This window comes from Antennarius striatus, chromosome 11, assembly GCF_040054535.1.
Source record: "Antennarius striatus isolate MH-2024 chromosome 11, ASM4005453v1, whole genome shotgun sequence".
NCBI lineage: Eukaryota > Metazoa > Chordata > Actinopteri > Lophiiformes > Antennariidae > Antennarius > Antennarius striatus.
This window is the reverse complement of record NC_090786.1, coordinates 1,809,718-2,077,666: the sequence shown is the minus strand read 5'-3', so window position 1 is coordinate 2,077,666 and position 267,949 is coordinate 1,809,718. Positions and strand designations below refer to the sequence as shown.

Genomic DNA, 267,949 nt, shown 5'->3' with positions numbered 1-267,949 from the left:
AATTTTCAATTGTTTGGGGGTGCAAAACCACAGTTGTCGTGGAGTGTGTGTGTGGGGGCCTCCCCTGGGAAATGTTTTAGAAAATGGGGTTGTTTTCCTGCTTTCTGAGGGCAAAAACTTCTGTTCAGTTTACCTACAAAAATACGCTAAAGTCAACAGTTGTAGCTGAACTCTCTTTATTTCTGTCCTACTTTATGCAGGAATGAATGTGAGATTCAACAATTGAAAACTACAGTCATACCAAATATTACTCAATGTTTACTTGTAAGTTTTACTTGCTATTATAGCAAGCGAGGTGAATACACGTTGACATGCATCGCTGGTTATTCCTGCCGGTCATAGGGATCAAAAGTCTAAGACTACTAAGAAGTATTGATGATATCTCCTCCTCCCCCCTCTCAGCATTCACCATTTGTTTAATAATGAGTGTTTTTACACAAACTCTACTGTATGACACTGGATTTAAGCAGTCCTTCTATGAATTTTAGTGTATTGATTCTAAATTGTCCTGCTTTGGCTTTTATTTATTCTGCAATACCGTAAATTTATGACTATTAGTGGGAGCACCTGAAAAAAGCCGCACCAACTACTGTACATCTTGAAATACATTTTTTTGTAGATATATTTAGACCACACCTGTGTGTTAGTCGCAGGTTTCCAGGTGTGTTAACATGAGATATTCACCCAGATTATTAAAACTTTTAATTATTGCTTTTTTCCAAGCAGTGCCTGAAACACAGCAAAATAAAAGCTGTTGACTTTGATATCAATCCATTGATGCAAAGCTAACATGTAGCATCTCTTTTTCCCACATCGACAGCAGTTTGATTGTCTTTTAACTTAAAAGCTGCCTCATCGTTCAAACCGCAGGATTCAAAGTGTGTGCAAAAAGTAGTGATTTATAGTCCAGAATTTACGGTAATTCAAATGCAAATTCCTTTAAAATATCTTGATTATTATCAAGGATCCAGGACCTTCTGAAGGTCCGGATGTTTAAAGACAGTTTTGAACTTTGTTTTTTCTGATGCAGAACTTTTATGCAGATGAAACAAAAGCACTAGAGGAGGAAGAGGAACTGTGAACTTAAAAATGCTGTACTAAGGACTGAACGTTTCTATTGTGTTTAAATATTTTTTTTAAATTTAAAATTTAAAAAAAAAAATTATTTAAGTCGCTCTGTCGGCCTGATATGACGTTTTGTTTATAAATGTTTTTTATTACGTTGCTTTCTAAATAAATAAATAAACAATTCCGATTGGTCATCATTTATCAGCTGTGTTTTTGTGGACAGCGAATCACGACCATCTGTGGGCGGGGCTTAATCGCGTTTCAGGAAGAAGCTCGCGCCAGGGGCGGGAAGCGAAGCCGGAAGTACGCGCGGATGACTCTCCGCTCGCGCTGCCTCTCCAGCGGGGGAGAGGGGGGAGCTGCTAGCAGACCGCCGCGCCGTCCGGGATGGATCTGGAGGAAGCGTTCCAGGTCGTCGGCCAGTTCGGGTCCTACCAGAGGCGGACGGTGGCGGTGCTGGTTCTGACCCAGGTCGGTGTTGTCGGTGGTTCCGTTGATGCCGGAGAACCGAGCCGCGTCACCGGAACCACCCATCCCGTGGCGCTACGTGGCTCTCCGGTGATGTCGGGCTGTAACGTGGGTTCGGTTCGGGGTTTACCCACAAGTTAGTTCGTTACCTGGAGGTGACGTTCGGACCAGGTTCTGGTGTCGGATTCGAACTCAGGACCCCAGAATATTAAGAAGCTTTTGGTTTGATCCCATATGAGCAACTGGTTATCGATAATAATCGATCCGCTTATATTGGCTGATCTGATCTGAAGTTTAAATCAACTTCAAACACATCGACGTGAGTTTGAAGACGTGGCGATATTTTTTATTTTTTTTTACAATTAATTCCATAATTCCAACTCATCGATATTTCAGATTTATGCCGAATTGATGACATCAGCCGAAATAGTTGTAAAATGTTTAAATTAAGATTCTACTTTCTCTAAATTATCCCCGACATTAGATGTAATCTAAAATGTGACCATCTGTAAATGAAGTTCAATAAAAGCGTCATTTTGGGGGGTTTTTTTCTGCACAATGCAGCAAAAAAGTTTCCATCATACTTAAATTAATTCAAGTGGAGAGAATTTAAATAATTTAAATTTATTTTTGCAATCTTTATTTCAACTTTAATTCCTCAATTCATTGTAGTTTCTGATCTTTTCCGTCCCTCCTCCTGGTTCTGTGGTTCTGAGGTTGTGTTCCAGCTCCGATTACACAAGACAAATCTGGACTTGAGGGTTTTGTTAACTTAAGACCAAAAATTAAACTCCCATTTCTGTCCAAACTGGTAGAGAAAGTGGTTTCAATGCAGCTGGAATTTTTTTTCTGCTGGAACGCGACAATCTGGTTTCATACCACATACCCCGTTTTGTTTCTTCGTGTATATGCTGCCTTTAAACGTCCTAAAATTTGACAGACAGGCCTGATCTGTTCTAACAACAGCCTGAGGATAAATATCTACCTGTTTCTGGTTTTGTTTGGATGATTCGTCTTTTTATTGCATCTCAGATAAACTCCTGCTGTTCCCTTTACCCACATCAATCAATCAGGTCGCCTACCGCAAGTCTAAAGGTCAGCTGGCGTGTCTTCTTTCAAACGTGAAGCGGCGTGATCGGATGGCTTGCGTTTGTGTTGTGTTGCCGATTATTTTCTGTCGTGGTTTTATCTTCTAATTGTTCTGTTTGCTCTATTTCATATTCGTGCTAACCTGCACGCCGTTGGGTTATGTCGGTGTACGCTTCAAGGTTCAATTGAGCGTGCGCACAATTCTGTGCGGAAATTTACAATATTTACTTTGCAGTTGACTCCAACTTCTTTATTTCCTCACATCGAGAAATAGGACTTCAACTCAGAAATACTCTTCTTTATGAGAGGAACTTCCTTCAACTCGCATTAGAACCCATTCTCACTCTGTCATCGCGCACTTCTTTTTGTTGCCAGTCTTTTGTTGCCGGTCCCATTCTCTAGTTTCAGGTCAGCTTCAGGTGGTTTCTCTCTGAAATGTGGCGCCATTGTCTTGGGAATCCATCTCTTCCAGGTGTACATGGCCTGTCAGTCCATGCTGATCGTTCTGGTTGGTTCTACCCCCGAGTACCGTATCGACCAGAAGGATGACGTCCCGTTGAGTCAGCAGGAGCTCGTCCAACATGTCACCTTCACCGAGGACATGGACACGATAGTCACCGAAGTGAGGCGACCTGACGTCGTTTTGCCCAAAATACCTCAAGATGACTGTGAGCAACATTTGTGCGTCTCTGTTCCCGTTTGCTTAGTGGTTCCTCGTCAAGAACCAGGCCTACAAGGTCAGTCTGGCCGGGTCGCTGTTCTTTGCCGGGCTTCTGATCGGGAACATGGTCTTCGGGCCGCTCTCGGACAAGATCGGCAGAAGACCGGTCTACCTGACAGGTGAGACAAACCGTGTTGGACTAGAACCGGCACTGGTGTTCTTCAAGAAGTCATCAAGACCTTTCAGTAAAGCCTTCACATTGGGCGCGGTTGACAATTTGTTTGAATAAATGGGTAATTGCCCCCCCAGTTTATACGCCATGGTAGCGTTTGTCAACCGAGATGAGTATTCTACCCCTGGAGTAGGTTTAACTGGATCCCTTTTCCTTCAAGGGGACTTGATGTAGTAATGGCTTTGCATGGTTCTCAAAATTACAATGCTAAAGAGTCTTTTTGGTTACGGACAACAGTCCAAAGTTCCTGACAATGCTTCTGTTGTCATATACTGTACATAAGTAGAGCAATTAAGCGTCATTGCTTTGTTAATTTTGTCTGCATCTAGGATTCATCCACCTGTTGTGTTGTTGAAGTAACATAGAGGGTAGAAGTCTAATACGAGACTCTGGATCAGCTACTTTTAACTGTATCCGTAGAACTTAAATGTCCAAAGTTCCACCAGGATGATGTCACGAAAGTGTTGGCACCTTTAGAAATCTAAAAATTGTTGTCGGTTTTAAAATTCAAGACATTAGAACCTGCAAACATTTAAAAAGAATTGTATTTAAAAGAATGACACGATTAAATATCAATTCAGCTGCAGGTCTATTTTATTTCATTTGACGAAACAGTTGCCCAGATAGCCTAGTCGCCCCCAGAAGGCTCTTTGTGTTGTTGTTAGAATAATATATTATTTATTTTTAGTGCCCAGAAAAAGTGACAAAATTTTTTCTATTTCTTCTTCTTGGACTACGAGACTTAAATTATTGGAGGCAGGTCTGGTTTCATGTTTTTCTTCCTGTCGCTCCAGGTCTATTTTTCGGGGTGGTTTTTGGTTACATCACCGCCGTTTCGCCGTCCTTCGAGGTGTTTGCGTTGTCTCGCTTTCTGGTGGGGTTGATGAACGGAGGCATCGGCCTCGTCTGCTTCGTCCTCACTCAGGAGTTTGTGGGCAAACCCTATTGGGCAATGACCGGTGAGAACCCGCTGAACCCATCCGGTGGTACCCGACAGACGGGACACATGACTTTGTTCTTGACCGAGTCATTTTCCTTTCCCTGATGGAGTTTTCTTCCTCAGGAACCTTGAACAGCGTCACTTTTGCGATTGGCATTGCCCTGGTGGGCGTTTTGGGTTACTTCGTCCAGCCATGGAGGAGTTTAGCCATGGCGGCTAACACACCTGGTGTCTTGATCTTCCTGTTGTCTTTGTGAGTACAATTTTCAGAGATGATAAAAGAGAAGTCTGCTGCTTGATTCTTAGAAGAATTTCTGTTCCTGCAGCGAAAGCAGCAAAGTGAAAGAACCGTTTTTCAACAGATCGCGCAAATGTCAAGTCAGTTGTCGTTACGAAGAGCAGGTCTAGCACGAATCTCTGTCCTACAGACCAGTAATCACCTACAAAGATAGTTTAAATGTGAACAGAGAGAAACCTCAAGTAGGTCCAAACAATGTTATCCTACAGACCAACCATTACTCACAAAGACAGTTCATGAAAAAACTGACTTTAACAGTGACAAAAGTTAAGCAGGTCCAGAATGACTCTTTATTCTACAGACAGCAATCACCTACAAAGATAGTGAATAAAAACTGACTTGAACAGGATGAGACCTCAAGAAGGTCCAGAATGAGTCTTTATCCAACAGACAAGCAATCACCTATAAAGATAGGTAATAGAAAACTGACTTGAACAGGGAAAAACCTCAAGCAAGTCCAGATGGGAGGTAGTCAGAGGCAGAGACAACAAGAGAAAGATGTATGGCTAACCAGCGCTAGCAGCTAAAATGATAGAAAGACTGCAATGCGTATTGATAATATTGATTATGGATCTCCTGTCCTCTGCCCTCCAGATCTCTTCCAGAGTCTCCTCGTTGGCTCTACGCTCAGGGTCAAACAGAGAAAGCTGAGGAGGTGAGTTCTTTCTTCCTGTGTCACGGTAGGTTTGAGCTTGTCTGTTCCGTGTCGTTAGCTCCTTTCACACGTCACTGCTTCACGTTGACCTAGCTAACACCGGACTAGCGTAGCGGTACAAACCTGATAGACGGGTGTGGACACACTTGGCATGAACACAATGTTGACCGACAGCCTCAGCGGCTAAACGCTAACCATCGTGTGGCCTTTAAAGGTTCTACGCTTCATGGCCCGGAGGAACGGCAGCCCCGCCAACAGCCTGATGCTGCAGCGCGTCCGCGCCGCTAAACTTGGGGGGACGGACAACAAGGACATGGGGGTCCTGCAGCTGGCCATCCACCCGGTGCTCCGCATCAGGACCATGGTCCTCATGTACGTTTGGTGAGTCCCCGCCCACCGGACGACACCGACTGTACGGCCTATGGCCTGAAGCGGCCATTCCAGCCCTGCCTGCTGACCTTTGACCTGTGTGTGTGTCTCAGGTACGCCTGCAGCCTGGTGTACTACGGCCTGACTCTGGGCTCCGGGGCCACGTCTGGGAACCGATACGTGAACATCTCCATGTCTGGTCTGGTGGAGCTGCCCGCCTACCCCATCTGCATGTACTTCATCAGCAAGCAATGGTGTGTGTGTGTTGTGTGTGTGTGTGTGTGTGTGTGTGTGTGTGTGTGTGTGTGCACGTGTGTGTGTGTGTGTGATAAATGACTGAAAAATGCTGAAATGATCCATCATGATTGTGTTAAGCAGAAAGCAGTGTGTCTCGGTGGCATTTACCCATGATGCACTGCAGCAAAACTTTATTAGTGATTTAAATCAATGATACACCAACAGGATAAGAAATTAATGTGCGTGTGTGTGTGTGTGTGTGTGTCCAGGGCCGGCAGGAGGAAGAGCTTGTCCGGCTTCCTGTGTCTGGCCGGCTCCGCCTGCCTCTGCACCATGTTCATCTCTGAGAACCCAGGTGACGCCCTTCCTCCCAGCGCGTCACATGTCATTCAAAGTGGGCGTGGCTCCAGCTGTGGGCGGGGTTACGTCATGTTATCTGTGCCTGCAGGGAGGCTGGTGGACGTGACGTCGTTGGCGCTCCTGGGGAAGCTGATGGTCAGCGCGGCGTTCAACATCATCTACGTGTACACGGCCGAGCTCTACCCGACAGTCATCAGGTGAAGAACGTGTGAGCAACGCGGGTGGATGAACACGCGTGTTTCACATGTTCTAACAGGAAGTTTTGGTTGTCAGGAACGCCGGTTTGGGAGCTTGTGCCATGTCGTGTAGAGTTGGAGGAATCCTCGCTCCGTTTATTCCGTCAATGGTAAGACCGTCGCTCTGTGTTCCATTCAGGGTGTTTCACAGATAAAGTAGTTCCTCGAGAAACGAGGCGTCACTCTGTCCATATATTTGTTTGACATACGTGTGAAAATCTAAGATACTAGTCGAGTGTCAGGACACTACTGGTGGGTGGATACAACATCAGCGAGACTGGTTGATAAGATTTTTTATTGTTAATAATTTAGGGGGTTTTAGGCTTTTTTACACGGAGTGAAATGGTTTTTTGGAATGTTTGACATATGAGTTCCGTCACGGAACGGATTTACTCGTATCTGGAGGTTGTACTGTGGTTTTACTATAGTTCTACTATGTTGGCGGATGGATACACGTTGACGTGTCGTTCCCTCCAGAGGACGCTTCACGCCTCCATGCCGTTCACCGTCTTCTGCCTCAGCGGTCTCTCCGCCGGCGGTCTCGGCCTCCTGCTGCCTGAAACCCTCAACAGACCGTCAGCAGAGACTCTGGACGACCTCGGCAGCCCCAGACACGTCCGCGTGCTGGAGAGCATCGTGAGTATCCCTGGGGGGTGGGGTGGGGCGACCAAACACCCAACCGGGAACCGGCTCAACGTTTTGTCGATGACTCATTGGTTTTTTCGTCCTCAGGCTCTTCTGTACGACGACGACAAGAGGAAATCAAATCACAAGTGAAGGAAGTGGCGTCGGGGGAGGGGGGCCTCGACCCGATGACCTCCTGATGGTGACGAGGACGTATTTTCACCAACGCATCGAAATGGAAAACCTCCTCCTGTCTGGAATCTTCCAGAAAAAAACAGACCGTGATTTTTTTGACGTTTGTGCCGTCTTTGGAGGCGAGACTTTCTGGACGCGCCGAGACGTGAGGAAGGAGGGAATCGAACCATCAGCTGAAAACGGGACGTTGATGCTGGAACGCAGCGGGATGGGACGGTTAGCTGCTAAGCTAATCGGTGTCACATGCTCCAGTGTGGACAGACAGGAAGTGACTCGCATCACGCAGCACGAATTCAAACCACACGCATCAGGTTATTGGTTCCAGTCCCGCCTCATGAGGTTTTACTCTACTGCTGCTTAAACACTAAACATATACCAGATAGACGAGACAGGAAGCCATTTAACCTGTTTGTTTGCATTTTTAACATTTTTTCAAAGTTTTCTCTTTTTTTTTAACCCTTTAAAGCTCTCGTGTAGCGTTTGGGAGTCGACGGCAGGAACCTGTCTTTTAACAGGTGGGGACGGCTTCTAACGTAAATAATGTGTTCATGGTAGTGAGAGACGGGAACCCAGATTCTGAGGTAAGTTTTGTTGGGTATTAATCAGAAAGTAAACAGGATATTTCCTGGTCGGACAGGAAGTAAGGCAGGGACGCTTCCCCGGAGACAGGAAGTCAGGAAACAACACAGCATCCGTAAAACCCATTGTGGCTTCCTGTTGGTGTTCTAGATAACGGTCGTTCACTCTGAACACAGTCTAAACAAATGAAGTTTCCAAAAAAAATCTAATATTTTCAGGATTGATTCCAGACTGAGTAAAAAAGGTGCTGATGTGTCCTGATTTTTGTTGTGTGTTTGTGTGTATTATGGGACTCAAATGCCATCTCATTTCTCTCTGTATTTGTTTATGTGATTATATTCAATACATTTACATTCCGTCATGCATTTATGTTGGCGTATTTGTTATATTCTGTGTTACACTGATTTATTTTGCTATGTTGAGGGTTAGGATGATTATTTTTCACTGTGCTTTGAAACTTTGAGGCTTTGAAACTCTGTTGTTACTTACTTACCAGTAATGTTATTAACCAGTTCAGAAACTATATTTTTTTGTTCTTACCGGTTCAGGGACATCAATTTTTGAGTGGTACGTAAAACCAGAAACGTTCTAATACTGTTTCTGTTCGGAACAGATCAATTGACAAAAATGAGAAGTAATTAAATTTCATCTTGGTAAAACTTTGAACAACTAAAAAGAACAAAAGAAAAAAAAGACTGAAAGAAACCAGTTTGGCAGTTTTTTGGCTGCACTGCCTTTATTGTCCAGTAGGAGGCGGCAGCTTTTACAGCGTCTGAATACAACTGACACCACCGAAGAAGAAGCGCTGCGTCTGCTGCCGAAAGAAGACCGTTAACAGAGTTGAGCTTGTCTGAGGAAGACTCCGCTGAGGTGAGGCAGGTTGATTAGCAACGTAGCATTAGCTTGTGTGGCTCAACACCGTTCAGCTCACTGTTAGCATCAATGTCTCTGATTGAAAACACTTTATAATATTAGCGTTAGCTTTTCTACATAGGATGCTGCTTACTGTTAGCATCAACTTCTATTTAAAATACTATAGTGTTAGCATTAGCCTCTGTGTATAGATAGGATGCTGCTTCCTGTTAGCATTAAATTCTCGTTAAACACTTTGTACTGTTAGCATGAGCTTTTCTATATAGATAGGACGCTGTTAGTGTTAGCATTAATTTAGCGTGAGCTTTTATGTATTACAGGACGATGTTAGCATTAGCTTCTCTATTGAAACAAACCAGTGTTTACATGTAGCTTTAGCTTGGACTGTTTCCTGTTAGCTGTGAACAGAAAGTCACACAAAACGGAAGTGAGTTCTATTCTGGTGTTATAAATAAAATCTGTTCACGTGGACTAACTACAACAGATATAAAAATAAAACTTTATTCATCTTTTGGGTAATTCTGTTAGATCAGAATTAAACATATTAGATTTTTAAAAAGTTTAACGACCAGAGTGCAAATAAAAAATAGACATTCAGAAGATGTAAAGAATGAGGCTGACATTACAAGAATAAAAGGTGTATGCTGATCTATATGGAACAAATACACACACACGTGTGTGTGTGTGTGTGTGTGTGTGTAACAGTGTTGAATATTAACTATACAGTGTGTGTGACTGGAGCTCTAACATTAGCGTGTGCTAACAGATGTATTATTACCGATACGAGAACGCCGAGGTCAACTGCTGCTACAAATACCTGATGTTCAGCTACAACGTCATCTTCTGGGTGAGTAACGAGCACGCACACCTACACCTGGGATCATCTACGGCCCTCACAAGAAGAGTTTTCTACGTGTGTATTTGCTTTCTCATGTTTTGTTGGTGAGTGTGGAAGCTTGTGGGGTCGATATTTGTCAAACACGACTGGAACGCTCTGGTCTTCTTGGGCGTCACGTTTCTGTTGGTTTGATGCGATGTGAGCGGTGCACGTCTGTCCCCGGGCTCTGACTAAACGCTGGTGTGTTTTCAGCTGGCCGGCGTCGCCTTGATTGCCGCTGGTTTGTGGGCGTGGAGCGAAAAGGTGAATAAACGCACTATGAGTTCATGTTAGCTTCAGTACCGGTTCTGAACGGGTCCACTTTGCAGGGAATCCTCATGGACCTGACCCAGGTGACCCGGATGCATGGGTTTGACCCCGTCTGGTTGGTCCTGGTGGTGGGCGGTCTCACCTTCACCTTGGGCTTTGCTGGTTGTGTCGGAGCGCTGAGAGAAAACATCTGTCTGCTGAAATTTGTACGTTAAAAATCAAAACTTTTTATAATAAATCGTGTTTTGTGGACGTCGCGAAGATCCTTGTCTTGTTTTTTTCTGCTCAGTTTTCCGGTGTGATCGGCTGCATCTTCACCCTGGAGCTGGTGGTGGTGGTCCTGGCCTTTGTTTTCCAGGGTCAACTCAGAGAGTGGATCAAAAGTTTGTTCCTGGCGAACATCCGAGCCTACAGAGACGACATCGACCTGCAGAACTTGATCGACTCTCTGCAGAAGATGGTAACGCCCGAGCCTCTGTTTTCACACGGAAACCATGACAATAAGTTCACCATTAGATGAACAGGAAGTCTGTTCTGTAAAACCTGCTGGACCAGTACCATCTGTTCACATCAGAACTACTGCTGCGGAGCTGAGGGACCGAATGACTGGGACCTGAACGTCTACTTCAGCTGCAACGACACTCACCTCAGCAGGGAGAGGTGCGGCGTTCCGTTCTCCTGCTGCATCCAGGATCCGGCTGTGAGTTGATCGCCGATCGATCGCACCAATCGATCACACACCTGAATATTAACAAGTGATTCCTCTGTGTGTGTGTTCAGGACACTGTGGTGAACACTCAGTGTGGATACGACACCAGGAACAGACCAATGGTGAAAGCATTTCCTTTTCTCTATAGTTAGCTTCCTGTTGGGACAGGTGGGCATGTCCTACAGGTACAGATGAGCTGGGGGGTCACTGGTTTCACTGCTTTCTTCCAGAGAGAGTGGGGCGAGCACATCTATCTCAAAGGTTGCGTCATTGCGATGGAGGAATGGCTGCCTGGGAACATCATCACGGTGACCATCGTCTTCGCCGTCATCTCTGTGCTGCAGGTAACAAAACTTTTGCAGTTCTGATTCGTAATGGTACCAAAAATGTTATTTATTTGTAATCATTTTCATTACAATTACGATGTAAAATATACTGTCTTGACTTCAAACCGTCACCGGGCCGGAACGTTTTTCTGGCCCCATCTGGTGCCTCTGAGGTGGAAGTGTCTTTACTTGTATGCCAGCCATGCCCCGCCCTTCTTTCTCCCCTCTCATTGGTGGATCACGGCAGCCCACTCTGAGGGGAGGGGCTTGAGCTGGTCCCAGTGCTCCACACTCACAAGCCTTTATCTGAACAGATGGTGGGGATGACCCTAAGCAGGAAGCTGATCTCCGACATTGAGAGGGCCAACTTTGCCTTTTTGGCGGGGTAGAGCCTCCTGGACCTGGACTCTTCAGTGCCTTGTCGTCCTCCATCTTGGGTTCTTCCTCCTTGTTGTTGTCAGATGTTTCTGGACCACGTTGCCTTCAATTATTGTTCACTGTTGAGTGCCTCCATCATCATCATCATGTTTGTTTACTCCACCAGATCCACAAAAGGACCTGAATCCAGAGCCAACTCTGGAGGGATGGATCTGATGGTTTTGTTATAAACTTCAAGTTAGAAGATATGGTTTAGGAATGTCCCATAGAATATTTAAAAAATACTCGACTCAATGCACTGGACAAACTGATTGGTTATTGATTGGTTGTTGATTGGTTCGGACTCGTCCTTCATTTATGTTTTCTATCAGGACAAGAATGAAAAGTCTGAATCCACCTGAGCCAATCAAAGACGGCCGAGCAAGTGATGTCACCCAGGTTACATCCAATCAGAAGAATGTCACCGACGCGCTGAAATGTTTCAAGACAAGTTTCACAATGTTTCGGTCATTTAAATGTTCTGTTTGATATGTGGCTTGATCTGTTTTTATTTTGACTGATTTATTTCTTACTTTGAAGGGATTGTTTTATATTGTGCTTCTATTCAATGGAATAGAAATAAAGATATTTTCTAATTTTCTCAATAAAAGGCTAGAATTTTGTTTTAATTGGTTGAATGATAAGAACATTTTTAAAAATTATTTGATGAAGCCTGTAAATTACAGGTGATGATTTGGTTTCTTTTGTTTTATTTATGTAAATATGAGGATGTGACATAAAACCAAATGTCCAATTGTTTTGAAGGAATTAAATGGAATATAGCACATATCCGTTTTTGAGCAAATATATACATGAACTTTATTAAGTAAATTTTATAGATAAAAAAAATTAAATTTTTGAAATTATAAATGTAATTTTATAAATATAAAGTAAACAATTTTTAACATTTTTTAACATTTTTATACACATACTTATTTTATATACTTATAAGACATCAAACTTTAGTATATTTAATTTTATGAATAAACATAAATTTGTAGAATTTATTTACATTTAATTTTACCGAAAGCTAAATGAATAAAAATTACATGAATACAATAAATCTCATTTTAGCTGAAATAAAGTTTCCCCGTAAACTTTATTGACACAGCAACGCGGACAAGAGCTGTAATGACGCTCTTTGGCCGCTGGGGGGCAGGGCTTCAGCTCAACGGCCAGAAGCAAACCAGACGACCGAAACCTGAACCACCTCCTCCGGGAAGCGCGCGCTTCCAGAGGAGGTGGAGTCGGAAGCGCGCAGGAGCGTCGGTCCGTCGTGTGAACGTCTTCCGCGGCTTCTCTCGTCTCCTTCGGCCGTCGGACCCTCCGGGCAGCGGCGTCTTTCTCCTGCCCGCAGGAACAAAAAAAAAAAAAGCGGCGGATCTTTCGTCTCACGTTCGGGGCGGGACACGGCGGGGAGTGCGGTGTGTGTCGACCCGACGGTGCGCGGCTGTTCCTCCCCCCGCTGCGGTGGAAAAACCCGGACGGAGGCCCGCAGTGTGCGCTCAACCTCCCGCAGGCCTCCGGCCCGGACGCACGCTTTTCCCCCGGAAAATGGACGGCTTCGCCGGCAGTTTGGGTGAGTCCCGCCGCGGCCCGCACACGGAGGGCCCCCCACCCCCATCCGGCCGTCGGTGCGGCGCGAGCCGCGCGCGGGTCTGGCGGCTTTACACGTGTCACTGCTGTATTTATCTAAAAAGTGATGCACCGCCCCTCCGGCGGATGCCGGGCCACAAAATCCAACCAGCATCACGGAGGAGATCCAGATCTGATGGAGACCAATAAAGACCCCCAGATACACTGATCCATAATCAATAACTTGGTAAATCAACCAATAATTGGGCTAAAAATAAAGATTCCATGATGGGTTCTGGTTCGGTTTAAAATGAATGGTTCGGTCCAAATGGATCCGTTTGGGCCGACTGGGCTCCAGCAGAACCCCCCCAGAGTTATTTACACCTGGAACTGTCCACAGACTCTGGACACACCTGGACAGGTAGCTAACCGGTTAGCATCGCTCATGTCAAATAGACTCCATCCGTTCTGATCTTCACCCTGTCCACGAGGTGGCGCTGGGATGTTGATCAGGGCGGAGCTTGCTTCCCTAAAAGGGGAGGAGCTACTGGCAGCTTTGTTCAGGTTGGGTGGGAGGTTTTTTTGTTTGTCGTGTTTTTTGTTTTTTTCGTATTGCAAGTGCCCTTAATTTCTTCATTACAGCGACTCGCAGTTTGTGAGTGAAATCTAACGTTTGATTTCCTGGTTTTCGTCCAATAGCAGCGGTGGTGGGTAGAACTTATTGTTCTGTACTGAAAAGAGCTAGTTTACGGCTAGACGACGGTGAGATTTGTTCGAGAGGTATTTAAACCATTTTTTAAAAATTTCTAGGGTGCAGTTTCCTAGCGTTAGCATTAGCATTAGCTTCTGGTTTTGGTCACCAGAACCTCCTTAAAGCTGCAGAACACAATTTAATTTCTTCACTATTACAGACAAACAAACCACCAAAACAAAAATATGTGGCGTTCCTCCCTGTTGTCAGTCAGCTGAACTCGATTATGGTGTGTGTGTGTGTGTGTGTGTGTGTGTGTGTGTGTGTGTGTGTGTGTGTGTGTGTGTGTGTGTGTGTGTGTGTGTGTCAGACAGGCAGAAACATGCTGCGTCTGCAGGACCAAACATTTTTTCCTTTTGTTTTGCTGAACATTTAAATCGCGAACATCAGATTCCTCCAACCAACCACAGCTGCCGACCAACAGCTTCCTGTTTCTCTGATTCGGGGGCCTTCTGATTGGCTGAAGGTGGTCATTGACAGTCTGTCGTCTCAACAGACGACAGCATGTCTGGCGCCAGCGTCTCGGACGTCCACGACCGCCTGTCGGCGTTGGAGCTCCGCGTTCAGCAGCAGGAAGACGAGCTGACGGTGATGAAGGCGGCGCTCGCCGACGTCCTGCGCCGCCTGGCCGCCTCCGAAGTCTCCGCCGCCTCCTCCGCCAAGAAGCAACCGGGAGGGAAAGGTAAGAACCGGCGTCCGTTAATCCGGTAACGTGTTCCGATAAAATGCGTCTGTAACGGTGTGTGCCGCCCCCTGCAGGTGGGGCGGTCCTACGTGAAGCCTACTCCATGTCCTGCATCTCCAACGGAGGGTCGTCCGGACGAAAGAGAGACTCCACCTCCGTCACCAGGAAGGAAACCGTGTCGTCGGCTGCCAAGAGGTGAACACACACACACACACACTCTGATTGTGTCATTCATGGTTTTTCCTCACCTTGCCGGTTGTCCTCAGATCTTAGATTTCCGTCGTCCTGACGTGGCCGTCTCTTCACTTAGAGTCCATCTGGGGACGTAGAACCAGTAGAGTCAGTGTCTCCTGGTCCCTCTAGGTCACACGTGTCAAACTCATGGCCCGGGGACCAAATGTGGCTCTCCACATCATTTTATGTGGCCCGCGAGAGCATAAATGGTTGTAGTGTCTAAAAATAAATAGAAACATTTTCTGTGCAACTGTAACGGGAGGTCAGTCCCTGATGGACCAGTAGAACCCATTAGAACCCGCCCAGTAGAACCACTGGTTTTGATTGGTCGCTCACGCTCCTGGTTTTGTCCACAGTGGAGCAGACAGGAAGAAGGAAACCGGCAGCCAGCGGTCTCTGATGCAGGAGATCCAGGAGCATGAGGAGCCCGATCCTCCCCCGAAGGACGCCACTCCCTCCCCGTCCTCCCCCCAGATCCCTCAAACCCCCGACACCCCCCAGAGACCGCCCCAGTCCGCCGACACCAGTAAAGGCCACGCCCCTCCAAAAAGGTTCCAGTTTGTTGATCTGTTGGGCGTGTCTCGCTTGACTTCTTTTGCTCTGACATCACTAACCCCGCCTTTGAGGCCTCCTGGAGCCCCTGAAGGTTCCATCATGGAGACCCTGAGGAGATCCTCTGTAGCTTTGGTGTCGCCTTGCGTGTTTGGTTCTACTAACATTCTCTTTTCCTGCCTCCGCCCTGAGGATCTCCTCCAGGAGAACCCAGACCGCCAGGGGTCCCACCTCCTCTAGATCTTTCCTGACTCCTGGTTCTTCTCGGCTGTGTGTTTTATTAAAACGACTAAACTCCTGTCCTCTTCATCCTCCAGCAGGCCTCCTCTAGCTTCTGGCTTTGATGTCTTTAGTGGCTTTAGCGTCTAACAAACCTCGTCCTGGTTCCACTCGGAGTCACTGACCGTCTCCTCAAACATTCAGACTCTGGAGAACCATCGGTTCCGGTTGGACGATGGTTTCTCATTCTGATCTGTCCAGTAGTTCTGATCTGGTTTACACTTGCTTTCCTGATCTGGAGTCAAAACCAAATCCAGATCGGTTCCATGTTGGGTCCTGAGACAAAGGCGTCTCAGTACGGACCCAATCCCAGTTTGGATCCGAGACCCTAGAAACATTTTAATGGAGACGAACGTCAGTGACTTGTAGTGACTTCCTCTTCCTCCTCCTCCTCCTCATCTTCCTCCTGTGACCCCGGGTCCCCTTTGTGTCCAGGGGCCCCAGCGTGAAGCGCTCCTCTGGGATGGAGCGTTCCCAGAGCAGCACCTGGGACGGTTCGGACGACAGCAGGAACAAGCTAGTGAAGGCGGCGTCCACGTCCAAACTGCTGGCCAAGATGGTGAAGAACTCCGAGAGGTCGGTGCTCTTCATCGCTCACGACGTTCTCAACACTTCTGATGGACAGGATCAGTTGGAATATTGATTGATTTATTGATCCCTGAATTTAATTTTTTTTTGTCCTTGTGTTTTCAGACATAAAGACACGGTGGTCAGTCAAGGTAAGCAAATGTTTGTGTTATTTTTTTTAAACAGTGTGGTGAAGAAGTCTTCTTCAGGTGTGAAGAAATACTGTAAAATTTTAATTAAATTTTTTTTTAATTGTTTAAAAAAAATGAAGCCCCTCCACTCTCCTGACCCAATCGCCAACTCCATTAGAATATTTTTGTTCACACCTTAGCTGTTGTGTTATTATTGTTTTTAGATTTGTGTTGTTTATGTATTTGTTGTTGTGTTTTGTTTGTTTTGAGTTGTTGTGTTGTTTATTGTTATTTAGTGACTTTGTTTGTGTCTCAAACCAGCAAAAATGTCCACTCGAGAGAAAAACAGCCTAGCTGGTAAGTCCCGATGACTCGCCTGAGCAAACGAGCAGGATAGCAACATGCTAACAACATGCTATTAGCATCTGAATTGGCACCACTTACCACTTAATTCCCGCTTTGGACCAATCGCCTCTCTCCTCTCTCTTGGCGTTACGTAAGCTCTGCTCTCTCTGCCCTTGTTGGCTCCGCCCCCAGCTCTTCCTTTACCTCCATTGGTCAATCGCTTTGGTGGACAGGTCTGATAAGACCAATCAGAGGCATTTCAAATGCGATTTAATGGAGGTGAACGATGACACAGCAAACCTGTCACTTGGTTCACCTGCACGGCAGCTTGTCTCCCTCACCTGTGCCTCACCTGTTCCTCACCCTCCCCTCACCCGTCTGAGTACAGTTTTGTTTCTGGGTCCAGTTTGAAACACTTGTTGGACGTCGACGCGTCAGTCGTCTCGTATGTCCCTGTTCAGTTGTTTGTGTTTGTTTCTAAATCTCTGTTCTTTGTTCCAGAGGGGAACCTGAAGATGTTCATGCGCGGTCGACCCATCACCATGTTCATCCCTTCAAATGTAGAAAACTACGACGAGATCCGAACCGAGCTTCCTTCAGAAAGACTCAAGCTGGAGTGGGTGTATCCTTTACAAGAAGGACGTTAAAGAGAATAAATTAACTACATTCTAACATTTTAAATAAAAGTTATGGGCTGCTCCACAAAAACAGAATAAAGTAATATTTTAGTAAAATTCTGGTTAAAATACCGTATTTTCCGCACTTTAAGGCTCACTCAATTTTCTCAAAAACTTACAGTGGGCCTTATAATCCGATACATATGGATCAATATTGATTAGCAGCTCCATCTAGTGGATGCATAATGCAACCACAGCCACTGCAATAATTCCTATTCTATGCGCCTTATAATGCAATGTGCCTTATATATGAAAACAGTCTTAAAATAAGCCTTTCATTGAAGGTGCGCCTTATAATCAGATGTGCCTTGTTGTGTGGAAGGTACAGTATTTTATTCCTTTATTTCTTCCAGGGATTTTGGGTTCAACAACAACAGTCGAGGCTTAGCCTGATGGTTAACTTGACTGGTAGCTAGTTTTGACTGATTAGAATTAGCCTTCCTTTTTGGAACAGGTGTTTTTTTGAACCCGAACCCTGCCTATACCCCACAGACACTGGCGTGTCGTCTGCGTACGACAACACGGTTGACAGGATGTCCAAATCTTTCCGGAGTTCCCTTGACTTCCTGCAGGTACGGTTACCGCGGTAGAGACTGCAGGGCGAACGTTTACCTCCTGCCCACTGGGGAGGTGGTTTACTTCATCGCCTCCGTCGTCGTCTTGTTTAACTACGAGGAGCGGACTCAGCGACATTACCTTGGACACACCGACTGTGTGAAGTGGTGAGGAACGATTCACACACGTTTTAGCCAGTCTGAGGAGACGGGTGCGTGACCACACCTTTGTGTCTCCATCAGTTTGACCATCCATCCCGACAAGATCCGTATCGCGACCGGACAGATCGCAGGAGTGGACAAAGACGGACGGGTATATATCGAGCTTAGCAAACAAAATCAGAACTGTGATGCTAATGCTAATATATGTAACAGGTGGAGTCAGGAATGCTAACTCCTGCGTTCGCGCTTTCAGGCGGTGCAGCCTCACGTTCGCATCTGGGACAGCGTCAGTCTGTCGACGCTCCAGGTCATCGGGTTGGGAACCTTTGAGAGAGGCGTCGGCTGCCTGGCGTTCTCTAAAGCCGTGAGTGTCAGCTGGGGTTGTCATGACAACGATAGGTGGATTGATGGTGTCCAGTCAGAACCAGTACCCGTGTCGGATCAGATGTAACCCGTCTCACCTGTCCGTCTGTCCTCCAGGACTCCGGTCACCACCTGAGCGTTATTGACGACTGTAACGATCACATGTTGACAGTTTGGGATTGGCAGAAGAAGTCCAAGATCGCTGAAATCAAGGTGAGGGGTCACTCTGGATCACAATCGTAGGCTGTCAGAACTACTTACTGTTGAACTTGTGAGAAATTATTTGAGTTCTGAATGCTTTTGGTTGATATGAACCGGGTTTTGATTGGTCTTTGTCTGGTGTCGACTGGTTTCAGACCACCAATGAGGTGGTCCTGGCCGTGGAGTTTCACCCCACAGACCCACACACAATCGTCACCTGTGGAAAATCCCACATTTTCTTCTGGACCTGGACCGGGACCTCGTTAGCTCGGAAACAGGGAATCTTTGGCGTAAGTAGACAATTAAATTTTTCATGTTGAGTCATCTTCAAACAAAGTCCAGATGATCCAGTTCGGTCTTCAGGGATGTTAACATGTTAACCGCCTAAAGACGGTAAAAACAAAACTCACCTGCTACTCTTCTCTGTTCCAGAAATATGAGAAGCCAAAGTTCGTCCAGTGTCTGGCCTTCCTGAGTAACGGGGACATCCTGACTGGAGACTCCGGGGGAATCCTGCTGGTCTGGACCAGGAGTTCCGCCGACACCCCAGGGAAGGGACCCAGAGGTGAGGAGGGGAGTCAGTTCACTTCAGGGGTCTTCATCAATGCCCCATGAGGTCTGATGTATGTGTAAGAGATCTGATTGGTCAGAAAGATCACAGGACCAAAGGAAAAAGCTGACGGTAGTACAAGAAAGTGCAAATCCATGGTCGTGATCTCCTGCCCCCTTCTGGCCACCAGCAGAACTGCATCTAGAAATAAATGTTGAGCTACTTCAGAGGAAAGATGTGGCTGATCCCCTGTGTGTGTGTGTGTAGCATTTCAGATCAGTCGTCAGGTCAAAGGTCATGAAGGCAGCGTGTTCTGCATGTGTGAGATGAGGAGCGGCACTCTGTTGACCGGAGGAGGAAAAGACAGGAAAATCATCCTGTGGGACCACGAACTGAGAGCCGACCACGACATTGAGGTCACAATGACGCAGATCAATAAGTCTGATCGCTTATTAGCTCACATACACGAGTCACATGACGTTCTTCGCCCACAGGTACCAGATCAGTATGGAACCATCAGAGCTCTGTCTGAGGGGAAGGGGAACGAGTTTCTGGTGGGAACGTCTCGTAACTTCATCCTTAGGGGAACCTTCAACGACGGCTTCCTGGTCGAGGTCCAGGTGAGACTGGTGACATCATCGCGATGTCATAACTTGAGGCTCTGTCAGGTGATGGCGCTTCCACTGTGATGTGTTCAGGGTCACACAGACGAGCTGTGGGGTCTGGCGTCCCACCCGTCCAGGGACATGTTCCTGACCTGCGCCCAGGACCGGCTGGTCTGCATCTGGAACTCGGTGGATCACAGTCTGCACTGGAGCCGCATGCTGGAGGTGAGGCTGGCAGCTGATTGGTTCATTCATGACAGGTTGCAAATGTATTTTTCCCGAACCCGTTACTGACCAAGTAAAAAATCGAGAACAACAAACCTCAAGTCCGCCCAACAATTCTATCAACATATCTTTGGGCGCATTATGCAAATTGCAACGTCACAGGCCAGCTGTGATTGGCTAAGGTGCCTGAATCGTTTGTGATAAAAAAATTTGCAGGCAGATCAGCGGTAGGAAATCACAGCTCTGCCCCTCCCCCCCACAGGAACATGGACACTGTGCAGACTTCCATCCAAGTGGAACCGTGGTCGCCATAGGAACACACTCTGGAAAGTCAGTATTGGTCATTAGATTTTTTGGACGTGTCTGATTGGTCCGCCTGTCTCACCCATGTCCTGCTGGTCCCTCCTGTCACAGGTGGTACGTTCTGGACGCCGAAACCACGGACCTGGTTGGGATCCACACCGACGGGAACGAACAGTTGTCTGTGATGCGCTTCTCAGTGGGTGGGTGGGGCTTGTGATTGTGTTTCCATGGCAATGTCATTGGGGAAATGAAAGCAATGACTTACTGTGTGTGTATGTGTGTGCGCGCAGACGGCAGTCTGTTGGCTGTCGGCTCTCACGATAACTTCATCTACCTGTATACCGTCTCCGAGAAAGGACGCAAGTACAGCCGCTATGGGAAGTGTACAGTAAGTGTTTAAAGGTGTTTATTAACCAATCGAAGGCCGTGGACGTCCAGGTGTCCCCATGACTCACCTGAGTGTTCCCACAGGGACATTCCAGCTACATCACTCACCTGGACTGGTCACCTGACAACAACTTCATCATGTCCAACTCGGGAGACTACGAGATCCTCTACTGTGAGTACGAATGACCGTACTGCAGTAGTAGTACTAGGAGTACTCAGGTAGTACTACTGGAGTACAGAGGTACTGCTACTCGTCTTTCAGGGGACGTCCCAAATGGCTGTAAACTGATCAGGAACCGTTCAGACTGTAAAGACATCGACTGGGCGACGTACACCTGTGTCCTGGGATACCACGTGTTCGGTGAGCACAGCTGAACACCTGTGTCTCGTGTGACATACCCTCCCTGTCCAAAAGTATGTGAACGTGTGTGTGTGTGTGTGTGTCAGGCGTGTGGCCTGAGGGTTCAGATGGGACAGACATCAACGCTCTGATCAGATCTCACAACCGGAAGGTGATCGCTCTCGCGGATGACTTCTGTAAGGTTCACCTGTTCGCCTACCCATGTTCCACTCCAAAGGTGAAGCACATACACACACACACACACACACACACACACAGAACCAATGATTTCAACAGCGGTTGCATCAGTGTGATGTTTAAGACTGTATTGATCAATCAATAATCTGTCTATAGGCTCCCAGCCACAAGTACAGCGCTCACAGCAGTCATGTCACCAACGTCAGCTTCCTGCACAGAGACAGTCACCTGATTTCCACGGGGGGAAAGGACACCAGCATCATGCAGTGGCGTCTGGTTGAGAAAACCTCGCTGTCGTTCACTGACGGCCCCCCCTCTAACTCCACCTCCCAGCAGCCAGACCCCGCCCCCACCTCTGCACCGCCCATTCTCTCCAAAGCCCTGCCCACACAAGAGTCTGCTCCTCCGCCGACAGCCAATGGAACCCAGGAGACATCCCTGGATACTCCACCCCCGACCGAATCCACCTCGCCAATCCTCGAGTTGACTCCGCCCTGCTCGGAAGCAACCCCGCCCCCCTCAGACAGTACAATGAGTCTGAAGGACAGCCTGGATCCCAGCGATGACACCGCCACGCCCAGCGACGAGGGGCTGCCCCCCCTCACCCTGCCCTCACAGACGGATGGGGAGAGTGTGTGAGGGAGCGTCTGTTCTGGTACAGCTGTTCTTGTGAGGACCAGGCAGGGTTTCACATGTGGGAACATCGAAAGGTTTACTATTCAGGGTCGCTGTTTGTTTAGATGCGTAACTGTGACGGTTTTTAAAAGACGTAACGGAGATAAATGTGAAACTCATCTTTATATAACTTGCTGATCCAATCATTACCTCTGGTCTCATTCACAACAAACGTCCAGAAATCAAGTCAGAAAAAATGATTATAATTTTTTTTCTAAGTGTTAACATTTGTTAGCAGAAGCTGCTAACGGCTAATCCAGTACATGTAACGGAGAAAACACGTAATCTATTATGATAGTGGAATGTTCTCATTGTGACGATTGTACCGGGAGCATGGAACATTTATTCATGTCGGGTCCTCACAAGTCTAGAAGTACAAGTATGTGTGTGTGTGTGTGTGTGGAGTTTAAATGAAATGTTCCTTCAGTAATGTGCCAAAACACCTCAAGCACCTGAGACCTCTGAGTGAGCTGAATGATGGGGACATGAGTTGTAGGTGTTTCAGGTCTCCTGACCAATGAGAGCATAGCAAAGCAAAGTTACGTTAAAAAAAAAAGCATTTAATCTGATTTTAAGTAATTGTAATTCTGTGAATGACAATTGGATAAATGTAATTCTAGACTGAAGGACTCGTTGAGCGCTAAAGACTGTAACCTTAAATATCAACTTTGCTTTATTTGTGTGTAACTGCCAAAAAAATTTACACTCCTGAAAGACATTTCAAAATAAAAGCCCTCCAGTGAGGGGATGGTCTATGGATGGCTTTTAATGTGAAATATGCAGGAAGTATAATTTGTCTAGATCCTGCAGCGGAATAGAATGATCGATAAGAGGTCAAAGAAAGGCACAAAGAAGAACTGAACGTACATTAGGACTACAAACTATTATGGGATGGCGTCGATGGTTCAGATACTATTTGAATTGAGTGTTAAATTGCTAATGAGAGGAAACCGGACGTTGACTTCCTGTTGGGTAGAACCCAACGGTGACGCGGAGTCGGGTTCAGTCTGTTCGAACATCTCTGGCCGCCACCCAGCTAACCGGGTCAACGGGAACTCCTCTCCTCTGATTGGTTGGTCGCTCTTGACTCGCTAATGTTTGTTTTTGTGTCTTCTGGACCATTTCTATCCAGTGTTCGCTGAATGTCCTGATGTCACTCCAGGGGGTGGCACCTGTAAGGGGGTGGGGCCTATCAGCCTGGGGGGCGGGGTTTTCATGTTTTTTACGTTGTTTTTTTTCTACACTTGTCTCTGGAGGGCTCGACCAGAGTCCAGGACTCTACTGGACAGTCAGGGAGGGGCGGGGTCATGGAAGGGGCGGGGTTTTGATGGCGTGTGGGGGGGGGTCATGTGGGAGATTCTGGATTTACTTTTTTTTTCTTTTTCATCGATCAGTAACATTAATATTCGTAATGATGATCATGTGACTGTTTTGAGCCAATCGTGTCTTTTCTCATGCATTCCTGTCAGATGACAGACTGTACTGAAGATTTCAACAAAAAAAATTTGAATAAATGTATTGAAAACTGATTTCCAGTCGTCATGGTGATGCTCTCAGACTGCAAGGTTCAGATAAGATTTGAACATTTCTTTAATTAGTTTCTTTAATTCCACGGTTGTGGAAAAGCTCAAACATTACAATGCATTCTGGGTATTTCACATCACGTGGTTTAGTGATGTCATCGACGTAAGCGGTTTATTGGTTACAGAGGTTCTGTTGGCAGCAGTTCCAGCTATCTGCAGAGCAGTGGTTCAGAGTGGTGCAGCCTTTCTCGCCATTGGCTGCAGGACAAACAGGACATGCATATAAGAACCAATCACTGTTAAGGACCTGCCCACAATGCAGACAGATGAATAGAACATAAGATATGTTAATAAACTAGAATGCAAATCAGGGCAGGAAAATTAACTTTTACATGAGAAACCTGACTTGTGAAGGAACAGATGGACAAAGTGGGATGCAATAAATTACAATTATAATATAATCAACCCTTTACCCTGAAATTATTCTTCCACTCGACTAATCATGTACATATGTAGGTACAGGCAACACACACATTTCCATATGTGTCATTAACATCCTGTCTTATTGTCATGTTTTAAAACACAGACCACCACTCAACATTAACCTGGAGTGTGTTCATGATTAATAGCACAAGCCCCAATTTTGACGTATGCAGCATAAGTTACCATGGCAACAGTAAGATGCATAGTTACTAAACAGTTCCACATGAAGTACTCTGAAGTCTCCCTGTCCACGCATGTAGAAGACTTACTTTTGGTGTAGCAGGCCTGTTGCTCCACCCCAGAACAGGTTATCGTTATCTTTTCATACACGCGGTCATCAAAAATACACTGGATGTTATGTGGATCCGCTGCAAACAAATACACCTGTGAGCACTTAGGTGGACTACACAATAAAACAAGCATTTATTTCATATTCCTGGTGCTGTATGAGAAGATGCAGCAAAATCGTTTGAGACAAGTTTGTTTGAATTTGCTCAAAAGTTCCTGTAACTTGCAAAACAGGAACGAAACGCCACCGATATTCCCAGTTAGGGCTGTTTTGCACAGTAGCATTCCTTTATTTTTCATTTTTGCATTGTTCATGTTTCTCTGCATGTTAAGACTACGTTTTCATTACAAACTAGGATATTTGTTAATTTTCACTTTTTTACAAAGAAAACTAACAAAGAAGTTTGCAAAGGTTAGATATGTTTGGAACCACGGCGCACAAATTATAGCAAAGAACTTTTGCAAGAATCAAGTTTACTTAACACACACATCTCTGTTTGAAACTGTTTAACTTTTGGTTAAGTGAATGACCCCATTTTAGGGTAAAATACCCTGAATTGCCCAAAAAGGACGGTTTAGGGTATAGCATGCCCATTTAACCCCTGGGGATATTAAACCACATCAAAACCTTGCAGTTGAAAATCGTTTGGTCCAGAGTGGTCACTCTAACCCGTTTTCAAATTTCAAACTTCATCTCAGAATACTTTTATTTTTATTTAAAGTTAAGGAGAAAAACCGCTCTAATTTCTCACCGCTGGATGAATTCATTAAACTTTTATTCCCAGGTTTGCATGAACTTTATGCAGAGTGACCTCTGATCCGCTGAAGCATCTACAGCCTTTTTAAAGAATGCTCTTGAGTCGTATAGAGGCGCAGTTTGGATATTTTTACCTGAACAGAAGAAAGGCAGGATGAGCAGCAGCAGCAGGTAAGCCTTCATTCTTCTGTTGGCTCCAACAGCAAAAACAGAAATGCTGAGAATGAGGTCGAACTTTATCTTGGGGTAACGCAGACACCCCCACCCCCACCCACAGAGATCGATAATGAGAAAGAGCAAAGTAATAACTAACCTGAAGGCAAACTTGAATGAAAATCAATATTAATTTCTCTGAATCTCAGCAGAGTCACGGCGGAACACGATGGACCGCTGCTGACTGACTGCATGTGAATGAACTTTGATTCTCAGATGCACCAGATAAAGTTCATATGTACCTGCAGCCACTTGCTGGTTATTTATCTGATTATGTACACATTTATTATCATGAACCTTGTTGTTTGCAGATTTTCTTTCTTGCATTACCATCTGATATTTATTTTATTTGGCCTTAGTTTAACAGGGTGCGTCCCATGAAGATCAAAGTTCTCTTTTCCAAAATACCTGGCCAATAAAGCAGCAGCTAGAGTTAGGGTATAGGGTTTAATGGGTTAGGGTTTAGGGGTCAGGGTTTAGGGCATGTGTCTTTTCTCAGATGACTCTCTCTGAAGGACCCAAAACCGGTTCATACCAGCAATAATTAAGTCTTCCGTTTACACCCTGGAGCAACACCCAAACTCATTGACCAATCAGTGAGCAGTACACACACCTTTATGCATTACATAAATACCTGCGGTGAGACAGGAGGGTGACCGGTTGGATCGTGGAAACGTGGACCAGATCCGTACAGCAGGTTCTGAACCGCCGACAGAAGTACAGAGGACACAAGTCCAGTCAGTAAAACAAGATGGAGACAAGTTGAAAATGATGAGATGAGATGAGGTCATCCTTCATTTCTCCAAGGGAAATTTTGCCGTTTTTATTGCAGCGAGTTGATTTGGAAAAAAAACAACAACAGAAAAAAGGGTCAATAAACATAAAACAATCAACAGGAGGAGTAAAAAAAAATGCTAACAATAACATTAAATTCACATAATTGGACAAAGAGTTTAGTAATTATTAATGAGTTCCAGGAGAGGTGCTGTAAGGTGAAAAATGATGCAAGTTGAATTAACTAGTCTTCAGGCTATGCCTGCCTTGTCAACTACAACCAATGTCACGGACTGCAACATCCCCTGACACCCCTGAATTCAAAATCTTACCCTGAGCTAGCTTTGACCATAGATCAAAGCTAGTGCATTGGTAGCTCAAAACACTAGCTTTGATCTACGGTCTTACACTGGCCTTCTCCCTCGTTTTTCTATCTTATCTCGTTCCTGAATGTACAAAAGTTAAAATTTGACATTGACCTAATTTTCTCAAGGTCAAGGTCATCATCTCATTTTCGTCCCCTTTGCTGCCTGAGTAATGTGCTTTTTGTTTCATCTTTCTATCTGCAACGGTTGTGAAAATATTTGGTGGACTAACTAACGGACGGACGAACACACAAACACCGACAATTACAATACGTCACCGCTTTGAAGCGGGATGTAATAATATTTGGTTCATATGAATCTATTTAAGCTGGCAAACGTTAGTATTGCTCACTGTTTGGTCGCTAATAAAGACATGCTAACATTGCTAGCCCTTGATCAAGTTCAGTTACAGAACCGGTTGGTTCTGATCCTCCATGGTGGCTCCAGAGCATCTCAGACACGTACATTCCCCCAAAGGGTGGAGATCTTTTGTCTTCAGCATCACCTGAGGTGACGATGTCACAGTGGGGCGTCGACCAAGGTGCAACAGGTCGGTCCACGCCGCAGACAAGCCCCTAGCGATCCACTGTGTCATGAAGACATTCCCTTGGGTGACATCTACTGTCAGCAGATGTCGTGCGTGATTGTTCCGGTTATTAGTTATTAATCAGAATCCTTGTTCATCCAAGTGAACCCCCTGCAAATGTGACGCGCTTCTTGTGTATAATAGTACTTCTTAACATCGCAATTTATAACATGGAAATTAGTCAAATGAAGGAGTAATGCAACTGTGTTTAATGAATTTTGTGGTTGTACTCCATAGTAAAAATTCCACCCTTGAAAATCTTTGAAATTTTTGTATGTCATTCGTATTTTCTTGGGATTGTGCTTATTGTACTGAATGGTTGCATAACTCAGGTGTATTTCTTGAGGAGAACATATTCAATGACATATGATTTTGTCTTACCTGTGGAAGCTGCAGCAGCTCTGGTGGTGCTGATGTAGACGGTTCAGCAGAAGGTTCATGTTTGATCAGGGAGGCAACATTCAGCCTTCAGCCGTTTCAGCACAGCCTCAGTTTCCTGGACGGTGAAGATGTTTTAAAAATGGGATCCAGTTGTTTTTGGCCGTATCATTTGTGGACTGAATTAACAGTTCGTTTAAAGTGTGCTTCAGCAATCCTCATCAATAGAGTGACTTTGGAGCTGGACATTCTTTGTTCTTGAGGCAATTCGACAGTGGCTGCCTGAAATGGCGCCAACATTGCCATAGGGTCATAGGGTCATACTCATTCAGGGTCAAAGGAAGGAGACTTGTATTAAGTGTTCCCAGAGGGAAGTGGCTTGAATGCTGTGAGGTCAACTGTAGCCACCTACAGGCCATTTCTTCACTATAACCGGCCAATCAAGTTCGAAATGTGCTTTGGGGCTTCAGGGTGAGAAGTAGCATCACGACATTCCCCTGTTCCTCAGAAGCTACAAAAGCCTCGCGCCCACCTGTCAGACCCAGATCAACAGAAGACAAGCAGCAGCGAGGAAGATGGCTGGATTTCTTAACAAAGTACTCGGTGAGTGAATGAAGGTGGAAGGACTGATTTGTGCTGTCATGGTGGCGTTTGTTTCACCTCTCCGTCCTGTCAGGATTTCTCGATTCCGATTCTTACATTTCCTCACGTCTAATGATTATTGTGCTGATATTATGAGTAATTCTGTCACCCTCTCCAAACCTAAAACCTTGTTTTGAGCCTGAACTTTAACGTCGCCTCCATGTCGATATGAGTATGGTGAAGTTACCGCAGCTGCTGTAACCTTAGCTGCTATTTGAAGAGATGATTAGCAATTAGTTTATATGATATTCACGATCTGGAAGAAGTAGACATTACATGATTGGAGTTTCAGACACTCTCAGTCATTCTCTTTAACGTCGTGCTTCATGACGCTCACCCTCAGCAGGTGACATCATGTGATCATGTGATAGATGCAACAATGTGACATTGGTTCTAACTCAAACTGTGCTTGTCTTGCACAAAATACAATGCTAGATGTTGTCGATAAAGCAGTAGACAAGCTTCCCGAGCAGATCCAAGATCCGGCTCACACTGTGATCGAGAAAGTGAAGGAAGCTGAGGCGGAAGCCACGGCCAAGACGGAGGAAGTCCCAGAGAAGAAGGAGGAAGCCACAGAGAAGAAGGAGGAAGCCACAGAGAAGAAGGAGGAAGCCACAGAGGAGAAGGAGGAGGAAAAAAGTGAGACATGAATCCTTTGAAGAAAAAAACCTCCTCAGGATTAGATCCTGTCGCCCCTTTAAAGATTTTGGAGCTCACAGAAAATTAAGCTCCAAAGAACATTTTTAGACCATTTGAGTGAGTTTGCAAGGAATTTGCTGAGACGTTGCGATAATTTTAAAGTTTTACATTCTGTTTGTTGTGTGTAGTTTTGTTCATCTCTATTTGTTGCAGCTTCCAACAAAACGCAGCCATTCTAGTCCTGTGGGCGGAGCTGGAAAACAGATTTTCTTATTATGAAAAATACATTTTTTTAGGTCTCAACAAACACATAGTCGTCCTCCCTAACCCGACAAACTCCAACAATTTGGAAAACTAATGGGTCCTGGATCGACTGTAAGTCCACAAACTCGTGAAACAGTTTAGAAATGCGCGGATTACAATTGACAGGAGTTATTTGCATAGCCCTGCCCAGTCTGCCCGAGAACACCTTCCTCTAACCGGACAAGGGCGTGTTCATCCCTGAGGTGAAGTTCGTGTTCAGCGGTAATGTAGCAGTGCGTGGGAATGTCATCGCTCAAGGCTAGTTCCTCAGATGTTGTTGAAGTCAGCTTGTATTTGGCTAACTAGTTAGCTCTGCTTTGGTCTATGTACTGTATGTGTAGCTTGCGTATGTATGTTCATGTGTCCGTGTCATAGTGAACATAGGCACACACATATACCACCTTTTTACCTTACTTACAGTTGCTAATCAGTAGGTAAAGTTGAGATGACAGTGGAGATGCGCTTATGTAGCAGTGATGATCGGCGTGGGTTGAAAGGGGAACTAGTCAGAGGTGGTGCGCAGTTCAAAGTACGAATCATTCTGTGTAAATATCTCATGTTACAACACCTCGATGCTTGTGTGCTCAATGGTCCAGAAATTATGGTAGTTAAATGTGGCTCAATGTGGACGAGGAAACCAGCGGCACCCTGCAGGAAAGTCACACGAGTGGTTCGTCAGTTCAGTTTTTGTTGGAAGAGGATTTTCTCAACTTCTTGGCTCCATTTTAACTCATATTCTTCTCCTTTTTCTCAGAGACAGAAGGAAGCGCCTCAACCTGATCGCTCATCAAACAACAGCTGCAGCCAAACGAGTATAAAAGTTGAATCAATAATCAATAGCTTTAACGGCTGTGGGTGTGGCTTCAGTCCTGATCAAAACAAGGACATGAACCAACAGATTTAAGTGTTTCATCTGATGTTCTGATTGGATTATAATAAAATAAATGTGTTGAAACACCGTAATGTGTTGTCTTGTCTTTTTTGAAGAATGCTAACAGAATGCTAACCAAACTCTGCTAGTAGTCACACTTTTACTGTTTTCTGCTTGTCAGTCACTACCCTCAGGGATCCTGGATGAAGACTGAATTTCTTTGTCACAGCTGTTTATTTATACACAAGGTACACTGATGCTAGCGGCTTTAGCTGGATGTCAGGTTGTAGTGTCAACATCTCATCTTCCACTCCGGAATCAGTACAGCAATTTTTGATGCAATTGAATCAACCTCAACATCTCCCCCAAAAGGGATAGCACACGAGGGTAGAAACTGGCTCAAGCAAAAAAATGTCTTGAAAGTGTCAAACTCTGACAGACTGACAGGTTCCTGAAGTTTGCCAAATCATGGCAAGGCAGCTTTGAGGAGAGATGTTGCATCTAAGTCCAAGACTTAGCGGACTGAGCTACTGTCGCCCCTTGTCTGGTCTGGTCTTGTCTTCTATCGCGATTGATCGACGTAATGAGCACCCCTGATGTAAACAAACGGGACGGACTGAAGACGTTTCCAATCCCGGGTAGGAAGTCGGACCACATCTGAAGATTTTCACTGATGAACTTGTTGTTGAGATTTCTGTCACAGAACCGGTTGGTTCTGGTCCTCCATGGTGACTACATAGCATCTCAGTGACTCAAGTTCACACAAAGGGTGGAGATCAGCGTCTTGCTTTGATTCTCTTTGTCTCTCTGTAACCTGATGAGCCTCTGATCGGCAACACCTGAGGCGATGATGTCACAGTGGGGCGTGCAACAGGTTGGTCCACTCTGCAGACATTGCCCCATTCCTGAGCAGCTGCAAGAGCTTCACCTCCACCTGTCAGAGACTCAGATCAACAGAGACGCGTCCGTAAGAAGACGAACAGCAGCGAGGAAGATGGCTGGAATTTTTGGAACAGTACTCAGTGAGTGAATGACAGTGGAGAAACTGATTTGTGTTCTCATCGTGGTGTTTGATTCACCTCTGTCCTGTCGAGATTTTAAATTCTAGTTTCTAAGATCAGCTGATGTTTTCTGGACTCTGACACTTTAATTTAATAATTTTTATATATTATTGTGCTGATATTATTAGTAATTCTGTCACATCCTCTCAAAACCTGAGGCCTTGTTTTGATCCCAAACCTTCACGTCGCCTCCATATCGATTGACGTTCATGTCCGATTTAGAGGGTGATAGAGCGTGAAAATGTAATGCTAACTCAAACTGTGTTTATCCTTCACTAGATGTCGCGGATAAGGCAGTAGAGCAACTTCCTGAGCCGGTCCAAGATCCAGCTCAAACCGTGATTGACAGCTTGAAAGAAAACAAGGAGGACGAGGGCGGCAGCGGCGGTGGATTTCTGTCAAACTTAACAAACAGTGGTGGATTTCTGTCATCCTTAACAGGCAGTAAGGACGATGAAAAAGGTGAGGCATTAATCCTCTGAAGAAGATGAACTCATCAGGATGACATCCAGTCGGCACCACACCTGTGTGAACACACACACACACACACACACACACACACACACACACACACACACACACACACACACACACACACACACACACACTCACACACATAGTAAGGCAGAAAGGAGAACTATAGTCAGATGTGTTACGCGGTTCAGAAATACAAACTTGCAAACACAATACAGCATTTTATGAATATTTGGACATGAGTCACTGGTTGTTTGTTTCTCGGGAAGCACCTGGTTCATCAGTATGAATCAGAATCAGAAAACTTGATTGATCCCCAAGGGGGAAATCGCTTTTTATTATACGGTAATCACGCGTTACTCACGGTTAATGTGTTCCAGGAACCACCCGCGAAAAACGAAGTTCCGCGATATAGCAACAAACTATTATTTACGGTAATTTAAACGTTTATGAACCCTCCCCATGCTGATATTAAACCACCTTCTATCTGTATTACGTTTTCCCACTCTCTTATCGACTATTTAAAGCACTTTTGTATTCAAGACAAGTCGCAGGAGGAACCGTGAATCGGAACGCAGTGCACTTCTGGATGCTGTCAGCCAATGGCATGCGCGTATGGTATCACATGACTACTAACTAAAAATCCGCGATGTAGTGGATCTCGAAGCGTGAATAAGCGAGGGATTACTGTAGTTGCACTGCTCCAGAAAAAGCCATAGAGAACAATGAGCTAAAAGTAAATTGTTAAAAATATAGAATAGATAAGAGAATAAAAACAAAGGTATGTACGTTTGGGAGTGATCCTTTTAAGAGAGTAATGCTACTTCACCGTTAGCTGCACCAAACTTCACCCTTGTTGTCCAGATTCCAGGAGTTGGTAGGGTTAGAGAGGACTACTATATACTGTATATATTTAGAGACCAGAAAAATGTGTTTTTCATTAAACTGTATGACCCCTTTAATGTTACCGCCGGTTCAGACGCTGCAAAGGAATCTCAAATTTACGAATGCCCACATCGTTTTATATAATTCTTCATATTTTATTGTAATTCTGCTAAATATTAATTGGGTTAGTTTAGAACCTGAGCAAATGAGTGATTTTAAGATACTGGTGGGTATCGATGGAAAAGACCGATGGGCAAGACAATGCACCAAGGAAGATGGTACTGTAGTTTGATTGTTTTGAACACACATTTTGTACATCTCACACACGCCTTATGATGGAAAACACACAACATAGGCACATGATAGAGCTTTTAAGTTAAAGGCAATAGATATGGCTGCTTTACAGGTAACAAAAAAATGGTAATCATATGAATTAGAATGTATTTATCTTACTGTGAAAATATTTCATTTTACAACACCTGGACGCCCTGCGGCTTATAGACAGGTGCACTCAATAGTGCGGAAATTATGGCAGTTCAATGTGGTTCAATGTGGACGAGGAAACCATCAGCACCCTGCAGGAAAGGCACACCTCTGGTTTGTCAGTTTAGTTTGTGTTGGAAGAGGATTTTCTGATCGTCTCGGCTCCATTTTAACTCATATTCTCCTCCTTTTTCTCAGAGACAGAAGAAAGTGGTTAAACCTGATCCCTCATCAAACTACAGCTGCAGCCAAACGAGTATGAATGTTTCAATAATAATCATAATCAATAGTTTTAACGGCTGTGGGTGTGGCTTCAATCCTGATCCAAACAAGGAAATCAACCAACAGATTTAAGTGTTTCATTTGATGTGTCATGTTCTGATTGGCTTGTAATAAAAGAAATGTGTTGAAACACCATAATCTGTCGTCCTGTCTTTTTTGAAGAATGCTAACAGAATGCTAACCACGGTCTGCTAGCAGTTATACCTTTGCTGTTTTCTGCATGTTGAGCAAAACCCTCAGGGATTCTGGGTGGAAAATTAATTTTATTGTTATGTCTGTTTAGTTGTACATAAGGTACACAGATGCTTGCGGCTTTAGCTGGATATCGGGTTGTAGTGTCAACATCTCAGTCCTGAGGCCTGTACCATAAAGCTGGATTACAGTTTAGCGAGATAACTTCAGGCTTAACCCTGGCTTTTTGGTATCATAAAGGTGGCTGACTTTCTATCGGGCTAGGTTGTCATGGTAACCTATGCTGAACACCTAACCTGCTCCGGAGCAGGATAAGTTCAGGATAAGAGCTCAGCAGGTATAACAGCCCCACCTACTGACCAATCAGAGCTCAGCAGGTATAACAGCCCCACCTACTGACCAATCAGAGCTCCGCAGGTATAACAGCCCCACCTACTGACCAATTAATTCTCTTGGAAAACGGGCCGTCCGTTCCCTGAGAACCCGGTGGATCTCGGGTCACAGCTTGTGTGCAGAGCGCTCAGGCAGAGAGAATATTTAGAGATGGCTGTAATCCGGTGGGATTGGCTGAACAATGACTGTATAAAGGTAGAGGTTTGTGTTGCTTTTTGCCTGGATTATTGATTTGTATTGATCGTATTTATTATTATTGTTTGCTCCTCTGTTGTGAAATATGCGGCTCGGGCCGGTTTGTTGCATGTTTGCGATTGGTCGCATGCAGCAAACTCCGCCCTTTTTATGTGAGCGCGCACAGATCTAGAGTGGACAAGCCTGGATTGAATTAGTGAGTTGATAGCCGGCTTTATGGTACCGAAAATCCAGAGGGCGGATGTCTGGGTAAGTGAAGCCAGATAAGTAGGAGGAAGCCCGGCTAGGTTAATCCAGCTTTATGGTACAGGCCTCTGGTTGGGAAGGGCTGAAGACCTTTCCAAGCCCGGGTAGGAAGTCGGACCACATCTGAAGATTCTAACTGATGGTATCAGAGCTGGAGATGCAAGGGAGGTAAACAATTGTCAGATTTTAACAAACACTTTCAAGACATTTCTTTGCTTGAGCCACTCAGCCGCTACATTCAGGTGTTAACATTTGTGAGGACCACATCTGAAGATTTTAACTGATCAACTCGCAGTTCAGAACATCATCTTGCTCTGATTCTCTTTGTCTCTCTGCAACTTGTTGAACCTCTAATCAGCAACACCTGAGACGATGATGTCACAGTGGGGCGTCGACCCAGGTGAAACAGGTTTATCCACTCTGCAGACTTTTCTCATTCCTCAGCAGCTACGAGTACTCCACTTTCACCTGTCAGAGACTCAGATCAACGGAAACGCGTCTATAAGAAGACGAACAACAGCGAGGACGATGGAAAGCTTCTTCAAGAAAACAGTCAGTGAGTGAATGAAGGTGGAGGGACTTATTTGTGCTAAACTTAAACGTTGCTTCCATACCGATTGACGTTCAGCAGGTAGCATGTTTGAAGTGTTTGTCATTCGACCCTGGCCTGATAACATGCTAACATGAGCTAATTAGCGGTGAACACAGAGGCAGAGGAGGATTCAGACACTGATAACAGTTCTGTGCTGCAACTTTAGCCGCCGTTTGAAGTTATTATTAGCCTTTAATTTACACGATATTCATGACCTGGAACGAGCAGATATCACATGGTCTAACTCAAACTGTGTTTGTCCTGCAGAGAAATTGGGTCTAGAGGTTGCGGATGAGGTAGTAGACCAACTTCCCGAGCCGGTCCAAGACCCAGCTCACCACGTGATCGACAGTTTGAAAGAAAACAAGGAGGACGGCAGCAGCGGTGAAGCTCAGCCATCCTCCACAGACCAGAAGGAGGACAACAAAGGTGAGGCACGAGTCCTCCGAAGAGGGAAACCTCATCAAGATGAGATCCTGTCGGCATTTTAAAGAGTTGTTTGATTGTTTATCATCTGAGGCATTTAAGGTTCACCAAACAACTAAAAATCTTTAAACTCAGAGAAAATTAAACTCCAAAAATAAGTTTCAGACTACTTCAGTGATTTGGCAAGGAATTTGCTGAGACGTCGCTATCTTGTTTCATTCCGTTTGTTGTGTCGACAGAAAACGGAGATAAACATGGTGTACTTTAGATCGTCACAGCTGTTCCAATCCTGTGGGTGGAGCTGATTGGATCACGTCTAACCAGTCAGGAGGAGCCGTAGGGAATTTACTGACTAAATAAGTAATTAACGCAGTGCTCATCTGTGAAGCAATAAGTATTTGAGATGAGAATATTCATGTCTTCCACGTATTTGTAGTAGGACCCCTTTAACGGGGTCTTATTATGAAAAACATTTTTTCGGGTCTCTATATACACGTAGTGGTCCTCCCTAACCCTACCAACTCCTAAAATCCGGAAAACCATTGGTTCTTGTATCAACTGTACGTCTACAAACTCGTGAAACAGTTCAGAAACGCGTGAATTAAAATTAGCTATTTTCATGACGTATGTGATTTGTATAGTCTGGCACCGTCTGTACGAGAACTTCATCCTCGAGGTGAAGATTGTGTCCAGAGGTAATGTAGCGCTGTGTGGGAATGTCGTCGCTCAAAGCTAGTGCCTCAGCTTGTATTTGGTTAACTAGTTAGCTCTGCTTTGGTCTATCTCACACATATTTATGCCACTATTGTATTTTCTGGACTGTAAGTTCCAATTCTTTTCATACAAGTGCGAGTCAGATGGAAGAGAAGGTGCTGAGTTACTGTAGTTTGTGTTTTGAACATACATTTTGTACATCACATACCCCTTATGATGGAAAATACGCAAAGAAAGATCCATGATGCAGCTTTCAAGTTGAAGGCGATTGATCTGGCCATCAAAGAGGGAAACTGCGCTGCTGGGCGTTAGCTCAGGATCAATAAATTGAGACGTTTGGCAGGGCAATGTTGTTTGACTGCCTTGTCACAGGTAATAAAAATGTGGTAAATAAAATGTTTAAAAATCTTTCAGTAAATATCTTAAGTTACAACACCTAGATGCCTGCGGCTTATAGACAGGTTCGCTCAATAGTCCGGAAAATGATGGTAGTTAAATGTGACTCAATGTGGACGAGGAAACCAACAGCACCCTGCAGGAAAGTCAAACCTCTGGTTCGTCAGTTCAGTTTGTTTTGGAAGATTTTCTGATCTCTTTTGCTCCATTTTAATTCATATTCTCCTTTTTCTCAGCGACGGAAGAAAGCGCTTCAACCTGATCGCTCATCGAACTACAGCTGCAGCCAAATGAGTATAAATGTTTAAAACGTAATCAATAGCTTTAACGGCTGTGGTTGTGGCTTCAGTCCTGATCCAAACAAGGGAATGAACCAGAAGATTTAAGTGTTTCATCTGAAGGGTCATGTTCTGATTGGCTTATAATAAAAGAAATCTGTTAAAACACCATAATGTGTTGTCTTTTTTTGAAAAATGCTAACCAAACTCTGCTAACACTTATACCTTAGTTTTCTGATTATCAATCACAACCTTCAGGAATCCAACTGCAAATGATCATTCATGACGGAATGACGATTGGTCTTAGTGATCTTCATGTGGCAAAAAAACCTAATGAACGTAAATAAGCGGAGCTGAATACGGCAGTGAAGGAGGTAGCGGTAGCATATTTCCTCATGTTGGGTGACTTTTCCTCAGTAAGTCAGTTCCAGAACCGTCCCATGAGTTCTGGACTTCAGTTGGATGTCGGCTTGTGTTGACATCTCATCTTCCACTCCAGAAGAGTTCAGGTCTATTTCATTTCAAAGTATTACCTGAGCTGATCGTAGAGATTACTTGGACACACATCTACCCTCCGTGTGACTGGTGCTATGTCTGCATAAATATTTGTAGCAATAAGGGGCTGTACCAAGACGACGAAGCATAAAGACTGTGCAAGGCATGTGAACGTAATTTTCCCGACAAGATCAATGAAGTGCTATCGTACGTTCTTATCGTCGTGATTGATACTTATTGAGCACCCCTGATGTAAACAAAAAGCATGCTGGATGGTTGTTACACGTCAAATTCCTGTTTTTCCTGCAGTCGGACTGCTTTCACTTCAGGGTCAATGTCAAGAGTTCTTGACTGATGAACTGGTTCGGATTTCAGTCAGAACCGGTTGGTTCTGGTCGTTCATGTTGACGCCATAGCATCTCAGTGACTCACTTTCACACAAAGGGTGGAGATCAGCATCTTGCTTTGATTTTCTTTGTCTCTTCGCAACTAAATGAACCTCTGATCAGGAACACCTGAGGCGATGATGTCACAGTGGGGCGTCGACCCAGTTACAACAGGTCAATCCACTGCAGACATGCCCCATTCCTGAGCAGCTGCAAAAGCCTCACCTCCACCTGTCAAGAGACTCAGATCAACAGAGACGCGTCCGTAAGAAGACGAGCAGCAGCGAGGAAGATGAATTTTGATAAACTGAAAGGAGACATTCAAGGAAAGATTTTCGAGAATGCAGTCGGTGAGTGAATGAAGGGGAAGGCGAAGGATGGAGGGACTGATTCGTGCTTTTGTGGTGACTGGCTTCTCTCTCCGTCCTGTCAGGATTTTTACTTCCTGTTTATAAGATCAGCTGATGTTTTCTGGACTCAGGTGCTTTCAAAGTTCTGTGCTGTAACCGTAGCCGATATATGAAGGTATTATTAGCAAAAAATGCCCATGATATTGATGATCTGGAAGAATTCATGACGCTCACTTTTAGCAGGTGACATCACGTGGTAAACATGATACTGGTTCTAACCCGAACTGTTTGTCCTACAGAAAATCAAGTGGAAGGTATTGCCGATCAGATAATAGATAAGCTTCCCGAGCAATTCCAAGGTACAGCTGAATCCATTGCTGACAAGGTGATGGACAAGAAGGACGACGATGGACCTCTGTCGTTCTTGACAGGCAACAAGGACAAAGAAGGCGGAGGACCTCTGTCGTTCTTGACAGGCAACGATGACAAGGACAAAGACAGCGGAGGACCTCTGTCGTTCTTGACAGGCAACGATGACAAGGACAAAGACAGCGGCGGTGGATTTATGTCGTTCTTCAACAAGTAGTTGGACAAAGAAGGTAAAGCAGGAATCTTTTGAAGAGAGAAACCTCATCAGGATGAGATCCTGTCAGCACTCTAAAGATTTATTTGTTGTCATGTGATAGGCTAGAGAGGGAGGTGGGATTAAAGCTTCACCAAATAACTAAAATGATCTTTAAGCACACAGAAAATTCAGCTCCAAAAATCATTTTAGACCATTTGAGCCAGTTTGCAGGGACTTTGCTGAGACTAGGCTGTCCTGTTAAAGTTTTACGTTCTGACTGTCGTGTCGACAGACACTACAAACAGCCGTTCTAACATCACACAATCCTATCATATTAGCATTTTAACATTAGCATGTTAGCATTAAAATGGTCTATCATCATGAAAACAACATTTTTTTTGTCTTCATGATGAGATGACATGATCCTTTATTAGTTATATAAAGTTATATAAAATTTGCAGTTTTATAGCAACAAGTGGGTCGGAAAATAAAGAGAAAAGAGAAAAGTCGCACCTCTGGTTTTTCAGTTCGGTTTGTGTTGGAAGACCATTTTCTGAACTTCTTGGATCCATTTTAATTCATATTCTTCTCCTTTTTCTCAGAGACGGATGAAAGCGGTTAAACCTGATCGCTCATCAAACTACAGCTGCAGCCAAACGAATATAAATTATGCCATAATAATAATAATTATAATCAATAGCTTTAACTGCTGTGGGTGTGGCTTCACTCCTGATCCAAACAAGGAAATGAACCAACAGATTTAAGTGTTTAATCTGATGGGTCGTGCTCTGATTGGCTTGTAATAAAAGAAATGTGTTAAAACACAATAATCTGTTGTCTTTTTGTGAAGAATGCTAACAGAATGCTAACCAAACTCTAGCGGTCATACTTTTCCTGTTGTCTGAATGTCAAGCACAAACTTCAGGCATCCTGGGTGAAGACTGAATTTTATTGTCACGTTTGTTTAGTCGCACATACAGTACACAGATGCTAGCGTTGCTATGGCTCACTCTTAGGTTGCTAACAAAGACATGCTAAGATTCCTAGCCTCAGAGCTATTGTCTTTAAAAGATGATCGTAATCGTCTCATCTTCAGTTGCTAACCCGCCTCATGGGTCACAGGTCAGCTTCCGCCTATCTGAGCTGGCTATGGGCGAGAGGCGGGGTACACCCCGGATGAAATATAAAACTAAAAAATATAGTTGTCAGTTGTGTCTACAGAGCACCTGGTTCTAAAATTGAGCACTGCACTGAATGTATGGGAAATTTATTATCAAAAATTAATCACAAGCACTTGTTTCTATGTTGTGATGTCAACATTGATCTGCTGACCCCAACAAAAATGCACAAAATGAAAGCTTCATCAATACTGTGTACACATTTGGTCTACACCCACGAATCACTCAACCAAGTAGGATAACGACTCAGTGTTACTTCAATTTATAATATCTTTACCAATGTTCTGCTAAATGAGCCATTGAGTGGACTGCTGATCAATGACATCAGTGATCACCTCCCAATATTTACCAACCATGACTGGAGGCATACTGTGTCAGGCACAGGTCCAAACAGTCCATAGTAGAGTCATTGAGAGTATTGATAAACAATCCTAAAATGTATATAATTTCCTATAATATATGGCTAAAATATAACACATTAAATTTAGTTATATTCAATTTTATTCAGAAAATCTATAGAATACAGGAAACCTCAAAGCGCTGCTTTCTGGGGCCATTGACTGTTGTGTTGCTGCAGTACAACCACCCTGCCAGCAGAGGACGCCCACATTTCCAATGAATAAAAGTTCGAGTAGTGAACCAGTTTTCAACACAATTGTCCAAAATGGTTCGAAGCCTCATGAAACCTCATTTGGACATCACTAGGGGGAGATCAGCATCTTGCTTTGATTGTCTCTCTGTAACCTGACGAACCTCCCATCAGCAACACCTGAGGTGATGATGTCACAGTGGGGCGTCCACCCAAGTGCAACAGGTCGATCCACTCTGCAGACATTTCTCATTCCTCAGCAGCTGCAAAAGCTTCACCTCCACCTGTCTGAGACTCAGATCAACAGAGACGCGTCCATAAGTAGACGAATCGCCGTCAGCGAGAGAGATGGGGGAAACATTTTTAGATGATGCACTTGGAAGTTTTAAAAAAGACCTTGGTCATAAAATACTCGGTGGGTGAATGACCTGGAGGAGGTGAAAGACCTGGAGGAGGTGAAAGGTGGAGGGACTGATTTGTGCTTTCATGGTGGTGACTGGTTTCCCTATTCGTCCTGTCAGGATTTCTACTTCCTGTTTTTAAGATCAGCTCATGTACCTATTTGGACACTCAAATATTCTCTTATCGTCATCCTTCGCTCACCCTCAGCAGGCAACCTCATGTGGTACACATGAAAAGGTGATATCAGTTCTAACTCAATTTGTGTTTGTCCTGCAGAAGACAAGATTGTAGACGAGGCTCCCGAGCAATTAAAGGATACAGTCAAAACCGCGTTCGACTTGAAGAAAAGCATTGATGACGACAACAGCAGTGGACTTCTGTCCACCTTGACAGGAAGCGATGACAAAGACAGTGATGGACTTCTGTCCACCTTGACAGGAAGCGATGACAAAGACAGTGGTGGACTTCTGTCCACCTTGACAGGCAATGATGACAAAGGCAGTGGTGGACTTCTGTCCACCTTAACAGGAAGTGGTGAAAAAGGCAACGGTGGACTTCTGTCCACCTTGACCGGAAGCAATGACAAAGACAGCGGTGGACTTCTGTCATTCTTGACAGGCAACGATGACAAAGGCAGCGGTGGACTTCTGTCCAACTTAACAGGAAGCGATAACAAAGACAGCGGTGGATTTCTGTCGTTCTTGACAGGAAAGGGGGAGGACAAAGACAACAGTGGTGGACTTCTGTCAACCTTGACAGGCAACGATGACAAAGGCAGCGGTGGACTTTTGTCCACCTTGACAGGAAGCAGTGACAAAGGCAGCGATGGACTTCTGTCCACCTTGACAGGAAGCGGTGACAAAGGCAGCGATGGACTTTTGTCTACCATAACAGGAAGCGATGACAAAGACAGAGGTGGACTTCTGTCCAATTTGACAGGAAGCGATGACAAAGACAGCAGTGGATTTCTGTCATTCTTGACAGGAAAGGGGGAGGACAAAGGCAACAGTGGTGGACTTCTGTCAACCTTGACAGGCAATGATGACAAAGGCAGCGGTGGACTTCTGTCTACCTTGACAGGCAATGGGAAGAACAAAGACAATAGCGGTGGACTTCTGTCAACCTTGACAGGCAACGATGACAAAGGCAGCGGTGGACTTTTGTCCACCTTGACAGGAAGCAGTGACAAAGGCAGCGATGGACTTCTGTCCACCTTGACAGGAAGCGGTGACAAAGGCAGCGATGGACTTTTGTCTACCATAACAGGAAGCGATGACAAAGACAGAGGTGGACTTCTGTCCAACTTGACAGGAAGCGACAAAGACAGCAGTGGATTTCTGTCCACCTTGACAGGCAATGGGAAGAACAAAGACAATAGCGGTGGACTTCTGTCAACCTTGACAGGCAACGATGACAAAGGCAGCGATGGACTTGTGTCTTCCGTAACAGGAAGTGATGACAAAGGCAGTGGTGGACTTCTGTCCACCTTGACCGGCAATGATGACAAAGGCAGTGGTGGATTTATGTCATTCTTCACAGACAAGAAGTAGGACAAAGAAGGTAAGGCATGAAGTGGTGGCAGCTTCAAAAGAGCCAGTAGTAGATGGTTGGAGCCCGAAAATATTTTTAAAATATCTTCACTTAAAAGTACTTCACAGACAAGATGAGATGAGATGAGATGATCCTGTATTAGTCTGAAAGGAAAATTTGCAGTTTTATAGCAACAAGTAGAAGAGAGAAAAATCACACCTTTGGTTTGTTAGTTCATAATCAATAGCTTTAACTGCTGTGGGTGTGTTTTCAGTCCTGATCCAAACAAGGAAATTAACCAGCAGATTTAAGTGTTTCATCTGATGGGTCATGTTCTGATTGGCTTATAATAAAATAAATGTGTTGAAAGACCATAATCTGTTGTCTTGTCTTTTTTTAAATATGCTAAACGGATGCTAACCAAACTCTGCTAGCAGTCATATACCTTGACTGTTTTCTGCTTGTCAAGCAAAAATCTCAGGGATTATTCATACATCAGGAACACAAATGCTTGCATTGTTATTGCTCACTGTTGGGTTGCTAACTAAGACATGCTAACATCACTAGCTCTAGATTGAGGTCAGTCACAGAACCGGTTGGTTCTGGTCCATTTCATAGCATCTGACTCATGTTCACACAAAGAGTGGAGATTGTCATCCTGCTTTGATTCTCTTTGTCTCTCTGTAACCTGATGAACCTCCCATCTACAACACCTGAGGTGATGATGTCACTGTGGGGCGTCGACCTAGATGGAACAGGTTGGTCCACCTGCAGACATTTCCCATTCCTCAGCAGCTGTGAGAGCTTCACTTCGACCTGTCAGAGATTCAGATCAACAGAGACGCGTCTTTAAGAAGACGAACAGTACCGAGGAAGATGGGAGACTTCTTGAAGGAATTAGTCGGTGAGTGAATGAAGGTGGAGGGACTGATTTGTGCCTTCATGGTGGTGTTTGATTTTTTCTCTCAGTTCTGTCAGGATTTCAACTTCCTGTTTTAAAGATCTACTGATGTTTCCTAGACTCAGACACTTCGAATTTCTCACTTCTATTGATCATTGTGCTGATATTATTAGTAATTCTGTCACATCCTGTCAAAACCTGAAGCCTTGTTTTGATCTTAAACTTTAACGTCACCTAAACATTGAATGTTTTTTCAGCAGGTGAAATGTTTGACATGTTTTCCATCCGACTCTGGCCTGATTGCGTGCTAACATGAGCTAATTAGCAGTCAACAGAGGCAGATTTAGATTGATGAAACAGTTCTCTGCTGTAACCTTATCGGCTATTTAAAGTGATTATTAGCAAATTATTTATATTCATGATCTGAAAGAATCATGAACATATTCTCAATACACGAACATTCGCAGATATAAACAACTGTGCACCATCATGTCTGACTACTGTAGTTCCCGCCACCAAACGGCAGAACATAAAGACCCTGTGAGTTCAGATTTCACGTGTCATGTTAACATGACTCAGCAAATCTCAGAATGAGTGAGCAGTTTTGCGCCGATGTGACTTCCTGTGGTCTTTTGGTCTTTCTTCTTGGCGTCATAGGCAGCGTTTCCTCGTAGTAGTTGTAGTTTGAGGACTACCTGTAATTAATTGTACGAAATAAATGTAATTTTAAAACAATTGTTTCCAGTAAGTCTTGTAAATGTGGGATCTGCTGACTATAAAAACTTTTTGTAGAATGATTTTTGCATGTCATTTGCATTAACGCAAATAATCTCTGTCCATCTACTCATCAACTGGCCCGACTGTCAAATGTTAGAACTCCGTGTGGTCCACCAGTCACAAAGTTTGCCCACCCCTGGTTCTGACAGTAAAAAGTAAATGTCGGGACAGACTTTTTTACCTTTTAAGTTAAAAAAAAGGCACCACATGATATTTTCAGTCTGCCCTGAGGCACAACTCAAAGTGTTTGAACCGGTTTTGTAGGAATCAACACCTACTGATTAGGATTAGGACTTTAACTCGGTGTGTTGCAGTTCAGACACTTAGAGATTTAATCACATCTGAACGAGAATTTGGGATTAACTTTAACAGCATAAATGAAAATGTGATGCTAACTGATTGTGTTTGTCCTGCAGTTAAGGTTGTGAAAGATAAGGTGGACGACCTTCTGCCATCATTCCTTAAAAGCGATGAGGACGAGGACAAAGACAAAGACAAAGACGACGGAATGTTCTCGTTCTTCAAACGCGACGATGATGACGATGACAAAAAGAAAAAAAAGGAGAAAGATGATGACGGGAATTTCTTCTCAAAATTTCTTAATAAAGACGATGAAGATTTACCCAAGAAAACGGGATTTGAGGGTCTCTACACAGAACAGGGGGCAGCTGGCTCTGCCCAAGAGAACGAGGGAGGAAGTGAAGAATTTAAAGGAAGTAACCCAGAAGTTGAAAACGGTACGTACGTTAACGTGGTCACTGAACAAAGACGATGACCAGCTCATCAATGACAACCAGCAGGGGGCAGCACTTTACCAACGTCACCTTTGGTACCAGGTTTTCTAAGTACTGTACAGAAATAGCTTCACCCTTGGAAGCTAGGGTTATGAAGGCAATGAAGGTAGTTATCTTTAGAAAATAACCAGCATGTTTTCACAGTCTACGTTGGCTCAAGCAGTGAAATCGTGACTGACAGGACGCCGTTTTCATCCCACAGGAATTGGCTCTGGAGGCCTGAGTAACTCAGGAAATCAACTCACGGGCAGTAGCATGAGTTGTTAGGGTTAACTGGGTCCCAGCCGCCCATGTTCGCTATCATAGCTAAATTTTGCTAACTGAGCCACTGACAAAGTCATCCCATTTTTTGCAAATAATTAGCACCAGAGCTAACAGGCAGTTATGGCCTGTAGATCTTGGTTGCAAGATTAGAAAAAAACTTGTAAGCTCCTCCCCTTCCTGCTACATAGCAAGAATAGTGAACGGCATGTGCAACACCGTTACCACCATCACACAACTAGAGGGCGCTATTTTAGAAGTCTGAAATGAATGGGAGTAAATGGAGCTGAATGCATCAATAATTATTTCAGACGAATCTAAATTTATAGTTTGTTTTTTATCAGAGGTGAAATTAAAACTTAAGTTTCTGTTTAAAGGATGGTGATTTTATGGTATTGTTAATGAATCATTGGTCAGTTAAGGGTTTATGACTGATTGCAGCATGACGTCAAACATCCGAGACGTGTGGTGACTCTGTTTCTTCTTCTCCGCATAAGGCAGACTTCACACTGCGATGATGAACTGCTGCTCCCTGCTGGTTGCGATTAATGATCTGGTCATCTTAGTTCATTTACCAGTTTAAGTTTAAGCAGCTGATCCCAGATCTGTGAACACATTAGCGCTGGCAGACAGTCCAGTTTGACACCCTGTTTTTGTTTTCAGATTTGCTTCAAGATTTAATGGATGTGGCTGAAGAAACATCAACGGAATAACTCCACAGAATCCTGACTTCAAAAAGAAAAAACAAACAAAAAACTTTTGAAGAATATTTGCACCCAGCATCCATGCATTAGGTTACCCTCAAATTTGCATTACTTTTGCAAATCAAACAACTTGTCTTGATGGTGGGATTATATTACAGCCTGTTTGTCAAGATGTTTAATAAGCATTTAGGAAAACATGTCCATTTTGTTCTTTATGTGTTTGTTATCCATGTACAGAAGGGGAGTTAGCTTTAAGTCTGGACACACAGGCTCCATCTTGGTTAATAAACACATACATACTGTAAATATTGCTATTGCTAGCCAGATTATTGCTATTGCTAGCCAGGCTAGCCAAATGGTTGTGTCTTTTTAGAAGTTAATGTACTGTTGCTCATTAGCAAAACAATAAATGTTGTTCTCATATCCAGATGAACTGCTGCTTGTTGGTACTTTTTATTTTGTAAATGGATTTAAGTTCCTTCTACATAAGTTATTCTCACAATTAGCCCGCAAAGGCCACTAAACAATTAAACCAACATTTCAGAAATCAGTGAAAAACAATGTCTTGGACAATCAGCGTTCAGGGGAGGGCTCTAGAAAATAACCAGGATGTTTGGCTGAAGTCGTTTCACGGTCTGCGTTAGCGTCAACGACCCCACGCTGAGCTAGCCTGGGTCTGATCTGGATGTCCGTCCGTTGGGAACTGAAGGTCGAGCAACGTGAAGTCCTGATGGATGGATACGCCGTTCCCATCGCACAGGAAGTGGCTCCGGAGGCTGATGGTGAAGGTTTGTCTTGGGAGGGAGAGGAGGGTCTGGATCCTCCTCGCTGCTACCTGGATGTGCTTGACCTCTGAACCTGGAGCTGAGAGTCAGACAGATGAGAACCCTTCGAGACCACGAGATGTACCAACTCGGATTAACATAGTTCTGGGTCCTCATTCGGCGTGAGGTCACCACTGGATGCCTGAATTTTAATACTTCTGGGTAACAGTGTCACTTTCATTGTCCACTTTTTTTTGGCCTCTGAGGCCTTCAAGTACCTCAGGTGCCTGTGTTACTTCTGTGATTGAGTCTTAGCACGGCTACCCCTCAAACATTTAATCTACACCCACAAACTCTCACATGGCGTTCGATTAAGCACGGAATAAACGCGGAAACCTGTCCGTCTTTTTTCGTAAATGGGTCGGAACTCATTTTCTGCACCAGACGATTATTCGTCGGAGTGTTTTTAGATGTTACGGATGTTTACGTCTCACCTGAGCTCCTGTGGAGTTTATCAGGTGGAGCTCCGAGGATTTTGTGAAGAGGAACAGGTGGAACCTGTACACACACCTGACTGTCGCCCCGCCCACTCACTGTCAGGACACCTGGCCTGAAAAAGAGAAAATGTTGTTCATTGTGAACAAAAAATTCAAAACAGTCTTTTAAGTACCGTGTGAATAAACACGTTTTTAACTTGTGCGTCAATTGTACTTCGAATAAAAATAGAATAATCTGCATCACGCTGTCACACCTGTAGTAACGGCGGACCGCCGTGTGGGGCAGACAGGGGTAACAGGGCCGGTAGATGTCGTTATCGTCGGTATCGAGCTCGGTGGCACAGCGACCACAGCCGGTGTACGTGACGTCACCGGAGAGTGCGGCGATAATACCGTCTAGTGACGTGAAACTGTCCAGGACCGACTGCAGTGCATTCTGGGAAGGCAGGGAATCCTGGAAGTGGAAGGTGTTGATCTGGACTCCCAGATCGACCTCACCTGGAGGACAGACGGAAAAACAAGACGTTCCATTGTTTTTAATGGAGTCTACACAGAAGTGAGGTAGTTCAGGGTTCCTCAGGGAGTCATTCTCGGACCTCTATTGTTCTTCACCAGAATGGTTTAAATCAGGAGTGTCAAACTCATCTTCAGCATTCATCTTTGGCTCACCTCAAAGGGCCAGATGTAACCTTAAATGTAACTCATTGTAATGTAAAATAAATGTACTCCTTAATGTTAAATATCTGAATTTATTACTTAACATAAATCCTTTTAATTTGTCAGGTTATTAAACCCACAGAACTCCATCAATCAAGGATCAAACTATCAATCAATAAAGAAAAATAACATCAAACACAAGTTAGGACATTAACTTTGATCAAAATGTTTTTGTCAGTGTTAAAATGGGCTGAATTACTGCATTGTGGGAAATGTAGTTATGGTCAAAGCATACTTCTGACCTGTTTATTTTTAGACACTCTGACCTTTGATGCTCACGCGGGCCACATAAGATGATGTGGAGGGCCACATTTGGCCCCTGGGCCTTGAGTTTGACACATGTGGTTTAGATGTTCATTACATTAAGAATTCAGACGTTGTTCCCAAGGTCGAAGGAACATGGGGGAGGGGCAGAACCATCCTCAGATGGATTTGAACCCAGGTTTTTCTTGCTTTGATGCAATATCGCCACCACAAGGCCAATATGAGATGTGATGATGTTCTAACAACAACATTCAGAAATCTTTAAACGTTAGGCTGCAAACTTTTATTCTTCGACTCAGACTTACAGGAAATTATGCTTATTATACAATAGTAAAAGATACAAGTATCTCGAGGTACTCGTATCTTGAGGTACTGGTGTATATTTAATTCTTAAATCTAACTGATTAGAGCAATGAGGGAACTATTTCAGCTATCCTTCTCTCACGCGACTCACCGCTGTATTTCTGGGACAGCAGCGTCTCCAGGTCCAGCTCTATGCTGGTGCTTCCTGTCCAACTGGGTCGCAGTTGGAAGAATTCTTTTGCACGACGGCTAGCCGGGTCCAGAGGTTGAACGGAGCTCCACGGAGTGGAGTGCAACTCTGGAAGGTCAAAGGTCAAACCATCCCTCACCAGGAGGACGTGGAAGTCCCAGACGGCCCCTGAGGGAAACACTTTGGTGACTTGTCTCTTGATCTTTACGGTAAAAACAGGCTGGTGTTGGTGTTGATTTGTGAACCTTTATCTCGTTTGAAACGAGGCAGCCACTCCACCGCCGATCCCCACAGCAGCAGCGCCCCCTGCTGGTTGTTTGGCTGCTCCACAGTCAGAACGGCCTTCAGTTGGACGGCCGACGAGCAGCGAGACTCCGCCTGACTCCGCCACTCTACAAAACATTTATTGGGTTCAATCTGATCTCCGTGATCGACCGGTTTGATCCGGTGGAGAACCACAGGGATCTGTCCAAGAACCACTGCTAATCCATGTTCACATTCTGTGTTACCCATAATCCCTCTAGTTTTGGCTAATGAGTTAAACAGGTTTAGCTAATGACAGCTTTAGCTAAAGGCTCATTAGCGTTTGCACATTAGCTACTAACTAGTTTGTTCCCGATTAGGGACAGGAAATGACATTGACAGTCTTTTATTTCTGCTCACCACCAACAAACCAATCAGCATATGATGACATCACTCCTTGACCCCGCCTCACCCGTGCTAACGTGTGTGTGCGTGACGCGCAGCAGAGCGTGAACCAGCGTGTTGACCCTCAGTGACCTCAGGGCGGCATAGGGGAGGCGGCTCAGGTCTTGAGGGGCGTGGCGGTTCAGGGTCGCCAGTGAGGGGCGTCGGTCACGGAGGAAGACGCACAGAGAGTGGAGCGAGCGAGCATCAACATTCTTGGGAGCTGGAGAGAGAAAGAGAGAGGTGACTGTCACCGGTAAAGGGGGTGGCGGCTTAAAGGTCGCAGGTCAGGGGTCGTACCTGGTGGCGAGGTGCAGGAAGTCACCTGTCCCAGGTTGAGCAGTTTAGTGCTGAAGGTGGACTGCAGCACCGTCTCTCCTCTCCAGCGGTCCTCGTTCACCCGTAGCCCTCGAACAACAACCAGAGTTAGGGACCGCCCACTTTTGGGAGGTGAAATGCTAAGCTAACGTTTCGTCCAGTTATTGAGGCAACTGATTCGCCGTGGTGACCCCTGAAGGGAAAACCCGAGAGGAGAAGACCGCCCAACTCAACTTTCATTGAGGAGTTGCTCGATGCCAGGACATCTCCGGTTGCACATGTGCTAATGTTAGCCGTAGCAATGCTAGCAGGCGTGCTAACGTTTGCTGCAGGATCCACCCACTGTCTTTCAGATATATTTAATGTTTCCTCGCTTTATTCGGTTCAACTCAGGCGTTTCTTTACCTGTAATGAGAAGAATGTCTCCAGGACCGACCGTTAACACCCAGAACGCTGCTCTCCGCCACAGCACCACCTTCATCTCCACACCTGATTGGTCTGTCACCACAATGGACGCCAGAGGAACGGAGGTCCCCGCCGCCGGTCCAGTCTTCACCTTCGATCGGAGAAATCCAAACCCGGGGACATGAACGCAGATCGGTCTCAAAGTCTGGATTTGTCTGAATCTACACTCACCTTGACCTCCCTCAGGTGACAGGGGTGGACTACCGCTACCAGAACAGAGTACCGCACTTCCTGTTGGGTACAGTGGATCAGAGGGGTGTTGAGTCGCCTGAGCTTGGCGCCATCTGTTGGCGCTTCGGACGCTTCTGTCGTGAGGTTCTCCGAGATTCGAGGTTTCTTGAAATCGGGGGATTTGGAAGATGAGGTTGGGACGACCAAAGACTCCCGTCGCCCCTCCTGGGAGCAGAGCACTCCGTCTTCGTTGGCCTCGATGATGACTCCCCCCTCCTTCATCCTCGGGGTCACGCAGGGTTGGCTAAAGAGTTCAAGGGAGGTTGCCAGCGATGGTGGGATGGGGCTGAAGAGCTCCGGGGTGCTGGAGGAATCGGACGTTGGCGTTGGAGCGGCTTTGGGTGGAGTATGAGGACGGCTGGTACCTGATTGGATGCCTCTCAGGACGGCAGCCTGACTCAGAGTCCGGGTGGTGAGGTACTGAGTCTGATTTGACAAAGGGGGGGCAGCTGAACCCAATCGGCTTTCAGGCGGTTCTGTTTCTGGTTCTGGTTGAGCTGCAGGGAAACAGAAGTCCAGATACTCGTGGACAGAAAGCGAACACTCGTCTCCTGGGCCTGGATGGGACTCTTCATCATCTAAGGAGCTCAATCTTTTACGTCCATGTGACTCTGCTTTGGTCCAATCAGATCTCAGGTCTCCCTGATCGGTGTTACTTTCGTCCTCTTGGCTCTGTAGATCTAACCAATCAGATTCTCCACTCGCCGTTGCTGGCCTCAGTCGCCTGTTCTGCCAGGTGAGGTCCAGGTGTCTCCAGCTCTGACGGGGTCGCTCCTCGTCCTCCAGACCAGCTCCAGGGGGTGGGGCAGCGTCAGACGAAGGGGGAGGAGCCCCGAGGAAGACGTGGATCTTTGACCGCTCAGACATAACGTCTGGAGAGAATGATAGAAGATTAATTCCATAGGAAATGATGAACGGATTAAAGCGTCTGACGGCAGAGGTCTTTAAGGACGTCTCAGTTTTTCACTTCTATGTCAAAAAAAATCTGGACAGAACGACAGCTCGTATTGTAAATAATTGTGTGTCAGGCAGCTCGTATTTAGAGGTTTTACTATATTCTGATCTTTACTGCTAGGAGTTCCGAACAAGTATAGAAATATTCATGGACCTTCCAAATACAAACAATGCCCAACATTAAAAACATCAAAACACGTGAAAGAACTGAAAGGGAAAGTACTCCATCTAGAATCATAGGTCCTCATACTAAATTTAGAAGATGTTTAAAACCACACACTCACACACACACACACACACAGATTACATTTCACTCAGTCAGCTAAATCTAAATACTGTAATGAGGAAAACTCATTACAACTCAAACTCAAACTCTCGACAAAAAGTTAAACGCTGCCAGTAATTCTGGTTGCTGGAAAGTGAAAATGAAACAGAAATCAACTCAGGTCAGAACAGAACTGATTTTCAGTGGGACGTCTGTTGTGTGGGGATTTTATTCATTTATTTTACTTTAAATCACATGTTTTTGGGCAAATATTGTTGCTGAAATTTGGAAATGTTACGTGTAATGTTCCATTACATGACAAAGTACATTTATAATCATAAAAATTAAAATAGTAATATTTATAGTCAATATTAATAATAGATAATAATAATGTAATTATTATTATAATATTATTATTAATAATATAATATTATGTTATTGTTAATATTATTATTAGTAGTAGTAATGTTATTATTATTATAATATGATAATAGCAATAATAATAAAATAATAATATATTATTATTATTTTATTATTATTATCAATCCTTTAATAACCCCTGTAGGGAAATTACTTTTATATTGGATTTATATATGGTTTAGATAAACTTATCAGTTTTAATTTCATGAAAAGGAAGTAAATTCAAACTTCGTTATCTTTAAAATTATTTAAAAAATACCTGTGTGTATGTTTTAAATGTCCCTTATGGGCCACCGTACTCACCTTTACTCCGTACAGTATTGGTTAGATTAAACGGACTTTTCTGCATTGTGGAAGCTAGCTAGCATTAGCTAGCATTTCCATTTAGCTAGCCTACGTATTTTCTCATCATTACGGTAATTAAAGGGACTCTTGTCGCTCCGCATTACCGTAAATACCCCAAGCCGCCGCGCGCCCGGAGGCAGTCGTACAGGAAGGGGTGGAAGAGGGAGTTACTGCCCGACAAGTTTGTTGTCCCGCTGCATTTCCTGACTTTCCACACTCGGTCCAACTCCTCGGAACGGTTAGCTTCACCCAAACCCCAAACATGTACCGCTATTTCGGGGAGCTACTCACGCGAGCAGCGGGGACCGTCCTGGCCTCCGCCGACTCGGCGCTCCCGACGACCGCGTCCCTGCTGCGCTACCGCGGCTACAGCCAGGCCGTGGACCGGGACGACGACCCCAACTTCTTCACGATGGTGGAGGGCTTCTTCGACCGGGGAGCCGCTATCGTGGAGGACAAGCTGGTGGAGAGCCTGAAGACCCGGGAGACCACGGAGCAGAAGAAGAAGCGGGTCCGCGGGATCCTGAAGATCATCAAGCCGTGTAACCACGTCCTGAGCGTCAGCTTCCCCATCAAGAAAGACAACGGCGAGTGGGAGGTGATCGAGGGCTACCGGGCGCAGCACAGCCAGCACCGGACGCCCTGCAAGGGAGGTGAGCCTCCCCGGGCCGGGGCCGCCTGACACCGGGAGCCGTCGGGTCACGAAGTTCCGAGAAAACCACGCGCAGTTACCGTAAAGAGTACTTTTACTCTCGTGTAGTACTTTTACTTTAGTAAACTTTTTAGTAACTTTTCTATTTTTGTTTTTAGAATGAAATTAATTAATAATCTTGAGGAATATTTTAGTCATGAATTATTAATGAGTTTTTATGCGATTATTAGCACACAAAAAAAAAATCAACTGTTTATTGGTGAAATTGTCGCCCGTACGAAAAAAAAAATCACATCATAAACGGATGATTAATCAATGATAGAGTATTAATCGATTGATTAGGTCGTGTTTATTCAGTAATTTGCTGCCACCTTAATTAGCAGACCACAGGTGTGTGTTTCCTGGAAAGGCGGGGCAATTAGGAACCAGTCGACCCTAATTGGCTAGTTACAGATGGTGTCGGTTTCCTGAAGAGTTGGGAACCACGTGACACACAAACAGGAAGTGATTCTTTACAATAGTTTGTTAGTTTTGCAGCCACTGAATGGAGTTTCTCATGCCGTGTTAGAGTTAGCATTTTAACAAGCTTTTAAATGTAGTGTTAGCAGCTTAAGTTATAATTTTACCAACATATTGGCAATTATGTGAAACTAAAAGGACTAGAACGCAAATGATTTTTATTAATATATTATAATGCTCCAGCTAAATATGTTACTTAGTTTGTTGGGTAGCTCGTCCTTAAATAAACTGTTAACCCGTCTGTTTAACCAAAAGCTTCATTATAAATGCAATGATTAGTCATTATTGTGTGTGTGTGTGTGTGTGTGTGTGTGTGTGTGTGTGTGTGTGTGTGTGTGTGTGTGTGTGTGTGTGTGTGTGTGTGTGTGTGTGTGTGTGTGAGAGACTACCACCCCTGGTAGAAATGTTGACAATCAGGTTGTGTGTGTGTCTACTGTGATGCTGAGGGTGTGATTGGGCGACGTGGTAAAAAAACGCAGGATGGAACCCTGATGTGTTTGCGTAGAGGGTTAAAAACACATGCTAATGCTAACCCGGTAATGTCCACATGCTAATGTTTACGTTTCTACACTTCACATCACCAGGTGAAGTCAGGCTGTAGTGTCATTGGAGAATTTACATTCAAATTTATAATTTTAAAATTCCGTAACAACTTTTTACAGTACATGCTAAACTGCTGATATTAGCATGCCAATTGGTATTGCTTCCGCTGGGGGGTTGTGACACCAGGGTCAGGTGTGTTTGGTGTTTTCCAGGTATCCGTTACAGCATGGACGTGTCTGTGGACGAGGTGAAAGCTCTGGCCTCGCTCATGACCTACAAATGTGCCGTTGTTGGTGAGCAAACACACACACACACACACAACGTTAGCTGTTTTACGGCTCCTAGCCGCTAACCCCCATGTTTGATGCGTTTGTTTTTCCCCAGATGTTCCGTTCGGTGGAGCCAAAGCCGGAGTGAAGATCAACCCAAAGAAATACTCTGTAAGTTGTGACTCATCCGCAGCAGAACCAACCACAGACCTCTGGTGTCTGTAACGACAAACACATGCTAGCACATTCCAGCTAATCCGTCAGTGGTGGTTTGAAGGGAACTCCCTCCCCTCCTGAAAGAACCGTGACTCATCCCTGAGACGAACCCGACCGCAGCACGTTAAGGCCAGCGTAGCCTCCGGCTACAGCATCATGTTACACTGAGGCAGCGCGAGCTGCAGTGATACCTGGTAGCCCTCCCCCCCTCCTGCAGGCGGCAGCAGGTATTACACTGCAGCTGAGAGAGGGTTTCCTCCATGAGAGAGCAGATGAATCAACATGATGATGTGATATATATGGATATAGCCTGTTAGCAGAATGCTAACCTGTGGTCTTGTGCTAAAGTTAGCTCACACTGCTAACAGTCAGTCTAACGTCGGCCTTCTGTCTGATGCAGAAGCAGGTGAAAACATTACATCACCGCCTTGGTGGGGCAACTAGTTGTCTCTGCATCATCATCACATGGTGATGATGATGATGATGATGATGATGAAGTCTAAACCATGTGACAAATGAAGAGAATGTTCCTTTAGCTGCAGATAAAACTGTTTATTCAATGGATGAACTGCAAATGCTGAGCCATCAGCTGGCAGAGACACCAGCAGTCTCTCTCTCTCTCTCTCTCTCTCTCTCTCTCTCTCTCTCTCTCTCTCTCTCTCTCTCTCTCTCTCTCTCTCTCTCTCTCTCTCTCTCTCTCTCTCTCTCTCTCTCTCTCTCTCTCTCTCGCTGTCTCTATGACCTTTGACCCCTCTCTGGAGGAGTTCCAGGAACTGGCCATTGGACACAAACAAATGTTTTCCTTTTGAAAATTTCTGGTCTCATTTCAAGTCTAAATGGTTTAGAACTTTATTTCTAACCAGTTTTTACTTTCATTATTCAATTCTTCACATTAACAACCAGGTCATACCTCAGTAAAACCAGGAAGTCAGCTTTTAATGTCTGCTCATGTTTTTTTTTAATCGGCCAATCACAGTTGAGCATTACCTGTGACTTACACTGTAATACAGGTGTAACCAAAACGAACAGCAGCATGTTACACCTTGACGTGATGTAACCGTGACAACACCCCCAAGAGCCTGAAGGTCACGTCTGCATCTGAGGCGGCAGACAGCTTTAGCCTAGCTTAGCTTAGCAGGACTGACAGCGCTGGTGTCAGGATGCAGTTAGCCTTACTTAGCGAGCTTGACTTGTGTGTTAAGGAGAACTCAGTCTGAGCTCTTTGTGCCTGCAGGACAACGAGCTGGAAAAAATCACCCGCAGGTTCACCATTGAGCTCGCCAAGAAAGGCTTCATCGGTGAGGCAGCGGCGGACGGCCACAAGCACGCTCGCACTTCCTGTTTCGTTCACTTCCTGTTTGGACTCATGTTGTGCTGTTGTTGCGGTCCTTCCAGGGCCCGGTATCGATGTCCCCGCCCCCGACATGAGCACAGGCGAGAGGGAGATGTCCTGGATCGCCGACACCTTCGCCACCACCATGGGCCACTACGTGAGTTGCCGAAGGGTCTTTCTTTAGGTGTTTAAAGGAGGCAGAGCCTGAAACAGGAAGTAATCTGACTGTATGTTTGTGCTGACGACAGGACATCAACGCTCACGCCTGCGTCACCGGGAAGCCCATCAGCCAGGGCGGCATCCACGGTCGCATCTCGGCCACCGGCCGAGGAGTCTTCCACGGCATCGAGAACTTCATCAACGAAGCGGCCTACATGAGCAAACTGGGGATGTGTCCCGGCTTCCAGGACAAGACCTTCGTCATCCAGGTGAACCATCGTCTTCCTCCACCTTAGAAGAAAACGATTTGGGCAACCTGCAGGTCAATAACCGGACTGAACCTACAATTATTAATAAACAACTTTAAGCAAAAAAACGACATGGCTAGCTTTACGCAACAAGAAGATACGGTTAGCTTGAAAACTACAAAAATGCCTGGCTGGCTTTAAACACTTTAGGCAAATAAAACTATACGAAATGCTAACATCTGCACTCTGATGTTAGCATTTTTTTAGTAGGTGTTAAACGTTAATATTTTTACTTTTGGTTTAAGTTAGCATGCTAACTTTCTGCTGTAGTTTCCTGGTTCTCTAGCGGTTACCTGTGAGCTCATTGAGGCTGACTGCTGCCCTGCGTTTCATCTGGCAGGGTTTTGGTAACGTCGGGCTGCATTCCATGCGTTACCTTCATCGCTTTGGGGCAAAATGTATCGGAATCGGAGAAATGGACGGAAGCATCTGGAACCCCAACGGCATCGACCCCAAAGAGCTGGAGGACTACAAACTGGTCAGTACTGGTGACACAGGACTACAAACTGGTCAGTACTGGTGACAGGACTACAAACTGGTCAGTACTGGTAACACAGGACTACAAATTGGTCAGTACTGGTGACAGGACTACAAACTGGTCAGTGCTGGTGACAGACAGGACTGTTGCCGACGCGGTCTTTCAAACTGTCTGATTACATTCCTGTTTAATTTTGTTTACTTGTTTGTTTTCCGTCTCCAGGCCAACGGGACCATCGTCGGTTTCCCCAACTCAACGCCGTATGAAGGAAACATCCTGGAGGCCGACTGTGACATCCTGATTCCCGCCGCCAGCGAGAAGCAACTGACCAAGAGCAATGCACACAAGATTAAGGCCAAGGTAAGACATGCGCACACACACACACACACACACACACACACACACACACACACACACACACACACACCACCTTTATGATTGCCGCTGCTTTCCCATCATGCTTCAGTAAACCTGTGTTGCTTCAGATCATCGCTGAGGGCGCCAACGGTCCGACCACGCCCGAAGCCGACCGTGTCTTCCTGGACAGAAACATCCTGGTGATCCCAGTCAGTAGCAGCCGGCGCCGCTCCGATGAGACCCCTCAACTTCTTGTTTACACTCTGTTCCCTTGTCTCCTCTCCTTGTCTCCTCCTCCCTCCTTCAGGACATGTACCTGAACGCTGGCGGCGTGACGGTTTCCTACTTCGAGTGGCTGAAGAATCTGAATCACGTCAGTTACGGTCGACTGACCTTCAAATACGAGCGCGACTCCAACTACCACCTGCTCAGTAAGAACCAATCGATCGATAGCGATCAATAACACCCCGGATAGTGGTCTACGTTCCGACTGAAAGCGTTTTGTCTCCAGTGTCGGTTCAGGAGAGTCTCGAGAGGAAGTTTGGGAAACACGGAGGAGCCATTCCCATCGTCCCCACCTCGGAATTCCAGGACCGGATCGCTGTGAGTCTTCAACCCGCCGGCAGTCGGGAAAACGTTAATCTGCTGGACCCGTTTGTTTAAACCTGTCTTGATTTATTTTACTGATCGCTGATCAATAGCAGATTTTAATCAACAATCCTGATTGGTTCTATAATTTCCAATGTTTCACATGTTTTGGTTTTCAGGGAGCGTCTGAGAAGGATATCGTTCACTCTGGTCTGGCCTTCACCATGGAACGCTCTGCCAGGGTAACACACACACACACACACACACACACACACACACACACACACACACACACAGGACATCAGGCATGTTGATGGAGCGTTTGATTCGTTTTTCTTCTTCTCACGCAGCAAATCATGAGAACGGCCAACAAGTACAACCTGGGTCTGGACCTGAGGACGGCGGCGTACGTCAACGCCATCGAGAAGGTGTTCCAGGTGTACAGCGAGGCCGGCCTCATCTTCACATAGGCTGTCTCCGCCCGTCTGTCTCCGCCCGTCTGTCTCCGCCCGTCTGTCTCCGCCCGTCTGACTCCGCCCGTCTGTCTCCGCCCGTCTGTCTCCTCCCGTCTGTCTCCGCCCAGTCTTGGATTCTTACCAGTCAGACTCCAGCAGTTTACAGCTTCTCTCTCTCTCTCTCTCTCCATTCCGTCAGCTTGGTCACGGCTGACATGTTGCTGCTTTTTTACACGTATGAACTCAAATGTATCCAATCATAGAAAAACCTTGAGCCGAAGAGAAAGTTGGCCAAAATTATGTGGACGGCATCTCTTCTGTTTCTGAAACAAGGACATGAAGAGACTCAACGATTACCAATCAATCGATCGAATGAACGGTTTACATTCATTCCAGACATCCAATATTATTTCGGCTTTAATCATGGAAATAAAGAAATAATCAGTTTACTTTAAACCTGCTGATTCAGCACGTTTCTGTTTACAGGTTCATGTCCTCCTGGGCGTCCACATACTTTTGTCCACATGTTAGTCTCAAGGGCTTGTATCTGTTTATTTTCATGTATGACTCAGAACACGCGTGTGCCTCAGGATGAACCAAAGAACCGAGATTAAATTAAACGAGAGGAAACTCTAGAACCTTTAACTTCCTGCCTTTACAGCCTCGTAGCTTCTTGTTTAGCTTCCAGCTAGCTAAAGGTCAACATGAAGTTCACATTCAACCAAAACTGCCCCAAAAGGTTTACCTTTTTTTATTTTTCAACCCCTCAGGTTGGTCGTTAATGCTAGCCTATGAAGGTCAAATGAGCAACATTAGCAGGGTTTGGGGTCACGTTCCGTCAGATAAGAGGTCAAACGCCACCTGTCAGTGGGAATGCTAGCTAGCTGTTAGCATGCTGTCTGTTAGCAGAGCGGTTCTAAAAGGTTTCAGCTTGAAGCTTCTCCTCTGATGCTGAAGGCCTCCTCACCTGGAATCTATGCAACGTTTACACACTGTTACCCGGGGCCCCCAGACCCCCACTGGGACCCTAGACTGGTCAAACTGGTCAGCATACGCACAAACTGTCTTCTGTCTGATTGAAACGGCTTGGAGGGAATTTATATGCCATTTTGTAACAAAGCCAAATAAAGTTCAGAAAAGACAAAACCGTTTTTGTGTCATTTAAATTTTATTTATTTATTTTTACATTTCAATCAACAGGTGTTTCAGGTTTGAGTGGTTTAAAGTTATTACAGCACGTGTGTGAAGTTTGTTTTAAAATGTTTTTAGCTTATATCTTTGTTTCCTTTTGGGGTCGCCACAGTAAATCAATTGCCTCCAACTTACCCTGTCTTCAGCATCCTCTTTTCTGATTTGGCAAAAGTTTTACGTCGGATGCCCTTCCTGACATAACTTGGGACCGTCACAATAAGACAATGGCTTGTGCCCTCTTGTGGGTACATTTTATCTTATTTTTAGCTTGGTTTTAGCTTATATGATGTTTAAAATAAAGACTAATATTCATCAGCTGTTATTTAAATTAGTTTATTAAAATTAATTTGAATTTACATAGAATAGTTTAATAAAGGAATGTTTTCGGAACAAGTGAGTCAGGTTTCGTGTTCGTAGTTTTGTTTTTAGTTTGGGTTCTTTTTTCCGCTCGTGTCTCGCGGGATGGGCGGGACTAAGGTCCTTCCACCAATCAGCGCCCTGTATTTGCAACGTGGCACCGGAATTCCCCTCCTGCTTCGGGGGCTTTCCGCTCTTGACTGGCAGGTTGCTGTTGCCATGACAACAGAACTGAGCGAGTCAGGCTCGTGCAGGAGATCGAGAACACATCCGGTTGAAAGAGTTGACCTTCAAATTAAAAGTCTGACCTGGAGGTTGTTTAAAGCCGCAAAAGGTCTCAGAAAACAGGAACATGAATTCGTTTCATGCGTGAAAAGTGTTTTTACACTGACTAATTGTGTTTCCTTAATTACTGAGTCGTTAATAGGCTGAATGTATTGTGATTTTGGAAAGTAAAGGCATACAATAATTATCAGAAAAACAAAATTAAAGCCGTGATGAAATGAAATATAGGAAACTAATGTTTTGTTACCAAACTGAAAAGAAACACTGTTCTCTTCTTTAAAATGTTCTTTAAAATCCCAGTTTGGGATAAATAAAGCATATCTATCTATCTATCTAATTAGGAAATTAAACTAAATGTAATTCCATTCAGTCAAAATAAATTCTTAATAAATTAACCAATAAAGCTAATAATGCTAACAAAAGTAAGATCATATACATAACTATAAATCTTAAAAACATTTTTTTAAAATTCAAATATCATTCTAACACTACTGAACAAAAACGACGTTCCCCAAATATTTTATTTTGAAAGGTGAAGCCGGAAGTTACCTCGTGTTTGTCTCTGTCGTGACAAACGCGTCAGATGGAGTTCGGGTTTGTCGTGGACGCACACGGAGCTTCTGCAGGTAAAACTTCACCTTTACCTGATTTAATTCAGCTGGAAATAAACCAAAAATCAGATTAATCGATAGCTGATCGGTCACACGTTCAAAGACAGCTGTATGGGTCCATTTCAATGATCGATAATTAAACTTCAGACGCTGAACAAGCTGTGGTAGTTTTGTTGTTTTAACTCACTGCACCGTGAAAGTACAGCTGTTAGTCGACTGATTGATCACGTTATTGATAATGGACTGATTATTGGGAAACTGGGATGTTCATGTTACATGAACAACCGGAAATATGATTAATTTGTCTGTAGATCGATTAATTAACTTCATTTCACTCTGTCACGTGATTTGCTCTGCTTTTTCTCATGACTACGTTTTATATGTATGTCATCCGTTTGTTTTTGTTTGTGTGTATTTGTTTATATTTGTTTATATTTAATGGGGTTAATTATTATTTCCCAGGTTTCCTGTTCAGGTTTTGATTGATCCGGTTTATTCGGTTTGGTCCTAAACTGGTTCTGATCGGATTAAGATTAAATTATGGTTGTAATTTGGTTCTTTTTCACATGAATGTGTGACGTCACGTCAGGTTTGAGAGGCGCACGTGTCAAACCTGTGAAGTGTGGTCAGGGAGGCGCGCGCCAAACGGACAGAGAGGACAGGTGATTGAAACCCAGAGAACAGGCAGTATGACGTCACATTGGTGTTTATATACACAATCTGAACACAGCTGGTCAACAAGTGTTTGTCAAAGTGCTTGATTGATTGATTGATTGATTGATTGATTGATTGATTGATTGATTGACAACTGGAATACAACTACTCAAAGACGACAGGTGGTTTCTCCTCTTTCATATTTTGTTTCCTTTGGAGAAAAAAACAAATGAAAACCGACTCAGAATCAGACCCACAAGAGCTCAGCGCCCAAAAATTGATTATTTTCTATTCATTGTTGATCAGGATTTGATCGTGATTCAGATCATTGAACTCAGATGCACCACGGCCACAGGCTTTCTACTGAGTCAGCAGCGTCTGGTCATTTTCAAGCTCGCTTCATGGGAGGCGCAAAGGGTCACCTGAAGGTCAGAGGGTCACCTGGAGATCAGAAGGTCACCTGAAGGTCAGAGGGTCACCTGAGCAACTGGAGTCATGGGGGGGGGGTGACTAGTGATGATGATTGCTGATTGTTGAGTTTCAAAAACAACAAATAAATCTGTTAATTCAAAGTTAGACTTTTCCAAGCTGAGATTTTCTAAGCCGATCAATAAAACCTGAGAAAAACCACCTGTTTCGATTCCAAGGTAAAAAGAAAAAAACCCCAGAATCAAAGTTTTCTCCAGGCGGGCATCATTCTGACGCATTATGTTAACGACAGCTGTCTTTGCTGACACCTGATTGGCTCCTGTCCTTGGGGGGCCGGGCTGTCCCTCCACTGGTTTCAGTCAGGAGACGGTTGAGTGGGATGAGAAACAGGAAGATAAACCGATGGAAGAAAAACCAGAAAGAGGAGCAGAGAAGGAGAGTGAACCGCAGTTATTCGCAGATCAGTCAGCTGATCTCAGGGTCAGTGTTTGAATTAAAAAATAAATAAATATATAAAATATACAGGTAGTCCTCAACATACGAACACAACTGGTTCCTAGAAGTTGTTAATAAGTTGAATTGTTTATAAGTCGTCATTCATCAAATTTCAATCTATAATCTCCATTTGAGGTCATTTAAATGTCATTACTACTCTAAATACTAAAGTTCTATTCCCTCAGACTGACCAGAAACAATTACAGGACATTAAAACAATACCCAAGAAACAAAGTACAGATTCAGGTCGTTTAGAGTTCAGTTGAGCTCAATTATATGTAGGTTTAAAAAAAATACACGGAAAGATAAAAATCAAGTTTACGTCATTCCACTGGACAAATACTGGACTCTAAAAAATACTAGAAAACTGTTAAAAGCTCATTTTATGTAACTGTACAATTAATAAAAATAAAAATATTAAAATACATACGTATAGTTCCAATATCTACAATTGAGCGTCACTCATGATTCCCATGATTGTTTTAATCCAGATTAGTTTGTACATTTTTGTTCCTGATAATTTAATCCTTGAGAAGAAGAAGAAGAAATATCTCGCCACCAGTTTTTAAGATCATCAACGACAACAGTCAGAGTCACTCTTCATGCTGATGATCCACTGTAGTTACTGTAGCATGTAGCTTAGCTTCAGAGTGAAGGAGGAGGAGGGAGGAGTCATTGTGGGTCAGAGTCAGAGAGATGTTCACCACTACCACTATCTTCACCAGCCTTTGCTTTATCATCCATGATAAACAGGAAAGTATCCAAGAAACAAAGCCTGATGCTCTGAGATGCTAACACAGACAACAAGAGCTTGAGACCAGCGTTGAAGCTGCATGGACGCAGCAGTGCTGCCCCTGTGGGGGGCTGTGGCAGAAAGAGGAACTGCAGGACAATAGACCGATTTTGTGAAGTGCATTTGTTCGTATCTCTGAATGTTCGTAAGTTGAATGTTCGTAAGTTATGGACAATCTAACTACCAGCGGATCAGGAATATTTTCTATATTGTGGTTATGTGAGCTACTCGAAACATGCTAGCTTTTTTTGTCTTGAGACACTCAAGACTGATTGTTAGCTTCTTCAAAAGCAGTAGGACTGCAGCTAAAGCTAACGCTAACTCATAGCGTGCCTGAGGGGCAGCGTAGATGAACAACCGGCCGATTTAAGTAAAAAAGCGTCAAATTTATGAGAGAAAAAGAAAGGAATCTGTTGCTTTAAGAGTCTTCTTGTCTTTATTTTGTCTTGTTTTGGGGCGTGGCCCCAGTGGTGCATTTAAGGACCTCCTGTCATCGGAGGACAATCCCTTTGTGTCGGTAAAGAACGGCTTCCTGGTTCCCCTCAGAAATCATTTCCTGCTCTTGCTGTTCTGGCAGCAGCGGAGAAGTGACATCATCAGCAGTAGCCCCGCCCCTCTTTGTGCTGCTCTGGAATTCTGGGGGTTTTCCTCGCATGTCCCTTCCAGGAAGTGACTGCGAACAGACGAGGGGGGGGGGGCTGCTCAGTCTGAGTCTCTCGTCTGTCAGGTGAAAGTGAAACTGCTGCAGAACGGTGACTGTTGTTTACGTGTTGTTTACATGTTGTTTACGTGTTGTTTACGTGTTGTTTACGTGTTGTTTACGTGTTTACGCTGTAAACGGGTTCACCCTCTAACTGCTGCTCTGTTTGCGCTGCAGGATGAACGAAGCTCAGTTCCTGAACGATGTGAGTCCTTTTCTTCTTTCTGACCGTTTACACCAGATGCGGTGCGTTCAGGGTCCCTTGAAAAGTCAGGATTTGCATTTTTCTAATATTGTTATTGATTGATTGATTATTGATTTTTTTTGTCACGTTTACATGATCAAAGTATTTTTCCATCCTCAGCTGCAGGTGAATTTGATGCAATATGACTACATTCCTCCGGTGGACATCAAGTCTGAACCCTACATACCTGAGACAGGTGAGAGACAGACAGGTGAGAGACAGACAGGTGAGAGACAGACAGACTGTCGTGATGTCATCGTTCATGATGTCATCGTTCATGAGTGAACACGTTGTCAAAGCTGATGAACTGAAACAATTCTTTGTGAGAACTTCCTCTTACGACATAAAGGTGTGTGTGACAAAAGTGTGTGATGTGTGTATATACTGTACATGTGTGTGTGTGACATAAACGTGTGTGAGACGTTGTTAATTTTCTGTGTGACGCTTGGTTTCCTGTGTTCCAGCTCACGGTCCTTACATCCAGATCATCGAGGAACCCAAACAGGTGATCAACGTTCTGCTTCCTGTTTGTGAGGAAACTGGACAAACAACATTTTAAATGTTTTTTTATTTTTATATTTCCTCCTCTTTTAATTCGGTCGACGTTTTCTCTCCACCTCCACTTCAGGATCCCTTTAGCTTTAACTTTAACTTGAAATCTGATTTGATGCCGCAGCAGATTAAACAAGGAGGAGGTCATGTGACCCCTCAGATTAAATCAGTTGGAACCATCTGGAACCGGATCGTCCCGCGGTTCTTAAACGCTGCCCCGTGTCTCCTCAGAGGGGGTTCCGTTTCCGTTATGAGTGTGAGGGGCCGTCCCACGGGGGGCTCCCAGGGGCCTCCAGCGAGAAGAACCGGAGGACCTACCCGACGGTGAAGGTGGGTCACACGTCTTCTGACACTTTACTGCTCCCGTCCACTAGAGGGCCCTCGAGGGGCCCCTGAGTCTGAGCAGCTGTTAAGGGTGATGGAGGCGTGACGGACGTCTGACCACACGTCCTCAAAACACGAGACGGAAGGATTGCTAGGAGCTTAATAACTTATGCAGCTAGTAGCTAGCAGATTTTAGCTGTTAGCATGTAGCAGCTACTAGCAGGTAGTAGCCGTTAGCATGTCGACATGCTGTTTGATGTTTTTGACATGTTGTTAACATGTTGTTTCATGTTGTTAACATATTGTTGACATATTAACATGTTGTTGACATCATGACCCCCCCCCCCAGATCGGTAACTACGTGGGCCACGCCCGGGTGGAGGTCCAGCTGGTGACCCACACCGACCCCCCCCGGGTCCACGCCCACAGCCTGGTGGGACGCCACTGCACGGAGAACGGCACCTGTACGCTGGACGTGGGCCCCAGCGACCTCACTGCCTCGTCAGTATCCAATCACAGGCTGGCGCCGGGAAGCCCATTGATGCTAGCGCTAATGATGCTAACGCTAATGTGCATGTTTAAAGTTAAAAATTTGGATGTTTCTTTAATATTGGTTAGATAAATTTGTTTTCATGGATTAACGCTAATCCATACGTTAATAACTGACTGATGATGTCACTTCCTGTAGCTTCAGTAACCTGGGGATCCTCCATGTGACCAAAAAAGGCGTGGTGGAGGTTCTGAGCAGGAGGTTGAGGGAAGAGAAGAGGAGACAGAAAGGAAGTCACTGCCTCTTGACGGGTAACCCCGCCCCCTTCTGGACACGTTAGCCGCGCGATGCTAACGGGCGCTAAACCTTCGTGGGTGTGTCCGTCCCCTCCAGATTCCGAGGAGAACTCGGCCCTGAAGGAGGCCAAGGAGCTGGGGAAGGTGATGGACCTGAACATCGTCCGGCTGAAGTTCACCGCCTTCCTGCAGGACAGCAACGGCAGCTTCACGCGAGCGCTGAAGCCCGTGGTGTCCAATCCCATCTACGACAGCAGTGAGTCCCCACCCCCTCCATCCCCACATCCCATAATACAATGGATGATGAATGTATCCTCGGTTGTTCCTGTTAGGCTAGCCACGGGTGCTAGCGTGTTAGCTTCCCAGCCCGAGATGTTCATTATCTCGTTTCCGACGATGCTTTTGTCCCACAAACGGTCGTCCGTAGCGACGCTGACTCCGCCTCTGTTTCGGTCTGCTTCGTCCGACAGAATCGCCCAACGCATCCAACCTGAAGATCTCCCGCCTGGACAAGACGTGTGGCTCGGTGCTCGGAGGAGACGAGATCTTCCTCCTCTGCGACAAAGTCCAGAAAGGTGCGTCCCCTTCCTGTCCACCTGTTACCGCCTCTGGGATGACTACGTTTCCCATCATGCCCCTCTGCTCTGCTCCTTTCAGACGACATCGAGATCCGATTTTACGAAGAGGAAGAGGAGGGAGGGTGGGAGGCGTTCGGCGACTTCTCGCCCACCGACGTTCACAAACAGGTGAGTCGTCCGGTGGGGGCGGAGACTTGTGGGCGGTTCCCTGACGGAGGCTCCTCCCTCTCTCCTCAGTACGCCATTGTGTTCAAGACGCCGCCCTATCACAGCGCAGAGATCGAGCAGCCCGTCACCGTCTTCCTGCAGCTGAAGAGGAAGAAGGCAGGCGACAGCAGCACCCCCAAACAGTTCACCTACATCCCGCAGGTCGAAGGTCAGCGCCCGTTGGAGGCTCCGCCTCCATCACCTCCACCTTCATCCTCCTGACCTCTTCTTCTCCGATGCAGACAAAGAGGAGGTGATGAGGAAGAAGCAGAAGCCGCTGCCTCACTACGAACCCTGGAGAGGAGGAAGAGGAGGAGGAGGAGGAGCGTTTGGAGGAGGAGGAGGAGGAGGAGCTGGTGGAGGAGAAGGTGGGGCTTGGTGGTCGTGTTGCTCCGCCTCTGCTCTTTGCACTCTGAGCACACGTGATCAGAGAATTTGATCGCAGCGGGTTAGCTAGTAGCAGTTGGCTAGCTAGTAGCATCCTGGAGCAGTAATGTGGTAGTAGCTGTTGGCTAGCTATTAGCAATTGGCTAGCTCGTAGCAATTGGTTAGGTAGTAGCATTTGGTTAGCTGGTAGCATTTGGTTTGTAGCTGCTTGCTCAAATAGAAAGAAAATGTCTGAAGACAGCCTGATGTCCAGGAACTTCTTCCCGTCCAATCAGAATAAAGCTCCGCCTCCAAGCTGAAGGAGCTGATAGTTTTATTCCAAACGTTTCCGGCGGGAAAAGTCGCTGCAGCGGTTTTCAGACGTCGACTTTCCTCCTGTAGGATTCCAGTTCAACCAGCTGATGAACAGAGCGGGGGGCGTGTTCTTCTCAGGAGGCTTCACAGGCTTCAGTGGAGGGGGAGGAGCCCAGATGTCAGGCTCCGCCCCTCAGCAGACAGACGGGCAGACGGCGGGTCTGACCGGCGGGTCGGCGCTGCAGCAGCAGCTGTTCCACATCGGTGAGACGCCGGACAAATCCTGACCCCCAGTGAACCAGCAGGTGTTTGAATGTCCCGCTCTGATTGGTTTTCAGCCGCCGCCGCCCTCCGCAGTCGCTCCTCCCACAGCGCCCGACAGACGGCCGCCGCCCTCCTGCAGTACTGCAGCACCGGCGATGCCCGGGTCCTTCTGGCGGTCCAGAGACACCTGTGTGGCGTCCAGGATGGAAACGGAGACACGTGAGTTTGTTTGGTGCAACGATCAGGAGCAGAAAGTTTGACCTCAGTTTGACCCCAAAGGTTTGATGCTTTTGTTTTCCCACAGTCCTTTGCACCTGGCCATCATCCATCAGCAGACAGGTGTCATCCACCAACTGATCCACACCTTACTGAGCAGCCAGCAGCAAAACATCCTCAACACCGCTAACAACCTCCAACAGGTACCTAGCAGCCCGCTAATTAGGTTTAGCATTGCTAACCACCTCCGCTAGTGTTAAAACACCAAACTAGCTCTATGCTAACACCTCTAGCTCTATGCTAACACCTCTAGCTCTATGCTAACAGCTCTTTTCAGGTGATGACTAACCGTGACGGGTCACCTGACCGCCGTCTCACCTGTTTCCTGTACAGACTCCGCTCCACCTGGCAGTGATCACCCGACAGGTGAAGGTGGTGGAGGTGCTGCTGAGGGCGGGGGCGGACCCCAGTCGGCTGGACAAAGATGGCCGCAGCGCCCTCCACCTGGCGGCGCTGGTGGGCGACAGCGCCACGCTCCGCCCCCTCCTGGCTCACCTGGGAGAACGACACGCCCACCTGGTCAACACCCCGGATTTCCACGGTGAGAGAAATGACCGTGTGCTTTTTCGTGTTTCCATGGCGATGTTTGTTAAGCATCACCCGTGTCACTCAGGCCTCCATCCGTTACACCTGGCTGTGAGGAGGGACGGCGAGCGCTGTCTCCGCCTCCTGGTGGAGGGCGGAGCCAAAATCAACGCACCTGAGCAGAAGAGCGGAAACACCGCCCTGCACCTGGCGGTCAGAGGAAACCTCTTCAAGGTGGCGTGCACGCTCATCACGGAGGTATGCCACGCCGACTCACGTCCCCGCCCACTCACGTCCCTGCCCACTCACCTGTGACATCACAGCGTTCCGTCGATCACTCTGTTTGTCCCGCAGCTGAAGGCGGACGTGAACGCCGCCACGTTCGGAGGGAACACGCCTCTTCACCTGGCGGCCAGTCTGGGGTCACCGACTCTCTGCTCCATGCTAGTCGCCGCCGGTGAGACGCTAACGCTAAAAACACAATCGCTAAGTGATAACATTAGCTAAACAATAGGCAAAAGAGGGCGTGTCTACAGTAGCGCTGAGGGGTCAGTGTGATAAAAAAAAAATCACATATTCAACTGAGCTTTATCATTAGCGTTAGCTAGCAGCTAACCGTATTAGCTACTAAACATCCGCTAGCGGCTAACCGACGAACTTCCTTCAGGGGCCGATAAAAACCTGGAGAACGACGAGCCGCTGTTCTTTAGCTCCTCCTCCTCTGATGAAGAGCAAGAGCAGCCAATCAGAACGGAGGTCAGAGAGCCCGCCTCTCCACCAATCAACCCACGGAAGAGACCTGCGGGAGGCCACACCCCCCTGGACCTCGCTAAATGCCAGAAGGTGACATACTAGCCCTTCAAAATAAAAGCATGTGACGCCGCTAGAGAATGGAGTCGTGTTATCTCCTCGTGTTCCTCAGGTGAGGAACCTCTTGACGTCCAGGTCGAGTCGTCATGGCAACAAGAAGAAGAAGCCGAGCAGCGGCAAAGGTGAGGTCAGCTGAGCGGGCGTGTCCGTGTTGGCTGAAGCTAACGGGAGGCTAACGGCTGTTGTTGTTGTGGTGTGTGTAGATGTTGACGCGTCGGCGCTGGACGAGGACACGCTGTCCCGCCTGGTGGAGCTGCTGAGCGTGGAGGACGTCCCCTGGAGGAAGCTAGCCGACAAGCTAGGCATGACGACGCTAACTCACCTGTACCTGGACAGCCCCACCCCCTGCCAGCAGCTGCTGGAGCACTACAAGGTACAAGGCTAGCCTGTTAGCATGGTGACTTTAAAGACCGGCCCGTTTAGACGCTCTTTAGCATAGCGTCTCTTTAGCGTAGCGTCTCTTTAGCGTAGCGTCTGATGTCCCTGCGTCCGTCTGTCTATCCAGCTGGGTGGGGGTCCGGTCCAGGGTCTGGCCGACGCCCTCCAGTCTCTGGGTCTGACAGACGGAGTCCGACTCCTGAGAAACACGGAGCCCCGAGACGACAAACACAGCACAGGTAGCACACACGCACACACACACACACACCTTCATGAATGCTTTTGTAGCGACGCACCATGTTGACATTTATTTATCCAATCAGACGCCACCGTTGACAGCGGCTTCGGCAGCCAGCCAATGGAAGAGGAGCCACCTCTGGCCAATCACTGACAAGCAGGAAGTAGAATGAGCTTGAATCATCTCACAGTGGAGGAGGCGGGACTTGAACCCACAGACCAGTCGGACTGGTGGGGGTCGACTCACAACAAGCAGGTTTTTAAATGAAACGCTGCTTCAGCGGTGAAATCTCCTGTTTTCTTTCTGGTCACCTGAATGCAGCACGTAGTGATGTCATCAGAGCATGTTTACATGTTTACCCCATGATCAGTATAAAAAGAACCTTTTTATGATGTCAAAAGAAAAAATTTTATGTCACGGATGACAAAAATAAATGTCTTTCAAGAAAAAAATTCAAATTGTAATAATTTTGTTGTGAAATTACTCAGATTCAGTCGGTAAAAATTTAAATTATGCCAAAAACAAAACCAGAAACGAGTCAAAATGAGCCCAAACTTAAACAGGGATTTTAATGAAAACCAGTTTGAATGTCCATTTATTACAATAAAGCCTTGAATCTGGTTTAAACTTTCAGGTTTTATTGAATAATGTGACACCAGGGAGGGGCGGGGCTGACCTCTGGTTTTACTGTTTTGACCTTATTTCTGGATGTTTTTGTGAATTCTTTCCATTTCGGTTCATTTTTCCCGTTTATTTTCCAGCAGGAACAGAAACAAAGAAGAATAAAAGCGACTCAGTTTCTTCAGTTTACTTTTATTTTCTTCTAATTCTTCAAAACATGAAGCACTATGACGTCATCGGGACGCGACGTGTCGGCGGCGAACATTCAGGCCGCAGCGAAGCCTAAAGAAAAGCAGACGTCTAAAAATCCAGTTGTCCACAGTGGACAGAATAAATAAAGTTGTGGATTGAATCCCTCGGGTTTGGAACCCCTCCCAGCTCCATTATGGCTTCTCAACATGAACTTTATTTACACCAGCGGAAAGCAGCGACGGTTTTTAGACGGGGTTCATCTTTAACGGGGGAGGGGAGGAAGGCAGATCTGTCCCAGTGGGGGGGGGGGGGGGGTTGTAGAAGTTGCCATGGTGACAACATCATATGTCGGCAGGATTGTTTGAAATGAAACCGCTTCCAACGGTTTTTAGTCTCCTGATCTTCAACCATCAGCCTCACTCTGTCGCCACCTGGTGGTCGACGCCCGTCATTACGTCACATCCATTCCGTCATTTTACAGATTTGTAAAAAAATTTTTTTAATGATATTGAAGAGAAAACATTTTAGTTCTATTCTAAAGTATCGATAAAGTCATGGAGGTTCCGTCCATCTGTAGCTCCTGAACACATCATGACCATGAACTGAGCCTCTCTGGGACTCTGGTGACCTCCAGTGGCGACAACATGTAACTGCACCTGGAGGACATCCCAGAATTCCAGACGGTGAAGATCAGGAGACTCTGATTTGGAACATTTTGTTCCAACGCATCATTTTTATGAACAGTTCCCCAGAAACAAAAACAACTCAACAAAAGGCAGAACCTCTGAATGTGTGTTCTGTCCGGTGGTCCCTGAACGCACCACGAAAACATGGAATTAGACCTTCAGTCGGGAAGGACGAGGAGCGGGAATGTGGGAACGGACGGAATGAACGCTCTTCAGTTTCCAGCACAGAGAGTTAAACTGAGGAAGATCCTTAATGACAAAACTAAACACTTTTTAATTTTACTTTTATTTCTTACCGTTTGAAACGCGTATTTTCAGAATTTTAAATTTTAAATCAAATGTCAGAATTCTTCATTAAATTCTGTTTCCAGCCTCGAATTAACGACAAACATTTAATCTTTACTGAAGCAAAAAAAAACTTAATGAGTTTTTGGTCACTAAAGATCTTCCATACAGCAAACATGACAAAGTCAGCCTCACACACACACACACACACACACACACACACACACACACACACACGGGGGAGGAGGAGGTATGGTCAGAGTCTTTGTTTTGGGGGAGTCTGGACTCACCCCTCTCCCCTCATCCTTTATTCTCCCCTTTGGTCAGTTGCCAGAGCAACAGTCCCACGCTTTTCTGTCCATCAAATGTGGTCGGCATGGCAACCAGCTTTCCCGTCTGTTGCTAGGAGAAGCAGAGTGGCGGCGGTGCAGGAGGTTGGCGTTCTGAGGACATGAAGTACCTTCAAACGGTTTGAGTTGTGATGATGAAGCTCGTTCTTCATCACCTTCACAAAAAAAAAAAGTCCCTGAAATGAAAGATGTGACAGGAAACAAAGCTCTTACTCTGAAACTCCCCAGCTGCTTTTATTGTGAAAGAACAGCTGTTTCCTGAATGTGTTCGCTTGTCCTCCTCCTTTGGGACGACGGTCTTTTCTCCCACAGACCCTGAAGGTCTCAGCTCAGCCCAACAGAACCAGAACCAGACTGAGTTCTAACGGAAACGGTTCCAAAGCCTCCGGTGCTGCGTCTCAATAAGACCCGCCCCCCCGCCTTACGGCGCCTCTTCCTGCTTCTGCAGCTCCGGCCGCTGGTTGTTGCCGCCGCCGTTCTTCTTCTTGCTTCCCTTTTCGGCGTCGCCGCCGCTCCTTGAGGTCGTGGACGTGACCTTCAGGCTTTTGGACTTCTTGTGGACGCCGGGCTTCTCTTTGCTCGCCGCCTCCTGAGGCAGCGTGGGGCTGGAGTGCGCCCTCTGCAGGCCGCCGTCGTCAAACAGCCGCGCCTCGAAGGCCGACAGGTCCTCGTCGCCACTCGACAGCTTGGCTCGCAGCAGCATGGCGTACGTCCCATAGCGCGTTTTCTGTGGAGGACGCGTTAGCGTGTTAGCATCAGTCGCTTACAAACAAGTTAGCATGTTTATGTCGCTGTATGTTAGCATTAGCCAATAGATTATTAAATTAGCATTAGTCAATAGATTAGAGTGTTAGCACTAGCTCGCCTCACCTCAAACTCCAGGTACTCCTGTCGGAGTTTGTGCTCCTCCAGCTCGCGACCTTTCACCTTCCTCTCGGGCGTGGCGACGGCGAGGTCGGCCAGCTCGGAGGAAACCGCCCTGAAGCGATTCTCGTGGGATTTGACCTGCTCCTCCTGCCGGAGCCAAAACAATGCAGGTGACCGATGACGTCATTGTGACCTGTTACCATGACGTCAGCTGCGCTGGGGTACCTGGGACAGTTTGGTGTTGGACCCCGGCAGCAGCGGACGGCTGAAGCGTTTCTGGGAGCCGATCGCCGCGGGAAACGGCGGCGCCGAAAACATGGCCGCCACCACGTTGATGCGCGTGATCCAAGACTGCATCTGTTCCGCGTTCCTGCAGGGGAAGAGGAAGTAGAAGCAACACTTCCTGTTTGTTCTGACAGAGACAAACAAACACCAGAGGAGGCGGGGCTTACGGCGCCTGGAACAGGAACACCCTCCAGTCCGCCGTCCTCAGGTAGAACACGTTGGCTCGCTTGCTGTAGTCGGCGGCCCTCATGGCGAGGGAGTGATGGACGGACACGGCGTTCTTCACGTCCTCCTCCGTCAGCTCGCGCTCCGCACGGTACTCGTCCTGTCAACCAATCACAGAGCAGCGTGACGCTGGTGTCCAATCCCGTTTCAGCTCAGTTTTCATATTTCTTCGTGATTTATGAAGGAAAACGATCAGAATTGTCGTCAGAAGTGTTTTAAATAAAGTTTTCTGTTTCCATGGAGACCATCGTGGTCTCATTTAGGTGAACAATCTAGGACGCCAGTCAAAAATAAACACACCACAGACTGACAGGCAGCGGGGCTTCTGGGAAATGTAGTTCAGACGGGTTACCTTCTGCAGGTAGAGCACCAGACCCTTCATCATGGCGTAGAACGACTTCCATCCCCGTTTCCCCCGCGGAGCTGGCAAAAGCAAAGCATCATGGGTTATTACACCTGACAGGGATCACATTTAAAGACGCTGACGTTTGTTTTCCTGAGTTTTATTCCAGCTGTCAATCAAAGCAGCTGGAATCAAACGGATTCAACGGATAAATAAAGGAGGGAGTCGTCGGCATAGCGACGAAAGCTTATCATGGTGGCGTCATGGTGCTAGGGGGAGGGGCCGCAGTGCGCCGGACGCCGTACTTCTCTTGCCGTCGGGGTCGGCGTGGACTTTGCGGACCAGGAAGCCGCTCTTGTAGAGCTCGCTGTCGGTCTGCTGGGCGACGCCCACCAGCGGGTTTCCGCCACTCCCCAGCCGCTTCATGGTGTGGGAGGCGGAGTCTGTCCGGACGTCAGGCAGCTCTGACGTCCTCACCTCCTCTTCATCGCTTCAAGAGAAACAGTTTAATGTTAGTGCTGGGTTAACACACACACACACACACACACACACACACACACACACACACACACACACACTCAAAGTTGACCTGTAATTACAAGCAGGGAAGGAAGCAGGGACTGGTTGCCATGGCAGCAGGGGCTTAAATAAGACTCATTGCAGTGGACACACACACACACACACACACACACACTGCAACCAGTAGAGACTCACATGGTCCACTGGAGTTTCTCGTTCTTGATGGAGGTGTAGAGAGCCTGAGGAGAGAAAGGGGGGGGGGGGGGCAGGGAGGCGGGGTCAAAACTTGTCACAGACTTAATAATTAAAAATGTTAATTTCATTTTTTTATTTTGATTTTTGAATTTTTGATTTAAATTAAATTTGAAATGAAAATAAAATTTGAAATTTTTTTAAAATGTCAAAAAAGTGTCAAAATTTTTTAATGTAAATCTTGTTTTTCTGTTTTGCCGTCGCGCATTTTTAAAAAAACTTCATTTGTTACATTTTCACTTTTAATTCGTATCAAACTAAACTTTCGACTGAACTATTTGTATTTATTTCTCCTCAGAAATCGTCCGTCGGCGGGAGCAGAAGGGGGCGGAGCTCCAGCCGCTAACCTTCTTCTTGCGGCTCCGCCGGTGCTGATGTCCATCCTGCGTTTTTCCCAGCAGGTCGGGGAACGCCAGTGGCTTGAGGGAGCGGGAGCGGGGGGTTCTGGGATACCGGAAGGGGTCGGCGTCCCGGGACTCGCGCCCGCTGCGGACCGAGCAGAGCGAGCGTGACCGCATCCGACCGGACGAGTGGATGCTGTTGACGCCGATCATGGCGGCGGTCGGAGGAGAAGGGGGACAACCTCTAAATCAACTCCGGATGTCGGTGTGAACGCTTCGATCCGGATTCTGCTGGAATCCGATCTGACTCCAGTTTCACAATTTGGATTTCAGGTTTTTTTCAGGATTTTTTTGAGATTCTCAGCGTGAAAAAAGGGGCGTGTCCTCAACCCCTTGTATCCTGGGTAAATTCATTACGCATCAAACACGGCAGAGACTCCCAGAATCCCGCAGGCCGGACCGGACAACTGTTGATTCGATGGAGTCGAACCCTCAACCAGGATCCGAGCGACGACCGTGGACGACCTCAGGAAACCAGGAGCGAGAAAATTTTTTTAAAAAAAGAAAAAAATCCCCAAAAATTTTAAATCAGAAATCTGGAAATTCAACGCCAAAAAAAACAAAAAACAAAAAAACATTCATAGCAGAGACGTCCGAACTAGAAGCGGCGGCGTCTTCCTCCTCTGCCTCCTCTTCCTCCTCTGGCGGCGGCGGCGGCGGAGGAGAATCCCTGGACTGCAAATAAATCGGCGTGACGGAGGAAACGCATCAGCAGCTCGTCCAAAACAAAAAGAATGGAGAAGAATAGCAGGATGGGGGGGCGGGGGGGCGATCGAGCACACCCACACAGAGAGAGAGAGAGAGAAGGGGGTGGGGGGGCACCCCAAAAACTGACGTCAGCCCGCTCCTGAGACGATGGAGGGATGATGGAGGAGGAAAAGAGTTCCTCCTGTTGCACTCTGGGGGGGGGACGGACGAGCGGATCCCTCCTTCCTCTTCCTCACTTCCTCCTCTTCCTCCTCTTCTCCTTCGTCTCGTTGTCGTCTTCGTCCTGCAGGAGAATCCCTCCGTCAGGTGAGCTCACTCCTCCTCCTCCTCTCTCTCTCTCTCTCTCTCAATGCGCATTTTCTCTCAGTGGCGACAGCCAATCATAACCCGGGAACGGTAGCTAAGGCCCGCCTCCACCTCCTGCTCTCTTTTGAGCCGTCAATCACGACGACTCAGACCTGAATGTGATGCAGATGCAACATTAAAACAGTGACTCAGCGATTTTTCATCAGATTTGACAAAGGATGACGAAACATTTTTACATAATGGAAATTAATAGCGATGCTGATTTGTCATCATTATTTTATTTATTATTATTTTATTATTATTATTATTGTTTAAAATAGTGATAACATATACTATGAATAATTTAACATTTTGAATGTGTTAGATTCATTATTGAATATTCTTTTTCAATCAACTGTTGATTTGATTATAGAATTTAATTATAGATTTTTTTATTTTACAACCAAATCAAATAGAAATACTATTCAAATATATGAAATTATTCATTCAATAAATGGACTAAAATCAATTTAAAGTAAAACTTTTTGATTTTTTTTCATTTATATTTAGATCTTTATATTTTTATTTCCTGTATGTCTGACATATTTTCTACTTGTTTGTTTATCCATGTATTTTATTTTAACTCAATTTCTGTCTCATGGTAATAATATAGAAATGAATCCAAAATCAATCTTAAATCTGGAAATGACATTTTATTAGTTCAATTTGTGTGTGTGTGTGTGTGTGTGTGTGTGTGTGTGTGTGTGTGTGTGTGTGTCACCTTCAGCAGATCTTTGGGGAAGTCCTTTCCTTCGTTGAGACCTTCCAGGTTGGAGATGAACTGACTGCAAGACATCCTCTTCCCCACATTCTACACACACACACACACACACACACACACACACACACACACACACACACACACACACACACACACACACACACACACACACACACACACACACACACACACACACACACACACACACACACACACACACTTCATTAGGGACGCAGAGCAGCTGGGACGTCCTGACATGAGTCCTACATTTCCCATGATTCACCTGACATTTAAATTCCTACTGCGATTTGAATTTAAGACAAATAAACTTCAGCTCCTCTCAGCTGTTTGGATCTAAACTGATGAATAAATGTCGCCGTTGGAAGGACAGCTTGTTGCCACGGTAACGACATCACCGCTTGACACCAGCGTTCAGAGGTGTGAACTCTGGTGTCGCTGCTCTGATGTCAGATCGACCGACAAACACTGACAAGTTCTGTCAAAACCCCTCAAGTGATTGAATGATAATTATTGATTATTGATGTTTGATAAACATCTGACGTTTGGAAACTAAAGAGAGATCAATGACGATGAGCGCAGGAAGGGTCACTGATCGATTCATTGATTGATCATGTGATGCAAAAGATTGATAGATAATATATCTATAAATAAGAAGAATAGATTAATTACACTCTTTAAATATAATTAATATAGTTAACAAATTTTAAATATTGATTCTATAAAATTTAATCTGAAATTAAAATATTTCTTGACTCACGTTTCCATGAAGGTCCGTGTTCAGCAGCATCACAGCACAGGTCAGCGTGTGGACGCTGTCTGAGAGACAGACAGGTGGGAGACAGACAGGTGAGAGACAGACAGGTGGGAGACAGACAGGTGGGAGTCATGTGAAAGTCAGACGGTTAGACTGACAGACAGATGGTCAGACAGTCAGACCGGCGTCAGACAGACAGGTACCTTCAGAGGTCTCGCTCTCCGGGTTCCCCTGCCGGTACCTCCTGGAGAACTGGACCAGGACTCGTTCTCGTTCCTGAGTTTCTCCCATCAGAGAGAATTTTCCCAGAAACGCCCTGAAGACAAAGTGAAGCAACAGGAAGCTCTGTGATTGGCTGCTGGCTGTCTGCTAAACATGACTCGTGTGTTTTCATCAGGAGTGCTGCGTCATCACTGACCTGAGGGCCTGATCGATGGTCAGACCTGAGAAGTTAAAGTTGTTCAGATATTCCTCCGCCACCATCTGGCTGAAGACGTTACTGCAAGACAAGAGACGAGAGTCACGACCAGAACCACAGACCGGAACCACAGACCGGAACCACAGACTAGAACCACAGACCGGAACCACAGACTGGAACCACAGACCGGAACCACAGACCAGAACAAAGATGAGGACAGAGACTAGAACCACAGACCAGTAGAGGAACTGACTTCTTGCTCAGGTGTGGAGCCACATCGGACTTCCTGAATCCTTCCAGGTTGTAGAGGCGTTTGGCGAGACGCTTGGCGGCCTGCAGGTCCGCCTTCATGCCATTGGCCAGCGCGTCGTCGCTGCCGCCAAGCGCCAGGCGCTCTGCCACATCGGCCTGTGGGTAGAGCAGCTCCGGGGGGCGGTTCACCGGCCGCTCCCTGACAACACAGAAAACACTCGTTACTACAGGACCATCAAGACTTCGTGGTTCTTCTTCCTCCTGCAACGCCAAGACTGTTAGAACCCAACGCCAAGACTGTTAGAACCCAACGCCAAGACTGTTAGAACCCAACACCAAGACTGTTGATGCTAACACTAACTGTTTCTGTTTGAGGAACAAGCACTGAAGGATCAGAGGTCAGCAGAATGACTGAAGTGGATTGTCCCTTCAGTCAGCATTGATTGGCTGACTGTTTCTATGGTTACAGCAAACAGGAAGTGCAGCTAAATATAGTCTAAAGAAGTGGATTTAGCAATGTCCTTCATGTATCTCTGACCCAAAGCGTATTGATTCCGCATTTAGCTGTCATCACACCAAAGGTTAGCACCACAGAGCTGCTAGCGTAGCTGCTAACGGTTGTTTCCAGTAACTCTCCCTGGTGAGTCGACTTCAGGACGTTTCCAGGACGCGTCTCGTGTCGTTTTCGTGGTTCCCTCAGGTAACCCGACTTTATTGTCTCTTACGTTTAAAGTCTGCTACTCTCTGCTCGTATTGGTCAGAATCCTGTGCTCTGATTGGTCAGCATCTCTGGGCGTTTGGAGTTTGTAGTGCTCTTGAAGACGAGACCAGAATAAATGAGAGTCCGGATGTTTCTGTCAGGTCCTTCCTCTCGTTCACTGGGCCAGAAATAACTCCAGTCCACAGGACACTAGCAGACTTTTTTTTTTTACCATACAGCCACCTTGGGCTCCTCGCGCTGATTTAACCACCGGGTCCAAGAATAGAAAACTCTCAGAAGTCTCTGGGAGGAGGAACCACAGCTTCATCCAGGTCTGATTTCTCTAACTTTGTCTCCAGAACATCCCACCCTGTTCTTCTGAGGAACTCAGTTCTGATCCGATCCAACCTGGTCACTCCTAGAGAACCTCAACATTTTCATTTCCTCCACCTCCACTTCCTGTTTGGTTTTCAGCACCACTGTCTCTAATCTGTCCATCATGGCTGTCCTCACCACGGCCTCTAATCCTGACCACTGTCTTCTAAACGTTGTCCTCCATTCTAGCAGAGACTCTTCAGACTCTTTCCTCCCCCGTTCCAGCCTGTTTAAATTCCACGACTAATCAACTGATATGTGATCAATACCACCTGATTCTGAAGCTTCTGAGTTCAGGAAACCTGAAGATCCAAGCAAACAGGAAGTAGGTGTGTGACCTCTTCCTGTTTCATCTCCTGAGGGTGAAGACTCTCACCTGAAATCTGTCAAAGGGGCCTCATTGAACCGGTAGAGTCTCCTGCCTGTGATTGGCTGGCCTCACTGATAGCCCCTCCCTCCCTATTAATCAATAAATTGGCTGCGTCTTATACATCAATCCGTTGCACCGATTCGTCCACCAGGGGGCGGCAGTCGTGTCGTTCTCGGCAGACTCACCTGTACACGGCCGGGTAGGGCGGGGCATACAGGTACCTGTCCTCCAGAGCTCCCGCCCCCCAGCACAGAAGGTAGCGGGCCATGTGGCAGAAGCCCCGCCCACTCTCACCCCCGCCCCCTCAACCTGTGACGTCAGCGACCGAGCAGCAGCAGCTGATCAACGGACATCCACGCGGACGCGCTCTGAGCCATGAGGCGCTACCGGGGCAGACGGTGTGACATCATCCAAACGTCAACGTGATGACATCATCGGGGAACGACATCATCTGTTTCCAGCCACGCTCTGCGGCGCCGGTCTAATCGGTGCGTTCTGTTTCCCTCGTCTGCTTCAGGCTGTCCTCCTCACTGCTGTGAGCTCCTTCCTCCTCTTCCTCCTCCTCTTCCTCCTAATCTTCCTCTTCCTCTCTGTAACTTCAACGCCTAAAAAAATCCAAACCCGGCTTTTCTTCCAGCAACTTCAGCTCAACTTTCTCTCCCGTCTCGTCCTCTCCTCCATCTGCTGGGTTATTTTCCTCTATCTAGAGGGGAGGAGGAGGAGGGAAGCGTTTGTTTCCTCCCCCATTTGACCCGGGATGCCCCGCCCCCTCCTCCTCCCCTCCCTCCCCACCCTCTGTCCTCTCCTTCCCCTCTTCCTCTCTTTGTCTCCTCTTACCTTCCTTTCAGTCCATCGACCTTCCTGGAAGGTTTTTTCTGTGTCTCATTCACAAACAGTAAAATGTTCCTTTTTCTGTTTCCTTTTGAAATACAAATAATTAGGAATTAATTAAGAATTTATTTAAATGTCATCTTTTCAAACGTTTGTCGCTCCATTCCTTCGCACCGTCCTGTTAAAACATCCTGAGAAATCTACCTGGCGAGCCTTAGCCCCGCCCCTTTTATGGGGTTGCTCCCTGTTGGCTGAAAGTAGCAACGCGCTAAAGTTAGCCTCTGCCTTCCTCATTAGCTTCATCATCACTAATAATATTAGCATGATTAGCGTTATCATCAGGTTACAAACAGAAGATTGATGTTGTTTATGTTTATTAGACAAACATCGTAACATCTTTGTTTATTAAAATAACAATGTTAATGAAATTACAAAAAACTTCAATGAACATTTCAGTTTATTGAAGTTTTTTGGAGTTTTTCTAATACTTTTTTTTCCAATTTTATAAAGGGACATTTCCTCCGCAAGCTGAGCTACAGAGGTCAGAGGTCACTGCAGCCAGACAGCAGATGCAAAAGATCTTCAAAGAAGAGAGGAGGAGGAGGGGGAGGGTCTTCAGTAATCTGACAGGAGTGGGAGGTCTGTCTTTCCATCCTGTCTCTGAAACATTGAATGAATCCATCTGGATTTTCCCTCCACAGACTTATAAAAGTGTGTGTGTGTGTGTGTGTGTGTGTGTGTGTGTGTGTGTGTGTGTGTGTGTGTTCCCTCTCCAGCTGGATCTGTTTTCAACTGGAAACAATAAAGTTGGTGTTTGAATCTGGGTTCTGCGTCCACACCCAGAGGAGGAACTATCGACTCGTCCAGGACCAGAAGAAGTTTCATTCTTTCCGTTTCGTTCCTTCATCGTTTGTTTAGCTGCATGAATAAATTAGCACTAAAGCTAACTACTAGCTACAGCTGAAGCTAACCGCGGGATAAAACCCGAACTTTTGATGTGTTTCTGATTTTAAATATGGTAAAATGATGGATTAAAATCCAACATATTTACGTCTGTAAACCAACATTAATTCCTTCATCACACATTTTCTCCAATCCAGACTCTCCCCTTCACTTTCCAGACCAGAATCTCTGGACCCCCCATCAGAGGAACCTCGTGAATATTTCTGGTTGTGGTTGAGACGCCGGTCATGAAAGAACAAAAGCTCCTGGAGGAGCTGTGGGCGGCGCCGGGGGGCTGTTCTGGCGCGGTTCTGGCTGCCTCGTCATGAGGATAGGTTTAAATAAAGGTTTGGACTCGTCTGTAATGACAGGGCGGCGCCGAGGCCGGCCCTCCTTCACACGGACCCGCCGGTCTGGGATCTAAAAGCAGAAGCGCTCGGTGACGTGGTTTAGGTCAGCGGCTTGGCTCAAAGTCACCAAAACGGGTCGCGAGCGTCACGCCGCTTTCAGGTGCAGTACGACAAACGTGTTCCTAAGGAGGTCTCTCTGTTTCCATGGAAACATGTCAATGTTAAATCGAGGAATGGGATGTGGAGGTTAAAGGTCGCTGAGACCAACGCTCATCAAGTCTGTCAATATCATGGTGTTCTAGTGGCCTCTAGTGGTAGATCAATGTTACTGCATGTTTATTTTAAGTCATACTTTTATCAAATTTTCAAGTCTTATTTTGACACGATTGATAAAATCAAACATTCATTCATAACCTGAACTTTAATATTTATTAATATTTATTAACTTTAATAAATATTTACTGTTTATTACAGGTAAACCTCGGTGAATGTCGATGATCGGTTCCAGGAGACGCGACAAAACATTAAAAAATGATGTAAATAGAATTAACTCGTAAACTAGATAAAAATTCCCAGTTATGTACTGAACTTTAGTAATGAATGTATTTAAAATTAAAAAATTATCGATACGAATCTACTTTAAGATGACGCTAATTTTATTTTTATTCTTTCGCATTCCGTGTCACGAGGGTTGCTACGGGCTAATAATATATTATGTTTTATTCTGATTTATTGTACAGTAACATGATATCATGTGTTTTTAATATCTTATATAATGATGATAATAATATAAAATAATAATAATTATATATATATATATTATGTGTGTGAAATAATATTTAACATGTTTTTTACTAGTGATTTTAAGATTCCAGTATTTGTGGCAGACAAACGTAAGTGGAAGAAAATGACGTCAACTTGTCTTTAAATTTTTTGTGTATTTTTTTTGGAAAATTGACTTAACTCCAAATGACGGAAACCATCATTTACCGATAGATTGATTATTGATAATTTTTCACCATTCTTAACGTTTCATGTCGTCGTCCAGAAACCAGAACCGACCCCGGCGCTCCGACTCACCTGGGGGCGCCGTGGAGCGACGGGACCGACATCGCCTTGCGGAAGCCGTCTTTCAGGATGGGTCGACGCCTCGAGTCTTTCTCCGACCTGGATCGAACCGGAGGCTCGCCGCCGCTGCCGTCGTTGTGGGGCCCCGCCCCCGAGGCGCTGAGAGTGATTTCGGATCGCGACACGTCGTCGGACGCGGCCGACGCGTCCAGGCGGGCCAGCGGGGCGAAGCTCAGCTCGATGATCTGCTTGGCGCTGTCGCAGATCTGACTCTGAACGAACAAACACGTCAGTCTAACCCCCCAACGAACCAATCAGCTTCCTGCGAAGTGTTCAGGGTCTCCTACCTGGATCTCTGGCGTCAGGGTGGGCAGGTCGAAGGTGAACACCGACGTGGATCCGGAGGTCAGCAGGTCGACGCTGTCCAGGCTGCTGTAGGACGTGCCTTTGGCGCGGTGGGACTCCATGATGCTTTCAAAATGGCGGCTGAAGGAGTCCAGGTGGTTGTCGGAGGGCCGGCGGGGGCTCCCCAGGGAGATGGGCGACTTCAGGCCCCCGTGGGTCCGAGGCGACGCCTCCACCGGCCTGTGGGGGTTGACAAAAAACTACGTGAACACATTTATTACGACACCGTCACGCAAAAACGTCCTCCAGAAACAAAACACATCTCCATGTTGATGGTGGCGGGGCTCTCCTGCTGTGATGCCATTGGTCGATCCAAACCAACCCATATATGGGCGTGACTCACCCCTGCCGCACCGGACCGAACGGCTCGTCGTCCGTCGTCCCGCCGGTTTTCCATCTCTGTCGATCTCCCAGCATCCTCACGCTGGCCCACCTCGCCACCCCACCTTCCTCCTCCTCCTCCTCTTCGTCCTTTCCCTCCCCCTCCTCCTCTTCCTCCTTTCCCTCCCCCTCATCCTCTTCTTCCTCCTTCACCCTCCCCCGACTGGCCCAGGGTTTGGGGGAGGTGTCGATGGAACTGAGGCTCAAATTTCCCAGGGGGCAGGGTTGAGTTCGAAAGGCGGAGTCTTCCTCCGCCTCCTCGGCTGACTCCGCCTCCGCCCGCATCACCTAGGCAACGGAACAGCTTTTAATACCAAGAGAGGAGGGAGTGGAATCTGATTGGCTGATGTCGACTCACCTCGTCCAGGTCAGTCTCCCTGTAGCAGCGCAGCGGCACGGCGTCCAGGTCCGTCTCAGAGTACTTGATGGTTTGGCGGATGACGCCAGACTTGGACGCGACGCTTCGGGGGTCAGAGGTCACCAAGTCCACCTCGATCTGCTGCACCTTGTGATGGGACAGTTTCTGCCCCCTGCTCTGATTGGCGGGCTTCAGATGGAGGGAGGAGGGAGGGATGCGGCTGGGGGAGCTGCTGATCGGGGGCGTGGTGGGAGGAGCGTCTGCAAGAGAGAAGAGTTCAAAGCTGCTGACCTTTGACCTTTAAGAGTGTTTAGATCTACAGGAGGACCTCAAGATATGAGCTGAGACCGGATCTCGTTCTTTACGTTTTGGCGGATGGATACAAGACGTAGCCCGTGTGTTCTTGTGACGTTTGCCTTTCTTTTCATTCTTTATCATCGTTTACGTAACTTATATAATTAATTATACACAGGTAAAGTCTGAATGTCTATTGGTTGACAAAAATGTGTGTTTCTTTTGTAATTTAGGGGGTTTCATCAAGAATGTCTCGTCCCTAAGAGACTCTAAACAAAGAGCCGGGTGGTGGGTGGAGCTACGCAAGACCTGCTGATGTTAATCTTCTCTGATTGGCTTAGCCAAATCTCCTGAAGCTGCTTGTTTACTGCGCTAGTGGACAGACAGCAACGAGATGAAGGACATCTCCTGTTCCCACGGTGACCACAGCCGCACCTTTACAGCAGCGACTCTCCACCGGCTCCCCAAACAGGAAGTCCCACTTGGCCTGGGCGATCCTCTGAGATCGTGACGTCGGGGTCGTCGCCGAGCCGCCGTCCGACTGCGTGAGGACAAGAGAGATAACGTTGGCTGGAGAAAGTGTCGCAAAAATATACAAGAAATACATTTAAAACTTCTTTTTAGATTTTATTCCTGGATTTAAAGTAATGAAAAAACAGTCCCGTCTACGTTTTTTATTTTTAAGAAGAATTAGAACTTCCTGTTGTCCAACGTTCGGCAAGAAAACAGTCATTCATTTTGTTAACCCTTTATCCTGTTTACAATATACGGAAGGGGCGGAGCCTATGACAGCTGACATTGGGCGGGAGGCGTGTTTGTTTGTTTGTGACATAACATCATAAGCATAAGCCTAGTTTCAATGAAGGTATGACTTCTTCCCCAATTGCGCATGTAGTGAATAACGTTAGCTAACAGCTAATACTGAGGTGAGCGTGCTTAGCAGCTCTTCTGGCTTTGATGCTACACTGAAGGTTTCATGTTTAAAACGCTCTGAACTATATCTTGAGGAACTTTAGGATCATGCCGTAGGAGTTGGAATGATCAGTTTAGCTTTTCATGTTGTTTTTAAAAGCTGGTCTCCAATTTTATTCAGTTCTTCTGGAGAATGCTGGACTAAAACGTCTTTGGTTTTGAACTTTTCTTTCAACAAAAGCTAATGGCAGAGGAGTAGATGTTAGATGCAACTAGAAAATTTTTAAAAACTGCAGAAAAACAGCCGGCGATGAAAAACACTTGGACACTGCCCCCAGTGGCGGCGTTGCCTCATTACATCCGTATCTGTGAGCGTTTAGAAAACAAAATGAACATGAATGCAGCATCTGGAGGATGTTTCCGTCCGTCTTTAATGCTGAACATTAGTGCGTCTTAAAATAGACGATAACTGAAAGTCCCCAAACAAATTCCACCGAGCAGCAGGAACTAACTCACGAATGGTCTGGAGTTTGATTACATATTTATTGTTATTGAGGTAAAAGTGACTCCCCCCCCAAGCCCACAACATGTTCACCAATCAAACACATAATGCTAATCTCCATGATGACTTCCTCCTAGGTCCTTTAGGCCACTGCTCCCCAAACCCCGGGTTGTGGAATGTTACCGGTCCATGGGTCAATCGGTACCGGCATGTCTGTTTTATTTCTGCCCAACAAAGGTCGGGGACCTCTGGTCTAGACAACCGAACCCTCATCACCCCCCCAGCCGACCTGAATCCCTGAGCCGTTGTCTCCTGTGTTCTGGCTGGATTGGCTGGAGGTTTCTGGGGACAGGCTTTCGTTTCTGTCCAGCTGAGAGCTGTCCGCCATGCTGCCCGTTACCCCGCTGGAGCTTTGGGAGGCCGGTCCGGTCCCCGTACTGTGATCCTGAGGGTCCTCTCTCGGAGCTGGCGTCAGCAAGCCCTCCGTGAACGTCTTCCATCGACACTCCTCTTTGGTTGGGGTGTTCAGTCTCTTTGAGTGTTTGTAGATATCATTCCCATGTTGCATTGGTGTTACCTCCTTCCACTCCTGGTGCCTGGATGTCCAGCTCACAGGCGATAACTCTGCATTTTGGCAGGAGTGAAGTCTTCTGGAGAGTTCAGGGCTGTGTCTTTCAAAGAGATGATCATACTGCCTTTGCTCGGTGGTATTTGATTTGCTGTTTCTGGTGTACTGTGGTGGCTGGTAGAGGTGCTGGGTGGATAAGTCTGTACCAGGTGATGGGTTCCGTTGTTGCAGTGGGACCGACGTTTCATGATCTGACCGAGAAGGCAAAGCTAAAGACGTTGGTGTAGATGGGACTCGGTGTGATAAGAGGTGAGGAGACACATGTCCTGGTCCAGTTTGAGGTATTGCTTTGTCTGTTTTGCGTCTGTAGTTCAACAAGTCTTCCTCCAGAGAGTCAGTGGAGCTTTGCCCACAACTGCTTGCAGATCCTCCTTGTACTGTCTTGAGACTCCCTGACCTCCCTGACTCTGCTCGAGAAGGTAAAGGTGAGGGAGTCCGCCTGCCTGCAAAGACGTTTGACATTTTGGCAGCCTCCACCGCTAGTCTTGAAGCCATTTCAGCATTTGAGGATGGGGAGATTCTTCTCCTGCCATTGGTAGGACTGCCGTTGCAGTGGGAAGATTGGTACAAAGTCCTGGAAGGGTTGCTGGTGTGGTAAATGATAGATGGGATTCCATGTTGGATCTCTGTGGGTCTCCCTGCAGGTAAATGTGGGTTAAACTTGCTGGGCATTCTGGGGCTCTCATTGCCCAACCATGGCCTCTGGGGCAAGCTATGAGAGTGAAGAGTTGAAGACGGACTGGTTGAATGGGAGGAATACCCAGTGTGAGCACACAGACGGTCAGATGCAGGACTTCTTGGAAGTCCATTCACCAAATTGTGACCTCGGTCCAGCTGGGACTTGGATGGCAGTGTGAGAGTGCTCCGGGGCAGGACGGGCGAACCCGTCCAGGACCGGCAGCAGGGGGACTCAGAGTGCTTTGGCAGGGTCGGGCTACCATCCTCTTCTCTGCGAACAGCAAATCTGCGCCTGAGCTCTGGAGATCCAAAGTCTTCCAAGGCTTTATGAGTGGAATTTTGGGCTACAGTACCCAGGGTAGCCCTCCGCATGTGGGGTGAACAGTGTAGGGACCTACTTTGAGTTGGGTAGGGGTAGCCGGAGTAAGGATTGCTCTGCCCTGGCTGATCATGGTACCACAGTGGGTCACTCAGTCTCTTCTGGTGAGGCAACAGCTGCCTGTCCATCCTGTTGAAGGGATGGTCAATCTCACTTTGGCACATGGAGGTTCGGCGGCCCCCTGTGGCGTGAACGTTACCTTTCTCTATGTATCCAAAAGTCACCACAGATGTCTTTCCCTGCTCGCGCTCCGGGGGGACATCATAACATCTGTAGCTACCGAAGCGAGTAGACGGGACAGTCAGCTCCTCCGAGGATGTGGACGATGGAGAGATAGGAGTGGAACAAGTGAGTCCCATTGAGTCATGTTGCCCTGAGCGGGGCATTTCAGGTGAGAGCACTTGAAGCAGTTGCCCAAAACCGTCATACAACACATCCTGCTGGTGGACCTGGCTGGGAGACCCTCCAGAATCATGGTTTTGGAGTTGGAAGCTGACTGAGTGCCTGGAAGAGGACTTGGAGCGGGACGAACTGCGGCTTCCAGCCTCACTTTGGCTGCGAGAGACCGGAGAGAGTTGTGGACTGCGGTTGGGGCTGGAGTGGGCAGAGCTTCTGTGAGAGTGCGGGAGGACGTCGGGGCACTGAAGCATCAGGTGACCGACCCCGTCATCACTTTTGCCCGACACCTTCCCTTCGTCCTCAGCAACAGACCTCACCTCAACGTACAGGTGGAGAACTTTACCTGCCTGAGACATGCCGGCACCAACAATCACTATCTGTGCAAAGAATCTACTGACATCCTGGTAACTAGTCCACAACCAAACTGTCTGAAGGGGGTCAGAGGTGGAACTGAACTCCCAGGCTTGTCCTCCATCAGTTCATCATCCCTTAAACCTGCAGCAAGAAACAGGAACAAGATCAAGTTAATACTTCAGTTAATTGTCCAAACATTCAGAATAACACACTACAAAAAACACAAACACACGCAAAACGATAACCTAATAAACCTGGTTTAACCAGTGGCTCTAGTGGTTATATAGCAGGTTCTAAGGTTCTAATCGTTCTAGTAGGTTCTAAAAGTTCTAGATGTCTCAGAGAAGGATTGGTTTCAATCAGTCTGATTGAGCCAAACCAAAACTTTATTGATAGATTTTAAACTGATTTCTCTGAATTGACTGAGTTGTGGACGTTTATATTCCAGAGGCCTGCTGCTGTCTACATGCTACATGCGAACGCTATATGCTAGTGACTGCAGCCGTGATGTTCTTCCTGAGCTAATGGGAAACGTAACTCTAGATCGAAAGAGATGACATGTCTGCAGTCGTCCTCCAACATGGCGTCCAGTGAAACGGGTGCGTTTGATTGGTCTATAAATAGAGGAGGAAGAAGAGCTTGTAGGTCAGGTGTGAACGGCGACCCACATGCTGCTGTTTCACAGCGAGTCAGAGATCTTCTCCTGTTGTCACTGACTGATGCATGTTCTACCCATCTTAAAACACAACACAAGTGACCTAGCCGCTAAATGCTAGCAGCTGCTTTTTGAAGTTTTGGGCAGGATTTAAACTCCTGGTTAAACACAACGTCTCTTCCTGTCCGGCCTCGCCAGCTTGATCCTGATTGGACGCCTTTGTCGCAAAGCGAGTCGTAACTGATTAGACGAGATAAGCGAGGATCTGACCAGGGATCAGTCCGTGCCGCGTGGATCTGGGACAAACGTCCTGCTTTCAGGAAGGTGTCCCTCCTTTCTATGAAGGCTAACTCAGGCTAATGCAGGCTAACGCAGGCTAATGCAGGCTAACACAGGCTAATGCAGGCTAACATAGGCAAACAGCGGCGGGTCACACTTCTGTGTAAACAAATTGTGTGTGAAACTCGTTCACGTCGTCAATGTCTGATGTGTGACATCACAGTTCAACGCAACCACACACCTACTGATCAACTGGACTTATTGATCAATGATCAATCAATAAATCAATGGTTCCCGGTGGTTTTTACAGCAGCAGTTTGCCTGACGCTGAACTCTGACCCCGGTTTACAGCCACGTCACTAAACTACAACCAAACACTCTTTGGAACACGTTCAAATGAAGTTTATTTAATACCTCCAACGACACGCATGTGTGTCAGTATGTGTGTGTGTTTCAGTGTGTGTGTGTGTGTGTCGGGTTGATAAGCACACAGTTAGGCCTACTTTTCCTGGACTCTGCTAATAGGATTCCCACAATATCACGCCTCCCAGCATGCACTGCTCAATCCACACACACACACACACACACACACACACACACACACACACACACACACACACACACACACACACACACAGCAGCTGTAACCTTACCTGTGTGTCCTTTTCGTGTCCCAGACACTGCAGCAATGTCTCCAGAGTTGCCGTGGTAACCTCCTCTTCTCTCTTGTCCCGCCGCTGCCTCTCCCTCCTCTCTCTCTCTCTCTCTGAACACTTGTTGTCTGCAGTAAAGCCGGCTCATCATCTCAGCGTCTCCTCCTCTGGTTCCTCCTCTTCCTCCTCCTGAACCCTCCTCTTCCTCTTCCTCCTCCTCCTCCACCTCCCGTCTCTATCCATCAGCCCCCGCCCCCCCGTCTTCCAGGCCGCCTGCCTGCCAGCCAATCGTGTCGTCTGCTGCCCTGAGATCCGCCTCCTTCAGTCTGACAGATGGCAGAGCTGAAGGAAGCTTATTATGGGGTGGGGTGGGGTGACGTTCTGACTGGGTCTGACTGTTTAGTACCAGGTGTAGGACCATCAGAGAAGAGACACTCAGACCTCCACCTACAGAGCATCAGTATGTCTCCGTGGCAATGAGGCGGCCTACGAGGAGGAGGTGACATCCTGGAACGGTGATGTCAGAACCTCCACCTGTCCCTGAACGCCTCAAAGAATGAGGTCATAGTGGATCAGAGGAGAACATCACCTTTTTCTCTTCTAAATGCTTTTATTTTGCATTTATAACATTACAAAAAATACTTCTGTCATTTTTAAAACAAGCAGAACCAATTTCACCCAGAATGCGTTGAATGTCTGCTTTCAGAGATTTAAAAAAAAAATCAGCATCTGTGTCACCTCCTCCATCAGGATCCTGGTGAACTCATTCATTACAGATCTTTTTGATTAGATAGATATTCATTCATTCATTCATTCACCGTCTAACCCGCTCAATCCGCAAATGCAGGTCGCAGATAGATATATACTTTATTAATCCAGGAGGAAATTGCACTTATCGACTGCTCAGGCATTCACTACACCAACAGACACATGCAGCACTAACAGGACATATACTATACTAAAACTAATAAATTAACAGTATAAAATAAAAATAAATTAACAAATAAAAAGTGAAAGTGAAAATAGCAGGAGGCCCACATGGTGGGTAAGGTACACCCTTCTTACAATGTAAGGCATGTCACTATCTAATGTCTAACATCACAACACTTTGGCCCCACTACACTGCAGCACAGGCTGACATCCCATCTCCTCCCCTCCATTCCACTGATTATTGATCTTTGCTGCCTAATCTGCAGATTCTAAACAATAGAAGAACTCAAATCTACTTTATTACGGGTTAAAATGCGTTAAATTCGTCATAAAAACGCGTTTCTTTTGCTTTTGGAGCTCCTATTCGGGACCTCCTGCCCGCCAGACCCCCTTTGACAGATCAGTCGGTTTAATGTTCCCGTCCCGTTCTGCAGAGAGGAGGCGGTTCATGTCAAATTAAAGGTATTTATTAAATCTGACGGTGGTGGTTTTAATTTCGGCATATTTACAACTAAAAAAAAACAAACAAACAGGGTATCTTTCACTGAAACGTCCACTTTTTTAATAAAAGCAGCTCGGCGGGACGCACCGGGACGAAAACAAGCGCTCGTTAAACGGAGGGTCGTAAAAGTGGACGAACCATCAAAATAAACGATAAAATATTTAAATGATAAGAGAACCGAAACAATATGGACAAGCTAAATAATTGGAAACTACAATAAATTATTTAATGTATTTGAAAATGTGGGTGAAATCGGTGGAAATTATAAAATCCGGTGTTTTTCAAAGCTGATTCGCTGCGTTTACTCACCTCCAGGGCAGAAGGGGGGTGCAGCGGGGTTTGTAGCCTTCTAGCGTCCCGCTACCGACGCAGCAGCACCGGCAGGGACTCCGGACCTCCCGGTAGATCCATTTAACGGTAACGGGGCCGGTAAGGAGACAACAGAGTTCCGGTGACACACAGAATAGCAGCTAGCTAACTTAAACCAGCAGCGATAACAGTGAGGTTAATAATATCCGCCATTTTTGTAGTTCACTTTGTTTCTTCTTCTGTTTTTCTTACTTCTTTTGTTATTTTTTTCTTGTTTTTTTTTAGCGGCTGCTTGTCATTAGTTTACGTTCTCCACGGTGACTCCAATTTCCGCATCTCGACTGTGACGTAACGGATGACGAGTGAGTTGTCAGATTGAACCAATCAAAACACACAGCTGTAAAATGGGCGTACCTTGACGTCACTGAGCAGCAGCGTCACCGCTAACGTCCTTCTGTTTTTGTAGTCACATGTATTCACGGGACTACACTCGCTTAAGTGGCTCGTGAATTTTAGGATAGTGTTGTCATGGATACTGCAGCGGTGAGCTAACCGGAAATGACGCAGCAACATTTGGATTTGGTTATTGTTTGAAATTTGTTCTGATGTTAATATAATAATAATAATAATCATCATAATTGATCAAATTTTATTTGTTTTTCTTTGCTGTATATTTCGTGATTCAATCCGGAAGTAACTATCCTAGTTTGTTTAAAAGAAAAGCCCCTCCCTTTCCGGAATCATAGAAAATATGGTGACCAATAGGGCAGAGAGGGTTTTTTTTCCTTTAAAGAAAACGCAGCAAATAAAGAAAAAAAATCGCGTAAAGTCCTATTAAAAAGGAAGGAAACACAGAAAATTAATAACTTTAAAAAATAATAAAAAGAAACAAAAAATACATAAAGTAAAAATGGAAAATAAATAGATTTGTTAGTAAGAGAAATAGTTTAAATACTGATTGATCCTTTATTTCATCTCTAAATGTTCAGACTTGTACTTGTAATCATCATAACACATTTCTGGTTGAAGGCTCCAGTGAAGAACAGAAATAATTCTCTATTTCAATAAATGTTACTTAATGTTAAAACAGCTCCCTGTGACCCGCGCAAGTGGATGAAGCGGGTAGGAAATGAATACGTAATGTAATTCATGATATCGTCGTAATAAAATCTTCAAAAACAGCGTTTCTTTCAATATATTGGAATAGAATTGTACTTGATTATAAATATCATTCAAATGACTCTCAGCCTAATTCTTCTCATAAATACGTCCTTTGGTGCTCTTCTGTAAAAAAAATTTTTTTCATAAAGTTAAAACCTTCTTTTTATAACTGTTTCAGATCTTCACCAGCAGGCGGCAGCAAGTCCTGTTCCAATCTTCCTTTTCTGTCAGTTCAGGATGGAAGACGGACTCGAACCTTTCAGTAGAAACACAAATTGATTCAAACGTTGAGATTAAAAGTTAATGATGAATAGAACACAAATATTGTGAGCCAGTAATGAGTCTTTTTTATGATAGTGAGTTATTTTTTAAACTAATAAGAGTTTTTACTTTGAATAAAACACACTCTTATAATTTTTCTCTGAGTTGCGAGGAAACGAGCTCCAAATCTAAACAGTGGGGGTGAATACTGTCAACTCAGCTCTTTGTCCATCTAGCCCATGTCACCTCGTCTCCATGACAACCAGCACACCGACTGAGTTCAAACTGGGCGGCTCCCAGTAACAAACAAGACTTTCAGGAGACACTGGGATGCCCAGTGACGGGAAGAAGCTTTGATCGATTCTTATCATGTCCTGCTTGCTTCAGAAATATTATTCACTTCAACTAAATATAAACAGAATTTTATTCACAGGAAAAATCGGTCTAGAATCCAGTGTTTCTGCAGCAAACACAGAAAGTGGATGAAAAAAAAACATAAAAAGTTCTGATGCTGGTGTATATTTTTTATTCTAACATAATGAAAATGAATTAATTAATTCTTATAATCTCTTGCTGTATTTCGCTGACAGGTTTAGATTTTCTATGTAAAGATAAAGATTTATTCTCAGTAAGAATATTTTTTACAATATTGTAAATCCATAATAATAATAATTAAATCGTGCATTTTCATTAAAATATTTTTGTTACTGAAAAATTAATAGAATTATATCAAATAATTTGACTTTATAATTATTATTAACCTAATTTCTATTTTTTTACTTTAACAATTTATATATACCTAAACTTGAAATCATTTTAAACCTGTTGAGTTCCACCTGCGGATCCAACAGGTGTGTCGCTGAAGCCCCGCCCCCACCCCGCTAATGGCTTAAAGAGGGTCCGGAGCAGCTGAGCGTCAGTCGGTTAACCGGATCAACTTCAAACCGGATCATGATGAACGAGTCCCAGCTAGACCCGCTGCTCGCTGAGTTCGGCTTCGAGCGGCGCTTCGACCAGAGACGCGCCATCGAGTGGATGCAGGCGAACTGGTGAGCGAACCGGACTCGAACCGACAACCGAACCGCCCGTTCTGTCTCCACGCCTCAGGGTTTGTTTCTTGCGTTACCGTGAAAGTTTTCACGTTGTGCTCGGTTAACCGGCTCCGGTACCGAGGAGCCCCCGGTACTGATTCGGTTAATCGGTGAAATCTATTATCCGTAAATTCCACAGTCGCGCGTGGAGCCAATCAGAGCAATGAATGGAATCTGGCGAATGAGGATCCTTGAACGCAGCAGGTGCGCTCCAGCCTGGTGACGTCACACAGATGTACTGTATTCAGGGTATGCATCACACCCTCCCGGGGGTGTGATGCAATGTTCAAATATGTTACCGATACTCTCCTCAGGCATGAAGTCATTACTATACTACGACCTGCTGAAACCGCATGAAGTCATGTTTCAGCAACGTGAAAGCTGGTGGTGTGACGTCATCATCCAAATAGAGTATAGGTGCTAGTTATGAGGAAGCAGTAACTCTGAGTCTGTGTGCTCCAGTGTGAAATTATTGATGGTTAATCCATAAATATTAAATTAAAAAACACCAAAATCTGGAAAAAAAATATTAAGACAGATTTTTTTTTAAATAATTGGAGAAATAAATTATTAAAATTAAAAGGTAGAAAATAAATATAAATGTAGTTTAAATAAATGGAAAGTTTTAAACATACAGTAATTTAAAAGTACAAATAAAATTTGATTAAAATAGATGAATTAACTTCCCTGATGGAACCTCCTTAAGGGATAAATAGTTTTACTCTTCTTTGACTTTGTTCAAATTCAGAAAACTTTATTCGTCCCAACAACCTCACACATGTGAAAGAATAATTAACTTGCATTAAATATTTTTTCACATTCAATCAGGTGAATAAATAACGCTGACTCATCAGTTTTGTGGTAAACACATTGCGCAGAATTTAATTTTAAGAAATCGAACAATCTGTGGTTGTAAACATTAGCTTGCCAGCCGTTAGCATCTGCAGCTAGCGTTTCCTTTGTGGTTGACCTGGTGTTGTTGTCCGTGTTCCCGCTGCAGGAGTGCAGCGTTCATGTTCAGCGCTCTCTACGCCGCCCTGGTGTTTGGGGGTCAGCGCTACATGAAACTACGACCCAAGATGCACCTGCGGCGGCCGCTCGTCCTCTGGTCGCTGAGCCTCGCGCTCTTCAGGTAACACACCTTTAAGAAGCGCTTCCTGCCACGTCCACGATAACCAGCTCATGTCAACTTGACATGTCTTTAATTTTAGCCCCTATTGGCACACATGTCGCCGCTAGCTCCTCCAATAATTACAGCTCAGGCATGTGGGGGGGTGTCGGTTATCTTTAGAACATTGCTAAGCTGGAATCTGACGCCGTGTTGCGTTCAGGGACAACCGAATGTTTTTTCTCTCCAATCTGATTGTTTCCTCTGTTTTTTTTTGGCAGCATCATCGGGGCGGTCCGGACCGGACGCTACATGTTCCACATCCTGAGCATCGGCGGCTTCCGGCGCTCCATCTGTGACCAGAGCTTCTACAGCGGGCCCGTCAGCAGGTTCTGGGCGTACGCCTTCGTCCTGAGCAAAGCCCCCGAGCTGGGTCAGTCCTATCCCGATACACCTGATCGATATCAGAAATTATACCTGATCGATACTATGAGTTAGTCCTCAAGATATGGACAACCGTAGTTACGAACAACCACATGTTGCTGTGTCCGACTCCTGTAGTTTGCCCCTGCTCAGCAGCGTAACATGAGCGCCCTATAGATTCCAATTTCACATGTCATGTTAACATGACTTGGCAGATCTCAGACTCGGTAAACACATTGCTCTGATGTCACTTCCTGTTGGTCTTTTGGTCTTTCCTGTTGGTGTCATCTGCAGCATTTCCGCTTTTTCTCCACATTTATGTGAACTTCTGAGCAGGAAATGAACCCACAATGCATTTCTGTTCATGGAGACGTTCACTAACATGGAGACTGAAGACAATTCAGGTCAGGTTGGAAGTTGGAGCAGCAATGTAGACTAGATTACCTGTCAGAAAACTGTCACCACCTGCTATTAGTTCATATTTATTCATTATGGACAGAGTCGTCCACCGGTAGGAACTAAATGATGTAGGAACCAATGTTGTCCTCTGGTAGGAACTAAATGATGTAGGAACCAATGTTGTCCTCCGGTAGGAACTAAATGATGTAGGAACCAATGTTGTCCTCTGGTAGGAACTAAATGATGTAGGAACCAATGTTGTCCTCCGGTAGGAACTAAATGATGTAGGAACCAATGTTGTCCTCCGGTAGGAACTAAATGATGTAGGAACCAATGTTGTCCTCCGGTAGGAACTAAATGATGTAGGAACCAATGTTGGCCGGGTCAAGTTTCTGCCTGGAAGCACTAACCGCTGAACTCTGAATGTTTTTCTAGTTGATGTTAACTATTGGTGGATTAACTGAGAAACTTAATGAAATTAGCTTCCAGTTTCCAGTTCCTGTTTAAGCTGTTTAAGTGCGATCCATGATCCCTGATCTTTGCCTGGCAGGCGACACGGCCTTCATCGTGCTGAGGAAGCAGCGGCTCCTCTTCCTCCACTGGTACCACCACATCACGGTGCTGCTCTACTCCTGGTACTCCTACAAAGACATGGTCGCCGGCGGCGGTTGGTTCATGACCATGAACTACGGCGTCCACGCCCTCATGTACAGCTACTACGCCATGCGCGCCGCCGGGCTGCACGTGCCACGCCCCTTCGCCGTCCTCATCACCAGCGCTCAGATCTGCCAGATGGTGATGGGGCTGACGGTCAGCACGTTGGTTTACCGTTGGATGCAGCAGGGCGATTGCCCCTCCCACCTGGACAACGTTGCCTGGGCGACGGTGATGTACCTGAGCTACCTCCTGCTCTTCTCCAACTTCTTCTACCACGCCTACCTGCGTCGCCACGGCAAGGCGGACTAGTCGAGGTGACGATGGCGGCGACGGCCGATGTTTTCCCAAACCTGATGAATGTGAAGGTTTTTTAGTTCAATTCCAATCGCAGCTTTTTTAACGAGTCAGTGTTTTGATTGACGCATGATGGCAGCCAATTGGTGGCCCGGAAAAGTCTCCTGCTTCTTTATCACGTATTTATAACTTTTTCTATTTCATCATGTCTTTGTTTATTTTGTTTGTTTATTTGTGGGAAAAAATGTGAATTTTAAACATTTTCTGTGAATTTAAAATATTTTTATTGTTTGAAAATAAAGACACTAAAATCTTATTGACTGGAAAATATCCGTAAATGTCGGCACCGTCTGATTGGTCGGTTGGGAGGGAGGGTGGGCGGGGCTTGGGTCACATGACCGGTTGTTTCTGCTTCATGCCCTTCCAGCTCTTCCACAGCAGCAGATCGCGACTCTTCCCCAGGCGGACGACGCACCGCGGCAGCTGGAACCCGTTGAACTGGCCCACGCCGTCGTCCGGACCCATTGCTAGCAACATGGTGATGTTGCCTAGCAACCAGGAATGGAAACCAGTGGGTTGGGGAGGCAGACAAGACAGGACAACTTTGCTGTGGGGGAGGGGTTACCTGTGTGATAGGAGGTTAACTCCTTCCCGCCCAGGCTGTTAGCGATATTGCTAACGGCAACGGCGGCGTGCAGCTCAGCATGGTACGCCATCTTGGGCTCGTTGACGTCGGCGCAGTCGCCGACGGCAAAGACGTTGGCAAAGCCGTCGACCTGCAGGTGGGCGTTGACCTTCAGGGCGCCGTTACTCGCCAGACAGCTGGCTGCCAATCACATTGATCAGATCAATTCGACCGACGAAAACAACCAATCACACGACTCATACGAGAGCAAAGCGATGCTGACATCTAGTGGCTGTGGACGTGAACTGCACCGCAGAGGGGAAATGAAGACCTTCAGGTTTTTGGCCCAATTTGTCATAAAATTTATCAAACAAGGGAAAACCAGCCGTTAGCACCACCGTTGTGTATGATGCTAACGTCCTCTGGACGTTAGCATCAGTGCTGGACGGAACCGAGGTCTTACACCTGAAGCTCACTCCACTGGATGTTCTCTGCTATCAGTTAGCTGCTAATTGCTAGTAGCCACTGATGGCTATTAGCCGCTAATTGCTAGTAGCTACTACTGGCTACTAGCTTCTAATAGCTACTAGCCACTAATGTTTACTAGCTGCTAATTCCTAGCCACTAATGGCTACTAATTGCTAGTGCCACTAATGACAACTAGCTGCTAATTGCTAGTAGCCACTTATGGCTAGCTGCTAAGGGCTACTGATTGCTAAATCTGGTAAAAGCCCATGTTGTGGGTTGCGTAAGTGTGTGTGTGTGTGCTCACACAGGTCCGCTGCGTACGCTCCAGTGTTGACCTTTAACCCGGTGCAGCTGATGATCAGATCGGAGGTCAGCTGATCTCCTTTATCCGTGACGACGATGACGTTCTTCCGACAGACGTTCAGCTGCAGCTCTGATTGGTTGGAAACTTTGTGACCTGAACACACACACACATAACCCTGGCATGTATGTGTGTGTGTGCCTGTGTGTGTGTGTATAGGTGGGAGGGGTGTGTCCTACCTAGCAGTAGCTCCACCCCTTTCTCCAGTAGCACCTCTTTGGCCTGCTGACGGACGTCGGGTCGCAGCTCTGGGTCGGCCAGCGCCGCCCGGGAGTGGACCAGAACCACCTGACCAGAGACCAGTGTGAGAAAACACACACAGACACACACACACACACACACACACACACACACACACACACACACACACACACACACACACCTTTTTCTCTGGATACTCCGTCTTGATCTCAGCAGCCATCTCCACCCCGGTGGACCCGCCCCCAATGACCAGCACCGAGTCTGCTGCCTGCACCTGGACGCACCACACACACACACACACACACACACAGTCACGACCCCCTCCTTCTATGGACCTCTCAGCATCCGTTTCATCCGACCTGAGCGACCAACTCGTCGTACGCCCGGACGGCGCTCCGATGTGCCGCCACGGCGTTGAACCTCCCAGGAAACGGACCGTCGCTGCCGGTGCACAGGATGAGGTGGGAGTACTGGATCTCCTGGGGGGGGGGGACCAACCGGGTCACCGTTCAGATTCCGCCCAGCATGTGACATCATCATCATCATCATCATCATCCTCACCGCCCCGCCCTCCAGCAGCACCGTCTGCCTGTCGGTGGCGACGCCCACAACGCGGCCCTGGACGAAGCTGTCGCCAAACGTGTCGGCGAACGGGATGAAGGTCGTCTGAGCAAAGCCTGAGAGGGGTCAAAGGTCAAGTGTCACGATGACATCATCACACAGTAGTCATGTTACTCTATGGGCTACAGAAAATACTCCAATACTTTTAGTAATGCTCTTGTAGTACTCTAGTAATACTTTCATCAATACTCTAAGTGATACTCTGGCAATACTCTAGTAATACTCTGTTAATACTATTGTAATGATCTTGTTAGTACTCTTACCAGTGCTCTTGTAATACTCTAATACTAGTCATGTAATACTATATAACAATACTGTACAATAGTAATACTATATAATACTCTGGCAATACTTTAGCAATGCTCTGGTAATACTCCAGCGATACACTGATTAATACTCTTAGTATTACTCGGGTAATACTCTGGTACTGCCCTATTGATACTCTGACAATACTTTAGTTATACTCTAGTAATACTCCAGTAATACTCTAATAAAATTAGTAATTCTCTGAAATTAAATGTATTGTAAAGTTTGACAAATGTGATAATAATTTAATAACCAAGATAACGATCAATGAAAAAACTATGAAAAATACAGTTGAAAAAATGAAAATAAAAGTAAAACCTGAAAAATAAAAAGAAAGTTTAGTTTAATTTCAATAGGACAAAAAGGGATAATCGTTAGCAGAAAAACAAAAATGTAACGAAGGAAAGAAACAAATTAAAATTAGAATTAAATAGTAATAAAACTAAATAAATGTAATCAAACAAAAATTAAACAAACCTATATTAAATATATTAAAATACAAAGTATCAAATAAAAATTCAGATTTCAGATACAATAAATAAAGTTAGGGTTAGATAAATCTCGGTCGGTGGATTAGCTGACGTTAGTTACCAGGCCGAACCGACGCTCTCAGCGCCGCCACGTTGTGATGAAACGCGTCTCTCATGTCGATCAGGGTGAAGCTGAATCCGCGACGTTTCAGCTGCTGAGCTGCAGCCACGCCGCCGAAGCCGCCGCCCACAACCACAACGTGTACACCATCAGGCACAGAGGCCCCGCCCCCCATCGCTGCAGAGACAGCAACAAATCAACATCAGGGTGAGTGATGTCATCGGTAGGGTGGTGACATCATTGTTAGAGAGGGCGTCCTCTGCAGTCGGACCACCAGGTGGAGTAAGACCAGAAACCAGAACTAAACCCAACAGGAAGTTTCACCATGAAACAGGAAGTTGTCATAACTCCAGTCTGCATGACACAATAGTTACCAAACACCACAGGTGGGTTCAGAGCCACGCCCTAAAGACGCCCACCTGACGCCCACCTGGCGCCGTGGGTAAAGGTTTTACCCACGGCGCCACCTGCAGGCAACAGGAAGTCAATCTGCCCTCATCGTCCAGAAGTTTGTTTCACTGACTTGAGATTTATTCAGTTGAACCACAAAAACATAAGCAATGAAAAAGTTTTTTAGGTGGTTTTTTAAAAAGTTGTTTCCATAGCAACAGTTGATGTTTGACATCCAATGTATATATTTATTTACTTAAAATCCAATCTGCTTAGAAGTTTTGGTTTTATAACTTGTATTTATGTAACATATGGACTTAAGTCACTTCTCTAAACAGGAAGTGTTTCCTCATAACAACATCAAGAATCTGCTGCTTCCACCGTTTGATCGCGAGCCTGACAGCCCTACCCGGAAGTGAACTCACCTGCTGCAGGTAGACGAGTCTAACGGACGTATGGACCGGTCCTCAGGTTTGGAGGGATTCTTTCTCGTCTGACTGATCAGTGATTTCCTCCTCCGGGTGACGTAATGACGACATCAGGTTTTAACCAATCACAAACAGGTTTGTCCGGGCGAAGGGGCGGGGTCTTTCGGTGCCTTTACAGCTGTAGGAAAAGTTAACTCCTTCAGTCAATCAATAATCATATCAGAGTGAAACCGGAAGAAGAACTAAGGTGAAGGATGAAGTGGAGGGAGGAAAGAGGAAGTAGAGGATGACAGGAAGTAAGGAAGTTGATAGATCAAGTGATGAAGGAGGGACGAAGATGATCCGCTGTGGTTGAATGATATTTCATTTAAATTAAATTTAAAAAATTGATTGTGGAGAAATTATGTGACTTATTTGTAAAAAAACATCAATATTTTTCTGATCACAGATGTTGACACGTACGGAGCAGCAGCGCCCCCACGTGGCTGCACTCCACCCGTCATTGACACGGTCAAGACCGGAAAACAGGAGTTTGTCAAAACAAAAGTTCAGTTGCAATTAATCAATTAGAATGATTTTATAATTTAATTTTAATAGATTCATTTTAATAAATTATCAAATCATAATTTAAAATTAAATTATTAAATTGAATTATAAAATCATTTCATTTAATTTTAATTTAAAATCAAGTTCAGTCACAATTAATCAATTAGAATGATTTTAAAATGTTAGAATTTATAATCCATCCATCCATCCATCCATAATAACAGACCGGATTCCGGGACCACTAATAAACTTTTATTTTGGATGTCCGGTCCTCGGCTTTTATTGTGAAATATCTACCGGAAGCGCGTCCACGTGCATCCCCGGTAATTTCAGGAGGCGGTCGGTCGGTCGGTGCCTGCTGCCCCGATGCTCTCGGTTCATGTCGGTGACTTAGCGGCGGGCACTCCGGGAGCCCCCCCATGGAGGAAACGTGAACTGGAACCGTAGGAGGATTTTTTCCCCGGTAAGAAAAATCCGCGTCAGCGAACATGAACCGGTCCGGTGCCGGTGCTGCTGACCGTTCGTTCACGGGGTCCGGTAGTCCCGCTCCAGGCTGGAGACGGAGCCGAACTGACTCTGTGATGTTTTTCTTTCTGGGGTCATTTAGCCGCGAGCCCTTTGTTCGTGCGGCTCGCGCCTCCGTTCCCATGGTGAAGCTTCATCAACTCGCGAGACTCAACAGAGGCGTTCGGCGTGGACTGTAAGGTGACTGTAACGGTCCTGTCACGCGACTGTATCTATACAGTACTGTGACAGTAGTGTAACGACGGTACTGTTACTGTAACTCTATGGTACTGTAACGGTACTGGAACTACTGGAACTATGGTACTGTAACGGTACTGGAACTACTGTAACTTTATGGTACTGTAACGGTACTGGAACTACTGTAACTTTATGGTACTGTAACGGTACTGGAACTACTGTAACTTTATGGTACTATAACGGTACTGGAACTACTGTAACTTTATGGTACTGTAACGGTACTGGAACTACTGTAACTTTATGGTACTGTAACGGTACTGGAACTACTGTAACTCTATGGTACTGTAACGGTACTGGAACTACTGTAACTCTATGGTACTGTAACGGTACTGGAACTACTGTAACTATGGTACTGTAACGGTACTGGAACTACTGTAACTATTGTACTGTATCGGTACTGGAACTACTGTAACTTTATGGTACTGTAACAGTACTGGAACTACTGTAACTTTATGGTAATGTAACGGTACTGGAACTACTGTAACTCTATGGGACTGTAACGGTACTGGAACTACTGTAACTCTATGGTACTGTAACGGCACTGGAACTACTGTAACTTTATGGTACTGTAACGGTACTGGAACTACTGTAACTCTATGGTACTGTAACGGCACTGGAACTACTGTAACTCTATGGGACTGTAACGGTACTGGAACTACTGTAACTCTATGGTACTGTAACGGTACTGGAACTACTGGAACTTTATGGTACTGTAACGGTACTGGAACTACTGTAACTCTATGGTACTGTAACGGTACTGGAACTACTGTAACTCTATGGTGCTGTAACCATATTGATACTGTCTCTATCTGGCCTATCTGTCACTCTCTCTCTGTCTCTCTCTCTCTGATGCTGTTCTTGTCTTCCTTTGATTTCTTTTCCACCCAACCGGTCGAGGCGGATGGCCGCCCCAAAGAGTCTGGGTCCTGCCCGGAGTTTCTTCCTCATGGAGGGAGTTTTTCCCCGCCACTGTCGCTTATGCTTGCTCTGGAGGGTTCAGTTGGGTTTCTCTGTCTGTTAAAGCGCTTTGAAATGTCTGCTGTCATGATTAAGCGCTATATAAATAAAACTTGATTGATTGAACTGTAACGGTACTTGAACTACTGTAACTCTATGGTACTGTAACGGTACTGGAACTACTGTAACTATGGTGCTGTAACGGTACTGGAACTACTGTAACTCTGGTGCTGTAACGGTACTGGAACTCTACGGTACTGTAAAGATACTGTAACTACTGTAACTCTACGGTACTGTAACTACTATAACTCTATGGCACTGTAACGGTACTGTAACTGTAATGTAAAGGTACAGTCCTTAAACTGCGGTACAATACTGTAGCGGTACTTATGGTACTGTAACGGTATTGTACTGTAATGGTACTGTGACTGGTGTAATGGTACAGTACTCTGACTGAATGTAGTGGAATGGTACTGTCCTGTAGTGGTGCGGTACTGTAACTGTATTGTACTGGTACAGTAATGGTTTTGTAACTGTAGTGTAATTGTAGTGTAACGGTACAGTAACAGAGTAACTATTGATCCTTTACATACATACATTTTATTGGTTTGTTATTTATTTTATATTATATTCGTCTCTAGGTGTCGGCGCCGGCGTGATGCGTGGAGATGGAGGGGGCGGAGCCAAGCCGCTACATCTCCCAGCTGAAGGCGGAGTTCGACAGCTGCGACACCACGGAAACGGGCTTCCTGGACCGGGAGGAGCTGACGGCGCTCTGCCAGAAGCTGCAGCTGGATGCCCAGCGGCCGCTGCTGCTGCAAAGGCTGCTGGGAGAACACACCTACGCCCGGGTAGGAGTCACACCTGGAGTGCTCACCTGTGGTACCTGCGGGCTGACTCAGCGTTTCTCCTCCTCAGGTGAACTTCGAGGAGTTCCAGCACGGCTTGGTGGCCGTCCTGTCGCCATCGCTGGACTTCAGCGCGTCGGAGGACGACAGCAGCTACCTGGACCCGGGTGTGTGTCGCGGTGGTGGGCGGGGCTTCAGATGAGGGCAGCGCCCTTTGTCTTTACGTCTTTGTCTCTGCAGTCGTTCCAGATGAGGTTAAGCCGAAGTTCGTGAAGGGAACGAAGCGCTACGGCCGCCGGACGCGACCCGACCGCCACCCGGACGCCGCGTCCACCGGCGACTCGGACGACTCGCCGCCGGCGGGAAGCGACGCCACCGACTCGTCTCCAGCCGGCGTCCGCAGGGCCAAAGTGAGACGATCCACGTCCCTGGACAGCGTGGAGGTGAGACGGAGGAGACACGTTAGGAAAGGAGACGGGAGACAGGAAGGGTGTCAAGTGGAGAGGACATAGTCTGTTTCCTTTCCTTTCCTTTCCTTTCCTTTCCTTCTTTCCTTCTTTCCTTTCCTTTCCTTTTCTTCTTTCCTTTCCTTCTGTCTTTTCTTACTTTCTTTTCTTTACTCATCAAATCTTGAACGTTTTTAATCTCTGGATTCCTCTGAAGGCCGTGACCTTTGACCTCAACCCACTCCCCCTGCGTGAGCGTTTGTTTTTGGGCGGGGCTTGTCTCGGGTGTCCAGCGCTGCTGCAGTGAAGGGGTTGAATACCTGAAGGGGGGGAGGGGCGGTCTGGCGGTTCGGGGGTGTTGCTCGTCTTCAGGAAGTGGTTTCTGGAGGAATGCGGCTGCTGGCCGCCGCTCGGCGCTGGTTTGGCTGCGGACCAGAATGCATTGCTGCGTTTCTCCAGGACGGTTTTTGTTCTCCTGGAACGACTGCGCTGGATTTTCTTCTTCTTCTTTGGTTTCTTCGTTGTCGCCGTTGGTTCTGGTCCAGCTGGACCCGATCCTGCCTGGACACGATGAAGGAACCTGATCCGGTCCATCCTCTGGGGATCAGGACCCGGGTCAGCTGACGCGCCGCCATCTTTGTGAAGGACGCTCCTCTTCCTCACATCCAAAAACAGCTTCCTGTGAGGCGCTAGGGGGCGGAGCCTAGCGACCCGGTTGAGGAGGTTCAACCTCCGCCTCGGATCCTCCGTCAGACTTCAATTGGGTCAGAGGTCAGGTGGGTGTGGCTTGGAATAAATCAGCCAATCAGAGCACATTATTCCAAGCCGCTACTGAACTAATCAGGATGTTTCTATTAGATACCGATCAAATCAATCAATCAATAACGGTTTGGACCCACCGATCGACTGAAACTTGAACAGAGGATGAAGATGAAAGTATAAGAATTTATTAAAACTGGAATAAAATAGTTTTTTTAACGCCTCAGGTGGGGCCGGGTCAGTTTTTAAAGAATTTGAGTGGATTGGTCATGTGATCAGGTCCAGTTTGTCACGCCAAAGGTGGCTTAACATGCTTAGCTCTTCAGCGTGACACACACACACACACGCACGCACGCACACACACACACACACACACAATATGTCCAGTCTAACAGAAGTAATGATCACAATGAAATTCCTTCTGATTAATGTGTGGTTAGTTGGCATCACTGCACACACAAACACACACACACACACACACACACACTGACCTCCATGTTTTCTCTGCAGAGCCTGAAGTCTGATGAGGAGACAGGAAGTCAGAAGAACTTTCAGTCTAAAGGTACCGTGTGCTCACAGACGATTTTTTTGTTTGTTTGTTGTGTCCGTCGTCATGGTAACATGGTGTTAACAACGACAGTGGATTTGTAGAGCGTTTTGTGACACGTTCAATGTTCAAATGAAAGTCTTGGGTGTGACATCATCCGCCTGTGAGCTGCGATCTCATTGGTCTTTCCGCAGGTCCTCAGCAGGAAGAGGCGGAGCTGCGAGGGGGAGGAGGTGCAGACAGAGACGTCCTGATGGCAGCCGGTGATCACGTGACCCTGGATCAGCTCGATGTGGCGGTGAGGCCCCGCCCACCACCACCACCACCTGCAGCAGGAAGATGAAAGGAGCGATCGATGTCGTTATTGATACCTGATTGAATCCTGCAGGAGTCAGGTGTCAGCAGCGCAGGCTTCCAATTGGTTCTTCATGGCTCCGCCCCCATTTGTTGCTCCACCCCGATGCCGAGGGGGCTACACAGGGTGAGACACACACACACACACACACACATTGCACATCAACAGGTACTGAGTTTACAACACACTCATGAAAGCAGTAGCTCCTCCCAGGAGGCAGGGCTTCCTTCCAGGAGGCGGGGCTCCTACCAGCTGTTGGTCATCAGGCCAATCAGGTGGGGTCGGGTCAGTTCAGGTGCTGCAGGACAGCAGGTGGCAGCTAGCATGTACTGCGCCACAGGGCTAATGTCAGGATGTGGGTTGTTTCCCTGGGTGAAGACTGACAGGACTTCCTGCTCCGCTCAGGTGATACAGGAAGCTAACCGTTAGCATTGAACACATGTGAGCTGGTCAGTTAGCATTGGTGAGTTTAGCGCGGGTAACAGAGAAGGGCGTGGTCACCTGCATCAGGTGACTACATAATGCTGCTGTATTGGGGGGGTGATTAGCATTAGCCAACCTGGCTAACTGATGTGTGTGTGTGTTTGGGATTAGCTGGATCAAGGCGTCGTGGCCTTTTGGTCCCACGCGGCTCTGGGTGAAAGGAGGCTAATCCAGATTAAAAGTTACAACAGGGACCCGAGGAATCTATCGAGGACTGTCAGAACCCCCCAGGTGTGAACGCGGGCTAACGTCTGACCCCTCCATGCAGTCGCAGGCGGCTCCAGACGAGCACTCGGCGCGCCGCACGGCGCCGGCTGTCCTCACCGCCACTGTCGGCCAGCGGATCCTCAGCCGGCTGGACGACGGATCGGGATGCAGCAGCCCGGAGGGGGTCGTCGCCCTCTGGGCGGAGGAGGGTATCAAGAACAGCCGGGACATCCTACAGGTAGGATGGAGCAGCTAGCAGCTAACTAGCAGACTTTACACTGAGCCATTTGCCATGTTTATGTTTTTAAACTCATTGCAATCCTGGTAAGCATGATGCTAATATGCTAGTCCAACATTTAATGCTTTAGGCTGGGAAAATGTATGCAGTCATAGTGTGAGCATTTTAACATGTCACATGCTAAACTCATTAGCATTCCATTCATAGCTTGAGGGTACGCAAACGTCCTCAGGGTTCAAGGGTAAACTTGAACTCATAGCGTCAATAGCGCTTGTTGGTAAATTTTTAAATGCTATCATAATTAGCAAAATGCTAATAGACCGATGTACTGAATATGAGCATTTTAGCTTTTTCGACATGTCATAGCATCAAGAGAATTTGAGCTAGTTGGTAAAGTTTAAATGCTTACTGACTGCTAACAAATGCTAACAGACTGATGCACTGGATGTTAGCATTTTAACTTTCTTGATAGACATCAAGAGAACTTCAGCTTGTTAGTAAATGTTTAAATGCTATCATGAGTATCCTAATGCTAATGGACTGATGTACTGAATGTTAGCATTTTAGCTCTCTTAGCTTGCAGGTTCATATTCTATTCTGTAAGTTTTATATATTCACTGAGTTATTAGTTTGTGTTTACTGAACCACCTACATTCGTTGCTCTGAAATAAACAAAAGCAGTAAACACCGTTTCCATGGCGACAGACTCTGGACTTCTCTCTGGACGAGCGTCTCAGTCTGGCCGACCTGACGCTGGCGCTGGACAACGAGCTGCTGGTCAGTGGCAACGGCATCCACCAGGCGGCGCTCATCTCCTACAAGAACGAGATCCAGCACCTGCAGTAGGTCACGGGTTCAAGCCCCACTCCGTTAGCGCCGCTAGCATCGGCTGGAGGAGTCGGTCTGGTGGGGTAACAGCTCCCCCTGCTGGAGAGGAGGTGAGCTGCAGTTAAAGGACGGCAGTTCAGGTGTGTGTGTGTGTGTGTGTGTGTGTGTGTGTGTGTGTGTGTGTGTGTGTGTCAGGGTGCTGGCCGAGCAGGCCTGCCGGGAGCGAGACAAGGTGAAGGCGGACCTGGAGCTGGCCGACCACAGGAACCTGCAGCTGGTCCGGGAGGTGGACGACCGCCACGCCAGCATGGAGACGTCCAATCAGAGCCGGATCCGGTGGGTCGTAGGTTCCACGCCCCTCCCTACGAGATGTGAGCCAATCAGGTGTTGACTGGTCTCTCTGTGATTGGAAGAGACCTGGAGCAGGACTTCCGTGATAGGCTGGTGGCTCAGCGCGGCCAGCTGGAGCAGGAGAGCGACGCCCAGCTGCAGCAGACGGAGAGGGAGCGCCGCACGCTGGAGGCGGAGCTACAGCTGATCCGGGCGCGGGAGGGGGAGCTTCAGGACGAGCTCTGCAGCGTCACTCAGGTGCGTTCGCTGTTGCTCAGGTGGCCGTGACTCGTTGGGGGTGGTGTTAAGGTTAGGGGTGGGGCTTACCTTTCTGAGTCAATATTGTGTGACCTTCAGGGCCTGCAGGAAACTTCAGAGCTGTCATTTTACGACAATAACCTGGTTTTGTTTGGACTTCCTGCTTACCTGCTGGTTGACTTCCTGTCTGAGCAGGAAAACAGTCGTCTGGAGGAGGAGCTAGCGGCCGTGAAGATGAAGCTGAGTGAAGAAGAAGCTTCTGTCAGCAAACTGCAGAGCGACCTCGATCAGCTGCTGCACGACAGGGTAACGCCTCCGAGTCACGACCGAGTCGCTACCGAGTCACGACCGAGTCGCTGCCGAGTCGCTACTGAGTCGCTGCCGAGTCGCCACTGAGTCACGACCGAGTGGCTGCCGAGTGGCTGCCGAGTCACGACCGCGTCGCTGCCGAGTCACGACCGCGTCGCTGCCGAGTCACGACCGCGTCGCTGCCGAGTCACGACCGCGTCGCTGCCGAGTCACGACAGCGTCGCTGCCGAGTCACGGCCGCGTCGCTACCGAGTCGCTACCGAGTCATGATAGTCACGACCGAGTCATTACCAAGTCAATCTGAAGAAGAGACTAGTTAGTTCTACTTCTATCTAATCATAAAAACCTGAATCATTGCTGCTGAAACTGGGACGTAAACCAGTATCAACCAGTTAGATATCCTCATGCAACACTAGTCCCCTTGAACACACACACACACACACACACACACACACACACACACACACACACACACACACACAGAAACACACTCCGTGGTGTCGGATGTCTCGTCTCGATGAATCATTGATTGAAACCTCCTGTGTGACTTCCTTGTCTTTGTCGTTGCTCCTGATGATGATGATGATAACGATGATGATGATGATGATGAAGACCAGTATCGTGTTTGATTGACAGTTCGGCAGCTTGGACCCGGCGGCCGCTGGTCTGAGTCACGAGGAGAGATTCTCTGAAATCATCAAGGAGTACGAGCAGCAGTGTCGGGTGAGAACGGCCACTTGTTTACCTGTAAACAAACAGGTAAACAAAGTCACCTGTTTGTTGACTACTGGTCAGGGGTTTCCTGTTGCTCGACTGAGAGACGTTCATCTTTAAGTCGTCATTATTATTCTCTGACTATCAAAAACATCCATCCATGACTCTAAAGTCAAGCTGCACAGAAAGTTGACACGTCTGTTTCTTTTTTGTGCACCTGAACGCCTCACGGTGGTTCAACAGAAGGTCAAGGTGAGAACGTCTGACTGAGCCTGAAGTGAACGTACTGCTGCAGTACGTGCAGGTGGATTCATGTGCTGTGTGTTTGCGTGTGTGTGTGTGTGTGTGTGTGTGTGTTGCGTTCAGGAGCTGCGGGACAGAAACGATGAGCTGAGCTCGGAGCTGGAGCTCCTAAAGAGTCACAGGAGCAGCAGGAAGTCCAGACGATCGACAGGAGACCCCGCCCCCAGCTGGAGCGTCGGTGCCGAGTCGGACTCTGGTAACCATGGCGATATGACACACCGGTTAAATAAACTGCAGGAATTTTAAAAAGCCTTTGGTTTAGGAACCTAAATCTGAATCAAGCAAATTAAATATTTTAATTCCAAAGCAAAAATGTATTCTTATTTTCTGAAAAAATTAATTTGACCAGGATTTATTTATTTATCCAGTCCTGAGTCAGTTTTTATCACATTTGGTCACATGATCCTGATCCTGATGATTATTAGTCCAGCGATCCCCAACCGGGATGTCTGAACTGTATCTTTAATAAAGCTAACAGGAAGCAGCTGAGGTGTCGGCGTGATTTTTCAGTAGTGGTTGAACGGGTTTGATCTGTTGATCGGGTCTGACGGACACGCCCACCTCATGCATCCACTTCCTGTTGGTGTTCAAGTCCCGTCATCATGTCACAGAGTGAGTGTCCGTCCGTTTAATGTCGCAAAGGCTGCTTCCTGTTTCATTATTGAGCGCTATGAGGTGTCATGAAGTGTCGTTAGGAGTTATGAGGAGTTATGAAGTGTCATGAGTTGTTGTGAAAAGTTGTTAGATTTATTTTATTGATCCCAAACTGAGAATTCACACAATTTATAATGCGTTATGGGGTGTTATGTAGTGTTATGAGGTGCTATGAAGTGTAATGAGTTGTTATGCAGAGGTATGAAGTGTTATGAGGCACTATGAAGTGTTATGAGGAATTATGAGATGCTACGACGCGTTATGAGACATTATGAGGTGTCATGAAGTGTTAGGAAGCTTTGAGTCGTTATGAGGTGTTATGAGTTGTAATGAGGTGTTATGAGGTGTTATAAAGGGTAATAGTGTTCCTGTGTTTGCCTGTTTCAGACGAGTCGGACATGAAGCGCAACTTGTCTCCTCTGGTCAGGAAGAAACTGCAGCCACCAGATAAAACAGGTGAGAACCACAACCCTCAGCCATTGGCTGCCACGAGGGGAGGGGCTGCATTTGATTGGCTGAGGCAGCTGCCAATCAAATGCAGCCCCAGACAGAAGCCTCTCTCTCTGTGCTCCAGTCATTTGATCAATAAACGATAATACACTGACTCTGCCTCTGTCTCTCTGATTGGACGCCGTCTCCGCCTGATTGGACGTCGGCTCTGCCCAGCTCTCTGCTCATTGGACAGCGTCTCCGGCCCGGCCGTCAGCATCCAGACTGAACTGGCTCTGGAGCAGCTGGAGCAGAAACACAACCAGGAGCTCCAGCAGCTGCGCATCCAGCTGGACACACAGGTATCACATGACACAACAGAGAGCTGCGACTGGACGAAAGTAGTTTAGAATGCAGACGAAGACCCTCCTCCTCTTCCTCCTTCAGGTGAACTACTATGAGCGCAGTCTGGAGCGGATGAGACAGAGCATGGAGGTGGAACGTAAAGACATCTCACAGGCCTTCAAGGTGAACAAGTTTCTACTAGTATCACTAGTGTCACTAGTATTTCTATAATTACTATTATTACCAGCTCTGACCTCTGAGTCCATATCTGACCTCTGACCCCTGTGTCCACCTGCCAGCTGGAGATCAGTGAGCTGGAGGAGCAGAAGGCTCAGGTGGAGCGGCAGGTGAAGCAGCTGAAGGAGACACTGGAAAACCTGCAGGTGTCACCTGGCGGAGGGGGGCGGAGCCACGAGGAGGAGCGCAGGTGAGGAAGAAGAGAATGTACAAACAACAAACAACATGATCCATACAAACATCCAGATGACTTGGGTGATCCTTTTCCCAGGATGCAGCGGGAGCGCGCGGAGCTTGAGCAGAACTTTGCCAGAGAGATCGGGAATCTGGTCCAGAGGCTGAGCGCCGAGAAGGACCAGCTTGAGGCGGAGCTAAAGCTCAAGATGGACCAGGAAGTGATGCTGGTCAGGTGGGTGGGGCTAAACGCGAGGATGTCAGAGCTGATCTGTGTCACCAGCAGAACACTTTTCATGAACACAACTACACCCGGTACTTAAACTACACCTGGTACTAAACTACACCCGGTACTTAAACTACACCCGGTACTTAAACTACACCTTGTACTAAACTACACCCGGTACTTAAACTACACCCGGCACTTAAACTACACTCGGTACTTAAACTACACCTGGTACTAAACTATACCCGGTACTTAAACTACACCCGGTACTTAAACTACACCTGGTACTAAACTATACCCGGTACTTAAACTACACCCGGTACTTAAACTACACCCGGTACTTAAACTACACCCGGTACTTAAACTACACCCGGCACTTAAACTACACCCGGTACTTAAACTACACACGGTACTAAACTACACCCGGTACTTAAACTACACCCGGTACTTAAACTACACCTGGTACTTAAACTACACCCGGCACTTAAACTACACCTGGTAATAAACTACACCCGGCACTTAAACTACACACGGTACTAAACTACACACGGTAATTAAACTACACCCGGTACTTAAACTACACCCGGTACTTAAACTACACCTGGTACTAAACTACACCCGGTACTTAAACTACACCCGGTACTTAAACTACACCTTGTACTAAACTACACCCGGTACTTAAACTACACCCGGCACTTAAACTACACTCGGTACTTAAACTACACCCGGCACTTAAACTACACCTGGTAATAAACTACACCCGGCACTTAAACTACACACGGTACTTAAACTACACACGGTACTTAAACTACACACGGTACTAAACTACACCCGGTACTTAAACTACACCCGGTACTTAAACTACACCCGGTACTTAAACTACACCCGGTACTTAAACTACACCTTGTACTAAACTACACCCGGTACTTAAACTACACCCGGCACTTAAACTACACCTGGTAATAAACTACACCCGGCACTTAAACTACACACGGTACTTAAACTACACCCGGTACTTAAACTACACCCGGTACTTAAACTACACCCGGTACTTAAACTACACCCGGTACTTAAACTACACCCGGCACTTAAACTACACCTGGTACTAAACTACACCCGGTACTTAAACTACACCCGTCACTTGAACTACACTCGGCACTTCCGCATTTCCGCCTCCTGGTTGGTTCTTCTGGTCTGAAGCTCCTCCTCACTAGTGTTACTTTCTTAATGGAGGGGGCGGAGCTTAGTGCCACCCATCCCAGCCGAGTCGGTTCTGGCAGGTCGTTGGTTCAGAACCTGTCCAGTCGGGCGTCTTCATTCGCTCATCCCTCTGAGCAGGGAGGAGGCACAGGCGCAGCTCTCCCACATGAAGCAGCAGCACGCCGAAGGCCAGCGCCGCCTCCTCCACCAGCTCCACCAGGAGCGCCAGCGGCTGCAGGACCAGAGAGGATTCTGGGAGAAACGACTCGCCCAGTCGGAGCAGGAGAGAGCCGAGGAGGAGCGCTCCAGGATCTCCAGGATGGAGGATCAGCACCAGGAGGAGGTCAAGAAAGTTCTCCAGACCTCCCAGCAGCAGATCAGCCAATCAGAGGCCAGCTTGGCGGCGCTGACGGAGCACAGCGCCCGATTGGAGGATGACCTTGACGCGTCTCGCGGGCGCTGCTCGGAGCTGGAAGCCCGGCTGGAGGAGGCCTGCTGTCAGCTGGAGGAGAGCATCTACTTCCTGGAGGCTCACCAGAGGTCGAACGCAGCGGAGGAGGAGCTCCAAGAGGCGAGGACTAGGGAGGAGGAGCTCCTGGGTCAGGTGACCCAGCTGAAGGTGGAGCTGGGAGACCTCCAGGTGGCCGCAGACGGCGTCCTGCAGGACAGGGAGGTGGTGGCCGACAACTGCAGCCGTCTGTCCAACGCCTTCATCCAGCAGCAGGGCCGCCTCCTCGCCGAGGAGCAAACCGTCGCCACACTGAGGTCGCAGCTGGGCGGGCTCCAGGACGCCACAGCGACCGCAGAGGAACGTCTGTCCACGGCGACGGCGGAGCTGGACACGCTGAGGGCGGACCGGGACCGGCTGATCCAGGACCTGAAGGACCAGGCGATGGCGGTGGACACCCTGCAGCTGGAGCTGGACGCCGTCTCAGAGGAGCTGGACCGGCGCCGGAGCGCCGCGGACGCCCTGCAGGGGGCGCTGGAGGAGGAGCTGGACCGGACGTCGCGGCTCCGGACTCGCCTGGACGAGGAAGAGGAGGAAGGGCGTCGTCTGGGCCAGGAGAACCGGAGCTACGCCCGGCTGGCCGACCAGCTGTCCAATCAGATCGTGGAGATGGAGGGGGAGGCGGCGGCGCTCAGGGAGCACCTGAGGGACGTGAGCCTCCAGCTCAACAGCACCGCTGACCTGGTGCCGGAGCTCCGGCGCCAGCTCAACGCCGAAACCGGCGACGCCCAGCGGTTGACGGCTCAGCTGGAGGCGAAGGAGCGGGAGCTGGAAGCGGCCAATCGGACGCCGCTCCGGTTGACGTCAGCGGCGGAGGAGAACTTCGAGCAGGAGAAGAGGAGGATGGCGCAGCAGCTGATGGAGCTGGAGGCGCTGGTCCTGCACCTGGAGGGGGTCACCGACCTGGACGGCCCCCCGAGGTTTGTTAGCGGAGCATGAGACGCCCACTCAGAGACGCAAATCCAGATCTGAACGACGACTAACATCAACGGCGCCGCCGCTGTTTTGACTAATTGCATCCTGTGACTCATGCAGGTAAAAAACTAATGGAATGAACACCCACAATGCATTGCAGCAAGACTGCGTCTCAAATGTTTTAACTGTTTAAGCTCATCTCTAACCGAATGACAAACGCATGGCAGACTCCATCGCTGCGGTAACACAACTCGCTCCATCAGCACTTTTCCCCTGTTTGTGCTCAAATTCTGTGTAATTCTTTAAAGTTTTTTTTTTTTAAATCACTGTTTCCATGACAACAGATTTCAGGTCTCAGTTTGAATCAGAAAACAAGATCAGACTGAATATGCATGTGTTTATATGCAAGGATATAACTAAGTTACGACGGGAGAATTAAGTGTCATCTGCATATCAACTAACATCCACACAGTTTGACTGTTGGATGATCCAGACTGAGGACTAATTGAGATTATCTGCTATGAAAAGTAAACATTTCAATCATCACAGACGCATAAAGTAGTTCCTCGAGATGCGAGCTGCTCCACATACGAGTTTTTTCAGCAACTATTTGTCACTCTTTTTGTATTTTTGTTTGACGTACGAGCGAAAATCTGAGACACGAACTGAGCTTCATGAAACCACAGCTAGTTAGCGGATGGATACGACATCAGTGAGACCGGATCTCGTTCTCGTTGGTGGAGTAAAGACGTAGCTCGTGTTTTCTCGTGATTAAAAATTATTTTAGGGGATTTGGGGATTTTTTTACGAGGCTAGAAAGGATTCAACTCGTATCTCGAGGTTCTGCTGTAGTGCTACTGTAGTCTATTTCTCAATCTCAAATGATTTTTTTGTCACTCGCTAACAATCGGCTCATAAACACGAGGCTAGCTTGAGATTATGGGATGTTTCCGACTTGGCGCTGGTTTGACTTCGGCAGGATGCAGCTGGAGGAGGTTCAATCGGAGAACGGAGCGCTTCAGGAGCGACTCGGCGTCCTGCAGCAAGAAGTCCAGAACCTGGAAGACGACGTCGCTAAGAAGAGGTTAGAAAACCAGAGTTTTATCCGAGCATCCTACTTACAAACAAGCTGTTTGTAAGTAGGATGTTGCTTTGTTAACTTTCATCCTACTTACATCCTGCTGGGTTAGCTAGCATCATGCTTATAAAGTAACTACATGATGCTCTAGCTGGAACTAAACTACTTCCTGTGTCAGGAGGAAGCTGGAGGAGATGGAGCGAGAACATGGGCGGAGCCGACAGGAAGAGGAGCGGCTCCACGGGGAGGTGACGCGTCGTCCCGATGAATCGTTGGACGTCTGCTTTTAACAGACGCGTCCTTAACGTCTCCTCGTCTCTGCAGAACGCCCACTACCGCGAGGAGGTTCTGGGCCTGAGCGGCAGGAACCTGCAGCTCAGCAACGACAACGCCGAGCTCAGCGCCCGTCTCCGTGGCGACCAGGAGTCGGTCCGGATGCTGACTGAGCGTCTGGCGTCCGTTACCAAAGAGCAACAGGAGGAGGGATCCGAGGTGAGACTCCGTGTTTCAGTTAGTGTCGGTTAGCGTAGCGTCTGGTCAACGTTGATAGACCACGCCCACTGAGACGTCGTCATGGTTACAGGTGCAGCGGATGCGCGTGGCGGCGCTGCAGCAGGAAGTGGAGTGGACGCGGGAGAAGCAGCAGCTGGAGAGAGACGTGACGTCCTACAAGGAAAAGGTGACCGTTGTCATGGCGATGAGTGGTCATGTGATCAATACAAATAGGGTTTTGAACCTGACTCAGATGCTGCGCTGTGATTGGATGTAGATTGTTATTTTGCTCATCAGATTATTTGAGAGGCAATAGATTTTCCTGAATTATTAGATTAAAAAATTTAATTTTGAAATTCTTCTAAAATAGTTTTAAAACACAACAATCAGTTTTCTTCTTTCGTATTTATTTCTGCTGACTCGCCGTCTCTTCCTCAGCTGAGTCGTCTGATGGCGCTGGAGGCGGAGCTTAGCGGGGCGACCCTGAAGCTGCAGCGTTTGGAGGACGACAAGAACCGACTGATGAGAGAAGCCGACGGCCGGAACGACGAGGTAACGGGGTCACGGGGTTGGATCTGGACCTGGGGTCGGATCCGGACCCGGGGTCGTCTCACACGGTTTTTTTCTAACCGGGGTTCCAGGTGGAGACGCTGCGGCGGGCGCTGACCTCGCTGGAGGCGGAGTCCAACCAGCTTCGCTCTGACCTCCACGCCGCTGATCAGAACCAACAGGGCCACACCCAGGAAGTGACAGACCTGCAGAGGAAGCTGCAACAGGCCCAGAACAAGGTCGGTCCTGAGAACCAGGAACCGGATCAGACCGGACCGCCTCCTGGTCTTCCTCTTATCTTCTTCTCTGGTGGTTCTGGCAGGTGGAAGACCTGGAGACCAGCGTGGAGAAGCTGATGAGGGACAATCAGGAGCTCCATCGGGCGCTGGAGGAGCAGCAGGAGCGGACATCCAGAACCCTGCAGGAGGAGACCCACAAGCTGCAAGTCCAGAACCAGGAGCTCCAACAGGAGGTAACACCCCCAACCCCCCCAGCCATCAGCCGGGGCTTGTGTCATCTGAGGTCCGAGCTTGAAGCTGTTGATGTTCTCCAGCTGGCAGGACTGCAGGTCCAGAGCGTAGAGGTCCAGAAGCTGACCCAGGAGCAGCAGAACCTGAAGACCAAACTAAACGAGCTGGAGACGGCGAGGATCCGGGCTCAGGAGCAGGTCAGGAAGACGATCTGAACCGCCCAAGACGGCGAGTTCAGAGTCGGCGCATTAACGCGACTTCCTGTCTGCAGGCGCTCCAGGCCGACACGGCGCTCAGCCTGGTGCAGGCGCAGCACGTCAGGGAGCTGCAGCAGCTGCAGACAGACGACGGCTACAGGGGGCAGTCGGGGCTGCTGAAGGCCCGCCTCCAGCAGGAGCAGAGGCGGAGCCAACAGCTGGAGGAGAGCCTGAGGCTCCAGACCCAGCAGAGCAGCGCCCAGATCGGCATGAAGCAGGTACAGGCAGGGGTCAAAGGTCACAGCACTCCAACGGGCTGTTAGCAACACACATACGTAGCTTGGTGCTAAACGGACTTAGTTTAAACACTCAGTTAAATGCCTACAGACTTAGCTTAAGCTAGCCAAACTTAGCTTAAACACACAGCTTAATACTAAACAGACTTGGCTTGGACATGCTTAGCTTAATGCTAGCCTGTCTTAGCGGTGCATTGGGTGAAGTGGCTCTTTGGTGGTGCGTTCAGGACCAGTACGAGAAGGTGATGTCGGCCCTGCAGCAGCGGACGGAGGAGCTGGAGACCAAACTGAAGGGGATCCGTCTGGTCCTGCAGGAGAAGGTCCAGCAGCTCAAAGATCAGGTCAGCCTGAACCGTTTTGGACGTACACACACACACACCGTCCACATACTTTAGGCCAGTCTCTCTTACTGTGGCGTTTCCATTTCCGTAGCTGGCGGCGAACGCCAAGTGCAGCGCGAGGCTGAAGGATCTTCACGCGGAGAACTCCCAGCTGATGGCAGCGCTGCAGGTCACCGAGCAGCGGCAGAAGAAAGCTGAGAAGAAGAACGTCCAGCTGGAGGACAAAGTCCACGCCCTCAGCAAACTGCTGAGAGAGATCGTCCACGTGTCGCTCGCCACCTAGCCTGCTACGCTAAGTTAGCTTAGCAAAAGAGGACTAAGCAAGGAGGGGGGGACTGTGGCCCCAGCACACACAGAACCAGCATGAAGTATTTCGGCCATGAGGGTATTAATGTTTTATGTTTGTTTTTTTTGTCAAAATTACTTTTATTTTTCTGGAATCAGTTTTTTGTGTCCAGTTTTTAGATTTAGCCGCGAACCAAACGAACGTGAAGCTACATTAAATTATCTTTGCAATAAATTACCTTTGTTATATTTTGATTGGTTTGCTTTGAAGTCGGGAACAGAACCTGAAGGCAGCGGCAGAACATGCTACGCTAGCTTTAGCATCCTCAGCTGGACAAGCGATTAGAAAAACATTTTTATTTCACAAGATCAAAAAAAAGTTCATTTTCAAGGTCAATGGGATTTTCCAACTTGGATCGGGGACGATCTCAGGACACGACGTGCTCCAGGACGCCCTGACGAATCAGCTGCTCGCATTTCCACCGCGGCAGGAAGTGCTGCGGACAGAGGGAGGGATGAGGAGACGAGCGCTAACGGAAAGGTGAGCGGAGGGAGAAGAAGCGGCGTCCCGTTCTCACCTGACTGTTCTTCTTCAGCAGAATCACGGTTCCATCTTCGACCTCAAACTCTCCATGATCCTTTAAACACCTCACCTGGAAAAAAACCAGTGTATCCTTGAGATGGGCTGAAGTAGGAGGAGCCATAGGACGGTCAGACGCTGTCACCTCGATGTAGAGACTCTTTGGAGGCTTCATGTCCTGCGTGATGTCCAGACCATCGCCTCCGCCCAGAGACCGCATGAAGGTCGCCAGCGACTTCTTATACTGGTTGAACCACTGCACCTGAATGCAACACGTGCCGTAAACTCCAGGCTTGGGCCACGCCTACAGGAACAGGAAGTGACATCACGCCTACCTCCTCAGCACACATGTGGAAGTGGACGTTGGGCGGCAGGACGCTGCCGTACTCCCAGCGCAGAGCTCTGATCCTCAGCAGCCGGTCGTACCTGATTGGAGGAGAGAGACGAGCGTTAACGGTGCTAGCGTAGCCACACGCCGGTCACGTGATCTCAGGTGGTTACAGGTAGGCGACGAGGCAGCGGCGGTTCCTCAGGAGGCAGCAGTGACGCAATTTGATGGAGGGGATGAGGTCCGAGCGACCTTCAGCCTTCGCCTCCTTCCTGAGGAAAAAGACAACAACACACAAAACAATAATCACAACAACTTCCTGTTGGTTTGATGACGTCATGTGTACGTTTGTCTCCAGGACTCACGAATCATTCTGGTTCTGTTCGTAGAGGCCTTCCATCTCCTGCAGAACCTGCTGGACTCCATCCTCCTGCAAACCCACCGGAACACAGAACTTGTTTATTTCAACTTAACTTCCTGTAAACAACAACAAACAGCTTCCGTCGTTTTTGAAAAATTTTAATTCCTTTCACAAATATTCTCATTTTTTAATCTGGATTTAACATCGGAATCAAATTGCGTGTCTCATTTGCAGACGTTTCTCCGGCGGACTCACGTTAAAAGCGGGCAGCTGTCCGTCCCCCATCCGGTGAAGTTCCCGGATCAGCTCGATAGCTTTCTCACAAAACATCCCGACTCGGTAAACAACAACAAAAACACACAACAACAACACAAGCCGGTACGGAAAAGCACAGCACCTTATCGGTCCTCCGGCGCAGGTCCGCTGCTTGGCGGCAAAATCATTTCCGTGTTGTGATCACGTGACGTGAGGACGGAAGCCGCATTGGCGCAAACAGTAAAGAAGCGAAAGAAAATAGATTTAAATTTTTTTTAATTGAGACCTTTTTGTGATATAGCTGCTTTATTTCAGCCAAACAGAAAATTGCGTTTTATTTCATAATTTAAACAAAACTTTTGTTATTGTTTGGTTATTGAAGCAGCTCCACGGACTTCCGGGTTACACACCACGCATGCGTAGTTGAGGTGGGGCGAACCAGTCGAATCCTTTCCTGTGACTCTGAGACGTTTTTTTCGTTTAGAAGAAAAGTGAGAAATTACCCCGCGTCATCATGAGATGGTAAGTATTTATTGTTGATGTAAATCAAAAAGAACAACCTTTAAATAATTTAAAACGAGTCAAATTATTTAAAGTGAGCTAAAAAATAACTGTTTCCTGCTTTACGTCAAAAATGTTAATTTACTCATTAAATATTTACTGTTTACTCATTAAATCTTTGTAATTTTTAGGAAAATGATTTTTAGGACAAACTACATGAGTCACAGCTGTAGTTTAAATTGTGTGTGAAACCAACATTAACTATGATAAAGAACCAACGACAATCAAGAGTTTACTTCCTTATCATTTTTCAGCCTTTGTCACCAGTGTCTTCTCGTCTCTATGTTAAACTAATCCATCCGGTTACTGTCACAGGGGTGGAATACCTGTTATGTCACCACCGGCGTGGCTTTGTTCGATCTAATTACCACCTTCTGTTTCCAAACCTCATTCCCCATCGGGATGAACCGCAGCCTGTTATCAGAAGAGAACTCTGTTCGCTTCATTATCTGGAGAGTAAAGGTCACATCCATGCGCCTCTACTTGAACTTAATCCTATTAATGGGGGATATTTTGTAGAATTATAGCATACACGTGTTTTTACAGTTGTCTTTTATTTATCATGTTGTTGGTTCTTTGTTTATTCCGATGAGAAGTCGTCTGGGGTGAGATAATACACAAGTGACCCACGGTGTCATAAAAGTCACCATGCGCTGCTTTTGTTTTGGTAGTCGTTGCTCCGACATTCCTCAAGGGCTTTGGAGGCAGCACGCTGACGTCACGTGATCGCGTCCTGGCTTTTTCATTGGCTACCGCGGGTTAAGGTTTTATCCGTGGCTCTGCGGATGTCAGTGAAAGCTGGGGGCTGGAGGCGCTGCCGGTGTGTCTCGTCTTGCGGGGCTCATTGATCCATTCCCCGGCCTTCTGACGGCCTCCTCCCCGCTGACAGGCCCGCTGGGAACGGCTGGTCCGTCCGCCGGTCACCGTTTCGTGTTTTTAACGTTCCAGTAATGCGAAAGCGGAATAACCCGCTGACCGTGGAGCCCGACGGCGGAGCCGTTCTGCTGGACAGCGACACGGACCTGAAGCACCGGCCCGGCCGGGGAGCATCAGGGCCCGCAGTGGGGAGCCGAGGCGCCCCGGCGGACCGGAGCATGGGCAAGTCGTTCAGGAGGTGAGGTCAACCGGGACTGGACGTGTTCATCCGGTTGTTATGTATACAATTATCCAATATATAATTAATATAGTAATTTATAGTATATAATATTTAACATTATATAACTATAAAATAGAATTAGACATAAAAATATAATAGAGTTTATGTTTCAAATTTTAAATAATTTGTTTTATTTCACCGAACACAACAATTTAAATGATCATTTCTGTTTTTTTCATTTATTTTGTTGTCATTTTTCCCCCTCTTGTTATCTTTGTATCTGTTATGTCCAGAATGTCTTCATTTTTATGCTTCGGGCAATGGAGAAGCTAAAAAATAAACATAATATTTGCTAGTGTGTTAACACATTTACACCATTATTGATGTAGGATATCTTAATATAGTAAATATTTGCTGTGAATTCATCTGAAGAAGGAATAATCTCAGAGTAACACTGGTTATCACAACCAGTCGTGCTAGTCGGATTGGTTCCAGTGCGGTCGGGTCGCTCTTCATTAACAATTGAGTTTGGATCAGATCAGCTTCACACAGTTTCATGTCAGCGTCTCATTAGCTTTGAGCTAGCTTGGTTCTGATCTTTATCTTCTTCTTCTCCATTGGACTTCTCCCTTCTGCATCCTCTCCTCTCACACCAACTACCTTCATGTCCTCTTTCACTACATCCATAAACCTCCTCTTTGGTCTTCCTCTAGGCCTCCTGCCTGGTAGTTCAAAGGTCAGCATCCTTCTACCAATATATTCGCTATCTCTCCTCTGGACATGTCCAAACCATTTCAGTCTGGCCTCTCTGATTCTAATCTTTATGCAAAGCAAAAATAATGTCTTTATCTTAAGCTAATCTAACTGTTTCTCCTGTTTCCTGTGTTAGACGGGACAAGCAGTCCCGAAAATGAAATAATGAAATAGCTATTTCCTGTAACTTCAAGGTGTTCTGCTACGCTAAGATAGCCCTTTTTTTCCCACCGTTTCCAGTTCTTATACTGAGCTAGGTTGGTTCGTATTGGTTGTATTGATTGTATTGTATTGATGACACCATTCCAAAACCTGAGAGAGGGACATAAAGGGATGACATCACCCCTGTTAGCGTGACTGAAGTAGCTACAGCTAACATTAGCTTGTTGTCAGAGAGCCGTCTTTCGACTCACTGATCAAAAGTGGATTTCCACTTAGTGAAAGTAAATTTACTTTGACTGCAGCAGACATCAAAGTACTTCCTGTGCCTCCAGTATTTAGACGAGCCGCAGCGTCTCTCTGACCTCCTCTGAACGAACTCCAGCAGCTCTGCGTATAATCTGCTTTTATTTTAAGCATCAGCACTTTTTTATTTTTAGAGCCCACACAGGAAATGACCTCGCTGCAGATCATGGGTTTGATTCCTCACTTTCACAATCGTAGTGAAAGAAGAAGTGTGTCCTCCGGTCGTCCGTGTCAGCGTCTGCCAGCACGAAAACCTTCTAGTCGTACTTCAGTCCGTGAATAAAAACCCACCAGAGTCACCTGAGAAACGATCAGCCAATCAGAAGGACCGACCGTCATCTGTGGAAAAGTGAAGCTGAAACATTGTTCTGTGAAAGATGTTGTATTTTTATTGATTAAAGCGCAAACAATCAAATAAACAGTGATGAGAAACAGTAGATTGATCAATAAGTAAAATATTGATGATAAAAATTTTTCACAGTGCAGACGTTCAGTCAATAAAGACAGGAAAGAGGTTATCCAAGCATAAGGACCACAAACACTTTAGCATAAGGACTACAAATGGCGTAGCTTAGCATGACTACATACTACATACTGTCTAGAGACAGTGTCCCTGAGGAAAAGACAGGAGACAGAGCTGGAGGTAGCAGAGATGAAGATGCTGAGGTTCTCTCTGGGTGTGACCAGGAAGGATAGGATCAGGAATGAGTACATCAGAGGGACAGCACATGTTAGAGGTTCTGGAGATAAAGTCAGAGAGGCCAGACTGAGATGGTTTGGACATGTCCAGAGGAGAGATAGTGAATATATTGGTAGAAGGATGCTGAGTTCTGAACTGCCAGGCAGGAGGCCTAGAGGAAGACCAAAGAGGAGGTTTATGGATGTAGTGAAAGAGGACATGAAGGTAGTTGGTGTGAGAGAAGAGGATGAGAAGACAGGGTTAGATGGAGGACACTGATTGGCTGTGGAGACCCTGAAGGGAAAAGCCCCAAGGAGAAGAAGAAGCATGACAACATGTGGTTTACCTGAGCAGGTTGACCTCTGTGTGACCTTCAGGTCAACGCTTGGCCAATGAAACTGAACACATCCTCATCGTGTGTGTGTGTGTTTGTTCCTCATTGTGTGTGTGTGTGTGTGTGTGTGTGTGTGTGTGTGTGTGTGTTCTCATTGGGGCTCCGGTTCCGTTGCCGTCGGGAACAGAGACATGAATGATTCAGGGTGGCGGGTCATGTGACCCCACGGCTCCACTTACACTCTGATGACATCTCAGGCCACCTGATCAGCCGGTCCTTCTGACCCCTGCTGACCTCTGACCCCCCTGACCTCTGACCCCTGTCCCTCACAGGCTGTCCCTGGTGGGGCGGGTGCGGCGCCTCCTCTTCTGGCTGCTCCTCTTCTACCTCTCCGTTCCCGTCGTCATCAAACTGTTTCCCTCCATCCAGGCGAAGCTCGTCTTCCTCAACTTCGGTGAGAAAATCTTTCTTACTTCTGGTCATGTGACCAGCTGTCATGTGACCTGTCGCTGACCCTTCCTCCAGTGAGGGTCCCCTACTTCATCGACCTGAAGCGGCCCCTGGACCAGGGCTTGAACCACACACACAACTTCTACCTGGAGCCCGAGAGAGGACAGAAGATCGGAGTGTGGTAACGTCCTCGTCCTCCTCTTCCATGTGGAGTCGGCATCACAGGTGCATCGTGGGTAATGTGGTCTCTGTGTTGTAGGCACACAGTTCCTGCTCACATGTGGAGAGAAGCTCAGGGGAAACAAGGGGATTGGTACCACTCCACGCTTAGCTCCGCCCACCCGGTCATCCTCTATCTCCATGGAAACGCAGGAACCAGGTGAGGCCCCCCCCACAAACACACAAACAAATCTGACAGTGTGTGACCTTTGACCTGTTTGTTTCTGTGCAGGGGCGGAGACCACAGGGTGGAGCTGTACAAGGTAAACAAGCTGAGTAAAGTAATCGAGTACTCTGACAGTTTTGATGAATCGTCTTGTTTTTTCAATGAGCTTCTGCGGTCTTACTGTCATGTTTATTTGTGTTTATTAGTGATTGTGTTTTGTTTGTGTTTATGTTTATTGTTTACTGATGTCTCCTGTCTTCTTTTAGGTCCTCAGTTCATTCGGTTACCACATCGTCACGTTTGACTACAGAGGTGAGAAAGATGGCGGTCACATGACCTTCACCTGTAGACCCCTCAAAATAACCATGTGTGTGTGTGTGTGTGTGTGTGTGTGTGTGTGTGTACACAGGGTGGGGCGACTCAGACGGCTCCCCCTCAGAGTGGGCGATGACATCAGACGCTCTCTTCCTCTATGATTGGCTGAAACACAAACTGGAAGACAAAACAGCACTCTATGTGTGGGGACACTCTCTGGGGACGGGGTAACACACACACACACACACACACACGTAACATACATAACACACATAACATACACTCACACACACACACACATTCAGGTCTGTTTAAATCTGATTGTTGGTTTTTCAGAGTCGCCACCAACCTGGTCAGACGGCTGTGTGACAGAGGTACACACACACACACACACACACACACACACACACACACATACACATATGTGCTCCTGTTAGCTTTTGTGCTAGCTGTGCTTTTTAACACATTTCCGTGTGACGTTCAGGGACCCCACCGGATGCTCTGATTTTAGAGTCTCCATTCACAAACATCAGAGAGGAGGCCAAGAGTCACCCGTTCTCCATGGTAACGAACGTCCAGCAGCCAGACATGTTGTGTGTGTCGTTCATGGTCACTCAGTGTGTGTGTGTGTGTGTTCCAGGTGTACAGATACCTGCCCGGCTTTGATTGGTTCTTCCTCGACCCCATTACAGAAAACAACATCCGCTTCGCCAGTGATGAGAAGTATGTGACGTCAGCAGTGACCTCTGACCTCTGACCCTTCTCAGGGATCTGAGAAGTTCTTGAGGAATTTTTTTGTTTCCATTTCAGGTTTTTTTTTCTCAAAACAAAATAAACTTTTGTCTGAATCGAGTCAGAAATAATCGAACGATGTCCTGCGTGTTGCGTTCAGGGACTCATAGTATTTAACATAAGACTGCAAAATCCAACGTCCCTGATCGCGTCCTTTGCTGTCTTTCTTTCCAGTGTCAATCACATCTCCTGCCCGCTGCTGATCCTCCACGCCGAGGACGACGGCGTGGTTCCATTCCACCTCGGCAAAAAGGTAAACGTATACCCTGACAACCGATCGATCAGCCAATCAGCTGCCGCCGCTGACATGACTCCGCCTCTTCCTGCAGCTGTACAGCTTGGCGTCTCAGTCGAAGAGCCTCAGCGGTCACATGGTTCACTTCGTCCCGTTCCCCTCGTCTCTGGGATACAAGCACAAGTTCATCTACAGGAGCCCGCAGCTGCCAAACATCCTCAGGTACGCCATTAACAAGCCCCGCCCCCTTGCTGAAATAAACAATCAGATTCTTCATTTCATGTCAAATTGAAGCGTCGATTCTGTTTTCCGTTGCAGTGATTTCTTCGGCTCGGCTCACCGACAGACGGACGAGTCGGCGTGAAAACACGTGACCAAACGCTCCATTGACTGACGGCACATGAACGCCTCATTCCTTTCTCTCTACATTCCCGTCACGCCGCCGGGGATTCGCTCCGATGTCAGCAGATTGACTTTAGGTCTTGTGGAGCGAAGATGATGATGAAGATCAAACCAAACTGGAGAAAAACCAGATGAAAAGAAAGTGAAGAATGTTTTTATTTGTCTTTTATTTTGTTCTTAATCTCCATTATTTTTTTGTTTAACTTCTTTGGTTTCTGGTTTGGGTTTTTTTTTGAAGGCCTGTTACAACTTGAATTAAAATTAAATATTTAATTGTTTTTTCTGGTTTTGTTTTTGGAAAAACAAATTTAATTTTCTTAAATGAAGATAGCGGATTAAGCGGGTTGGAAGATGAATGAATGAAGATTTTATAAAACAATCTGATGACACATTAGAAATTGAGTTTATTTCAGCAGGAGACATGAAAACAGCAGGTCTGGTGTCAGTGGACTACGCTACCCAGAAGACACCTGTGATGTCACACTGACCTTTTTGTCACATTCAATATCTATTGTAATTTCATATGAAAAAGTAAAAAAAGATAAACAAAATGTAAACCATAAAATAAAAAAATCGTGATTTGTGTTTTCAGTGGAGGTGAAACGGTTTCAAGTCCAAGATTTTAATCTACCCATCGCCATTAATCCCACATGATTTGAACGCACCATCAACTAAACAAATCTTACAAGAAAAAAAATAAACGAAACAACAAATCAGAATAAAATATGTTTTAACCCCAAAGTAAAGATAGAGAAATACAAAATAAAAGCTGAAAGAACTACAAACGGACATCAAAGGTTTTTTTTTCTGCTAGCTTATCTGCTAGCTAACTTCCTGGTGTACTTGATAGTGACTACTGATGGTCAGTTCTGGGCCTCGAACAGCGGCTCGTTGGGCGGGGGGATCTTCACGTCGGACAGCTGGACCCCCCAGATGTCGCGGGCGTAGTCGGCGATGGTCCGGTCGCTGGAGAACTTCCCGGCCGCCGCGATGTTACGGATCACCATCTTGGTCCACTCTTTGGGGTCCTGAAGCAGAAGTTAAAGCTCAGAAGGCCCGATTCCGTCCGGACGGGTTCCGGAAATCACGTCTGATTGGATGAGACGCGTTCAAGTGTTGCAGGATTTTTATGGTTACCTGGTACAGCTTCCCGACTCGGTCCTGACACCTGACGTAGTCTTCAAAGTCAGCGAACACCTTGAATCTGAAGCGAGACGGAAAACAGCTGAAACTTGAACGACTGAAGTTTGAAAATGAACGGTTCAAACAGCAAAGGAATCATGGGAAGTTTGGTCCCCTGACTGGATCCTCTGGGTAATGTCCCCCAAGGATGAAGACATTTTTACCAAATGCTAACTCAATGTTAGCCATGTGCTAGTGCGAGCTAGAGCTAGTATTAGGACGTCTGCAGACAGCGCTATAGCTAAGATTACCACGCTAAAGCTAACATTAGCACATCTGTGGGTAGTGCTATCGCTAAGAACTAGTACATCTGCAGCCACTACTATAGCTAACAGTAGCATGTCTACAACCAGTGCTAATGCTAACAGTAGTATGTCTGAAGCCAGTGTTATTGCTAACAGTAGTACATATGCTATAGCGAACAGTAATACATTTGAAGCTACTTCTAGAGCTAACATTAGCAAATCTGCAGCAAATGCTTAGGCTAACATTAGCACATCTGCAGCCTGCGCTATAGCTAACATTAGCACATCTTCAGCCAGAGCTCCAGAAGGTTGTCAAACGTCGACAGACGGCGTCCCAGACATCATCAGGTGTGCGCTAGCTAGCGTCAGCTAGCAGGACAGCGTCGACTCACCTGTCATGACTCAGCAGCTGCTCCACCAGGTCCCTGAACAGCCCCGGTTCCGCCGGGCTGAAGAATCCGTCCCGGATCTGATCCACGGCTCGTCTCAGCTCCGGCAGACGCTCGTAGAACTCGCGGGCGTTGTAGCTGAAAAACACAAACAGGAAGTCAGGGTTCACCCTACGTTTGGCACCATCTCACCACGCTGCTGCCTTCAGGGAACGTCAGACTTCTGAGAGTCGCTGCTTGACTGATGGATTACAGTCCAATTTGCAGACAGGAAGTGATGCACGCAGTGCCCACCCCTTCCTGTCCAGGTCGCGGACGTCGGCGAGCTTCATGCCGAATATGAAGAGGTTGTTTAGCCCCGCCTCCTCGGCCATCTCCACCGTGGCGCCGTCCAGCGTCCCGATGGTCAGCGCTCCGTTCAGCATGAACTTCATGTTCCCCGTCCCAGAAGCCTCGGTTCCCGCCAGCGAGATCTGCTCTGACAGGTCGGCCGCCGGGATCACTGGGAAAACCATCCGTAACGGTTATTGATCGATGATCAGGTGTCACCGCCGGATAGATCAATCGATCAGTCGCTCTCACCCCGCTCCGCCAGAGACACGCGGTAGTTCTCCAGGAAGACGACCTTCAGCCGGTCGCCCACCGCCGGGTCGTTATTGATCACCTCCCCCACCGAGGTGATCAGCTTGATGATCATTTTTGCCACGTGGTAACCGGGCGCCGCCTGCGGGAGGAAGGGGAGGAGTCAGTCCATCAACATGTCACTGTCAACTCTGTCTGGCCAAGAGAGTAGAAGGGGCGGGACCTTTCCTCCGATCATCACCGTCCGCGGGACGAAGTCACCGCTGGGATCCAGTTTGATTCCTGAGGACAGGAGGTCTTGTCAGGTTTTGATCGTCTGATTTTTGGTAATTGATGACTGACCATTGGTGATCGATGGTCTTACGGTTGTAGAGCATGACGGCGTGCAGACAGCTGAGCAGCTGCCGCTTGTACTCGTGGATCCGCTTCACCTGGACATCAAAGATGGAGTCCGGGTTCAGGGTCACATGACTCTGCTGCTGCAGGAAGGACGCCAGCTTCAGCTTGTTCTCCTGGGAGACATGGTCAGACTGGGGTCAGACCGGGGTCAGACCGGGGTCCGACTTGGGTCACCGTTGGACCAGACCTGCTTGACCCGGGCCACGTCTCTAATGAAGGCGTCGTCGTCGACGTACTGCAGGATTCCTCGGAGCTGCTGGAGGTCAGTCAGGAAATCGTCTCCGATCCGCTGCAGAACAGATGATCAATCAGTCAATCAGATCACTGATAACTGTAAAACTCTGGTCGTTTTGGCGCCCTTACCTCGGCGATGACATCGTAGAGACCGGGGTTGCACAGGCGCAGCCAGCGCCGCGGCGTCACGCCGTTGGTTTTGTTCTGGAACTTGTCCGGTTCCACGTCCCAGAAGTCTTTGAACCTGCAGCAGAGAAACCGTCAGCGCTGCACGCCGTCGCCTTGTGGCTCCAGAAGCCCCGCCCCCCGGCTTACACGGTCGTCCTGACGAGCTCCGAGTGAATCTGAGCGACGCCGTTGACGGCGTGTGATCCGACCACACACAGGTGAGCCATGTTGATCCTCTTCGGATCGCCTTCCTCTATCAGAGACATCCGACGCAAACGACCCGTGTCCCCCGGGAAGAGCGCCGCGATTCTCTGGAACAGACCGGAGTAGGAACCAGTAGAGACCAGTAGAAACCAGTAGAGACCAGAAGAGATCAGTACAGTCCAGTAAACACCAGTAGAGTCCAGTAGAGACCAGTAGAGACCACAAGAGTCCAGTATAGACCAGTAGAGTCCAGTAGAGACCAGTAAAGATCAGTAAAGATCAGTAGAAACACGTAGTCCAATGTAGTCCAATATAGTCCAGTATAGTCCAGTAGAGTCTAATAGAGACCACAAGAGTCCAGTAGAGACTAGTAGAGATCAGTCCAGTCCAGTAGAGACCAGTAAAGATCAGTAGAAACAAGTAGTCCAGTGGAGACCAGTAGAGACCAGTAGAGACCAGCAAAGACCAGTAGAGACCAGCAAAGACCAGTAGAGTCCCATAGCGTCTCTACTCACGTCCAGGTGTCTCTGGTTGATCTCGTAGATCAGGCTCAGGTGTCGCGGCAGCAGCTTCTCGAACATGAATACCGGCCATCGCTCTAGTGCCTCCGGCAGCACCGTGTGGTTGGTGTAGGCGCAGGTGCGACGAGTGACGTCCCACGCCTGGATACACGGACACACGTCAGCATCACGCGCACCCCCCCCCCGCACAGCGCTCACACAAACGTGACGTCGCACCTTGTCCCAGTCCAGGTGCTCGACGTCCACCAGGATCCTCATCAGCTCGGGGATGGCCAGCGCCGGGTGGGTGTCGTTCAGCTGGATCGCCACCTGGAACCAGGGGACGCATCACTGTGAGCATCACTGCTAGCAGCAGAGCTAGCTAACACTTCCCGTGGGATGGACTTGAACCCTTGTCCTTGAGATCTGGGCTGAATCTACTTCCTGGTTTGCTCACCTTGTCAGGAAACGACTCGAAGGACGTCCTCAGACAGTCTCTGCAGCCAAACTTGGGGGACTTGAACCTGCGGATGATGTCCTGCAGCGTGGCCGCCACCACAAAGTACTCCTGCTTCAGGCGCAGTTCTTTCCCCTCAAAGAACTACAAAAACACTGCAGAATGAGTCCCTGGAGGACTTCCTGTAAACCTACAGCCTGAGCCGGACCCGTCGGACCGCTCTGGACTTGGACTCACGTTGTCGTTGGGGTAGAGGACTCTGGTGATGTTCTCCGCCATGTTCCTGTCCAGAACAGCTTCAATGTAATCGCCAACGTTAACTAGGAGACAGAGAAGACGCTGGAACAGGGTGGCCTCACCAGAACCACCAGCTGACCCCCGGGCCCGGACCCAGACTCTAACCTAGACAGGGAGTCCCCGGTTTTCAATCTGGCACTGATCTTATTGATTAGTTAATTTGACAAACATCTGTGACCCCGCCTCCTAGAGTGACCAGTCGAGGCCAGTAGAGTCTAGTAGAGACTGATAGAGAAAGAGACCGGTGTAGATTGGTAGAGGTCAGTATAGACCAGTAGAGGTCAGTAGAGTCTAGCAGACTGATAGAGAAAGAGACCAGTATAGACCATAGAGGCCAGTAGAGTCCCTGACAGGAAGTCCCTTGTTTTCAATGCGGCACTGACCTTATTGATTAGTTGGTCTAACAAACATCTGTGACTCCGCCTCCTGGAGCTAAAACTAAATATTCAACATGATAAAGCTAGGCTAATTGCTATCCCACTAGCACACAGATCACACATACAGTTGTGCAGTTTGAAGTCCTGAGGAGCTTTAGCGGACCACAGCCTCATGGTGTTGACTGTGTTGTTATGGTAACCAGGAACCGGAGTGTCATAGGGCATTGCCAACACCACCTACACACACACACAAACACACACTCTGTTGTTTAACGCTAGCCTCTAGCGTCCTCGTTAGCATCTGGGCAGCGTCACACCTGGGTGTCGACCCACTTCACGCCGTTCTCCGTGTTCTCCACGCGGCCGTAGTAATGAACTGGCAGCATGTATTCAGGCCGCGCCTTCTCCCACGGGTTCCCATACCTGAGCCAATCGTCTGCCTCCTCCTCCTGTTGGGGGCGGAGCAACACATTAATCAATCATAGACTATGGGGGGTTTGTGCGTCGTGCAGCGGAGACTTACCTGCCAGCCGCGGCGGATCGTCTGGTTGAAGATTCCAAACTCGTATCGGATGCCGTAACCGTACGCCGCCAGACCGAGCGTCGCCATGGAGTCCAGGAAGCACGCTGCAAGACAGGCGTCAGTTTGTCAGTTAGTTTTACCGATCAATACCTTCATCAAACCGATCGATCAAACCGGGCGGCATACCCGCCAGTCGTCCCAGGCCGCCGTTCCCCAGACCAGCGTCCTCCTCGATCTCCTCCAGCTCCTCGATGTCCAGACCCAACTACAGACAGGAAGTAAATCAGACAGACAGGAATCAGACAGACAGGTGTCAGACAGACAGGAAGTGCGTCAGACAGCCGGGCGGTACCTGGTAGAGGGCCTCGTCACAAGCGTTCTGTAGGCCCAGGTTGATCATGGTGTTCTGGAGGGTTCTACCCATGTAGAACTCAAGAGACAGATAGTAGACCCTCTGGAAGCAGACAGCACATTATCTTAGCATGTAGCTCTTTATGCTAATCTTGGACAGTTAACAGCAGGAAAATTCCGTTCGATTGCGAAAAGGTTCTTCAGAGAATTTAGCAAAACCTCTTGAAGTCCACCAGTGTAACCCTAACTCTAAAAAAAGATTGGGAAACATTAAATATTTCAGTTTTCACATTATTAGTAAATGTAAAACCAATCATCACGGTTGAAATGCAATTCATACTTTGACACAAACTAAGACAAAACTTCATGTCCGGATGTAGGACAACCCGGTTTAGAGCGTAGCAGCACTCTGGCGCCCTCTGGCGGACCGGCAGCAGATTGTAAAGCGGCGGTTCCGAGAAGAAAAACGAACCAAACTTTTCCTCTTTTATCGAAGTTGGATGATTTTTTTTTTTACCTCATATATTTTTATAAATTTTATTTTATGAGTCAAGACTGAAGAAAAAATCTCTTATTAATCATTTATTGACCTGCAAGATGCGTTTTAAATGTTATTAAATTAAATTCTTCATATTTTTCTCCTCTTCTACGTCATCATATCTTATTGATGACGCAGTTCCGCCCTGCTCATCCTCCTCGGACCATCTTCCTCTCACCTTTGGGTCTTTTTCGTAGTAGTACTGCTGGGTTCGGATCCAGCGGCCCACCAGGTAGTCCCGGACGGTGTGGGCCAGGGCCAGGTAGTAGTCCCGGGGAGTCGCCACGTTCCGGTCCTTCACCACCGTGTAGTGGAGGTGCTGGTTGAAGCTCCTCTTGATGCCCTGGACGTCCCCGAGGCCGGCGATGCCCCGCACGCTGATCTGCTTCCGCTTCTCCTGGTCGCTGAGCGGCGCCGCCATTCTGTCACAGTCAATCCGGACGGAGGAGCTTGCTGGGCGGCGAGACGAGTAGCGGAGATACCGGAGAGACGGAACCTCTACCGCGGGTGGAGGAGGAAGAGCTCCGCTGCCACGCCCACCCTGACAACTTTGACAACTGTTGAGTTTGAGGGGGCGGGGCCTGGATGAGCCGGGGGGCGTGGAATTCAGGAGATCAGCTAACAAAGATCGTGTGGTTTACAGGAGGGCTCACTCTAAGTTACGGTCAATCTTAGAATAGATTAAATCAATTTAGGAGGCAAATGAAGTTTAAAATCGAAAAAAAAGGATGCTCTACTTCTTCTTGTGGTGTGAGTTTGAACTGGAGTAATTTTCTCAGAAATCTATGTCATAATTTTAGTTGTTCATCACAACTGTGGGCGTTGACGAGTTAGTTCAGTATAGATTAGATTGAAATCTGATAAAACGCTGAAAGTATGAGGAAGAAGAGAACAGGTTCTTTATTTCCGGTGTCAGAACACTTGAACCTGCTTCCGTCTCTGAACACAAGAATTAACAGGTTGCAGCTGGGTTTTCTTCAATCGAAAAAATAAATAAATTATTATTTTAATTAATTTTAATATTTGATGATGATGACGTGATGTTCGTGAAAACACGGTGAACAAATACCGCCAAAGAACCTTTCAAAATTGATTTTATTTGAAAAAAAAAAATTAAGAGTGATCCATCTTGATCACAAATCCTCTGCGTGCGTCATGACGTCACCTCCTGAGCGTCACAGCGCTCGGCTCGCGCTCGGCTCGCGCTCCCTGGCTCCGGACAGTCAAGACTCTGTTTCCCCGAGAAGTTCGACGTGGTTCCGCCGCTCAGGTGAGTCGAAGCGTTCCGGGACACTTCCTGCTGCTGCAGGTGGCGGTCACGTGGTGCTCAAGGTGTGTTTCTGCGCGCGAGCTTAACTTCTAACAGATGTGTTTCAACTCCGTACAGCGTCCGACCGCCTGGCCCGCCCGGTCCAGCAGGAAAAGCGGCCCGCCTCCAGGTGAAGACTCCAGGTTAGAACTGGTTCCGGTTTGAAGCTCGTTAATCCGGTTTGATTTCTGTTTAAAAAGAAAAACGAAACACAAACACAGATTATAATCAGGATTTTCCTACAAAATAAACTTATTAATTAATCATCCTGAGAGTCACGTGACCAGGTGCTTTGAGTACTTCCGTTTTAAGGTGCTTTATAGTTCTGTGTATCTGATGGGTAGCATCTTACCAGGTTAGCAAGTTGTGCTTTAATGAACACAGCAATTAGCCATCTTATTCATCATGCTAACAGTTTAGCATTGTTAGGTTAGCAAAATGCTTGTTTCTTTAACGATGTCGTGGTCAGGTGACCTTCACCTGTTGCATTCTGGTCTGTCAGCAGGATGTCGAGCACTTCTCAGAAGCACCAGAACTTTGTCGGCGAGCCGATGGGAGACAAGCCGGTGAGGACTCTGGCGGGGATCGGCGAGGCTCTGGGGAGGAGGCTGGAGCAGAAGGGCTTCGACAAGGTGAGCGCCGCCGGACGGCGATCCATCACATCATCTGTGGAAAAATGTATTTAATGTAGACAACCGTTATTTCTGTGCACTGGTAGTCCTTAAGATACAAACATTCCACTTTCGAACATTTGTAGATATGAACAAACGCGCTTCACCATATCTGACTATCGTCCTGCAGTTCCTCTTTCTGCCACAACCCCCGCGGTGGCAGCACCGCTGCGTTCACACATCTTCAACACTCGTCTCCCCCCCTTGTTGTTTGCTGTTGTCTCTGTTAGCATCTCAGAGCATCAGGTGAACTTCTCTTTAAACCACCTGAATCTGTACTTTATATTGTCTGTGTCGTTTTAATGTCCTGTAATTGTTTCTGGTCAGTCAGAGGGATTAGAACTTTGGTATTTAGAGTAGTATGTTGAGGACCACATGTGTTTTTCTGCATGAACTTCATGTGCTTTTCGTGTATTCTTAGAGTATTTTGTGTGTATTTTCAGGCCTACGTGGTTCTCGGTCAGTTTCTGCTGCTGAAGAAAGACAAGGAGATATTCGCCGAATGGCTGCAAGACGCTAGCGGCGCAAATACCCATCAGGCCGAGCAGTGCACTAAGTGTCTAAAGGAGTGGTGCGAGGCCTTCCTCTGAGGCCCCGCCTCTTCCTGTTCTACCCCACTTCCTTCCTGCCATCAGAGGCGATCGCTGTCGTTCTGCAGCGTCTCGACCGCCGCCTTTCAGTGGCTTTGGGTTCATTTCCAGCCTCCTTCCTGCCGGCCGCTGTGATGTCAGGGCTGTGATGTCACGGCGACGCCCTGGTGCTTGTTTACTATTTTATTAGCTTTTTTCCTTTGGGGAACGTTTACATAATAAAGTTTGTTCAAACGGTTTCTCAGCCTCAGTGTTTCGATCCAGTCGATCCTGACCTCCAGGTTCAGCACCGCTGCCCCGGGAGATCTTAAGATCCAAGCCCGACCCAAACTTTTTAATAAATATATATTTATGTATTATGTGTCTCAAACAATCTATGGGTATTAAACTAAGGAATACCCTGATAAAATAAATAATTTAGGTAAAAAATAGAAGGCGCTGTACAAAACTGTTTCTGGATGTAGTGAAAGAGGACATGAAGCTAGTTGATGTGAGAGAAGAGGATGCAAAGGACAGGGCTTGATGGAGGAAATTGATTCGCTGTGGCGACCCCTGAAGGGAAAAGCCGAAAGGAAAAGAAGAAGAAGATAGAAGGCGCTGTATGACAAACATCCATCTACCATATGTGCTCCGTTCCCTCCGTGCGTCAGCTGTATTTTCTCCTGTCACTTTACCTTTCTGATCGTATACGCACTGAACGTAGAGGTAAGATCTTAAGCCCGAATCCAAGCCCAAAATTCGGGCCGGGTGGGGCTCAAAATGTCAATAATTACGAAAAGGAGAAATATCTTGCAAGTTTTCAGAGGATCAGATTACAAAAATCAGAACTAGATACCTTTCCCTTCCAGTTTCGCCCAGAGCTAAAGAAACTCATCTGAAGTTAATAAATGATATTTACCCTTGTAATGAATTTCTTAGACAGAGATTTAAGTTTGAAAAAAATGACTGTACATTTTGTGAATCTCAAATTGAATCATTGGAACATCTTTTTTTTGAGTGTGAATATGTGAAAACCTTCTGGAGATCTTTTCAAAACTGGATATCTGAAAATGATCCAAATTCACCTTATCCATGTTATGATGTCATTACATTTGGTGTTTTACTGTAGGATAGAAAAAGGGAAAATGGATATAATACCATAATTATTCTGGCCAAACAACATATACACAAGTGCCGTTTTATGAAAATGAGACCGTTATTTTGTGTTTATTTTGTTAATAAGCTAAAAACCTTCAAAACAAGTATATTAGAACCAAACAAGCACTGAATGTAATAGACTATATAAATGCTTTAACTCAAGATTAAGTCGACCTCTTATTTTAACTTTATTTATTTTGTTATGTTTATATTTTTTCTTTGTTTTTTTATTTTATTATTATTTTAAGATTGGGATTAGTATTAATGTATATCTCCTTTACCCCATGTGTAATCTGTCCAATGTATGAAATGTGGGTAATGGATTTTTTTTTTGTCTTTAAATTTAAAAAAAAATTATTTAAAAAACAAACAACTAGCGAGCGTCACTAGTGACGTTATTTCCGCTAGCGACACTCACTAGTGACGCTATTTCCGCTAGCGACACTCACTCGTGACGCTATTTCCGCTAGCTAGCGTAGCGAATTACGAATGAGGCAGCAGTCTGTTGACATGGCGTCCGTGAGAAGGAGACAAGGTAGTTGTTCAGGTGTTGATTGTACAAATCAACACCTGTGTTTCTTTTCCATCCCATCCAGTGAAGAACAGAACAGACCGTGGTTACGTTTCATGTTTAATGTCTCTGTGCAGCTACATCTCCTGCTCGTTAGTTCGTGTGTGAACCACTTCACTGCAGCCTGTTGTAGCAACGAGTTATGTGTTGTGTGTGTGCGCACATGTTAGGAAGTAAAGGTATGTACAAGTCATATTCATTACAATGTTTTAATAAAATTGGTTAAATAGACTAATTTTCTAAATATTGACACATGAAGTAAAAATCTTCAATCAGCATCTGGATCTTTATCGGTTGTTTTTTTTACAGACCAAGGCTTTGGAGAGTGATTCGAGTCTCTGGGTTCAAGAAGTCCAGATGACCGCACGGTCATGAAACGGTTTTGTAGAGATGATCGTAGCAGTTTCTGCAGAGACAAATAGTCTTAACTGGCGAAGACGACGATGTATTGGTTGTGTTTCCGGACGCCGAAGCAGCCGCTGCCGTCTAGGGCGCCGCCATCGTGACTCAATCGCCTCTTGTTCTTCTTCTGTTTGGTTTAATGACAGTTTACCCCCTTCGTGTCTGGAGCATTAGCGCCACCTACTGAGTCTACGTTGCAACTGAAGATTAGGCAGTTACAGACTAGAACCCCTTAGTGACGGATCCTCCTAAATGGTGGCCATCAACCTTGTTTCCCGCATAAAGTCCATCAGTCGCCCCAGTCTTGCTCTATTGTCAACTTTTAGCAGGTTTCCTAAATTAAACTGTTTCCTATCCTTCTCCATCATTGCCTTCAAGGTCTTCCTCTCCTCTTTGTATCTCTCACATTCTATTCTTGCCACTGTTTCTGACTGTATTTTTTAATTAGAGCCTTCCCTTCTGCTTTGCTTAAACTGATTTGCAGGTCTATGTCTTGTTGCCTTAATGCTGTAGTTTTACAAGTTATTAGTTGTACTAGTTAGTATCTTTATACTTCTGCTGCTGCGACTCAGAAAAAAATGTAAAACTTTATTTAAACATTCAGAAACATTCACATCTGTTCAGCTCATAACAAACACCAAACAGGAAAAGACGACACCAAGTTGAACGGCAACAGGAAGCCGGTGTCGTTAAACTGGTGACCTGATGCTGAAAACCCGCCCACAAGACCCAACCCGCACCCCCCCCCCCATTCAAGTCATGTCATCCAAAAGCTTAAAAATAGTCCCAATTTCCAACGCGTCTTGAACGCAGCATTCTGTGAGGCGTGAATGAGGAAGCTGGCTGTAAACTGCCCCGATTGGCTCCCGTCAGTAGTGTGAAGTAACTGAGTAGTTACAGGTACTTCCAGCTTGAGGTACTCGTATTTAACTCGTTTTCTGCGATCCTTCATTTCACTTTTGGTGAAATTAGATTTTTTTTTTTTTGACAAAACAAACTGCTCCATGAAATCTGGCCTGAACGTGATTAAATGAAAAAGATCCATAATTATAATTATAATAACATATAGAATATGTATGATTTCATAAGATTAAAATAAATCACTTAAATGTCAAAACAATCCTCCATAAAAACGCCCTTCATCACCAAACATGTAGAAAGAGTCAAAGTGATGATGTCATCACCGATGATGTCACGTAGTTTAAAAAAATCTATTGAGTCATCAGCGTCTGATTGGCTGATCAGATGAGAGGCCGTCCTTCAGTCTGACACCGCCGTCTCCATGGTAACGGGCATTAGGATCACCCAATAGGAGCAGAGCTGACGTCAGCCTCCAGAGAGGCTGGAGGGTGTGGTCCAGGGACTGCATGAGGTCATCGTTTGTCTGATGATGTCATCAGAACATTCAGGAAGTCGAAGTTTTTCACAATAAAAGCGTCAGTGTTTCTTCAGGGACTCGATGTAGTGAAACGTTGCTCCAAGCGCCCAACTGGTTTCCACCTGGTTGATGGTCCGGGCCAGCTGCAACACACAGAGGAGAGGAGGGTCTGGGATCTGGTCCAGAATCAGGACCGGGATCTGATCCAGAATCAGCACCGGGATCTGATCCAGAATCAGGACCAGACTCACCTTGAAGCGTTTGTTCGGAGGGAATCCGAGCTCCTGCAGCAGGACAGAGATGTAGACCAGATCCAGACAGAGATACGGACTCTGGACTGGATCCACAGACAGACCGCCACACACTGTGAGGTGAGGGATTACCGATTAGATTAAAGGTTAGATTATAGAAAACTCAAGAAAGAGGAGGTAACATGGCTTTAAATTCAAATTGATTGTGAATGACTTCAGATTAGCTGATCAATTTGCTTCAGTATTGATTTGTCTCGTCTGGCTGTTTCAGGTGTAGTTCCGGTGTTCTCCACACGGGGGCGACGTCTCACCTCTCTTGGCTGAGTCGATGTAATCTGACAGCAGGATGGTTCCTCCGGTTTTCTCTTCTGAACACAAGAAACAGAATCTTAAGATCACTGGAGTCACTGTGGCAGGTACACACAACTGTTTCTAAATCTAAAATGATTAATAATAATAATAATAATAATTATTATTATTATTATTATCTGAATGTAGCCACAAGAGGGCACAAGCCAGTGTCTTATTGTGCCAAAATCAAACATGCGAAACATGTGAATCAAAGAAGAGTTATTAATTATTATTAGTCATTATTATTATTATTATTTATTATTAGTTACCATTTTATTAAAATTCTTGAAAATTTTATTGTGCGTTTTATTGTTATTTTTTAAATTTTTATTGTGCATTTTATTCTATTTTAAATTCAGAACCTCGAAATACGAGTTTTATCCGTTCCTTGATAACATTCAATAATTTGAAATAACAAATTATTTTAATCCATTTCATCTTTTTTAAATAAGTTTTTTGAAAAAACTAAATTATGAAAAAAACAATCAACACATTGACATACAGACTTTACTTGTGTATAATTAATTATATATGTTACTTAAACAACAATAAGAATAACAGGAAACGCAGAAGTCAGGAGAACACACGAGCTATGTCTTTACTCCACCAACGAGAACGAGATCTGGTCTCACTGATGATGTATCCATCCGCCGGAGGGACTACTTTACTCACCGATGACCCGCAGGTCGACGGCCCGGTCGTAATAATAGGAGAAGGCGTAGAATTCCACGTCGGCCACCTCGGACGCCTTCGTCACCTTCCTGTACAGAACTTTCTGGACTTTGTTCCGACACGCCTCGTACGCCGGTTCACCTGCGACGCACACACATCCACAGGTTCACCAGTGCTCCCGATGCATCATGGGTAACGAGAACCAATCAGATGAAGCGAGGGCGGCACCCACCTGCCTTCTGACCCTTCACAGAGTAGAGCACGTCGGCGTATTCCCACGTGCCGGAGAACTCTGGAGCGAGGCAGGGGCTTATCAGCTCAGTGCTGCCCCCTACTGCTCACACACACACACACACACACACACACACACACACACACACACACACACACACACACACACACACACATCAATCAGCGATCAGATGATGGATTATTTATCTGATTGGTCAGGGAGGAGGCGTGTACGTACACGGTGAAGCGTCGACGCCTCCTAGGATGGCGAGTCGAGCTGACATCAGACCCAGACCCAGATAGCTGAGAGCATAAGTCACATGATCAGGCAGACAGCCTAGCCTAGCTTAGCTTAGCTTAGCCTTGGTGTGAAACACTGGACGTCAACCTCCATCAAAGTGGGTGTGTGTGTGTTGTACCTGTGAGCGTAGACGGTGTGTGTGTGTTGTACCTGTGAGCGTAGACGGTGTGTGTGTGTTGTACCTGTGAGCGTAGACGGTGTGTGTGTGTTGTACCTGTGAGCGTAGACGGTGTGTGTGTGTTGTACCTGTGAGCGTAGACGGTGTGTGTGTGTTGTACCTGTGAGCGTAGACGGTGTGTGTGTGTTGTACCAGTGAGCGTAGACGGTGTGTGTGTGTTGTACCTGTGAGCGTAGACGGTGTGTGTGTGTTGTACCTGTGAGCGTAGACGGTGTGTGTGTGTTGTACCTGTGAGCGTAGACGGTGTGTGTGTGTTGTACCTGTGAGCGTAGACGGTGTGTGTGTGTTGTACCTGTGAGCGTAGACGGTGTGTGTGTGTTGTACCTGTGAGCGTAGACGGTGTGTGTGTGTTGTACCTGTGAGCGTAGACGGTGTGTGTGTGTTGTACCTGTGAGCGTAGACGGTGTGTGTGTGTTGTACCTGTGAGCGTAGACGGTGTGTGTGTGTTGTACCTGTGAGCGTAGACGGTGTGTGTGATGTTGAACAGCGTGAAGGACTGGATGTCATCGATCGGTGACGTCTGGATCGTTTTCTGGACGAAGGAAACAAACATGTGAGTTAGCCGTGTGCGCTAACAAGCTGAAGCTAACCTATCAGACGAATACAGGAACAGGAAGTCGACCCGCAGCCTGACCTACAAACCACACACCCTTCTGGGGGGGGGTTGGGATTAGCGTAGCATTTCCTGATTAAAATCAGGGGAGTCGTGCTGATGGTTTGATAGTCACATTTATTATTTATTGTGTGTGTGTGTGTGTGGGGGGGGGGGGGGGCATCCTTACCTCATCTTGAGGACTGAAGGTGATTTGAGTTGAGCCGCCGCCCAAATCTAAGATCCCCACAGTGGGCGAGTCGGCATGATGGACCCCCCCTGGAGACAGAGAGTTAGTTGTGTGTGTGTGTGTGTGTGTGTGAGTGTGTGTGTGTGTGTGTGTTTCTCACCATTGAGGAAGTTGACGGTGATCCAGGCGGAGATTCCTGAACAGAAACAAACAAAATATTAATCAGCTCTTCACACCTGATCTATTGATCTGCTCTAAACTGATCAATTCGAGCTGATCGTGCGTTGTCGTCTGCATCTCGTTTCCGTGACGCCGGACCCGATAAACAAAACCTGGCGGTGACGTTATGACATCATCACCGTGACGCTGAGATAACATGGAGGCGACTACTTCCTGCTGCAAAGCCTGGTTTAAATCACTCTAGCTAACCAGTTAGTTAGCTAGCTAATGTGACTCTATTAGCTAGCTGGTTAGCTAGCTAACTAGCTGGTTAACTAGCTAACTAGCTAGTCCATATGAAGCTGTTAGTTGTGAGCATGAAGTTTGAAACATTTAAGCGTGACGTTTGATTCGTCCGTCGTTCTGAAGATGGACTCTTTCAGCTCAGCCTCTGTTGCCCTCGGCGACATGCATTAGTGCCTTTTACCAGTGACCTCTGACCCCCCCCTCGATGCAGCCGCGAGTGATTAGAGAGCCTGATGAAAACTGTATCATAGAGGCTTTACAGTAAAACTCTTACGGAGACGCTAAGAAGCCGTTTCTCCACAAAACAACCCCCCCAGGTCCCCCCCCAGCGCCTGACCACTCAGGGACCTGCATTAACAATAAGTTGCCTCCACTCAGGGCGGTGGCCCGGGTAAGCTGGGAGTGGGATGAGGATCCGGGTGGGCTCCTGAAAGGCCGGCCGGGGGCCGGAGCGCTCCATTAGTGTGCCCCCCCCACCATAAGAAGTTAATCATCCCACTCAGGAAGGAGAAAACATTTCCACGCCAGAAACCGACCCACAGGAGGACGTAATCCACCCCCCCCCCAAGATTAAGCGGGACGTTATCCCACATGGACATAATTGCTTGTATGAACTACTTTAAAAGGATTGGATTAAACGTGTCCATCCACCGGGGCGCCTTCGTACGCGTCTGACGGGAATTAGTGCCGCCAGTGGTGAGGAAGCCCCGCCCACACATCTGGATCCAGAACCGAGCCAAAAAAAAAGTTCTGCCGCTGCCTTGCAAAACGAAGACGCCCCCACCTTCGTCTGTGCCGTCCATGATTGACACGCTGTTGTCTGTGGAGAGGAACGGAGACTCCAGGAAGAGAACCTTCACCTGCCAGGAGAACCCATCATCAGTAAGTCAATATCAATCAATCAATACATCATCAGCATCATCGTTGTCGTGGCGACGCACCTTGTCCAGCAGCTGCTGCGCCTTCTCCCCCGGCAGCAGGCGGAGGCCGGCGGTAGCCTTCAGGACCACGGGGGTGGCGTCCCACAGGGAGGGGGGGACGCTGGACTTGGCTACTTCCAGGAGTTCCAGGATTCCTGCAGAACACTGGGGAGACGAACCGGGACGCGGAGGAAACGTGATGATGTCAGCGATGAAGACGGGAAGTCGTCAACGTACGAACACAACTGGTTTTCTAGAGGTTGTTTGTAAGTTGAATTGTTTGTAAGTCAAATCGTAAGATGAATAGTTCGTAAGTTGAACTGTTTGTCAGTTGAATTGTTTGTTTAGTTTAGTTTATTTGAAGGGGACAATGCAATTTCATAAAACACATGATTATACATGGTTAAAAAAGCTAGAATTAGTCAGAAGGCTAGTAATTCGTAAGTTGAATTGTTTGTAAATTGAATTGTTTGTCAGTTGAATTGTTTGTAAGTTGAATAGTTCGTAAGTTGAATTGTTCTTACGTCGTTATTTCTATTAAATAATTTAAATATAAAATAATTTATAATCCAACATCCATTTGGGGTCATTTAGATGTCATTACTACTCTGAAGTTCTTTTCCCTCAGACTGACAGAAACAATTACAGGACATAGAAACGACACATAACTGATGTCATCTTGGTCTGAACTGACTCGAACTCGTTCTGATTCTTGTTTATTTCCAGCTATCACGAACTGATCTGACAAACAGATCGATGTCACACCTTTTCGGGTTCGTCCGCGTACGCCGACAATCCAGGTTTGATGGCTCTGAACGTCTCCTGGGCCAGTTTGGGAGTTTCTGCAGGACAAATCCAGAGAGAAGTTCTTTAACAGACGATGAGAAGACGAAGACGTGATTTTGTGTCCTGATGGTTCAGTTTTAACGAGTCGCTCCGACTGACCCTGGACCCGTGCCCACATTTAAGCTGTCATTAAGCTCTTAATGACAATCCCAGCCTGCATAACTAACAGGTGCTGCCATTAGGCCGGTTAGCTCGCATGCTAACAAAGGAGCCAAAACAGCACTCAGCCTGTGTGATTTAGCTTAGCTGCTAAATGCGATAACGAAGGCATTTGGCCGAGCGCTGTAGGAAACTTTCTCTAAGCCTAATAAACCAAAAACCTCTGAAACGCTCTAATGAGTTTGTGTCCATTTGGCAGCAGAACCAGACTTAAAGCTCAAAGCTCCTCTTGTCCGCTGGTAATTAATGTTTGGGGCCAACGTGTCGCTTTAAACACACCAGACGTTAGCCTGCTTCATAAACATCGTTTAATCTGAAATCCATTTAGCATCGATGACAAACGTCTGACCCAGGATCAGTTTGACACGTCTGACAACAGCAGAACTCCTGAATGAAACTGGTTTGACATTTACGGCTAATCCGCTAGCTGTAGCACTAAAGCTAACACAAGCTACAAAACGTTAGCGCGACAGGAAGTCATCACAGAATATCCCTTTAAGATGACTCATCATTAAAAACAAAACATAGAACACCACCTATAGACACCACCTGTATAACACCACCTATAAAACACCACTTATAAACACTGCCTACGTATAGACACCAAGTATAGAACACCACCTATATAACACCACCTATAGATATCAGCTATAGACACCACCTATAGGCACCACCTTTAGATACCAAGTATAGAACACCACCTATAGGCACCACCTGTATAACACCACCTACAGAACACCACCTATAGACACCACGTATAGAACACCACCTATAGACACCACCTATAGACACCACCTATAGAACACCACTTATAGAACACCACCTATAGACGCCACCTATAGAACACCACCTATAGACACCACCTATAGAACACCACCTACAGAACACCACCTATAGAACACCACCTATAGACACCACCTATAGAACACCACCTATACTGTAGAGCACCATTTATAGACACCACCTATAGACCACCACCTATATAACACCACCTGTAGAACACCACCTATATAACACTACCTATAGAACACCACCTATAGAACACCACTTATAAACACCACCTATATGAACCACCTATAGACACCACCTATATAACACCACCTATACTGTAGAGCACCACCTATAGAACACCACCTATATAACACCACCTATAGAACACCACCTATAGAACACCACTTATAAACACCACCTATATGAACCACCTATAGACACCACCTATATAACACCACCTATAGACACCACCTATATAACACCACCTATAGAACACCACTTATAAACACCACCTATATGAACCACCTATAGACACCAAGTATACAACACCACCTATATAACACCACCTATACTGAAGAGCACCATTTATAGACACCACCTATAGACACCACCGACAGACACCACCTATAGACACCACCTATAGAACACCACCTATAGACACCACCTATAGAACACCACCTATAGACACCCCCTACAGCTAACTCCACCCTCTACTCCACCTGTGTTTTCTCTCTGGAACTTGAAGATGTGGATCCTGGTCCCGGTGCTCCCAGCATCAAACATGATGCCGTACTGGAAGCTGGTTCCTGCAGCTCCGGTCACAGCAGACCTGCTGCCCCCCTGCCGGGGGGCCGGAGGCGGTGGGTGGGCTTCCACCTTCTTGGCACCATAGTTCCGTTTCACAAACACCAGGTAGGCAAACAGGCAGGCCAGGAGGAGGAAGACTCCGGCCAGCTTCGGCCTCCTCATCATTCTGTACGGAGGTGCATCCTGACTGGAGACTGGAGGAGTCGGAGAAAACAAGCATCACCACAACCAGCAGTTCGGACTCATGTCAGCTGGTGAATCAAATTCATAAAGGTTATTCAAAATGCATTCCTATCCGGTCTCTACCAATCAGATATCACTGAGGACCTGTCCTTAGGTATCAGAACAACCGGTGTTACTGGTGTGTTTCCTTCATCCGTGAGACAAAACTTTCAGTACTGCTGAATAATACCGGAAGTAAACAACTGATTTACAAAATACTTACGAGACAAAGAAATTACAACTTGGCAAACATTCAAATATATTTTAAGAGAGTTTGTTTGTTCTGTGACAGGAAGTAGAATAAATCAGCTGCTTCTTCATGCCTTCACAAAAGAAACCAACACCGACATGTAAAACTAATGTTAGCTTAAGAGCTAATTAATATTTAATAACAGTTGAATGGAGTGTAGTTAGCGCTTATAACGATTCATAACCTAATGACACACGACATTAACAGATATAAATGCATTCTGGTTAAATATACCGACGAGCATTACGTTTGTTTCTGATATGTACAAAAATAAGACTATGCTAATAAGCTGACTTTGTCTTCTGAGCTAACAGCTAGCCGGCAGGAAGCTACATGCTAACTGCGTTCAGCCGCTTGTCATCGAACAACAATCAAGAAAAATGCGTGATTACGTTGAGGAGAAGCCGCTTCATGAAATGAACGTTTCGCTCAGTCTGATCGTCATTCTTCTCCCGGACACAGAAGTTTTTACGAGCGACAGACCGGCGTGGTCTGATGACGTCACACCGGACTGCGGCAGTGACTCCGCCCACAGGCAGACAGACAGATTATTTCATTTAGAAATTAAACCTGAATGAAGACCTGACAAATTTTTAAAAAGCGTTCTATAAATGTGTCCCATGTATTTGTTTATTTTTTATTTCCTACATTATAATTTGTACATACATGACTCAGCACTATGAAAGGTTATGTTGGAATTATATCTTTTTATGTTATGTTGGAATTATATCTTTTTATGTTATGTTGGAATTATATCTTTTTATGTTATGTTGGAATTATATCTTTTTATGTTATTTTGCTGTGGAAAGTTACTGAGCTTAAAGTTCATCTTAGGTCACATCACGTGACAGTTAGAACTGCTGATTTATGCTAAATTGCTTGCACAGCTAGTCGAGCAGAAACTCTTCCTCTTTCTTCTCTGATAATTGGCGTATATCTTCTTAGATAATTGGCGTATAGCTACGATAGTTTTCATGACCTGTCTGCTTATCACCTCTTGCCAGGCCGTCTGCAAGGCCGTCTTCCTCTTTCTTCTCAGATAATTGGCGCATCATGACATCACCTGAATGTAACCCACTGTCTTGCCTGCTATCTTGCAGCTGTTGTGATACCAGGTGAACCCCGCCTTCTGATGTGCATAAAATCCATGTGCTGCAAGTGCATCCTCGCACTCTGCAGGAAGTAATCTCCCATGAGACAAAGTGCCGAGAATATTCTCGGCAGTGCCGAATATATATAATATTCTCGGCACTTTGTCTCATGGGAGATTACTTCCTGCAGAGTGCGAGGATGCACTTGCAGCACATGGATTTTATGCACATCAGAAGGCGGGGTTCACCTGGTATCACAACAGCTGCAAGATAGCAGGCAAGACAGTGGGTTACATTCAGGTGATGTCATGATGCGCCAATTATCTGAGAAGAAAGAGGAAGACGGCCTTGCAGACGGCCTGGCAAGAGGTGATAAGCAGACAGGTCATGAAAACTATCGTAGCTATACGCCAATTATCTAAGAAGATATACGCCAATTATCAGAGAAGAAAGAGGAAGACGGCCTTGCAAGAGTTTCTGCTCGACTAGCTGTGCAAGCAATTTAGCATAAGTCAGCAGTTCTAACTGTCACGTGATGTGACCTAAGATGAACTTTAAGCTCAGTAACTTTCCACAGCAAAATAACATAAAAAGATATAATTCCAACATAACATAAAAAGATATAATTCCAACATAACATAAAAAGATATAATTCCAACATAACATAAAAAGATATAATTCCAACAGTTAACAAAATAAAGAAAGTGATGTAAGAACTTTAAAAAGATTCTCGATCCTGCTGCTGGTCCAAATTATTAAATCTCATGGATTAATTCTAAAACAGCCCATCTTTGATAAATATATCAAATCCATTACACTTTACAACAACAGCATGCAAATAAATAGCAGCGGCTACATTAGCATGCAAATAAATAGCAGTTTAAATTTAACTAAAACCAAACAGGCTGTTGAAATGATTATTATTATTATTATTGTTATTATAACTTGCGGTTAAAAACTGTAATTGCTCTGGATTGTTTATCAGGAGAGGATGGAGGAGGAGTCAGAGGAGGTGAGAAGGTGAGTCAGTGCTGATGTGTCAAGTAATCAGGAAGAGAATGTGACACGTTTACAGAAAGATTGTTGTCATGGAGACACAGATGAGTCCATGTTGTTGGATTCTTTACCTTCTCTTTCTAACACTTTCTCATAAACTACCAAGATAAAGAATATTCTGTGCAATAACTGGATTCAGATATTTAAAAAAAGATTTCTTTCAACACCAGTTACATTGAAATAAAATAAAAGATCTGATTCTCTGTTGTTTTTATTTTATATGAATATAATTTTCTTTCTTAAAATAAAAATAAATACCAAATAAATGTTAAAAAAAAAAAAGGGGGGAATCTTACAGCATGGGGTGTCAGTAAATTGTCTGATTCCTTCTCTCCTGAAGACATCAGCATCGGGTCAAAGGTCAGGCAGATAAACGCTCACGTAAACTTCTCTGTATATAACCATTCCCAATTATGTACTGAACTTTATTAATGAATGCATTTTAATAATATTTAGTTAATATGAATCTATTTTAACTTAACAGTTAAATTTTATTTTTAATATAGTACAGAAAATCGTCTCTTTCTTGTTTTCAGATGCTTCTTCCTCATTGTAGGTCACGGGGGTTGCTACAGGTTAATAATATATGATATGTTTTTATTCTTATTTATTGTACAGTAACATATTATGTGCTTTAACGATTTAATCGTGATTTCACGATTCAATATTTGTATAAAGTTTTTCAATAAAGTGTTGTATATTTCTTTTGAAAATCAACGTATAATCGAAAACCACGTAAACCTGCGTACCGACCAGAGCCGCCTATAGGGGGCGCGGGTGGGACCAAAACGAACTCATTAACCTGCAGCAGTAGCCAATCAGATGCAGCAGTGTGTGTGTGGGTGTGTGGCCTCGTCGTCGTTGGCAACGCGTCAGAAGTGATTGATCAGCTGTTTTCACGCTCCAGCGAACCATCTGACTGCTGAGATCGAACCCGTGACCTTTATGTTAAAACATTCTCTCTGCTTCCCTCCTCCTCCTCCTCCTCCTCCTCCTCCTCCTCCTCCTCCTCGCCCTTCATCGCTCTGCTCCATATATGTGATTTCACGTTTAAGCCTCTAATAGCTCTTTATCAGTTAATGGGTCACGACGTTAATGGTTCTCTAATCTTTCTGCTGCCTTTTTATTTTCATCACACTGATGGTCGGCGAACAAAAGCGGCGCTGAGTGGATCCTAATCGTCTGCAGATTTACATACAAATGACATTTAGAGACAATTACGTCTGTTTAAGACATTAATCCAACTAAGTTGTTAATCGACCAGCAGAGGAGGTTCTTATAGAACCGACCAAACCTGTAAAGTTCACGCACCTCCGTTACCTGATGAACGTCAGCACGAAACCTAACAGGATGATGGGAAAGAACCAAACAGGAAGTGTCTGAACACAATAAACACATTTAAAAATAACCAGTCCGAGGGTCAGAGGTCGGATCCGCCCCTCAACTGGGTCATGTGGCTCCACAGAACCTGAACCATACGAGTGATTTTTACATTAAACTGTTAAAATCATTTCATGATGATGATGATGAGGATGATGATGATGATGATGATGATGATGATGATGATGATGATGAACTCCTGATTTCTCTCCTTCACACAGCCGACCACTCTCAGACGGGCGTGAGCCTCAGCTTCGGGTCACGTGACCTGGTGGATGGTTGCATGTGGGTCATGTGACCCATCAGGAGGATTATTAGGGAATGGTTTGAAGGATTTCTGCTGTAATTCAACATGTTAGGATCATAATTGATGGAAGATTCGGCTTTCATCCCGTAAGACTCGTCCCCGGCGTGGATTAGCAGCGCCGGCGACATCTGGACTGAGCTGCCTTATTTCTGAGCGTTATTAGGCTGCGTCTTATTTCTTCTTCTCTCTGATCTTCATCATCCCGTCACGAAAACCGACTGAAAGTAAAACAACGTTGCGATAAAATAGAAAATAATCCATTTTTTAACTTTTAAACGCATATATTTGTGACGTTTCCCTCGTTTTGGCCTCAGAGATCAGCAACAGGAGAAATAAGGTCAATATTTAGAGCAGAAATCTCATAACAACGACTTAATAAAAGACAATAAATACATTTAATTTCCCCTCAGATTCCTGCAGAAACTGGGGGGAACAGGAAAACTGTGCTGCTAAGTAATTGGGGTCATGATGATGATTTGATAAAACCATCACAGCTCCTAAAAACCAATAAAGGAGAGTGAGCGGCGGCGACCAATCCGCTGCAGCCTGGCTATTTTTGGAGGAGAAAACACGGAAAAGAAATGATGATTAATGTTATTGGATTATTTACATTGCCCTCAACATGATTGAGCCTCAGAAATGAAATTAAAATGTGTGTTGAATGGGATTTTCCTGGAAAAAAAAATGCAGCGGTAATAAGGAATAACTAATTCTCCCAAAGTCGATTAAAGGGCGTCTCATCCCGCAGGAAAATAGGAACAAAAAAGATCTGGATTAAGATCTGGAGGCTCCAGAAAGAGGTGGATTAAAGCCTGAGCAGCCATTACTGTTATTGTTGTTACTGGGGGGCGGTCCGTCCCATCACCCCTCAGCTGGATCAATAAATTAATATTATTATAATCTGATAATGTAGAAATTAAAATACAAGCAAACAAAACACTTAAGGTATTAATACTGCAGTATAGTCGAAGTACGTGTCAGACGTTACTACTGCTGTGCCTAATGTTCTCTGTTGTTGTCGTGTTTGCTGCTCTTGTATAACGACAGGAAGTGGTTTCAGTCTCGTCGTCGTGCAGGAAGGAGCTACGCTAGCAAACCAAATTGGATTAGAAGCTGCGTCAAATGAGAAACCGATGAGAAAAAAACAAAATAAATGAGAAACAAATGAGGAAATCCCGTTTCAGTCGTCTGAGCCGTCTGACGGTTTGTTCCCCAGCGGTGAGGAACCTGACAGACCTGAACCGCCCCGGCCCCCCGGGGGACTCCAGTCCTCTCGTAGAGCCAGTATTTCAGGTACTTGTTGAATCTTTCAGAATGAATGGTGTTGGTTGTGAATGCTATCCACGAGGCTAAGGAGCTAACTAGCACGACGAGGCGTTCATGAAGCGATTCAAACAGCCAGTCAGATCCAGACTGGTCAAGACCAGAACCAAGGCAGTCACAGACTAACATCCCGCGACACCCCCGGATTCAAAATGTTACCCTGACCTACTTGCATAGGTCAAAGATCAAAGCTAGTACTCTGAGCTACTGTCATTGATCAAAGCACTAGCTTTGATCAATGGTCTTACACTGGCCTTCTTCCTCATCTTTCTATCTTATCCGGTTCCTGAGTGTATAAAAGTTGACATCTGACCTTGAACTAGTTTCCTCAAGGTCAAGGTAGCTCTGCAGATAAGTACAGGTGACCACAGGTGACTATAGGTGACCACAGGTAACTACAGGTGACTACAGGTGACTACAAGTGACCACAGGTGACTACAGGTGACCACAGGTGACTACAGGTAACTACAGGTGACTACAGGTGACCACAGGTGACTACAGGTAACTACAGGTAACTACAGGTAACTACAGGTGACTACAAGTGACCACAGGTGACTACAGGTGACCACAGGTGACTACAGGTAACTACAGATGACCACAGGTAACTACAGGTGACCACAGGTGACTACAGGTGACCACAGATGACCACAGGTAACTACAGGTGACTACAGGTGACCACAGGTGACTACAGGTAACTACAGGTGACTACAGATGACTACAGGTAACTACAGGTGACCACAGATGACTACAGGTGACTACAGGTGACCACAGATGACTACAGGTGACTACAGGTGACCACAGATGACTACAGGTGACTACAGGTGACCACAGATGACTACAGGTGACTACAGGTGACCACAGATGACTACAGATGACTACAGGTGACTACAGATGACTACAGGTGACTACAGGTGACTACAGGTGACTACAGGTGACCACAGATGACTACAGGTGACCACAGGTGACTCCACAGGTGTAGTATCGTTGTGGATTAATAATGTCTGAGGTACTAAATTGTAATTGTCTGTATAAACTTCATTAATGGTGGTAAATAATGGTTATTAAGTCTCTTCTGTTTGTTTGTTTGTTGTTTCCTTCTGTCCTTTAAATGCTTCCTCTGTTTTTTACCTCCAGATTGATTCGATCAGAAACTCGTTTTTGCCTTAATTTCCTGATAACCTGTTAATTTTATTGTTTTTTCCCTCACATTACATGATTACTGCAACGACCCGGCGACTCAAATCACTTAATGCATTGTGATTGAGGCCAGGCGTTAGCCGGGCTCCTTTAGCCAAATGACTGTTGATATTTGCTTTTAATTTAAGCAATCCACTACAAGACTCATTAACATGCTGCTAGATTAACTGCTTCAAGCTGAGGTTATCCGCCTCTTAATGCCCTTTCCATGCAGATAATCCCTGCTAACTTGGATTGGAGGCTACAATGAGATAAGCAGCAGCGATGAAGAGATGAAGGAGGACGGGTCTGATCTGATCCCGGCGCTCCAACAATGATTGTTTTTCCCTTTCTGCTGCAATTTGCTTAATTTGGGTGTTATTGACGGCCGTGTGTCACAGAGCCTTAAAGCAGCGCCGATCCGCCGCCAGAGGAGGAGGAGGAGGAGGAGTCGGCGTCACGTCGAGGAAATCACAAGTTTCTAGTGAAACCAGAGATTATCCTGCTCCTCGTGAGTGAAAAGAAACTCCAGAAAGGATACCAGGTCGTGGTTTCTTGACCAATCGATCAGCAAATTGATCCCGAAAATTATGCTCATGAGCAGGTGGGAGTCAGGTGGCCCATGGTGACCCCTTAGATCGATTCGGGGTCCCTTAAAGGCCCCTAATCCCCAATTTCATTTCAGCATTGTTCATTATAGTATAGTAGCATTCGTCATAGTAGTATTTATTGTAGTAATATTCATCGGGGTCCTGCTCGGAGTTTCTTCCTCAATGAGGGGGTTTTTCTCCGCCACTGGAGGTTCTGTTGGGTTTCTGTCTGTTAAAGCGCTTTGAAATGTCTGCTGAGGTGATTCAGCGCTATTTAAATAAAAGTGGATTGATGATTGATTATACTTTATTAATCATAGTAATATTCATCATAGTATTATTCTTGATAGTTATTCATTATACAGTAGTTTTATTCGTTATTGTAGTAATTATAGTAGTACGCATTATTACTATTACTATTATTATTATCATAAATATAGTAGCTTTCACTGTAGTCATATTCATTGTAGTAATATTCATTACAGTAGTATTATTATTGTAGTATTATTCATTACAGCAGTATTTATTGTAACATCGAATATAGTGTATTTAATTATAGTAGTATTCATTATTGAATTATTATAGTTGTATTCATTGTAGTATGCATTATAGTAGTAATTTGTAGTGTTATATAACAGTAATTTGTATTGTAGTAGTATTCATTATAGTCGTACTTTAGTAGTATTATTCCTTGCAGTAATATTTATTGTTGTAGTATTTGTTGTAGTATTAATTATAATAGTATTCAATACAGTATTTTCAATTATAGTAGTAATTATTATAGTAGCATTTATTACAGTAGTATTCATTACAGTAGTATTCATTATTGTAATATTCATTGTAGTAGTATTCATTATAGTTTGAATCATTATAGTATAATTTACTGCAGCATTATTTATTATAGTTTTATTTACTGTAGTAGTATTTATTATAGTAATATTTATTGTAGTAATATTTATTGTAGTAATTATATTAAACATGATCACATCCATTGTGTGAATTATGGGATTGTTATTTGTGTTAAATAATAAGGTGAATGCCTTAAACTATTTTATTTTTTTATCTTCTTTTTTTAACACGAACCTCATTTTTTTATTTTCTATCTAAAATTAATTTAATTTAATTTCTGAGGGTTTTTTAAAGCGATTGCTGATTTTTATTTTCTCCTCAATTCTTTTCTCCTCCAATCTGTTCTTAGCCTCGTTTGTTCTAATCCTCACACACTTTTCTCTTATTAAACACACACACACACACACACACCACACACACACACACACACACACACACACACACACACACACACACACACACACACACACACACGTTGAAGACAGTGGGCTGATGAAGGTCGACAGGTTGTTGTGGAATTCTTTGCTTTCTTTGACTTGATTTCCAATTATGACAGAATGAATGGAGGAGGAGGAAGAGGGGGAGGAAGAGGGGGAGGAAGAGGGGGAGGAAGAGGGGGGGAAGAGGGGGAGGAAGAGGGGGAGGGGTTAAAGGAAAAGGAGTGACAGATGGGGGAGAGAGGGATGAAGAGCGATGGGAGGAGGCCGGAGTGAAACGGCAGAGCAGCAGGTCACCAGTTGGAAATTATTTAAATTCATTTGATGAACCATCCCACTGGGGGGGGGGGGTGTTAATTACCCTCTTATTTAAAGGCTGTTTTTATTTATGATTATTTTATGTTTTCATTCGTCTCTCCTTAAAGTCGCCTTCTGAACATTTTGACGTCTTTCACTGATTTAAACTCCATAAAAACACACAAACAAACAAAGAAACGATCCATCGATGCTGCCGAGCGGATCCTCCATGACTTGCATCAGGTTGCTACGGCAACAGGTCGTCCTGATGCAGCACCACCTGTTGCCGCAGCAACCTGATGCAAGAAGGTGACCCGGTGCAGGTCGTCCTACAGGCTGTAAGCGATAGCAAGTAATTCTGGCGGCAGACGGCTGCGCCCCCCCCTCCCCACCACCCATGCCCCCCCCCATGCCCTCCCCCCCATTGGTTTTGTTGCTCATTGTTTTCTCTGCTCCATTGTTTACTGCTGTCAACGGCAACAATAGTCTGGCCACGCGTCCGACCCTCGCCCCCCGCCACCTCCAGACCAGCCCCCCCCCCCCCCCCCCAGAGCCCTCTGTGTCCCACTAATTATTCATACATGCACATTTATGCAAATAGCGTGATAGATTAACCTAATTCAGCGCCGAAAACAACTCCTGGGTGGGATTACAGTTTTTAAATTAGACTGTCTGGAGGTCTGGACCATATATTCTTACACGACCCCCCCATCACACACACACACACACACACACACACACACACACACACACACACACACACATCTTCCTCATTTGCATTCTTTAATCTCAAACACGCCAGACAAACACCAGAGAAAGCTGCAGCCTGCTGCTGTTAGCGCTAATGGCTAATGATTAAACGCTAACAGGTCTGGACCCACGCCACACGTGCCGCTAAGCTACACGCTAATTTACACACAGATGGACGACAAGGCCGGAGGTCCGCACCGCCACTTCCTGTTTCCTGTGACGAGCCAATCAGCTCTGACAGAAATGTTTTGATTATTTGCTTACAAACATCATCCCAGCCTGACACCTCTGACCTTTGACCCCTCCAGGTGATGATGATGATGGTGATGATGAAGGCTGACCCGGTCGGTTCTATGGCGTTCGGCTGCAAACGTTTTTTTGTATTCCCTGGCGGCTCCTCGCTGCTCTCTGGGGAGCCCCGCCCCCTTTAATCACCAGCAGCTCACACTGTGGGCGGGGCAATGAACCAATTGGTGGGAGGGGGGGGGTTGAAGCACTGCACAGTAACTTTGGAGTGAAATTACCTCTGAAGGACGAGAGAAGAACTCAACATAACGAACTGCATTAGTTGTAATACTAGTACTACTAGTACTGCTAGTACTACTACTACTGCTACAAATATTGGAATCATCAAATCACCAGTAAACCATTAAAAACACATGATATCATGTTACTATACAATAAATCAGAATAAAACATGTAATATCATATTAGCAGCCCGTAGCAACCCCCGTGACACACGATGAAGAAGAAGCAGCCGAAGACGAGACAGAGACGGTTTTTTCTGTACTACTTTAAAAAATAATAATTAAATTGTGTATTTAATCCATATTAACAAATATTATTAAAATATATTCTTAAATAAGGTTCGATACAGAACTGGGAATAGTTATATATCAGATACGTCACGTCTCCTGGAACTGATTAACAACGTATGCTGAGGTTTACCTGTATAAAAGTATTAGCACAGTACTAGTAGTACTAGTAGTAATACAGGTAGTAGTTCTAGTAATGATCATATTAATACTATTCATAGAATCAACCACAGGTGATTTAGAAGACATAGGCAAAAACAACACTGATCGTCACTCGAAACAACCAGACTGAGTATTAATGTGTTAGTATTAATGTTAGTATTAATGTGTTAGTAGTATTAATGTTAGTATTAATGTGTTAGTCATATTAATGTGTTAGTAGTACTAATGTTAGTATTAATATGTTAGTAGTATTAATGTTAGTATTAATGTGTCAGTCGTATTAATGTGTTAGTAGTATTAATGTTAGTATTAATGTGATAGTAGTATTAATGTTAGTATTAATGTTAGTATTAATGTTAGTATTAATGTGATAGTAGTATTAATGTGTTAGTAGTATTAATGTGTTAGTAGTATTAATGTTAGTATTAATGTGATAGTAGTATTAATGTTAGTATTAATGTTAGTATTTATGTTAGTATTAATGTTAGCATTAATGTTTGTTTTAATATTAGTATTAAAGTGATTAATAATCAGATTGCAGTAACACAAATACACACGTGATGATGATGTCATCCATTATTGATGATGTCACACGTCCACCTAAAACTAGTCCATGTTGGCCCGGTACAGAACTGTTCATGCCTCAGCTTGGGTCCTGTGGAGCCAAAGGGGGCGGGGCTGACCTCTGACCTCTGGACCTGCTGATTTAACTTTTTACTTGCCGGACGATTTTGTAGTGATTTTTGTGAATTGTTACCAATAACGACGGAACGAAACGCCCGATCGATCCTGCGTTTCTTTGTTTCGCTTGCTTTCAGTTCCTGTTTGTCAGCCTTAGAGTGGGCGGAGTCAAGTCACCTGACTCCGCTGCCCGTATATGGACATCTGATGTCAGAGTCAGTGGTTGACCTTTAAAACCTGATTACATTCCAGAAACACGCAATGCAGAACAAATTAATTAGAACGGACAGAAATAAAGGAATAAAAACACGAAGGATGAAGATAAAAGATAAAAGATAAAACGCTGAGGATGAAAAGATCAGAGCGAGAAATCAGCAGACCTTAATCTGAAGATTATTCAAAAAATCAATAATCCACATTGTTTTAAAAATGAACATAAGTTTCTGTGGAACACATACACACACACACACACACACACGCACGCACACACACACACACACACACACACACACACACGCACGCACACACACACACACACACACACACACACACACACACAAACACACACTAATCTCACATGAGTCAAACTGATGTTCTGATTTTGTCAAAATGTTTGTAATCTGCAAAAACTCTGGAGCTGCATTATAGAGGTGTGTGTGTGTGTGTGTGTGTGTGTGTGTGTGTGTGTGTGTGTGTGTGTGTGTGTGTGTGTGTGTGTGTGTGTGTGTGTGTGTGTGTGTGTGTGTGTGTGTATAACAGAGGTACATTGCATTTACACTCTTTAATATTTCTCACAAATCACTTTTGTTCTCAACATCTGTTTTTGTTTGTTTTATCTATTTTTTTTATCTAAACACGAAAAAGAAAAATAAAGAATCAAAAAAGAATAAAGGATAAAAAGATTGATCGTTATTGATCCAGACTTTCTTGTTGGTATCAGTTAGAAGCAAATTAATTCAAATAGATCAGGTTTATTATTGGTGGCTTCAACTGCTGGTGTGACGATGATTATAATTATTATAATGATGATGCTAAACTGATAAGTACCATTATTATTGTCATTATTATTATAATTATGTTTTATTATTATTAGTATTATTATTATCATTATCATTCATCATGAAGCTCTTCGTGATGAAAGTCAGTTTTGTAAAATTAGGGCCAAGTTAGAGTTTAATCCCTCAGGATTGACTGCAGGCTGGCGAGCAGAGCGTTTGTGTATGTGTGTGTCTGTGTGTGTGTGTGTGTGTGTGTGTGTGTGTGTGTGTGTGTGTGTGTGTGTGTGTGTGTGTGTGTGTGTGTGTCTGTGTGTGTGTGTGTGTGTGTGTGTGTGTGTGTGTGTGTGTGTGTGTGTGTGTGTGTGTGTGTGTGTGTGTGTGTGTGTGTGTGTGTGTGTTAGAAGGTAAAAATGGTCATCTGGTTTTAAAAAGCAATTAGAGAATCTGCTTATCAGACATAATTAAAGAAATTTAAGGCTGTTTTTAAACGTAATCTTTTTATGAACGTGACGTCACCGACGGAGATTACAGCCGCAAATTATTTACATGGAATCAGGGCGGGATTCGTGGTTTTCATATTTTTAAAGTCAAACTGATCCATGACTTAAAAATTAAATTAAATTTGATTCTTTTATAAAAGGGTTTATAGAATTTAAGGTTTTATGTGGGAACCATAAGCCACACACACACACACACACACACACACACACACACACACACACACACACACACACACACACACACACACACACACACACACACACACACACACACACTTACATTTCTACAACACTCATCACATGACGGGTCATCACAAATTCTAATTATTAAAAAGCTTAAATTATTGAATATAATTGAAATGAAACACAGAAAGACTTTTACTGTTGTTTGTTTATCGCTTGTTGACGCTAATTTAAACTAATGTATAAATATTAGTCATTTTCGTGTCCATTATTTACATGTTGACATTGAGATAAATAATCGATCACATGGTGGATATTTTTACTGTATTTACATTTTCAATCGGGAGTAAACGAGTTCACAACCTCAGGTTTTATGACTGTGATCAGGAAGTTTCGATAAATATTATTGATTGTTGACATTAATAAAGATATTAAAACTTCTGTTCAAATTTAAAACACATAATTTGTTGTTGAAAAGTTTCTCTTGATTTAAAACATTTGGAATGAGATCTTAATCCAAATATTAATAATAATGTCTGTATTCCCCTCTGAACTTGAACACAACACGAAAGTTGATGACACCGTTACGTGACGAAAGATGAACACCTGTTAACATCTGTTAAAAATAGATAGAATATTAAATACATAATATTACTATATATAAATATCATAAATATTATATATATAGTAATTTATATATATATGTACACACATATATATAGTACATATTTCATTGAAATTCTTGTTCTTGTTCTGGTAATTTTACTTTCTGTTTTTGTTTTTATTCGTTTTGAAAACAGGATTTTAAGAATATTTTAATTTACTATTTTTAAAGTCTATCATGAGTAAAATAACAAAAAAAAGAGTTTATTCCTTTTATCAACATTTCTGCAATATTTATTGATATTTATCCTTCCACGTATATACTGAATTGTTTGCATGTTGTCATAAAATGTAAAAAAATATAACAATTCATTGGATATTTAACATTTCCACAATTTTTTTGTTTTAATTATGTTGGATAAATTAAATGAGAAATTATCGTATTTGTTCCGTTTACAAATGATAACTTCGTCATTAATTAATCTATCTCCATTATTAGTGTATTGATTAATGTATTAGGTCACGTGACGTAACAGACCCTTCCTCTGATCAAAGATAAACAACATAAATTAAAAACTCTCCTCTTCTGTCCTCAGAGAAAATAAATCCTGATCGGATTGAGGGAAAATTGGTGGCAATTAATCCTCCGGGATTGAAGCAGGGCTGGAGGTGGGGGGGGGGGCGTGTCGAATCCCACTTCTGATTGGATGACACAGGGGCCCGCGGAGACTGGATCCTTATAAAAGGAGCCCGCCAAAGTCCTGGTCCCGGTCTGTCCGCTGCGGGACCATGACGGGTCGGGAGGCCGCTGAAGACAAGCCGAAGGTGAAGATGTTGTCTCCGGGCTTCGGGATCGACAAGTCCCGCCTGCACGGCTCCGGGTTCCGCTCCAAAGGCTTCGCCATCACCGACTTGCTGGGACTGGAGCAGCCGCCCGGCGGGTCTCCGGCGGCGGGTTCCGGTCCGGGAGCGGAGCCGCAGGCGGGAGGAGGCGGCGGGCTGGGCGGGTTCTCCTTCCCGGGCGGGTCGCTGCCGCTGGGGCTCGGCTTCCTGTGCAGCCTGGCGGCGCAGCAGCCGCCCGGGTCGCCCTGCTTCCTGCCGGGACACCTGCCGCTGCTGCAGGCCCGGGCCGACGGACACTACCTGCAGAACCTGGAGGCCCAGCGGGACGCCTACTCCGGTAGGTCCCGGTCCGGGTGTTCGATCCGGGGACGGACGCGTCTGTTTGTCCCCGCTGTGAATATAATATTATAATATTATAATTATCATTATTATAATTATTATAATAATTGTGTCTAATTTTCAAACCGGTTTTCTTCTATATTTAAATATTAATTAGACCAATTATGATTTAGATTCAACAAAATTATTATTTTTATTCCAAATACTCTTTTTTAAACGTATTAAATGAAATAAATTCTAATATTATTATGAATGATTTTGTTTTAGTTGTGTTTTTTTTTATGTTTTCGATGCGTGTTTTAAGTATTTCTTCTCTATGTTAATGTTATTACGCATAAAGTCTGTGTTGGGTTCTATTTTTCACTTTGTGTTTATTAGATTAAAAATCTTCGTGTTTAATTTATGATCTGTAAATTCTTTAAACTGGAATAAAAATGTAAAAAAAACTGGTGACGTAACCGTCTTCCGTGTCGCCCCGCAGATGAAGAGTGTCTGTCCGACCGCAACGACTCCAAAAGTTCCGCCAACTCTCAGAAGAGGAAGAAGAGGAGACACAGGTGAGTAAAACAAACTCACCCTCACCGGAGGCTCGGCTGAACAAACAAACTTCAAACTGAAATAATCCTGATGTTTATTCACGACTTTAAAAATGACAACCTTCAAAAAGAAAAATTATGAAAATTAATAATTATTTCATATTTAAAAACAATAAAATTTGTTATTATTATTATTATTATTACATATATTTAAAATCTGATCTTAATTTCAGTCTAATTGTGTTGTTTATGCTTATTTTAATATAATTCATTTATGATAGAAAATTTCAATGAGTAGAATCGCAAAAAAGAAGATTCAAAGACGTTTTAAGATTTTTTAAATATTTGTCCTCATTCTGGATAAAATTTAAAAAAAACAATTCAGGATGAAGACGAAACAAATATTAGAATTCTAAGTTAGATCTTAAAGCTTGACAAAAGTTTTGCTCCGATAATTGAAGTTTATTTATTCTTACAGGAGCTCATGTGATATTGTTTTGTTAGCATTAGCCTTCAGCTAATGCTTTAGTGGCGAGGCGTGTTCCTGTGTGTTAGCTTTAGCCTTCAGCTACTGTGTGTTAGCTTTAGCCATTAGCTATACTGTGTGTTAGCTTTAGCCGGTAGCTCATGCTGTCTGTGGCTGCAGGACGGTGTTCACGTCCCACCAGCTGGAGGAGCTGGAGAAGGCGTTCCACGAGGCGCACTACCCTGACGTGTACGCGCGGGAGATGCTAGCCATGAAGACCGAGCTGCCGGAGGATCGGATACAGGTGAGGCCTGCAGGGATTATTGATCACCTGATCGGTCACTGATTATCACTTGATTGGTCACAGATTATCAAACAAAAAGTCCTCAGGTTCACTTCAGCACAAAAATCTGTTCTGAAAATAAGAAATGACCCGCCCTTCACTGGGCAGACAGCCAATCATAATGTAGAGTCACAGGGCAGCTGCCAATCAAAGTTTAGGGAGGACCATCAGGGTTCCACAGTCCTCTTTGGCCACGCCCCTTATCTTCATGTCTGTTTTTCTTCTTTTTTTTCCAGGTGTGGTTCCAGAACCGCCGGGCGAAGTGGCGAAAGCGTGAGAAGTGTTGGGGCCGCAGCAGCGTGATGGCGGAGTACGGCCTTTACGGCGCCATGGTGCGACACTCCATCCCACTGCCCGAGTCCATCCTCAACTCCGCCAAGAACGGCATGATGGGATCCTGCGCCCCCTGGCTGCTCGGTGAGCCGCATGCACGTCAGTGCCACGCCCATGCACCACACCATGCACCACGACAAACCATGCACACACTAGCATGCTAAGCTAATGAACAGTATTCGTGCTAATGCTAATCTAGTATTGAATTATGCGCTAATGTTAGCCACTGTAAGCTAGTTACATAGAGAATCACTGATTACGCAGCCAACAACTGTTTCCTGTTTCCTGCATTGTTACCTTAGAAAATGTTTAGTTTAACATTTGTTGAATTAATATTTGGTATGTTGCTAAGCTAGCTAAATTATATATGAAAGCAGGACTGTTATGAATAAATACTTTAGTGTTGGGTGGCAGCACAGCTAGCTCATGCTAGCCAGATTGTGATCTGAAGGGTTCTGACTAGCGTAGCAATCAAAAAATTAGCCCTTTCATGATGCCATCCAACTAGTAGCCTTTCATGTTGCTATCTAACTATTAGCCTCTCATGAAGCTAACCAACTATTAGCCCTTTCTAATGCTATTTATGTATTAGCCCTTTCTGATGCTATCTAACTATTAGCCTCTCAAGATGCTAACTATTAACTCTTTATAGTCAGGCTTCTGCAGCTAATCTGCATCTCTCTCTCTGTCTTCTCAGGGATGCACAAAAAGTCTTTAGAAATGTCCAAAAAGTGTTCCAGCCCGGCGGAGTCAGACTCCATTCATTGCGATTCGTTCTGCGACGCCTCCGAGCGACCGGGCGGCCGGGAGGTGCAAGATGTGGACCGCGAGGAGGAGGAGCTGCTGGAGATGGAGGAGGAGGAGGACCTGGAGGAGGAGGAGGTGGCCATCGATCTGTCCAGCTCCTCCAAACAGCAGCAACAGGAAGCTGGAGGCTCCGTCAGGCCTGCCTCCTCGCCTAGACAGCAGAACAGCAGCGAGTCAAATGACCACAGCTGAAGGTCAGAGGTCAGGTGGGACGAACTGACGAAGAGGTGGTTGCGTGAAGATGCCGATGGGAGAACCTGATTGGATGTTCTTCAGGGATCTTGTTCTTTGGTCACTATGCAAATTATCCAGAAGCTTCAAGTGAGAAATTGTTCTATCTATCTATCTATCTATCTATCTATCTATCTATCTATCTATCTATCTATCTATCTATCTATCTATCTATCTATCTATCTATCTATCTATCTATCTATCTATCTATCTATCTATCTATCTATCTATCTATCTATCTATCTATCTATCTATCTATCTATCTATCTATCTATCTATCTATCTATCTATCTACCTATCTAAAATATTAGCTTTTTGGCAAAATATTATTGTATGCTAAAATCTTTATTCTAAAACAATGAATGAGTGAACATAATATAGCATGCTAACTGTTAAACAGAAATGCTAGAGTCGTGGTTTGTTAGCATGCTGATAAACTTCAGGATTAGCCTAATTTTAATGTTATATCATCTGATAAACGTTAATTTTTAACCAAAATAAACAATAAATTCTCCTCTTAATTCATTCTCCATGCTGATTGGATTGAAGCATTAAAGTGGCCGCAGATTGACCTGGGAGAACCCGTCAGAAGATTTTTCAGGATGATGTAAATTATTTTGTCTGTGTGTTTATTAGTGCATCGTCTTGGGACTATGTTTTATATTCTTCAATTTATTTTATTTATGTATGTATGTATTTATTTATTTTGGGAGGGGGGTTGGGTGGAGGTGTTTAAGAGACTAATTCATGTTAAATTCTTTTTTTGTGTGTTTCATACTTTGTCATGCGCTGATTGGCGTGACTGAAGCTGTGAATGAATGTAATTTAAATGCAATATATTAAAAGTTGACTTAATCACATGTTTGTACAGGTTGGTGAATAAAAACGTATTTTTGGAAATCACTGTATTTTCTGTTTTCATCGTTTGAAACAACGTAAACATTACAGATATGTGAATGCAGTAAACATAAGGCTTATCAAAATCCTCATTATTAAAAGAATAAATGAAGCCTGACAGGTGACACTATCATTACAAAATTATAGTAATTTAAGTGAATCTGAATTAGCTAAATTTTGATTCTTGATTTTAAAAATTTGTAATTAATATTTTCTGAAATGTTGAATTTTTATGTCGTTATTTCAGTTTTTCCATGCGTCAAATAATAAAATAAAACGCATTATTCATTGTGTATTTACGAAAATATTATAATGAAAATGAATTAAACTAAAATATTAGAACGAAAACTGTTGTTTTTATTATTATTATTATTATTATTATTATTATTAATCAACTTTTACCTTCGGACCCGAAAACAGGAAATTGGTCGCGACAGTTACGTCACTTCCTGCTTCGCTATCCGTGACGTTAGCTTGTCTCTGCCAAGCTAGCTGATGACTAAATCTGTAAATATGATCGATTTAATGGTTTTCAAGAACGGACTGCGGCTCGTCATGAAGGAACTGGTCCGGGCAGTGATGACGGAGGTTTTTACCGCGGCGGAGAAAATCTCTTTAAACAAACTAAACCTCCAAACAGAGGTAAGCTAGCGGAGTTAACTGTGGCTAGAGGCTAACAGTAACCCTTTGCGCTCCGGAGCGGGGGTGTTGGAGGTTTCCCGCCACGAAACACGATCAATGTAATGTGAATATTTCTCATCTAAAATTGTCAACCATGACTTTTTGAACTCGTTCGAACACAGCGTTCAACATTTGGTCTTTCAGGAGAAACTGAAATCTCTGGTGGTCGAAGCCGTGGATAAAATCCTGGAGATGGTTGCCGTGACGACGCCTCAGTGTCTGATGACGTCACCAGAGGGTGAAGTACAGTACTTGAGTACATGTACGACTGTCGGCTGTGTTTAAACGTGTCATGTGATGTTTTGTTGTTGTTTTTGTGTTTCAGGTGAGGCCGGTTCCGCCTCCCCGCCCTCGGAACCCGTCTACATCCTGGTTTACGGGGTCAGTCTGTGAATCTGTGATGTCATCACAAACGTCGTCTTGGCTCAGAACCAACTCATTGCTGTCTTCTGTTCACAGAACGCTGCTGGTGACTCTAAGCGTGTGCTGCTAACGGGTGACGCCAACGCTGACAGTGAGTTCGCGCTCACGTTCATTGGTCATTGATGACGCACCATTTGTCCAGTTAGTCAATTATTTACACGATGATGTGTGTCCGCCTGACAGAAGTTGAGGAGAAATTAGATTATTTCTTATTCACCTTTTATCAGGACCGAGACTAGGGCCCTGAGGAGCACCACAAGTAATGTTCACTGTTTTGTATAAAAGTATAAACGTGTTCCTTTATTGTTAGTGAGGAATAAAGTGGAACAAGATTAGGACGGATCATACAGTAGAACCTCGAGATGCCGGTTCAATCCGTTCAGTTGAACTCATAAATCAAACAACATTTAACCGTTTAAAATAACTAAATTCATTTTAATCCGTTCCAATCCAGTGAATAACAGCTTGTATCTCAAGGTCCTACTTTCTGTATCGGTCACATATTGATGAGCTCAGCAGGTGTAACAGCTCCGCCTGCTGGACATTTGGAGTCATAACATCTGTGTGAAGTTAACATGAAATGTTTTCTTCAGGTGAAAATAAAACCGATGACGTCACGACGCCCAATAGCGAGTCCTTCCTCGCCGCTCCTGACCACGAATACGCTCGGCTGTCTTTGCCACCGCCTGGCCCCGCTTTAGGAGGCGGAGCTTGTAAAACACCTCTGCCAGCAAAGACGCCAGAGCCCGTCCACCGGTGCGTTCAGTGCGGGATGTTGTTCCCGACGGTGGAGCGCCTCTCCGACCATCAGAAGAAGTCTCACCTGGCGTGTTCGGCTTGCGGTGCCCAGTTCAACGGCGTCTCCAAGCTCCGCGAACACGAGCTCGAACAACACGGCCTGTTGCCCTACGCCTGCGACTACTGCCCCAAGAGATTCAACCACAAAGCCCACCGCGACCTCCACATGAAGGCGCGGCACACCGGTGAAAAGCCGTGCCGCTGCGACGTCTGCGGGAAGGCGTACACCTGCGTGAGCGTCCTGAAGACACACCGCGCCACGCACTTCGACAAGACGTTTGTCTGCGACGAGTGCGGGAAGAGCTTCTACCACGCCTGTCACCTGACTCGCCACAAGGCGGCACACGGGGGTGTGCGGCCGCACCGCTGCGTCACCTGCGGGAAGGGCTTCGCGCAGGCGGCCAACCTGCGCAGCCACCAGGCGACGCACGGTGGCGGCGAGCGGCAGCTGTGCTCCGTCTGCGGGAAACGCTTCCGCTGCCTGAAGAACCACCTCATCAGCAAACACTCGCACGACCTCCCAGCCGGTGAGCTGCCGTGCGGCGGCGCCGGCGTCGCCTGTCAGGTGTGCGGGAAGAAGTTTCCCAACGCGTCGCAGCTGAAGGCGCATCAGAGGAGCCACACCGGAGAGAAACCGTTCCACTGCGACGTCTGCGGGAAGAGCTACCGGCTGAAGGAGCTGCTGCGTGACCACCGCTACACGCACAGCGGCGAGAAGCCCTACCGCTGCCCCCAGTGCCCCAAGACCTTCAGCCTGGCCACCAGCTTCACCAGACACCGCAGCATCCACAGCGGGGAGACGCCCTACGGCTGCGCCGCCTGCGGCAAAAGCTTCCGCCTGCCCACCTTCCTCAAGGCTCACCTGCAGACCAAAGCGCACCTGAAGAAGGTGCAGCAGATGGACGCCGCCCCCAACGCCGACGACCTCTGACCTTCAGATGCGTGGCCTGTGTGTGATGATGATGCTGATGAGAAACGGTTCATGTTTGTCTCTGGTTAGATCAACACAGGATGATTGAATTAAATCTATGGAACAAACACAAAGGTGGGATTATTTGTCTTCATCCTTTAGTCGGGAAACACCGACAACAATAAACTTGTTTGTCTCCGGGTGTCGCCATCAAAATATCTCTAATCTGATTCCAGCTGCTGTAAATTAATCTACTTAACAGTTTTGTCGTGTAGGCAGATTAAAACCAGAACCCATCGACAGCTGGCTGATGGATACAACGTCAGTGAGACCGGATCTCGTTCTCGTTGGTGGAGGAAAGATGTAGCCCGTGTGTTCTCGGGATTTTTGTGTTTCTTTTTCATTCTTTATCGTTGTTTACGTAACAGATAATTACACACAGATAAAGTCTGTGTGTCTATTGGTTGATAAAAAAATGTTTCATAATTTAGGGGGTTTGGGGCTTTTTTACAGGCTGGAACGGATTAAACTGGTACCTCCAGGTTCTACTGTTTGTTTCTTGTTTGTTATTCTCGAATTCGTTTCTTCCGGTGTGACGTAGAAACGTTGGAACTGGATCGGGTTCAGGTTCTGGGCTGCGGTTCAGGGGGTGATCTACAGGGGGCAGCACTGATCTTTAGGAATGACGTTGACACAACTTGATCTGGACCACTGGAGAACCCACAGACCCTTTCATGGTGGTTGTGGACCAGTGGTTCTGGCCCTGATCTCCCAGAATTCTCTGCTTCAGGCTTGAATCCGGTCCAGAACCGGTTGGAACCTCCGTTGGACGGACGGAGAGGAGCTGCAAGGTCAAAGCATTTCGGTCATCCAGGTGAATGGAACCACACCCACTGGGGCGTGGTCATTGACATGTACAGGTAGGATGTGGGCGGGGAATAAGTGACGTGGACTCTAGCGCCATCTGTGGCAAAATGTCGCATCACAACCCAAGATGATTTTTATTCACCTCAAATCTTTTCAGGGTTCTTTCGCAAAAATTGAGTGATTTAAATATAAATTGAGCGGAAGAGGAATGACGTCATGTTAGTGATGACTAATGAAGGGATTGATCTTTACCGTGAAAAGCGTCACCTGACCTCCTGGACAGTTTCTCCTGTGACGAACAGAACATTAGAATAAAAGTTAAAACATTTTTGTTCAGGTGTTTGTTTTGCCTTCAGGAAGCCCTCGCGGGCCGACGGTCACGTGGTCTTGGGCTCTAAAGCTCCCCTCTACCTGTGAACACCTGAGACGCGCGCGCTCGCGCTGAGGTGTCGCTCCGTTCCACACCCGACATGGCTGCAGCTCAGACCACCAGGACCACCGGGTTCCTCAGGACCCTCCTGAGCCGCTGCCCGGCCCCGCGACCCCCGGGACGACACCGGGGTCTGTCCTCCCTGCCGCCGCCGCCGCCGGGCGCGTGGAGCTCCGACGTGTCCCGGCTCCCCCACCGGGAGCTCTACCGGCTCTCGATCCACAACCCGGATCGGTTCTGGGGATCCGCCGCCGTGGACAGACTCCGCTGGGTGGAACCGTTCCACCGGGTCCGGGACTGCGACCTGAGCACCGGGAGGATCAGCTGGTTCCTGGGAGGGAAGCTCAACGTGTCCGGTGAGGTAATCGATACATCCAGTACGAGATCAATGTGATCGGAACAAACCGGTCTGCGCTGCGTGACGTCATTTATCGATGAGTTCTCTGCAAAACAAAACAAACTTTTAAAACGTGTCGATGCAAGTGATTTCTGATCGGTAATCAATAGTTACCGGCAGTACGTTGGCAGAGAAGATTTAAGAAATGGAAGCGATGTCATTGAACATTTGTTATCAGTACATCATTGATTATTGATCAATTAACGACGTTCATCGTTGAAACCAGTTCATGCTTAATCAATGAATTAATTAATCATTGATTAACATCAATAATCAATATATATCTATAAAATTAAAACAAGTTTAATTTATAAAATATAGCAAAACTACAGTAATTCAAAGTGGTGCAGAAAAACAACAAAAAACGTCAGAAACATTTAGTTCAAGTATCAGAAGTAGAATAAAGTAATCAATATTATTGATTGTTTTGTGTGAGTTTTAGCTCACCTTGACTGTTATAATCAATAATCAGCACAGTCATCCCCCCAGGATCAGGATCACATCGATCAGCTGTCTGTCGGTATTTGATCAGTTTGATGCTTTGAATATTGATCAGTATCAGGTGAGTGTTTTTAACGGTTAATGACGTCGTTCTCAGAGGCGCTTCTTCCTTCAGGTGCGACACGTTTAACCTGTTCAGTGTGTTTGATTTATCCAGCAGAACCAACTGCTATAGAACTGTTACAGAAATACAGGGGGGATGTACCTGTATGTGTACCTGTACTCAGGTGTACCTGTACTCATGTGTACCTGTACCTTGGTGTACCTGTACTCAGGTGTACCTGTACTCAGGTGTACCCGTGCTCTGGTGTACCTGTACTCAGGTGTATCCGTGCTCTGGTGTACCTGTACTCAGGTGTACCTGTACTCAGGTGTACCTGTACACAGGTGTACCTGTACTCATGTGTACCTGTACCTTGATGTACCTGTACTCAGGTGTACCTGTGCTCTGGTTTACCTGTACTATCTGTATTCAGGTGTACCTGTACTCAGGTGTACCTGTACACAGGTGTACCTGTACTCAGGTGTACCTGTGCTCTGGTTTACCTGTACGATCTGTATTCAGGTGTACCTGTACTCAGGTGTACCTGTACACAGGTGTACCTGTACTCAGGTGTACCTGTACCTTGATGTACCTGTACTCAGGTGTACCTGTGCTCTGGTTTACTTGTACGATCTGTATTCAGGTGTACCTGTACTCAGGTGTACCTGTACCTTGGTGTACCTCTTCTCAGGTGTACCTGTACTCAGGTGTACCCGTGCTCTGGTGTACCTGTACTATCTGTACTCAGGTGAACCTAGACGTCACTCACGTTTCATTAAACCAACAGCAGAGGAGGGAGCAGCGGAAAATAACACTGAAATAACTTTATTTATCATTGTGTAAACAGAAATAAACCATTTTACTTTCAAAGTATGTACTAACATTGTCGAGTAACACTACTACAATTACGAGTAAGACTTGTGACTTGTAATACTAGTAACACTGCTAAGATGACTAATATACTACTAGGATAACGAGTAACGCTACTAGGATTACTATAATTACTAGTGACACTACTGGTATTCACCAAACTTGTTTAAATCAATCCACTAGACTTGTAGAAAATTCATTTGATTGAACTGAACTTTCAACCCCCACCAGGACTGAAGAAGACTTCTCATCAAAGAGTTCCTTCAGTCCTGGGGGGTTGTCTTACCTCTGAGGTCAGGTCGGGGTTATTTAGATTCCAACAACTGCTGCTAGGACCCGTCTAACTGCCCCAACGATGGTCGGTTGGGAGTGTCAATGGGGGTCGAATTAGGAATGTCAAAGACGCCACTAAGGCCTCGTTCAGGCTGGTCGCCAAAAAACGATTTCCATCCCATCTAGATTGATATCGGACATCTTGTTTGTAGTCTGAACAGTCACACACCACATGAAATCCGATTTTTGCTGGACGGATTGAAACCACATTCGGGAGGTAGTTTCGTATCGGATATGGACAGATGCGACTTCATTCTAAACAGCTCCAAACACTCCGATTGGATATGGTGGACTGTGATGTCATATCCACGACGCGAGAGCGAGGCGCCAGAAGGAAGAGCGTCGCATTACAGAGCAGAAAAAAGTGGAAGAAGAAGTTGACAATGTCTGGTGATATCGCCAGTATGCTAAGGTAAAGAAACTTCACGTTCGTCGTCGTTGTTGTTCTTGTTGCCGCCGTCGCAATTGTTTGACCTCACACATCACATGCACTGAATGATGACTCCGCCCACCAGAACCGTAGAAGAGTCTTGGATGAGAGTTGAAATGGCTTCAAGGAACTTTCTACACATCCAGTGGATCGATTGAAACAACTTAGGGTAACAGTGACCTGGATGAAGGGGAACCTTCACAGACACTACTAGTATTACTAACATCACTACTAGTATTACTAATATCACTACTAGTATTACTAATAACACCACTATAATTACTAAAAACAACAGTAGTATTACTGGTGTTACTACTGATTTCGTGTATTAGCTTCTAGATCCGGCGACCGCTGTGATGTCATCAACTGGGGGACGCCGGTGAAACAACATGTCGACCTAAAGCCTCTTTAACCGCGTCAACGCCGACGGGGAAGCTTCGTGTAGCTTCACGTCTTTATCCTCTGTTTGTCCGATAATAATCCAATAATATTCCAATAACGCAGCTAGATGATTGGCGCCCATCGGAGCGTTTCCTCTCCTTACATAAGTGACGTTAATCCACCGCGTGAGACAAACAGGATCTTAAATCCAATTTAGAATTAATATTCAGACAGTTCCACAGGGATCAGAGTTTGGACAGGAAGAGGAACCCGACTACTTCCTGTCACCCAAAACTCTTGGACACCTTCTTCACAGGTGCTTCTGAACCGTTTGATCTGATCAGAATTAATGACAAGACATACTGATTTGGTTTCACTGGTCAACAGGATCATATGACTCGGGGCTAAATCAAAGATGCTGACTAAGGCTTTGATGTCTGATGCTTGTGTTTGTCAGTAAACTGTCTGGACGTCCATGTGGAGACGCATCCGGACCGAGTGGCTCTGATCTGGGAGCGGGACGAGCCCGGGACCGAGGTGAAGGTGACCTACAGGTAGGAGCGTCTCGCCTCTGACTGATGCTCTATGCAGACGATATCGCTCTCTATTTGACCGACGTCCAAATAATGTCCCATCCTGTGAGTCGTGCTTGATCCTTTTTTAAATCTTATTTATTTTTTAATCACCTGCTTTGAGTGATGTGATGAAGATCGAACCATCATCAGCCAATCAACACCAACTTCCTGTTTCCTGTTTGACAGAGAGCTGCTGGAGACCACATGCCGCCTCGCCAACACCCTCAAAAGTCATGGAATCCAGAAGGGGGACAGGGTGGCCGTCTACATGCCCGTGTCGCCGCTGGCGGTGGCGGCCATGTTGGCGTGCGCTCGTATCGGCGCCGTGCACACGGTGGTGTTTGCAGGCTTCAGCTCAGAGGCTCTGGCCGGGCGGATCCAGGACGGTGAGTCTGTGACATCATCATAGTTAGATGATGATGTCACTGAGCAGGCAGAGCCAATCAGAGATGAGTCTCAGTGATGGTGCACTGAGGCTGTTATTGGTTAAAATCTGGTCCTGGTGCTCAGAACCAAGTCAGGTTCAAAGAGGTTTTAAAGGTTAGACCAGCAGGAAGCTGAGCTCTTTATTCCCCCCCCACACACACACACAAACACACACACACACACATACACACACACACACACCTGATCTGACGTCACTCGCTTCCTGCAGGTCATTAAATGTCGGAGCCTCAAGGACGCCTTTGTTTTGGAAATAATCAAACCCAAACACAATGAGTGCCAGGAGCAGCAGAGCATGTTGGGACGGCGGCAGAGGGGCGGAGCTTACTGTTTATGACTGCAGGAATATACTCAGCTGATCCAAACAGAAGGAATCCATGTTTATGTCTGTGGGGAATTTTTTCGATATTTAATCATCTCCAGCTTGTTAAAGTTAAAGTGTGTGTGTGTGTGTGTGTGTGTGTGTGTGTGTGTGTGTGTGTGTGTGTGTGTGTGTGTGTGTGTGTGTGTGTGTGTGTGTGTGTGTGGTCTCTGGACATCCTGTCAGAAATGTTTACAGCAGCTTTTAAAGCGTTCAAGGTGCGTTCAAGGTCGTCGGTTCAGGAGGACAAACACCAAACAAACGTTTTCATTGTAGCCAGAGGTTTGTTAGCATGAGGCGACATGATAGCATGATAGCACGTACCTTAGCATGATAGCATGCAGCTACTAGCTAAAAGGTTTTCAGACAAAAATGCTCTGAGAACAAAAACAAATAAACAACCTCCTCTGCACAGCCAGCATCAGCGTCAGGTGTGAATAATGATCGACCAGGTGTGAATAATGATCGATCAGGTGTGAATAATGATCGACCAGGTGTGTATGATGATTGTTCAGGTGTGAATGATGATCGATCAGGTGTGAATGATGATCGATCAGGTGTGAATGATGATCGATCAGGTGTGAATAATGATCGACCAGGTGTGTATGATGATCGACCAGGTGTGTATGATGATCGTTCAGGTGTGAATGATGATCGACCAGGTGTGTATGATGATTGTTCAGGTGTGAATGATGATCGATCAGGTGTGTATGATGATCGATCAGGTGTGAATGATGATCGATCAGGTGTGAATGATGATCGATCAGGTGTGAATGATGATCGATCAGGTGTGAGTGATGATCGTTCAGGTATGAGTGATGATCGGTCAGACTAACCAGGCGTGTCCTGTATTGACAGCTCAGTGTAAAGCCGTGGTCACCTGTAATGAAGGTGTGAGGGGGGGCCGTGTGATCCCACTGAAGCCCACTGTGGACGCGGCGGTGAGGAGCTGCCCCACCGTCCAACACGTGTTCGTCTCCCAGAGAACCGACAACCCGACAGTGATGGGAGACCTGGACGTCCCTCTGGAGGAGGTGAGACCTGCTGCACAGAGGAGGAGTGGAGTAATAGTAGTAGTAGTAGTAATAGTAGTAGTAGTAGTAATAGTGGTAGTAGTGGTAAAAGTAGTAATAGTAGTATTAGTAATAATACTAATAGCAGTAATAGTTATAGTAATAATATTGGTAGTAATAGTAGTAATAGCAGTAGTAATAGTAGTAGTAATAGTGGTAATAGTGGTGATAGTAGTAATAGTAGTATTAGTAATAATATTAATAGTAATAATAGTTATAGTAATAGTAGTAGTGGTAATTGTAGTAATAGTATTTTTACTACTAGTAGCAATAGTAGTAACAGTAGTAGTAATAGCAATAGTAGTAGTAGTAATAGTAGTAATAGTGATAGTAGTCATAATAGTAGTAGTAATAGTAATAGTACCAGTAGTAGTAGTGTAATAGTAGTGTAGGAGCCATCCATGAGGGTTGGACCGATGTGTGTGTGCCAGATGGTGTATGTGTGTGTATTGGCTTGTGGCGGGGGGAGTGGCGCTGGGGGTGTGTCTTAGTTAATAATTAATGCCTCACCTGTTTCCACCTGTTGCTGGTTGGTTATGACGTGGGGTGAACACCGGGGTGAAACGTTTGGATGCGTTTGGATTTTGATCATCTGCTTTATTGTCTTTGTTTTATGGGCACTCAGAATGACTTTAAGTGTCGATTGCGGTGCAGCGAATCAATAAACAAAGATTATTGATGAGATACAGGAGTCAATCGCAGTTAATCGGATCACGTGTCACCAGTTAAATCCTGTGTTTAGTCTACGGCGGCTGTTTTGTCGTTCATTCATTTGTCAGCCACAATAAGTAGTACTAATAGTAATAGTAGTAGTAATAGTAGTAGTAGTAGTAGTAATAGCAGTAGTAATAGCAGTAGTATTAGCATTAATATTACAGCTGTGTGTATCAGTAGTAATATTAGTACAGTTATAATAGTAGTACAGTTGTAGTTCTATTTGAATTGATAGTATTAGTACTACAGCTGTGTGTAGTAGTAGTAGTAGTCGCAGTGGTAACAATAGTAGTATTAGCATTGTGTGTATTAGTACTACAGCTGTGTGTTGTCTCTGCAGGTCATGACCTCTCAGCCTCCGGTTTGTCCCCCGGAGGCGATGGACAGCGAGGACCTCCTGTTTCTTCTCTACACGTCAGGAAGTACAGGCAAACCTAAAGGTGTCGTTCACACGCAGGCCGGGTACCTGCTGTATGCTTCACTGACCCACCAGGTGCGTGGAATTATTATCACTATTATTATTATCATTATTATTATTATTATTATTGGATGTTTTCTGGTCTTCAAACTGGTTTCTATCAGTCGATCTGTTTTTGTTTGTTGTTGTTTTATTGATGAAGACGAGACAAAGAGTCGTTACACAACGGGACGAACAAAAACTCTGTTTGGGGGAGGCCCCCACCCCGAACAAATCTGCCTCCCAAAGCTTTAAATTAGCGTTCAGCGCCGAACAAGCACAAACATCTGCTTTCTCTGTGTTTGTGGCGTGTTTACCGCGATAATTAAAGAAAAACATAAACCATTACAACCCCCCCATCGCCAAATATTTATCAGTGCTAATTTCTAAAGCAGCTTATTGGGGTGGGGGGCGTGGGGGGTGGGGATGGAACGGAACAAAAGCTGCTTTATCTGGAAAAGACAAGGAGGGATGGCTTGAAGCCAGGGGCCGGGGAGAGAGAGAGAGAAGGCGTTGCTATGGGAACCAAACTGGAACAATCACTTTATCACAAGTTTTTAAAGTAAAACAATTATATTTAAAAAGTGTTTCAAAAAAATATTAAAGTATTACCAAAAAACAAAGGACAATTGAGAGTATAAGTACACCTGAGTACTCCTCAGTACTCCTCAGTACTATCTGTCTGTCGATGACACTACGGTTTAAACACCTGTAGAATGAACAGGTGGGGGTGGGGGGTGTTAAGGGTTGAGGGGGGGTGGGGGTGAAACTGTTGATTACCTTTGGAGGTAACTGTAGGATAAATGAGATGCTACTTTAGCTTAGCTTCAGATATCAGACTCCGCCCCCTCATTCCCTGACCCTCCTCTTTTCTTCAGTACGTCTTTGACTACCGGGACGGCGACGTGTTTGGTTGCGTGGCGGACGTGGGCTGGATCACAGGTCACAGCTACGTGGTTTACGGCCCGCTGTGCAACGGCGCCACCACCGTCCTGTTCGAGAGCACACCTGTGTACCCCGACCCAGGTAAGACCCCCACCCGGTTAAGACACCAACCTGGGTAAGACACCGACCTGGGTAAGACCCCCACCTGGGTAAGATCTGACCCGGGTAACACTCTGACCCGGGTAAGACTCTAACCCGGATAATACCCCAATCCGGGTAAAACCCCTACCCGGATAAGATCCCAACCTGGGAAAGACCCCGACCTGGGTAAGATCCGACCTGGGTAAGACTCTGACCCGGGTAAAACCCCCACCTGAGTAAGACCCGGACCCTGTCTGTTTATTGGCCCCCCTCCAGTGTTTGGTGACTCATTAATGTCGTTCCTCTTGGTTTATGACCAGCCGACAGATTAGAGCTCTACAGCGCTGATCTGTCAGGAAGTCGCCTCAAGGTCATGTGACCTTTTGTCTCAGCAATGTGTGTGTGTGTTTGCATGTGTGTGTGTGTGTGTTTGTGTGTGTCCTTCAGGGCGCTACTGGGAGACGGTGCAGCGCCTGCGGATCAATCAGTTCTACGGCGCTCCGACGGCTCTGCGTTTGCTGCTGAAGTACGACGACGGTTGGGTGAAGAAATACGACCGCTCATCACTGAAGACACTCGGATCAGGTCACATGATCACATGATGACATGATCACACTGACATGTTTGAATGGGTCACATGATCAACAGGGCGTGTCTTCAGACTTCAGACTGATATTAACTGTGTGTGTGTGTGTGTGTAGTGGGGGAGCCCATCAACCATGAGGCGTGGTACTGGTTCCACAGTGTTGTGGGAGATGGAAGATGCCCCCTAGTGGACACCTGGTGGCAGACAGGTGAGACAACCGACCAACCAACCAACAAAACAACCAACCAACCCACCAACCAACTGACTGACCAACCAACCAACCAACTGACTGATCAACCAACCAACCAACCAACCAACCTGACCAACCAACAAACCAACTGACTGACCAACCAAAAAACCGAACAACTGACCAACTGACAAAAAAAATCAATCAACCAACCAACCAACTAACCAACTGACTGAGCAAAAAAACCAACCTAATAATTAATCCAACCGACCAGTTGGTCTTCTTAGGAGTTTTATTCAGGAGGTTTCCTGATCAGGAACCAGACGTTCCTGGTCTGTCAGTGGTTCTGACTGTCTGTGGGCTTAGAACTTGTCTGTGGGCTCAGAACTCGTCTGTGGGCTTAGAACCCGTCCAGCGGGGCTGAAGCTACACTCAGATGAGATCCTGGAGGCGGTTCGGCTCCAGGAGTCTATGGAGGATCACCAACAGCCGTGACCTAATTCCTCCTGGCGACTGTAAACTCTGCCAGCTGCTCCGCCGCTTTAAACCAAAGAAAATCCACATAAATGAAGACATTAGAGGACATTAAAGCTTCTGCCCCCTGCTGGCAGGTTGAGGCAACTGCTGCTTCTCTGACCCTGGAGGCTCTACAGAGATTCTGGTGTCGGTTGAGTTGCCTGGAATTAGACCAGGCAGAGCTTCTGATTGGACAGCTCAGTCACATGTTGACAGGAACAAGGAAGTGTTTCTGTGAAGCTGGTATCGGTTTAGTGCCTCTGGAGGGCGCCATCACCCCCAGACTGATTGGTATCACCGGTAAAACTTCCATGACGTGGAATCACAATCAGTCGGTTCCATTAAATATTTACTTTCAGATATTTACGGAACAAACCCAGCTGTCCTTGAACGCACCACCAGGCCGGGTGATGTAATGTACGTTGTTCTTCCCTCCCCAGAGACCGGTGGCATCTGTATCGCCCCCCGTCCTGCGGACGAAGGAGCGCCCATCGTCCCGGCGATGGCAATGAGGCCATTCTTCGGCATCCAGCCGGTGCTCATGGGAGAAAAGGTGACCGTAAACACGACATTCAGCCTCGTGGTCTAGCTAGTAGCTGTGTGCTACGTTAGCTGCGGCGTTAATCAGGATCCGGGTTCCTCGTGAGAACGAGGCCAGAGTTAAATGAATCAGGAGGGGGGGGTTCATTAGGACAGTTTGGGTCCAGCGGATTGAAGGGAAAGTGACCCTGACCTCCTCTGAGGATGAAATGTGAGAACAAAGACGGCCTAATCTAATCTAATCTCATCTCCATCAGTAACCAGCGCTGATGAGAAACCTCGAGCGTCTGCAGATTACGGCGCCTGGAAGTCTGTTCATCAAAGCTAGCAGCTGGTTTGTCAGATTGAACGAAGGAGGGTGGGCGTCGCTCGAAAGCTTCTTTGACCTCCTGCAACTAGAGGTCAAGTGGGGTTAATGAGACCCAGATTGACCGACGGACTCCTGGAGCTGATTGGACGAGAGTCCACTGGAAGCCATCAAGGGATATTTAAGTACAAGCTAAGGCGAACATGTTGAAGTCATAGAATCATGCTAACAGACTGGGGCCAATGCTAGCAAGTTTCAAACTGAGTTCTTGCTAATACAGTAGATAGCAGCTAATGCCACCAAGTCCCAGACCATGATATTGTGCTAACAGACTAAGATGGGTTCCAGGCTATAGCATCATGCTAATAGGCTAACTTTTCCGAGCATGAGCACAGAATAGTTGAATTAGGTTGTGCTAAAGTAACTGTACTGTACATGAAACACTGTTCTAGTCTTTCAGGACCAGCTAGCTAAACCACAGTCGCCTTCTAACTTAAGGACAACACTTGGTTACCTTTGTTGGGAAAAAGTTAGCTCGCCACACTCGCCAAAATTAACATTTGTGACATATTTTGTAAAACTAATCATATTTCCATAAACAAATATGATCAAATTTGACAGTAGGAGTACTTTTATGTCCTCCTCAGTCCAGTTGGTTAGCATAGGTTCAGATAAATACGCTATCGCTAACGTAGCTGTGTGTTTCCAGGGTGAACGTCTGTCCGGAAACGGCGTTAGCGGGGCCCTGTGTCTGAGTCAGCCGTGGCCCGGGATGGCGCGAACCATCTACGGCGACCACCAGAGGTTCGTGGAGGCGTACCTGAAGCCGTTTCCTGGTGAGTGGAGGTAAAACCCGTGAGCGGCGTGAGGATTCTGTACTGTGAGCTGAAAGTCTGTTTGCCAGGTTGTTACTTCACCGGCGACGGCGCGCACCGTTCGGAGGACGGCTACTATCAGATAACGGGACGGATGGACGACGTCATCAACGTCAGCGGCCATCGTCTCGGCACGGCGGAGATAGAGGATGCTCTGGTAAGAGGAGATTATACAAGTTTACGTCGTTCTCGATTATACATGGAAAAATAATAATAAAGTTCACGTCATTTTCCACCACTTTATGTCTGTTTGCAAAAAAAAATACTGAAATTGTAAAATCAATAGTAAACCGTAAAAAGCACATAATATCATGTTACTCTACAATAAATCATAATGACAAATATATAAAATCATATTATAAGCCCGTCGCAACCCTAGTGACCTACGATGAGGAAGAAGAGCTGAAGACGAGGTGGAGAGGTTTTTTGCCAACAAATTAAAAAATAAAATGTAACTGTCAGCTTGAATAATACCAAACATTATTAAAACTCATTTGTAAATTATATGAATAACTATGAATATACCGCGGTGCACTGGCGTCGTGCCCGGAGTGTCCCATGCCTCGCGCCCTATGCCGCCAAGATAGGCTCCGGCTCCCCGTGACCCGCTGCGGCGGTTACAGCGGTGGTATTCTGAAGATGACTGACTGACTATGAATATATAAATATATATAAATATATAAAAAATATGTAAATATATACATATACTATATTTAATTGATATATATACGTATATAATATTAATATTTTATTATTATATTATAATATTTTGTGTTGGCTGCTCGTTGTGGATCCTGCTGCTAAAGCTAGTCGGTAGCGTTAGCAGCAGGGCTTCATGCTTTAACACTGTAGAGGTAACAGTTTAATGTTTATGTATTTAATTATTATAGTAATAGTATTTTATTTTTCTTATGTATATTTAGATTTTCTGAATGGCTTCAGCTGCAAACTGACTTTCACTCGTCGTGTTTCAGGATGAACATCCAGCTGTTCCAGAAACCGCTGTGATCGGAATTCCACACGGCATCAAAGGAGAAGGTGAGTTGGAACACACACCTGAGCTGGACTCCCATGATCCTCTGCAGTAAATGTGAATATAATATAATTTGATTGTTTAGGAAATTATTTATTGTTGTTATTCTTAAGGTTAGTTTGTTCAATTCTGCTACATTTAATTACGTGTTCGGGTCGTGTTTGATTTCTGGTGCACTGTTGCCCCCTGCTGGTTTGGCGGTCGACCTGCCACAGCATCAGAGATACTGGGAGAAGGTACCCTTGGAGTTCATAACGTATCTATCTGTCTATCCATCCATCCATCCATCCATCATCCATCCATCCATCCATCCATCCATCCATCCATCCATCCATCCATCCATCCATCCATCCATCCGTCCATCCATCCATCCATCCATCCATCCATCATCCATCCATCCATCCATCCATCCATCCAGTGCCGTTTGCCTTCGTCGTTCTGAAGGAGGAGTTTGACGACGACTCCCTCGTCATCCTCCAGCAGCTCCGAGAACTCGTCGCCAGCAAGATCGCTAAATACGCCGTCCCGGATCACTTCCTGGTGAGTCTTCTGGTTTCCGTGGCAACACAGTTCACCGCGCTCTGAAATGTCACCAAATGTGACGACCTCACCTGTAAGCCAATCAGGACTCAGCATTACCTGCCGTTTGTGTGTCAGGTGGTGAAGCGACTGCCCAAGACTCGCTCTGGGAAGATTATGCGTCGCATTCTGAAGAACGTTGCCATGGAGACGGCAGATGACCTCGGAGACGTGTCGACGCTGGATGACCCGTCTGTTGTCAAGGAGATCATCGAGGCCTACGAGCAGCACAGGAAGCAGGAAGACAAGCCATAGGAAGGGGGAGGAGCTGTCGTCGTGGTTACATCACATATGAAGGATGTGGGCGGGGCCAAGCATGCCCTCAGACACAACCTTCATTATCATCATCACCATCATCAGGTAGACCCGTTCAGAGATCAAACATCAGGAAGCAGAGAAGCTGATTTTTGTTGATTTCAACCACCTAAACTCCTGTGGTTACCCACAATCCCATGCTGCTTCTGCTGAGTCATGTTTCTGGAAGAATTTTGTTAATTTCCACGCATTGGATTCGAACCAACAATCAACCCGACTGACCTCACGCTGGGACCGACGTCTCAAAACTCGTCAATCGTTTCGTCATGACTGTAGGGGTGTGGCTTTAGATGACTTCCTAGGGAAATAGGAAATAGGTCCAGTCTCTTCTATACCTCACAGCTAGGATGAAGCTCCGCCCTCAAGATATCCACGTGTTTGTTAACTTTTTTTTTCACATTTCCATTTCTTTTTTGTCTTTATTTTAAGCTAAGCTAGTTAGCTACCAGCTGTAACCTCGAACTTAAAAGACTTTTGTCCAATCAGTCGATAAGAATAACTTGTGACATCATGTGAAGGATTGCAGCATCATGGATCAATTTCAAATCTAATTTTAATCAAAGTTGGAGAAGAGGAAGTGAGAGTTTTCTGGAAGAATTTTTTTTTTAATCTGAAAATGTACACTCATTTATTAATCAAAGCTTGACTTTGGATGTATTTAAAATGTTTTCGATTGTAATAAGATTAACCTGAGAAATTCCTGATTCAAATTTGAATATTTTAACGTTTTTATTTTATCTTTCTTAACAGATTCTTATTTTAAAACACTTTTTATAGATTTTTTTGTTTGAATCTAGAATCATTTATTTATCTCTGTGCAAATAAACTTTATTGATATAAAGTCAGTCTGTTTGATTTAAATGTGAATAAAGTTTTAAGGAACAACCGAGTTTCAAATGATATTTCATTTGTCGCTGTGCTTCTGAACTCCAGCCAGCAGAGGGCGACACTACATCAAGTCTTTGTGAACAATTGCCGTCAGTGCGTCGTCAGGTGTCGTAAACCGCTCCAACGTCGTCCCTTTGACGACAACACAGAGAGGTGCTTCGTGTTTTGTTTTTATTTTCTAGCCAAACTTTATTGACTGTATTTGATGGAATGTCGAGGCGCGTGCAGCAGCTCGTGTCCGCCATCTTGGAGGAGTTCTCGATGACGGCGGGTCGTGAGGTCTGCGACCGACTCGGAGAAAAACCCGAAGAAGAGACGGAGGTAAAGCCGCAGGTGTTCGCTGAGCGGTCGCTTCCGGTTTGAGACGATTTAAAAAACAAACAAACAAACATGTTTTATTTATCGACTGTTTACTTTGACCCAGTTTTGATAAATAAACAAAGAGAGTGACGTCACATGAACCACCTGTCAGACATAGCAGCGGGAGTATGTGACCCACAAGCATCAGACAAGGGTCAAGTCAGTGTTCTGGGAGAAAACCAAAAGAAGCAGAAGAAATGTCAGTTCTTTATGTCCACAACTCGTTTGCTTTGACTCTCACTTCACCAGAGAGACAAAAAAAAACACGACTTTTCATCTGAAAGTCGATCATTAATCATTTTAAACAGATTTAAGTTGGACTTTAACTGTGAAAGGGAAAATTTGCAGTCCTATTAACTAGGACTACAGACCAGCACCTAGTTGAATGGTTCTGGTAAACTGGTTCCTGTTTGTTGGGTCCTTGTTAACATCATAAATAACAACCAGGGTGTGGTTCTGATGGGGTTCTGAGGTTTAGCACATGCGTGACATGAAGCCATCTAACATACGTGTGGCGTGTTCCAGCAGCTGGAGTCCGTGTTGAGGAACCTCTGTGACGCTCTGCTGCAGGAGCTGAGGAGGCTTCTGGAGGAGAACCAGGAGCTGAGAGGGAGGCAGCATGATGGTGAGAGCTAGCAGCATGTTAGCATCATGATAGCATCAAGTTAGTATCGACATAGCATCATGTTAGCGTCATGATAGAATCAAGTTGATATCAATATGGCTTCATGTAAGCATCATGATAGCATCAAATTAGCATCAGTATAGCATCATGTTAAGATCAGTGTAGCATCATGTTAGCATCATGATAGCATGTTAACATCAGGATAGCATCATGTTAACACTAATATCGCTTCATGTAAACGTCATGTTAGCATCGTGTTAGCATTATGTTAGCATCATCTCCATGCTTCTCCTCTCTTTTCAGATGCCACTGGCAAACCTGAGCCAGACTCCGCCCCTCCTGCATCTGAGACACCCTCCCATGCCCGACAATCAAATGCTCCAACGGAAGAAATCGGCCAATCAGAGCAGCCTCTTCATCCGCACAGGAAACAGCCCTTCACCTGCCCCACCTGTGGGAGGGCGTTTCGCTCACGCAGCGGCGTCGCCGCCCACCAGCTGACGGCGCACAGGAAGCAACGTTCGCATCAGGCTAAGCTAACGGATACCTCTGCGTTCAGGTGCGCCGATTGTGGGCGGAGCTTCGCCAGACGTGGTTACCTGTCGGCGCACCGGAGAATCCACCTGAAGGACAAACCGTTCAAGTGTCCGACGTGTCAGAAGGGGTTCACCGCGCGCCGCAGCGTCCGCGTCCACCAGCTGACGGTCCACGGCGGCCTGAAGCCGTTCGCCTGCGGCGTCTGCGGGAAGACGTTCAGCCAACATGGAGGCCTTGGCGCCCACCTGAGGACGCACACGGGCGAGCGCCCGCACGCCTGCGACCAGTGCGGGAAGCGCTTCTCCAGCCGCAGCGGCCTGTCGGTCCACCGCCGCGTCCACACGGGTGAGAAGCGCTACATCTGCGACACCTGTGGGCGGAGCTTCAACGTGGCTGCCAACCTGCGGCGCCATCGGCTGGTCCACACCGGCCGCCGCCCATTCCGCTGCGACGTGTGCGGCCGCGGCTTCACGCAGGCCGGGCACCTGAAGGCGCACGGCGCCGTGCACCACGGGGAGTGGGCGTTCATCTGCGACGCCTGTGGGCGGGGCTTCCGACAGCGCGGCGCCCTGCTGCTGCACGAGCGGAGCCACGCCGGCGTCAAACCGTACGCCTGCGGCGACTGCGGGAAGGGTTTTGCCGCATCGGCGTCGCTCAAACGCCATTGCCTCGCCCATGCCGGGCCGGACGTTCACGCCTGCGACGAGTGCGGGAAGACTGTCAGCAGCGCCCAGGCGCTGAGGAACCACGTGAAGCTCCACGCCGCTGGAGAGGCGTTCACCTGTGATGTGTGTGGGCGGAGCTACAGGTCGCTGACCTACCTGAAGGCGCACCGCCGCGGCCACTCGGAGGGGAAGCTGTTCGACTGCCATCAGTGCGATAAGACGTTCTCCACGCCGGCCAGCAGGAGGCTCCACCTGCGAACGCACAGCGGCGAGAAGCCGTATGTGTGCGAGGTGTGTGGGAGGAGCTTCAGCGTGTCGCAGAACCTGACGCGGCACAAACGGGTCCACAGCGGCGAGCGGCCGTTCGGCTGCAGCGTCTGCGGGAAGGCGTTCAGCCAGAAGAACAACCTGAAGACGCACCAGCTGGTCCACACGGGACACAAGCCCCACCCATGCCCTGCCTGTGGGCGGAGCTTCAGCGCTGCCAGGAGCCTCCGTCAGCACCGCTGTGGCTCCGCCCCGTCGGAGGAGGGGCGTGTGTGCGTCACGTGACGGCCAGCAGCGAGGAGACCGATTGGATAAAAGTTTGTTCTACTGATAGTTTTGTGTTTTTATAGTTTGTTTTGTTTCAGACGAGGCGTTCAAGGACCTCCTGCTTCTCTGGGTTAAAGCTGCGTTCACAGACATCAAGAAATAAACAGAATCCGGATGATTGAGTTGCTTCTGGCGTTTAGTTTTGTGACTTTTCTGAATAATATTCTTAAATATAATTTAATTTATAATACTACATTTAATATATTTAATTTATTTTATATATTATTTAAACATTTAAATGTAAAATATATATTTAGTATTTAAAAATATATTCTTATTAATATTAATATAATATACACTTAACTTAAATCTGACTCCTGTAGCTCTTTCAGTTTGTTTTTAATGCTCAAATTGTAAAATATTTCTTTATTCTATGACATATATTTGTTGGTACACACACACGCACACACGCAGTGTATATATACTGTATATACCTGTATGTGAAAGGGTTGATGTAGTCTTTTATTTTGAAATGACAGACCGGAAGCTGTCCACCCGTCTCGGTGACATGAGTCTCCTCTGGACTCGGGCTGTTCTCTCGGGTTAAACCGTCAAATCGTCGTCCGCTTCGGGTCCAGATCAGCAGCGACTCCAGTGGATCCGGTTCTCGATCCGGTTCGGGATGAATGAGACGGAGGGGCTCCGGTTCCGGCGGCTGCGGAGGCCGCAGGTCATCACCGACGAGTTGCCGCAGAACCGCCATAAAGGATCCAGGTGGGACCGACCGAGACCACCGTCAGACCCCGAGCAGCTGCTTCAGGCTGATTGATTATTGATTATTGATTAGCTATCAGGAGCTGTTCGTTTAATCCGAATTTCACACGAGGGAACTTCACAGACACCCACTTCCTGGTGTCACATTTATATTGATTTATTATCTACATGTGAAACTGGACATTCCTATTAGCAACTGGAAATTAATTTATTGCAAGAGGATGTTTATGGGATGCGAGCTCACCTGGTAGGATGTATATACACATCCTACCAGGTGTTTCAGGCTGATTGGATTAGTTAAGATTCGGGTTTAGGTTAAGTTAGGTTAAGATTCAGGTTTAGTTTAAGATTGGAGTAAGATTCAGGTTTAGTTTAAGTTAGGTTAAGATTCAGGTTTAGTTTAAGATTAGAATAAGATTCAGGTTTCGTTTAAGTTAGGTTAAGATTCAGGTTTAGATTAAGATTAAGTTTGGATTCAGGTTTAGGTAATGATCAAATTTAGATTCAGGTTTAAGGCTCGCTGTTATTTGCTTGGTATAAAAACAGGAACAAAGGAAACAATTTCATCATCAAGGGCCAGTTTTTATTTCCTATGTATAGCTAATGCTAGCTAATCCTATATGTAGGATTATATAGGATGCTAGCTAATTCACTAGGATGTATTTTTGTTGCTAGCTAACCCACTAGGATGCATGTGTCTGACTCTGAGACCAAGGGAAGGGGACCGAGGATAAAACCAAGAGGCACTCCATTACCGTTCAGGGGAAGCTAACGGTCGTCTGTCAGCTAATGTTTGTCTAACGGCGTGTCCTGGTTCTCTGCAGCACCTACAGCGGGAAGGTGTTCAAGGTGACTCTGGTGTCGTTGGGCTGCTTCCTGCTTCTCCCTCTGTTGGTGGTGGTGGTCATCCTGGAGTCGCCCATCCACCCTGAGGCGTTCAGGTGAAGACTGTCTTACTTCGGGGGGGTCGTCTCACCTCAGGGGGTCGTCTCACCCCTAATCATCTGTTAGTTTTAAATCTGAACATTTGCTGACTCGGCAGCTTCTCTTGGTTAATAAGTGACAGAAAACAAACATCTGATCCAGATCCTCAGATCATCCTGACCCACAATTCACCGTTTTTTGAACACAAACAAAATTGTTCTGTCAGAGATTTTAAATCTAAATATTTATGACGTTTGTTTTTGCGCTCATCTTTTCACGCTGATGTTTTTTTGACCCCAGCCTGAAGGAGCCGCCGCCGATGAGGGGCTGCTGGGAACCCAACCTGAAGCTCCGGGAGGCCGAGCGGCTGTTTGAGAACCAGATCAGTGGACCGGAGTCCATCGCCAACATCGGAGGTCAGACCCCTGAGACTTAGTCTTAGTTTTAAGTTTAATTTGATTTAGTTTGAGCGTGTTTTGGTTAAATATTGTGAAAAATTGGACGTCTGTTTTGTTTAAAATGTGAGATCCTCAGATTTCAGACAAAGGTCAAAGGTCACCGTCTGGTCAAATTAAGTCTGGTTTAAAGTTTAAGATTGATTCAAAGTCTGATGTTATTGGAAGCTGAACAATCGTGACGATGAAGAGGTGACAGATCTTCATCACTGTCTGCAGATGTTTTCTTCTCCGGAACAGCTGATGGTAAGATCGTGAAGCTGATTGGCCGGAGAATTCACACCGTGGCCCGACTGGGAAAACCTCCGTGTGGTGAGAAAAATAATACTCGTTTGGTTTCAAATCCAGTTCAGAGTCGAGCTGAGTTTAGGATTCAGTTAAGATTCAGGTTTAGTTAATGATTAAATTTAGAGTCAGGTTTAAAACTTGCTGATCTTCGCTCGGTATCAAAACAGAAATGTGTGTTGACAGAGGAAGCAGTTTCATCATCAGGGGCAGTTTTTATTTTGAAACAGGAAGTGGGTGGGCGGGTGTGATGACACAGGGTAGAACTCTTCCTGAGTTCTTTCCATTCATGCCAGAATACATGAAGCTAAGCTAACGGTTTAGCATTTAGTGCCATTGTTAGCATGGTGTTTGCAGGTTGTGATGTTTTCTTTATGTGAGACCATGTTGAGGTCGGTATTCCCTGTTTTAAAGACGTTAGCATGCTAACTGTAGATGATGAACGGAATCCTAAGCTCCTGGCGTTTGTTTGTTATGTCAATAAAGTTGTGTTGAATCCTCCTGTGGGGGCGTGACTCATCTGGTCTCTGGATGTTTGGTCCTGCAGGTTCCAGAGAGGACGAGTCCAGCTGCGGGAGGCCCCTGGGGATCAAGATCGGACCCAACGGGACTCTGTTCGTAGCCGACGCCTACCTGGGCGTGTTCGAGGTCAACCCCACCACAGGTGGGTTCCTGTCCCACCGTCTGGGGACACGTGATTTATCCTGAAGTTCAAATCACATGACAATAAAATAACAGAGTATTAAAACACGTATTTGAGCACCAGAGGAATCTGTAAGTTTGGTCTTTGTTGTCTAGGCGACGCCACCCAGTTGGTGTCAGGAGGTCAGGTGGTCGCTGGCAGGAAGTTGTCCTTCATCAACGACCTGGCGGTGACTCAGGACGGGAAGAAGGTGTACTTCACCGACTCCAGCAGCAGGTGGCAGCGCAGAGACTACCTTCAGCTGGTCATGGAGGCGACGGCCGATGGACGGTACGAAAAAAACTGACTGAGCATGATTCCTTAACACTTTCTCTTTAACTTTCAACACTTCCTGCAGATGTTTCACAATAAAAGCCTCCTCGATCCACATTCCTTGTTTTGTGCTCTACTTCCTGTTTCCTCCTACTTGCTGTCGTCAGAGTGTTGGAGTACGACACTGAGACCAAAGAGCTGACGGTGGTGATGGAGAACCTTCGTTTCCCCAACGGGATCCACCTGCTGCCAGACGAGGAGTCGGTGCTGGTGGCAGAAACCACCATGGCCCGCATCCGCAGGTAGCACCACTTCCTGTCAGGTGATGGGAAGTAGAAACCGTTAAAACAGTTACAGGGTCAGGATGGGGGTCGACGGGACCCCGAAGGAGAACCAGAGGTTAAACATGAAATAAACCAACGTTAGCATAAATCTAAATGAAATATGTTAATGAAGCAAAAATTGATTTTACATTTAAAAAAATTAAATAAAAACAAAGGAATCAAAATAAAATTGTTCAATGAATGAAATCAGTTTGAATCTAAAATTCTCAAACATTTATCAGGTATTTTCCATAATGATAAATAAAAATGAGATGAGTGATAATGTAACGCTGTTTTAAGATTATAAAACCGATTATCAATCATCAATAGATTGGTCCTGATTGGTATTGATTGTCAGTATCTGATCATTAGTATTGATCACTGAACAGCTGAGTTGATTTGTGGACCATAAAATAACGAAGGTTACATAATCAAGCAGCTCCTTGGAGGAGGATTGTTGGCTGACTTTGTTGCCATGGAAACAAGCTGCTGGCTCCATTCCAACTGCAGAAGAAAGGAGTGTGTGCGTGTGCGTGTGTGTGTGTGTGTGTGTGTGTGGGGTCAGGTTATTTCCATCCTCGTTGTGATGAAGATGAAGTGACTGCAGCTGAACGACTGAAAGTAGTAGCGGTTAGCATCAGTTAGCATCAGTTAGCAGCAGCTAGTTGTGGTTAGTGGAGAGAGTGGAACTTTATTGATCCCTTAAGGAGGTTCTGTCAGGGAAATTGATGAATAATAAAAAATACTAAAGTAAAAAATAATAAAATATAATAATAATAATAATAAAAATATATAAAAATTAAAAATAATAGTAAAATTTAGCAGCAGTTAGCAGCTAAGGCAAAGATGGCCTCTTCAACCTGGGGAGACACTGACATTAATCATTATTAGTCACTACTAAAAACCGATGTTTTGATGTTGTCATGGCGATGTCTCCGTCTCCCCACCAGAGTCCACGTCGCCGGTCTCAACAAAGGGGGGATGGACACCTTCATGGACAACCTGCCCGGGTTTCCCGACAACATCCGTCCCAGCGCGAGTGGAGGATACTGGGTGGCCATGTCGGCCGTCCGGCCCAACCCTGGCTTCTCCATGCTGGACTTCCTGTCCCAGAGACCCTGGATCAAGAAGCTCATCTTCAAGGTAAACCAGGTCCAGCTGGTCCTGGAGGTGGTTTCATACCCCCGGGGGTCCGCTGGCCAAAGATGGTAAAACAGGAAACCCTTACAGATGCTCTTGCCATCTGATTGGCTGCTCTGTCTAGAGGTTACAGACAGTTTCCTGTCCTTTCCTCACCCCTCCCCCTCCCTCTGCCCCCCCAGCTCTTCAGTCAGGACGTCCTGATGAAGTTCATCCCCCGCTACAGCCTGGTGGCGGAGCTCCACGACGGCGGCGTCTGCACACGGAGCTTCCACGACCCCAACGGCCTGGTGGTGACGTACGTCAGCGAGGCCCACGAGCATGATGGGAACTTGTACCTGGGCTCCTTCCGATCGCCGTACATCGCCAAACTCGACCTGAGCAAGGTGTAAAAATCCTATAAAAGGACGAACGGAGGTTTTGGCATCGACCGAACGCAGACGGCGACCCCAGAGGATGAACCCCATGACCTCACCAACATGGCCGCTGTGTTGATGTTTGTTTGTCGAGTGTGAGAAAACACACCTGGGTCAGGTACCGGACTCCAGAACCTGATTGGTCCCGATTGAAATGTCCGTTGGGTCTGATTCATTGATTGAGGAGAGCTAACGCTATCTTCATCATTGATAGATTGATTTGTCTCCAAACCGTCAAACTGAAAGTTTGACATTTTATTCTCAAACCATCGTCTCAAGAGTCGTCCGTCTGCCCTGACTATCAAACCAACGCGCTGAGGAACCAGAAGAAAGAAATCTAATTCACCGACTGGCGAGCTTATATAGGAAGTCCTTCCTACACACCATCATGTGATTTTTTTTTTGGTATATTCATTTAAATCTAGTGTTATTTTGCTAGCATTGCTAATGCTACGTGCCATTTTTGACTTTCATATCCTGCCGATTCTGAGCCCATAAATCAAAGTGTGATTTTAGGTTGTAATCAGTGTTGAGTCGGTTGAAGTTCCATTTCCTGTGTCGATTAGCATAGAAACTGTTGGTAGATTAGAAAGAATGAAAACATCAGTTTAATTAAATGTTTTGTTTTTACAACAAAGAATAAATAAATGAACCTTTTCAAGGAAATCTCATTGTAAAAGCGTCGAACCTTACGTCATCTGGGACTGATTGAGAGACTAAATTGACCTATCCTGAGTCTTATTTGTCTTGTTTGTCTCACCAACCGGTCTCATCGTGTTTACACAATAAGCCATGAGTTACGTTCAGCAGACTGAGAAAGCAGCCCCAGACTTTTTCATGAAAAACGAGTGCAAAACAGAAGAATAAGAGCAAAATACGTGGCAGCAAAGTTAATGAAAGTTAAAAAAGTTCCAGACTATGCTGATCAGTTGATCTGTAATGCGGAGGAGTGCAAACAAAACGCATGTGAACGCGAAGGGGAGGGAAGTGTAGATAGAGCTCTCGGAGGCACGCCCATTAACACCGAGCGTTACAGAACAAAAGTGATTTTAACCATTTTTAATCAAAGATATTGAGGACCACAGATCATTTTGGGGTAAGACATTTCAAATACAGTGTAGTTGGACATCTGGCAAATGAATGACATGAATTTAAAAAAGCATAATATAGGACCTTTAAGTGTTCTCTATCACTTCAGGGATATCATGCACTTCTGGAGTCTGGTCCAGGACAAATGGAGTGCAGCTCGAGAGTTGGCAGCTTGGAGGGACTCCCAAGCTCTGAAGTTCTCAGGCTGATCATTATTTAACAAGTCCTGTGGCTAACTAACTCCCTGCCAGCGAGGTATTTAGCAAAGTCTATTATGTTAGTAGCTTGAGCAGTGGGAGGATTCTGTTGATTCTTGGAGGATCATTAGGATAGCTGGCACATCTGAATGAATAGGGGCCCTGGTACTATTATGTACTCTCTCTGCTGGGTACACATCATAGTGGTATGCAAGGTTGTTTCAAAAGCTGCTTTGAGGAGAGGCTCTATCTAGAGGGGTTGAGACTGGTTTAAAGGTGACTTCAGCCTGATGTTTCAGAAATGCCTCCGTTAACTTATTGTCCGTGGTGAGACATCGCTCACATCCCGTCCCGCCTTTTTTTCTTCCAATGCTTCCAGATCCACGAGAATAAGCTGAAGAGGAGCTGGTCATGTTTTTACTGTACGTACCAAAGGAAATATATATTTTTAAGCTTCAAATAAATTTGTATTAACCAGATATTATTGAAAATGTATTCGTAAATACAGTTCAGTACAGAACTGGGGATGGTTTGGGTTAGGTTTAGTTCAGGCATTAGTTTAGCCTAGACTACTTTCCTGGAATCCATTAATGACGTAAACCAAGCTTTTATTAATCAGTACATTGATTAAAGTAAAAATAAAGTGACTTTAGTTCCACACGGCTTTCGCTACATAAGTAAAGAATTTGATATTTTTATTGGACTCAACCAGAAGTCGCCTTTGTTTCCATCTGGAGGTGAATCTACAACAACATCCACAAGTCGGTTTTATTTCATGATTTTTCATCTCAAGAAGCGGCAGCTGCTGGGCGCGGCTCCATCAGGGAAGGACTCTTTGTCGTCAGGGTTGATTTCGTCTTGACAGTGGAAGTTCTGAATTCTCGTGTCCTGAAGCCAGAGACGCTCCCAGACTTCAATGTGACACTTAAACGTCTGAAAGCACAGAAACAGATTCATTAAAACCCCTTCAGTCCACATGGACAGTCCAGTTTCATCGATGCGTCTTTCAGGGTTCACGACAACCAACGACACCCGACCAGGTGGTGACGGACTCACTTGGCGCAGTGGGCCTTCAGGCTGGAGTTCGCAGTCTCTCAGGTTTCCCACGTGATCTTTTTTTCTGCAAACGGTTCTGGACATCTCAAAATCACAGCGGAACAGAAGCCCCTCGACGACCTGACAGAGTATCACAGTACAAGTACTCAAGTACTGCACAGAACAGAACCACTGGAGTAACATACTGCAGTATAAATTGTCGTATTTTATGTGGTACTTTAGGTTTGGACACAGCTAGAGTAGAGACTACGCTAAATAGCAGCACACAAATAGCGGCTAAAATTAGCACATAATATGGTTTTCAGTACAACCATCTATTACTACGGTTACTGTTGCCAACTTGGGTGTCAGTGGAGATGATTACCTGTTTTGTTGCATCAGCATTGCTTAATATTTTTGAGAAAAATAGATCATTGCTTATTCTGTTGTAGACACACTCAGCAAACGACACGAGCTTCACAAAACCATCATCATTTTTGTCCAAGTCATTCTGAGATCCAATGAGATGTCCCGCCAACGACGTGGCTTCTAGAAGGGAAGAGAGTCAACCGGTGGACACTTTTGTTACCAAACCTTGTTGGATGAAGCTGACAGCTCCTTAGTCATAATGCAACGCCATCAGGCCGAAGCTGAAGCAAAAATTTAACATGATATCACGCTAAAGGCTACCAGGTCTCAAGTTATGACACCAAGCTAACAGGTGAAGCTAAGAGATTCCAGATTATAACATGTCGTAAAGAGACTGAGGCTAGTCGCGTAATGTGTCTGGTGTTGTTATATAATGCTGATAGACGGAGGCTAAAACTAGGTACTTTCAGGCATGTTAGACTCAAAGCTGGCAGACTGAGGCTAAAGTTAGCATGTTGTGGTTTCTTAATGAGCTCCGGGACTGAAAGACAAATATTTGACATCCTGTTACTTCCTGGTTTCACTCGACACATTTTAAGAACATAATGAATTTGTTTTTGTCATTAAAAATTGAATCATGGACTCGTTGGAGAGGCCCTGAACGCACCGACAGGAAGCTGGATGAGGCAGTAAAACTGTCAGGAAGTCAGATACCGGAAGATGTAAATAAATAGATGTGTTTAAAAAGAAACAAATGAACAATATTTAAAGCTGTAACACTAATCTGGATTAAAGGAAAACTGGTGTGACTCCAGATTAAACATTAAAACCTGTTAATGACGGAAATAAAGTTTATTATTTCTTACCTAGAGCAATCAACAAGCAGACGAGCAGCAGCCTTCTATTTCCCATCATGCAGTCTGCCCTGAGGACTGATCTGTCGGCGAGGACTGACTGAGATCAGTTCACCATGTGAACACTTCCTGTTACCTGTTCAGTCCACCAATCAGGCTTCTAACCACATCACAGCAGGAAGAAGCTGCACGATTTGATCATTTCACAATAAATCTATTGTTATTTAAATCTAAAATTATCAATACAAATAAATAAAAATGTATTTTGTTGTTCTAAACTACACATTTATGAAATCTCATTAACCCGCCAGCAATAACATAACTGAGTAATGCTAATAGTCATGCTAACATTTCACATTTCAAACCTGAATCAATCAATAATCTAATAAAAATAAATACAAATATTTCAGTAGAAATAAAACATTTAATATCAGTGAGTTCAAAAAATGAAAAACAACCAATCACAGAGCTGATTTTTGTTTACTATCTGGGCAGGAACTATGTGTTTGTATTGAAAAAAATTTATGGTTCTATATTTCGGATGACCTGGTAAATCTCAATATGTAATTACTGGAACACATCGATGAGCCAATCAGAACACGGTTAAAGGTGGAGTTTTAACATTTCAAATATCAGCAGCACCAACATCCTGAAAAGTAAAAACATGATATAAAAGAGGATAAAGCTAAAATTTCCCAAGTTATGTTATTATATTAACAGACTGAAACTAAAGGTAAAAGGTTCCAGACTGCTAAAGTAAAACTGAAGCTAAAGCTAACAGGTCCAGACCGAACCATCACCATCAACAGCAACTCAACCCTGAAGCCCAATATTTAATCGTTTGGTTAATTAATATTTCTGAACATGTGTGATTGTGTGTGGATGATTCTTGCTCCATTAACACAAATAGACTCACAATCGTTTATTTAAATTTTATTTATATTCAGTTTTTCATCTTTCCGCAACAAGCGGTGATGCCACCAGTGGTGACGCACCCTAGTGGTGAGTCCCTTCCATCTTGAGGCATTATTTTAAAATTAATAAATAAATAATTCCCAAAATGTCTGTTTTATTCGAATTAAATCCAGATATTTTAAACGATTTTCGTGATACTTGAAGAACTACTGATAAAATTCTAAAAATCTAAATCAGGACTATACAACACAAAGAATACTCTGATGTTTCAATGAATTGACTAAAATAATAAAAGTGAAACCGTCCCAATCTGTGGGTTATTATACATACTGATTTAATTGATGATACAAAAAAACAACAACTGTTTGAATCTGTTCATCAGCTGTTTAGTCTCATTTATATTCATGTATTTATTACACATAATTTAAGCAATTATAGAATTTACAGCCGTCACAGCATTTGCCAACATTAGCTCAAAATTTGCTCCTCTTTCATGTTTCACAACAAAACTTTTGAATTAACTATGAGATTTCCGTTTTTGTGCAAATGGAAGCTGTCGTAGCAACTTGTTGTTGCTAATAGTTGATAAAAGCTAACGTCAACATAGGAGCACGTTTGTGAGCCAATAGGATGTCAGCTACAGATGATTGGTGATGTTTTATTTAAATACCTGATTGTTTAGTTCCGGCTTTTTTTAATCGAATCGTCTCCATTCAAAGTGTGCTAAGCTTTAGCAGCTCCTGTTAGCGCTTTAGCCTCTGCTGCTACAGATTCACGTCTCCGGCTTTTACTCTGAGACGAGTGCCGGCCAGTAAATATTAAAGCCGAGGAAGAACAATAATCAATAGAAACTGATTGAGATGATTAGTGAAGCACAGGGTCCCCAGAGAATCAACAATAATCCTGAGCTACAGCTAGCAGCGGCTACCAAGTAGCAACAATGCTATCCATCAGAAGCACCGAGGAAGTGCAGCCAGACGGAAATCCGGAAAAAATATTTTCTCCAGAAAATCTGACTTAGTTTCATCAAAATTATTCAAGGTACAAACTTTTGTGTTTGTACAATACTAAGACAATGCTAATAGAATCTATCACTTGCTGTGATGCTAACATGATGTTGTTGGCGGGTTAAAGCATATACTAACACTGTAGGAAAAAAACATAATTATATTTTAACCAAAAAAAATGCAAACGAATAGATTCTTAATTTTTTTTTTGCTGTATATTTTTAAATAGCGTTAGCATGTAGCGTCAGGTCACCTGATTAGCATTAAAACCAGACTGGAAACAAACTGGTTCCCATCAGAGAGAGATGAACAACAGGTCAATTCCGTGGTGGAGATCCTGCGATCCAATTGGTTCAAAAAAGTCCCACGGTACTCCAGAATCAAGTGACCACCTGCTCGTCCTTCAAGGATGATGCCGACAAGCCACGCCTCCATCCAGAAACAGGAAGTGTTCGTCTGGCTCTTTGGCTTGGGGCCCTGGGCGTCCCCAACATTCCCGGTGATTGATGGGTAATTTCCCAGCTACCAGTGGTGGTTCTTGGAGAGATAAGCGATGAGCGCCACGGCCACGCCCACATAGATACCTGTCCCGATGGTGATTGACAGCACCGCCAAGAAGAGAGCCCGCCTCGAACTGGAGCTGGCCAGGTGGAAGTCTCCTTTAGACACCGCCTTATTGGTCTGAGAGGGGGCGGGGACAAAGACAGGGGGCGGGGACAAAGACAAGGGGAGGTAGTTAGCTTCTAGAGGCTCAAGCTCCAATCCAGAGATGCTAACAGCTCTGTTGTCATGACAACAGCGATGGAGTCTGGTTGTGTGGTTCGGATGAAGATGCTTAAACCATTGAGGAACCACATTTACTTCTCTAGATTTAATTTGACGGTTCTTTCAAGCTGATTGGTCATTCAGACTGACGTATCTATTGATATTGATCCTGACAGGATATTGATTGGTTTCTCTATAAAGGTTAGCATGAACACTACACTCAGTAAACCAGACAAACAGGGACAGAAACCCTCTGAGACTGTTTGTGTGACGCTGAAATTTTCAAAGAGGATAAAGAAGAAACTAAATTATAGTGCAGAGGAGGAGGAATACATCAGTCCCCCCATGATTGAATCAGTTTGTAATAAAGATCATGTGATCAGGAAGCGAAGCTGAACACGATCCAGTAATGAGGTCATTCCTTACCAACAATCTGACCTAATCCTGTGGCGGCGAACCCAGAGCACAACGTGACGCCGGACAAGAAGATTAAATCAACTTTATTAATACATGTATAAATAAAGTCTGGATCCCTTAGATGGGATGTAAACGTACAGCGTGTGTTTATCAGAGCTAATATCATTAAAGGTAAACCAGCCTGAACAGCTAGCTGTTATCAGCTAGCAGCTAGTTAGTGTCGATGTTCATCGGCTGGACTCTCCAACTGAGTCGGTGACCTTTGACCTCCCAGTGGACAGGAAGGAGAACTTTTCACCTCCTCTTTCGTTCTAACAAACTCTTCTTCCTCCTCCTCCTGACACTACAGTGTTCTGTCGCTCGCTGACAGACTTCCGCGTGGGAATCGTCGCCATTGGTAACCAGCTGTAGGTGTGGAGTTGCTGTGGAAACCGCATCCACAACACACTCGTCCCCACGCTTCAGCCGAAACATGAAGTTTCTCCTTCATCTCAGCAACAAAAGAACGAGTCACAAGAGGAAGATGAAGGTTCACAACACGTCTCCATGGTAACGTATGATTAAATCCATGATTAAATATTTACTCTGTAAAGTTTCATCTATGAGGAACACTTAAAAACACCTCTACCATAAAAACGTATCTGTAGAAAATGTGCCCTTGGTGAAGTATTTCTACATGAGTATTTCCTCATTAATTGTGCCTCTTCAGGTGTGTCGGGGGGGCGTGGCCTCACCTCGTTAGACAGGTAGAACGCAGCGATGCCCAGCGGCCAGAAGCAGCAGAGCATGGAGAAAACGCTGAGGCCCAGGTGATCTCTGGGAGGCATCAGCAGGAAGGCGTCCTCGCTCTCTGATTCGCTGGAGTAATCGCTCTGAGAACACGCCCACACACAGAAACAAGGTGAGCAGGGAGACTTATGGGAAAAAACAACCAGTTTCAACGCTCTTATTATGAAAGTGTCCAGCTTCAGAGGTAATGATACTGCTCGTGTACACGTGTTCTCGTAATCCGTCTCTCTGGGATTAGAGACGATTAAAACTGGACACCAAATCACAGATTTCCAGCTAATCGTCTAAAGCGATTAGCCGTTAGCTCGCCAAATGTGTCGCGCAGAGAGCGCCGGCTTTGCTAATCTCATTCAGACCAAATACACCACGAGAAATCTGGGATCAAAGGTCACAGCACAGACTAGTGGACATGTGAGGAACTACAGCTTGCATGTGTCCACCAGCAGGGGGCGACAACCATCACCATCATACAGTAAAATAATCATCACCTCCAGCTCCTGGAAGTCGTCATCGTCAATGTCATACGACAGCGTGTGGATCTTCGCCTCCTCGCCGGAAAAGTCCAGAAACTTCCCATCGGCGAACAGCAACGCCTCCTTAGGGGCGGAGCTAGCGGGGGTCGAGGAGCAGGAGGCTTGGTCGCCCAGCCCCTCGATGAAGGTGGTTTCGCAGCAGTCCCCGCCTCCCGCCTCCCCCCACGCACGCAGGATGCTCTCCGGGCACAGGAGGAGGCCGGGTGGTGGTCGGAGGTGGGGGTGGGACGCCGCCTGGTGGGGGAGGAGAGCGCTGGGGTTCAGGAGCTGAGGAGGACCTCCTCCGGCGCCACCGCCGCCACTCCTTTCCTGCTGGGTGGGGGCGTTCACCATCACATGACCCTGATACTGAGGGGCCGAGTACACCAGCAGCACCGCCTCCCGAGGCTCCGCCCCCAACCTGTGGGAGGTGATGAGGCCGTTTTGTCTGCAGGCGTCTCCTCCTCCTCCTCTGCTGGGTGAGGCCTCAGCCTCACCCCGCCCCTCCTCTCCTCCCTCCATCCCTCCTGATGCTGACTCCTCCCCTCTCAGAGGTCAGAGGTCAGCGGTCGGACATCGCTGCTGAATTCACCTGAAACAAAAACTTCGTCAGCAGCAGCCAATCACATGCCTCTGTGAATACTCAGCCACGCCCCTGCTGTGTGTCCCCGCCCACCTGTAGCCTCAGAGTGAACGCAGGCTGCAGCTTTCATCAGAGCGGAGACCTTGGGGGGGGGTGACAGGGAGGCGGCTCCGGTCACGTATGAGTCATGTGACCTGAGTGGAGGCCGGTCTGTGGAAACACGTGAGTCTGATGTGGGAGGAAATCACAGAGAGAACCGGTGAGGATGAGTCACTGTCCCAGGAGGAGGATGAGGATGAAGATGACAGTGATGATGATGATGGGGGCGGTGATAAAGATGATAATGATGATGGTAAAGGTGATGATAATGATGATGATGATGATGAGACGATGATGATGAAGGTGATGATGATGATGATAATGATGGTGATAATGATGAAGGTGGTATGATGATGATGAAGGTGATGATAATGCTGATGATAATGGGGGCGGTGATAATGATGATAATGATGATGATGATGGTGGTGGTGATGATGATGTTTCAAACATTTAAATGTTTAAAGGGGGCGGAGTCAGAGGAAACCCTGGGTTTATGGACTTAAACCTGCTCCCGATCAGGTTAGCTCCAGAGGGTCTGTTACTATGGTAACAAATTTGGAGGTTACGTTTCCTCCCTTTGTGAAACCAGAAACTCTGGGAAACCCTCAGGCCACCTGGTTTAATGTTTGTATTTACTAGTAACTGACCAATGAGCTCACAGCTTTTATGTCAACACAATTGGTTCAATTGATAGATAAATAAATAAATAAATATAACTTTTGCACGTCAAAAATATTAAATATTAACAATATAGATGAGCAAGCACACACACACACACACACACACACACACACACACACACACACACACACACACACACACACACACACACACACACACACACACACACACACGTCTGAATACCGACGGTGTCACCTACTATGACGTCACCCGGGTGATGCTATCATGTCGCGTGACGACCAGAGGACATATCACACACACGCACGCGCGCACATCGCCACCTCCCAAGGTGAGGCGCGAGACCCCACGTCCCTCCAGATCCGGTCAGTCAGAACCCCCAGGCTCCACACCGACCCCTCCTCCGTCCCCCCGCCGCCTTCAGCGCGCCCCGAGCGGCTGCAGAGTAGAGGGAGTCCCGGTGTGACAGCCCCGGAGTCTGGTGGTGACGAGCCGCGGCAGGAGAAAGGGAGACGGGCGGGCAGGTGTCCGTGTGTCCGGGGAATGGTTCCCCTGCAGGGAAGAGATGAAGAGTCGGAGGAGGAGGGATGTACACTGAATACATACGAGGTGTGTGTGTGTGTGTGTGTGTGTGTGTGTGTGTGTGTGTGTGTGTGTGTGTGTGTGTGTGTGTGTGTGTGTGTGTGTGTGTGTGTGTGTGTGTGTGTGTGTGTGTGTGAATTGCAGAGCTTTCTGCCTCATGGTCCTAAAGCTCCTCAGATATCAGAAATCACACAAAGTGATTAATCAATGACCTTTCCTTGATCAGTAGTGATCAGCACATCGTGTGACGTCACAGATAGTTCAATAACAGCCGACTATGGTGCAGTACATTTTCATTAACTATTTAATAATCGTTAAGTAGTATGAGAATGAGGTATGTCGGTCGTAACAGTAGTTGTACTACATATACTGTAGGTGAACATCAATGGACCAATCAGAGCAGAGGACTAACGTGATTGGTAATTTGAGCCAATCAGCATCAGCTGTGTAAACCTGAAAACGCTGACTCACTGATACAACAGAGGGGAAAACCCTAAAACAGCACCAGAACCAGAGCCTGGTCCAGAAATTGTAGGAGTCTGGAGTTTGTGGACAGCGCCCCCTGTTTGGGAGAGATTAATCTGTCTGTCTGTCGTATCTCCATTTTACCACTAGATGGCAGCAACACAACAACTCTGCGTGTTCAGTAATAATTTATGTGCAGCTATTAGAATTTTTTTTCCATATCTTTTTATTATTTCGTGGAAATTTACGTTTTTGTAAGAGTTATGATGAAAATAAAACAGAAACAATACTCTTCATTTAATTACACTTTCATTCGAACCGAGAGAAAGAATGAACATGTAGTCTTCTTCAGGTGTTTTAAACTAGTCTCTTCTTATTCAGGTATTTTAAAGTAATATAAATCTTGGTCGCATAATTAAATGTATTAGTTCATGTAATGACAAAAGTTATTCCTGTGTTGAAAACTTGCTGCGTTTACCCTCCCGCACCAGCAGGTGGCGGTATGTCCGTCTAACAACAGACGTTAGAAGAAGAAGACGCCCTGATGCTTTGACTGTCTCAGTGCGCAAACACACATCCAAGCATTCCGCACCGCTGGTGGACACCGGAAAGGTCTGACGAGCAGGCTGGGAAACGAAACTCCAGGACGGGACAAGGAAGCAGGAGCTCACACGTAGACAGAACCGGAGGGGAACGTCTGTGACTCGGCAGGTGAGCCCGAACGGAGCGGAGCCTCTGGGGCCGGAGGGCTCGAGTCGCTGCAGCCGCTGTCAGGTTTGACCCGGGCGGACATCTGGACGGGCCTAGCGCGGCTCCTGTCATCCATAGTGAACCTCCGAACCGAACGCGTTTAATTGAATAAAAAAATCAACATGTGTTAAACTTGAGCTTGTGTTTGGAGACGGACTTTACATTTCAGACACACTCATGTCACCAAAAAGCGCATTTGATGCAAACAGATAATCGACTTTAAAGCTGTTTGATGTCATTTCAAACCCGAACCCGGATCCAGACAGCCGGGTCCGGACCGTTAACCGTAACGGTGAAGTTCGTCATAGCAGTATTGACGTTGAGTCAACACAGTTAATTAAACTAAAAACGTGCCGAATTTCAACTATAATGTCGTCTTAAATAATTCAGGACTCTTTAACGATGGACCGGCTTTAGTTGGATCTCTTTGCCGTCAGTCGGTCCTTAAATGTGGAGGTTTTTTAAACGGACTCCGTTTGTGACGTTTTCCGCTCCCGACACGAGCAGCTAGCTGCTCAACTAGCCGTCAAGCGGCTAACGTGAACTTGTTAACCAGCTAGTTAACGAGTTGGTTAACAGGTGTTTTGTTAAAGCTAACCTGATGCCAAGCAAAGCGAAAGGGGGAGGCCAGTTAGCTAGCCCCCCACCCGCTGGTTAGCTAACGGTCTGTGGCTGACACGGGTCCAGACTATTCACTGGAACGCGACCACTTCACTTATTAGACGGGATCCTCCCGCGGTAACTCCGTAGTGTCACAAGTAGCTAGTTTAGCATGACGCTGCTAAATTAAGCTAACGTCACCGCTGCCGTCACGTCTCGTGTTCGCGGACAAAATTCAACATTGCATCAGTGGTTAGCCTGACCCCAGGACGAGCTAACCACCGTTAGCCCGCCTGGAGCGAGGAGTCCCCGCGTCGGGCGGGTGGGGTGGGGGAGTTCCGGGTTTATGCCGGGAGGAAACACCTGCGGAGATTTCACCTGTAGCTCAGTTTTAATGAAGAAAAAATCTTCAATCAGCATCTTGACTTTTATTATTTAACATTTTATAATTTAAAAAAACAAAAACAAAACAATTACTGGCTTGAAAATGTGGTTTGAAGTCTTCTAAATCAAACTTAACAATTGGAAAAAGTTGAAAAGTTATATTTCAGAACGTATGAAAATTTGAGCAATTATGTAATTGTTCAAGTACATGGACTATGATGTTTGCAGATGACATTGTGATCTGCAGTGAGAGCAGGGAACAGGTGGAGGAGAAGCTAGAGAGGTGGAGGTTTGTCCTGGAAAGGAGAGGAATGAAGGTTAGCCGCAGTAAGACAGAGTACATGTGTGTGAATGAGAGGGACCCAAGTGGAAGAGTGAGGTTACAGGGAGAAGAGATCAAGAAGGTGGAGGATTTGAAGTACTTAAGCTCAACAGTCCAGAGCAATGGAGAGTGTGGAAAAGAGGTGAAGAAGCGTGTCCAGGCCGGATGGAACGGGTGGAGGAAAGTGTCAGGTGTGATGTGTGATGGAAGAGTTTCAGCTAAAATGAAAGGAAAGGTGTACAAAACTGTGGTGAGACCAGCGATGTTGTTTGGTCTAGAGACAGTGTCACTGAGGAAAAGACAGGAGACAGAGCTGGAGGTAGCAGAGATGAAGATGCTGAGGTTCTCTCTGGGAGTGACCAGGAGGGATAGGATCAGGAATGAGTCCATCAGAGGGACAGCACATGTTAGAGGTTCTGGAGATAAAGTCAGAGAGGCCAGACTGAGATGGTTTGGACATGTCCAGAGGAGAGATAGTGAATATATTGGTAGAAGGATGCTGAGTTCTGAACTGCCAGGCAGGAGGCCTAGAGGAAGACCAAAGAGGAGGTTTATGGATGTAGTGAAAGAGGACATGAAGGTAGTTGGTGTGAGAGAAGAGGATGCAGAAGACAGGGTTAGATGGAGGACACTGATTTGCTGTGGAGACCCCTGAAGGGAAAAGCTGAAAGGAGAAGATGTACTTTCAAAAGTTATACTAATAATACTAATTGTGTTATTGGAAGAATGACTGCTGATTTGAAAACAGTTTTGGATCTATATAATTACTGTAAGCGAAGACCTGTTGAATTGATGAACCACTCAGGGAGCAGATTGGAGGTTTAATCATCCAATCAGAACAAGCGGTGTGTGACTGTGTTGGGGCCTAAAAATGCTGACTCATTGGGGAGACGGGAGAGGAACACCCTAAAGCCGCGCCAGAACCGTCAGCATCCTCAGAAGCTGCTGATGGAGATCTAGAATTTCCTGTTTTCCGTGAGAACTCATGTTTGAAACAAATTTGTGATGTCATGTTTCCATAGCAACCATGGTAGGCGAGCGCCGCAATGGGAACTTGCTGGTCCAGATCGGCCCGAGGCTACAAGCATATCCTGAGGAGCTGATCCGTCAGCGCCGTAACCACGATGGACAGACGGAGTACCTGATTCGCTGGTGCCTCGTCACCTTGGACGATGGCTCCAGGTCAGGGGGCGGGGCTGGCGAGGCTGGTGCGACGAGCGTTGGCGGCGGCTCAGATGCCGGGGGCTCCAGCAGCTCGTCGCCGGGGGAGACCAAGCCGGAGAACATCCTGATGTGGATGTCGACAGAGGACGTGTACGCCAGCTGCCCCGCCCTGCTGGGGAAGAGGAAGCTGGAGCAGCAGGAGAAGCAGAAGCGCGGCGACGCCTCGGACGTCGGCCAGGCGGCAGGCGTCACGTTCGACGAGGTGGAGCTGTCGGACCTGACGGGCGACGTGAAGATGTTGGTGCACCGGGCCAGAATGCAGATGAACCAAAAGAGCGACTTCTCCATGGGCATCACGGACACCATCCACATCCTGAGCGCCTACGCCAGCATCGGCTCGCTGGTCGGCGTCTTCAAGGAGACCGGCGCCCTCAACCTGCTGATGGAGCTGCTGTGCAACAAGGAGACGCAGACGCGGCGCAGCGCCGGCAAGATGCTGCGGGCGCTGGCCTCGCACGATGCAGGTAAAACAGCTGATAGGGTTGGCTGTGGTTGTAACCATAGCAACAAGTCCAGTCACACCCCTGAAGTAGGCTACGTAGACAGAATCCAGAACTTCCAATATTTCTGTTTTATTTCCGATCTGATTCTGAACAATGTTTTAAACGAGCAGACGCTCTCCTCATCTGTCTATGAGCCACTTTTGAGATGCTTGCCTCGGTCACATGACCATCTTCTTAAAGGGGCCGCCCCGGCCGCTAACACAGAATACATTACTGCTAAACTGAAACTGAAACGCCCAAGCTAGCAGAACCAATAAGAAACAAACTGTGTGATGTTACAAGGCCACTGCGAATAAAGTTGTCACACATTTATTCATTCATTCATTTTCCAACCCGCTTAATCCGCTAACGCAGGTCACGGGGTAGCCAGTGCCTATCCTGGCAGTCTCAGGGCGTGAGGCGGGGGACACTCCGTGCACGACGCCAGTGTACCGCGGAGCCACACAGAAACAAACAAGCATTCACACACACACTCACTCCTATGGTCAATTTGGGACCGGCCAATTAACCTGAAGCGCATGCTTTTTGGAGGTGGGAGGAAGCCGGAGAACCCGGAGAGAACCCACGCAGACACGGGGAGAGCATGCGAACTCCGCACAGAGCGGGACTCGAACCCGGGTCCGCCGTGTTGTGAGGCAGCAGCGCTAACCACTGCGCCACCGTGCCGCCCCGGGTCACACATTTAATTAACGTTTATTACTATATTTAGAAAAAACTGTTTTCATGCTCATTGTATTGTTTTCTTTTGTTGGATTTATTTTCCACACCTTAAAGTCGGTCTGTGACAATATTCTGACATTAAACCGGTTGTTGAATGAAAACTGCTGAGGATAGATATTTAGAAAAGGAAATCTAAATATATTTTAGTCACAGTCGCGCTTTAAACTGCTGAAGATGTGTTTATATCAATGTTCAGCGTCAGATTGTTACCATAGTAACATCATGAAGACTCAAATGGTTGCCTGGCAACTTCATGGTGACGACGAGTCCAGGGACTGATTTTGTCAACATGAAACCTCTTTTTCCAAACACATTAGTTTTAAAGTTTATAATTTAAGTTCTAGTAATTTTTTTACTTGAACTGGAGTTCTTCTTGTGATTGGTTAGACACCAGACGTTAGACCAAACCAGTCAAATTGTTTCACTTCTCACTCCGGATGTTTTGGAGAAAATCCTGGTGAGGAGATGCTCTCCTCCTGAGTCATCATGCCACAGCTCGTTACCAGGAAATGACATCATCACCCTCATCACAGAGCCAGTGTTTTTCCTTCCTGTTGCCCAGCAACCGAGAGAACTGACCGGCTCTTGTTCGTGAATCATCAGTTCTGATATTTCGGAATAGTTTCTCCATAACTATATCAGAAGGCGTGTCCTTCCTGCCTCTGGAGGCGTGTCTTCTCTCCTCTAAGGGCGTGGCCTCCCCCCTCTGAGGGTGTGTCTGTCCCTGCAGGAAGCCGGGCCTACGTGTTGCTGTCTCTCAGCCAGCAGGACGGCATCGAGCAGCACATGGACTTCGACAACCGCTACACGCTGCTGGAGCTGTTCGCCGAGACCACCTCCTCCGAGGAGCACGGGATCTCCTTCGAGGGGATCCACCTGCCTCAGGTGCGCCCTGACCTGGGGGGTGTGGGGTGTTGTCCACCAGGTGGACGACAGTCTGATGTTTGTCTTCCTGTCTGTTTCAGATTCCTGGGAAGTTGCTGTTTTCTCTCGTCAAGCGTTACCTGTGCGTCACGTCTCTGATGGATGAACTCAATACAGTGGGGGCGGAGTCTGCCTCCGACAGCCCCTCCTCCGCCTCTTCCTCCAGCACCGCCCACCAGACAGAGCAGCTCCGCCTCCAGCGAGAGTTCGACTTCACCATGGCGATGGCCAACTTGATCTCGGAGCTGGTGCGGGTGATGGGATGGGACCGCAACCGCCCGCCTCCAGACATCTCCATCCAGTGCCCGCTAGGGGGCGGGGCCAATGGGGAGGAGCAGGGGAAGGAGGCGTCCCACCCGGTCCTGAGGTCCATCTTCCAGCCTCGTTTCTGTGCCTCCCCCGTTTTCCCCGCCTCCGTAGCCGCTGCGGTGGCGGCCCCCGCCGCCACGCCGTTGAAGCCCAAGAAGGCGGGAAACGGGTTCAAGACGCGTTCGGACTTCGCCAGCCGCTCGGCGTACGTGGAGTATGTCCAGGACAACCTGAAGAGCAGCATGCTGGTCCGCATGCTGGAGGACTACGAGGAGGTGAGCGCCGGAGACGAGGGCGAGTTCCGCTACAGCAACGACGGATCTCCACCGGTTCAGGTGAGGAGACACCGATGCCTCATGTACACAGGTGTTAGTCTACACAGGTGTTACCCTGTGGACACAGGTGTTAGTCTACACAGGTGTTACCCTGTGGACACAGGTGTTAGTCTACACAGGTGTTACCCTGTGGACACAGGTGTTAGTCTACACAGGTGTTACCCTGTGGACACAGGTGTTAGTCTACACGGGGTGTTACCCTGTGTACACAGACACAGGTGTTACCCTGTGGACACAGGTGTTAGTCTACACAGGTGTTAGTCTACACGGGGTGTTACCCTGTGTACACAGACACAGGTGTTACCCTGTGGACACAGGTGTTAGTCTACACAGGTGTTACCCTGTGGACACAGGTGTTAGTCTACACGGGGTGTTACCCTGTGTACACAGACACAGGTGTTACCCTGTGGACACAGGTGTTAGTCTACACAGGTGTTAGTCTACACAGGTGTTAATCTGTGTACACGGGTGTTCTGTCGGGACACATGTGTTTTCTGGGGACACAGGTGTTTTCTGGGGACACAGGTGTTTTCTGGGGACACAGGTGTTCTGTGGAGACACAGGTGCTAAACATCCCCGTGTTGCGTTCAGGTGTACTGGAACTCCCTGTCCAGGACCTACTGGGTCCACTGGCACATGGTGGAGATCCTGGGCAGCGGCGCCAGCAGCCGGGCGGAGAAGGAGACACAGGTGAAGGCGTCGGCGCTGTCGGAGACGGTGAAGCTCACCACCGGTAGGAGCTGGGGGCCGCTGGGACGCCTGACGCCTCCCACCGCTTGTACCTGACTCCTCTTCTTCCTGTCGCCCCCCCCTCCCCCCCAGCAGGTCAGATGTTTGTCTCGAAGCCCCCCGGGGGGCTCTACTCCCTGCCCTACCTGAGCGAGGGGGCGCCGACGGAGCCCCCGACCCTGAGCCGGGCCGAGTGGTGGGAGGTGCTCTTCTTCATCAGGAAGCTGGAGTTCAAGCAGCAGCAGGAAGTCCACGGCGTCCTGCAGCAGAGCCTGGAAGACCAGGTGAGGCAACGGCAGAGAGCATGATGGGAATTTGTTCGAACGCAAAGGGAGGAACGCTGTGTCACCTGTGCCCCCCCCTTTCAGGAGGTGGGGCCGGACGACTCGTCTCTGATTGGTCTGTCGGTCCCTGGCGACGTGGCGAGGAAGCTCCTCCACTTCCTGAAGCTGAAGCTGCCGTCGTCGTGCCTCGGCGACCTGCTGTGTTCCCACGCCTTCAGCAAACACTACCTGAGGAGGGGGGGGGCGAGTCTGGAGGATGAAGAGCTGCTGGGTGAGACCCCCACCGGGAGGGGAGGCGTGGGGGGGTAGGGGTCCCCAGTGAAGCCGTCTGACTCTGGTTTGTCTCACAGCTGAAAGCTCTCTGTGCTCGTCCAGCCTGGGGGGAGGAAGAGGGGGAGGAGCCAGCCACGCCTTTTCGTCATCAAGCTCCGCCTCCTCCTCTTCTTCAATGGCCTCCGTCTCCAAGAAGCCAAAGAAGGAGCCGCTGTTGGATTCCAGCCCCGAGACAGAGAGCGAGCTGCCCTCAGAGGACATCAGCAAGTACCCCAAAGACCTGGAGGATAAGATCAAAGGTGGGGGGCGGAGTCAGGGTGGATGGGTGTAAGGAGGAAGAGGAGGAGGAGGAGGATGATGGTGGTGTTCTGTCCTCCCCACAGTGTTCAACAACCCGCGGGTCCAGGGGAAGAAGACGGTGCTGGACAAACTGGGGGAGGTGGTGGACATGCTGAAGAAAGGGGAGGCGGCCTCGGAGCCGACCAATCAGCTGGCGGCCGTCCTCTTCATCAGCCGCCTGCTGGAGGACAAGACGCAGGACAAGAACGCCGGCAGGAGCGACTCCACCCAGACTGTCAGGTGAGGCGGCGTCGCCGGGGTCAGCAGGTGGGGGAGACGGCAGGAGGGCGGGACCAGTCTGAGAAAGTGTGTGTGTGTGTGTGTGTCCCACAGAGACAAGCTGCTGAAGCTGCTGGTGGAGCTGCTCTCCTCGCCCTCCAGAGACGTGACGGCGGCGACGTTGCGCCTCACACACCTCCTGATGCTCCGCTTCGAGTGGAGGGTGTCCTTCGCCACCGAGGGCGGAGTCAGAGCCGTCCTGGCCTGCATGCAGGAGTTCAGCAGTGTCCCTCAAGTCCAGCAACTGGCGCTCGCTGTGAGAGCACACACACACACACACACACACACAGATACTCATATGATAATAATAATCAGCTATAATGATATGAAACGTAGCAACTCATGTCATCACAAAGCATCAGTGAGCCTTTAATGCAATAAAAAGAAGTATTAATTGTTATAATACTAATATTAAATCATAATAATGAATATCAGTTATGATTTTTTCTAATCTCCTGTACAAATCCAAAAATAAATAATAAACTAAGTCGATGCAAGGTGTGTATTCAGTCTTTTAACCATAGAGACTGCAGCTCCCATAATGCCTGTCGGCAAATAAAGGACATTTAAAACACAAATGTTTTGACAAAGACACAAATACAAGCATTAGCTTCATGTTAGCTTCACATCTTACCATGTTGCTAACCATCTAACCCCACCCCACCCTAGACTCTGAAGGTCATCACCGGCGCCAACAAACACGACCTGCGCAGCGTCGGCGGCAGCGCGCCGCTCTCAGAGTCTGGCACGCAGATGATGCTGGAGATCTTTGCCAGCATCGGCTCGGCCACTCCCGAGGGCTCCAGGGGGCTCCTGGGGGCCATCCCCGCCGCCATCGAGCTGATGCTGCAGACCAAAGGGTGAGAAAATGCTGAACACCGCTGCAGTTTCCGCCCTCCTGGCTGACCTCTTGACGTTGACGTGTGTGTGTGTGTGTGCGTAGCTGCGCGCTGTCGGTGCGTAACGGCCTGCTGGTCGTCGTCATGCTGATCTCCAGCCACAAGAGTCTGGCGGAGCAGCTGGTCGCCGCCGGCGTCACCGTCATCCTGAAGAAGTGTCTCACGTTGTCCAAGACGGAGAGCATGCTGGCCATCGTCGCCCTCAACCACATCTCCATGGTGCACAAGCTGGAGAGCAAAGGTAGGTCACTTGACCCCGGGCGGTAGGATGTGAATCGGTCGTCCTGGTCGGGGGCGTGACTGACTCCTGCCCATCTCCTCAGACTGTCAGGAGCAGATGGACACGGAGCTCCAGATGCTGGTGGTCGGCCTGAAGGAGATGATGGTGACCAAGGAGGTGATCCAGACGCTGGAGCAGCTGCTGTACGACGACACGCCGCAACTGGAGCAGGAGCGCATTCAGGTAAGCCCCACCCTACTGCCTGCCCCCTGCAGCGGCTGGGGGTCAAAACGCAGCGCCGACACCCAACAAACTCGAGCTAAAAAAAAAACCCCAACTCGAAGTCCTTCAAGAATTATGATACCACTTCCTGTTCCGCCTCCAAACATTCTTTTTACTTCCTTGTTGGTCAGGTGACCCACAGTCGGGACACCTATCAGGATCTGGTCCGTCTGATGGAGCAGCACCGGTTGGACCGCGCCATCCAGGTTTCCATCGTCAAGTAAGGATCGCTCGCCTTTTGAAGCACGATGATGATGATGTCACGGGTAGGGCTCGTCTGATTGACTATTGGCGCACAGGATCCTCGACAAGTTCCTGGACGGCTACGAGGAGGACGTCCTGCCATGGCACGAGAGCATCGAGCCCTGCCTGTCCTCCATGACGACGTTTATCATCGACAGAGAGGTCAGTATCGCTCCCCCGCAGGCTGGGAGGAGGAACACACGCGAGCTACGCTCACCTCTGATTGGTCGTCCAGGTGGTGCAGCTGTTCATCCGCTTCCTGTACCGGCTGGCGTCACTGAACAAGGACTACGCAGTGGTGATGTGTCGCCTGGGGACGAAGGAGGTGCTAGTGAAGGCGCTTGACAAACACGGCACCAACGTGCTGCTGGTCACCGAGCTGCGCGACCTGCTGGGCGACTGCGAGAAGTACGCCAGCCTCTACAAGAAGATGACCACCAGCGTGCTGGCTGGGTGCATCCAGGTACCGCCACCAAACCCGCAGCTCAAGACACGCTCGATTTAAGAACGCACGCGTTCACTTCCTGTTTCCTGTCAGATGGTGCTGGGTCAGATTGAGGAGCACCGGCGTAGCCATCAGCCGATCAACATCCCGTTCTTCGACGTCTTCCTCAAGAACCTGTGCCAAGGTTTGTTCGTGTCCGACGCGGTTCTATCCGTGTGTGTGTGTGTGTGTGGCGAAGGTTTGAAGGTGGTTCTGATTCAGGGTCCAGTGTGGAGCTGAAGGAGGACAAATGCTGGGAGAAGGTGGAGGTTTCGTCCAATCACCATCGAGCGAACAAGCTGACAGACAAGAACCCCAAAACCTACTGGGAGTCCAACGGCTGCACCGGCTCGCACTTCATCAACATCTACATACACAAAGGGGTTGTGATCAGGTACCAGTGGGGGGAGGGGTAGGGGCCTGAGGCGTCAGGAGGCTGCTTCTAACAGAATGTGTGTGTGTGTGTGTGTGTGTGTGTGTGTGTGTGTGTGTGTGTGTGTGTGTGTGTGTAGACAACTGGCCGTCCTGGTGGCCAGCGAGGACTCCAGCTACATGCCGGCCCGGCTCCTGGTTCTGGGAGGGGACGAACCCACAAACATCAACACCGAACTGAACACGGTGAGTCAGGTCGGGCTGTGGACGTGGGTTCAAGTCCCGCCTCCCTCATCTGAATGATCTGTGTGTGTGTGTGTGTGTGTGTGTGTGTGTGTGCGCAGGTGAACGTGACTCCTTCGGCTAGTCGTGTGGTTCTTCTGGAGAACATGACCAGATTCTGGCCCATCATCCAGATCAGGGTCAAACGATGTCAACAGGTGAGACTCTGCCCCTCCATTGACAAACTCCGCCCACTGACTCCGCCCTTCTGCACACTAACTCCGCCCATCTACCTCCTTATTCTGTTTATCTCAATGCTGGCTCTGTTCAACTTCCCCCTTTTTTCTTCTTAATGGTCACACCCATCTATCCATCGTGACCCCACCCATGTCTGACTCCTGTCCCCCCTGACAGGGGGGCATCGACACCCGGGTCCACGGGTTCGAGGTTCTGGGTCCGAAGCCGACGTTCTGGCCGGTGTTTAAGGAGCAGCTCTGCTGCCGGACCTTCCTGTTCTACAGCACCAAAGCTCACACCTGGTGCCAGGAGCTGGTGCAGAACCGGAGCGCGCTGCTGCAGCTGTTCAACAAGTAGGCCCCCGCTCCCACCTCCATCCAACGTGCATTAACAGTCCCACTGTTAAATGTGTGTGTGTGTGTGTGTGTGTCCAGGCTGAATAGCGCTTTGAGACACGAGCAGATGTTCGCCGACCGCTTCCTGCCGGACGCCGAGGCGGCCGAAGCACTGGGGCGAACCTGCTGGGAGGCGCTGATCACACCCATCGTCCACAGCATCACACACGCAGGTACACACACACACACACATACACACACTCATTCTCTCTCTCTGACACGCTTCTGTGTCTTCCCAGAATCCTCGGCGTGCAGCCCTCTGTCCTGGCTGCTCAGTGAGTATCTGGACAACACCAAGACGTCGCGCGGCGGGAAGAGCAAGGAGGCGGTGTTTAACTCCAGGGTGCGGCGCCTCACACACCTCCTGGTCCACGTGGACACCAGCTGTCCCGACATGGAGGAGCTCAAACCGCCGGTCAAGTCCAGTGAGTCTCAGACCACTTCCTGTCCCGCCTCCCAACCCCGTCAGCAGCAGAGCTCCACCAATGAGACGTCCTCTTTGTTTTATTCACTTCCTGTTTCCAACACAAAGAATAATTGAACTTATTTGTTGATCAGGCTGTTTTCTGTTCTGTTCTGATTTGTCCAATCATGTTTAGATGTTTTTGACCACAAATGCTACAACTATACTGAGTCAGCATTTAGAGTAAACACATAAACAACTTCCTCTTTCAACATGTTCATCATCAGACTAGTGTTAGTGGTAATAATACCACGACTACCAGTAATCATACTAGTATTAGTAGTACTACTGTTAGTACTAGTATTATACTAGTATTATTAGTATTAGTAGTACTACTGCTAGTAATACTAGTACTAGTATTACTAGTGTTAGTACTAGTAGTACTACTACCCCTCGTAATAGTCTTGACAGTTCTACTACTGCTTGTAATATATTAGTAGTACTAGTATTAATAGTAATACTAGCAATGCTACTGCCAGTAATAATACTGGTATTATTAGTGATACTGGTATTAGTAGTAATATTACTTGCACTAATACTGCCGGTGGTAATAATAGTATTACTAGTAATACTCCCTCTATTTTTTCGCTACTGCCAGTCACTATACTGTTAATATATGTTTGTTGTATTAAAAATAGTAGTACTAATACTACCACCACTGCTGCTACTGATAGCAATAACACTTTTAGTACTAGTATTACTGGTGTTACTATTATTAGTACTAGTAATACTAGTATTAGTACTAGTGGTAAACTACTGCTAGTAATGATACTAGTGTTACGAGTCATACTGTGTTAATGGTAATAATAGTATTTAGTGCTTGTGGTACTGCTGCTGCTAGTAATATTCCTAGAATTACTAGTAATAGTAGTAATACTACTGCTAGTAATATACTTATAATACTGGCTTCACTAATATCACTTGTGATACTAATATTACTAGTATTCACGGTAATACTAAAGTACTACTACTAGTAATAATACTAGTGATACTAGTATTTGTAGTGATGTTATTAGTAGTACCATTCCTGCTAGTAACAATAATAGTATTTTGAGTTATACTCCCACTACCTCTGCTACTGCCGCTATCAATACTATTAATACTAGTATTACTGGTGTATGTAGTATTAGTACGAGTAACACCAGTCATAATACTAATAGTACTCCGACGCCTGTAGGCTGTAGGGTATCAGTAATGCAATATTTCCTAATTTTCGATGATGTTGTGTTTTTCCTGTCCATCCGCCGTCGTCCCTCCTGGAGGGTTCGTTGTGCTGAACTTTGACCCTGAATGTTTGTGTGACGTCTGTCCCTCTGATCCTCGTGTTTAAAGAGTCTTTCTTCTTTCCAGAAGGTCTCAACCGAAGCAAAGAGATGAAGAGTAAGTAACAGCTGAGTCTGGGGGCCTCTTTTTTGTTTGTTTACACTCTGTTCTGTGACATTGCGTCCGTTAGATGAGGACAGGAAGTCATCACAGCGCCCCCTGCTCTTGGACACGTCTCCTCTGATAATGTCCAGATGTTAAAATGTCCTGCTTCAGTCCCATTGGTTCCTACTAGATCCTTTACGAACACAGATTTGTAGTTTATGTAGTTCGGACCAAACAGACTGAAGTCCCTTTCGGATGCCGGTCAGCCCGTCGTCCAGTAGGGGGCACCAGCTGACACTTCCTGCGTTTAAGCACCATCTTTATCTTTCAGTTTTGGACTGCGTTTGTTTTGGTGGTGGACTCCTTACCCAGGGCGCCGGTTTGGTTTTTCTCTCCAGACGGACGAGGCTCCGCCTCTCTTTCCGTTTCTGGCTGCCGTCATCTCATTTCTCTGATCTGCTTTTTTTCCACCTGTCAGAAAAAACTGATGGCACTCGTTTTGAACGTGTCTTCCAGACGGTAAAGACAGTAAAAACAAAGACGCGTCCGCCGCCTCTTCCTCCTCGTCCTCGTCTTCAGCCAAACCTAAAGCGAGGAGCAGCAGCAGCATCGCGGGCATCGCCCTCTGCTGGCAGGGAGTGGTACAACAACAGGTGAGGTTCTGCTCGCGCCTCGCCTTCATGCTGTCGTGAGGCGAGGTTTGAGGCGTTAACGGACCCCCGACTGAACCCGCCTCAGGTGAAGACGTTCCTGGAGAGCAGCTGCAGCCTTCCGGGCTTCGTGGCATCCTACCTGGGTCTGTACCTGCGGCTGAAGAAAGCCATGGAGGAGCTGTTCGGACAGCAGACCGCCTTCGCCCTCGCCTTGAGAGACGGGTTCTCCGCCGCGCTGCTGGAGCTGTCATTCCTTAAAGCCATGCGCGTACGTCTGCACGGACCTGCACCCAATTCCAGGTGTGAGTCCGTTCCTTTAACCCTCACCTGTCGGTGTTTACCCTCAGGTGAGCGAGCGTTTCGCCCAGTACATCGATCACATGATCCAGACCAGCGGCGTGGCGAGCAGCAGCGTGGCGATTCTGGCGCGGCTGGAGCAATTCCTGGAGCCGATGCGCTTCCTGTCGGGCCTGGAGCTCGCCAACACCTTCGAATACTTCTACAAGTGAGGACGTCGTGTTGCCCGCCTAACGAGGCCCCGGGTGGGGGTTCTGATCCATCACCATCCGATTGTCGTCCTGCAGGTACTACCTGGGCGACCGGCTGCTGGCTCAGGGCAGCGTCTTGTTGGAAACCACCATCATCGACCAGATCGGCAGCTGCTTCCCGAGTTGCTTCCCCCAACAGATGCTGAAGGACCTGAGTGAGTCGAGCGAGCTGCAGAGGGAGTTCCACCTGTACCGTCTCCAGCAGCTCGACCGGCGCCTGCAAGACGGCGACCTGGTCAGAAAAAACACAGCTTCATCGTTTGTAGAATAAAAGGAGTCAACTTTTTCTGGTCGAGGAAAAGGTGTATTTTTTAATTTTTTATACTCAGATTGTCCCTTGGTTCTCCCCGTAGATGGAGGAGGAGGAGTTGGCTGCGTCGGAAGAGGAGGCGAAGGTCCAGGTTCTGGTTCTGTCTCCTCGATGTTGGGCCGTCTCGTCGCTCTGCTTCCTGGATGAACCCGACAGACATTTTCCAGCGAAGCTTTGCTGCTACCTGAACCAGTTCACCCAGTTCTACAGCCGCAGTGAGTCCCAGTGCAGATGAGAGAAGCTAGCTGGGCTAGCTTCTGATCTGGAAGGCAGAAACCAGTTCTCCCAGTTCACCCAGTGGCCGTGTGTCCGTCAGGTCAGCTCATCTACGGCGAGAGCCACTCCACTCCTCGCCGTCTCCAGTGGACGTGGCTCGGTCACGCCGAGCTGCAGTTTGGCCGCTGGACGCTCCACGTCTCCACGCTGCAGATGTTCATCCTGCTGAAGTTCAACAGTCAGGAGGTAAGCCCCCCCCCCAGGCAGAACTGGGACGACACCATCCGACCTGAGGTAGAAGGCCAACTGTAGCTAACTGTTAGCTTTGAGGAAAGTTTCTAACTTGATTGTAGCTTGTTTTCAGAAATGCAGAAATGTTCTGATAGTAATAATAGTAATAGTAATAATAATAATGATAGTAGAAGTAATAATAATAGTAGTAGTAATAATAATAGTAGACGTAATAATAGTAGTAGTAATAATCATAATAGTAGTATTAGTAATCATAATAGTAATAGTAGTAGTAATCAAAGTCAGCTTTATTGTCAAGTGTGCCGTATGCATGACATACAGCACAGATGAAATTGCAGTCCTCTCTGACCCACGGTAAACGGGCAGTACAACGGGCAGTACAACAGGCAGTACAACAGGCAGTACAACACAGTACAGCATGAAGTATTACACGAACAAAGGGATGGTAAACATCTCTATACACTCTTTAATCCCGTAGGGGAAGTGACATGTGCGTAGTCCCTGAGTTGATGGGGGTAGAGAGAGATAGGTAGTCAGGTCCTGGGGGGAGGGCAGGGCAGTGTGAGGGTAGAGTTCAAGTCTATGGCAGGGGGCAGAGCAGGGAGGGAGTTGAGCCTCCTGACCGCCTGGAGAAAGAAACTGTCCTTGAGCCTGCTGGTAACCCTAACCCTGCTAATAGTAGCAATAATAATAGTAGTAATAATAGTAGTAGTAATAATAATAGTAGTAATAATAGTAGTAATATTGATAATAGAAAAATAATTATAGTAGTAATAAATAAGAATAAATTATCTGAATTTTCGTGGTGCATTCGCTGACCGTCGGTTCTCCCTGCGTCCCTGCAGGAGGTCAGCGTCGATGATCTGCTCAAGGTGACCGGCCTGTCGGCCGCCGTCCTGCTGCACGCTCTGACGCCTCTGATTGGTCATGGAGGACCGCTGACCTGCAGTGACCCCAAAGGTCCGACACACACACACACACACACACACACACACACACACACACACACGTCTTCCTCACTCTCCTGACCTGTCTGTCTGCTCTCAGGTGTGCTCCGTCTGAACCAGCAAGCCGTGTCCCGCAGTCAGGCAGGAAGTCCCGCCTCCGTGCGGCTGCTGCCCCAGCAGACGTACATGGACGTGGACGAGGACGCCGCCGGCGCGCTGGAGAGGAAGAGGAACTACATCCACTGTCTGATCATCAACATCCTGAAGCAGGAGAAGGAGATCCACATCGACAGCCTGGTGTTCAAGGTGCGAACAATCACCATCGTGTCATGAGGGGAGGGGCGTCCACGTCCCCAATGTTAACGCCAGTCCCCCCCCCCCCAGGTTCTGGACTCGTGTCACAAACAGGAAGCGTCCGGCTCGCCAGCGGCGGGACGCTTCAGCTGCAGCGCCAGCGACGTCCTGTCGGGCATCCTGCACCTCATCAGCAGAGGCTACACGCGCCGCAACGAGGACAGCCCCCACATCGTGGAGTTCCTGTCCGAGGACCCGCCCACACCGCAGAAGGGCCACGCCCAGTTGTCCTTCAGCCACCCAGAAAGCAGGAAGGACGCCGCCCCCAACAGCAAGGCTGACATCAGGTGTGACCTCTGACCTTTACATGTAGAGTTTGTTCGTGTCGTCGTTCAGACGGGAGGAGAAGTGCAGCGGGCGTCAGCGTCGAAACCCCCCCCACCCATCCCCCCAGGAGAGATTTATTTCAAAGGAAAATCGTTTAGTTAAAAGCTTTTAAATTATTGGCTCAAGTGTCCCATCAAGACGTTCTGCTGGGACACATTTAAGGTGGACTCTAGTTGTTTTCTTTGGGAGACGCAGACGTCGGCTTGTTGTTCTGTTGCTTCTGTTCACAAAACGAACTGACAGTTAATGAATCCAGTCAAACACCAAATGTAAACGTTTAATTTTCTACTCAAAGAAAATAAAAAGATTTAAACTTCCAATCTGACTCGTTGCCTTTTTTTTATTTTGTGATAATTAGTGAAACACCAGAAGTTAAACCGACACACTAACGACCAGCGATCCGCTGATCCAGACCTAAAAACAATCATTCATGTTGTTTATTTTTAAGTACGAATACCAGCACAAACAAACACAACCTCCTTAAATGTAAAAAAAAACCCAACCACCTTAAACGCTGTAAACAAACATGATCATCTTAAACAACGTAATCAAACAAAACCGCCTTAAAAACTGTAAACAAACACGTTAAACACAATAACACTGTATTTGGGCGTTTTCTTCATTTCCTGTGACGCTCTCTGTCGCCCCCTACAGTCTGATGGCGCGGCCGCTGGAAGACGGCGTTCTGTTCTCCATGAACCGGACGATGACTCAGGAGGAGGTGCGTCAGCTGATGAAGAGGACGGTCCAGCAGGTGGGTGGGGGGCGTGGCCAGCAGGCCCAGTTGGATTGTGGGTCGGCTGACTGGTCTTGGGGTGTCACACGGGTGTTCTTCTGTCCCCTCAAGGTTTCGGAGACCCTGAGCCTCAACCTGGACCACGCCGAGCACCTCCTGATCCACTGCAAGTGGAACGTGGATCTGCTGGTGCAGCGGTTCATCGACGACCCGGAGACCCTGATCACCGCCGCCGGGCTCAAGTTGCACAACCCCCAAGCACCGCCGAGCCCCGCCTCCAGCTGCCCCGTGTGCCTGAACTCCCGCAGCGCCGACACAAAACCGGTCCCGCTGCTGAGCTGCCAGCACTACTGTTGCCGGGTCAGCTTCTTGCTTGGGGGGTCGGGTTGAGGTCTGATTCTGGTTCTAATATTTCTGCCCCCTCCCCCCCCAGTCGTGCTGGCAGGAGTACCTGACGGCGAGGATCGAGCAGAACCTGGTCATGAACTGTAACTGCCCCATCACCGACTGCCCGGCGCAGCCCACCTCGCTCTTCTTCCTCAATGTCCTGAAGGACAAGGACATCGTCACCAAGGTAACGCTGCCTCCCCTCCACCCCTCCCCCTGTGTGTGACGTTCACGGCCGCTTACGATGCGTTCACTGTCCCCCACCCTTCCCCATCAGTACGAGAGCGCCCTCCTCAGGGGCTACGTGGAGTGCTGCTCCAACCTGACGTGGTGCACCAACCCCCAGGGCTGCGACCGGATCATCTGCAAGGAGAACGTGGGCAGCACCGGGACCTGCTCCTGGTGCTGCTGGTCCTCCTGCTTCAGCTGCAGCTTCCCCGAGGTCAGAGGTCACCCGTATGTGTCTGAAACAAGTTCAGGTTGTTGAGCGAGGCGTGACTAACCCACGTGTTATAGGCGCACTACCCGGCCAGCTGCAGCCACATGTCGCAGTGGATGGACGACGGCGGCTACTACGACGGCATGAGTGTGGAAGCCCAGAGCAAACATCTGGCCAAGCTCATCTCCAAGCGCTGCCCCAGCTGCCAGGCGCCCATCGAGAAGAACGAGGGCTGCCTGCAGTACGTGTGACGTCACGGCGCCGGCAGGAGCTGATTGTGATGATGATGGTCGTGGTGGTGATGATGGTTTCCTGTCTTCTCAGTATGACCTGTGCCAAGTGTAACCACGGTTTCTGCTGGCGCTGTCTGAAACCATGGAAACCGACGCACAAGGATTACTACAACTGCTCCGCCATGGTTGGTTCACTCATTCACACGATCGTCAGTCCATCCAATCAGAAACCAGGAAGGCTTTCATGTGGCAGTAATGACAGGTGGTCATGTGATCATCAGTCTGGGATGGGTAATTTGTGATGTTGATACTTCAGGTGAGCAAAGCAGCGCGGCAGGAAAAGAAGTTCCAGGATTATAATGAGAGATGCACGTTTCACCACCAGGCCAAGGTAAACTTGTTTATTTACTACTACTACATTATTACTACTATTATTTATTATTATTACTACTATATTATTATTATTACTACAATTATTATTATTATTACTAATATTATTACTACTGTTATTATTACTACTATTATAATATTACTATTACTACTATTATTACTTCTACTATTAATATTACTACTATTATTACTACTATCATTATTACTACTATTATTATTACTAATATAATTACTACTATTAGTACTATTACTACAATTAGTACTATTACTACTATTATTATTATTACTCCTATTATTATTACAACTGCTATTATTAGTACTACTACTATTATTATTGTTATCATTATTACTATTATTATTACTATTATTACTATTATTATTACTACTATTATTATTATTACTATTATTATTACTATTATTATTACTACTACTATTCTCATGCAGGACTTCGCCATCAACCTGGAGAACAAGGTGTCGTCCATCAACGAGGCTCTACAGATGAAGGCTCTGACCTTCGTCATCGACGCCTGCAAGGTCCTCGCTCAGGCTCGAAAGGTAACGTCATCATCCTCATCTTCACCTGGGGGTAGGTGGGGAGGTGGGGAGTCGGGGAGTCACATGTGCAGGTGGTCACTGTGCCCTGCTCTCCGTCTGCAGGTGCTGGCGTACTCCTGTGTCTACAGCTATTACAACCAGGAGACGGAGAAGATGGAGGTGATGGAGCAGCAGACCGACGCCCTGGACCTGTACACCAACGCCCTGCAGGTCCTGCTGGGTGAGCCCTCCTCGCCGTTTGACGGCATCTCCGGCCCCAACTGGCTCCCCTAACCGGTTCTGTTGCCCCCCAGAGGAGACGCTGCTGCAGTGCACCGACCTGGCGTCCTGCATCCGCCTGCTGAAGGCGGAGCACCTCAACACCGGACTGGAACTGATCCGGCGCATCCGAGAGCGCCTGCTAGCCATCCTACAGCTCTCCACCCAGGTGAGACCAGTGGTTGGAGACCCCCCCCAGTGGGGACCAGTAGGTTCTGGGACTGTCGTGTGATTGGATCCATCTGATTCAGGACTTTAGGGTGGGGTACCAGTGCAGGAACAGCCAAGAAGCCGAATCCACTGAGGCGTCCAACCTGTCCAACCACAGCGACACCAACAAAGCGTGAGTACCAGGTGGTACCGGGTCAGACTGGGTCATCTTTTACGTCCCAGTCAAGGACACGACTCAGCAGAATCTCCTTGGTTTTTTTCAGGTCCAAGGCGGAACGGGCGTCCGATTCCGGAGACTCGGAGAACAACAACAACACAGGAGAGGACGGCGGCGAGGAGGCGGAGGACGACGAGTACGATGAGGAGTACGTCCCCGAGTGGCACGAGGACTACGACGAAGACGACATCGACGAGGACGACTTCTTCTCCGAGGACGACGAGTCCGAGAACCTGGAGAGAGACTTTAGCCCCTTCGACTGAACGGCACAACGAATCCAAAAACCTCCCAGAGTCAAACCCATCAGACTTTAATTAAAAAAATTTTTTTCATGTAATCTCAGAATGTTTTTTCCTCTTGTGTCCGAATGTCTCCTCTGTTCCGGACCACAGTTCTGGTTCTAGGGGTCCAATCTGAAGGATCCTTCTCTTGGTTCCTCCTGAGAAAAGAGAAAAGGAGATTATTAATCCAGGGGATTGGGGGGAGGGTGTTGGTTTCTGTCGCTGTTCAAAACCAACCTGTTTGGCTGGTTCTGCTCGTTCTTTACCGTGGAGTTTGCCTTCGTTAAAAACGTGACAGAGGCCTCACAAGTTATGTCACTCGTTTTTGTACGTTCATCGGTGGTTCTACACATCTGGAAAGAGACGGGTTTCAATCCCGAGCAGAGCTAACTATCACTGCAATAACCGATCGGTCGATAATTATTATCAGCTCGCTGTCGTAGATTTCTGACGCTTTGGTTTCTTGTTGAGTCCATTTCTGATGCCCCTACTTGTTGTTTTGAAGGTTCTAACGTTCACCTTTGTTCTGTCTGTTCCTTTGCTGAGTCAGCCCAACTAAATAAAGCTTTTTGTGCTGCAGGACGAGTCTTTGATTGAATTCCACGCGTCTAATTTAGTTCCTTAGTGACGTCACTACAAATACCACGAAACAAGCTGTTAACAGTGTATGAAATATAACAGTGTATAAAATATAAAATTAAAATTAAAAAACTACTGGCTCACAAATATCACTAGAAAGACTAAAGTACAATACAATATTTAAAACATTTAAAAATAACGGATGAATTTTTTGCTGATGCCATAACCAGTTACCAGAAGGGGGCGGTGTCGCGTTAAACCGGAAGTTGTGTGCTGTGGGAAAAAAACCGAAGAAGAAACTGAAGCGGAAACAGAAGAAGACGAAGACGAAGAAAAGTAAGATTCTGTCTGTCTGCTGCTCTGTTTCGTTCCATAGAAACATTTCACGGGACATTCGTGAAGTTAAACTATTATTTTTGGAACGACAATGTTAAAAATTAAACTTCAAATTCAAAAGTTTTCCACCCGTTAGCTGTTCATTGATTAGCCAGACGTCCCGGGAGCTAGCTTAGCCCGGTAAATACAAGCTAGCTTAGCCCACCGGACATGGCCGGACCCCCATACGACTATGGTCCACCTGGATGGGGCCCGCCACCTGTAGGAGGTTGGGGCCCTCTCCCGCCTGACGAATGGGGGCCTCTGCCGCCTGGAGACTGGGGGTCCCCGCTCCCCAGAGGATGGGGACCACCACCGCCTGATGGATGGGGCCCCAGAGGGCCCCCGCCGCCGGGCTGGCCTCACCCGGATGACTGGCTGCCTCCTCCAGGTGAATGGAGACCCCTCCACCCCGACGACTGGAGACCCCCCCGCCCCGACGACTGGAGACCTCCCCCAGAGGACTGGGGACCACCTCTGTGGGGACCTGAGCCTGGCCCCCCTCCACCTTTTCCACTCAGACACGTACCCCCACCAGTGGGGGTCCCCCCTCCTGTGGGAGTCCCCCCTCCTGTGGGAGTCCCCCCTCCTGTGGGAGTCCCCCCTCCCGTGGGGGTCCCCCCTACTGTGGGAGTCCCCCCACCTGTGGGAGTCCCCCCACCTGTGGGGATCCCCCCTCCAGATCCAGCCTATCCTCCTGTTGGCGTTCCTCCAGTCCCCCCTCCAAGTTGCCCCCCTCCAATGGGTTTCCCGGGTTACCCCCCAGGCTGGACAGCAGAGGTGAGCGCGACTGTGGTGATCAATGCTGGTGTCTGTTTATCAATCAGTGTCATTGATCATTGATCGGTCTGAACTTCCTGTGTCTCAGCCCGTTGTGGAGGAAGTGATGCCCAACCCCCCCCCGGACCAGCCGGAGTGGGTGAGTCCAGATGTTGTTGTTTATTGTTTATTGACCCGATAGGTTTACTTTGTTGTTCTATGTTGAGATTATTTTGCTTCTGTTTCAGATTAAAGCCTTAATTTCTGCTCCTCCCTCTGAACCGACGCCGGTGGAGGTGAACAAACCCCCAGAGGAATCCGTCGCCCTGAAACCCGAACCCCAAAAAACCCCCAAACCCGAACCCCAAAAAACCCCCAAACCCGAACCCCCAAAACACCCCAAACCGGACCCTATGAAGACCCACAAACTCATTGGCCTCCTGGGAAAATCCACTTACGAGAAGTGAGTGTTGATTCCTGATCAATCTGTGACTTCATTGATTAAACAGAAAGCTGAGTGTGATGTCACTTCCTGTACGTTTGTGTCCTCAGGCCTCCTCCAGGACGATCTGAGGGTGTCATCTCCTTCATAGGGGTGAGACGGAAATCCCAGAATGCTTTGCAAACAGCAGTAGTGTTAAAGGGAATTTATCTTCACATGAAAACGAAAATGTAAAAAATTTCTAGGAACGTCTGATTAATGTGATGATGGATTAGCGTGATGGAACGCGATCGGATCAACCAGCAGGTTTTAATCTGACCTCCATACGATGTAAGCCGAGGTTTACCTGTAGTTGTTCACAGGCTTGTATGGAACTAGAACACGTTCATGTTTTAACGTCAGAGTGAACCAGACTCTATCTGATTGGTCCACATTTTATCAACAATCTAATTTTCTGTTTCGATCACCAGCCAAACTTCGGCTTCATCGAGAGAGAGGATCGGGAGAAGTTCACCTTCTTGTCAGAATCCTTCTTCGGCAACCCTCGCTCCATGATGCCCGGGGTCAGAGTTCACTTCACTGCCTACAGGGAGCAGGTGACGACCGGTGACCCCACCCCAATGATCACTTCCTGTTGCATCAGACCGGTTTAATCTTGTTCTGCTTCATCAACAGGAGAATATGATCGCGACCGACGTGAAAGTGGCTCCCGGAGGAACCTCGAAGGTGGACCCGGAGATCTACGAGGCTGTGGTCAGCCAGCCGATCATCGAGCATCAGCCCGGCATGCGTCAGTACCCCGGACAGGTGTTTGTGACTCTGGGGCCCCTGAGGACCAACCTGGCGTTCGAGAGGAAGGACAGCACGGTGACCCTGTTGAAGAACGACCAGGTGCTCATCAACGTGCTGACGGACATCATCAGTGAGAAGCGGCGCGCCACCAACATCCGACCCAAGATCCCTTCCACCTTCAGTCACACCAAGGAGACCAGAGTTCAGGTCAGAGCTGCTCCTCGGGCCTCGTTCACGCCTCCTGGTGGTGATGATGATGATGAACCTTCGTTCTACGTCCCCTGCAGGGGGTCATCGTCAGCCTCAAGGGGGCCACCGGGGTCATCAAGTCGGAGGCACACGGCGAGCTTCCCTTCGACCTCAAGGAGAACTTCAGCGACGTGGAGTTTACCTTTGAGGACGTCAACGAGGAAGTGGAGTTCAGCGTCATCAAGGTGGGGGCAGTTTGTGCGTCGTTGGACCGATGTTCGTCCGAGGAGTCGACCCTCAACGTTCTTTATTCCCACAGCTGAGAACAAGAGAGAGGGCGATCCGGATCCGACGGGTGAAGGAGCCGCTCCTCCTCACGCTCTGCGCCGACGACGGCAACAACGAACCCGAGATCCAGACGGCGAAGTCGGACAGCGAAGACGAGGCCCCCGCAGAACCTCGAGGGAAGCCTGTCCTCCAGGAAAACCTGGGGCACGACATGAACCTGGACCCAGAGACGTACGAGGGCTTCGTCAGCCAGCCGGTCATCGACCCCACGGTGAGCCAGACGCCGCCAGACAAGCGGCGAGGAGGGTGAGGGGGTTGGTCGGTAGGGAGGTTGGTAGAAAAGTAGGTTGGCTTGTTGGTTGTTGATTGGTTGGTTTGTGGTTGTTGGTAGATTGCTTGGTAGGTAGGTTGTTTGGTTGGTTTTTGATTGATTGGTTGCCTGGTTGGTTGGTAGGTTGCTGGGTTGTGTGGTACGTTGGTAGGTTGTTTGGATGGTGGGTAGGTTGGTTTGTTGGTTGGTTGACTGGTAGGTTGTTTGGTAGGTTGGCTGGCTGGTTGGTTGGCTGGCTGGTTGGTTGGTTGGTTGATTGACAGGTTGGTTGGTTGATTGGTAGATAGGTTGGTTGGTTGATTGGTAGGTTAGTTGGTTGGTTTTTAGATTGGTAAATTGGTTGGTTGGTTGGTTTATTGGTAGACAGGTTGATTGGTAGGTTGGTTGATTGGTAGATTGGTTGGTTGATTGGTAGATTGGTTGGTTGGTTTTTAGATTGGTAAATTGGTTGGTTGGTTTATTGGTAGACAGGTTGATTGGTAGGTTGGTTGATTGGTAGATTGGTTGGTTGGTTGATTGGTAGATTGGTTGGTTGGTTTTTAGATTGGTAAATTGGTTGGTTGGTTGGTTGGTTTATTGGTAGACAGGTTGATTGGTAGGTTGGTTGAATGGTAAATTGGTTGGTTGGTTGGTTTATTGGTAGACAGGTTGATTGGCTGGTTGGTTGGTTGGTTCCTCCCCAAAATGACTGTCTGAGTTTGTCGCTCCTCCAAATTAGCATAGCTCTGCACCACATGAAGGGGCGTGGCCTGGTTGGGGCGTGGCTTGGCAGGGGTGTGGCCTAGCAATGATTTTTCTGCGTCCTTTAACATCTGATCCGGGTTCTGTCCTCAGCCCAACATGCCGGGTTTCCCAGGTCAGATCTACACCAACCTGGACCCGGTGAAGACCAACGTGACGTTCAACCACCAGGACTGTCGCGTCACGCTGCTGAAGAGCGACAAGGTGACCATCAACCTGCTGTACAACCTGACCACCAAGAAGAGGAGGGCGGTCAACATCAAGCCCGCCTTCCCCTCCACCTTAAGCTACACTAAGGAGAGGAGAGAGCAGGTAACACTCCATCACCGGCACCGGCATGGCTCTGCTAGATACCGAGAAGTTTCGCGTCCGATGCTACGGCGTCGAGAATCCAGCAAAAACGGCAGCCAATCTCAGCGCAAGTTAGGGCAAGGACGTGTTTGTGTTGATTTATGGTTGGTGTTGGCGCTCCTGACGGAGAAGTGAACAGAATCAGGACAGCTGTTCTGTCTTCAGGGCGTCATCACCCGTCTGGGACCCAGGAAAGGCGTCGTCCGCTCCGACACCTATGGTGAGCTTCCCTTCTACGTCTGCGAGAACTTCAGCGACTCCGAGTTCGACAGCGAGGACGTCAACAAGCCGGTGGAGTTCACGGTGGCCGTGGTGAGTCAAGGCTAGCCGGACGACCTACAGGAAGTCGATTGGTTCTTCTCCCCCAGCCCCGTCCTCACATCCTGTCGTTCGCTTCCTGCAGCTGAAGTCGAAGAAGAGAGCCATCAGGCTGAGTAGGGTCAAAAAGGATCCAGAGGAAGTGACCCAGGAGGAACAGAAGAAACAACCAGAGGAGGAGAAGACGGAGACACTCCAGGAGGTGGGGGAGAAGAAAGAGGAGGATGGGGAGGAGAAGAAGAGGAGGGAGGAGGAAGAGCAACAGAAAGAGGCGGAGAAGAAGAAGAAAGAGGAGATAGCGGCGGCGCTAGCAGCGGCTCAGTGCAAGGTGAGAAAGAGGAAGTCAGGGTTGTTGATTCGGGTTTTTTGATCTGAAGGCTCTTTCCTGTCGTCCTGCAGTGGACGCCGCTCGGGTTCAAGGTGCGAGATCCCGACACGATGGACGAAGTCAGCAAGGAACGCTTCGACGGCACCGTCCTCAAAGCCATCAACAAAAACATGCAAGCCAGGAAGGAGCCGGAGGACGGAGGAGAACCACCTCAGACTCAGGTGCGCTAGAAATCAAACCTGAATTGTTTCGAGCCTTAAAACAATGATTCATTCGTTCTTCAAACGTCTTTCAGATAATAGTGAAAGAGGAGAAAGTAGACGAAGACCAGGAGGAAGTGAGAGGGAAGCCTGAAGGTAAGGAGCTCAAAATAGAGGTGAAGGAGGAAAAGGAGGAGCCGATGAAGGAGCTGGCGCCCGGCGGCGGAGCCAAACTCGAAGCGGACGTGGGGCGCCTGGTGATGACGATCAATGGTGAGCAGAAGCAGCTCGTCTTCCGGCCCGACGACGTGCTGAGCACCGCCACCATGCTGGATGGAGACAAGGTGAGGCGATAATGTCATGTGCCGGTGGGCGTGGCTACATCTATACCCACTTCCTGCCTGATCACTTCAGAGACGGCGAGTAAACGATGGAACTTCTTTGAGGTTGCCTTAGTCTGAGGATACGGAACTAAATCCTTTAGATCTCATTGAAGAATGTTCCCACACAGGTTAGAAGCTAACAGCTGTTAGCTAGATGCTAGCTGTTAGCGGCAAAGCTTTAAATCTGTGGTTCTTAATCTCGTTGGAGGTACCGAACTCCGCTGGTTTCATATGCTCACTCACCGAACCATTCTTGAGTAAAAAAAATATTTTTTTCAAATTTACGACATAAGTATATATTTTACTGGTACATTTAATGAACTGTGCATTAATGTCACCTTTTTCAAAGAACAAAACCTTTAAATCCTTCTGGAACATCAGAGTTAGATTTTAAAGGCGGTGCTATAGCTGCATGTAGGTGCAGTAAAAAAAAAAGAAGCCAATATTCATTGGTTATTGATCGTCCTCGCTTCAGACATCGTTGAAACGTGTTCTACTTTTGCTCTGTGAAGGTGCGATTCAATGTTGCCACCCATCGGGAAACCAAAGAGGAGCGAGCGACCAACGTGGAGATTCTCCCAGACTCCTTTGAGGAATCCATCGAACAACGTCGACACGTAAGGCGTCTGCGGCCATCTGAGTCAACGCACCCGTTTGTTCCCGCGCCTCACGTCCAGCTGTCTCGTTCCATTCAGGGCATCGTGATCGAGTTCTCGGACGACTCGGGGCTCATCAAGTGCACCCAGAACCCCCAGCTGTACTTCCACCAGTCGGAGGTGATCGAGAAGAAGAAACTGGAGCTGAACGAGAAAGTGGAATTCAGCGTTGTCCCGGTGAGAGCTCATCCTGCTGACACCTGATGCACCATCGGACACCGTGTTTTGTTTTCAGACGATCTTTCTGCTGTTTTTTATGATCTAGAATGTTAACAAATTTTATCTTTTGATGCTTCTGTTGTCTCCAAGCATGAAACGGCGGAGGGGGGGAACCAGGCCATCAGGATCAAACGCTTCACAGAAAGTGTTTTCCTCCCAGTTCGGAAATTGGGCGGCATTGGGGCGCAAAAAGGAAAGGTAAAGAAGTCGAGGTCGATTTCTTCACGGTTTAGAACAGCAGTGGGCCGGCAGAGGAGCAAATAAATGGAGTGTTTATTACACTAATGCAGATGACTTAGAAACCATTATTTAAAATTAAAGTTTAATTAAACAAGTTTGGTGGGCCTAAAGGGCCGGGCATGGCCCGTGCACCGTACTTTACCCACGCCTGCTTTAGAAGCTCAAAACAAGCGTCCATAGCAACAGCAGAGAATATTGGACAAAGTTTTCGTAAATGCAACCCAAACACAGAACCCTTTCAGAGGCAAAGTAGAACCAAGGCAGGAGACTGCAACATCCCGCGACAACCCTGAATTCAAAACGTTACCCTTACCAAAGATCAAAGCCTGTGCTCTGACCTACTTTCATAGATCAAAGCAGTAGCTTTGATCTACGGTCTTGCTCACACTGGCCTTCTCCCCTCGTCTTTTTATCTTATCCGGTTCCTGAGTACAAAAGTTAAAATTGGACCTTGACCCAGTTTTCTCAAGATCATCATCTCATTTTCATTCCCTTTCCTGCCAGAGTAACGTGCTTTTTGTTTCATCTTTCTATCTGCAACAGTTGCGAAGATATTTGGTGGACTAACTAACGGATGGACAGACGGACAAACACTGACAATTTATCTACACTTTGAAGCAGGATGTAATAAACAGACTTTTTGACCCAGAGGCATAATTTCCAACAAATAATCCACTAATTTTTGTATTTTTCTATCTATAGATGTCATTCTTTCTACATTAACAGCCAGGTCTCAGATTTCCACAGTAATCTTTGTCGTCTTGTGACCCGATAGAATTTAGGATCATTTTAGAGTCTGTCTGTTCCTTCTGCAGTACAAATATCATCTGACTCTTTAGTTATTTTACTAGACAGTGACAACTTTGCCAACTTTAACGTTGTCGTAACATTGCCCTCAATGTGTTTGCCTCATTTGTAGATGACCATCAAGCTGGCCAAACCTTCAGAAGATTCAGAGTGAGTTATGTGTTTATTCATCAAGTGTTTGGATCACATTAGAACACATTCTGTCATCACGCTTCCATACTGATTGTAAAGAAATCCATTTTTGTAATAAACGTGTCTGTGATGTGTTTGTTTGCTTCTGTTTGCTTCAGGAAAACAAACGTGGAAGCAGACAAGCTGAAAGCTGTGGTGAAAAATCTACGAGCACAAGACAGCCAAGGCAGCGCCATTAGAAAAGACTACAGCGCCTCCCGGCGTAGACACAACCGAAGCAGGAGTCGGAGCAGGAGTAGGACAAGGACCAGGGACAGAAGTAGGAGCAAGAGTCCGCCAAGAGACCAGTTTGGGCGTGTCCTCAAAAGAAAACACAGCCCCAGTATTGATCGCGACCGTAAAAGCCACCAGTCCAGGCGAAGCCGAAGCAGAGAGTGGCGAAAGAGGAGCAGCAGGAGCCACACCAGGAGCCGCAGCAGGAGCAAAAGCTCCAGCAGGAGTCGCAGCAGCAGCAAAGAGAGGGGAAAGGACAAGGGAGGCAAGAAGTCCACGAAGAAGAGCAGAGACCGCGAAGACCATCACAAGAAGAGGAGGGATCTCATCCCTCCCCCCAGGCCTGTTAGGATCATGGAGGACGTACTGGCGAGGAAGAAATGGGAGTTGGAACAGCTGGATGAAATGATCGCCTACAAAAAGTCTCTGGTGGACAGAGACCTGGGCCAAAAGACCTGCATAGACTACGACCACGGCAGGATCGCTGTCCCACTGACTGAGTACAAACCGGTCCGATCCATCTTGAGGAAGCGATCAGAGGGACCGGAATACCCTCCTCTTCCTCCTCAAGGCAGTGACGACCCGTATTACGACCATCTGTACGATCCGTATCGAGGTCGACGGTACGGCGAACCGTACGCCAGAAATCCTCACCTGGATGGTCTATACAGAGATCGTCCACTTGGCGATAGTCCTTATGGAAGTCATCTCTATGGCGACGCCGTCTACGACGCTCATCCGTTGTCCAGCCAGCGTTACACCGATCGCTATGACGTGTACGATGAACCCTACGATGATCGCACCTTCGACTCGGCGTACGATGGTCAGTATGACCCCGTCAAACGGAGCCAGGTTCTTGATGACTCTTTACCCGTCCATCAGTCCAGACAAGACTCCACCACCTCCACCCAACACACTGCTTCCACTTCATCTTCCCATCCCCCTTTCAGACCTCCATCCCCCACAGGACCACCTCCCAGAAGCCCTTCTCCCAAACGGCAGTTACCTCAGCCTGAGAAACCCCCCCTTGATCGCTTCCTCGATATGCTCAATAAAAAGGTAGATGCTGAAAAGAAACCAGAACCCGTTTATATGACTGACGACCTCTTGCCTCATGAGCGAGCTCTTCAAGACGGCAAAGGTTTCTCTCGGATTCTGGGAATGACTCACACTGAGTGCCTCAGCAGCAGTTTAGGAGAAGAAGAAAAGACACAACAGAATCCTCAACGGTTCTCGCTAGACAGAACAGACGAGGAACCCATGAGCAAGACAGAACCTTATGACAAGATCCAGAATCTGCTCCGGACAATAGGCATAAATCTGAGCACAGGAGAGGTGTCCAAACTTGCCAGCCGCGCTCAAGAGAACATCTACGGTCCAAAGTCCTCATCCACAGAAAGAGAAACTTTACCATTACCGAGAGAAGAACTTCGAATGAGTCGAACCGGTTCTGTTGAGGCAAATCACAGTCTTCGCACTTCCCCAGCCAGATCTTCGAGTTTGGAGCCACTTGGCAGGCCTGCAGCTGCCACGGAGTACGAAGAATTCCTGGACCAGCAAGAACTGGAGGCACTACAGAAAGCCCAACAGCTGCAGTGTCTCACCAAGATAATGGGAAGTTCACCCTCCGTCTCTCCTCCAGTGAAACCACCTCCTGGACCTCCACCTGCACACTACAGTCATCGTTCCACAACGGTCAACTTAGCCCCTGGAAGTTCAACCAGTCAGCCTCTCCAGAGACCGGGACCTACAGCAGGAACTTCCCCTGAAACTCTTCAACAGCACCCTGAAGAGTCTCCTGCAGGGCCCTCATGTGGACTTCCACCCCGAACTCCTCCAGGGCCTCCACCCGGTCCTCCACCAAGGCGATATCCCGGAAAATCTCCTTTCGCTCAACCGTCCGGCCATCCACTCTTCTCTTTCATCGACCAGCCATCTGAAGCTGTCGCCCTGGATGCCAGCAGTCATTCAACCACCACCGCCGTAACGTCGGAGGCATCGAGCTCCTCGAGCAGCGACCAGTCGGCCATTTCGACGACAGTGGCGAGATGCCTGAAGGTCATTGAGACGGTGAAATCGCTGGCCGTGCATCCAGCCGGAAAACCGTTGAAGACAGTTCACTTCAGCTTGCCCACAGATTCTTCATCAACATCTCTTCTTCAGATGTCCTCCGGGACAGACGATGAAATCAAAATCAAGCAGAAGGAGAAGGTATCATCAGCTGTGCTCCTGCCAAACCTGAACTCTTGCTATTAATAGAGTAGAAACTTGAATGATAATGGGATGGTTCCATTTGGTATTTTGGTTTCTGTTGCAGCTGGATTTGTACAACCAGCGCCTCCTGGAGAAGAGGGAACAGTTGTACCAGGAGAAGCTAGCTCGTAAGAAACTGGAGAAGAAGAAAGATGGCACACCCATTCCACCAGGTATCCCCATCTGATTCCATGCAGATTTATTATCAAAGATTCTTGAGTTCAACATTCAGTAATGCTAATTCATCATACACATTTTCGAGTCGGATGTGTAGCAGGTGCACAACTTTGCTCTCTTTTTAGAAAAAGAACACCATTTCCTCTTTCTATTTCACTCATGGTTTCATCAACAGTAGAAACCTATGGAAGATAATGCCATTACTGCTATGCTTTTCTGGATTCGCGTGTTTAGCGAGCTCAATGCTAAGGTAGAGTTGCACTTTGTCATCTTCGTCACCTTCACTAAGCATTCAGGAATTGTCTTTTTGAGCAAAAGTCTTCCCAGCAGCTCTTGTGCTCTTCCACCGACATGTGCTCCCATTATTAAGTTTCTGTCACTGACAGAGGAATTTATGATGTAGTAACAACAGAGCCTCAACTGGTGCCAGTACCATGTTGCTACGGTTACCAAGTGGCACAACAAAAAAAGTCGTCCCTCTGCTGATAATGATAGCCGAGTCCAGTGGTTCGTCCAAGCAATCAAGACAAGAAGCCGACGCCAAGTCAACACCAAAGAGTAACGTCTTTTTCATCTTCATAAAGTTCTCTAGGGGCATCTAGTCATAATTAATTATAAACAGGTAAAGTCTGCATGTCTATTGATTGATAAATATATGTTTTTCTTTAAATAATTAAGGGGTTTGAAGCTTTTTTTACCAGGCTGGAACAGATTAAAATGATTATAGTTATTTTAAAGGGAGACATATTTGACTTACAAATTCAGTCACGGAACGGCTTCCACTCGTATCTCGAGGTTCTACTGTGCCTTTTATTGAGTTGATTTTTTTTTCGTCCGCTGTTAAGGGTGGTAATTCATTTTCACGAGTAACTTCTAAAGGGTAAGTCAGCTTTACTCTTTTCTTCTCGCAGTATTTTCCAGATTTCATAATAGGACCCTATTATGAAAATCACATTTTTTCCAGGTCTCTACATATACCTAGTGGTCATCCCGAACCCGAACAACTCCTAGAATCTGGTAAACAAATGCTTCCTGCATCAATAAATATTTGGAGTTTTAGGAATTCATGGCCTGGACCGAATCAAAACGATCTGATTTTGCTAGTGGTATTTGTGAAGTCACAAAGGGCGCTCTGTGATTGACAATATTGATTGGTTGACATGCCCAAAGGGTGTGGCCATCCCTGAGGGGGAGTCCGTTCAGGCTACGGTAGCATTGTCCGGTAATGTCCTAGCTCAGAGCTACATACTGAACGTTCCTCACAACCTATTTAAGTCAGCTAGCATTTTACTAATTAGTCAGCTCCACTTAAGCCCTATGTGCGTATCCTCATCGTCATAGCAAACACAGCTGCATGTGTCCAGACTGCTCATAAACAAGCAGCCTCGGTCATTTAAAAAATCATAATATGGGACCTTTAAGAGAAGACATTCAATTCTTAAAAATCAATCTGATGTAGGTTATTGACGGTTCACCTGGTGAATAGTTTGTCACCTGGTTACGAGTAAAGCTAGGATTGTTGAGACGGTTACAGTCACGACTCGGTTTGGTTGTTAGAGATGAAACGTGATGATTTTATGTTGTGGTGAAGGCTGTGAGTTCGATTCCCACTGTTGGACTTGTGCTTCTCCCTCCACTCGGTCTTCAGCCGTTCCATTCAAGGCTAAACGTCTCATCCACCGTTGGGGGACACGGACCTCCGAACGCTAACTTCTTTGAGTTAGCTGCTAGCACACATACCCGCCTCGCTCCGTCCTAACGCAACACTAGCCACTTCTGTTCTCGTTTGCGCCACCGTCTGTCAATTATGGCGAAGAGGAGCAATGAAGGAGCAGCAGTTCCATCTCTCATGACCAGATTGAAAGGAGATCATGTCGCCTTTCATACAGATTAAATCCCAGATTAGCAAAGAGTGAGATCACGACTGAGTCGGGAGGTAAGGACAGAAAGGTTTCACATCCCAGAGGTGTTGGGTTTCACATCTTTATCCTATGTGTGAAGCTAATGTTAGCCCAGGAAGCTAACAACAAGATATCATTTCATTTAGACATCATTTCATCATTTCGTAGCAGTCATCAGTTAGCTGTTTATAGCAAACGTATCAGCAGCGTTCACATCTTTACCTGTAACTAATTAGATGTCAGATGTTTTCATGTTTTACAAAGAATTGTGTTGAAGCTAAATATTTATAATTTTGGCCCAACTGTGCCGCGACCGTTCTAAGTATAGTAATATGTTGGGTCTTCAGTGTGATGCTAACTTTATTTTAATAAGCTAACACTGACAGCCTTCATAAAATGTCCTGAATGTTCATTTATGTTATTTGTTTTCAGAGCATTGTTTGATTATTTTATCAATTTGGAGTAGTGTTCAAAGTAAACTTGCTCAGTAACTGAATCTGAAATTTTAGTGGGCGAGTTTTGGGGTGTTTAATTTTAATGAGATCTAGGAAATTGAAGACCAATTGCCATTATTTAGCAGTAGTTGATTGTTTAAACAATCTGGTTGGTGCGTGCAAAAACAGGGTAAGTAACTCTACTTAATCTTGATGTGTATCCAGCAATTTATCTATGGAGATTATTATTGATCAAGTATGGAGCAGAAATCTAAACTTCAAATCAATTGTAGTATATGTCTAATATTTAAAGTATATGAGTTTTTATACCTTTGGATTTTAGTACCTTTCTGTGAAAATGTTAGCTTAGCAAGCTAACATACAGAACTTTTAGTGGTAATTATGGTTTCCAAAAATTCGAGATTGAATTTCATCATTTCGATCATTTGAAATGAACATTTAGCGTTCGTTTTAGCGTTTTACAAACCCTAATCCAGTCGAGTTGGAGAAAACGGGCCCGTGTGTCAGCGCTGGTCCACTAAAGGACGGAAAGACCATGTCTTCATCTGATTATGCGAAGTAGCACATGAGGACAGTCGGAATGGAAGACGAATCGTTCTGTCGCCAATGGCAAACTTCTGGCAATTTCCTCTGAAGCGATTTTAAATCCTGTGATCACACGACGGACCACCGACGGGACCACCAGGTAGTTTTAATCCAGAGAGTCGGTTCAGTACCGGTCAGTAACGTGTCAGGGAACAGAAATGAAAAAGACTGAAGATCTCAAGTTCGCTACACTTCTCTTCCACCTTCCTTGCTGTCTTTATGGTTTACCATAAAGTTTACATTATCGTGTGACATCAGAAACAAAGCACTATTTTTTCTCTATGCATCAATTTCACCTTTTGTAACTTTAAGCATTTATTTGCAACTGAAGTAATGAGGGAATAAAATCGTCACAAGGGTAAATTGAATTAAAGTAATGTTTTGGCTACCTGTTGTTTAGCATAGCTATGCAGACAGTTATGTTATTAATGTTTTTGACATTTGATTATAGATTTGAGACTGAAAAGAACATTTGTACATTGTTGAATGACATTATTTGTTGTCTTGACGATGAAGGTAGGTGATCATTTTGAACTCTAAATGTCGATTAATCAAGCTCAGAATTTTTGTTTTTTCTTACAAACTGCACGCATTTATTACATTATTTAGCTGTAAAATTCATCAACAAAAGTTACGGAACATTTCCCAGCGATAAAATTTGGGGTTTGGCGTTGCTATGTTTTTTGGTTTTTACGATGACAGACCATAAAAACCTAGTAATTTATTTCAGGCAAGTAAATGATGGATAATGTGAGAAAGATTCTTTTAGAAGTCAGAAATGCCTCGTGTAATAACTGTTATTACAGTCCAGTCAACTAGCCGGCCAGGTCAGAAACACCTAGTAACAGGTTAACGCTGTTTGACAAACTCTTCTTAATCTTTGACTGGTTTTACAAAAGTGAGTTGGTTCTAGACCTCATGTCTTCAGAGGACGGAGGAAGGGCATTGTTTTTTTCTGTGGGTAACTTTAAATCCATTTCCAGTCAGCAAACTGTAGAGGTCCAATCCAACTAGTAACGACTCACGCAAATGTTCTGCTGAAACTTTGTAGATGTTCCAGAAAACAGCAAGCCAAGGAACGTTTGGATTTGTGGTCATTCTCTGGTGTACTGGGCGGAGTCACGGGCCAAGTCTCCAGAGGTAGGTATGCAGCTGGGCATGGACCCCAGCAAGGTGGTCATCTGGTGGAAGGGTATCCAAGGCATGATGTGGCCCCAGCTTCTGCCCCAGCTGCACCAACTAAAGGTGACCTGGCCTAACCCGGACGTACTCATCGTGCACTTGGGTGGCAACGACCTGAGCACCGACAGCCCAACTGACCTGCTGGCATCCGTCAAGAAAGACCTGACCTCCGTAAGGAGCATCTTCCCACAGTGTATCCTGGTGTGGTCCAATATCCTCCCTCGGAGGGTGTGGCGCCACTCACCCGATAGCCATGAAGTTGATCTCATCCGCTCAACAGTTAACCGCAGGATCCAAAGCGTGATCTCAGATCTGGGCGGGGCATCGTTGACCCACGACAACATCCGTTGCGGTGCGAACACAGGTCTGTACCGGTCTGACGGCGTCCATCTGTCCCACAAAGGCATCGATGTTTTTAATCTGAATCTGCAGGATTTCCTGGAGAAGTGGGAGATGATGTCAGAGAAAAGTTAGTTGTTGGAATCATGTTTTTCATGTGGTAGCTCCGCCCCTTTAGCCTCATCTGGTCTGTCAGTAGGAACCGCTGGTCGCTGGTGATTTGATGTTTCTTGTGCTTTTCAATTTCTCAATAAACAAAATGTCAAAACATAAACCTGAGATGATAAAGATTATTTCTAAGGGGGGATTATGTCTGACAGACTTCAGATTAAAGTTTCTTCATATTTGGTAACCTGTTGAGGATTTAGAGGGTTGGTGTCTCAGTGGGTTTTGAATACAAGTCCAGTCCCTTTAAATATTGATCGCAGATCTGTTTGGGTTTGTTCACGTGATTCTAGTCTCCTGACAAAATAAAGGAAAATTTCTGGAATAAGGTAAGAAAAATGTTTCACAAACTCCATTTTCACGACCTTAATGCAACAGGAAACGTCACCGCTCCATCAGGTGCTGGTTCACCCCTGCCAGAACATTTGGACTATGTGCTACCCTTCGGCGCCGACCAGTGGAGTGGTTCTCTGAAGGTTCTGGTCCTGGACTAGATGACGAAGGACTCAACGGGTGATCTGAATGTCAGGCAGACTTACCGATTTGAGCGGAAGTGTAAAGTCGTCGTGATCCCCCGTCAACAATAAAGTCTCCCCAGTCACTCAACTGATCGTGTCTGTTGGCCCCCGAACAGGAAGTGAAAAAGGTGCTTATTGGTTCTGATTGATCCCTCATGGATAAGAAGCAGCAACGCGGGATGCTGCTTCAAGGTGTTGGCGGTTTTATTCTGTATGATTGGGGGAGAGGGGTGTCAGGATCATGATGAGGTCATAACGCTCAGTGGGTGGTGGTCTGGACTGCAGGTGGGTTCGTTTGAGTTATTGAAAAAATCCAGGAAGTCGTCGTCTGGGCCAGAACCAGAATAATGAAGCTGTCTTTAAGGTGCGGGTCACCATGAGTTCTAACCGGGTCCGATGAAGGCGGCAGACCTGGTTCTGGTTCATTTCCAGGTTCCTGTCCACCTGGTGGAGTCACAGCTTTGAACACATGTTCCAGTCCTTTTAAATGTTGCTGCTATTGAATTCAAAATGAATATCAAAGTAAATTTGTCATTTTCAACATTTTATACATTGTTTTTTTGCGATGATCATTAAAATGTAGGGTTTCTGAGTTCTGTAAATAAAAACTGACATTTTCGGAAACAGTGGCACTAAAATCTGAAGGTATGGTTTTATAAGATCGAGAAAGTTTCATTTTCAAAATGAGAAAAAAACCACTTCTAAACATATCAGAGCAGTGGTCCAGTCGTGGATGTGAAGAAGATTCAGTCCAAGATCCCTGGATGGAGAACAACGGGACAGGGTCTGAACTGAAACGGAGGAATGGAACCAGTTCTGAAGGAAAGACAAGGTGAAAGTTTAAATGTCTCAGGTTTACAGCAGATAGACAAACTTTTCGATGTGGACATGAAGATCCAAGTGTGGAGAGACATGGTATTTAAAACCTCAGAGGTATAAACAGAACACTTCTGTCTGTATGAATCAGACTTATCGGTAACATCTGTTAATCAGCTGCAAATATTAGTGTTTCCACTGATTGCTGACTAATGGACCAACCTCATCATCGTCAAAGACTGAGCCACCCTTCATAGACCTCAAAAGCCCAGAGGTCTTTTGTTCAAGTCTGGATTTCCACCACTGCTGAACCACGAGGCTCCAGCAGGTCAGAACAATCTGGATCAGACCCAAGACGTTTGGGATGCTTTTCTGTGGAACCCAAACCAGATCTTCTGATGTCTCTGAGGAGGAAGACCTGGTTCCAGAAGAAGTCCAGGATCACGGGGCGGCAGAGGCTCAGCGGTAGAGCAGACGTCTTGAAGACCAGACATCGCCCAGCCATCAGCGGTTTGATTCCCACTCCCGCCAAGACATCCTCTGGTGTGTGAGGTGACTGTGGGAGGTGTCAGCTCTCCTCCCAGCCACCGCCGAGGCACCCTTGAGCAAGGCGCCACCCCCCCACACACACAAACTGCTCATTTCGGGTGCGATCCCTCACGCGACCCTTCACTCTGCTTCTCCCTAGATATACTAATTTGCATGCCTATTTATCCCTAGGGATAAATAAAGTATGCTTCTTCTGCTATCTAGAGTCACCAAAAAAGAATCGGAAGAAAACCTCTCATGGAAAAATAGGAACTTTCCAGAACCAGAGATCTTGGTCAATGAAGCACCGGAACAGACTGAACTTAGTTCCTGTTGCTCCTCAGGGACCAGTCATTTAGAATGATTTTTTGAGGGATTCAGACAACAAACCGCTGCCTGTTGGCTGTTTTTCCATGTAGCTCCATGAACCACAGAGGTTTCAGGGAATTTTATGTGATTTTATTTTTTTCATCAGATTTGCGTTGAGCAGGGATGACAGAGAACCAATTCCTGTCTGAATGAATGGACCCCTGGTGGATACGCCAGAACTCCAGGTTGGTTATCAGGTGTTTGTGGTTCAGATAGAGATACCTGTCTGTTCTCTTTTCTCCACAGGAGACAGCTAGTCAGGATATCGAGACAGACGGTCAACGATGGGACAGACGGTCAGCGGTGAGACAGACGGGTCGTCGGTGAGACAGATGGTCCATGGCGAAACAGATGGGTCAACGGTGGGACAGACGGCTCAGCGGTGGATCGATCCTGCAACACCATTTTCACTGTCAAATTTTTTTTGAAAAAAGGAAAACATAAAACTTTAATAATATTCAGTGATCTGGATTCTGTAAATATGTGTTGTTGTTATATGTTGGAATATTTTATTAATAAATATAAATTTTAGTTTTGCTACCTGCAGTGTTTGTTTTTATTCATACAAGTATGTGTGTGTTTTTTTTACTCCAGAATATCTTCATTTTAGATATCAAATGTTTTGCAATTTGTCAAGAAAAACAGGCATTCAAACTGAAGGTCCGACAATAACTGGTAAACAGACTGAAGAAGACGCACTGCCCGCTGCAACCAGTAGGAGGCGCTGCTAGGATTGTCCCAACGTGGACCCCGTAAAATCAGTTCAAATTTTAAGTTTAATTTTCATATTAACTTCTCGTAAATAATATTTTAATGCTTTTACTCGATGAATCTCCCGTGAAATGTATCTCTGGAACGAAACAGAGCAGCAGACAGACGAGTTCACCTTTCTTCTCCTTCGTCTGCTTCCGCTTCAGTTCTTTCTTCTGTGTTTTTTTCACAGCACACAACATCCGGGTTATCAAGACACCGCCATCTTCTGGTAACTACGATCGCGACAGAAAAAAAATATGTTCATATATTTTACTTTTAAAAGGTAAATATCATCTTGTAGAGAATATTTCTAGTAATATTAATAAGCTAGTAGCTAGCAGCAGCACGTCACGTGCTATTTGGAGTGACGTCAGCAGCTCCTCTGCTGTATTGAAGAAACTAAATCAGACGCGATTGTTCTGGAGATTGTCCTAACGCGGACGCCGTAGGCACGAACCTCCACCAGCAGAGGGCGCTGCTGAGAGTCGCGTCTGAGCGCTGCCGCCAAACCCCGCAGAAGAAGAAGAGGAAGAGGAGGCTTGTGCTTCTAATGATGAGGATGTGAATCAGTTTCGGATCGGTTCTGTTGTTGATCCGGATCAGAGTCGAGTCCCTCATTGTTTCCGAGCCCGGAGCTACAGCACCGCGGAAATCAAACCGTCTTCCCGGTCGGACATGTATCGCGATCGGCCTCCGCCGAGAGGAGGCTACCCGCCACCTCCGAGGCCTTACCTGTCATCGAGCCACAGAGACGACCGGAACCGACCCAGGTCCCCGTTCCGCTCCGAATACCTGGACCAGGTTCAACGGGACCCGTACCGCCGCTCGCCGCCGCGCAAGAGGTTCCCCTCCCCCGGTCCAGGGAGTCACCGTCGCGGGGAGATGTGGGTCGGTGGTCCGCCGAGAGAGGTGAGTCAGCCGGCTGGAGGAGTTAGAAACGACCGGTGGTTCCTGTTGTGGTCTGGAGGAACCACCGGACCCCCAACGCCCCCACCGGACCCCCCACCGGAACCCCCACCCCCCGGACCAGTCTAAGATCACCGCCTCACCTGAACGTGGCTGCTGTTGTCTTGCAGAGGTCGCCTTCCCCCCGGAGACCGGCCCCCCTGGACCACAACCTGGTCATCACCGTGGGGAACGAGCTGACCGGCCCGTCGGGGGCCGCCCGCCTCCAGAACCGGTACCGACCCAATCACTTCTGGGTTCTAAAGTTCATTTTTAAAGAACGTGATGTTTGTATTTAATTTTGTTAATTTAATTTTGTTAATTTTTAATCCCCGAAGGGAGATTAAGATTAATGCAGGTAGAGGTCATAACAGAGGTCAGAGGTCACGGGGGAGTTTACTTATGATCAACATCATTCCTGCAGAAGGTCATCAGATCCAGCCCAGCTGAATTGTATTTCCGTACAGAGACTACGAGCGGAACCGGAGTCCGGAGCGGAGCCCGGAGCGGAGGCGGGCCAAAAGCCGGGGGCGGAGCAAGAGCCGACCCCGCAGCCAGAGCCGCAGTCCGAACCGGAACCGAGCTAAGAGCCGTGGGCGGAGCAGGAGCCGCAGTCTGGACCGGAACAGGGCCAAGAGCCGTGGGCGGAGCAAGAGCCGCCCCCGCAGCCAGAGCCGCAGTCCGAACCGGAACCGAGCTAAGAGCCGTGGGCGGAGCAGGAGCCGCAGTCTGGACCGGAACCGGGCCAAGAGCCGCGGTCGGAGCAGGAACCGCCACAGAAGCAGGTCTAGATCCAGATCCAGGTCCATAGGGCGGAGCTACAGCAGAGCAGCGAGCCGCACTCGCAGTAAGAGCCGTCGGAGGAGCAGGAGTGGGAGCAGCGGCGCCAGCAGCACCTCGAGCTCCAGCGACGACCGGTCCAGGAGGCAGTTTCGAGAGCTGGAGACGGCGAGACGGCGGAAGGAGCTGGAGGAGATGCTGGGTCAGCCCACCAAATCCATCCTGAAGAGACGCCACGACTCCGACGACTCGCCGTCACTCAGGGTAGGATGATGATGTCACAGCTGGTTGATGAGGTCACAGAACCTTGGTCATACAGACCGGCTGGTCGTGGTCAGAATCCACGAAATGGATCTGATAGTGGATCCGAGGGGCCTGAGCTGGCTCAGAGCTACACGCTGAAAGTTCCTCACAAGCTGTTGAAGTCATTTAGCATTTGGCTAACTAGTTAGCTCCGCTTCAGTCGGGTGTGTGTGTGAGTGGGACCTTCACGTTGCGTCTTACCTCTCCGGTAACATCCCGTGTTTGATTAAACTGGGTTAGCTTTGCTCCCCGGTGTTGTCAGCCGGCGATCTCTCATTGTCCATGAAGATTGTTGGGAAACAGCTGTAAATACGTCCTGTCTGTAATCATCTGTTACCTCCAGTGATTTCTGTCCCTTTTGTGCGTTTTTGTCCTCAAATCCTCTGCAATTACCGGCCGGTCTCAGTTCGACCAGCCATCTGGTGTCGACATGATGAGCCACGAGTTCTGAGACTGAGAAAGCAGAAAACATAACATATATCGTGAAAAACAAGAGCAAAATACTTCGTAACAAACAGTCTCAGCCTTTATTTACTGCCTCATAAATATTCACTGTCACCGGTCAAAGGTTACGTTCAAACTAACGACATAGTTTGGGGTGACGTCGGTATTGATCGTCATCCGTCTATCGATGGGTCAACCAGCTGGTCGTTGGTTGCCTGCCTGACGCTGTCGAACAGAACCGATTAGAACTTCCTAAAATGATTGATCCAGATCAAACAACCTGTTTCTCGGTTCCAGAGCACCGACTCTCCCAGAGTTCTGGACGGGTCCAACGTGTCCCAGGTGGCCGAGCAGCTGCTGCTGGCGGTCAAAGGTTTGGAACCGCACCGGGTGGTGTCAGTCCTGTCGGAGCTGCGGTCCGACCCGGGGACGGCCCAGAGCGCCGACGTCAGAGAGATCCTCCAATTGCTGGGGGGGCAGGCGGAGGGGGGTTTGGGGCGTCAGGAGAAGAGTCTGGCAGATATTGACGACGAGGAGAAGTTCCTCTACGGGGACTCGGAGGAGCCCGACCCCCCGCCGGCGCCGGAGGCGGTCCAACACCACGGGCTGGACCTGTACGGAGAGGTGACGGAGGAGACGCTGTACGGAGACTACCCAGCACACACGCCCGTTGCTGCCCACACGTACGGCGTGGCTCCGCCCCTTCAGGCGGCGGACACGAGGTACGCGAGCCGGCCCACCATCGATCCTGACCAAAGCATTCGGGTCCGGGTGTCGAACCCGTCGTGTTCCCCGGCGACGGAGCCGCTGGAGTCCGGCGAGCGTCAGGCGATGGAGGAGTACGAGAAGCTCCAGGACCTGCTGACCACCATCGGGCTGGACCTGGGCGTGGCCGACCTCAGCAAGATGGCCGCCAGGACCAAAGAGCGTCTCCACGGGAGCAGGCCGCCGCCCAAGACGCCCACGCACCGCAGGCGCTACTCGTCCGACAGCTCGGACAACAGCCGACGGAGCCCCGGGAGGCGGAGCCCCGGGAGGCGGAGCCACAGCGGCGGATCCAGCAGCCGGAGTCGCAGTCGTGGGCGGGGCTTTAGCTGGAGCAGCGAAGATGGCGGCAGGAAGAGCTCAGCGCCGCCGAAACCTCCCAGGGACGTGAACGACATGAGGAGTGACCCGGCACCCCCCCCACGCCCCTCCCTCGACCACAACACCCTCCCTCCTCATGGGGGGATGCCCATACCCACCTACCCCCCCCCACAGGTCCACAGCATGATGCCCCCCAACTTCCCCCCCACAGGTTACAGCCAGTATGGAAACTACCTCTCCTATATGCACCAGCAGTGGCCGCCCATGTACCCGCCCCCTAATATGGCCCCGCCCCCCCAGATGGGTCCCCAGGAGGCCCCGCCCACTCTGCCGTTCAACACTGCAGACCCTGAGGTGGGGGTCAAAGGTCAGTCTGAAGTCTTCTGAGAGGTGGTCAGGTGATGTGGGTCATGGGGGGGGGTGAGGATCCTGATTGGCTGATGTCTCCACAGGTTCAGCAAGCAGCCGGAACAAGAGAGCGTCTGAGGAGGAGAACAACGAGAGCCAGAAGCAGAAGGTCAGAGCGCAGTCTGACCACCTGGTGATGATGTCATCAGTGAGGTCAAAGGTCAGTTGTTGTGTGTTCAGGTGCTGGAGGAGAGAGAGAAGCTGAAGGAGGAGAGAGAGAGCAGGATGAAGAAGAAGGAATGTCTGATGAAGGAGCTGGAGAGACTGAGGAAGCACCAAGGTGAGTCATCATCCATCCAACCATCATCCATCATGGTGTGGTCTCAGCAGACCGCTACTGCAGATGTTCACGTGTCCAGTTCCTCCTGAAGGACCTTCAGGGGCCCCCAGTCTCCTCTCAGGTCTTCTGGACTAAAGAAGAGAGTCCCAATGATCTGTTGCTCCTTCAGGGATGTGGACATCTTTTTTGAGTCTTTGACGGTCTGGTTCAGGACCTCCTCCAAGGATCTTCTCCCAGTGCTTGGATGGAACCTGTCTGAGTCGACCTTCCTTTCTCTTCCTGAATTCTGGCTTTGAAAGTAGTTTTCAGAACTTCTTAGAGACGGACCCAAAGTCCTTTTTTGCTGATGTCTGAAGTCCACCGCTGAAGCTAAGGCCTCTCTGTTCCAGAAGAACCTGGACACCTGGGCCTGAAATGCCTCCTTGTTATGGTTCTTTTCTGGAACAGGGTCCTTCTTGGATTGAGGGACGACGTGAACTCTACGTTGTGTCCTTCCTGTTCACGTCGGCTTGTCTCCAAAGGATTCTTCAACGTTTGTTGTGTTTCCAGGCGAACTTCTGAGGAAGAAGCGGCGTGAGAAAGGAGGTCACAAAGACCCTCTGCTGGAGGAGATCAGCCGCCTGCAGGAGGACGTCATGACGCAGATCTCCGTGCTGCGAAAAGAGCACGAGGCCGCCGAGAAGAAACGCACCGAGATCGATAAGGTGGCACTCATCCTCGGCTTGAGTGCGTCTGATCGGCCCCGCAGGACCAACCAACCGGAGCAGGAGGACGGACCCCAGCAGGAGAAGAAGAACCAGGAGCCGGAGAGGAGCCCAAAGAAAGGACCGGCCGCCAGCAGCTCTGTGACAAAGGTACGAATAGCGAAGACCAACCAGGACACACAACCAAGTTCTACCACATAGAGATCCCGTCCTCCTTGACGTGAAACGATGAAACGGCGATGGGTGAACGCGTTGGTTTGGTCTTTTCGGAAGCATTTAAATATCAAATGATTAAAACACAAGTTTACGGGACAAGATCGACTCCTCTTGTCCCGTCAGTGTGAAGATAGACCAGGGCTGCTCACACATTTCAGCACGGGAGGTACTTAAAGAATTACCAAGTCAAAATGATCTACCTGATAAAAAAAATGCAAAAGATCTATACATTTTTGAATATATCAAGAATTCTTTATTTGTACAAATGTATGTTAATGGACCTTCCATAACCACATGAGCCCATACTGCACAACGCAGCTCATTTCTTGAGTTTACTCTGTTGGAGCCGAATAATGCCATAAAGGAGGTAGAACATGTCCTCATGTTGGGGTACTTTTCTCCTACCAGTAAGTTGCAGAACTGTCCATAATCTCTGGACTTCAGCTGGATGTCGGTTTGTAGTATCAACATCTCATCTTCAACTCCTGAAGAGTTCAGGTGAATCCGTGCTGCGATTTCTGATGCATATGTACCAGCATCAGTATTTTCCAGAAAAGGATAACACATGAATGTAGAGCCTGGCTCACGCAAAGAATAGTTTTGAAAGTGTTGTCAATCTTGCATATCCAGCTCTGACGCCAGGTTCTAGACGTTTGCCAAGTCATGTTGCATCTTTGTTTAGAAAGCATTAATATTTGTTGAGTCAGCTGCTTCAACAAATACCTCGTTTACCATCTCTATCTTGGTAGGACATCTTGTTCTTAACCATGACTCACCCGGCACAATGCTTCTGTGACCGCTTTCGCTTTAGAAATTGACTGGGAGAAAAACGACTGCTGTCCAGACAACTGGCTTTTTAGTTCCTTCACTCGTTTTCATACTTGTTAATTTTAAGACAGAAAAAAATGAGAGTAAAAAATTGTAGGTAACTCGCCAGATAAGTTTTCATTGCTTGTTTAGCACCGTGCGCAAGTACGGTGATCTATAATCCAGGAAATGTAATGTCATCTGATTGGCTGTCCTGTATGTCAAACAGGTGCTAAGATGGCTTACAGGTGGACGTCTATTTTGACGGACGTCTATCGCTTGTTAGTGTTGCTTGCCGTAGTGCCATTGTTTGCGTGTATGTGGTTACCTAAATTCAAGACATTTATTTTTTTAATGTCGTGCAATCTACCCAAACTACCCTCTGGATCTACCAGAACTACCTTTGATTTTGACCGGTCATTCGTGATGAACATTTTGAGCACCCCTGATGTAGACGGGTCGGTTCTGAGGTGTTCTGGGTAGTCTTCCTTCCTAGGTTCAGTCATCAGGACGGAGTTTATCGCAGCAAAATCGGCTTCCCAGTAACGTGAATCGTATCGTCATGTTTGTTTGTTTGTTTTCTCATGCGCCTCATCGAGCGTAAAATTTGAATTGACTTTTGACGTCATTGTCCGTGACAATCGGTACGACCGGATTCTGGCAGCTTTGGTGTCGATAACTTTCGTGGACTCTGGAATTGAATGAAGGTAAGGAACCTAAATGTATCTGGTATTTTTCAGCTGGAACTCAAATGTTGTGACTGAGTCCTGGTTCCTCCGTCTCGCCACACTGACTCTCCATCTTCGTTTTTTTTGCAGACCTCGGCACTACAACCGCCATCCAGACCGGTTCAGGACACTCCGGCGGTCGTGGCCCCGCCCCCCAATCCATTTGAATACTATGACGCTGGAAACCATTGGTGCAAAAGTTGTAACGTCACCTCTGGTTCCATGTTTGATTTTTTCACACACTTGCACAGCAAAACACACAAAAAGGTTTGTGACACACTTTTGTCTTCCCTCTTTTTGTTCTTCATCTCGGGGGGGGGGTCGACCTTCATTAACAGTCCTTCATGTCTGGGTTCCTTCAGCTTGACTGGTCTTTTTGTTGCAGACGTTGGACCCGTACGAGCGACCCTGGGCTTCTCCTCCATCCAAAATGATCGTGAGCACAGGACCAGAAGAGAAGCTGGCAAAACCTGCCAAAGGTACTTTTACTGGACGGTCAGCATTTCCTGAAACGTCATCATGACTCAGCGTTTTCTTGGTGCGCCAGTCCCTTAATCGTTCAGCCATTTTCTGCTTCCAGGTGGATCTCGGCCGCAGTTTGTCTGTGTCTAAATCAAAAGTGTTGAAGTGACAAAGACTCGTGGAGCCACAGAGGAAGCTCCTCCCTCAGAGGAAGCTCCTCCCATAGAGGAAGCTCCTCCCACAGCTCTGATGTCCATTCGTTTGTTTTTTATGACTCCTTTTCAGAAGAAGGCGTCTGTAAAGATCACCTCCTGCTAACTTTTGTCGAGTAATGCTGGAATCAGGCACCGGCACATTTCCATAACTCACCGCTCTGAAATCAAACCCTTTTTTTTTTTCCAATCAAGCGTTCTCTTTTTAACCCTCTTCTGTTCCAGCAGGTACTGGAAACAGAGATGTTGTCCAGGTAAACAATGATTGACAGTTCCTTTGACCACCATCTGGTTGAAAACATGTTGCCTGTGTTTCGCTGCAGGTTCAGAGTTCCTGCTACCTGTAAGAGGATTCTTCTGTCTGCTGTGCAGAGAATTTTTTGGGGACGGCATCTGTGCAGAAGAGCACGTCACCACGCATGCTCACAACGAGAAATACAAGGTGTGTGGCTATGGAGTGGGTCACACCTGAACAGAGACACTTCAGGTGGACGCTTGTCGTCTTTACTTTCACAGGCCTGTCTGCTGCAGGAAGTTACTGGAGTCAAGTCGTATTTATCTGCTTGTCTGGTTCCACTTGTTTCAGACGTTCATCCGACATTTCAAACCTGTTGTTTGATCGGAGACTTAGCTCTAACTTTATTCTGCTGTAAAATGTTCCAGATGTCCAAGTTCTAGTGACACAAGTCAGACAAAAGTTCTTCAGGTCCTGATTCTGTCTTTGTTTGAATGCCTCCTCCTCAGAAACGGATGTACGAGAATCCCTTGTATGAACAGAGGAGGAACCTGGACCGCCAGGCAGGACTGGCTTCAGACGCCACCGCAAAGAAACGTAAACATGAGGATGACGAGAAACGAAACGGAGACAAGGAGGAAAAGTCCAAACAGAAAAAGGAGAAAAAGGACAAGGAGAGAAAGCGGGTAGAGGATGACGGTGACGAAGACATTAAAGACCCCACAATCCTGGAAGAGGCAAGGCCTTCCTCCAACAAGAAAAACGAAGATGAAAAGTACGAATACAGCAAGAAGGACGACAAATACTGGTACAGCAGAGAACAGGAGGACAGGGATAAATACAGCAGAAGAGACGAAGACAAATATACGTCGAGTAAAGAAGGATATCAGTTCCACTACCGAAAGGGTGAAGATAGCAGATATGGGGGCCGTCCCAAATATGAGCCACGAGCAGATGAGCACAAATATAAATATGGTAAATACTCAGATTTCAGATCTAAACATGACAACGACCGAGATGAAGGCAAACCCAAGGCTGACAAGGAATCTTTCAAGAAGCCAGAGTCGGTTAAACCAGTAGCAAAGCCAGAGGTCAGCAAGCCTCAACCTCTGTCAAAACCCTACGACCCACCCAAGATCCTCTGTGGACCCAGTCCAGCAATGAGGGCCAAGCTCCGGAAGCAGAGTATGGAAGCCAGCAAGTCGGCTCCTCCAGTCATAACCACTTCATTTGGAAAGTTTGCATGGAAGAAAAAAGAGAACACTCTGGCAAAGGAGGCGCAGAAAGTCGCTGCAGAGTTCATCAAAGACGACGAAGCGTCCGAGAAGCGTGATCCCGTTTCGGAGGACGACCCTTTCTCCAAATCTGTGGCTGTCGCTAAAGAGATAGCTGAAAGACTGGGCTGCGAGCAAAATATGCCTCCTCCTTCGGTATCCAACGCTGCTTATCGAGGAAAGATTCGGCCCAACCTCCCTGTAACCGCTGCAGGCCTAAGGAGGACAACCATGATAGGTAAACCTGCAAGTCTGAATACTTTCCTTTCCATTAGACCCCAAGGCAGCACTGTGCCAGGGCCTGCTCCAAAAGATGGACCAATATTCCCTGATGCTACAACTCCAAGTACCCTCCAATCCGTTGGACCACCAAACCCCAATTTACAAAAGCCTCCTCCTAAAGATGAACCGCAATTGTCTGGTGCTCAAGCAAAGGCCCAGAATACATTGCTGGAAAGTAAATCTGGCCAAATGCTGACAGCAATGCCTGGACCAGCAGTTAACAGTTCAAAACTTGAGACTAAACCCATCCCACCACCTTCCAAATTTGTTCCATTTGATGCTAAACCCACGGAGCCACTTCCTAAACCTGCATCAGTTGAGGTTCAATCTATGAAACCAGCTCCTAAAACTTCTCCAATCGTTGCTAAACCTTTGGCAGCAGTTTCTAAACCAGTACCTTTCCTGGTTAATCCAGCACCTCCAGTTTCTAAATCTACAACAGACAAGACAACGGCTGTAGTATCCACAGCTCAACCTTCACAACCAGCAATGATAAAGATCGAGCCTGACGTTGCAGCTCCTGGTGTACCAGAAAGTGAGCAAACTCATACCGTGTTCGTCAAGCCACCACCATTCATGGGTATCAGCAGTGGAGCTCGGAAATCTGAGAAACTAAAGACCAACTTGGCTGCAGCCAAAGCCCAGGACTTATTTGACATATTCTACAGCAGCGTCGGCCAATCAAGCCCGCCCATCACCAAACCAGCAGCAAACGATAGAACCAACAGCAGTTTCATTGGAAAAAGTCAGCGTCCAACCCCACAAGCACAAAAACTACAACCTGAGCATCAGAATCTGACTAACTTCAAACCACCAATTGTAGTCTGTCCATCTCCACAGACAGACTGTCCAAGTCTTAAAACCCAACCAGAACTTCACATTGCATCAGTTAGGTCTTTGCAGTCTACCTCACTTATGCTCCCTGAGGGCGCACCATCTGAAACAACTTCACCAACAGTCCAACCAAAACTAGATCCACCAGTCCAACCTGAGGTTCAGAGCGTACCTGAAGAACCGTCTCCGCCTGGCTGCCAGATCACCCCCAAAACTGGGCCCTCAGAACAAAATCCAACATGTCAAACGCAGGCCCTACCCAAACCAATTCCTCCAAACCAAACTGAGTCGGAACCTGAACCCCAGCTGGACCAGGTCAACCTTTCCTTATCTGTTCCATCGTACCAGCTTGAAGGTCAGAGAGTACTAGTAAAGCATTCCTCAACTTCTGTTCCCAACACCCCCCTGCAAATCGAGTCACAATTTGAACAGGACCAGGACACCCAGCCTGCAGCCAAGCCAGAGAACCATTCTGACCCAAGTCCTGAACCCAAACCAGGCCCTAAGACCAGAGGAAAGACAGCAAAGAGCCCTCCTGTTGCCATCCTACCTGCTCGACAAACCAGATCCCAAACCAGATACCAGACTCGGCAACAGCAGGAAAGCCAGCCTGAGCCTGAGCCTGAGCCTGAGCCGGCTTCTGGAGATTCTGACACTGTGGCTCCTGACCCAAAGGGGTTGGATACATCAGATCCAGGCTCTGCGTTGATCCCAGATGAGAATCCAGACATTCAAGGAGACTCTATAAGTTTGGAGATCATGTCCGAGACCTTGGACCTAACGTCAGAATTTACCACTCTGGACTTTGAGACTGATTTTAACTTTGACTAGATGCTGAGGGGACGGGATCAGTGCTGGTCCACAAGATAACCACCACAGTCTTCTTCAACAAGTCATTGGACTGAGGCAGCTCAAGTTCTGAGAAACGCTGACACACTTGAGATTTTTCAAATGCTGCCTTCCATGTGTTCATCATTCAGAAACCATCTCGAGTCTGTGATTTCTCAGTTCTTTTTTTGTTAGTTTCTTGTCTCACTGGGTCCAGGTTGTCTCTTGCTCTTTGCTGGACTTTAACTTACATGAAAAACTCCCTCAATGGTGTAAAACCAACCAACGAGTTCACAGGTATGGGTTTTTGTTTATCTCCCTCTGTCTGATTCTGCTTGTTGGATTCGTTTTTAGGAAGAAATATGTAAGTCAGCCTTTCCTTTTTTACTCCTCGTTCCAATTTGTCATTTAAGTTTAGTCATTTGTAGTTCTTGAATGCCAGATTTGAGAGACCTTTTTGTCTCCTAATTGAGAGTTGTCTTAAATTGCTTCAAGTGCTTGTTGTGGATGTAATAAAATGAACATTTCTTCAAATTAAGTTTGTGGAACTAAAAAAAAAAGGTTCTCCTGGTTCAGAAACGTACCCTTCTTTTATGCCATGATTGTAGAACTCAGGTTTGAGTAATTTAAAGATTGTTTTTGGTGTGATTTCTTATCGCCGTTGCTCTACCAGCCCAACATTTATCATGCCTTCTCCACTTCGGTTGATGTCTTCTCTACTTTGAAGGTAAGGGGCGACTAAAGGTCACACTTTCTCTCTGCTATTTCAAGACATTTTTGGTTTTGCATCCTCAATGTGTTAGATACTAACTGCTTCTGGCGCTTTTTAGAGCTTCCATTGTGGTCCAGACGCATCATCAAAGTCCAGTCCGGTAATATTTCAGGTAGTTTCTTTGTCCCCAATCACAGGAAGGAAAAAAGATGGACACCTTTCCATCTTCATAGCATTTGTTCAGAGTAGAGTTAGAATAAAGGCCAATACAACCAGTTCTGTTTTTAATTAGTATACTGACAATACTTGTGGGGTCCATCTTTTCTTGATGTTAATATCAGACTGTTGAAGACAGAACGCCTGAGAACGTTCTGTTGGTTATTTTTCTTCTCCTCCTGTTCGTGACCTTTTTTTCTATACTAGTTCACATTTACTTTGTGTTTCCTGTTTGAAGGATGACGACACGTTTCGGTTCAGCTTCAGACCAACATTTGTTCTCCAGACGCTTGAAGATCCAGGATCCAACTCCTGGTGGAGGACGTGAACTTATCTGCCCTTGTACGACTACAGAACGTCGGTCTGATTGTGTCTGTAGGATGGCGAAGTAGTTTTTAACCGCAGCTGGTCTGAGTGCTATCGGTTAACTAAGATACTGTGTTTACACACATGGAGCTGAATTAAACTGGTTCTGGTCTGGTTAACTTCTGGTTATCGTCTTGTTTGTTAAACTGAATGTTTTGTTTCCATCAACAACAACGAGCCTGTTGCTAACAGTACTGCTACATCAAGCTGACAGTAATACTGCATGTACCTGACAGTACTACTAAATCAAGCTAACAGTACTACATGTAGCTAACAATACTACTACATGTAGCTAACAGTACTACTACATGTAGCTAACAGTACTACTACATGAAGTTAACAGTACAGTATTACTACATGTACCCGACAGTACTGCTACACGTAGCTATAAGTACTGCTACATGAAGCTTACAGTACTACCAGATGTAGGTAACAATACTACTACATGTAGCTAACAGTACTACTTCATGAAGTTTACAGTACTACTACATGTAGCTAACAGTACTACTACATGAAGTTAACAGTACAGTACTACTACATGTAGCTAACAGTACTACTACATGTAGCTAACAGTACAGTACTACTACATGTAGCTAACAGTACTACTACATGAAGTTAACAGTACAGTACTACTACATGTAGCTAACAGTACTACTACATGAAGTTAACATTACAGTACTACTACATGTAGCTAACAGTACTACTACATGTAGCTAACAGTACTACTACATGTAGCTAACAGTACTACTACATGAAGTTAACAGTACAGTACTACTACATGTAGCTAACAGTACTACTACATGTAGCTAACAGTACTACTACACAATCTTCAGGTTGAAGGTGTGTTGCTGGGGAAGAGTCTTCCTCTTTGCCTTGCCTCAGCTTTCACACTCGTCACTAAACTTTCAGGCAACCAATCAGAAAAATCCCTCCATGGGTTACTGGGTAGATGTGTCCGTCAGCAGCCAATCGGATATCCCGGACCAGGATCGGGCGCAGGGACTTGATGCACACCGAGAGACATCGTTTTGAGTCCCGGGAAGAAGATCACGGAACGTCCCCGCGACGCGGTCAAGATGCCGAACAAAACCAAAAAGGAGAAGGTGAGTCTTCTGCTACACCCCCGCGACACGAAGCAGGTGAATTGGCTCGTGCTGGTCTGAAACAGCCGGAAGTGTTGCTGACGAGGACTTAAATCTGGTCGAGTAGCGGCTAGCTTAACGGAGGGGCTAACCCACCGAGGCCCGTTTGCAGAGGACGGCTAAGCTAATGCTAGCTGAGGGTAGCTAGTCGGTGTCCTACGTGTTAGCCGCCTACCGACAGGACAGCATTCGACCTGCATTAGAGAGTTCGTTCAGGTGCAGGTGAGCTGGCCGTCCAGAAACGACATGGCTACTTGATGCTAGGTGTTGCTAGCTGATGCTAGCTGGTGTCTCACAGGTTGTTTACCGCCCGTTACCCCGGAACGATTCACCGGGCTGAAAGCAGGTCGGCTCGGTCCTGAACCCAACTTGTGCTGAGATGCTGACTGTGACTCACCTGCTAACTAAACATGAAGCTGTGATGCTAACCTGGGGTTAGCCTGATGCTAACCTGTGGTTAGCTCAGTCAGTTAGCCTCCTGGATTTGTCATGTGAAAAGCATCTGATGGGCTCCGTTTATGTAACTGTGTTCATGCACTCAGCTAAGAGCTCACTTGATCACCACTAAATAATCACTTAGTGTGATTGATTGATTGATTGATTGATTGATTGATTGATTGATTGTGTTAACGTAAGTATTGACAGGTCCTGAAACCCAGAGCTGTGTTTGGACCTCAGAATACGTGATAGGAAGCAGAGGACTAATCAATACTTCAGCTGCAGATAATCAATGTGGAAATCAGCTCTAACGGTTTGTCGGCTTATTGGGAATAAATTCTTGAGAGATCATCTGTTTGCAGTAACTAACATCAGACTTTAAGCATATCAACTGAAGTGTTTTCCAGACCAGCGTCTCCAGACCTTCTAGAAACTCTTTCTTTTAACTCCCGATCCTCCAGTTCTGGAAAGTTCTTGTTTTTCCATCAGAGGTTCTTTATCGATTCCACTCTGGTGACGGCGAAGCCTCTGGAATGATCCAGAGCTTCTTCTGGAACTGGGTCTTGGTGGACTCTGAGGTTGCCTGGGATCCTCATGCGGTGACGTCTGAGCTTCATTGGAGACGTTTTCTTCTAGGATTCCTGATTCTTGATGGAATCCGTCTGACCTGCTACACCCTGGTTCCTCCTCCAGACACCCCAGAAGGCCTGGTTTGGGTTCTGGTTCCGATCCAGGTGGTTCTGAGCTGCTGGAGCCTCTTCTGGGTCAGCAGTGGTGGACGTGTGGGAGCTGATGGAACATACTGTATATATGTTGATATTTATTTATTGATCCATCTAATTTGTAATTGTTGTGATGATCATCGGCTGCAGCTCCTCTTCATTCACTGTTTCTCCACTCGTGTCGACAGGAAACTTCCAAATCTGCCAAAAGCAGCATGAAGAACAGCGGAGGAGGGAAAGAGGCGGCCGCCGACAACTCAGACGAGGTGAGTTAATGTCAGGTCATCTGCTGTCGCCACGGCAATGAGGTCGACCAGCTCATCACAGATTAAATCAACAAAATCAGGTTTTGATTGTATTTATTACATCTCGCGAAACGTGATGTATTATAATTGTCAGTGTTTGTGTGTTCGTCCGTCCAGCCGTCTGTTAGTCCGTCCGTTAGTCCACCAAATATCTTCTCAACCGTTGCAGATAGAAGGATGAAACAAGAAGCACATTACTCAGGCAGGAGAGGGGATGGTTGCAGCAGTGATTCAGTTGCCTCCACCCAACCCTGTCTTCTGCATCCTCTTCTCACAACCTTGACCTTGAAAAACTACGTCAATGTCAAATTTTCACTTTTATACGTTTTTAGGTACACATGTCTGCAACCTGATGAGATATAATCACAAAACCAACTGGAACCAAGGCAGTCAGAGACTGCAACATCCCGCAACTGACCTTGACCTCCTTTCGGAAACCGTCGGAGGTCAGGGTACCCTGAAAGTAGTACCTGACAAGTGTATATGGAGAAGGCCATAGATCAAAGCTAGTGCTTTGATCTATGGTCTTACTCATTCATACTGGCCTTCTCCCCTCGTCTTTCTATCTTATTTGGTTCCTGAGTGTACAAAAGTTGAAATTTGACCTTGACCTAGTTTTCTCAATGTCAAGGTCATCGTCTCATTTTTAACCCCTTTGCTGCCTGAGTAATGTGCTTTTTGTTTCATCTTTCTGTCTGAACGGTTGTGAAGATATTTGTTGGAATCACTAACGGACAAACGGACGAACACTGACAATTACATTACATCACCGCTTTGAAGCGGTGATGTAATAAACAACATTTTCAGGAAGCCAGAGGCATAAGAATGTGATGATGACCTTCACCTTTGGAAAACTGGGTCAATGTCACACTCAATAGTACAATATAGAATTCATTGCTGTGTCCATTAGGATAGTAGACCAGGGTAAAATGTTTCATTGAGGGGTGTCGCGGAATGTTGTTGTTTCCTGCAGTTACACGTCCTGACAGCTTTGATCTCTTGACAGATTTTATATCATAAATTCTGGACAATTTGACTTTACTTTTTTTACACGCTTTGAACCTCATGAGCTGAAGGCCTCCGGGGGGCGCTCTAGGAGGAAGCATAAGAGCAATACAGTAGTTTGATTGTGTTTTAAACAGACATTTTTCCCATCATTCACCTGGGTTATGATGGAAAACGTGACGAAAGCCACAGGATGCAGCGTTTTTAAGTTAAAGACATTCGATCTATCTGTCAAAGTCAGAAACGGAGCTGCTACGTGTTAGCTTAGCATCAGTGAGGCGATGGCGACACGTTAAAGATGGCAGCGTTGTTTTACTGGCGAGTTACAGGAAGTGTTGGGGTGTGTGTGTGTGTCAAGTCCCAGCAGCAGCAGAGTGCCAGTAAGCGTCCCAGTAACAGCACGCCGCCGCCCACTCAGCTCAACAAGATCAAATATTCGGGGGGGCCTCAGCTGGTCAAGAAGGAGCGGCGCCAGAGCTCGTCCCGCTTCAGCCTGACCAAAAACAGGGAGCTGCAGAAACTTCCTGCGCTCAAAGGTGACTCCTCGTTCGCCACAGCCAATCAGAGAGCTTCCCCGATCTTAGTTAAATCGAAGGGATTATTGACGATCGCCCCCCCCCCCCTTCAGATGCGCCGCTGGTGGAACGTGAGGAGCTGTTTGTGCAGAAGCTGCGTCAGTGCTGCGTCCTGTTCGACTTCGTCAGCGACCCGCTGAGCGACCTCAAGTACAAGGAGGTCAAGAGGGCGGGGCTTAATGAAATGGTGGAGTACATCACGCACAACAGCGACGTAGTGACCGAGTGCATCTACCCCGAGGCCGTCCTCATGGTGAGGACACACACACACACACACACACACACACACACACACACACACACACACACACACACACCAACTGACTTCTCTGCTGTCAGTTTTCAGTGAACCTGTTCCGGACTCTTCCTCCATCCTCCAACCCGACCGGCGCCGAGTTCGACCCGGAGGAAGACGAGCCCACGCTGGAGGCGGCCTGGCCTCACCTGCAGGTTCGTTTCCTTGCCTTTTCTTTTTGTTCTTGACCGATCCCATGATGCTTTGCTCAGACCGACACCGTGTTCACTCCCCGGTGACCTCTGACACGCACAAACTTTGTACCATTGTTAGCTGCCACAGCTTTTCCGTCTTCCTCCGATTCTCCATCATCTATTTCGTCACCGGATTGGTCGTCATGACGATAAATTCCACGATTAAAAGCCTGATTTTCACTGACAAGCTCCGCCCTCCCAGGCGTCATTGTCATGAAGTGAGTTGTTCAGGTCCGTCGTGGGGGTCGAGGCATTCCGTATTTTATATCCTTTATATTTTTGGTGCAGCTTTAAGTCCAAACCCAGATGAGCTCGGACCTGAACCGGGTACGGATCCGAATCGGGTCCGGATCTGAACCGGGTCCATTCCGGCTCCCAGGAACGTAAACACGTCTCCTGTGTTTTTATCTCCTCAGCTCGTCTACGAGTTCTTCCTCCGCTTCCTGGAGTCTCCAGACTTCCAGCCAAACGTCTCCAAGAAATACATCGACCAGAAGTTCGTGATGTCGGTAAGAGTTGATCCGCCAACGTCTGGCGCCGTCTGGACGTCCCGTTGGCTAACGTCCCGTTGGCTAACGTCCCGTTGGCTAACGTCCCGTTCGTGTCGCAGCTGCTGGAGCTGTTCGACAGCGAGGACCCCCGAGAGAGAGACTTCCTGAAGACCATCCTCCACCGCATCTACGGGAAGTTCCTGGGACTCCGCGCCTACATCCGCCGCCAGATCAACAACATCTTCTACAGGTCAGAACCTCGGACTCGCGGCGCGCGCAGAACCGCGCCGGCGTTTCCCGCCCGTCTGACCGACTGCTGCCGTCTCACAGGTTCATCTACGAGACGGAGCATCACAACGGCATCGCCGAGCTGCTGGAGATCCTGGGGAGGTAACACCACATGCTAATGCTAAGGCTAATGCTTTAGCGCTGCACTGGGACCGTAGCATGCAGCTGTGATGCTGTAATTGGAGGCTGGGTGGTCATGTGACTCTGTCTCGTTCCTCAGCATCATCAACGGCTTCGCCCTCCCCCTGAAAGAGGAACACAAGATGTTTCTGATCCGGGTTCTGCTGCCACTCCACAAAGTCAAGTCCCTGAGCGTGTACCACCCGCAGGTCAGAGCCGTCTGCCTGTCATGTGACCTGGTCACGTGACCCCCGTCATGTGACTCCTGTTTTGTCTCTGTCCGTCTTCAGCTGGCGTACTGCGTGGTCCAGTTCCTGGAGAAAGACAGCAGCCTGACGGAGCCGGTGAGTCCCGCCGATGTTTGGTTTCCTATCCGTAACCTATCCGTCTGTTGCTGCCTGACCTGTCGTGACCTCTGACCCCACCCCCTGCCCTACAGGTGATTATGGGTCTGCTCAAGTTCTGGCCAAAGACTCACAGTCCGAAGGAGGTGATGTTCCTGAACGAGCTGGAGGAGATCCTGGACGTCATCGAGCCGTCGGAGTTCGTCAAAGTCCAGGAGCCGCTTTTCAGGCAGCTGGCAAAGTGTGTGTCCAGCCCCCACTTCCAGGTACCAGAACCAGAGTAGAACCAGAACCAGAGTAGAACCAGAACCAGAGTAGAACCAGAACCAGAGTAGAACCAGAACCAGAGTCACTGATGAGAGGAACTAGTTTAGCCAGAAACCTAGAAGTAACTGTCAAATAAAAAATGATGCTGATGCTGATGGTACGGCTGTGCCTGCAGGTGGCGGAGAGAGCCCTCTACTACTGGAACAACGAGTACATCATGAGTCTAATAAGTGACAACGCCGCCAAGATCCTCCCCATCATGTTCCCCGCCCTCTACAAGAACTCCAAGAGCCACTGGAACAAGTAAAACCCTCCTGATCAATAACTAAAACCAGTAAAACCCTCCTGAACAATAATTGGAACATCATGATCATGTTTTACTACACACTGCTCACCTGGTGTGTGTGTGTGTGTGTGTGTGTGTGTGTGTGTGTGTGTGTGTGTGTGTGTGTGTGTGTGTGTGTGTGTGTGTGTGTGTGTGTGTGTGTGTGTCAGGACGATCCACGGTCTGATCTACAACGCTCTGAAACTCTTCATGGAGATGAACCAGAAACTGTTTGACGACTGCACACAACAGTACAAGGCTGAGAAACAGAAGTAACACACACACACACACACATACACACACAGGTGTGTGTCGTTCTACCGAAATCTTAAATATTTTCTGTCTGCAGAGAAAAATACAAACTGAAGGAGAGAGAAGAGATCTGGAGCAAGATAGAAGATCTGGCCAGACAGAACCCCCAGGTGACCCGTCTGTCTGTCTGTCTGTCTGTCTGTCTGCCTGCCTGCCTGCCTGTCTGTCTGACTGTCTGACGGTCTAATCATTATTATTGATGTCGTTCTGCCTCACAGATCAATAAGCTCCACCCCCTCCGTCCTGGACTCCACCCACAGGAACAGGTCAGTTGGATGTTTTATCACTTTAGGACAGCGGTGCATTGTGGGTTTTTTGTAACATTAATGATGCTACGCTAGTTAATGTGAACGCTGTGTCGTTACCCTGTTCATGTTGTTGTCGTGCTAACCTGTTGTCGTGCTAACCTGTTGTTGTTGTCTCAGTACTCGCTGTACAGCGACAGCTCCGTCACCGTCTTCTCCATGGAGACGGAGACGCCGACAGCTGAAGACATCCAGCTGCTGAAGAAGACAGTGGAGACGGAGGCGTCACAGGTGAACCAATCAAACAACTGATCAATGACCCAGGAACCAATCAGCTGCTGCCCTGACTGACCCCCCTACCCCATGTCCCCCCCCCCAGGGCTTAAAGGACCTGAAGAAGGACAAAGTCCTGATGAGGAGGAAGTCGGAGCTTCCTCAGGACGTCTACACCATCAAGGCTCTGGAGGCCCACAAGCGAGCTGAGGAGTACCTCACAGCCAATCAGGAGGCTCTCTGACGGGGGGGGGCGGTCCCTCTAACGGGGGGAGGCGGTCCCTGCTCAGCCTGACTCTGCCCCCCCTTGTCCCTTCCCCTCTCTGGAGAGGAAGTTGAAACTCTGGTGGAGGAACTGGTCTGGGGCCAGATGAGGACCGAGCAAATGCTGCATTCACAGAAAATACGACAAACCGACTCTCTCCCCCCTGACCCCCGGTGGCTGGACGCCACGTCGGAGGTCATGTGACGATTACATCATCAGACTCACACAGCACTACCCATCATCCTCAGAGCCCCGCTGCTCCTCGCTTTTTAGGCGAGAAGATTGTGTCATGTGACATAAAGACTGACGGTCCCTGAACGCATCACCAACACTTCATTACCATTCCAGTATGTCCAATCTCTAAAAGTGTTTCTGCTATTGGTTCTGCTGGGAACCGCACCCCCCCACCCCATTCCAGCTTCAACTGGAACTGTTATCTTTTTTTATCACGGTGTTTAGTTCAAGTAGCGTCGTTATTTTCACAACATTCCCAAAGCTGAGCGACAACGCCACATTGATCCTCCAGAACCTGGAGCCTCTTTGGAGCTCCTGCTGTGGAGACTTCTGGTCTCTCCCGTAACACCTGAACGCAGCACGGACTTGTTGGACAGTGGATTCACTCCAGACCTCCGCCCCCCACCCCCCACCTGACCTGACCAATGGCGTGGATCTCCAGTGGAGCAGATGGACTGATGTTGATGAGGAGGAGGAGACAGAGTGAATGTAGGCGTCCAGCATCAAGCGGAAGATGATTTATTTCCTGTTTGCTCTATTTGGATGTCATGACATCATCAAGCTTAAACCAATGAGGCGTCGTTTGCTTGAGGAAGTACCGGTTCAGTGTTTGTTTGTCCGTATGACAAGAAAACAAAATGATGCGTTCAGGTGAGCTGGGAATATCTCAACATTTCTGGGAACTGGAGAGCAAAACGCATTAAACCTGAAGTTCTGGAACGACCAACCGGAACCGAACAAACGGTCGGTTTGTTCCAGACGGAGACACGTCTTTGTTCCACTCCCTCAGACTCAGATTCCCATGATCCTTTGCTGCTTTGCTTCTGTTGATCAGAGCTTCCGGTCCGTGTTTCAGTAACAAGTGTTAAACTCAGTCAAACGGGTACGCGTTCACTTGTCAAGAAAAAAAATGTTTCAACGCGTTCCGACGAATTCTAAATGTTTCCAAAAATTTTTTTCTAATTTTGTTGTCAGAAAAAAATATAAATTAAAGCAAATTTCAAAAAGTTGTCCTGTGAAGATTTAACATGAGGTAGGAAATAGTCCTTAAACACTAACGCTCGCTTTAGCTGGCTAACTGGTATCAGGGAGCTAACGTTGTGTTTGCATCTTAAAGTTAAAAATAACCTGCTAGCCCGTGGCTAATGCTAGTTCAAAATTTGACCCTGATAAAAGCTGAAGTGCACTTTTGTAAACGATAAACTCCAGATCGAATCAGTCGCCTGTGGCGGCGTTTTGTTTTCTCTCGTAACTTTTAGCTGCTTCGTTAGCATGTTAGCGCTGCGGTTCAGCACAGCGACACATCGATCAGCGCAGAAACGATCCTCGTCCCTGGACACGCCCGTTACAGGTGGCGTTCCACCGTTGGCCATCGCTGCACTTCCTGTTGTGTGTTCGGTCATAGCCACGCCCCTCTTAATGTTTCGAGCCAATTCTTTATTTTGTGATGTTTTCATCAGCTGGTTTTCGTCCCACCTCGATGTGATTCGCTGTCAGTCAACAAGCAACCAATAGGTGAGGTAGCCCCGCCCACCTCCATCACTTCTGGACAAAATGTTAAAATTAGAATTTTTTTTGTGCTTTTTTGGGTCCAAAACAAACAAAAGTTATTGATCGTTGACATGTTGGTGCTGCTCCAAACTAGTTTTAATGTAAGTGAAATAAATGATAGGAGGCCGATCAGCTGATCTTTATTGATCCTTATGATTAGAATCAGACACTTTTTAAAAGCGTGTATATTAAATATCAAACTATAACTGAAACTGATTATGTAAGTCTGATCAAATCCTCACATTTCAGTGATTCCCTCCAGGATTTCATTTTTAAAAAAACCCGGCGGCGGCGAGGAGTCGACAGGAAGGCGAAACAAAGATGGCGGCGTGTGGCGACTCCGAAACGAACGCTGTTTCTGTACGTTTGTTTCACACGAGCGTTTTGAGCTCGTTGGGATCGTCGTGTCCAGAACAAAAATAAAAGAAACATGTTTGACAATCAGAGTTTGTGTTTTATACCAGCAGATACACGATCAGATTGAATGGAATCAATACAGATGAACGGTTTGAAGGTGGAATGTAACTTGATCCAGAATAAAAGTTTTACACTGAAAATCCAAACAGGGTGTGGGTTTATTTTACGTTTCCTTCACTTCCAACAGCAGCCAAAAATTTTCACGGAAAATATTTTAGCTTGTTCTGTTAGCGATGTTAATGAGATGTTAGCTAATCAAAGATCTAGTGGATGCTAGTATTTTGTAACTTACAAGAACAAGCTAATAAGTGCTTCCCTTCATATTTATTTTAAGTTTCTAGCAGGTGCAGAGCAGCTGAACCAATCAAATGGTTGGCGTGCTGCCTAATGTAGCCACTGCTAATAAATGCTGGCTATTTTTTTATATTTCACTTAATAGCATTTAGGGTGCTGAAATTAACGAGCTAGTATTTGAGCATACTTAGCGATTTTAGATCGTTAGCTTACTAAAGGCTTACTACAGCCTATATTTTCCTAGATGTTAGCTTTAGCTAACTAGCTACAAACCATCAGCAGTTTAGTGAGAAATAATCTGTACGCTAACATGGTAATAGGATAATAGTCTGGATTTTTTGATGGTAAAACTTTCATATGAAACATTTGGAACAATTTATTTACAAGGATAAAACAGTAAGTCAAGTTGGACATGGCAACACAAACAACTGCTAGCCGGCTAGGCTAACTTCTTTTGTGTATTCTGGTTGATGCTTAGCTAACCCAAACCTCTGACCCTGAAGGCGCCAGCACGGAACTAAAAATTAAACGTTGAATAAGTCTGACTTAAATAAGTCTCTTTAATCTATACTTCACTTTCACAAGTTTAATTAAATTCTGTTGTAAAACTCTGGATTATATTAAGGAAAATAAAACAAAGGATAAACAACCTCTCATTGGTCTAACCTCGTTAAAACAAGCGCAATCAGAATCTTACTCCTGACAGACAAAACCGTGGGCTTCAGAGAATCAAAGAACATTATTCAGTAACAGTCGATTCATCCCCAACCCCGCGTCTGGGCCCCTGAAGTGTCTGTGGTGTGTTCAGGGACTGCTGACCATGTGGGGTGTTCAGGGTCCAGTATTTTTGTGGGTTTTCTGTCAAGCTGCTTTCCAGTCAACTGAAAATGTTTGATGCGTTCAGGGTCCTGCTGTTGCGTGTGGTCGTGATGCGTTCAGGGTCCGGTGACGTTGCTCCTGCGGGCGAGCCGCAGGGCGGCGGCGCTCTGCCGGCTCTGCAGCGTGTTCTGGACCATGTCCTTCCACTGGTCGTCGGAGATCTCTCTGGCCCAGGACGGCACGCCGAGAGACGGGAACGCCACCGCCGCCATCGTCCTCTTCACCAGCTCCACGTGGTCTGCGGGGAGGCACAACAGGAAGTGACGTCAGCAAACAGGAAGTGCGTCAGAAAAAGTTCGATCGTCGCTTCAGTTTCACCACCTGCGTCCATGGGGATGGAGGCGTGGCTCCTCTGGGCCGCCGCCCCCTCAGGGTCCTCCTCCTCGTCGCTGTCTGGGGGAGGAGCTTCAGGAAGGTGGAGCCCCATCACCTGCCGGAGAGATGGAGATGAGGTCACGTGACAGAGCAGGTGTGACGTCAGCTGTTGCCGTGCGGAACTCACCTCCAGCCGGTGCTGCACCTGCTGTAGCTGCTCCGTGTGGGAGGGGGCTTCATCCCCTCTCTCCTCACCCTCCTCCCCCGGCTCCTGGTTCAGAGGTTGGTAGTAGTACCCCCCACTGTTCTCCTCCTCTTCCTCCTCTTCATCCCCATTCAGCTCCATCTCCCCCTCCTCCTCACCCTCGGCCTCCCCTCCGCTCCACACCGGAAGCGCCCCGTCGGACGGACGCTCGTCCTCCCCCAGCTCGTCCTCAGAGTTCGGCAAGACTCGCTCCGGTCCCATCGCTTCCATCCACAGACGGCTGCGAGAGGGAGACAGGTGGGGGCGGGACAGTCAGACAGGTGGAGCAGCTAACGGCTAGTAAGGCTAGAGAAGCTAATGCTAGTGAAGCTAGCCGCCCGTTGCTCCTGGTGTCGCTTATTTAGTTTCTTCTTCTCTGTTTTTCTACGTGTCAGAACACAGAAGAAGAAGAACGGTCCTCCACCATGACGCGTTCAGGTTCCTCCCTGCCTGTCTGTTCTTACCTGTCTGTCTGTTCGGAGCTGTTAGCCGCTGCTTCCTCCAGCTACCGAGCAACACCTCCCTACGTCACCAACCCGGAAGCAGCAGTGACCGTCACGCGCCTGACAGGAAGTAGAACTTGAATGTGAAAAAAATGTGGAAAAAAAGAAAAGCAAAATTAGGCGATTTTATAATATAGAAAAAATCTTATTTTAAAAAATAGCGCGACTATTTTACGTGTTCATACTGCAAACATTTGTATAAATAAATTAAAAACAAGTGAAAATAAAAACAAGGAAATAAATCACACATTTTGATTAATTATGAAGCAGATTTAACTTTTTCCAAATTCAAACACAAAGTGAGCTGAAGAACATTAAAAAAAGAAAAACGCCACAAATATTTACACATATGAGAACAGTTTAAAGTCTTATTTTGAAAATACGTAGCAGATATTCGGATATTGTACCAAGTGACTTGTTTGTTTATCAGACACGAGCCGATCAATAAACAACAGCTTCTTATCAAACAGCAATCACAAGCTGTGATCAATAAACGCTTTAATGTGCTGTTAGTTTTGTACTATATGATTACGTCACAGACCGAGAAGGATTAGAACGAGGCTCAGGCTGAGTGTGACGTCATCCCGTAAAGATCGTCAATGAGGAGCGGTGATCACTCTGATCAGAATTCATCCAGTAATGAGTCAAAGTAAAATGAAAACGTAATATAGGTTTTCCTTTTTTCTCTGCGGTGGAATTAAATTTCTTATCAAACATTAAGTTAATGACGTCATCAGATTTAAATCTACAGTGTGTTCTGTGTACATATATACACACATTTATATATGTATGTATATATATATATATATATGTGTGTGTGTGTGTGTATATATATATATATATATATATAAATACTATATATATGACTACCAGTTTATATTTTATTATTGTGTTTTATTACAGTTTGAGTACTTCATTACCTTCAGGTTCTTATAATCGATGAATAAAGGTGTCAGCTGTGACGTCATCTGGATCCAGGAACCGGACCAGAGTGAGCCCTCTGTCCCGGTCCGACTATCTCTGGTTCTCATAGTAACGGTCACCTGCAGAAACACACCGGGACTCACACCGACACACCGACCTCCGATCCGGCCGGAGTATCCCCAGCTGCGCCCGCCCCGCCCGCTCCGCCCTGCGGCTGCTCAAATCTGATCAGTCGATACCGGATCGATCGACGCTGAAGGCGCTTTGTCACAACCGGCACGTGGACCGCAGCGAGATCAAAGGCACCGGGACCGCGGATGATGACATCAGCGCGTGAGAGTCCAGATCTTCCGCGCGTGAGCTGATCCATCATCTATCAGGTTGATTGATCTCTTTATTACAGCTCCAGTTAGCAAATGATTGATTAGATCAGCTCATCTCATCAAGCTTCTGTGTATCAATATTATTGATTGACTATTGATTAGCTTCACCTTGTTCTTCAGTGATCTTGAGTGGTTATTTTTTTTGGAAAATGTCGTTTGATATGAGTGTTTTTGTTTCCTACGATTATTGATCATCAATCAACCCTCCAATAATCTGATCATATTTAGGCCTCAATAAATAAGGATTCTATTTTCTATTTTCATGGTTTTGTTTACGTATTGAGGTCATGGATTAGGTAAATTAGAAGCTGGAAAAAGATTTAAGGTGACGTTACAACTTGAAGAAAGGCATCATGGGAGCTGTAGTTTGTAATTTAATCTACAGCAGCTCCCAGTGAGAGAATGGAGCTGCTCGTACTGCAGACAGGAAGTGACATCATGACTCAGGAGAGTGCAGAGGTGCTCCGTTTTGGGTTCCTCTAACGGGCGTGTTCCCTTCCAGATTTCCCAGCATGCTCCCTGCCTCCATCCAGATCACGGGCGAGCTGCTGTCGGCAGCGGAGGTCCAGGACATCTGCGAGAGTCTGAAGGAGGACGGCGTCCGCCTGCTGTCCGTCCGCGGCTGCCAGCTCTCCGACCGCGACTTCGGCCGCGTCTGCAGAGGTGTGGCCGAGTCGCGTTCGCTCGCCCAGCTCAACCTCAACCTGGGCGTGGTCTCCAGCATCAACCGTACGCGGCACCTGGCCGACGCCCTGAAGGCCAACCGGTCGCTGCAGACGCTGTTGTGAGTCCACCGAGGTGTTACCGCCGCTCTCCAAGCACTCTGATTGGCTTGTAAGAGTCTCCTCCCGCCCCCTCCAGCCTCCACGGCAGCCCGCTGCTGGACACCGGCCTAGTGACCCTGAACCCCGCCCTGTCCACCCACCCCGCGCTGGTCTGTCTGGATCTGGGAGATTGCATGCTGGGAGATGAGGCGCTGGGTCTGATCTGTGGGATGCTGCCGCCTGACGGAGCAAAGTCAGGTAAAGACCCCCCCTGCTGCTGAGAAGATCATCAACCCTGAAACCCTCAGGAACCGGAGGAACCTTTTTATAGATCGAAGAACTCCTGTTTTAGACCTGAAGGAATTATGTTGGATTTCAAAAGTTTGGATGGAAACAAAAGAAGGGTTCTTGAATGATGAAAAGGTTCTGCCAATCCAAAAAAACCCAACCATAAACCCTAAAGCTATACCCTAACCCTAAACCAACCCCTAATCCCTTACCTTAAACCCTAACCACAACAGCTAAACCCTAATCCTTAACCCCTAAACCCTAACCCCCAATCCCTAACCCTGACCCCCTAACTCGAAATCCCTAACCCTAAACCCTAACCCCTAACCCCTTAACCCTCACCACAACCGCTAAACCTTAATCCTAAACCCCTAAACCCCAATCCCTAACCCTAAACCCTAACCCCTAACTACAACCGCTAAACCGTAATCCGCTAAACCGTAATCCCCAAACCCTAACCCCTAATCCCCAACCCTGACCCCCTAACCCCAAATCCCTAACCATAAACCTTACCCCCTAACCCTAACCATAACCCCTAACCCAAAATCCTAATCTCTAACCCTAACCCTAACCACAACCCCTCAATCCCAACCCCAACCCTTAACCCTAGTTCCTACCCCTGAACTACGACCCTAAACCCTAACCTGAACCCGAACTGGGGTACCGTTCTGATGGGTCTGGATGTCTTGCAGGACTAAGGGAGCTCACCCTGAGCGCCAACCCAGGAATCAGCTCCAAAGGCTGGACTCGGCTCGCCATTGCCGTGGCCCACAGCTCCCAGCTCCGGGTGTTGAACCTGGACTACAACCCACTGGGTACCAGAACCACTCCACCCATCTGAAGCAGAACCACATCAGAACCGCCTTGTAATGCCTGGTTCTGTTTCCAGGTGACCAGATCGCAGGGATGCTGGCGGTGGCGGTGGCGTCCAGCAGAACCCTGGAGGTGTTGGACCTGGAGGGAACCGGACTGACCAACCAATCAGCGCAGGTCAGCCAATCACAACGCTGGCTTTTCTTCTCCCCTACGTCATCAAAGTTGTCAGCAGTTTGTTTCTCTAGTTCTCCAGCAGGGGGAGACATGTTTCTCCTGCCCTGGTGAACCGATCCCCAGGTCTTAATCCAGGTTCTTATGGGGAGAGGGGTTGCCTTTAGGTCATGTGACTAATGTTCTGTGGGCGTGTCTGTCCAGGTCTTCCTGGACATGGTGGAGAACTACCCCACCAGCCTGCGGGTTCTGGTCCTGGCAGAGAACAACATCAGCCCGGAGCTGCAGCAGCAGATCTGTGACCTGCTGTCCGAAGCCGAGGACGACGACGACAGAGAGGCTCCGCCCCCTTTCACTGGCCCCGCCTCCAGCAGAGCCCTGCTGCCAATCAGGGACAAGTACCAGCCCCCCACTTGGCTCCCCCACAGCAGTAAGGGCTGAACACTCCCCCGGTTCCCCACTACTTCCCCGATCTGGTCCCCAAACTGGTTCCAATGGTAGAACCGGTTCTTCTATCTACTGGTCCACTTGATCCCACTGGTTCTACTGGTATTGGTTCCACTATACATTTATGGTTCTCCCAGTTTACTGGTCTGCGGTTCCTGTTTATTACTGGTTCCACTGGTTCACATCATCTTACTGGTTCTACTGGTACTGTTTGTAAGACAGGTTCTACTGGATTAGAATACCGTTCTGAGTTCACTGGTTACTGGTTTACTGTTTGTTATACTGGTTCTACTGGCTCCACTAGGTCTGGTTCTGCCAGCCCAGTTCTACTGCGTAGGTCCAGTTGTTATACTGGTTCCACTGGTGTAGTTTAACACCTGGGTCAGGTTCCTGTTGACCCACTGGTGTGGGATGGGTTCTATCCCAGAATGCACCTGTTGTGGCCTGTTCTTCGTGGGGTCTGTGATGGGTTCCTGGTCTGGTTCTGTGGTGTGTGTGTCAGTCGGTTCTGTGTTCTGTATCCTAGCGGCTGTGTGTAAACGTGTCGTTCCTCTAACCCGGTTCTAGAGAGTTGTGTGTAGTCCACTAATAATGAATGTGTCAACATTAGCTCTTCTCTTTAGCCACGCCCCCGTCACACCAGCACATCGCAAACGAAACCAGTTCACTTTAATAGAACCACTCAGGTCACTCAGTGCTAGCTTCAATGCTAGCTTCCATGTTAGCTCCCTCCATTTTATTTTGCAGACTGTAGCTTATTAGCTATGTGTCCCCATTTAACAGCTAACCAGTTAGAACTGTTTGTGAACATAGTTTACGCTAATTTAGCTCAACACCTACTACCCTCCATGAGCAAGCTAGCTAAACAACTAGCTGACCACAAGAACTTCTTCCTCCATATTTAGTCCATTGTTGACTAAATATGGAGTTGAGTCCATTGATTACATTAGTCATTAAACTGTAATAAATATAATATTTAAGTTTAGCGTCTGACTTTCAGTCTTCTCGTGTGACAACAGAATAAAAACGGAAACTCCTCATCGTTTAGCGATCGCCTCTATCTTCAAACAGTCTATAAATTGATTTCCCTTAAAGGAACAGTTGAAAATATTCTTTTGTTAGTTTGATTAGCATGAAGCTACATCAGAAACCTTAATAAGTGTGGGTTCTTAGCATAAAAATGTCAAGTAGCAACTGCTAGCCAGCTTCCGTCCGGAGGTCATGAATATAAGCATATTTTATTGCAAGTCAGTTTTAGGAAATTAAATTGTTGTTGTGTCTGTTGGAAGGAAATCAATCTATACCCGATCAATAAACTGAAGCTACAGAGTTAGCTTAATGGTGTTGACACACATTTAGCTTCCCATGTGAGTGCTGCTCTAAACATGTTGTTCTTTGACCCTACAGAATCCGGCCCCCAGGTGGTCTTGCTGACATCAGGTCTAGGTGAGAGCTTATTGGCTGAGACTGAGATGTGACCCCTCCCACAAACGCACTCACTTCCTGTTAAACTATTTTCACTTTTATTAGTTTGTTTTGAATGTTTCTCTGCACTTCTCTGAATTGACACTTGATAGCAAGCAGCCAATCACATGCGCCGCATGGTTTGATGTAGCACCTGTACGAGACTGGAACACAAAACCTTAACGCACCAGTGACTCTAGACAGGTGTGCGCCTCCGATGAATGTAGTTTTTGTTCTGCTGCACCGATGTCACAATAATAAACTGTTTACAGCTTCATAACTATCCATGACTCTGAGTCATTATTCACTGTTACCCAAGCTAGCGCTGCTAATGTTCTTAGCGAAACGCATTGACCTGATTTGTCATTCTTGTTCACCCAAGCGCTGCTAACTGATGTATAATTTACTCTCACTCAAACTAGCACAGCTAATGTCAGCAGCTACAACAAAAATACATCACGATCACTCAAGCTAGCATTGCTAAGAACTTAAGCTATAAACCAACGACACTGTTCCGCAAGCTAATTTTGCCTTTTCATTTTTTTTCAAATGAACTAACTGATAATAATCACACATTAATACAGCGGTACCTCTACTTACGAAACGCCTCAACAGGAAAATATTGCCTCTTGTTACAAAAGAAATTTCAACTTACGAAAGGTAAAAATACAGCTTGGACTGATACTCGCAGATCCCACTGGTTCCTGAACGCAACACTCATAGCTGCTCTGCCATTGGCTCTTACCTAGCATCCTGGCATCCCATTGGCTAAGAGGGACCTCTGTGGAGCTAGATCGGTGTTTATGCAGCGTCCTCGTCATTCGGCCCTCCACCCATGAGGTGTTCTGATAGTTTTACGTAAATATATTAACTGTTAGAGTATTCACTATGGACCCCAAGAAAGTGACGGAGAAAAGAGGAAAAGAAAAGACCAAGAAAATAGTTTTTTCGTCCGTACAAACAAACAAAGAGATGATAGAAAAGCGT

General features: G+C 46.8%; 29 protein-coding genes and 7 long non-coding RNA genes across 68 annotated transcripts in view; 26 read left to right on the top strand and 10 right to left on the bottom strand.

Moving 5' to 3' along the window:
- LOC137603881 (T-lymphocyte surface antigen Ly-9-like) overlaps window positions 1–1,202 on the top strand; it is a 2,707-nt gene extending 1,505 nt beyond the window's left edge. The window contains exon 1 of the mRNA XM_068327711.1: window positions 1–1,202. This exon is cut by the window's left edge and continues 1,505 nt beyond it. The gene's annotated coding sequence lies outside the window, so the exon portion shown is untranslated.
- Window positions 1,203–1,378: 176 nt separating this feature from the next.
- On the top strand, window positions 1,379–8,376 carry slc22a15 (solute carrier family 22 member 15). The gene is made up of 13 exons (XM_068327123.1): window positions 1,379–1,539; window positions 3,098–3,247; window positions 3,333–3,465; window positions 4,313–4,477; window positions 4,582–4,711; window positions 5,351–5,411; window positions 5,626–5,792; window positions 5,894–6,034; window positions 6,287–6,372; window positions 6,466–6,574; window positions 6,651–6,723; window positions 7,091–7,249; window positions 7,346–8,376. Exons 1-13 carry the CDS (start codon window positions 1,456–1,458, stop codon window positions 7,388–7,390), a joined length of 1,503 nt encoding a protein of 500 aa, XP_068183224.1. The 5' UTR covers window positions 1,379–1,455; the 3' UTR covers window positions 7,391–8,376.
- Window positions 8,377–8,810: 434 nt separating this feature from the next.
- Window positions 8,811–12,263, top strand: tspan14 (tetraspanin 14). 2 transcript variants are annotated; one of them, XM_068327205.1, is made up of 9 exons: window positions 8,811–8,881; window positions 9,651–9,731; window positions 9,975–10,025; window positions 10,091–10,237; window positions 10,321–10,491; window positions 10,606–10,731; window positions 10,812–10,862; window positions 10,971–11,084; window positions 11,816–12,263. In XM_068327205.1, the coding sequence occupies exons 2-9, from the start codon at window positions 9,651–9,653 to the stop codon at window positions 11,843–11,845; spliced, it is 771 nt and encodes a 256-aa protein (XP_068183306.1). In that variant the 5' UTR covers window positions 8,811–8,881; the 3' UTR covers window positions 11,846–12,263. The 2 variants fall into 2 exon arrangements, with proteins under 2 accessions (XP_068183306.1, XP_068183305.1); XM_068327204.1 differs by having other exon boundaries at window positions 8,812–8,881; window positions 11,381–12,262.
- Window positions 12,264–12,542: 279 nt separating this feature from the next.
- On the top strand, window positions 12,543–23,371 carry LOC137603526 (echinoderm microtubule-associated protein-like 4). The gene is made up of 24 exons (XM_068327078.1): window positions 12,543–13,062; window positions 14,306–14,491; window positions 14,569–14,689; window positions 15,085–15,279; window positions 15,995–16,135; window positions 16,253–16,278; window positions 16,579–16,614; window positions 17,104–17,224; window positions 17,852–18,001; window positions 18,077–18,146; window positions 18,249–18,359; window positions 18,476–18,571; window positions 18,715–18,849; window positions 18,992–19,124; window positions 19,377–19,525; window positions 19,604–19,729; window positions 19,808–19,939; window positions 20,202–20,269; window positions 20,354–20,442; window positions 20,533–20,630; window positions 20,714–20,801; window positions 20,892–20,990; window positions 21,077–21,207; window positions 21,324–23,371. Exons 1-24 carry the CDS (start codon window positions 12,615–12,617, stop codon window positions 21,804–21,806), a joined length of 3,432 nt encoding a protein of 1,143 aa, XP_068183179.1. The 5' UTR covers window positions 12,543–12,614; the 3' UTR covers window positions 21,807–23,371.
- A 43-nt stretch (window positions 23,372–23,414) lies between these two features.
- LOC137603527 (uncharacterized) lies at window positions 23,415–25,224 on the bottom strand. 2 transcript variants are annotated; one of them, XR_011037293.1, is made up of 4 exons: window positions 25,207–25,224; window positions 25,028–25,110; window positions 24,118–24,216; window positions 23,415–23,623 (listed from the first exon to the last, which is right to left on the bottom strand). It is a non-coding gene; the product is annotated as an uncharacterized lncRNA (long non-coding RNA). The 2 variants fall into 2 exon arrangements; XR_011037292.1 differs by lacking the exon at window positions 25,207–25,224 and having other exon boundaries at window positions 25,028–25,128.
- Window positions 25,225–30,535: 5,311 nt separating this feature from the next.
- On the top strand, window positions 30,536–32,981 carry LOC137604107 (uncharacterized). Its single transcript, XR_011037381.1, has 3 exons — window positions 30,536–30,686; window positions 31,005–31,187; window positions 32,766–32,981. It is a non-coding gene; the product is annotated as an uncharacterized lncRNA (long non-coding RNA).
- A 1,047-nt stretch (window positions 32,982–34,028) lies between these two features.
- Window positions 34,029–36,455, top strand: LOC137603988 (uncharacterized). The gene is made up of 4 exons (XR_011037375.1): window positions 34,029–34,043; window positions 34,234–34,431; window positions 34,735–34,896; window positions 36,240–36,455. It is a non-coding gene; the product is annotated as an uncharacterized lncRNA (long non-coding RNA).
- Window positions 36,456–37,353: 898 nt separating this feature from the next.
- LOC137604121 (uncharacterized) lies at window positions 37,354–38,887 on the top strand. The gene is made up of 3 exons (XR_011037382.1): window positions 37,354–37,512; window positions 37,812–38,111; window positions 38,680–38,887. It is a non-coding gene; the product is annotated as an uncharacterized lncRNA (long non-coding RNA).
- Window positions 38,888–39,866: 979 nt separating this feature from the next.
- On the top strand, window positions 39,867–42,072 carry LOC137604085 (uncharacterized transmembrane protein DDB_G0289901-like). Its single transcript, XM_068328019.1, has 2 exons — window positions 39,867–40,259; window positions 40,523–42,072. Exons 1-2 carry the CDS (start codon window positions 40,193–40,195, stop codon window positions 41,794–41,796), a joined length of 1,341 nt encoding a protein of 446 aa, XP_068184120.1. The 5' UTR covers window positions 39,867–40,192; the 3' UTR covers window positions 41,797–42,072.
- A 3,782-nt stretch (window positions 42,073–45,854) lies between these two features.
- On the bottom strand, window positions 45,855–52,060 carry shld2 (shieldin complex subunit 2). The gene is made up of 10 exons (XM_068326634.1): window positions 51,925–52,060; window positions 49,590–50,521; window positions 49,359–49,509; window positions 48,936–49,043; window positions 48,664–48,858; window positions 48,194–48,340; window positions 47,910–48,116; window positions 46,729–46,972; window positions 46,472–46,587; window positions 45,855–46,077 (listed from the first exon to the last, which is right to left on the bottom strand). Exons 2-10 carry the CDS (start codon window positions 50,514–50,516, stop codon window positions 45,860–45,862), a joined length of 2,313 nt encoding a protein of 770 aa, XP_068182735.1. The 5' UTR covers window positions 50,517–50,521; window positions 51,925–52,060; the 3' UTR covers window positions 45,855–45,859.
- LOC137603319 (glutamate dehydrogenase, mitochondrial-like) lies at window positions 51,594–58,648 on the top strand. Its single transcript, XM_068326619.1, has 13 exons — window positions 51,594–52,286; window positions 53,560–53,640; window positions 53,732–53,787; window positions 55,067–55,130; window positions 55,228–55,322; window positions 55,414–55,593; window positions 55,973–56,110; window positions 56,333–56,470; window positions 56,596–56,676; window positions 56,775–56,898; window positions 56,979–57,070; window positions 57,235–57,297; window positions 57,406–58,648. Exons 1-13 carry the CDS (start codon window positions 51,896–51,898, stop codon window positions 57,523–57,525), a joined length of 1,623 nt encoding a protein of 540 aa, XP_068182720.1. The 5' UTR covers window positions 51,594–51,895; the 3' UTR covers window positions 57,526–58,648.
- A 1,238-nt stretch (window positions 58,649–59,886) lies between these two features.
- Window positions 59,887–69,400, top strand: nfkb2 (nuclear factor of kappa light polypeptide gene enhancer in B-cells 2 (p49/p100)). 6 transcript variants are annotated; one of them, XM_068326615.1, is made up of 23 exons: window positions 59,887–59,969; window positions 63,203–63,230; window positions 63,390–63,465; window positions 63,734–63,774; window positions 64,053–64,151; window positions 64,495–64,646; window positions 64,834–64,946; window positions 65,029–65,187; window positions 65,402–65,506; window positions 65,589–65,677; window positions 65,747–65,885; window positions 65,959–66,084; window positions 66,485–66,661; window positions 66,736–66,880; window positions 66,966–67,080; window positions 67,271–67,478; window positions 67,551–67,720; window positions 67,817–67,919; window positions 68,130–68,305; window positions 68,385–68,454; window positions 68,536–68,705; window positions 68,838–68,949; window positions 69,034–69,400. In XM_068326615.1, exons 2-23 carry the CDS (start codon window positions 63,204–63,206, stop codon window positions 69,099–69,101), a joined length of 2,640 nt encoding a protein of 879 aa, XP_068182716.1. In that variant the 5' UTR covers window positions 59,887–59,969; window position 63,203; the 3' UTR covers window positions 69,102–69,400. The 6 variants fall into 6 exon arrangements, with proteins under 6 accessions (XP_068182716.1, XP_068182715.1, XP_068182711.1 ...); XM_068326614.1 differs by having other exon boundaries at window positions 63,390–63,480; XM_068326610.1 differs by lacking the exon at window positions 59,887–59,969 and adding an exon at window positions 61,946–63,052 and having other exon boundaries at window positions 63,390–63,480.
- Window positions 69,401–69,744: 344 nt separating this feature from the next.
- On the bottom strand, window positions 69,745–90,477 carry psda (pleckstrin and Sec7 domain containing a). Of its 2 annotated transcripts, XM_068326608.1 has the most exons (19): window positions 88,707–88,864; window positions 84,971–87,260; window positions 83,703–83,808; window positions 82,974–83,233; window positions 82,578–82,903; window positions 82,177–82,414; window positions 81,842–82,101; window positions 77,195–77,392; window positions 76,942–77,022; window positions 76,727–76,839; window positions 76,527–76,585; window positions 75,749–75,838; window positions 73,517–73,560; window positions 73,108–73,292; window positions 72,812–72,882; window positions 72,402–72,559; window positions 72,175–72,319; window positions 71,953–72,096; window positions 69,745–71,809 (listed from the first exon to the last, which is right to left on the bottom strand). In XM_068326608.1, the coding sequence occupies exons 2-19, from the start codon at window positions 87,119–87,121 to the stop codon at window positions 71,504–71,506; spliced, it is 4,935 nt and encodes a 1,644-aa protein (XP_068182709.1). In that variant the 5' UTR covers window positions 87,122–87,260; window positions 88,707–88,864; the 3' UTR covers window positions 69,745–71,503. The 2 variants fall into 2 exon arrangements, with proteins under 2 accessions (XP_068182709.1, XP_068182710.1); XM_068326609.1 differs by lacking the exons at window positions 84,971–87,260; window positions 88,707–88,864 and adding an exon at window positions 90,448–90,477.
- Window positions 77,351–81,942, top strand: LOC137603332 (uncharacterized). Of its 2 annotated transcripts, XR_011037258.1 has the most exons (4): window positions 77,351–79,126; window positions 79,980–80,108; window positions 80,246–80,921; window positions 81,810–81,942. It is a non-coding gene; the product is annotated as an uncharacterized lncRNA (long non-coding RNA). The 2 variants fall into 2 exon arrangements; XR_011037257.1 differs by lacking the exon at window positions 81,810–81,942 and having other exon boundaries at window positions 80,246–81,180.
- A 2,270-nt stretch (window positions 90,478–92,747) lies between the features above and the next one.
- LOC137603324 (very long chain fatty acid elongase 6-like) lies at window positions 92,748–96,157 on the top strand. The gene is made up of 4 exons (XM_068326629.1): window positions 92,748–92,918; window positions 93,961–94,092; window positions 94,350–94,501; window positions 95,441–96,157. The coding sequence occupies exons 1-4, from the start codon at window positions 92,821–92,823 to the stop codon at window positions 95,854–95,856; spliced, it is 798 nt and encodes a 265-aa protein (XP_068182730.1). The 5' UTR covers window positions 92,748–92,820; the 3' UTR covers window positions 95,857–96,157.
- Window positions 96,158–96,199: 42 nt separating this feature from the next.
- aifm2 (apoptosis inducing factor mitochondria associated 2) lies at window positions 96,200–100,054 on the bottom strand. The gene is made up of 9 exons (XM_068326626.1): window positions 99,830–100,054; window positions 99,015–99,191; window positions 98,058–98,173; window positions 97,856–97,975; window positions 97,678–97,770; window positions 97,475–97,583; window positions 97,239–97,391; window positions 96,467–96,667; window positions 96,200–96,389 (listed from the first exon to the last, which is right to left on the bottom strand). The coding sequence occupies exons 2-9, from the start codon at window positions 99,187–99,189 to the stop codon at window positions 96,232–96,234; spliced, it is 1,125 nt and encodes a 374-aa protein (XP_068182727.1). The 5' UTR covers window positions 99,190–99,191; window positions 99,830–100,054; the 3' UTR covers window positions 96,200–96,231.
- A 632-nt stretch (window positions 100,055–100,686) lies between these two features.
- On the top strand, window positions 100,687–117,367 carry ninl (ninein-like). 2 transcript variants are annotated; one of them, XM_068326606.1, is made up of 31 exons: window positions 100,687–100,841; window positions 102,739–102,948; window positions 103,016–103,112; window positions 103,186–103,388; window positions 104,661–104,712; window positions 104,892–104,995; window positions 105,086–105,178; window positions 105,804–105,980; window positions 106,686–106,822; window positions 107,004–107,144; window positions 107,222–107,396; window positions 107,592–107,702; window positions 108,342–108,428; window positions 108,786–108,918; window positions 109,764–109,832; window positions 110,043–110,167; window positions 110,253–110,333; window positions 110,450–110,577; window positions 110,659–110,796; window positions 112,126–113,415; window positions 114,390–114,494; window positions 114,667–114,736; window positions 114,813–114,980; window positions 115,072–115,167; window positions 115,419–115,532; window positions 115,622–115,768; window positions 115,852–116,001; window positions 116,083–116,196; window positions 116,271–116,474; window positions 116,720–116,833; window positions 116,925–117,367. In XM_068326606.1, the coding sequence occupies exons 2-31, from the start codon at window positions 102,766–102,768 to the stop codon at window positions 117,114–117,116; spliced, it is 4,998 nt and encodes a 1,665-aa protein (XP_068182707.1). In that variant the 5' UTR covers window positions 100,687–100,841; window positions 102,739–102,765; the 3' UTR covers window positions 117,117–117,367. The 2 variants fall into 2 exon arrangements, with proteins under 2 accessions (XP_068182707.1, XP_068182708.1); XM_068326607.1 differs by lacking the exons at window positions 100,687–100,841; window positions 102,739–102,948; window positions 103,016–103,112; window positions 103,186–103,388 and adding an exon at window positions 103,581–104,167.
- A 53-nt stretch (window positions 117,368–117,420) lies between these two features.
- gins1 (GINS complex subunit 1 (Psf1 homolog)) lies at window positions 117,421–118,860 on the bottom strand. The gene is made up of 7 exons (XM_068326630.1): window positions 118,643–118,860; window positions 118,392–118,456; window positions 118,200–118,298; window positions 118,034–118,124; window positions 117,844–117,960; window positions 117,697–117,771; window positions 117,421–117,615 (listed from the first exon to the last, which is right to left on the bottom strand). The coding sequence occupies exons 1-7, from the start codon at window positions 118,715–118,717 to the stop codon at window positions 117,547–117,549; spliced, it is 591 nt and encodes a 196-aa protein (XP_068182731.1). The 5' UTR covers window positions 118,718–118,860; the 3' UTR covers window positions 117,421–117,546.
- A 205-nt stretch (window positions 118,861–119,065) lies between these two features.
- Window positions 119,066–125,387, top strand: abhd12 (abhydrolase domain containing 12, lysophospholipase). 2 transcript variants are annotated; one of them, XM_068326625.1, is made up of 14 exons: window positions 119,066–119,164; window positions 120,152–120,317; window positions 122,863–122,984; window positions 123,056–123,161; window positions 123,240–123,359; window positions 123,432–123,462; window positions 123,632–123,677; window positions 123,775–123,907; window positions 124,017–124,054; window positions 124,165–124,244; window positions 124,321–124,403; window positions 124,647–124,725; window positions 124,802–124,929; window positions 125,026–125,387. In XM_068326625.1, the coding sequence occupies exons 2-14, from the start codon at window positions 120,154–120,156 to the stop codon at window positions 125,069–125,071; spliced, it is 1,176 nt and encodes a 391-aa protein (XP_068182726.1). In that variant the 5' UTR covers window positions 119,066–119,164; window positions 120,152–120,153; the 3' UTR covers window positions 125,072–125,387. The 2 variants fall into 2 exon arrangements, with proteins under 2 accessions (XP_068182726.1, XP_068182725.1); XM_068326624.1 differs by lacking the exon at window positions 119,066–119,164 and having other exon boundaries at window positions 119,781–120,317.
- Window positions 125,388–125,490: 103 nt separating this feature from the next.
- Window positions 125,491–132,528, bottom strand: pygb (phosphorylase, glycogen; brain). 2 transcript variants are annotated; one of them, XM_068326618.1, is made up of 20 exons: window positions 131,734–132,528; window positions 131,019–131,120; window positions 130,853–130,931; window positions 130,667–130,770; window positions 130,461–130,592; window positions 130,269–130,380; window positions 129,707–129,789; window positions 129,470–129,613; window positions 129,250–129,342; window positions 129,028–129,174; window positions 128,456–128,619; window positions 128,270–128,384; window positions 128,094–128,195; window positions 127,872–128,019; window positions 127,731–127,789; window positions 127,508–127,649; window positions 127,220–127,427; window positions 126,929–127,063; window positions 126,247–126,313; window positions 125,491–126,137 (listed from the first exon to the last, which is right to left on the bottom strand). In XM_068326618.1, exons 1-20 carry the CDS (start codon window positions 131,974–131,976, stop codon window positions 125,973–125,975), a joined length of 2,544 nt encoding a protein of 847 aa, XP_068182719.1. In that variant the 5' UTR covers window positions 131,977–132,528; the 3' UTR covers window positions 125,491–125,972. The 2 variants fall into 2 exon arrangements, with proteins under 2 accessions (XP_068182719.1, XP_068182718.1); XM_068326617.1 differs by having other exon boundaries at window positions 129,028–129,342.
- A 120-nt stretch (window positions 132,529–132,648) lies between these two features.
- On the top strand, window positions 132,649–134,364 carry LOC137603327 (barrier-to-autointegration factor B-like). Of its 3 annotated transcripts, none has more exons than XM_068326631.1 (4): window positions 132,649–132,825; window positions 132,943–132,994; window positions 133,370–133,496; window positions 133,979–134,364. In XM_068326631.1, the coding sequence occupies exons 1-4, from the start codon at window positions 132,711–132,713 to the stop codon at window positions 134,123–134,125; spliced, it is 441 nt and encodes a 146-aa protein (XP_068182732.1). In that variant the 5' UTR covers window positions 132,649–132,710; the 3' UTR covers window positions 134,126–134,364. The 3 variants fall into 3 exon arrangements, with proteins under 3 accessions (XP_068182732.1, XP_068182733.1, XP_068182734.1); XM_068326632.1 differs by having other exon boundaries at window positions 132,735–132,825; window positions 132,943–133,007; XM_068326633.1 differs by having other exon boundaries at window positions 132,735–132,825; window positions 132,943–133,007; window positions 133,367–133,496.
- Window positions 132,926–145,320, bottom strand: entpd6 (ectonucleoside triphosphate diphosphohydrolase 6). 4 transcript variants are annotated; one of them, XM_068326623.1, is made up of 16 exons: window positions 145,212–145,320; window positions 144,260–144,541; window positions 142,530–142,606; window positions 141,786–141,929; window positions 141,629–141,704; window positions 140,540–140,575; window positions 140,380–140,468; window positions 140,050–140,129; window positions 139,357–139,421; window positions 139,120–139,221; window positions 138,888–139,028; window positions 138,176–138,232; window positions 137,865–137,977; window positions 136,145–137,756; window positions 133,345–133,530; window positions 132,926–133,052 (listed from the first exon to the last, which is right to left on the bottom strand). In XM_068326623.1, exons 2-14 carry the CDS (start codon window positions 144,510–144,512, stop codon window positions 137,673–137,675), a joined length of 1,317 nt encoding a protein of 438 aa, XP_068182724.1. In that variant the 5' UTR covers window positions 144,513–144,541; window positions 145,212–145,320; the 3' UTR covers window positions 132,926–133,052; window positions 133,345–133,530; window positions 136,145–137,672. The 4 variants fall into 4 exon arrangements, with proteins under 4 accessions (XP_068182724.1, XP_068182721.1, XP_068182723.1 ...); XM_068326620.1 differs by having other exon boundaries at window positions 136,145–137,977; XM_068326622.1 differs by having other exon boundaries at window positions 136,145–137,977; window positions 144,260–144,598; window positions 145,212–145,273.
- LOC137603314 (cullin-9) lies at window positions 135,611–219,675 on the top strand. 7 transcript variants are annotated; one of them, XM_068326602.1, is made up of 45 exons: window positions 199,191–199,373; window positions 201,741–202,406; window positions 203,896–204,050; window positions 204,131–204,733; window positions 205,325–205,466; window positions 205,556–205,746; window positions 205,831–206,017; window positions 206,097–206,318; window positions 206,403–206,598; window positions 206,692–206,893; window positions 207,307–207,497; window positions 207,581–207,777; window positions 207,860–207,999; window positions 208,170–208,258; window positions 208,338–208,443; window positions 208,517–208,744; window positions 208,820–208,910; window positions 208,988–209,159; window positions 209,278–209,383; window positions 209,482–209,577; window positions 209,774–209,949; window positions 210,031–210,164; window positions 210,231–210,416; window positions 211,805–211,834; window positions 212,339–212,475; window positions 212,561–212,743; window positions 212,823–212,980; window positions 213,060–213,258; window positions 213,377–213,548; window positions 213,650–213,795; window positions 214,647–214,761; window positions 214,849–215,054; window positions 215,133–215,389; window positions 216,084–216,183; window positions 216,277–216,525; window positions 216,599–216,739; window positions 216,830–216,994; window positions 217,069–217,232; window positions 217,316–217,409; window positions 217,541–217,615; window positions 218,059–218,169; window positions 218,272–218,389; window positions 218,463–218,596; window positions 218,679–218,770; window positions 218,862–219,675. In XM_068326602.1, exons 2-45 carry the CDS (start codon window positions 201,746–201,748, stop codon window positions 219,076–219,078), a joined length of 7,734 nt encoding a protein of 2,577 aa, XP_068182703.1. In that variant the 5' UTR covers window positions 199,191–199,373; window positions 201,741–201,745; the 3' UTR covers window positions 219,079–219,675. The 7 variants fall into 7 exon arrangements, with proteins under 7 accessions (XP_068182706.1, XP_068182700.1, XP_068182701.1 ...); XM_068326605.1 differs by lacking the exons at window positions 199,191–199,373; window positions 201,741–202,406 and adding exons at window positions 135,611–135,797; window positions 135,911–136,012 and having other exon boundaries at window positions 210,031–210,416; XM_068326599.1 differs by having other exon boundaries at window positions 199,190–199,373; window positions 205,559–205,746; window positions 210,031–210,416.
- On the top strand, window positions 137,846–141,451 carry LOC137603331 (uncharacterized). Its single transcript, XR_011037256.1, has 3 exons — window positions 137,846–137,984; window positions 138,136–138,280; window positions 141,223–141,451. It is a non-coding gene; the product is annotated as an uncharacterized lncRNA (long non-coding RNA).
- Window positions 141,563–142,942, top strand: LOC137603330 (uncharacterized). Its single transcript, XR_011037255.1, has 3 exons — window positions 141,563–141,726; window positions 141,822–142,030; window positions 142,491–142,942. It is a non-coding gene; the product is annotated as an uncharacterized lncRNA (long non-coding RNA).
- vsx1 (visual system homeobox 1 homolog, chx10-like) lies at window positions 158,765–162,776 on the top strand. 2 transcript variants are annotated; one of them, XM_068327713.1, is made up of 5 exons: window positions 158,765–159,197; window positions 159,681–159,756; window positions 160,382–160,505; window positions 160,781–160,961; window positions 161,575–162,776. In XM_068327713.1, the coding sequence occupies exons 1-5, from the start codon at window positions 158,807–158,809 to the stop codon at window positions 161,874–161,876; spliced, it is 1,074 nt and encodes a 357-aa protein (XP_068183814.1). In that variant the 5' UTR covers window positions 158,765–158,806; the 3' UTR covers window positions 161,877–162,776. The 2 variants fall into 2 exon arrangements, with proteins under 2 accessions (XP_068183814.1, XP_068183813.1); XM_068327712.1 differs by having other exon boundaries at window positions 160,781–160,976.
- LOC137603781 (zinc finger protein 45-like) lies at window positions 163,276–166,481 on the top strand. Of its 2 annotated transcripts, none has more exons than XM_068327537.1 (5): window positions 163,276–163,454; window positions 163,638–163,731; window positions 163,819–163,874; window positions 163,953–164,007; window positions 164,510–166,481. In XM_068327537.1, exons 1-5 carry the CDS (start codon window positions 163,308–163,310, stop codon window positions 165,643–165,645), a joined length of 1,488 nt encoding a protein of 495 aa, XP_068183638.1. In that variant the 5' UTR covers window positions 163,276–163,307; the 3' UTR covers window positions 165,646–166,481. The 2 variants fall into 2 exon arrangements, with proteins under 2 accessions (XP_068183638.1, XP_068183639.1); XM_068327538.1 differs by having other exon boundaries at window positions 163,276–163,552.
- Window positions 166,837–180,252, top strand: acss1 (acyl-CoA synthetase short chain family member 1). The gene is made up of 14 exons (XM_068327536.1): window positions 166,837–167,277; window positions 170,334–170,430; window positions 170,638–170,837; window positions 172,115–172,290; window positions 173,384–173,536; window positions 174,379–174,526; window positions 174,974–175,111; window positions 175,228–175,320; window positions 176,256–176,368; window positions 177,372–177,498; window positions 177,567–177,694; window positions 178,512–178,575; window positions 178,989–179,110; window positions 179,228–180,252. Exons 1-14 carry the CDS (start codon window positions 166,962–166,964, stop codon window positions 179,402–179,404), a joined length of 2,052 nt encoding a protein of 683 aa, XP_068183637.1. The 5' UTR covers window positions 166,837–166,961; the 3' UTR covers window positions 179,405–180,252.
- Window positions 180,481–183,242, top strand: LOC137603933 (zinc finger protein 665-like). Of its 2 annotated transcripts, none has more exons than XM_068327804.1 (3): window positions 180,481–180,673; window positions 181,241–181,337; window positions 181,641–183,242. In XM_068327804.1, the coding sequence occupies exons 1-3, from the start codon at window positions 180,563–180,565 to the stop codon at window positions 183,089–183,091; spliced, it is 1,659 nt and encodes a 552-aa protein (XP_068183905.1). In that variant the 5' UTR covers window positions 180,481–180,562; the 3' UTR covers window positions 183,092–183,242. The 2 variants fall into 2 exon arrangements, with proteins under 2 accessions (XP_068183905.1, XP_068183902.1); XM_068327801.1 differs by having other exon boundaries at window positions 181,238–181,337.
- apmap (adipocyte plasma membrane associated protein) lies at window positions 183,609–189,011 on the top strand. The gene is made up of 9 exons (XM_068327021.1): window positions 183,609–183,847; window positions 184,672–184,788; window positions 185,072–185,187; window positions 185,446–185,538; window positions 186,059–186,175; window positions 186,310–186,484; window positions 186,634–186,768; window positions 187,740–187,932; window positions 188,112–189,011. The coding sequence occupies exons 1-9, from the start codon at window positions 183,756–183,758 to the stop codon at window positions 188,319–188,321; spliced, it is 1,248 nt and encodes a 415-aa protein (XP_068183122.1). The 5' UTR covers window positions 183,609–183,755; the 3' UTR covers window positions 188,322–189,011.
- On the bottom strand, window positions 189,375–192,032 carry LOC137603495 (cystatin). The gene is made up of 4 exons (XM_068327022.1): window positions 191,902–192,032; window positions 191,052–191,215; window positions 190,688–190,807; window positions 189,375–190,564 (listed from the first exon to the last, which is right to left on the bottom strand). The coding sequence occupies exons 1-4, from the start codon at window positions 191,948–191,950 to the stop codon at window positions 190,415–190,417; spliced, it is 483 nt and encodes a 160-aa protein (XP_068183123.1). The 5' UTR covers window positions 191,951–192,032; the 3' UTR covers window positions 189,375–190,414.
- LOC137603323 (synapse differentiation-inducing gene protein 1) lies at window positions 194,114–198,101 on the bottom strand. 2 transcript variants are annotated; one of them, XM_068326627.1, is made up of 4 exons: window positions 197,857–198,101; window positions 196,271–197,105; window positions 195,728–195,865; window positions 194,114–194,492 (listed from the first exon to the last, which is right to left on the bottom strand). In XM_068326627.1, the coding sequence occupies exons 2-4, from the start codon at window positions 196,814–196,816 to the stop codon at window positions 194,334–194,336; spliced, it is 843 nt and encodes a 280-aa protein (XP_068182728.1). In that variant the 5' UTR covers window positions 196,817–197,105; window positions 197,857–198,101; the 3' UTR covers window positions 194,114–194,333. The 2 variants fall into 2 exon arrangements, with proteins under 2 accessions (XP_068182728.1, XP_068182729.1); XM_068326628.1 differs by lacking the exon at window positions 197,857–198,101 and having other exon boundaries at window positions 196,271–196,886; window positions 196,971–197,347.
- A 289-nt stretch (window positions 219,676–219,964) lies between the features above and the next one.
- Window positions 219,965–237,284, top strand: si:dkeyp-121d4.3 (uncharacterized). Of its 4 annotated transcripts, XR_011037253.1 has the most exons (21): window positions 219,969–220,830; window positions 220,919–220,969; window positions 221,058–221,272; window positions 221,362–221,404; window positions 221,722–221,847; window positions 221,927–222,250; window positions 222,331–222,477; window positions 222,552–222,791; window positions 223,686–223,904; window positions 224,109–224,255; window positions 224,347–224,589; window positions 224,661–224,810; window positions 224,885–225,133; window positions 225,685–225,789; window positions 225,868–226,005; window positions 226,138–226,245; window positions 227,207–227,244; window positions 227,385–229,710; window positions 229,817–229,925; window positions 233,922–235,202; window positions 237,034–237,284. XR_011037253.1 is itself a non-coding variant. In XM_068326558.1 (20 exons), exons 1-20 carry the CDS (start codon window positions 220,222–220,224, stop codon window positions 237,042–237,044), a joined length of 5,598 nt encoding a protein of 1,865 aa, XP_068182659.1. In that variant the 5' UTR covers window positions 219,965–220,221; the 3' UTR covers window positions 237,045–237,284. The 4 variants fall into 4 exon arrangements, 3 of the variants coding, with proteins under 3 accessions (XP_068182659.1, XP_068182658.1, XP_068182657.1); XM_068326558.1 differs by lacking the exon at window positions 233,922–235,202 and having other exon boundaries at window positions 219,965–220,830; XM_068326557.1 differs by lacking the exon at window positions 233,922–235,202 and having other exon boundaries at window positions 219,965–220,830; window positions 236,894–237,284.
- A 764-nt stretch (window positions 237,285–238,048) lies between these two features.
- LOC137603296 (serine/threonine-protein phosphatase 2A 56 kDa regulatory subunit delta isoform-like) lies at window positions 238,049–258,512 on the top strand. Of its 2 annotated transcripts, XM_068326560.1 has the most exons (26): window positions 238,049–238,449; window positions 238,617–238,720; window positions 238,953–239,529; window positions 240,310–241,465; window positions 241,551–241,615; window positions 241,687–241,786; window positions 242,336–242,640; window positions 244,332–244,508; window positions 244,627–244,720; window positions 245,239–245,357; window positions 245,660–248,197; window positions 253,648–253,810; window positions 253,903–254,102; window positions 254,189–254,299; window positions 254,755–254,847; window positions 254,949–255,079; window positions 255,160–255,219; window positions 255,338–255,446; window positions 255,528–255,581; window positions 255,677–255,847; window positions 256,024–256,151; window positions 256,344–256,445; window positions 256,523–256,595; window positions 256,704–256,751; window positions 256,911–257,021; window positions 257,110–258,512. In XM_068326560.1, the coding sequence occupies exons 1-26, from the start codon at window positions 238,216–238,218 to the stop codon at window positions 257,245–257,247; spliced, it is 7,161 nt and encodes a 2,386-aa protein (XP_068182661.1). In that variant the 5' UTR covers window positions 238,049–238,215; the 3' UTR covers window positions 257,248–258,512. The 2 variants fall into 2 exon arrangements, with proteins under 2 accessions (XP_068182661.1, XP_068182660.1); XM_068326559.1 differs by lacking the exons at window positions 238,049–238,449; window positions 238,617–238,720; window positions 238,953–239,529; ... (6 more) ...; window positions 245,239–245,357; window positions 245,660–248,197 and adding exons at window positions 250,522–250,765; window positions 252,153–252,230 and having other exon boundaries at window positions 253,633–253,810.
- On the bottom strand, window positions 257,272–261,766 carry mea1 (male-enhanced antigen 1). 2 transcript variants are annotated; one of them, XM_068326562.1, is made up of 4 exons: window positions 261,667–261,766; window positions 261,146–261,443; window positions 260,965–261,073; window positions 257,272–260,881 (listed from the first exon to the last, which is right to left on the bottom strand). In XM_068326562.1, the coding sequence occupies exons 2-4, from the start codon at window positions 261,431–261,433 to the stop codon at window positions 260,700–260,702; spliced, it is 579 nt and encodes a 192-aa protein (XP_068182663.1). In that variant the 5' UTR covers window positions 261,434–261,443; window positions 261,667–261,766; the 3' UTR covers window positions 257,272–260,699. The 2 variants fall into 2 exon arrangements, with proteins under 2 accessions (XP_068182663.1, XP_068182662.1); XM_068326561.1 differs by having other exon boundaries at window positions 258,669–260,881; window positions 260,965–261,443.
- Window positions 261,767–262,636: 870 nt separating this feature from the next.
- Window positions 262,637–267,226, top strand: lrrc73 (leucine rich repeat containing 73). The gene is made up of 7 exons (XM_068327786.1): window positions 262,637–263,009; window positions 263,515–263,796; window positions 263,874–264,034; window positions 264,757–264,879; window positions 264,954–265,054; window positions 265,256–265,481; window positions 266,906–267,226. Exons 2-7 carry the CDS (start codon window positions 263,525–263,527, stop codon window positions 266,974–266,976), a joined length of 954 nt encoding a protein of 317 aa, XP_068183887.1. The 5' UTR covers window positions 262,637–263,009; window positions 263,515–263,524; the 3' UTR covers window positions 266,977–267,226.
- Window positions 267,227–267,949: the final 723 nt, after the last annotated feature.

What these genes read in the sequence shown, in the direction of transcription:
- slc22a15 (XM_068327123.1), top strand. Translation starts at nt 1,456, where the DNA reads ATGGATCTGGAGGAAGCGTTCCAGGTCGTCGGCCAGTTCGGGTCCTAC. An exon ending in TACTTCATCAGCAAGCAATG is followed by an intron (nt 6,035 to 6,286) that starts GTGTGTGTGTGT and finishes GTGTGTGTCCAG; the next exon opens with GGCCGGCAGGAGGAAGAGCT. An exon ending in CTCCGTTTATTCCGTCAATG is followed by an intron (nt 6,724 to 7,090) that starts GTAAGACCGTCG and finishes CGTTCCCTCCAG; the next exon opens with AGGACGCTTCACGCCTCCAT.
- tspan14 (XM_068327204.1), top strand. Translation starts at nt 9,651, where the DNA reads ATGTATTATTACCGATACGAGAACGCCGAGGTCAACTGCTGCTACAAA. An exon ending in GCTACAACGTCATCTTCTGG is followed by an intron (nt 9,732 to 9,974) that starts GTGAGTAACGAG and finishes GTGTGTTTTCAG; the next exon opens with CTGGCCGGCGTCGCCTTGAT. An exon ending in TCGACTCTCTGCAGAAGATG is followed by an intron (nt 10,492 to 10,605) that starts GTAACGCCCGAG and finishes TGTTCACATCAG; the next exon opens with AACTACTGCTGCGGAGCTGA.
- LOC137603526 (XM_068327078.1), top strand. Translation starts at nt 12,615, where the DNA reads ATGACGCTCTTTGGCCGCTGGGGGGCAGGGCTTCAGCTCAACGGCCAG. An exon ending in GGAAACAGGGAATCTTTGGC is followed by an intron (nt 18,850 to 18,991) that starts GTAAGTAGACAA and finishes TCTCTGTTCCAG; the next exon opens with AAATATGAGAAGCCAAAGTT. An exon ending in CCCAGGGAAGGGACCCAGAG is followed by an intron (nt 19,125 to 19,376) that starts GTGAGGAGGGGA and finishes GTGTGTGTGTAG; the next exon opens with CATTTCAGATCAGTCGTCAG.
- LOC137604085 (XM_068328019.1), top strand. Translation starts at nt 40,193, where the DNA reads ATGGGGGAAACATTTTTAGATGATGCACTTGGAAGTTTTAAAAAAGAC. An exon ending in CCTTGGTCATAAAATACTCG is followed by an intron (nt 40,260 to 40,522) that starts GTGGGTGAATGA and finishes TTTGTCCTGCAG; the next exon opens with AAGACAAGATTGTAGACGAG.
- shld2 (XM_068326634.1), bottom strand. Translation starts at nt 50,516, where the DNA reads ATGTCTGAGCGGTCAAAGATCCACGTCTTCCTCGGGGCTCCTCCCCCT. An exon ending in TTCCTGCACCTCGCCACCAG is followed by an intron (nt 48,859 to 48,935) that starts GTACGACCCCTG and finishes TTCTCTCTCCAG; the next exon opens with CTCCCAAGAATGTTGATGCT. An exon ending in GCACACACACGTTAGCACGG is followed by an intron (nt 48,341 to 48,663) that starts GTGAGGCGGGGT and finishes AATGTTTTGTAG; the next exon opens with AGTGGCGGAGTCAGGCGGAG.
- LOC137603319 (XM_068326619.1), top strand. Translation starts at nt 51,896, where the DNA reads ATGTACCGCTATTTCGGGGAGCTACTCACGCGAGCAGCGGGGACCGTC. An exon ending in ACAAGACCTTCGTCATCCAG is followed by an intron (nt 55,594 to 55,972) that starts GTGAACCATCGT and finishes TTCATCTGGCAG; the next exon opens with GGTTTTGGTAACGTCGGGCT. An exon ending in AATTCCAGGACCGGATCGCT is followed by an intron (nt 57,071 to 57,234) that starts GTGAGTCTTCAA and finishes TTTGGTTTTCAG; the next exon opens with GGAGCGTCTGAGAAGGATAT.
- nfkb2 (XM_068326610.1), top strand. Translation starts at nt 62,979, where the DNA reads ATGTCCCTTCCAGGAAGTGACTGCGAACAGACGAGGGGGGGGGGGCTG. An exon ending in AAGCTCAGTTCCTGAACGAT is followed by an intron (nt 63,231 to 63,389) that starts GTGAGTCCTTTT and finishes TTCCATCCTCAG; the next exon opens with CTGCAGGTGAATTTGATGCA. An exon ending in CGTGCACGCTCATCACGGAG is followed by an intron (nt 67,721 to 67,816) that starts GTATGCCACGCC and finishes TTTGTCCCGCAG; the next exon opens with CTGAAGGCGGACGTGAACGC.
- psda (XM_068326608.1), bottom strand. Translation starts at nt 87,121, where the DNA reads ATGTCTCAGGCAGGTAAAGTTCTCCACCTGTACGTTGAGGTGAGGTCT. An exon ending in TCCCCAAAGATCTGCTGAAG is followed by an intron (nt 73,561 to 75,748) that starts GTGACACACACA and finishes TTCTCTCCTCAG; the next exon opens with GCTCTCTACACCTCCATCAA. An exon ending in GAGAAACTCCAGTGGACCAT is followed by an intron (nt 73,293 to 73,516) that starts GTGAGTCTCTAC and finishes TTTCTCTTGAAG; the next exon opens with CGATGAAGAGGAGGTGAGGA.
- LOC137603324 (XM_068326629.1), top strand. Translation starts at nt 92,821, where the DNA reads ATGATGAACGAGTCCCAGCTAGACCCGCTGCTCGCTGAGTTCGGCTTC. An exon ending in GAGTGGATGCAGGCGAACTG is followed by an intron (nt 92,919 to 93,960) that starts GTGAGCGAACCG and finishes TTCCCGCTGCAG; the next exon opens with GAGTGCAGCGTTCATGTTCA. An exon ending in GAGCAAAGCCCCCGAGCTGG is followed by an intron (nt 94,502 to 95,440) that starts GTCAGTCCTATC and finishes TTTGCCTGGCAG; the next exon opens with GCGACACGGCCTTCATCGTG.
- aifm2 (XM_068326626.1), bottom strand. Translation starts at nt 99,189, where the DNA reads ATGGGGGGCGGGGCCTCTGTGCCTGATGGTGTACACGTTGTGGTTGTG. An exon ending in ACGACGAGTTGGTCGCTCAG is followed by an intron (nt 97,771 to 97,855) that starts GTCGGATGAAAC and finishes TGGTGCGTCCAG; the next exon opens with GTGCAGGCAGCAGACTCGGT. An exon ending in GTTAACCTCCTATCACACAG is followed by an intron (nt 96,390 to 96,466) that starts GTAACCCCTCCC and finishes CCTGGTTGCTAG; the next exon opens with GCAACATCACCATGTTGCTA.
- ninl (XM_068326606.1), top strand. Translation starts at nt 102,766, where the DNA reads ATGGAGGGGGCGGAGCCAAGCCGCTACATCTCCCAGCTGAAGGCGGAG. An exon ending in GAAGAACTTTCAGTCTAAAG is followed by an intron (nt 104,713 to 104,891) that starts GTACCGTGTGCT and finishes GTCTTTCCGCAG; the next exon opens with GTCCTCAGCAGGAAGAGGCG. An exon ending in ATCAGCTGCTGCACGACAGG is followed by an intron (nt 107,703 to 108,341) that starts GTAACGCCTCCG and finishes TTTGATTGACAG; the next exon opens with TTCGGCAGCTTGGACCCGGC.
- gins1 (XM_068326630.1), bottom strand. Translation starts at nt 118,717, where the DNA reads ATGTTTTGTGAGAAAGCTATCGAGCTGATCCGGGAACTTCACCGGATG. An exon ending in GAACAGAACCAGAATGATTC is followed by an intron (nt 118,299 to 118,391) that starts GTGAGTCCTGGA and finishes CTTTTTCCTCAG; the next exon opens with GAAGGAGGCGAAGGCTGAAG. An exon ending in TCCACATGTGTGCTGAGGAG is followed by an intron (nt 117,961 to 118,033) that starts GTAGGCGTGATG and finishes TGTTGCATTCAG; the next exon opens with GTGCAGTGGTTCAACCAGTA.
- abhd12 (XM_068326625.1), top strand. Translation starts at nt 120,154, where the DNA reads ATGCGAAAGCGGAATAACCCGCTGACCGTGGAGCCCGACGGCGGAGCC. An exon ending in GCTCGTCTTCCTCAACTTCG is followed by an intron (nt 122,985 to 123,055) that starts GTGAGAAAATCT and finishes CCCTTCCTCCAG; the next exon opens with TGAGGGTCCCCTACTTCATC. An exon ending in CAGCTGCCAAACATCCTCAG is followed by an intron (nt 124,930 to 125,025) that starts GTACGCCATTAA and finishes TTTCCGTTGCAG; the next exon opens with TGATTTCTTCGGCTCGGCTC.
- pygb (XM_068326617.1), bottom strand. Translation starts at nt 131,976, where the DNA reads ATGGCGGCGCCGCTCAGCGACCAGGAGAAGCGGAAGCAGATCAGCGTG. An exon ending in TCGAGTCGTTTCCTGACAAG is followed by an intron (nt 129,343 to 129,469) that starts GTGAGCAAACCA and finishes CCCTGGTTCCAG; the next exon opens with GTGGCGATCCAGCTGAACGA. An exon ending in CGCGACCTGGACAGGAAGGG is followed by an intron (nt 127,064 to 127,219) that starts GTGGGCACTGCG and finishes TGTGTTTTTCAG; the next exon opens with CTACAACGCCCGCGAGTTCT.
- LOC137603327 (XM_068326631.1), top strand. Translation starts at nt 132,711, where the DNA reads ATGACGTCACCTCCTGAGCGTCACAGCGCTCGGCTCGCGCTCGGCTCG. An exon ending in GACGTGGTTCCGCCGCTCAG is followed by an intron (nt 132,826 to 132,942) that starts GTGAGTCGAAGC and finishes AACTCCGTACAG; the next exon opens with CGTCCGACCGCCTGGCCCGC. An exon ending in AGCAGAAGGGCTTCGACAAG is followed by an intron (nt 133,497 to 133,978) that starts GTGAGCGCCGCC and finishes GTGTATTTTCAG; the next exon opens with GCCTACGTGGTTCTCGGTCA.
- entpd6 (XM_068326620.1), bottom strand. Translation starts at nt 144,512, where the DNA reads ATGATGAGGAGGCCGAAGCTGGCCGGAGTCTTCCTCCTCCTGGCCTGC. An exon ending in ACGCGGACGAACCCGAAAAG is followed by an intron (nt 141,930 to 142,529) that starts GTGTGACATCGA and finishes TCGTCTCCCCAG; the next exon opens with TGTTCTGCAGGAATCCTGGA. An exon ending in CATGGACGGCACAGACGAAG is followed by an intron (nt 140,576 to 141,628) that starts GTGGGGGCGTCT and finishes GTTTCTGTTCAG; the next exon opens with GAATCTCCGCCTGGATCACC.
- vsx1 (XM_068327712.1), top strand. Translation starts at nt 158,807, where the DNA reads ATGACGGGTCGGGAGGCCGCTGAAGACAAGCCGAAGGTGAAGATGTTG. An exon ending in AGGAAGAAGAGGAGACACAG is followed by an intron (nt 159,757 to 160,381) that starts GTGAGTAAAACA and finishes CTGTGGCTGCAG; the next exon opens with GACGGTGTTCACGTCCCACC. An exon ending in TGCCGGAGGATCGGATACAG is followed by an intron (nt 160,506 to 160,780) that starts GTGAGGCCTGCA and finishes TTTTTTTTCCAG; the next exon opens with GTGTGGTTCCAGAACCGCCG.
- LOC137603781 (XM_068327537.1), top strand. Translation starts at nt 163,308, where the DNA reads ATGACTAAATCTGTAAATATGATCGATTTAATGGTTTTCAAGAACGGA. An exon ending in AACTAAACCTCCAAACAGAG is followed by an intron (nt 163,455 to 163,637) that starts GTAAGCTAGCGG and finishes TTGGTCTTTCAG; the next exon opens with GAGAAACTGAAATCTCTGGT. An exon ending in TCTGATGACGTCACCAGAGG is followed by an intron (nt 163,732 to 163,818) that starts GTGAAGTACAGT and finishes TTTGTGTTTCAG; the next exon opens with GTGAGGCCGGTTCCGCCTCC.
- acss1 (XM_068327536.1), top strand. Translation starts at nt 166,962, where the DNA reads ATGGCTGCAGCTCAGACCACCAGGACCACCGGGTTCCTCAGGACCCTC. An exon ending in ACCTGTGTACCCCGACCCAG is followed by an intron (nt 174,527 to 174,973) that starts GTAAGACCCCCA and finishes TGTGTCCTTCAG; the next exon opens with GGCGCTACTGGGAGACGGTG. An exon ending in GGACACCTGGTGGCAGACAG is followed by an intron (nt 175,321 to 176,255) that starts GTGAGACAACCG and finishes TTCCCTCCCCAG; the next exon opens with AGACCGGTGGCATCTGTATC.
- LOC137603933 (XM_068327801.1), top strand. Translation starts at nt 180,563, where the DNA reads ATGTCGAGGCGCGTGCAGCAGCTCGTGTCCGCCATCTTGGAGGAGTTC. An exon ending in AACCCGAAGAAGAGACGGAG is followed by an intron (nt 180,674 to 181,237) that starts GTAAAGCCGCAG and finishes GGCGTGTTCCAG; the next exon opens with CAGCTGGAGTCCGTGTTGAG. An exon ending in GAGAGGGAGGCAGCATGATG is followed by an intron (nt 181,338 to 181,640) that starts GTGAGAGCTAGC and finishes CTCTCTTTTCAG; the next exon opens with ATGCCACTGGCAAACCTGAG.
- apmap (XM_068327021.1), top strand. Translation starts at nt 183,756, where the DNA reads ATGAATGAGACGGAGGGGCTCCGGTTCCGGCGGCTGCGGAGGCCGCAG. An exon ending in ATCCACCCTGAGGCGTTCAG is followed by an intron (nt 184,789 to 185,071) that starts GTGAAGACTGTC and finishes TTTTGACCCCAG; the next exon opens with CCTGAAGGAGCCGCCGCCGA. An exon ending in GAGGCGACGGCCGATGGACG is followed by an intron (nt 186,485 to 186,633) that starts GTACGAAAAAAA and finishes TGCTGTCGTCAG; the next exon opens with AGTGTTGGAGTACGACACTG.
- LOC137603495 (XM_068327022.1), bottom strand. Translation starts at nt 191,950, where the DNA reads ATGATGGGAAATAGAAGGCTGCTGCTCGTCTGCTTGTTGATTGCTCTA. An exon ending in ATGCTGATGCAACAAAACAG is followed by an intron (nt 190,808 to 191,051) that starts GTAATCATCTCC and finishes ATACTCTGTCAG; the next exon opens with GTCGTCGAGGGGCTTCTGTT. An exon ending in CTGAAGGCCCACTGCGCCAA is followed by an intron (nt 190,565 to 190,687) that starts GTGAGTCCGTCA and finishes CTGTGCTTTCAG; the next exon opens with ACGTTTAAGTGTCACATTGA.
- LOC137603323 (XM_068326627.1), bottom strand. Translation starts at nt 196,816, where the DNA reads ATGGAGGGAGGAGAGGAGGGGCGGGGTGAGGCTGAGGCCTCACCCAGC. An exon ending in ACGACTTCCAGGAGCTGGAG is followed by an intron (nt 195,866 to 196,270) that starts GTGATGATTATT and finishes GCGTGTTCTCAG; the next exon opens with AGCGATTACTCCAGCGAATC. An exon ending in CGTTCTACCTGTCTAACGAG is followed by an intron (nt 194,493 to 195,727) that starts GTGAGGCCACGC and finishes GCCCCCTCTCAG; the next exon opens with ACCAATAAGGCGGTGTCTAA.
- LOC137603314 (XM_068326598.1), top strand. Translation starts at nt 201,746, where the DNA reads ATGGTAGGCGAGCGCCGCAATGGGAACTTGCTGGTCCAGATCGGCCCG. An exon ending in CCGAAGCAAAGAGATGAAGA is followed by an intron (nt 211,835 to 212,338) that starts GTAAGTAACAGC and finishes CGTGTCTTCCAG; the next exon opens with ACGGTAAAGACAGTAAAAAC. An exon ending in CACAGCGACACCAACAAAGC is followed by an intron (nt 218,771 to 218,861) that starts GTGAGTACCAGG and finishes GGTTTTTTTCAG; the next exon opens with GTCCAAGGCGGAACGGGCGT.
- si:dkeyp-121d4.3 (XM_068326556.1), top strand. Translation starts at nt 220,222, where the DNA reads ATGGCCGGACCCCCATACGACTATGGTCCACCTGGATGGGGCCCGCCA. An exon ending in CTAAGGAGAGGAGAGAGCAG is followed by an intron (nt 223,905 to 224,108) that starts GTAACACTCCAT and finishes TTCTGTCTTCAG; the next exon opens with GGCGTCATCACCCGTCTGGG. An exon ending in TAGCAGCGGCTCAGTGCAAG is followed by an intron (nt 224,590 to 224,660) that starts GTGAGAAAGAGG and finishes GTCGTCCTGCAG; the next exon opens with TGGACGCCGCTCGGGTTCAA.
- LOC137603296 (XM_068326560.1), top strand. Translation starts at nt 238,216, where the DNA reads ATGTATCGCGATCGGCCTCCGCCGAGAGGAGGCTACCCGCCACCTCCG. An exon ending in GCTGGCAAAACCTGCCAAAG is followed by an intron (nt 244,721 to 245,238) that starts GTACTTTTACTG and finishes GTTTCGCTGCAG; the next exon opens with GTTCAGAGTTCCTGCTACCT. An exon ending in ACCCCGAGGCCGTCCTCATG is followed by an intron (nt 254,103 to 254,188) that starts GTGAGGACACAC and finishes CTCTGCTGTCAG; the next exon opens with TTTTCAGTGAACCTGTTCCG.
- mea1 (XM_068326561.1), bottom strand. Translation starts at nt 261,433, where the DNA reads ATGGAAGCGATGGGACCGGAGCGAGTCTTGCCGAACTCTGAGGACGAG. An exon ending in CTCCATCCCCATGGACGCAG is followed by an intron (nt 260,882 to 260,964) that starts GTGGTGAAACTG and finishes GCCTCCCCGCAG; the next exon opens with ACCACGTGGAGCTGGTGAAG.
- lrrc73 (XM_068327786.1), top strand. Translation starts at nt 263,525, where the DNA reads ATGCTCCCTGCCTCCATCCAGATCACGGGCGAGCTGCTGTCGGCAGCG. An exon ending in CGGTCGCTGCAGACGCTGTT is followed by an intron (nt 263,797 to 263,873) that starts GTGAGTCCACCG and finishes CGCCCCCTCCAG; the next exon opens with CCTCCACGGCAGCCCGCTGC. An exon ending in GCCTGACGGAGCAAAGTCAG is followed by an intron (nt 264,035 to 264,756) that starts GTAAAGACCCCC and finishes GATGTCTTGCAG; the next exon opens with GACTAAGGGAGCTCACCCTG.